Below are 288,358 nucleotides of genomic sequence, written 5' to 3'. Positions count from 1 at the left end.
ACTCCAGTTTCTCCTGACTCTGTCTGCTCTCCAGGCTATGAAAGTTGTCCAAAAAGGTGGAAGGATGTGGCTGCAGAAAGAGCAGCCTGGAGGGCTGGCTCTGGGTGCCCTTTCTTGAGGGAAAGCTCACGGGCAGATCATGAAGCACAAGCAAAGATTACCACAGCACTCTGTACTAGTGGTCTGGGTCAGTCAAGGGGAAATAAGGTGTGAAAAGTTATTTCCCAGAAGCCATTAAACAGAGAATGAAATCCCATCAAACACCAAATAGGTCTGTCCTCTCTCTCAGGAGAGGATCAAATCATCTATAAAGATACGGTGGAAAAGAAGGAAGAGGAAAACTGAGGACTCAGAACCTCGCAGCAAGACAGAACAAGTCAGATGACTGGAGAAGGGAGGTCTTAGTCAGAGAATGCTGCGGGAGGAATTTAGGCTGTTTGGGACAAATTGAATTAGCTTTCATTCAAACTGGTCTCTTCTATATCCAAAAATCCCCTTCTCCCTCCCCAAGCCTAGAGCATCTCTCCTCCTTCAGAGGCAGAAATACTGTGGCCTGGGCTGTGACAGGCCAGCAGGCAGCCTGGCAGCTGGGTGTGCTCCACGGGAGCAGCTCCCATGCCCAGCCACAGGCAGCAGCACTGAACAAGGCCCGGGAGAGGAGCTGGGAATACGGGCTCTGGCTCGCACTGCCTGGCACTCGGCTCCCGCCACTCCAGGTCACAGCGGCAGATGCTGGGAGCATATGCCATGAATTAATTCCACTTTCCCTGAAATGCTTTGGAGAGAGGAACGGCAGTGCTTTTCCAACTTATTAACATAGGAGCTCCCCCCCACCTCCACTCACTTTATCACACTTAATAAAACAGCCAGCCAGAGTCCCTCTAAGAGGTCCTTTAATGGGAAGTTGCTGCATCTGGCTTTTTTTCAGCTTTTATTTCCTCTTTTTTTTTTCCAGTGTTTCCTAGGCTGTCTCAGCCTCAATATTCCCCCATCATTGACAAACTGCATTCTAGTAAGGCATCTCCACCAAGAAAGCCTATAAATATAATATGTATTATTAAAAGCAAAACCAGAGATTTTTAAAACTGATAGGACCTAGATTTAATTTTTCCTTTATGCACTTCTTTCACTTTATCTGTGATGAGGCTCACCATTTGCTCAGTGTTGCTCTACTGAGCTCCGAGTCTGCCAGAAGCTATCTGCAGGTAGTTATTTACACCCATCCAGAATCCCAGCAATTCCCTGGGCAGACACCTCATGCCAGCTCACTGAGCTTAACATGCTGTTGACACACACACTTTGACAGGTTTGCAGCTCTTCCTCAGTACAGAGCAGAACAAAGACTAAGCAAGACTGCTCTACATTGAATTGCCATGTTTGAATTGAAGATGAAAAACACTTGCCAGGTATATGAAAGCCATGTTTGAATTGGGAACTTGAGGTTATTAATTTCTAACTCCGATTCTGCCGAAGATTCATTGTGTGGCCCTAAGCACACCACTGTACCTTGAATTACCCCTCTGCAATACAGGGTCTGTGGAGACTAGCAGGGGAATGCTGCTCCATGCCTTGGCCAGGGACAGCCCAGAGGGCTGATCCAAGTTCCCAGGAACTGGGGGCACTGTTTTGAAAAGAGTGTTTTGAAAACAGCTCCCTCTTCTTATCTCACCTGAGGCTCAACTAGAGAGAATGCTTTGCAGTCTACAAGAAAAAAACACCTGCCATTTCCTCTCCTGCATGCTCTTTCCACAGGACTTGTCATTAATGTGGGTTCCTGAGGCAGCTTTGTCACAGCCAATACACACTGATGCATCACCACGAGCCAGGACATGAAAGAGCAGCTCATTGTTCCTCTTTAGTAAGGACAGTAACATGTGACAGCACCAGGACTTGAGAAAGAAGACGCAATAGGTCTTATTCATCTTCCCAACACTGCAACCAAAACAGAATTTTGGAAGGAAGGTGGGTGGGAACAGCTTAGTAGAGAAGGGCCAGGAGCCTGACACGCACTTCCCCTCCTCCAGCTGTGCAAGGAATTGAAGAGATATGGAAACAAGTCTCAGTCTATTAAGTTTATTGAAGGAAATTCAAGAGACAACTTGATCCCAGTGCACATAAATACTGAAGCAAGGAGAAAATATCTGACAGCATGGCTGTGGAAAGGTGAAAGCAAGCAGGCTCAAGAAACAAAAGATGAAACGCAAAAACTGAGTCGAGAAATAAAGCAGATTTAAACTATAAGGGCAACCATCTATTAGAAAGTAACCTGGAAAGAGTTTTAAATACCTTGTCTGCCTTTCCAAAGACAGGCAAAGCTCAACCCCATCTCAATGGACTCTGCCATGGCCTATATTATAGCAGGTCAGACTAAGTGATCAAAGATATCTCTTCCTGCCATAAAATAGATGAGGCTGGCATTTTTTTCAAGCCCTTCTCTCCAGCTCTGCCCAGGTGTTTGCTGGGTTACCAAGGTCCCAGACTGCACACAGGCCTGGCCCACACACACCTGCTTCCCACCCCAGAATATCCCTGCCCAGGATCCCCAGCTGAGGCAGGTAGCCAAAAAGTACCCATTTTTTCCCTCTCAGACTGGCTTGTTGTCTGATTTACTAACCTATTTTCGTTTGCTGAATTTAATTTTTTTCCTGGGATGTACAAAGCATTCTAAGTTCTATTTGGCTGGAAATTGTGTCACAGAAAAGTAGATGCTAGCTCAGCTGGGAAGTTTTTGCTCCTACCAAAACAGGTTTCTCTGCTCAGAGAAAGACTTTTGGATTTTCCTCCATACAATGGCCTCCCAAGCTTATCCCACACTTAGTTTTCTAGTTATAGGAGAGATGTCTTGGTTGTAAAAACTTTGTATTTCCTTAAGACAGATAAGCCTCCCATTATTTTTGTGGCCCCAGACTGGGGCCCAACTCCTTTTCTTTTGTTGAGTAAGTTGTTTGGCATGTCAGCTCTTACCTGAAATTCCGCAGCGTACTGAATTATCAGTGAGCTATTTGGCCTGTCCTGCTGTCACAAAAGTCTGAATGCATTGCTCTGTTAGACCAACCAAACAAGCAAAGAAAAGCAGCACATCAAGCTTCCTCCCAGCACCTGCTCTTCCCAGATGTATACAGCAAGATTCTCCAACAGGGCAAGGCTTTGAAGGACACTGGTTTAGAAGTAATGTTCCTGTTTCCTGCAAATAATGGCCACGGTTCTACAGGGACAAGGTATTAAGCTAAATGAGCTTTTTTTAGATGACAATAAGAGTGAGTTAGATGACAATAAGAGTGGTTCCAAGGAGGCATCCACCAGGGAGTTACCTCGTTTGAGAGCACCAGGTTTTCACACACATGGAATGAACATTTTCCTTGCAAAGTACCTATGCCTGAAGCAATTTTCATTCAGGCTGTGGTTTCATGTGATTGCAAAAGCTAAGTGAGGTTATGCCTGGTCAGAATTTAGCTGGGAAACCTCAAGGTATAAAGAAGGGCTGTAAGAAGTGGCAGTTTAATAGGTGATGCTGCTTCCTGAGTCAATACAGAGGTAATGTTCCAAGAGAGAGGTAAAACTAACAAGGAAAGGCTGGAGGTTGGTGGATGAAATGTAAATCAGATACCCTGACAACTTGAGGTATCTGTTGTGAGGAAGATGGTAACCTGGATGTCCTATGAAAACAAGTCATAACAGCCTAAGCTTCTCTGATAGCCATCAGTGCAAACCACTCTCATTGTACAATGGTCTGCTCCAGAGAGGCTGCGTTTCCATAGAGAAAAGACTGACCATTGCAGTTATCTGTAGAGGTGCTACTGAGGTGCAATGACTCTTTATAAGTAAATATTTTATTGTGTCTAGAATTATTAATTTCTTTCGAGAATGAAAATTCGTATTAGAAAATAACCAAAACTTCTCCCAAGACAATTTTTCTATGAAGCAAGGTCCAATTTATTTTCATGTCTGAAATAAATTCTCAAATACAAACAAGTGAATAGAAAATTAAAGTGCTTAACTATGTACACGAGATGGATGTATGAGACATCTGGTGTGTCAGAGCTCTATGGGAGACTGACGTGGTCCTCTCTCTCTGACTGTCCCAGGTCCCACTCAGTCACTAGTTCTGATGACACCTCTGTGAAGAGATGGTCCCAATCCCAGCTGACATCATCCTACCAAGAGGAAAAAAGACAAATATGCTGAAATGTTACTGGTGTCATCCAAAGTTCTCTGAACAATGCCAGAACAGCAAAGAGAGAAAATAAAAACAGCAAAGAGAGAAAAGCAACTGCCCTGACCAGGGAAGTCTCAGATACAGATGGATAGAGCAGGAATACTAGCCAGAATGAAATGCGAATATATGCTACAATGTTAAAATGTGGACAAAATTATTCGTATTCTAAAACTCCAAAAAGGATATATTTGTTGATACTTGTTAATATTAGATACTCCCAGGCAGGGTGTAGAAAGGAGTCCTTCCACTCTTCTGCACTTCTGCTGAAGCATGTGCAGTTCAAAGCTGCAGAAATCTTCTGCTGCAAGTCCTGAGCTCCTGCCCGCCCAGTTGCATTGAGATTGTTCTGTTCTGCTTTAAAAATGCCAAAAATGCCCATACCCAAAATGCTTTCTGCCTTTGTTCCTCTGTACTTTTCTGTAGAATCGCCTGTACTACCAAAGGGCAAAACACTGTTTCTGCAGGGATCTCTGACAGTACTAGGCCTTTCACATTTTCCTGACCAGCTCCATCATACTGAAGGGGCCCAATCATAGTGATGCCATAAACTCACACCAAGAAAGCACTATCTATCTTAAAAATTACCTGATGGGGAAATCAAACCTCCAACAGCTTGGACAAGTTCCTCCTCACATCTCTTCTCACCCCATTGACAAGGCTTCCTTTCCTAGTACAGTCCAAGACACACAGGAAGCATTTACCTTGTTGGTGTTTCCACAAAACAAAGACTTACCTCTCGTAGCTCATGCTCTGGAGCCAAAACTTTGGTGAGGAGCTTCAGGTCTACCTCCCCATCCTATGAACATATAGAGTCAGTCTTACAGACACTGAGAAAATGAACACCATCATTTCACCAGATACATTTGTTAGACATCGCCACATTTGCCTCATAAGGGTCACTTTGTCCAGGACAGCAGCACGAACCTCATCTGAGCAACAGATACCACTCTCCACATTATTTACAGACAAAAACAAGTGCAAAAGCCATACTGCAGGGAGGAACAGACTTACAGGGAGACTACAAGTTCTTTGGATGATAAGGCTGCATATTTTGTGCAGCTGAGTATCACTGTGGAAGATGACATGAGCCTGGAAGGAGAGGGATTCACATTGACCAGCCCATAACAACATCCACTTACCAGAGTCTGGAAGGCAGCATATTTCATTAGATCTTTGTCCAGGTCATGGTAGGTCAGCACTCGATTCACCTGCACACTGCAGCCAGAAAGAGTCAGAGAACAAGCCTGTGTCAATGTGGAAGCACATGTGAGGAGAAGGGTGGCATGAACAGTAGTCTGGTGACATCTTGAGCTTCCATATCCTCCATGCAGACTCCCGGGATGGATGTGCCCAGACAGAAGCACAGCTCAGTCAGCAAATGAACAGTTATTGACAAATCTATGTACCAGGTTGTGCACATGCATAAAAAAAGAGGATGTGGAACAACCATGGACTCCCTCAGAGAAACCAGCATGTCAAAAGAAGATCCATAGACTAGTTTCAAGGGCTAGAAAGAAAAGAAGACCATTGTGGCCATTCAAACAGCCCCAGTGCCTTAGCAAAGGAGCCTCTGAGAGCAACACTATACAAGCTACAGAATCGTAGGGATTTTTGGCTTTTCATATTTGAGCTGCATCAAAGCTATTAAGTATGACTTCCTAAAATGTAGCCTTCCAAGAAAAACATGGTGTAAGGGGGTGTGTTGTACCACATCTGCCCTCACAGGTGATCCAACGCTATAGAAAAGACTTCTATTAATTGAATTTGCTTGTGTTTGTCCAGGAAAACTTGACTTTTCTACTACAAGAAAACTACGAATACAGGAGGATCAGAACGTTTTATTAAAAAAAAAGAGAGAGAGAGAGAGAGAAAAAAAGAAATAAATTCCAGTGAGAGGGACAGTAATTTAAAATTTACTACTATAAACTATCAATTATTTTTTATAACAGCTATATAATTACAATAATTGCTCCACACTTGTGAGAAAGAAATCTGTGGCCAGGCGTAAGATATCCCCCCCCTCCAAAAAAGGATCAGCAGAAATCCCAGTCTGTGACCTTGACAACAGGCCCAATAGAGGAAAGAAAACTTTCCTGATATGTTTAAGACAAAGCTCCAAAAACAATGTCTTAAAACTTTCTGGTCTCCCTTGAGCTGACTCCAAGGCTACCGTGATAGCACCTTCAAACAGCCGGATTGTACTTCACAAATTAACTACGTGCTTGAGTAAGAAGGATATCCTGTGGAGGGCAAAGCAGCCTACAACCAGCAAAATTAAAGTGTGTGTGACAATGCATGTGCATTGGAGACATTTGGGGCTATGCAGGCAACTTTAAATCAAGAAATTCCCTACTTTTCAGAGTTCAATTTTGCAACATCAAATACGCCATTCCAATGTAGGTTTTTTAGACAGAGAGAGAGAGAATATGCAGTAATTGCTTTCTCCATGTAATAGGAAACAAGAATTTTGCACTGTTCAGCTTGGAGCCCTACTGTCACAAAACACCACACCAAATCCTGCTGAACAGCACTGCTGCTGACATCCAAAGAGCATGAGTAAGATGGGTTTAATTTCACTAGCCAGTTTGCCCTGCTGATGAGAGCCTCAAGAGCACCTGGCAGTGCGTTTACCTGGGGGGAGCTGCCACTTGCATGGCAAGATCTTCCTCCTGGACATCCTCCAAGTCAGGGATCACAGGAATGTCTGCAACAAGAGAAAGCAGCAGCAGTAGGTGGAGAGTGTTGTGCTCTCCTCTCACTAAAGACAAAGGTTCCCTTGCTTCACAGACATGTTTCTTATTAGAGGGAAACATAACGGGGCTTGTTTAGCAATAATTAAAAATACATTGTTTAATATTAAAACAAGGCAATAAAATTTTGATGTCGGAGGTCACAGGAAATCTTGCAAGAGGAATAGATTAATCCAGGCAGGGCTCTATAGGCCATAGACTATGCACCTGAACACAACCTTGAATCTGAAAGAAGCCATATGTACTAAACCTTGCTGCCTACATTGCCATCATGAACTGACAAGAATTTGCTTGCTATGTGTTAGCATTTATTCAGACATCAGTCACCAAGACACTGTTAAAAATGAAATGTGAGGCAGAAACTGAGAGAATCCACATAAAACTACATGTTGAAGGATCTGCTGTTGGGGATCTTAGGCTGTGCAAAGGTCTGTGACCTTCCTCAGGAAGGAAGTGCTGGTGGTCTAGCAGATACAAACACTAGGGAACACATGTCTAGGTGTATTGTCACAAACCTTTTCATGATTTCCAGTGTCATCCTGGAATGGCTGAAGGTCACTGGGCATTTCCAGCACAAGGACAATGGCTAATCCAACTAAAACGGATGCTAGAAACAAAAGAACTAGGGATAGGAGGAAGAACTGAGTGTGCTTTGCATACTGCTAAAGAAGCAAGGCCCTGAAAGCATTGCACAGTCTGTCATTTGACAAAGCACTGCAAAAAGTTAGTGCAAAAAAAGGAGAAAGAGAAGGCAAAGTAACCGGAGGCACAAAGCAAGAACAGAGCATACCAATACAGAGGTCCTTTAAAGACTCAAGGCCACAAAGACTCTCCAGAGACCCTGAGCCCTCAAACCATGGAGAAGCTGGTCTGGCACAGGAAAAAGCCCTTCAGCACTGGAATGAGCAGCCTGCTCCCAGCTCTGCCGGCAGCACAGCAACACTACTGCTGGATGGCAGCAGGCAGCTGAGCCTGGCTTTGCCCCGTTTTGCAGCCCAGGCTGAGATGAATATTCAGGAGCTGGAGAGACATTGCCACCTATGGTGCCGAGGGCTCTGGGCAGGGTGTTCCCGAGAAGCCCCTAGTCCACCCGCCTGTCAGAGCTGCGCGGGTTCTCAGCTGCCCTCCCCTGCTGCACGTCCGCCGAGTGCCCCCACTCGCTGGCCAGCAGGCAGCCCTGGCCCAGCTGCAGCAGGGCACGGGTCAGCCGGGCCCTGGCGCCGTGGCCATCCGGAGCTGGCCACACAGTGGGATTTCTTGCTAATTGGTTGCTTGGTGGAAGGCTGAGCGGGACAGGGGCTGTCACGAGCGTGGCCACAGCACGAGGAGTGACAGCTTGGCCGGCCTCAGCAGAGCTGTGCCTTCTAGCTCCCCAGCCACCCAAGGAGCAGGTGCCTGCTAAGAGGTTCTCCAACTGCAGCAAACTTCCCAAAGACATTTAAAGGGAAACTGCAGCAACAGCCCCTATGCCGTCCCTAAGACAGGAGACAAGAGCGAGGAATGTCTCAAGCATGCATTTGGGGCAGATGTCCCTACCTCTGCTTGTGAGGACAATACCTGGTAGAAGCTGCTGTCCCACTGGCTCTTCCCTGCAGAGGCTCTCAGCTCTTGATAAAACTTGTAGCAAAATGCACTTATGGGACAAAAGCATCTCCAGGGACAGACAGACAGACATGTGGAGGCAGCTGGTATCTCTGCTCGGGATAATGTGGGAGAAGGTCCCTGTATATAAACAACAAGGACCAAGGAGGGAGCAGACTGGTCCAAGGCAGGGAACAAAGCTCTCTGTAGAGATGCCCTGTTAAGTCCAGGAAAATGAGCATGGGAATGAGAAACCGTTTAACATCTCCTAATTTATCCCTTTATGACAAGACTATGAATGTTTCTCAGCAAAGTAAACTAAAGTAAATTAAAGTAAATTTTCTCACAAGTAAATTAAAAACTGCCTGGGAACAGAGCTGTCTTCACCCACAGAGCAGAAGGTCAGATCCTTATCCACTTTTGACAGCAGAAATGTAAAAGGTGTTTGCAAGAAACTGAATTTCTTCACTCAGTGTTCATTTTGGCAGCTATTTCAGGAGTCTACTCTTCCCAGTTCTCTTTTGTTTTGTTGATCTCTTTTTACAGTAGAAAAAGTTGTAAACTTAGGGCCCTGATCAGGGACGTCCCTTCCATTTCGCAGGTTTACAAAGACTCCTGGGTTCTCTAGCACTGATTTTATCTCATTGCCATTGAATTCCATAGAGAGATTTCTAAACCCCTTGCAGAGCACGACCTCCAGTCTGTATTAGCAAAATTCAAGCGATCACTCAGAAATTCTTTCCAAAAGAAATTCAAGGCTCCAATATTTTATAGACACTTTGAAAATATTTCTGACAGAAGAGCTGGAAAAGCTCTGGGGGCCCCTGCCAGCCCCTCCAACAAAGGCCAGTGCACGCTTGTTCTTACTGCAAAGTGCAGATGCCTTGCCCATTTCTAGGCAGAAGCAATGCCCTTTACGACTGTGAGACTGACGGGAAACAGTACAGAAATGTCTCAAATTTTAAGAAAATATCAGGTCCCTGGGCTAACTGCTATCAGAGGCAAATAATTCCTGAAATATTTGTTTCTTTATTTCACTTGTTACTCATAATAAACTCTTCTCTCTGCCAATTCCCATGGTGCCACTTCTGCACAACGCCCCTCCATTCTGTCTGTACAGTTTGCAAAGTGTCTCAGTTCTCACTTATCCCCAAGTACTCAACCTTACCCTCATTCATTCTCCAGCCACTTAATTATTTTTGTTGCTCTTCTTGAGACCCACATCTTTTTTCATATAAGCTCTGGTAACACAGCTAAGTTGTGGCACAGTGTCAGCTGCAGGGGGAATAGCACAGCACAGGCTATTTGCTGCAGGAGAGTAGGCATATGCTCTACTTTTAATATTCCCACTAGCTGCAGGGAGGCTTTACATATAACATTAGTACATGCAGAAACATAGAACATTAGTACATGTTCACAGGACCATGTCCTCCCACTGCATCTCTTTCCAACAACAAAGCTGCATGACAAACCCCCACTCTCTGTGCTTTGCTCTGTGACCCACATTTTTCCTCTTCTGTTCAGTTTGGGAGTTTCAGATAATTTTCCATAAATTTGTGTTTCTGGTGCAGAACCTTGACACATACTTTACTGGTCAGCCTCTCATGTCCATGTAGGCAAACCTCAGAAATGACTGCAAAAAAGGACACACCTTCGCAGATACCAGGTCACTGCAATGTAGTGAGCAATGAAGTGAAAAACGCCCTGTGCCAAGACGAGTGAGCACCAAACACTAGATGACAAATGTAAAAAATGGTTATGAACAAGTGAACAAAGAATGAAATCAAAATGAGTGTACTGATATGGAAGTTACAGTGGGGCAGGAGATACCAGTACCAAATGTTGGCTAATTGGAGAGTTAAGTCACTGCACAAAACTGATTGCCTCAGAACATCTAAGTCTCAACATGTAATTAAGAATATTATTTTATTTCAACAGCTGAACTTAGCAAGGTTTTACACAGAAAGAGCTTTGTGACTAAGCTATGGCAAGGCACCAATGACATAAGACAGAAGTGTGTGAATGGGAGAAGATGGAGGGGAAAGAGTGAAAGCAATCCATGTTACATGCACAGTCAAGCAATAAGCAAGGAACAGCAGCTTTTCAAGTCATACAGAAAGGAGGGCTTTAGGTGTTCATATGAAAGTACATGTTCTAACCATCACCTTTTTTTATCTCGTAGCAAATAACTTACTGACAGGCAAAGAAGACAACCACAGAAAGCAACAAGCAGGGGATGGGAGAACCTCTACCAATCTAATACCCAGATGCTCCTGAAAGTCGGAAAACTGCACCTCCCCTCCCAAGCAGGGCTGATTTTTGGTTTAGTATCAACACCTGCAGGCTGGGTGTCTTAAAATCCTTTAAACTCTCAGTAAGATCCCGTCCTTGCCCCAAAGAACTAAGTTGGCTGCTAGATACAAGATGGCACATAAATAGCAACAGATAGAATCTCTTCCAAGGACAGACAGAACCTCTTCCAGGTCAGGCAATAAATCACTGGCAAAGCTGCATCTAGAAACCATGTTCCAGTTCAGGCCTGCAATTAGTCAGAGGGTGGTTGCTGCTTACTCCCTAAGCTGCTTTAAGAGTACGCTGAGCCCCCATCCTGCCCCAAAAACAAAGAAAACTCCATCTCACACAGTCTGATCCACTTTCCCCAACTGGGTCAGTGTTTCAAAGGCCAGTTCAGAATGGACACTTTTGTGGTGGGTACTGTGCTGCCCTCCCTGTGCACACACCACCATATCCAGAGAACGCAAAGAGTGCAGTGGCTTCTGGAACTGACAGTCTCCACCACCAAGCAGGTATAAAAAATGAAACTAAGTTTATGTTGCTTGCTCATAAAATGTAAAACTGAAATAATTACAATATCTCTGCTGCTGCAAAACTTTGTTTTACTGAATGCTGTTACCTTCTGCATCACGTTTGGGGAATTTTAAACAGGCAAATGGAAGGTCTGATTGAAGATGAAGTTAAGTGAAAGAAATTGGTCTCATTTAGCACATGACAGGATTCATCTGTGTTCCCAAGTCCACAGAGGTAGCATCATGGGCGTTTCATATTCATGAGCTGCTGCGACACTGTGTCCCCTCATTTACAAAGCACCGTGTTCAGCAAATTCTGTCCCTGTGGACACTCTGTGCATTTCATGGTCTTGTCAGAGAGACATCAAACACTTCAGTAACCAAATACCAGAAAATGGCTTTAATTAGCACATCTCAATGCAATAAATAATTTTTCTCTCTAAGTGGAAAAATGGAAAATTAAAAAAAAAAGGAAGTAAAAAAGTGGAAAGCAACAGGCAAAAAAAATTGTCAAAAACCCATAAAGAAAAAGGCACACAGCTTCTGCTGAACACACAAACAAGCCTGAAGCCTCTTGGAAGCTTTCTCAGGAGAGCAGCAGGCAAATGGAGAGAATAAAGAACGCTTCTTTGGATGCTTGGACATTAATTTCACAGGGATGTCTCTCCCTGACTGAAATTGCCCTACTAGTAGGCCAACACGGAGCAGCGTACCTGCCTGATCTACCAGCAGGGAAATGAAAACAGTAGAGTGAAAAGCAGACAGTACCACAGCTACCAGGGCACTGTCTCAAAAGCTGAGATAAGCAGAAGATAACCTGAGCGCCCCATGTCTCAAAGCCCCCTTCTGAGAAGAGGATGATAACAACACAACCTGGTCAAGCTGATGGGAAAAGTCACCCTGTGAGCAAGTGCCAGAAGAGTCACAGGATCTAGGGAAGGTCATACAGCAGCTTCAGTACTGACCCTTACGATAACAGCCTTGTGTTAAAAGGTTACACACTTGCCTTGCATAATATTGCATCTCAGCTAGATGGATGACTGGCTGGGCGGTCAGGTGATCCAGGAGACATTCTACTTGCTTCAATAATGTAGTGTTTTCACAGACTGCTTGGTGTGGCATGGCTTCTTCTGCATCTGACAGCTTGCAGGGGACAGGCAGCAGGCATTTCTGCTGCTTCCCAAGGCTGCTGCTGACACAAAGGCTCTGCCCAGTTTCAGTCCTCTGAAGTGTGAGGAGAGACACAGAACAGCCCTGTCACATGAGTCACCGGGCTCAGTGCAGGGCTTCACAAGCAATAGTGCATGGCTTGTACTTATGCAAGAAGTAGCAGCAGACCCTGACAGCTCTAAAGGCGAGGAATCTCTTAATGCATAGGTTTGTTCATCAGCAGCAGAAGACAGGAGAGACTGGAGGCCAGGCCCAGGACCTGGAGTCTACCATGCTCCTGAGGTTATCAGCATTTAGAGTGGTAACACAGCTCCTAGTCTTAGCAACAGCCCTGTGACAGAGTGCTACGCCTGCCCTCCTTTCCAGAAACATGTGTTTTTCTCTTTTCAAAGGCTGCTCCCTGTTGCTTTGCAGTATTCCCCTGCTAAAACATACTCAGAAGGTAGTGAGGCATCAGATGAGAAGGTATTAGGTGTCCTGAGAGGGTCTAGTGAATTCAGAAACACAAAACCCTCTTCAACAATGCTGGAGATGAGGGACTTTGCATTAGAGCATTACTGGGGCAGGGAAAGCAGCATCTCAGGATGTATGGAAGTATGTTCAGGAGCAGGCATGCCTGATTCTATTTCATCCTCTTCATGTTACACGGGAGAAACAAGACAAACTACATTTCTTTTATGCTAAATCCTTAGGTTTTTTTATTTTTTCTTATATATATTTATTAAAAAATACCTCTTTGATCGGCAGCACCCATGACACCTCCACATCCAGCAACTCCTCAGAAGCCTCCCTCCCTCCACACAAGGCCACCGCTGCTGACAGCCAGCCGGGTTTGATCAGAGCCACTCAGAATCGGATTTTCATAAGACAGATGAGCAATCTTACTGCTGCTCTCTCTCATATCAGATGAGAAACTGAGGAGGAGGGGGGACGGGTCCTGAGGGAACGACACTACAATCAAGGGCTACGTGGTTCTCTCTCTGTCCCTCCACTGCTGCAATTTTCAAAGGAGTTTGCCTCAGGCAGTTTTAAATGATGGTGTCTCAATTCTGTAATCATCTTTCAAGAGCTTTTTCTTAAAGGGTATTTTAGGTAAACCTAGTCCGTCAACTACACTTATGGACTCAGCAATCACAGACCCAATATGAATGTGTATCAACCATATCGCAGAATTTCACAACAGAAGATGCTTCCTCAGACTGTCATTTTCAGCCCTCAACAGGCTGTGTGTGCTCCCTTGTAATTAAGGAGCCCACTGCCCCTTGGCCAGTGCTCTGCTGAATAGAACTTCAGACAGTCTCTTGGGACATACTCTCTTCTCACCCCTGCCCACTGTGGCTCTCAAGGGAGAGCTTCCCTCCAGCACCAGAGGCTCTAGATCACAATGCCAGCAGTTACTGGAGGAGTTCAAACTGGCCTGGACCAACAGTTCAGTGGAAACCATCAGGCTGGGCTGAGTCTGCCCTTCAGTGACCTTGCACACAGACTCAGAGTAGTGCATTGGGTGGGGGAGCAGCAAAGGAGAGAGCTGTGGTATGCTGACAGAGTCACACACAAAGTCACAATGCAGAGTCCCAGAGACCCAACAAACCACTGACACTCTGCCCCAAACATTTAGCTCTCCCCAAATCACTCCAACACTGCCTTCTGAGCACCTATGAAGCACCCACTGGCCATATCCCTGACTGTTCCTGCAAATTCTGCCCTCTCTTACCCTAATGCTCAGCCACTGCATCTGTCCTTGCAGCTCACGGTCTCTGGAATCCACCAGCACATGGTGTGCTCTGTAGAAACAGCAGCTCACCAGGGAAGCAACTGGCAAAATTGATCAGGAATGACAGAGCCAACAATAACCCTCACTGTGCTCTATTCTCAGTTCTGTTTGGAGCAATATCATCACTGGTGTATATTTGCATGCAGCTCAGGAAATGTTGGATATTTTATGGCTGTGAATTACAGATCTCCCACCTGACAGATATCACTACCCAGAAGGATTGAGGACCATAGCATCTGCCCACTTCCCCTCTTTATTCAAAGTCTGGACTCTCATCCCGTTCAAATGCAAAGGAGCTGCTGGCACATGCCAGAAGGGTAAGAAGTCCTTCTAGAGGTTTGACATTGCATAGAGAGGTCTAATCATCAGCTCGGCTTCCTTGAGGAGGCTTCCCAGCAGGCAGGAAGGGGTTTTGCCTTGAGGGCACATATCTAGTGACTGTCTCCTGGCAGCTTTCCTCACCTGCAGGTCAGGTTCCGGTTGTATATGCAGCACAGTCAGGCTTTCATTTCAATCAGCTGTCTCATGCACACACACTATCTGCTTTAAAATAACAAGCTGTTGTTCCTGCAGACAGAAAATCACACATCACATCCCAGTCTTCCAAGAAAAGCCCTTTTCTGGGAGCTATGTATCCCAAGAGTAACAGAGAAAAAGCAGAAAGGGACTTCTGACGATGGGGCAATAGTCTATGTAGGAATAGCTGGGAGAGGGATTACAACCTTAGCTAGTAATTTCCCATAAAGTCCTGAGGAGAAAAATCAGGGGGAATACAACGCAGCAGCACAGAACTGGTGGACAAGAGAGGAACAACAAAGAAATTTCTAGCCAAAGGACAAATCGGATTGCTGAGGTGGGGGATGAATGTTAGTATTTCTCGCTCTGACAGGAAACAGCCCTATCTAGCTCTGTACCAGAAAGAGACACATAGTAGAGTAAACCCCTCTATGCCCTGCTGGAAAAAGGAGCAAAGGGAGGATAAAGCCCTTCAGCTTGGTTGTCCCATCTTCCCTCCCACCTCATGACAAAGGATAGTCTGCACGTGGCAGAAGCTCTTGACTGCTACAGAAAAGGAAGAGGTGCACTGCAGATAGCACCTTTTAAATTCCACAGAGAGTCACACGTCTCCCATATCATGCCGTTTCCTTGCCATACAGAGCTCAGTCACTGCTGCTCATTTTCCCTGTTGACATGGACAGAAAATTGAGCAATTACCCTCAAACTCCTCTCTCTCAGATTGCACAGATTGCTACATACAAAGCATTAAGCCCCCAATTGCCCCTGGCCAAAACTGACTTAACTAGACCTGTCCTTTAGGAATTAAACACTCTTGTGTTGCTTGTGAAGCGTTTATTATTCCTCAGGTGTGATGCATTAAATCCTGCTAAAGCAGATTTCTCACCATGCAGAGGACCTGGTCCCCCATGACAAGGTCCAATGGGCACAGACCCACTAACAGAGGCATCACCCATCTGCTGTGCCTGAGTTCTCACGACTACCAGCATGTGTTCAGGAGGGTGGGCACCAAGATCATAGCGGGTGCTGTAGAAAATCAGCCCAGCTATCAGTTAGATAATCCAGTGCTACTTTTGGAGAGACACTGCACTTTTTCAAAACTGTGTTCCACCTTCTGGGTTTCCCTGTGCAACTGTAACGAATAGGTGAAACTGCAGATGATTCCATGCATGTCCCTGTCTGGTTCACACACTTACTACCTCCCATACTGTTTCAGTCATTCCACACAGCCTGCAAAGTGTCCATCCTTCTCCCCCAAACTCCCACAGAGATAAGGAATCAGATGTTATTTCATACACTGGTCGGGAGCAGTGAAATAATTTTACTTTTATTTCTGAAACTACAAGGCCTATCAAGCCCAAAAGTCTCCACTTGGCTGTACAAACTTCCCTCTACTCTCTACCTGCCAAGCTGGGCTCTCTACAGCCCCTATACTTTTTTAACACATTCTCAAATGGACTCCAAACTCTGGTTATTAGTGACATACAAACGATCACAAGTAAGCACATTTCAAATTCACAAGAACACCTTTTTAAGGGCATATAGTTTTGTCCTTCATTCTTCTAATGAAAAGGTTGGATGAGGGACAAACAATGTTAATGGAATGGTACAGCTCAGCTTTCTAATAGGTTAAAGGAAGGCGATCCAAATATATTGGTTGACAGCCGCAATCATTACGCAACCGCGCCTGTTCATATTAAGGTGTACAAGCTAAGACATTATGCAGCACAAAATAACCGTGACCCATCCTTGGGGATCCATACACCAATGTCTCGATTTTTGGATGTTTAGAATGTGAGCTTTACTGTTACAGTTAAGGACACAAACTCAAGTGCAGTTCTATGCAAAGGGGAGGCTGATACAGTTCAATTTACTGCACAGCCACAGCTACAGCCCTGCCTTCTACACTAGGCAGTTATTTTTATCTCTCTGCTTATTCAAAAAAGTAATTTTATTAATGTTCTGGACTTTGTTTATATATCACTTTTCTTCACTCCAGTTGCAGAGCCCACATGGAAAATTTCTCTCCCAGAATAGTTTGCCTAATCTCCCTATTGAAATAGGACCACAACCATGCAATGCATCATCCATTTAGAGATTTTCTATATGCAAATTAAATCCACAACCCAGCATATTTGTACCAGAAACTGCCTGAGTAGGAACCATACTATATCCTTCTTCTAATGCACAGATGTAATCCAAAGCTAAATGCCGGTTTGCAAATAATCCAAATGCAACTGCTAACCACAGGTCAGGCACAGATAAATAAGTGGTCTATTAGGATTCCACATGTCTTCATACCACACTCTGCATCAATTCTATTCTATATTTATTACCCAAGGTCTTGGAGTACTGAAAGTCACATGCTACAACAAACATGTGGCAAGCATTTTTATGCCTGGTTAGCAGAGACAGTCATACTCCAAGTACATTACCAAGGTTCAACAAAAAGGACAGCACGTATGCACACAGTCAGAGCAGTTCAGAACAGACTACCAGCCTCAGTGACATACGCTGAAATTCAAGAAGCCCAAGGAACTTCCCAGGGGGAAAATTTTGTCTGCTCTGAAGATGCCAATGCTATAAAGGTGCCACTTCTGGCAGTCATATGTTGCAATTCTTAATCTGTCTGGAAGACCCAAGTAAGTCTTCATTTAATCTCATTAACCATACTGATGTCTGATCCTTTGTGACTCCAGATAATTCTTCTGATGTTTGGTGGTATTTTACAGATGCAACTTTTTAAACACAGTATAAAATCCTTGAAAATTGAGGCAACTCCTACAGGCTTTAATGAATTTCTATGCTCCCCACAGTTGTCTAGTGCTTGTCTTGAAATTCATATTGTGGATTTTTCCTGAGATTTCTCTTGACTCATCCAGTCCTAGAAGAGCAGGTAATATACACTACAAAGAAAACTAGTGCTAAATCAGGAGTCCAGTAGATTTAATAGCAGCCTGTACAGGGATAAGATGGGATTACCCACCAGTGTTTATGTTTACCTTATGATCTATGATCTTGGCTTAGGGCAAGCAGATTTTTTAAATAAGAATTCCATCACGACAGAAACCCCAGACAACAAGAATATTGCTATAAAAGATAACAAATGCTTTAAGCAGAGCCTACTGTCACCTAAACTAGGAGAGAGCAGGGAGTTCTCTCCCCAATCTTAACCTCTTATTCTGCTTTTAGCTCTCATTCTGCCCAGTCCACTATTTTCCATGGAGGTAATTACAGAGAAAGGTGCGTTGTTGCCACTTTCCTGCTTTCCAAGGGTTTTCTATATTCTGTGTTCATGAAGAGCCAGAGTTAGACTGCAAGTTCATTTCCTCATACTCCCTCTCCATCTCCTTTACCCTTTCTCCCTCATTCATCTGGGGAGACCTAAGCAGCTCCTACATTTGTTTACCCTCAGAGTGGTTAATTTCCTTGCAATTTCTTACAAGATGCCTCTGCTCACTTTTCTGGAGAGCAACTAAACATGTATGAAGGCACTTCTTGCAGTCAAGTAGGTGATACCTTACCTCCTCCATCATCTGATGCCTCCAGGCTCTGCTGTCTGAGACGATGGCTGCAGCAAAGCATAAGAAAGAATTTTAATTGCAAGCCCAGAAAAATATCTTGCTGTGTCCCCTTCCTCCCCACAAACTTCACTGCCTGTCAAGGAGAGAGTTTCCAAGTATGCTTAACCCACCTGGAAAACTGATCTTCCATACCCCTCATTCCTGAGCTCAGCAGAAATTTCAGCCTAAGCAAGACGTACCTAAGACAAACCCCTAGGCTGCAAACAGTAAGCAGGAGGAAAGCAGTGGCTTTCTAATTTTCCTTCTTTCTGTTTTATGGGAGTGACAGAGCCATCATCTACTCTATATCCAGGGAACTATACAATGACCAGCCCTGCCCCATTCCAAGACACATGATATGAATTCCTGACAGGCTGCATCCTTCACAACTTTCAGATCTTGGTGTACTGGTCAGATGATCAGATCAGATGTAAAAGTCATGGAAGAAGTCTCAGCAGCAATGGGAACTTACTCTTCTACTTCTTCTGCATGCTTTCTTCCTGACCTGCAAGACAAAGAAGGCTTATGTTTAGAAAAGGCTAGAGAAAATTTAAAACTTCACCTTTCCCCATATAATTGCCACTGTGCAAAACAGTTCCTGTATATAACACATTACACCTTAAAGAGTTTTGAATTACTATTAAGCCAGTGTATCAAAAAGTCCCTGAGTGCAACAGACTGAAACAAAACCACTTGGGTCCCAAAAGACAGCCATGCCCAGATATGGCAAGAACCATACTCTTTGGTTCTTTAGTTTCTCAGATCCCCTTTGCCATCAGCTGCAGGTAAAGCTGGCCATACCTGAATAGAGAGGTTGGTGCACTAAGGAGTGAAGAAGGTGCTATACTTTGTCTACCTGCTCCTGAGAGATCAACAGTTTCTTCCTCCCCATGGTTGTGCATAAAGATTTTCTGGTTGTCTTTTGGGTTAGGGGTCCCACCTGAGCTGGCCAAGCTCAGGTCAGACACACAGTCGCTGCAGAAAATCAGGGTTGATCTAGCTGAGTTAACAGGAGTTCATAATAATAATATGGCAAGGAGGCACTGGCAAATGGAAGCTCCCTTGCTCTCCACCCCAGCAAGCCCAGAAGTAATTCAGACCCGATTAGGGACGCTTGTTCAATATTCAAAATGTAAAACATGGAGATTGCTGAACCAGCACTTTGAAAAGTTAATTAAATGCCAGGTTTCTTTTTAGCAGATACTCCATCACTCGCTGATTGCTTTGGCCATTTTGCAGAGTGAAGTTTCATTTCTATGCGTTGGGAATAAATATTCTCTCCACCCTTAAGCTGAAGTCAGGGTGCCATGACAAAGAATACATGGGGCTCTCCCCTATCAAATGCACTGTCCCAGGACACAGCAAAATGTAAGAAAAGTTGCTTCACTGCCTTACACTGCTCTTTTCAAAGGACTTTGTGACATGGCACAGACCTCTCCTCATCTGCTCTCTGTTCTAGCAAGTCGCAGTCTTCAACTAGCTCTCCTGTGAATAATCTATTCTTCTAAGAGAAAGGAGCAAGGCAGAGAGGATGTCTAGCTACACGGAGAAGAGGTATAAGGAGAAGAAAGTCCTTTGTCTCTACTTCTCTCTCTGGAGTTTGCAGTCTGTGAGAAGCTAAAGATTACACTGAATCAGTGATCTGAGCCCAGTAATATCGACTGCTAGAACCAGAACTGCAGCTGTGTGGCGACATCTGCACCTGCACTTTCAGCTATATCTGCGCCCTCTATTCAGAAGCAAAAATGCAATGTAACTGGGGAAAGAGCTCTTCCAGTGAGGATGAACTGTCCAGCTCCATCCTTCTCCCCAGTGGTAGCACAAAGCACTTTTTGTGAACCTCCTGATACTATGGAGAAAGAAATGGATGGCTTCAGAGAGCCCTCCACCAGTGCTCAGTGGCGTTTAGACTCTGAAAAGATTGAGATAGAAAGATGATGCAAGATTTCTCCTATTTTACTCCTCCTTTATGCCTTCACAGAACCGGTTCCCACATAGCCTTGCCCTCTCCAAGCTGAAACATCCCAAATGATCCCATTACTCCTGATGATTGTCCAACCCCAAGTAACACTCTCTTCCTCAGTACTCACACTCCTTACATCTTTGCTCCTGACTCCAGGCAGGAGCGAAACACTCCACATGTTCATACTTCCCAGGAGAAAAGGTCACTACTATTATCCCTGTAAGCAATTTCTGTTTCTTTTTCCTAAGCTCCCTGTCGTGACTGATATCCAGGTGGCCCACAGGGAAGGCAGTCATGTTAGTCTTAGAGGCAGAGACTGCTTCACTTATGTTCTGAGCCTTAAGCTTTCTCAACTTTTCCGTGTTGTTAGGAAAGGACTTATTCAAGACAATAAGCAAATACCTCATTATGAAGCAGCTGCACCATACATTGGAAAAAACAGTTATTTGGGGAACAAACTTATCAGCAGGGAGGGGGAGAACAGTACTGGCCCCTTTAATCCCAGAGCCCAGGTGTTAGAACTCTCCCATCAAACAAGACCATTCCTTCCTCTTCCCAGGACAAGTTACAGCCCCATAGTCAGTGCCCCCTGGAGAACACCTTAGTCCCTGTGCCACAGGTCCCAACAGTGGCACTGGGGTGAGGTAAGTCTCTCATGCTGACAGTACTGCAGTTTATACAGAGCATTTATATACTAACAGCACTGGAGCAGGATCTAGAAATGACTGCTCGCTCTTCTGTTTAGGAGAGACATCTGCTTCCACTCACCTGTACTACATATGTTTGTTAATATATGATTTGGTACAACATTATTTGATTAAACTAGCACTTCAAGCCAACTCGTGAGCTCACATGCAGAAAACTATCCCAAAAATATAGTATGAAGCTTCTGTAGCACAGGAAGGAATTGTATGTATTACACTCTCTGTCGCCTAAATGATCAAGCAAAGAAGATACCGGGCAACCTACTATTTCCTCTATTTTTCTTATAAGGCTTCCTTTCATTCTGTTTGGTGCCAAATTACTTTTTGAGTTCTTGTTTCAGACTGGGGGAAAAAAATCACAAAACATTTTTGGTTTAACTACTCTTTTGCTTTCTTGGTGAAACTGCAGTACCTAAATCTATGTAACAAAGAGACTCAGAGGAAAGACAAGCTTCATTTTGTGTCCTAAGGTTAAAAACCTTCAAGGCAACAAGGGAAATCATTAACAGATCTTTGAAAGGTGCCCCACCATCAATTCTCTCCATTCCATAAACTTAACTGAGGGCTAAACTATACCTGGAGATAGTATTCCTACAGAACCAATCAATTGCTTGTCTCTTTGCTCTCCAAGTACTGTGGGAAGCCTCACAGGATTTCTTCATGGTGTTATCACATTACTTTAAGGACTGTGGAGTACCCCTAAGAATAGTCTCATCTTACCAATGCCAATTGCCACACATTGAGACCAACATTTCCTCCTTCAGGAATATCAGGTCTGGGTAAGCAGTACCCTCTTCATTCATCTTGTGAGCTTCCTAGTGGTGAGTGAAAGCAGACATGGAACGAACCCGACTAAGCCCAAGCCAGCATGCACAGCTTTCCTACTCTTTTCTCATGTTCTGAGCAACACGAAGTGCACTGCCCTGCTTTATCCGCTGCAGCAGCAGGCACAGCCCAGAGAGGGCAGCAATAAGGACCTACAAAACGAGCAATTGAATATGAACTACAGATACAGGAATTCAAGTAAGGATAAACAAAACAATACAATCCCAGTGCTCAGAAATACATCCAGTCTGCTGTATTATGCACCAGCCACTGCCCATTTTTGTGAGACAGAGATACATACATCTGTTTTTTTCACTTATGCTCCCAAGTCCATTGCATCTGGAGGAGCAAAGAACATGGACTCACTCCACCACCTGGACAGTTCCCTTTAAACTCCCTTTCCCTGAGAGGCCATCAGCACTCCCAAACATAACCACAATCCCAGAATATTCCCTCTGGCTTTGGAAAGCTGGTTACCCCCTCTCTATTTCGAGGGATTGAATAGCTGTGAAGCTGGGTGAAAGACCCTGACAGTCCTCGTGTAACCCCATGGTATGTCACTCCGAGTACATAATACCTATTTCTCTCCGAGCTCTGCCCTGGGGCAGAAGATATAGATCTGATGTCTCTCTTGAGTCTTTTCTCAGTTCTGCCACATTAATGAGAACGGGTTAAACCTCAAACTCAAGACCTTACTCCCGCACAGCCCCTGATGCACAGCTGAGCTGCCTGCAACTTCTGTGCTGAAGGGTGAAAGGAAGTTCCAATGTAGACATCATCTCTGTTAAACTGTTTCTTTCTCATTTAATGGACTACCACGGAGATCTAAATGGAGATAAAGTGGCAGGGCTCAGAGAACAGCCAGGATGTTATCTTTATGCAGCATGACAATGTGCAGTGGCTAATTAGACACCGTTAACCTATTTTAGCAGAGGCCATAACTGGGATGAATGGGGGACAACGTCCTTGAAATCTTTTAATGTCCACAGCTCATGAGAGCTCCAGACACACTTGGGTCCTGCACCGCGCCACAGCCAGGTTCCAAGGGGTTCACTGTGCTAGGCCGGAGGTTCTCTCATGCGGCCCGGGGAGGCGTGAGGGCGGGCAGCACAGCCAAGGAGAAGGAAGGAGTTACCGCCGCTTGCTGAAGCGCACACGGAGGCGGCGGGACGAGAGCAGCCGGTGTGTCGCGGCGGAGGAGGAGCGGGCTGGGAGCGGGGCAGCGCGCCGCCACCGCCGCAGCGTGGCCGGGCCGCGGCCGCCCCCTGCCGGACACAGCGCGGGACTGCGAGCCCGGGCCGGCCTGCAACGTGCCGCGGGCTGGCCCGGCACCCGCCGCCACTCCGGACCGAGGGCTGCTCCCGTTTTACAGGGCAGGCGGCGAGAAATCCATCTGCCCGTGTGTGTGTACGCGTATTTCCCGACATGCCTCAACCACTTCTACGAATCACGTGGAACCAGAAAGCCGTTCCAAGCATCCCTCTTGCTAAAAGAATGAAACGGAAAAAAAGAAGAAGATCGCGATGATCAGAGATGCATTTTGTTTGGAAACAGTAGGGCGATCTAAGGGCGGGCAGAGACAGGCTGGGTGCGCAGGAAGCAAGTCAGCAGCCGGCGTTCTGCCTCAGTGCTTCCATCCAAAACCATGACCCACCTCAACACCGAAGGCTTGTTTCAGCCCACAGAGGCACGAAGCCTTTTGCCTCTTGGGCAAAGACTGTAATTCAGGTCTAGGCCTGAGGGAGGAGGGGAAAAAATATTTTAAAAGATGTTGTACTCTCTTGCTCAAGAGTTCCTTAAGTGCCCATCACCACAGTGAGTGGGCGGTGAGCTAGGAGTTGCAGCTTGTTCAATAGCCTAAGGCACAGCTAAGTTACACATCCAATATGACACACAAGTGCTAACTGATAGTTCTCCGGGCTCTCCACCTGTGGGTCTCAGTCACTACTTGTTTGCTGTGGCACAGGAAAAGACACATTCACCAAGGCTGTCTGTAAATTAGAAGCGCTGCCCATGCTGGAAAGCACCACAAGGTGCCTTCTCAGCTATTCCATTGTGCCTTCCCTGGCTCTGATCTGTTGTTTTAAGTTTCCACTCTCTCTTTCTGGCCTGTGGCACCCTGGAAAAGCCAGGTTTTCCTTTACAAAATTAAGGAGTTTAATCTTCCCATATCCTACAATCGAGGCAAGTTTTGCCATTGATTTCAGCATGCTGTGAGCCTTTATTTTCATCACACGATGTCACCTCACAGCCCTCCGCTTCCTAGCCCTGGAATGCATGGCTATCTGTGTCACTACAATGCGGTTTTGGGCAGACACACGTTTTTTAAACTGTAATGGCCCTACCATCCATGTCCTGGCACCTCACCAGCTGCCTGTGCTGGTCGGACTGCATGCTGAACGTACTGCCCCAGAGCATGGCTCTGGAAGAGGATGGTTGCAGCAATGAGCAGGCATGCTCTGTGAGATGGGATCTGACAGACACTGCTGCTAGCCAGCTCCAGCTGAAATGGACTAGTGAGGCACTTCATCTCCAGCTGAAGTGTTTTTGTTTCTCCTCACGTCCTAATATGTGGGCTTACTTAACAGAAACAACAAAGGAGGAAATCTCTGGCAAGCAGGACTTTAGGAACTGGCAAAAAAGAGCAAGCTGACAGAGAGTGCTCCCGAGGATCACTGAACCTCAGCCTACTCACTGCATCATCCCCGAAGCAGATGTTCCCAGGGTTGCCTCTCTCACTCACTGGTAGGGAGCTGACCGGCAGAGCTGTTCAGAGCTCCCACTGAGCAACAGAAAAAACAACAACACTCAATACAAATTCCTGCTGTGTGGGAAAACAGAAAGCAGTGCGGCAGTTTCTAGAGGTATTCACCACATATCTTTAGTCCCTGAGAACAGAGGCTCCTATCCAAGTGATCACGATCTTGGCCTCCAGTAAGCACAAAGCCCAACTCTCACAAAAAATTACTCTTGAAGTTACAGGAGCATTTCAGCTTCCTTTTAAATAAAAAAGCACACTTCTGGATCCTCATGGTTACGGGAAATAACTGTAAAAAAGGAGACAGAAAATTTGTTTAAGGTTGTTTGGGCTTTTTCCAAATCTCACAATAGAGAACAAACCTATGATTACGAGGTTCAAAGACCTTTCACTTGTGACTGGCCTCACTGAAAACATTTCTATGAAAAATATTAGAAAGAATTAGGTATTTATTACTGAATGGTATCTTGTTCTGTCATCTGAGAGCAACAGCTTCTGAACAAAGATATTTTAAGAACTTGGATTAAGAATTTGAGAATTGTAGAGGGGTTTTATGGGGAAGGGGGCTGGGGGAGGGGGAAATAGGGCCAAGCAAGTAGATCAAATTAATCTCAGGTCCCTTTCAACAGGTAAACTGCATTAAGCTAGACTTCACAGCCAATATACAGGTGACCTACAACGGCCAGACAAGCTTTTAGCCTTGGCTATGACAGATACAAAAGGGTTGGGAGTTGCATGTGCTCTTCAAGAAGGTTTTGCTATTTTAAAATAGAAGTATTTGGGACAGCAATAATAGCATCCCCTAAATTTGCTGGGAAATTTCTTGGAGATGGAGAGAAATAAGGAAGGAAAATGCCTTGTCCTCAATCATAACAAAAAAAAAGTCAAAGCGACTTCACCCTGAGAATACTCTGCCACTTCAACAGTTTACATGGACCGTTACTCAAAATGCCCCACTTCTGTTTTTGTCATGCAAGCTTCATTTCTAGGGGTGCAAGAGGCTGCAATCCTACTAGACCGTCCATTGCACAGTACCTTTCCAGAAAAAGAAGTCAAAGAAAACATCACTAACTCAGAAAAAAATAAACAGACATAAGTTAAAAATAAGAGGGGGGGGGAAAGGAAAAAGAAAAAATGGTAAAAAAAAACCCTTGAAAATAATAAAAGGGGAAAAAAGGAAAAATAAGAAGCAAAACTCTTTTTCCAGGCTCCTCTGAGCACTGCAAAGACATAAGTGGACACAAATCTTGCAGGAAACTCTTGCAAGTAACACTAAGCAGGTTTAAAAGGAATAAAAATCCCCTGTGACAGCCAGGGCACTGAGAGATTCTCAGGTGACTCTTCTGTCTTTTAGGGACTTTTCTTTTTCTGCCAGTTATCTTTACTGAGTCTAAACAGAAACACCAAGGAGAGCTCACCCCAGCAATGACATGAAGGGACAAGAGGACAGGAGCTAGTTAGCATTCCTGGAGCATCCAGCCTATTAAAAAAAAAAAAAAAAAAAAAATAAAAAGAAGAAAAAATAAAAAGAAGAGGGGGCAGGGAGAGAGAGGAAAAAACCCACCCTGGGCCTGCACACTGCAGCTTACCGCCATCTTGATGTCCTTGATGCGTGCCAATGGCATGGAAGTGGCTGGCACCAGATCAGCCCAAGAGAAGGAATGAGAGGCCAATGGAGATTTATGTGAGGAGAGTGAGATGGACAAGGTAAAATTGTCAGGAGGAGTTGTTAGAAAGTAAAATATATTGTGACAATTCCACTCCTGCCGTTCATCAATAAACTGACAGATCATTTAGTGTCAATTAGGAGTGATAGATGGACAAGTCCCCATGATCCTGGGCCAAAATTAATGGCTGGGAGGGAGAGGGTGATTGAAAATGACGGCTGACATTGAGAGGAAAGTCCTGAAGGTCCCCAAGGGGCCATTACTTGCCTCATTCCCTTGCAGATCAATGCAGGGACAAACCCAAAAACAGACACTTCAAGACAAAACTTGAACAGACTTCCTTTTCTTTCTTCTCCTTCTAAGCTATGCCTCCTCACTTGGCAGCCTTGATCCTCTCTGCCTATACTCCTCACTTCACTGAGGACATCCACAGATGGCTGCAAGCTGCAGAGAGAGGCTGATGTCTCCCATGCAGCCAGGAGTCTGGCTCCACTCCTAACATGGCAGTGTCACAGAGAAGTCCAGACTGAGACTCACCTCAACACTGCTGGATTGAGAGTAGAAAACAGGAGCAGTGACACAAGCTTTCCCCCACTGTTCCAGTCAGAGAATCACGAGCACTTTACTACTTACTGCAAGACGAGATTGCTAGAGGTTCTAAAACCAGGCACTCTCAGGGGTCATTTCTTATAGAGAGAATACAGGATAGTTTAAGCCCATATTTTTTAAACAGGAGGTTTTTAACTTTACTTATCTCTAGAGACCTTGTATCATAAAACCTCTTAATCTCTTAAATAACTTTCCTCCAGCTCCAGGGTGCAATCTCACCACTGCCCATCCTTCAGAGCCTTAAATGATATCTACATGGGCTAGGTTACCCTGCTCTAAAGGTCACCACAACTGCATCCTCTTTCTTCCTACAGGCACTTAATATTCACCTTCTTGACAAATGCATTCCTGGACACTATACCACTGTACCACTTCTGTTCCAAAATACTTCAGCATGGTCATTTTCCAACTTTGTGTGGCCTATCAATCAGAAAGGGGAAATTTCAGTTGTAGCTGAAGCACCTGTTGCTGAACTGCTATCATCCATGTAGAAGAAATGAGGTACATGTGCAGGCACTGGAAGGGACTTCCTACTGAAAGAAGCACTTATGTTTACTTGCAGGGCTACCTGAAACAAGCTGTATTTATTCCTCAACAACCCTAGCTGCTGCCCAGAGAGCTGTAGGAATTTTATGGGGCTTATTGCAAGGCCAAAGGGATTAAGCAGCTTAGTAAATTGAAAAAGACCCAAGAAGCAAAGAAATGAAGATACTGCTAGAGAGGAAACTGGAAGAAATTATATGAGGGAAGTCAGAGAGACTAGATCAAAAAAAATTGGAATTAAATAAATAATGGAAGCACCCCTCCTTTATCAAATCCTCACCAGTATGTAAAACTGAGTTCCATTTTCCTTTCCCCACTGGCAGGCACTTTGTGTTTCTTCCTTTTGATGACTGAGATAACCTGACAGTAAAGCTCTGCTTTGCCTGTCACGAGTGTCAGCACTGATGTCATTAGGGACATCAGCACAGCTTTCACAATGGCACTTGGGCTCCATCCAGTGGTTAGAGAGCTGCTTCTGTAGGAAAACCCAGCTGTAATTACAGTTATTTATCTCAGCAGGCTACTAGGCCCCAGGTGGCTGCCCAGGTTCTTGGCTGGTCCCCTTTCTGTTAATACTGGGGCTAGAATGTTGCTGGAGCAGCAACGACATCACCTCTTCTCACAGAGAATGATTCTTCTGAGTACAGGTTTAACTAGATACAGCAGATTCAGGTACAGATGGCCCTGGTAGTAAGGAAAAATGAATTTTCTGACACTACTTTGAACCATTTGGTTGCTGTTTACAAAGGACCAGCCTGGGGGTTTGCTCAGACACCAGTGATCCTCATCATTACCCAGATTTACAAAATGGGACTCCTAGTAATGAAATTCTTGTATAAGAGTGCTGGGAGTCCAAAGTAATCTTCCCATGTTTGGCTTTTGAAAACTAGTAAAACAGATCATTTTGATAGTTCTCAGCAATTTAAATATCTGATACTTGCAAACGCCATAGGAATTCCTGATAAAATGCTGTCTCTCACACACCATCTGTACTAATTAATTTTAAAAATAATTTAGGTTGGAAAATTTTAAGAGTCCTCCTTCTCTTCCTATCTTGCAACAGTCTGGGAGAGCAGCAATCTGATGCAAATAATCAGCAAAATGGTGAGAATATTTGTAAGTTTACAAAAGCATGACATGAGCTGGGCAGGTAAGGGACTAAAAGAGAGAACAAAGGTAGAAAAACAGGTTACAAACTAAATTCTACTCTAACACGTGCCAAATGGAAATAAAAAGAACAATTTAAGTGATCATTTCATACTGATAAGACTCTGAGCTAGAAATATAGTAGAAAAGTATCCCTGCAGGAAAAGCAACATATACACAGTTGTAACCAACTGAATCTGTCAAAAACAGAACTAAAAGCTAAGACTTCAAATGGTGAAAGAGTAACATAAGTAGCTACAAGATCGTTGCACAAGTGACTGCAGTATCCCACCTGAGCCACAATATATTTACACAACACAGAAAATCTAACTGTAGCCACTGTGCTCATCCTTCCATTTTAAGTGAAAGGGAAAAAAAATCAGATTTTAACATTGTCAGTTCTGAAAATCAAATTACTTCTAACAGAACAATTCCCAAGTGTAGGTTCAAGTTACACTGGCAAAAAAGGGCTTAAACCTGAATCAGATATATCAACAGAAGCATGTTATTCTAACTACATCTACACTAGTGAACTTGGAGCAAGTTAACTTGATGGGCTTCCAAACTGAGTCAAATTGGTTGAAAAGCTGTGGGGAGATAGAGCCTGAGAAAACAGAAACAACAAAGCTACAGCAATATTGGTATGACATCAGCCAATGACTCAGACTTTTCACATGAAGGCTTTACCCTGGGATATGTCACAAAGCAAGCCCTACAGGCCAGCATCTCAGACTTTTTTAAGGGAGAGAAGAAAGATCAGCTTGGGGAGAATAAACAGGAAAGACGGGACTTAGTTGTACAAAACCCTTGTACCTCATATGACTGGCGAAAGTCAGAACAAACTTCCTCATAAAATTTATTCAATAAAAACCCTTATTACAAATGAACACTGTCAGATATGACATATCACATGCATGATTAAGCAAGGGACACATCTTGGTCTCATGTCCCAGTGTGCAGATTCTCAGAGGCAGAAAGGTCTGCAACCCTGTGTCTGTTCTGCTACTGCAGCTGAACTACATCCAGGATCATAGAAGCCTTTACTCCAGACACCTACAATGTCTTGTAAGCCATGCAGTTGAGATGCTGGGGGAGCACCACCAACAGCTATTGCTGCAAATCTATAGGATAAAGCTAATGTCAAACAATGGAAAACATGGTAAAACAGCACAGAGTTGTTACATTAGGAACCTGTTCACTGTCCTTCAGGGCACATTAGGCACAGCCCTGCATATCCAGTCCTTCACCAAACCAATAATTACATAACTTATTTTTCCTAAACAAGAAAATTGAACCTCCTTGTCTGCTATCACATTTCCATAAAGCTTCTGCTTAGTCCTACAAAGATCCAGTATCATTGGTGGCACTTTTTTACTAGCCTGAGGTGGACGCATCTTTACAATGGCAACTTCTAGCTGCAGCCACCCTATGAAAAATAACCATTATCAGGGTTAAACTGGAGAGCAACAGGAGTTCAGGCTGAGATCTTTATTCCCTTGCTTTATTCTAGTCTTCAGATTTCCAAACTATTTATTTTTCAGAGACAAATAGAGTGATATTTTTCCCAGAAAAGCACTGGTTTTTGGAAAGGCTACTCCAGAATACAGACGACCTTTCTCTGCTCCCAAGAAATACATACTGTATAACAGGTTTCTGGATGTCCTCACCCATTCTCAATTTCAGAAAAAAAATACATAACTTTTCATAAATCACAGTGCCTCCAAAGCATATATTAAGACATACAGACTTTTATTATAGGCTTTTAACTACACAAGCAATCTCACACCACTCCACAGCTGAGCCCTTCAGCTCTGTGAATACAAAACAGAATATCAGCATAACTTCCCAGCTTGGAAAACCACAACTACTTGAAAGCAAGCAATCTCCTCCTAGTCTGAACTATCCTTTTGTTTTCACACCTATTCTATTACCATGTCCAGATACTTCCTTTGTCTTACATGTCCTTCATGTAAGCATCAAGCTTCTCAACACACATTCTACAATTTGTATACTTTTTCCTCCCATCTCTTCTCGCTGACCATCTCCATCCATCTCCATTATACCATAACCTTATACACACATAAACATTGACAAATTTCACCTTTACTGTCAAGGCTGATCACTAAATCCTGATGTGTTCATTGCACTCTTGTCAGTGTGGTGCTGTCATGTGTCACTCTCCTGGAAAGGACGGAACCAGTCAAATACCCCATCCCAGCTCCTGCATTTAACATGCTTATTATGCTCTTGATTCCTTTCAGGCACTGTACCAGGTAAGGAATGCACTGCCTTGGGCAAACAGGGATATGGACACAGTTCTAATCCTCACCCAGTCAATTAGCCAACAGAACCAAGCAAGAGCAATACTTCAAATGGCTTGAACAAATTACATTGACATTGGAAAGAGTGATCATCTAAAAGACCCAGGAAAACTGTTCCAATGTCTGTGACAGCAAGGTCCAACTAGTGATGTTCCTTTATTCCATACCTAAATGCCTCTTAATAAGGGAAGAGGTGAGGACTCACTTGGTAGGTGCCAGTACAGGATCATCTGCCCAGCCTCCTTGCCGGCGTGGGGGCTTAGGTGGTGGAACCTTTAATAAAGAGAAGAGACATGTTACAGACAGCTCTGGTCAAGGCAAAGTCAAGCCAATTGAGACACCAGGTCTACACACACTAATGTAACACTTCACCAAATAATGGAGAGATAGTGTTTAAAATGCTCTTTCATCATAAAATAAAAGGAAGACATAAACTACAGGACAGGTTTTTAAGCTTGTCTGTAAACAAAAGATGCATCACCCTAATCAGTATGTTGACAAGTTTCAGGTCAGTGTGCCTTTGACTTTTTGAGGACACACAATACAGTAGCTGACTGATCCACAGAGGATGTCCTCTCCTGGCAAAACAGGGTTCACTGGAAACTTGTTTATCACTGTTGCCCACATATCAGTGGGAGGGATCACATTATGCTTTTCCTAGGGTACAAGACACCATGTTTTAGACATCTTGTTTTAGATGAGGAATTGTTCCTAAAAAGTCTGCTTTTGTCCACTGCTTAGAATAGGAGGATAGATGCCAAGTTCAGTGATCCATACTCAAGCTCTTCCAAAGTTAGTTGGGATGAATCCCATCACTGCCACCACTGAAATCCAAAGGGGAAGATCATCTGGAGCTTAAAGACATCCCCTGCTATTTTCCTGTATTGTCTTGTGTGGCACTCTGCCACATGGCAGGAGAAAAATGGGAATTCAGCTTCGGGCTTATGATGGGAATTTCAAATGAGGCCATGAATTCCCACCATTTGGAAGCTGCCTATTGCTGTTTACAGTTTTGGGCTTGGTTCCCCCAGCCTGAAGCACTTTGTACAGCACTGGTCTCAGTGTTCTGCATGGCAGGCAATGATGAAAACAGAGGCAAAGCGAACCCAGCTCACATAGCTCCCAGCTGATGGTGCCCAGGAAGGGAAGATGGATTACAGGGACCTGTGAATGGACCATCATGAGAAAGATTGGGTAAGATTGGGTAAAAGATGTCCCAAAACAGAGAAAAAATGCTACCTGCAAAGGAATGATGGGGACAAAGGTGGCTTCCACAACTTTTATTAAGAAAGTGAATGAGTGGGATGACTCCTGAGGAGTTTTGAATTCAGAGAGAACCTTGCATGTGTGGTGGGGTCAACTCTGAGCCAAAGCCAAATTGGCTCTTGCCACAGATGAGTACAAGGTCGAGCTAACCCCTGATGGTAGGGGCCTCACATGTTTATTTCTTGAAGTAGAAGCATTGTTTGTGAGTGTGGGAAATTAGGAGACCCTGCCAGGGGCAGCCTCTGCCTGCTGCAGGGAGGGGGTATGACCCTGCATAGCTCCCTGATAGGAGCAAAAATAGTCATCCTCCAAAAATAAACAGGGAGCAGGAATGAGGCAGGAGCTGCAGTCCCAAAATACCAACTTTCTTCGGCAAAGGGAGCACAGGAGGGCAGAGGGACAGGCAGGGAGCGTGAAACGCAGGAAACAGCCTCCTTATATGGGCTCATCCGTAGGGGACAGAGCTCAGTCGACTGGAATGACCATGTCACAGAATGTGAAACCTTCAGGGGCCCAAGTGAATGGAGTTTTCTGATCTTTAAATGATTCCCCCAGATTCTTAAGATGCCAAACCAGACAAGAGGCTACAGTGCCAAAAAAGGAGCATTTTGAAGATCTGAACACACCCAGAGCCCAGGAAAAAGCGGGAACACACACCACATATGGGCGTGCATGCCCACATAAACATCCCTATTCCCATTACACACACCCCTAACTCAAAAACACACTCCTTCCCACACAGATGCTTCCCATGCAAACACCCCCCTTTCCCCTCACACTATTCCTCTGGTAGCCAGCAAGACATATTTCCAACATACGGCCTCACAACTCCTCACAAAGGTGCACAGGGATACAAAAATGACACCAAAGAACCTGGGCTATAAGGCTGAGGGAAAATGCAGCATCTCCAGGGCATCTCAATGCACCTGCAATTTAATTTACTCATCATCAAAACTTCAGATCAAAGATAACTCAAGTGGGGCACACCAGATCAGAGGGTGATGACAATGTCTGACCCAGTCTTTGCACAAGGCATGACTCCAGGGCATCTAGAAATTTGATTCCAATGTCTTGCCAATGTTATGTGTTCCCATTGATCATACACACCAGGCAACCCTGAATGTCTGTCAGATCCTGAAAAACACCTCACATACACCTACAGGTCTTTTATTCCTCTTGCAATAAATCAGGTAATTCTTTCCAAATTGCCTACAGAAGCACTAGCAACAGGAAAGGCAATGTTAACTGTCAGCTGAGGAGAAATAGCTTTTCTTTGTTAGCTGCCTGGAAAGTGCTGCAATAAGGTCACATGCCACATACACTTCTGTCAAGTAAATAAACTTACCTTCATATACTTTCACAGTTCCAAAACCTCAGCATAATTTACAATTGAGAATGCAATGTCGTGCTTTGCAATAATATGGTGACAGGTAGGGACTTTGCAGCTGCAAGCAAGAGCTTGAGGCAGAAAGTGGGACAAATGTCAACCCCAGAGGGATCAGAGCAGAAACAGAGTACACTGTTCTTCTGTAATGCAGCAAATGTGCTCCCATACCTTTTTGGTGAAAAAGACTGGGGGGTTTAAATGAACAGAAGTTGTTGGTACCTACTGTTATACCTTAGGCAAGATCTGTATGTATGTTCCCAAATGCAAAGCTATACATCCAAACAGTTTAGTGCTCAAAACACTGAGATTCCACCAGCTCTGACAACAGTGTTGTCTCTCAGCCCTTGCTGCTCAGTCTCTTGCACAGCATCAACTAATCACTTATTGCTGGCATTTGGCTTTCCACTTCAGTTTTGTTCGTTATCTATGTCCAGAAGATCTCCTCTACTTGAGTTTCTGCTGATTGTCCCTTTTCCAAGGAAAACTGCCATGGTCTGAGTTTTTTGTTTTGTTGGGGCTTTTTCTCAGAAATTCAACTCACCGTTTTTGTAATGGCATTTTTCCAGTATTTCTCAGGCTACCTTCCATACCAACACTTTGATACTCCATCCATAATCAGTATTTTATCTCTCCCTTGGAAAAATAACTGGCCTGAATTCCATCTCTCCTGCATTAAAGTAGAAACTCTACCTTCTTCTTTATTGTTTTTCAGGTCCTTTCTTATCAGACAGATGCAGAATTCTAATCTGGCTTCTGCATTAAAGCAGAAATTTCCAAGCTACTTGTCAGATCACGTCTACAGTTCTGAAGGTGCCAGTTGGATGCTGCTCCCCTCCTGGAAGCAACTACCCTGTATATCTCTGAATCCTGAAAGTCCAGCAAAGTTTCTTTTAGGACCTACCACAACAGAGGCAGATTATGGGCATGTTAAGTCCCTCAGATTCTCAGGTGGGTCTGGAAATATGGATTAATTTACCTTCATCAACATGACAACTCCTTTGAAACACTAATCACTCTGTGCAGGGATGCAGGGACTCAAATGACATTGACAGTGTGCAACAGAGGACACACAGTACTTCCACCATGTCATATTTCTTCTGAAATATGTAGGACCTATGTTTTTCCTATATACAAACACTGTGAGATTTTACACAGTATGTAGGTGTCTTGTTTTTATCAAGTATTGACCACATAGTGGAAAGAAAGAAGTATAGGCAGTCTCAAAGATTCTCTTCTCCAGCAAGATGCCAGAGGCTCCCTTGACTGAAGAAAAGCAAATCACCACAATCAGGACTGATGAATTTGTTTTGATTGCCGCCATTTAAGGAGCTGTAAGTCAAATAGCCCCACTGCTCCTAAACAGCCACATACGATAATCTATACTGATTATATAAGCATGTATGATATCAAAAACACATCAATTCCAAGATCTATGCAAGCCTGGGCTTTTTGCAAAGAACAACCCATCTCTGCTGCCTCTCTTTACCATGTCCATAGATGGTTCAAATAGCGCATATGATTTTAATGAATACCCTCCAAGGACTTCTGCATGTCAGTTAAATACTGAGCAGAAAACATTGGATTTGTATTTCATCCACAAACTGTCCTTCTTTTCACAGTCACTGATGTTCCTTTACTAGGAAAAATGTTATTGAGACAGAAGTTCTTGAGGGCCTTCAGATATTCTCTGCCATCTATCACAGGTAAAGGAGCAGTTCATATTGTTAACTAGCTATCAAGAATTGTTCTCCTAAAACAGTGGCCAGCTATTTGTCAGCTATGTGCACTCGTGAGGAAAGCTGTCACCTTTGCAGCATTTGGCACCTTAACCTGGCTGAGGAATTACTGTTCTCCCCTGCAGGAAAACAGTGAATCAGCACACAACAATCTGATTCTCTGAACAAGGGGTCACCAGGTAGAATCCTCTCACAACCCACTTAAAGGGAAGTGCTCCTCCAGCCCTCCTAGGCATGAACATTTCTCAAACAGTTTGCTACCACTTTATGCTACATAGCATCAGACATTTTCCCATCCACCTTCCCACCTCCTACAGTTCTTCTGTTGCCTTGAGGTGGGTCCAGGAACTCTCGAAGTATGAAATAAGTGTGTGGAAAAGGAAAAGCTTTTAATAAAATTATTTTCAATTAGATTGTCCCTAATTCACATTAAGGTAGACAAGCAGACAGGATACTACTAGAAAGGCTGGGAAACATGGCTGACTAGAAAAGCTATTTCAGATGTCATCAAAAGGCAAGGAGATAAGCTCAGAAAGCTGAAAATAACTGCCCTGCTGGTCAGCCAGTCGGGGTGCACAGGAGAGAGGCTGCACAAGGCCTTGGGGAGATCCAGGCCATGCAGTGCTGGGGCTCACACTGGGGAAGTTGGCCTAATTAGGGAACAAAAGTTCAGCTGCATTTTTGAGATTCCTCCTGGAGAATCTGGCCAACTTCCAGATGAGAGGTCCCCAGGAACAGGCTGGGAGTCCAGCATTTCTACAAGCAACCAGAAGACCTCTGGGAAAAAAAAACGATGCAAACCCTGTAAAATGGAAGCAGGTAAAAAAGCCAGCACTTCCTTGGATGCTGGATCCTTTCAGTGGATGGTATTTACTAGAATGCAAGAATCAAAACTGATGACAGAAACTCTGGGACATGGAGGGACAAATGCAGCTCAGCCCAGGATGACCACGTAAATGGGAGGGCATTCACAGTGTGCAATAGCTACGGGAAATTCTGCCTCAGAGAACCCTCCCAGATTCTCAGAAATGCCAATTGCTTCAAGAGCTATCTAATGCCAGTCCACTCGACTCTCAACTGCATGCCTAAGAAGGCAAAACCGTGGCAACATGCCATACACAAATGCAGCTACCCTTGGTGAAGGCTCCTCTACAAGCTGAAGATCACAGGGCAGAACAGGATGCTTGAAAAAACACTGCAGTTAGACTAAGGTCTTTGGGAATAGGAAATTTTTGTTCCAGCCATACACCAACACTCTCTAGATCCTACTGCAGTGCAAATTGTAGATACAGATACAGAAACGACTGTAAGTGACTGCATTACAATTATGACTTCTTAGGTCATGAACTCTCTAAACCAGAGTGGAAGGACAGTACCCAAACCGTTGTGATTGTTTTTACGCAAATAAAATCAACACTGAGGTGTTGCTGGGTTCCTCACTTGCATGTTTCTAAGTTTCAGAGAGTGAAGGGGAGAACACTTAGGGGGTGGCTGCTTCACAGATCCAGATGAGACCAGACAATGGAATGAGAGTTTGGAGCTGGATGCCAAGCACTGTGCAAGGGTAAGAACTGGGTCAGGAAAATACCGCTCTGATTAAAGGCCTGATCATATCAAGCCCCAGGCCATGTCTACACCTGTGGTGTAGACACACCTGCAAGCAGGATCCATGTGAGTCAGCTCAAGTCTGGAAATTGTCTTGTTTTAGGTACTTCTGGTAATGAAGCTGGTAACTTCCCTGGTAGAGTGCAGGTTGTTTCTCAGCAGGGGATCTCCATATCATTCTGCACTGTATTTTAGAATGCAAATACACTCACTCAACCCCACCCAACTGGGTGACCTAGCAATGTAAGAACACAACTGGCTTTATATTTCAGGTACTTACTTTTTTTTTATAATTGTTCTTCCAAAACACATTCAATGAAAACAATTGTTCCTGACATGCTGACTTAACCTAAAAAGCAACAGCCTATTTTTCAACCCAAATGTTTTAGAAGCACTAGCAATAGAACTACAAAAGGACTTTGATGCCCCCTCTGGAAAGGTCTTCAAATCCTGTTTCCATTTGTTGCCTTAAAGCATGTTGTCGCTCAAACACGGAGTGATACAGAGCCACAGAGGCCAGCATCCACCCATATAAGGGTCAGAAATCAAGTGTTGTCCCTGTTTTTAGTCCATGAAGGACCTTGAGACTACCTATGGCATGTCTATCAAAGCACAACTAGAGGATGAGATCCCAACTGATCATTGGAACTGATGTCTTCCCACTCAAATGTTGTTACCTTCAGTTAGAAAGTCTTTCCCTATGGTACCAAAATTCTTTTGGTTCCATTTGCAAAGCAGAGGACTGAGAGCCTTCTCAGACTCAGAACAGCTCATAGGCTTGTCATTATATATAATATTCCCTATGGAGGTAGGGATCATTACTTGCTACATCTTTCTCAGAGAAGTAAGAGGACAATAAAATCAGTGTTTTCCAGCTTAGAAAGGAGATGGCCAGTTTAATCTCTACATTTACAGCATGAGGTTCCAACACTGAAATGAACATCTGCTTATTCAGGACCTGGAGGTCCCTGAAGGCAAGGAAAAGCCCTGCTCCACTTCTGAAGGCTAGAAAACACAGGGTGGGGATCAGGGTCTCTCACTAGTAATGCAAGGACATGCACTTCCAGAGCTCACAGAATGGGGCCAGAGCTCCATAGGACAGGGTTTCAGAAACACTGCCATTCCCAGCCACTCTTTACCATCCCAAAAGATCCACCAGCCCATCCTGAGATTATATCCATACTACACAGGCACCCAGTGCAGGATATGGATTTTCTTACGAGGATAAGGCATCTAAATCCCCCTGTGGGTCTATTTAGGGAATACTCACAGTGCTTCTCCATAAAGCTCTAGCTTCCCTTTCAGATAGGGACTACTAAAGAAAACTAGTGGAAGGACTTCTCCAAGGCCCCAAAGCAAATCTATGGCAAAGTCACTAAAAGAACCCAGCAAAATCTTGGCTCACATCCACATTCATATTCTGCTTATTCTGCCTCTGCAAATTAACTGAAATATTAGGATACACCCTTTATTATACCATTGATTAGTCTTACAGCCTTTGGCTAAATATCCCAGGCAGTCTTGGAAGGTGCAGCCAAATGAGTGATTCATCTGGCAAAAATTCAGATGCAAGATGAGTGGTTTGCCAAAGGATGCAAAACAAGTTTCAGAGCAGGCAGATGGCTGGAGGGCAGGACTTCAGCAGGTACGTTCACATCGACAACCCAGATGGGGCTTTGTCAGTATTCATGCAGCAACAAAGTTATCTTCAGCATAGCAAGAGGAAAGGGACCAAATCCAGGAAGAGTTCAGATTGTAACACTCAGCAAAGCCCAAAGGGAGTTCAGAGAAGGGTTATATGAGCCATCAGGGGGACGAAGGGGCCAACTTCGGAAAAATGATTCAAGAAGCCAAGTATTTCACATTGGCCAGGCAATGACTAAGGGAGGGATATACTGCAACAAGATTTGAATCACAGTTTATAACATAAAGTTCCACTAACAGTTGATTTGGAAGTGACTTATGATACAATTAACAGAAGTTTGTAAGCATACAGTAGTATAAGTTACAAGCAGCTTACTGATCAGTCAGATTTCTGAACACTCAGTTAACCATTTTATACCATGTACAGACTTTTACAAATGGAAAAATACTATAAATTGTGACCGTCATGCTTAAGAGCATAAGCTTGAATAAAGGACACGGGAATTACCCAAACAAGAGGGTTTTCAAAGCAGAGATCCCCTCATACTAAGTAAAAATTCCTTGCCAGGCACCATTGCATAACATCCCTGAAGCAACAATTGCTCATGTGGAAGAGTCGCATCAGTAAAGTTATTTTAATGAAATTTAGCAGCCAGAAGCAAGAAGGCGTCTGTGGCATGTGACCAGTCAGCACTCAACAGCAGACCTTGGGAATCAATGATTTAGGGCACTGTATGGAGTATGGAGGTGGAATTAGTTCCAGTGAAATGACTGTAAGGACTGGTTCCAGCGAGGTGGGGGTGGGGGGAAGATTACATCAATTATCAGTAAAAATTTCTATTAGGCAACCAGTCCCCAAAACTATACCCATCAGTGGGAGGTCTCTTTGTCTGATAAATGGAAAAGTGCTCTGGGCATAGTCCTGAACCATCCATCACTGCCAAACAAACCCAGTGGATCTTTTCTACAATATAATCTCTTGCACTACCAAGAGAAAACTGAGAGAATCTGAATAGTTTTGATTCCTGGTAATACCCTTCTGAGGCCAGAATTAATGAGATGGGTGATAAGGGTTTCTTTTCTGGGCTTTAAATTTCACAGATGAATCTACTGTGCTACCAGTACTGGAGTGGTCCTTCAGCAGAAGGAATTAAGAGCACAGGAGAGGGTGTTTTAATTATCTAACAGAAAGCAACTCTAGACAGGAAAAATTGGGCAATGCCAATTCCATGGTTAGGAAGAGTGCAAGGGAATTAGCCCAAAGACTTCAACAAAAACAGGTAGAACTTCTCAGGCTGTTCTGAACGGCATCATCCTGGCTTCTAATGCTGAATTAATGCTAAGGCATATTTTAGCTTTGGTGCAGGGTAAGAAAGGATATGTGTATTCCTTCTCTGTGTGCAATTGGAGCCTGGTAAGAAGCACTATGACATTATTAACTACAGATTCTGGCATTCAGTTCTGGTCCAAAAAAAAAGAAAAGACTCAACAGAAAATAGAAAGATACATGTCCTTGTTACTACTGCCTGGCCTTCTCCTCTGGGCACCAGCAAGCCTTCATCATCCCTGAAGACATGTTTTCATATTATAAGAGCAAACTAACCATACTGGACAGCAATCTAGGTTCAGTCAGGTTTTGTACTCTCTTAGCTAATTGCTGTCCTGACTTTTAAATTAAAATAGAGCATCTTTTCAGTGGCCACATATACATCTGTGACCTCAAAACAAGATGCAGCAGCTGATAAGAGCAGCTGTTTCAAAGACAATTTAAAATCTGTCAGCAACAGAAACAGAGGATGCAGGAAAGGCATTGCATCCAAAGCAAACTTTATACTATTCTCCAGTACTAGAGTACCCTCTTAAGGTAGTCTCCAGACACATAGTACGTTAATCCTACTAGCCCCCTTCAGAGGAGTCAGCATCTACCTAGAAAGCCTCTAGTCTTACATGGTCAACCTTTTCCTGAGAGTCATCATCCTAGAAGGATCAGGAGGGAAAAAGAGAGAAAGAAGTTAAAAGGGAGCACTACAGAAGCCTGCACAAAACACCCTGAAGATTGACATTTCTGGCTGTCCTGCAGCACACATTTTGCAACCTTATTCACTTGAACAAAGCACAGAGTTGATCCCACCATTACAACATTTTATATCCAGTCATTTATGCAGATGCCAACTGAAAGGAAAAAAACAAAACAAAACAACAAACTTGACAAGAAGAGAACACACTTAGTTCATTCTCTCTATAGTATGATAAAACTCAAATTATTCAGGTATGTAGGATTCTAAAAAGACTCATATGGAGAGTCACTGCAGCCATGCCAGAGACCAGAATTGATGCTGGACCAGTCATACTAGGGGGTTATACACTGTAGCAGGCTACAGCCCTTTTTTCAGAAGCTACTGTTTCTCAAGGCAGCCTCAGATTCTCCCCTGAGAGCACAAGCTGTAGCAGTTAATGTAAGATAAGCACAGCTGACATCAGCATTAGCTTCAGCAGATGATCTTTAGCTAACACTACAAGTGAGCAGTCTGGTTGTGGGGCAAAGTAACTCAAGAAAATCAGCCTGTTAATCACTGTGAAAGTTGCAAACTCGTTGAGAACCTTTTAGATGAGCAGACTTTCAGCACCAGCACTTGCAACAACCAGTGCTGTTAGGCACCAAATGCCAGGAGGTAATTAAGAACCCGATAATCTCTATGCTATTCTAGAAATCACAGTGTTCAGAACCATTCAGGAGGAGAATCTAGAGTATCCTAGACTGATCTGTGAACCTATACCAGGAGTATGAACAGGATGGCTGGAAACACTCCACTAACCCACCTGATTTTTCTTCTGGATTAAATCATCTCTCCTGTGGAACATGGAAGCCATGTGATTACAAATTGCATATATCTCTGATGGAAGTGGTTTGATATCTGAGTTTGTGTCTTTGCAGTCATCTGGTCTTATGATCTTACTATGACAAGAGCAGAGGAGGGCTACGTGCAGGTTAGGGCAGCTGGGGTACAAAAGTCGCCTTACCAGTGAGCAGCACAAATGAAATCAGATTTGCCCAACTGGTAAAAATCTGTTGGAAGCATGTATCTGTCAGCCAAGGGCCTGCTTGTTCCCACAGCCAAAAGTAGAAAAGCTTCTGTGAGGTCCAACATGACCTAAGCTTCTCTGGATGTACAGAGCCCAAGTGGTACAAGACTTGCACTAACATGGAAGAAAGTCCAGCTGGGCAACACATGTTGGAAAAGCATTTAATTAACCACTTCTTGGAGCAATCTTCCACATGGGTTTCACCCTCAGCAATTCTTTATTATTATTATGCTTTACTCATTTGGGTTAGGTAATGGAGTCCCATTAAAACGATGCCTGGATGCCAGCCTTAAGAAATCACTGCCAAGAGTGTTTGTAAACTGGCTGGTGGAAGTCCAGATAGCTGCTTTGCAAAATTCACCTGTGGGAACATCCTTCCAACATGCAGCAGAGGTGGCCCAAGTTTTTGTCTGTCTACCTGGATCTATGCTGAATAAGGTATTTTTTACAGCAAGAAATGCTTTTTAACTACCACCCAAGGACCACAGCTACATAAGGAAGCTTACAAATACCAGCTAGGACAACAAGAGAAGAACATAGGCTGTGGTGAAATGTGGCAGAGAGAACCAGCAAGGAACTTGATTTTTGGGAAAACCCTGATATAAAGTCATTTTGTCCTACCTGTGTGGAAATATTCTCAAAATAGGGAAAACCTTCATCCTTTAAGCTGACCATTGCCTAGTAAAGCAGTTTCCACTCAAAGGATCTACAGAGTGCTGCCAGAGACATGCTGACAAAATCGTACTGAGACTGTAAGAGGCAGAAACCAGGGAACTCTTGAACAAGGTCCCAAGGGAATCACTTCACTGTAGGATAAAGAGAAAAGAGACCATGGAAGAAGAATAACATTAAAACATTTTTGCATACAGATTTTTTTACAGAACAGCAAATAGTTCACTCTTGTTGATAGAAGAAACAGGAAAGGAAAAATCTGCTGATATTTTTTTTAAAAAGGCTTTTCCACTCAGCCTTCCAAACCAATCTCATCAAGAGTTCCAAACCTGGCCAAACAGCTTCTTCTGATGAATGTCATCAAGCCAGCATTCAGGCTGTTGGGTGCAGTGGTGTTAGAGCCAGGAAAAAGGTTTGACTTTTATCCTGTAAAAGGGTCCAGAAGTCCTGTTAGGATGGGATAGCAAAGATCTTCAACAGATCTCATTATATGATCTGTCCCTCCCATTATACAAATAACATGACTAGCTTGAGTTTCTCCCATTCTGTCAGAAACTTGATAGCATCAAGATGAGTAAATGTACCACATCAAGCCAGGGGATGGGAAAGGCCTCTCAATGGAAAAAGAGATACATTACCCCTCTGAAAATGAATGTTTGAAATGCGGAGTTCTGGCATGCAGCAAGCAGATTTATCTCTAGGAATTCCCACTTACAGCATATTCCCCTGGGTGCCCAAGAAATGTGTGCCGAATTGCCAAGGAGCTCTGAAGGCCAGGAACACATACAGCCTTTGCTGCAGGAGGGTGCCAACGGCACCAATTACAGCAAATAATCATGTTCCATCTTGTCTGGTAAAATAACACATAGCTGCAGTGTTATTAGTTAGTACTTGTACCTCTGAAAAAGCAGGAATGCTCTGCATGTTACATGGGCAAAGTGTGAGCTTTGTGACCTTTCATGAGCCCCTTGAGGAGGTCTACTTTCGAAGATAATGCAGGTACTTCCACATAGAATGGGAGTTATGAAGTAGAGATTTGGGCAGAGGAATTACAGATTTGCTGCTGTAGTTAAGAATATTCTTGTGGGAGATACATACACACAACAGGAGCTGAAAAAATACTAAGATATCGTAATGCCTTTCATAGAGCTTGAGCAAAGTATATTAGGCTACAAGGCACAAGACACTGCAACTATGCCCTGGGGAAGGGGGTTTTAACAACACATTTGTTGTACAGAGCAACACACAGTTTGGAGTCTCTTTTAGAACAGAAATCCCAGGCCAAGCAGAGATCAGCAGTAACCTGATAAGATCTATGCTCCAAGTCAGATGATTTGCCTATTGAATTCAAAACAAAGATCTTTTTAATTACAATAATTGTTCACCCTCTAAGTGAATTTCCTTGTAATAAGCCCAGATGTTGAAACATGGATAGGCAGGTAGTTTTTGCCTGCTTCAAGCAAGCTGCTCTGACTGGAAAACACTTCCTGGATGCTTCTCAGTGTCATGAAAAGACCCGAACAATAATACAAATTCGTTCATACCAGAAATTTGATATGGGTGGAAACTGGGTGGATTGGCATGCAATTTTAAAAAAAATTGAAAAAAGAGTCAAAGTGCATCAAACCAGTTTTAAAACTCTGAGGAACCTCTGAAGGCAAAATCACCAACCTGAATGTGAAACTGCATATGAGGGTGTGAATATGGCAAAGGTTTAAGACAAACCCCTTTGTCTTCAAAATCCGTAATAAGAATAAAACCTTCTATGCTGAAATTAATTACATTGGTCCCTCTCCACTACTGCCAGTTCCAGGAAAAAAAAAAAAAAAAGGACTGTTTAGTTAATCTTGCATTTCTTTTGGGAAGATTTCTTATAAAAGTTTCAAGATGACTAGATGGCTGAATGAGACATCCATCCAGCCCACCACTTAACAGTAAGCCAAGGCAAAGCTACCAGAAGAGTAAAAGGCAATTGCCAACCTAGCGTGAAGGAAAAAACAATATAAAACAATATCAGGTCTGTTAAATACTCACTTTGGTAACAAATATGCTCACGTATAAAAAGCCTCCAATTTTGGAGCAAAGGAAAAGGCTGAGGATTATTTACAGTGGATTTTATCTTTGTCCCAGTAGCTCCAAGGTTTTCAATTAACACAAACATTTAGCAACTAAGACCTGTCTGAAGGGAGACTATTGACACAAATGATTCTTCCTGGTGGTTAAGATCCAGTACTAACACATTTGAATGTTGTAAGGCGTGGAAGTTCTTACCCTTCTGCTTGTGAAAAGCTCACTGGTTTCTAACAGAATACTGTAAATATTTCTTAGTCTTCTCCACGGTTGCCCAAGACCTGGAGTCCCTATGATCTCTTCCCAGCTATTGAAATGGCTGTGATGTGAGCAGTAAGCACAAGCAAACTGCAGTAAGTTACAGTCCATCAGCTGTACCTCTGCATAATGCCCTGGTCTCTTTAAAACCAGGGAATTGCCCCATGAACTAGGATGGCCAGTTCCAGCAAGAGAACAATCTGACAGTGAGCCACACTAATGTGGAGGCCAGCTAATGATTACACCCCCTTAAACCACCAGCTGGTTTCTTTAAGACTTTCTTTACCTATAAGGTTGACAGTTACTTCTATTTCTTAAATTGCATTTTCTGCACATTCCGTCACAAAATCCATCCTGAATGCCTACAGCATATCCAAGGGGAGAACCCCTAGGTGGAAGATGATTCTCCATTTTGCCTATCAAAAGAAAAAAAGTATACTTTCTCCAGAAAAAAAAAAAAAAGCCTGCTGTAGGAGGTGTTATTGCAAACTAAGCTGTAACAGTGCTATTTTCAACAGCATCACCATCACAGGGTCTCAAAGGCAAGATCCCCCCACAACCATTTTGGCACAGATGTCTGGGACACAGCTACTCAGTGTAATAGGAAAGTTTTGTCATTGCACAGGGAATCAGGGAGTAGTCACTCCAAGACAGAAGATCCCAGGGCTCTGAGCAGAGTAGCTTGAAGCAGAGTTGGTGCCAGGGTGGCCAGCAGGGCAAAATGGGTTTCCAGTTTAAGAAGCCAAGAATATGGTATGCTGGAGATCATTGGCTGGCATTGCAAAAGCTAAGTATCACCTCATTGAAACAAATATCACTGGGTGGGAGCAAAATGACACTTTTGTCCATCTGGTATGTGTCAGAGAGCAAAACTGTTATGTCATTTCTTGAGAGATGCTCCTTCTAGCAGGAGATGCCTGTGGAGAAGCCATGCTAACATGCAACAGCAAGCTTCAGGAAGAATTTCAGCATTCTGCAACACTAAGCAAAAAAATTAATTAAAACAGTTCAGCTCTATTTCTGGATACTTGAGGATGTTGCCTCACTCTCCTGAGAAAGAGGGGTTCCTGACCCCTTTTTACCATTTGAAGATATACTGATAAAACAACCTCTGAACCAAAATTTTCATCCAAAGACAAGTAGGAGCTGAGTTTGCACATTATTACCCACAAGGAAAACTCTCAGATGCTGCAAAGCTGGCTCCTAGCATGACCTTTGAAGCTGTGCACAGAGAAAATGAAAAAGAGCATCACTACACAAACTTGATAGAGACCATGTCAGATGTACTCTGGATCTAGCAAAGCAAAGCACAAAAGTAAGGCATCTGTTTATCTGTCTTGCTACCATAGATGGTGGCAAAACTGGCCACAAAATGATGGGCCTGCTCATATTTTAATTCTAGAAATGAAAATATCAGGAAGATACATATGCACAGGAGGGAGAGGGGCCAAGTCCTGTATGACACTACTCTCCATACCTGACATGTGAGAAACCACAGCCCTAGGTAGGATCCTATGTGGAAACTATTATACAAAGGGCAACACCAGGAAAGGGACAGGTCACTCACATGAGTCTCAAATCTAAGGATAAAATTCAAAGGGCGAAGCACACCATGCAGGAAGGACTCTCAGAAGAAATTAGTAATTCTCCGCTGGAGACAACAGAAGGACAACGGACAAGTCCTCCTGACAGGACACCCACCTCTCCAAGAGAAGCAGACGGGGAATTCTTCCTGCTGAGATTTTCATCTGCAAAGAGGTCTTGGCGGGCTCGACGGCCCATCTTTAGTACCTGTAGTACAGGGGGAAACACGAAGGAGCAGAGGACACCCAGTTACCGACAAAAGCCGTTTCATTGCAGGGAGCAGAGCGCAAGGCAGGGCCCTGCCGTGGCGCCCCGCCCCGCAGCGAGGCGCGGTGCCCTCACAGTGCAGAGGCATCCCTTGCCGCAGGTGTGAGCCCCGCGGCCGCCTCCCGGCCCGCCCCGGCCGCGCTGCTCGGCCCCACCGGCGGCCGCTCGGCTCGGCTCGGCTCGGCCCTTCTGCTGCACGGCGCCCCACGGCAGCCAGGCCGCCGACCCCGCGCCCGCTCTTGGCCGCGACCGGACCGCGGTCCAAGGCCCCGGAGTTCCCCGCTCGGAGAGGCCGGGCCGGCCCCGGGCCCGCTCACCCCGGCGACGCCGCCCCTCCGCGGCGCCTCCGCTCGCTCCGGCTCAGGCTCCATCCGCCGCCGCGGCCGCCGGTGCTTCCGGTGGACAGCCCGCCCCGCCGCCCCGGCAACGGCGGGCACGGCCCCGCCGGGCTCGGCCGGCAGCCCCGCACCGCCCGGACAGCCGCCCCCGGCCGCCGGGCCGAGCACCCGGCGCCTGGCAGCCACAGAAACATCCACCCCCGCAGCAGCCTCGAAGCCTTGGCCTGACTAAGGGGGACACCAGTTCTACAACACCTCATGCGGGTGCTCTGTTAGCCCGTTCTAATTCCACTTGTGTGGCCGGCCAGAAACAGTCTGACGCTCTGCTTTCTCCAACTTTTTGCCGAAGACGCTTTTTAAGTTCCCCCGAGGGCCGAGAATCGTAGCCTTAAAGATCCGTCTCTTGACAGAGGCTTTTGCCAAAGTCTCCTGATGGCTTCTGATGCTCTTCCCAATTCTCCCTGGCTCTCTAACACAGCTTTCCAGATGGGGCAGGCGGTCCCCAGAGCCCAAGGTGGAGGCAGTGCCAAGGATCAAATGTAAGCACAATGATCATTATACACATGCTTCTCAACCGTGAGTTGTGCAGAGATGTCCACTGAGCTGTATAAAACGACCCCAGTCTGTTTCTTGTCTGGACAGATGTATAGATTAATTGTAAATAGATCTGGTTTTAGCTCCACATGTTTAACAAACATTCAGTTTTCCAGTACTTTGTCCCTTTGCCTATATTTTTTTCTGCTATCTCACATTCCTCACATTTTTCACCCATCCTCATTAGCCTAAATAATTTCATCTGCGCTACAACAAAAAGCTGTACCACACCACAAACTACACTGCTAACACTTTCCCATGATGAAAATTGACTCTGAAACTTTTAAGCCTCCCAGGAATACCTTTTACTAAAAGCACCAGATTTCTCTCCATACCTGCTTAGCTTTTATAGAAGCTCATGGTTTGGCTGAGGAACTTGAAGTCATCTAAATAAATTGTATCAAATAATTCTCCTTTTTTTCCATTTCTACTGACATGTTCAAGTAGTTGTGCTGTGATGATCTAAGGATTAAGTAAATAAGATTTGTAGGCAGAGGTAATAACTTTTTATTAGACCAACTGATATAGCTGGAAAAAAAAACATAAAATAAGGGTTTCTGTGCCTGAAAGATTGTGTGTTTTTTCCAGCTGTATCAATTGGCCTAATAAAAGATATGATCTCCCTTTACAAACCTTGACATGTTCAAAGAATTCAGTAAGTGAGACATGATTTTCCTTTTTTGAAGCCAGGCTCACTGGGCTTTATGAAGTTATAATCTTCCATATACTTTGTTCTTCTCTCTTCATTACAGACTCAAACATTCATGTGGTAGAGAGGGCAGTTTGCACGTAGCCCCATACTTTACCTCAGGGCCATGGGAACATGGCCCTGCATTTCCCAATTCTCCCCAACTCCTCCAAACAACTGCTGCAACAACACAGCGACACAGATTCCAGGAGACAGAGGGGTCTATAGCTCTGGACTTACAATACACTTACAGCTGACCTTCTTGATCAGAAAAAGAGCATCCTAAGAGGAGTATGATAACATCCAGAGCAATCTCTGCAAATCAGGAAGGCATTCTTGGGGCAGGAATCCAATGTAGGAGTACATTGCCAGCTGTGCTCCCACACAGGTAGCTGGCAGGGTGATTCTCCCAGAGCCAGGGTAGAGCCATACAGGATACCATCCTGGACAGACAGATCATGAAGCAGCATGACCAGTGGATTCACTTGTTTGGAACTGCCCTCCCCCTTCAAGCTTCTCCTCACAATTCGCCTGGGTTCCCATCCTAGACAGTACACCTGTACTTCCCATCTGCCCCCAAGACACTCTGTGCTGCTTCACTCTGTGCTGCTTGCTGCCTACCCCAGGGAGAGAAGTCTCAGGCCATGAGACCTTGAGGGAGGGTGAAGTCCATGTGCAGGAAGTAAAACATGTAAGGACTTGGGGAACTGAGCCTTGCCTCGGAATTTTGACTCCTGACTTCAGAGATTCTCAGTGAGAGAGAAGAGCAGATGTGTAGAAAGAATGAAACCTAAAATATGTCCTACCTCGAGTCCCTCTGGACTCCACTTATTGGAATGGGGTTTGTCACCTACCCCTGAAAGCTTTGCCTGCTTGGGGAGGGCAACAGGAGGAAAAAAGTTTTCATCCATCACTTCATGTTGTGGCTAAAGTGGATTTTGCTTGCCTTAAACATTGAGGTTACATTTTCTTAACAGTTTAATTCTCCTCTGTCTTACTGGTGACACCACAGGCAGCATTTGACCCCAGGGCTAGATTGGCTCTACTCAACCAACCAAGAAGGAGCCAGGTACCAGGACAAATGTCTGGTGCTGCTGTGGTTGTCCAAAGCTGTTTTCAATGCTTGCTTTCTGTCCAGTTCAGGTCTGTGGTGCCAGGGTTTCTCTTTCTCAGTGTACAGTTTCAGGTGTATTCTCAGCTCTCAGTCTGCCTTACTTGTTTGGTTTTGCCCTCACCGTAAATCACACTGCTGCCACCCCCTCTCAGCCGAACAGTAAGTAAGAACTACACAAGCATTCCTTTCACAGACAAGTTCTCACATCTAAGCATGGACTCTCTCCATCTGGTTTCAACACAGACCTGAGCACATAGAATAGGACTAACAGAGTCCCCCATTAGTGCTGTTTGCCGTTGATTTCTCCTTGACTGGCAGACATATGAGTAGAGCTTGTGTCTGGTCCTCCTATCCATGAGAAAGTCTGGGAAAGCAATCACACTTGAGCCGTCCCATATGATTCTGGTCCTAGACCCCCTTTAAAGCAAGGGCAGACACATGTAGTTAAAGCTACAGCTATGGTGGAAAGCCTACATGGTAGCACAATGACCACCTTATTCAGAATGGCCAAAGCTTTTCTAAAGCAGCTTTTTGACAGAAGTAGGATTTATGGGATGCAGGACAGTTCCAGTAGCAACAAGTGACACAGCACTGTGCTTCCTTCCTCACCCAATCTTTGCATCAGGCAGCCAGCCAGACTCCTGATTTTGATATGGGCCAATTCATTAAAACATTAAGCTTCCACTGAGAAGCGAAGCACTCAGCAAAGAATGCTGCTGCATCCTGCTCCACACTAGCAGCATGATGGCAGATCCAAGCATCTCAGTTTAATTTTTCCGCAGGTTTTTTTCCTCCACACACCTTTCAAGTATCTACCCCATCTCTAAGGGTTTTTGGAGGAGAGAAACAATGGCAAATATTTTTATTTCTGTAAGCTCCAGAACAAAATCCCCTAACAATTGCAAAGCTTCAAACAAGATGTTCCTCCCTCTGGAAGATGGAATGGACCTTGACAGGCAGCAAAGGCCCATACATTTGCCTGTTTTGATCTCCATGAGAACAGATGCTGTTCATGTTGCATCAGCCCCAGCTCAGACTGTCAAACCCCAGCCAGAGTTGCCAAGTGTGAAATATTTCCTATGATACTCACATGTTCAGTAGCCCTGTCAGGCTCTCCCTTAGCATAGCTGGATTCCAGCATGTACAAGATGTACAACCTGTTAATGACTGCTGCTCACAGCCACCAGAATTGCTTCCAGTGTCTGTCAGACCACAGGGCTTCCTCACCTCTTTTCAATCCACAGAGCAACACTTGAAGCAGAGAGTGGCCTGATACTGAAACCAGCAGGACACCTACACCCTTCTCCACTATTACTACCAAGCAGTAAACTCCCACTGTCAGCTTGTAACAGAAAAGCCATTAGCAACATAACCTTGCATTTTGTACTATTGTATTTCATCTCATTTCTCCTGTATTAGCCTTCACAATTGCCTACACCCTCCCATAGGATATCCCAGTCCTCCCCTGTATCAACAATGCCTCCAGTTTTGGATAAGAAGCCAATTGCATCAGCACATCCATTTTGGTGTGCCAAGATCATTAATAAAACCTGGGCCCAGGACCAGCCTCTGGGAAACTATTGTAATTTCTTATAATTTCTGTACTTATCTCCATCTTAACTAATAACTCATCATGGGGCACTGTAGCAGATGGATTACTGGAGTCCAAAGCAATCGGTTTGACTGCATTTAGTGTGACCTCCAACCTGGCAGCAGGGTAGAGGAGATCCAAGTGGGGAAAAGGATCCAAAATTAATTTCAGAAGTGCCTGAGAAGGTCTAGAAACATCCATCCCAATCTACAGAATAATATTCTATGGATAGTTAATGTCAACAGTCAGAATTTGCATCTTACTCCAAGTGAAAATTTGCCTGATATCATCTTGGAGCCACTAGATCTTGTTACATTCTTTGTCTGCTCCATCAAAGAACTCTTAATTCCTCTTCCCCAAGCAAAGCATAAGCGAACAGTGAGCACTTCACCCTTACATCTCCTCAAAGCTGCATAAAATGGATCACGGGGCATCCAGCATCCCCAGCTGCCCCAGACTGGCTTTCCTGTCAACCTGTTCCACACTCCATGTCTTGGGTGAGCCACTATCCTTCGAGCTTGCAGTGCTCTCCCATGCAGATAAAGGAAGGCTGTGCCCGGTGTTTCCAGACGCCTCCCTCCAGCTGCACTGTTGCCTGCTGTTTTTGGACACCACCGATCCAAGGGCCACATGCCCCCGGGGCCCCACCTCTCCCAGAGCATGAAGATCGGGACGTGCTTCCACAGAGAGGTTCTGCCCACATCCCACCTTGCCCATAGCCTCGCAGGAGTTGTCCCTGCCCCACTTTTCCACCGTAACGCCAGCCCAGCGGGTTGGCTGGCTCCTTGGGCAGCACAGACAGTGCTGCGAGCGGCTGCCATGGGTTGGGAAGGCACAAAGCCTCTGGCTCAGGGGCTGCTCTTCTGCTGACCCTGGGAGAAGGGCTGGGTGCTGGGGGCAGGGTCCAGGTGATGCCAAGAGAAGGACTCTAGCTCGCTCCACGGCCCAGGAACCCCTTTCTGGTCTTCGGGGCAGCAGGCACGGGCCCAGCCGGCAGCACTGAGGCGGGAGGCCGGCGTGGCGGGTGGCCGCAGTGAGGGCACGCCCCGGGAGAGAGACCCGAACAGGCCCGGGTTATGAGTTATAACCCCATCCACGGCCGGTGCTTTGTCTACCGCCTGTGATCCTGGGCCCCTCCGAGGGCAGCGGATGCCCGATGCGGCCCCTTCACCGCAGCGAGGGCTGCCGTGACCGGGTACCCCCCAGAGCTCTCGCTGCCACCTGCCTTTATGGCTAAGGGGCATCGCCCTGACCCTGCCGACGCCGTGCTTCGGCCGCGGGGCCGCCGATCCCGCCGCAGCCCCCCGTCCGCAGCGCGGCGGCCCCTCCTTCCCTCGGAAAGAAACCACATCAGGAAAGTATTCGGGGTATTTTTAGCGGCTTTTAATGCGATTTCGCAGCTGGAAGCGGGAGGGGCCTCCCCGCGCCGCCCGGACCACCGCGAAGGGCCCGCCCGCCGCCGCGCGAGTAGCGCCAGCAGGGGGCGCCTGCGCGCCGCCGCCGGGGCGGTGCGGCGGCCACGTCGGAGGGCGCGCGGGGCCGCCCCGCGCCGAGGGGCCCGGGGTGCGCGGGGCGAGGCGCCCCCGGGCGAGCGCGGGGGGCGGCGGGGGGTAGGGAGGAGGGGAGCGGCGGGGGCTGCGCGGCTGCTGGAGCCATTAGCGCGGGGTTGGCGCGGCCGAAGGCCGGGCTTGGAGCTCCCTCCCCCGCCCGAGCCCCGTCCCGGGGACGTCATGGGAGGGAGGTATAAAATTTCAGCGTCGGGGCCGGGGAAGCGGCAGTGTGCGCGGGCGGGCCGGTGTGAAGCGGTGTCGGTGCACGGACCGGGGCACGGCGGCCGGCGGAACCCACGGGCGCAGCGGACGGCCCGGCGGCAGCGCTCCCGGCTGGGCGAGAAGCGCCGCGGTGCCACGCTCCCGGGCGCCGAGGGCCGGGCACCGGGCGATGTAGGGCGCGGGGCCCGGCGGGGGCATGAATGGTGCAGCGAGAGGGGCGGGCGCGGCGCTCCCCCCGCGGCGGCGGGGCGGTGCGGGCCGCTGACACGTGCGGCGGCGCGGCGCGGCGGGGCGCCCCCGGCTCCGCGGGGCGCGGGGCGGCGCATGGGGAAGGAGCGCGGCGCGGCGAGGCACGGCGCCTGCCGCTTCTCCTTGCGGAGTGCTGCCAGCTCTTCCTGGAAGTCCTGAGTCGCGCACGGCGCAGTGAGTTCATGCACCTCCTCGCCAAGCCTCAGCCTGCGGGTTCTGGGGAGGCTGCCGCCAGCACACCGCCCGCTCCCCCGCGCCCTCTCGTCGCCGCTCGGGGGTCTCTCCCGGAGGCCCCCGCCGCCGCCCCCTCACACATGAAGATGTACGTGCAAAGGGCTCTGGTGCTGCTCTCCCTGCTGAGCTTCGCTACCGTGAGCCTCTCGCTGTCCTCCTGCACCACCTTGGACCTGGACCACATCAAGAAGAAGAGGGTAGAGGCCATTCGAGGCCAGATCCTGAGCAAGCTGCGGCTCACCAGTCCCCCGGAGACCGTGGGGCCGACCCATGTGCCCTACCAGATCCTGGCCCTCTATAACAGCACTCGGGAGCTGCTGGAGGAGATGGAGGAGGAGAAGGAAGAGAGCTGCTCTCAGGACAACACCGAGTCCGAATACTATGCCAAAGAGATTCATAAATTTGACATGATCCAGGGCCTCCCCGAGCACAGTAAGTGCGGGGCTCCCCCCGTGCCGGCCGGAGTGCCGCGCCCGCGGGGCACACTGCCCGGGATCCCGGGCGCGGGGGAGGGGCGGCCGGCCGGGCCGAGGGGCGGCGGGCCCCCGCCGAAGGGGCCGCTTCCCGGCGGGGCGGAGGCGGGTGAGGGGCGCGTCTCCGCCTGGCTGCGCTCGGGTACGGAGGTGAGCGGGAGCCGCGGGGCGGAGGGCGCTCGGGACGGCGCGGGGCTTGGCCGGCAGTGGGGACGGTGGGTGGCAGGGTCCAGGCCGGCCCGGAGAGCCAAGCCCGTCCCTAGAATCCCGTGCCTAGAGCCTTGATATCAGGACAAGGCGGGGAGGGGGATGCAGTGCGGGTGGCGGGGTGATTGCTGCGCACCGGGCTGGGAGACGGCGCAGGTCTGGTGTTTGGGTGACAGCAGGTAGACGGCCTCCTCCCTGCTCCAGCGCCTGCCGCAGAGGTACAGGCAACTGTCCGGTTTGTGCAGCACCTGCGCCGGCGGTAGAGAAGGTGGAGAGGCACTTGCTGAAGAGACTGCTGCTTGGAGGACACTGATGAAGGTGTTACTCAAATAGTGTGAGCGTTCAGAGAGCGAGCAGAAGACAACAGGGATGCTGAGCAGGTGTAAAGCAAACAGTGATGCCAAAGGGACCCCCAAGGGAACACAAGCATTGAGGAAACATGACAGATGTTGAGCAGGTGTGGAGCAGATGAGGAACAGGCCCAGCTGTGGACACTAAACAGATTCAGGCGCAGAAGCTGAGCAGTTACAAAGACAGAATGAGCAGGCATGAACTCAAAGCAGATTGCAGATGCTGAGCACATGTAGGCACAAGCAGTAATTTTGGTTTGTTTAGGATTCCTTAGAATTGGAAGATGCAGTCATACCACTATCTAGGGTGTTCTCCTGTGATGTTGTGGCATCCTGGGGACAACATTTGAACACCAGCAGTTCTGGGGAGGAGCTGTGACTTGGTGCAGGCAGTCTCAGAATGCAGTTACTCTGCCAGGCTTATGTTAATCTTGACATATGATGAGCTGGAATAAACTACAATGTGGTAATGCAACAAATTTTACTTAATCTCTAGCAGACTGCATTCCATATGGTTATATGATTAGCTCTTAGCTCTAGAGACAGATTCAAGGAACAGAAAGGGCATAGGTTACCTGCATTTCAGTGGTTTTGACCTACTGAAGTGTAATTTGTGAAATTTTAAACATATATGGGAAAACCAAGTGTCTGCAAAATAGTACAGCCACACCATGCACTAGCATTTGGGGGGGAAGGAAATGGGGAAAACACAAAGTACAACAGTGGCAAATTAAGTTAGGGGTGTGGGTATGGCTGAAATTGAGGGGAAAGTGGAATGAAGAAACGGCTCATGAAAATGAGTGATGAGCAGGGATTGTGGCTTTGGGAAAATTCCTGTAGAAATGAATAATCCTGTCCCATGTCCTCATAGGACACTGGGACAGTGGGTTCAAAAGACCAAGTAGTGCTGAGATTAAATTTCTGCAAGTGGGCAGTGTAGATGCCACCACCCAGAGAAAGAGGGAAGTTTGTATTTGGTCACACTAGGGGAAACTTAACTCCAGACAGATTGTGGTGGCAAGAGACACTCTTTTTGAAACCTGGGGAGTTTCATCGCTTACACCACGGCTGAATTTGGCCCCGCATCTTTCAGAAGTGGCTGGTGTTCAACTTTCCCATGACTCTGTCACTGTGCCAGGTGGTGATCTAAGAGCATGCTCTGAGCCAAAGCCAGTCTCGGGGGGAGGTGGGGGGAAGGAGAGGACTACTCCATTGAAGGAACTGCAGTGATGATACAGACAAGTTTGAAATGTGTGCACACTCACACAAACTGTTCTAGCTCCAGACTATTAGTCAAGTGCCATATTGGCTCAAAGAACCCATCCTTTTCAAAGATGCAAGGTCCAAAAGTGAGCAGAGCTGTGGAGCAGAAAAAGAGGGGAGAGCCAAATTCTCCATCTCTTCTCTGAGCTGCTTGGTACTCACAGAATGGTCTTTTCCCCTGTGCCTCTCAGGTACACTCCCTGAATAAAAAGTGATTTTCTTTCAGAGAATAACTCACTTTTGACCAGCCATTCACTTCAGGGATCTCATAAAACTCAGGTGGATCAGACCCCCTTAACCACTGACTTGGTTATGTTCAAGCTTGGGAAGCATCTGCAACAGTCCTGCAAATAGCTTTTTGCTTACCTTCTTGAAGGAGAAACAGATGCCATTTTCCAAGGCAGCTTGAGAGACAAGGCAATTAAAGTCACGGGTCACTAGGGCCAAACATCTATTCCCTCTAAACCTGCCACCTGTGGAGTTCCAGATGGATCGACTTTTTTTTCTAAAGTTATGCAGCTTTGGCATGAAACACCTTGGTGATTCAGGCGTATAATACAGAGTGAGGCCAATACCTGCTCACACAGCCTACCCTTCCTTCTCATCAAACTTGAACTGCATAGCCATCAGCCTTCCTGGGGCTTGCCAGAAACAACAGCTATTTCTCCTGGATCCAGCACCATGTGGCGAGCCTGCACCTCACTTAGAGCAGTACTATGAAGGTGGAAGCTCCCAAAAGAACCTGCTCTCTGTATCACATTATCCACACAAAGAGGCCACTGGTCTCATCATTGGTGCAGTGAACAGCTCTGGGCTATTGACTCCACAGTAATAGCAGGGTCCAGTTGTGAGGATATGTCATACCAGACATAGCCTGGCATGGATGCACAGGGTGTCACAGATTGCTGGTCTCCAGGCTTGGTCACTGCCACTGAGAGTTGTGGACTGAGACAGCTTGCAGGAATACTGCCTCCAGGCTTTGTTCTGTGCTGGTGGTGAACAGGTCTGGATTCCAGTGTGATTAACACATCTCAGCTGGGTCTGGATCAAATTCCCTGAAAAATCCCCTTGCTCCCTTTGCCTGTGACCTCATGCAAAAAAGTACTTTGCCCCAAAGCTGTCAAGTTTCCTGGGAGTGAGACCTCTCCTGAACCTCATGCTATGAGAAACAAGCTCCAGCCTCACAGAGCTTAGAGTGAAATACAGAACACAGCTACATTTCTGCATCACAGAGGGCTTGTTCCCATGGTACAAAGGGAACATGAAGCTTTTAGGGAAGGAAAAGAGCTATTACTGTTTTCACTGGGAAGGTCTCCCAAGATCAGCACCTTGATGGTGAAGTAGGTAGAAAGCAATGTGGCTTGCTTTTTTTCACAGATGGTGAAATACAATAGATGTAATGTCTTACCACCACGGCTGTCTAATTTAGCCAAAAACATTCAGGAGATGTTAACACATTAGTTGTCTCTTGCCAGCTCTGTGCTGTAGGGCCATATTTGCAGCCCCTAAATAGTTTTTCAGATAAAGCACTGCTGTTGGAAATATACTGAGCTAGACGGACCAGTGGTCTGATGCAAAAAGGCATTTCTGATGACAATTGGGACACCCCTTACGGCCAGACAGTCAGGTCTGAAATGAAAAGGCATGCTGTTTACAGCACTATTAATAGGGCTAGGCGTGCAAAGCAGCTTCAGGGGCCATTGAAACACTGTATCTGCCTAGGTCTAGGACACAGAACAGTAATCAGTGTTAGACTTCAGCTAGGAAGATGTCTTTGGGCACTTAATGAGAACTTGGGTTTTTGCTGGACTTTTCTGCAGCATCAAACCTTGAATTGGTTGCAGGGATGGAGTCCCCACAGTAGGCGTTTGTGTGTGCCTGTGGGTACTCTTTGCATTGCAGGGTTTTTGGGCTGAGCAGGCCAGCTCGTGCCTGCAGTGGGGTCTGTTCTCCTAGGATTTGTGAACAGCCACCTCTTCAATAACAGCTAGAGACTTTCCTGTATGGGAATGCTGTTCTGTTCAGTAGTACTAATGACAAAAACTCCTCCAATTAAAGCCCAATGTCAGCATCTGGTCCTTAGCTTATTGAGTAAAATTTCAGTACCCTAAAAACACATCCTTGAAAACTGGCAGGGTCCTGCTTGCTGAATTTGTGTGTAGCACAAGAGGAAGACCTTCATCTCCATTGATATGAGTGTACATCAGTGTTGCTGAAATCACAGTTTGGCATGGGAGGTGAACCTGTGCACTTAGGTGCTGTTTCACACTACCCCATTTTCAGAAGCTGGTTCTCAGGGGAGATGGTGATGGTGGGATCAAAAGAGGGGCCTGTAGGTGTGTAACTCGAAGGTTGTTCCGCCTAGGGCTTCCAGCCTATTTGTCAGAGGTTGGAACCATGTCTGTGAACAAGTGATAGTTTTTCCTTCTGTTTCTTTATGTTTGTTTGTTTAGAAGCAATTTAAATATCAGCTGATAAAAGAGCCTCCTGCTGCATTGGACAACAGTCAGAGGTCATCAAAGAGGCTCTGCAGGGCTGCAAACAAACCTGCCTGTGGACATAGAGCAGGAGCTGCTGTGTCTTGTCTGCAGGAAGCTTTCATGATGCTAGAGCCTTGAAGGCTATCAAGGTCAATAGGAGAGAAACAACAGCAACAAAGACTTCCATGAGACCAAAATGGTCCCTTTGAAGAGAGTACTCTTTGCCCTTGAGGACTCAGTTTTGGACCTTAAAGGTTTTACCTCCTCTCTTTTGAGGCATCTGTGAAATGGGTTTTTCTGTTCAACAGGCACACATAGAAGCAGAAAATTGCTGCATTATTTCCTTCCCATGTCAGTGATCTCCACAGGTCCAGTACCATTCATGAATTCCTTCTCCAGTTCATGAGCGAGAACCAATTTTAAACCCCAGTTCTTTCAGTACACATTGGATAATCACTGCCCTAAAGAGTCTTTGACACCTCATGTTTTGTGTTTTTTGACATTGGGTGGCTTCCATTCTAGGAGTCAATGTCAAGATTTGTAAAACTAAGATTCAGCAGCAATGGAATCACTTCATATGTGGCTTCATGTGTCCATCATGAGCAGAATAACAACATCCTAGCTGTTGGGAATAGGGCCCACTAACTGCAAGTGAGGTTGTCCCATCGCCTGGGCTGGGGTTGTCATTTTGGATGCAGCCAACTCATGAGTATTAGCAACATCTGATGAGTAGAGTTAGAAGACATAGTAATAAACATACTGTGGCTGATCTCTACTGATTCTTTTGTCTTGTGCCATTGAAATAATGATGGCAGTAGTGGGAATGTTTGCAAAATGTTGCAATGTAGATCAAATTTGAGTGAATTTATCCTGTATTATCTTGAGCTAGATAGCTCTGCCTCACAAGGTGGCAAGATGTTTGAATGAGAAGTCTCTACTGGAAAGCTCTTTCTCAAGAGCTTTCCAGTAGAGATCCTGCCCCTCAGAGATGTGGTTCTCAATGTTTCTGAATTTCTTTCTCCTAGATGAGTTGGGCATTTGTCCAAAAGGTGTCACCTCCAATGTGTTCCGCTTTAATGTGTCGTCAGCAGAGAAGAACAGCACCAACCTATTCCGGGCTGAGTTCCGGGTGCTGCGCGTGCCCAACCCGAGCTCCAAACGCAGTGAGCAGCGCATTGAGCTCTTCCAGGTGAGTATTCTTATCACCTTCCTCAGTGTCTGAGCCCAGAATAGCTTGGCTCTTTAATGGTTGTCCCAACTGGTATATGCAGAGCCATAGAAGAGAGAAGAAAGTGCACGCTATAACCCAGGCTTCTTCCACCATATGCCGTGATAGAGTCACCTTCCTTTCCTTTTACAGTGTAGTGCTGCCCTTTTCCCACTTGGAAGGGGAGCCCCTCATCAGTGGAGCAGCTCTGACCCTTCTGTCATACCATGTCATATCATGTCATATCATACCCTTGGCAGTTTTATTCCTTTGACTGTTGCAGTACAGTTGGTGTTAATCCAATGATGGAGCTCCCTGTATTGTCACTGATTTACTAGAAAAACAGTGCTTGTTTTCAATGTTCCCTTCAGTAGCAGCTCTCCAGAAGCACAATTCAGGCCACCTGTTAATCCAGATACTTATCTGGAGTTTTCATTGAACCTAGGGACTGATAGAGTAAGGTCTGGCTCAGGCTTCAAAGTGGTATTAGGCTGAACTGCACCACCTAATGACACAGCTTAGCATCCAGGCAGCACACTCTCACAGGCTCATGTCTGCCCACTTTTCCATAAGAGTGCAGCTGAAATTGTCTTTGGGTGGTAGCTCTTGAGGACTTCCTGGAATCCAGCATCAAAGGTCAGAGCAATTTTCCACCAGATGACACAAATGACAAGGAGGTGATCTCAGAGCTTCTCCATAGGTTCAGTTGTCTGTGGAGTCAGCCTGGGGTCTGCAGGAAGGAACACCTTGAAGGTGCTGTGGTTGTTTGTCTGGAAGTCAGAAGAGATGTCAGAGCAGAGGCAGAGGTCTCCAAACCTGAACAGCTCTTGTGTGTTTTGACAAAAGTTGAAGAGTGTAGGACACTTGAAAATGCCACAGTGAGAACTCAATAAATTGCCTTCCTAAGCAGGTGATTTGTGGCAAGATGCTGTATTTACCACTGGTGGTTCTACTCTGAAATCCAGATCCATATTCCACAGGTGTATATACAAAAACAAACCCATCCATTAAATGAATTGCCATGTGCTTCTGCCTCTATATGTGTGCCCCGAAACAATTCTGAACTGAGAGCGGTGGGCTGTTTAGGACACAGAAAAAAGCATTGTGTAGATTTCTGGAGTTCAAGCATGTCTTTCTCACCTTACCCAGGATATTCCTGGTGTCTCACTTGCCAAGACCAACCTTCTAAATTAGTTTTTTAGCAAACTGTGGGAGAAGAAAAGACTGAAGGCTATCCCTTCCTTCTGCATGGCACTGGCTGATTTTTTCTCTCACTCCTTCTGACACAGATCCTTCGGCCAGATGAGCACATAGCGAAACAGCGGTACCTCAGTGGCAGGAATGTGCAGACACGGGGCTCCCCTGAGTGGCTTTCCTTCGATGTCACCGAGACCGTGCGTGAGTGGCTTCTGCACAGAGGTAGGGGTCTTAGCTGGACTGGGTGTCAAGGCATCCACAGAAATGGGGATCAGTGTTCACAGAAGTGTCTTTCTGGTCCCCTTGTTACAGGAGTTTAGTTCACAGAGAGGGCAGGTTCTTTCAGTCTGAGAAAAAGCCTTCCTCCAGAAAGCTTCCTCAATGCATGACATTTACTAGATTCCTGGCTCTTTCCTCGACGCCCCATCATTTAGCTCTGTGGGCTGAGTCAGAACGAGGATTCATTCCCCAGAGGAAATTCTTTACAACTAAGCCCAGAGGAGATCCCTCTGCTTGTCTAAATGATCATAGAAAATGACAAATGCTTTACTTAAATTTTCATGTGAATTAGAGCAAATGTAGTATGGGAAAAAGCAGCAAGGATCCTGGCTTATTTAGCTGTGTACAGCTTGTCAAGTATAAAGGTGAGGAAATACCAGAGGCTGACACACCTAGACAGATGGAGGCTTTAACATTGCAAAGAGCACACCTCTGCCACCTCTGCACAGCCCAACAGATAGTTATGGGGCAGTTCCCAGCAAGAACACTGACCCCATTCACAGGTGGAGTATAAGGCATCGTGACTCACAGCTGGACTGGCCTCACAGATAGAAGCTAGGTGCCACTGAAGACTGGAATGCAGGTACTGGCAAGAAGCTGCTCCCTGGAAGGTTAAGCTGTGAGCTTGCAGGGTCCTCCTATTTCAAGCAGTCTAAGTTGTGTCCTGATGGCAGAAGTTCAGAGCTGGAACTGCAGCAAGCTCTGGGTAGGCACACTAGCTGACAAGACATCACAGAGTATATATACTGCTGAGGAAAAAAGGTGCTAGGCACCTTGTCAATGCCCCAGGAAGCCAGATGTTTTAATTCATGGCACAACATAAAAAAGGAGCTTTCATAAGAGTCTTATGTTCCTGTAGTCAGGCCCACACAGCATGACTGGTCCGGGAAGTTATTATGAAAGTAGATTTGCCTCTGGAAAGTCTGTGTGACTTAGACTTGCTAGCAGTTCAACAAAACAGGAGGTTGCAGCTGCTGAGAAAAATGCTTCCAGTAAAATTACTTGTCCATATCCAACTTGCTTGTTTTCAGATTTCTCCTTCAGACACTAAGCAGAAGCCAGATAATAGGTACTGAGGATGGCAAAATTGATTTAAGAGAGCAAAAACCAGCTCTTCAAAATACTTGTTTTTCCAGGGAAGCTCCTTGAAGCTCACAAATGTTTTTGGGTGTTGAATAGCCTAAAAAAAACTAACAAGCACCCTTCTTACCTCTCTACAAAGTTCCCTTTAGCAAGAGCAAGGCTTTTGGCAAAGGTGGAGCTAGTGGATTTTTCTTCCTGTTCTTCCCAAGGCAGTGTCTGTTCCTCAACTCTGATAATATGCCTGACTTTGAGACCAACCCATTGTCTAGGAGTTACCACAGCATGTGTAAAACTTCCTTATACCAGGAGCTGTCCCAGCTGAGAAAGACTGTTTCTCACAAAGTCATCTTCTTTGCAGAGTCCAACCTTGGCCTGGAAATTAGCATACACTGTCCTTGCCATACTTTTCAGCCCAATGGGGACATCTTGGAGAATTTGCATGAAGTCCTGGAGATCAAGTTCAAAGGTGATAAAGAGCTGGGTTGTGGGAGGCTGTTGGGGAAGGGAAAGCCTGAAGCATATAAAGAAAAAATGAAGTCTTGCTTTGTGCATTTAAGAACTTTACATTGTGTAACATTTGTCTCAAACCATACACCATCTGTGTTTGTGTGCTCATTATATGGGTATATCCACTATATACACAGGTTACAAAAAGAAGTAAAGGCAGGCTGAGTAGGTTTGCATGAGTGTCTGCAGAAAGGAGTACTTTTTATATTTCAGTGTCTCTCTGGGAAGTTCAACTTGATGCCTTCTCAGATTTCCACAGGGGCTCTACTTTCCAGTTCGGGTGACTGAAACACAAGGAAGTTAGGCATCCTGTGTGAGGTGGCTCAGAAAGTCAGTGGCTTGGCTGGCCTAAGAACTAGGAACCTCCTGGCTTGCAGCCCTGGGCAGCAGCCACTGGCCCCCACAGGCTCCATTTCTGAGGCTGTTCTGCAGAGTGCCAATTATCTGACATCTTCTTTAAACCATTCATCTTCCTGCCTATCCTGGGACTCAAGCCAGGAGTGAGTGGGATGGATTAATGGCCCCACCAGCAGTTTGCAAATGGTAAAACAGGTGGCCCATAAGCCTCTATTTCAGGCCTGCAGCAGTCAAATTCGCCAGAAATAATGGGGTCTCTGTCAGGGAAGAAGTAGACATGGTGCCTGAACCTGGTTCAAGAGCAAGCATGAGAGTGTCAAATATATTGAAAGGTCCTGTTGCATCCTCCACTTCCATGCTGATTTCTTCTTTGTGGATCTTCTTTTTCTGAAGGCATTGACAGTGAGGATGACTATGGACGTGGGGACTTGGGACGCCTGAAGAAGCAGAAAGACTTGCACAATCCCCACCTTATCTTGATGATGTTGCCCCCACATCGACTGGAGAGCCCTGTATTGGGAAGCCAGAGAAAGAAACGAGCCCTGGATACCAACTACTGTTTCCAGTAAGTGAGAAACCTGCTTGGATCCTGTGCCTGAGCTGGGCAGCCTGGTGAGACTCCATGAGTCCTGGAAAAGGCAGAGCCCTCCAAGGGGGTCGTGGGTCACCGTGGTGCCAGAAGGGCACTGGCCACTTCAGCAGAGTTGCTGTGTGCTTCTGGCAGAGCCACTGGTTCAAAGAGACTCACAAACACCTTGCACGAACACAGGCTGGGTGGGGCCCCACAGCAGCCCCGTGCCCGTTGCTGGAGCAGCTGGGTGCTGACTTGCAGGGGAGGTGGGAAAGCCACCTGCCAGCAGCACGAGCAGTGCCTGGCTGTGCCACTCCTGGCACTTGGCACATGCAGCCACCACGTCCCACCAGCACTGCTGGTACGAGTCCTTCTGCTTAGGAAGCTGCATCTCACAACTGCATGTGAAGCCCCCCCTTTAGATTCACTGTGTTTCACTACTGTGTTTCAGGAACCTGGAGGAGAACTGCTGCGTGCGTCCTCTGTACATTGACTTCCGACAGGACCTTGGCTGGAAATGGGTCCATGAGCCTAAAGGATACTTTGCTAACTTTTGTTCAGGCCCTTGTCCGTACCTTCGCAGCGCAGACACCACTCACAGCACGGTATATCCTGTATATTATCCTGCCAGGGCTTGTGGCTGTGATTGCCCCTTCCTCCCTAAGTCTGATCAATATCCAGTCTCTTTAAAGCAGCATAAGCAGTTCAGATCAGTATTTGTGAAAAACATTCCAAGGAAACTGCAGAAAAAAACCTAGGTGGTTCAGCAGGGAAAATGTGCTTGCTTTCCAGTCAGTACTGAGTCTGCTTTCAGGCAAATCTTGAGGAGAAAGATGCTGTTGTCTCTTGGATAAGATGTGAAACAGCTGGACTGATGGTTTTAGAGTACTTAGTCGGCAGTGACCATAGTATTAACTGAATTATTCACAACAAACATCGGTTCTGGTAATTATCTTCTTCCTAAATTTCTCCTGCAGTTTACACTGGACAGATGACATTTCTATACTCTGTGCCAGGTTGTCATGAAGAACTGTTGTGCAATGGCATGTGCCTGCCATCTGCTCCTAAAGGGGCAGCTACAGCTCAAAATTGCAGGGAAATCCAAAAGTGAACACAGCCATTCAGTAAGATCTCCTTTCTCATAGGTATCCTTTCCAGCTGCATAAATCCTACCTGACCTACAGCAGGGAGGAAGCTACTAGGCAGTGAGATTTTTGAGTGACAACTTGGCAGAAAGCAAATGTCTTTAGGTACCTTCGGCATAACCTTTAGTCAGTCTTTGGGAAGAATACAGTCTGAGCCTGCCTAGAGCAAAGAAAATAAAAGTAATAGAATAGCACAGGCATGGGAAAAGTATCAAGAGGAAAACACAGATTAAGGATCAGACAGTCCACTGCTGAAGCAGGAAAAGTCAGAGGAAAATCCTGTGCTTCTGCCCACAAAAGGCAGCAATCCAGATAATGCAACAGCTCACTAGCAAATTAACTTCAGATTTCACTAAAAAAGTTACTGGGAAAGGCAGATTCAGCTGAAGAACAAATAACTATGTAAAGATGATATTTCAGAAAAGATGCTAATATTCTCTTGACATTCTGCATAGCAGTAAGGTTCAGTGAAGCTCAAGGACTAATATCAGTGGGAACAGCTGATCTGTGTGAAGGAAGAAGTGAACAGATGCTGGGCAGTAAGCACAAGACAAAGTAAGGGAATGAACAGCTTTGAAAGGGTAATGGGCATGTAGCTTTACCATCTGGTTGTCCTGAGAAGCTCTCTAGAAGGTAACTGAACTGAATCAGTGTGAGGGAAAGGAGACTTTAGAATGACTCCTAATGATCTTAAGCAAGAAAGGATATGAGCAAGCATTAAGGTCAGTGAAGTGATCAAAGAAAACCTTAGAACAATATAGCTGCTGACGGCTTGCCAGCACCACTTAGGAAAGACGTGATGAAAAGAGAACTTCTCACCAGGCATTTAACTTGCTGTTGAGTAGTGGCCCCAGAGCACATGATACCCTGTGGTACAGCCAGGGGTACTTTGCTTAGGATCCCAGAGAGTTTCTACCACAACAACAGTGATTACATGGATCTGGATGATAGAACAGGATGAATCCGTCGCACCTCTCATTCCCGAAGACTGTAAAGTAGTTAAAATACAATGTGCCAGAGCCTGTTCCTTACACCAGATAAGCACTGAAGAGACCACACCAGTGCAGGTGAGATCATGCTCACTGCTGAGAAGTGGTCACCTCTGGCAAGAAATGTGGCAACTGTTCTGTAGTGGTTACATGGCTGTAGTGTATAGTCATCTGTGGGCTCGGGCCAGCTGGGAGGAAGAATCCAGTGGAGTCCCACAGGACACTGTCCTGGCTCCAGTATTATAGTCTAATGACTTGGAGGATGGAGTAGAGGGAGAAAGCATCAGACAGTTCAAAGCTGGGAGGGAATTGTGGATACTTGAGAGGACTGGCATCCATCCAGTGCTATCTGGAGATGTTGGTTGAAATAAGAAGCACTGATATTCTTTCTTCTGGTTTCTTTAATAGAATCCAAGACAGCATGGCTCCAGGCTGGTTACACCCAATCTTGTTAAAAGCAAAAATTGTGACACTCTGCTGTACCAAATTAGAGATGAAAGGAGACAACTACTTGCACTCCTTCAACCCTTAGGGATCAGTCACAAAGAGCAAGGGTATTACAATTAGAAAAAAAAAAACAAAACCAAAAAACATCCCAACAAAAAACTCTTAAGAGTCAGGCCAGGGCAGGTGAGACCCTTTAGAAGCAGGCCATGATGAGGAAGTGACAGGGAAGTATTACTCATCTCAGGGAAATACCCTCTGATGAGCATAGTGCAAACACCTAGAGACTTGTTGACTTGGCAGCCCCTTCATGTCCTCAATCAACTTAAATGTATTCCTGACCTTGTCACAACATTTACTTTGTTCCTGCAGGTGCTGGGTTTATATAACACACTGAACCCTGAGGCATCTGCTTCGCCCTGCTGTGTTCCCCAGGACCTGGAGCCACTCACTATCTTGTACTATGTTGGGAGGACCCCCAAAGTGGAGCAGCTCTCCAACATGGTGGTGAAATCCTGCAAGTGCAGCTGAAAGGCCCCCTGGCCCACCCAAAGCCAAGGAAAAAACTGTCAGCACTCACTCTCCTGCTCCCAGGCTAACACAAAGAGAACCGGGGGTCAGAGACTACGCATGCTGAGGGCCAAGTGCCAAACCTTGAGAGTCTGGCAGCCCTTGGGGATTTCTTCTGGTACACTCCTTGGTCGTCTTGGCAAGTGTAATGTTCCTTCTAGGAAGTACTTTGATGACACAAGGCCACACTCTCCAAAATGGCTGGACAGTTGGTGCGGAAGAAAAGGATAATATGGAAGAACTGCTGTGTATTTGAATGCTGGGTGGTTGAGATGGGAAAGCAAGAGAATGAGAAAGCAGGTGAAAGGGAGAATGGAAAAGAGATGTTTTCTATTCCTGCTTTAGCTTTCTTAAGACCTCAGCCCTCCCCATTAGCCTGAAGTATTAAAGGTTTTCCCTGTAGGAGGAATTTTTGAAGGTAATTTCGTTAGAGAAGGAAAATGCACCAAGCAGGGAAGCTGCTAAGAGAAGAAGTGCTCAGAGATACACATAATGTTCCTCAGAGCTGTGCTCCAGGAGTCCTGCAACTGAAACTGTATCTGCCAGAACCTCTAAGTTCAGTTGACAGATCCTGGCTATTGGGTTCCAAATGCAAACTGCAAGGCTCCCAGTCAGCCTACCAAGGGTGGGCAAATACAAGGAAAGAGGGTGCTGAGTCCATTTTCAGAGGGACTGATGTCTCCAGTCAGCTCTTTTACCTTCCTAGAGTTTCTAAGAGATGGTTTCGGGGTCAGGGCAGGAGCATCTGTGGGTACCTGAATATTGGGCCTATTATTTGTGATCTGATACACCCTGAGGACCTCTTGTCTGTTGTGGTTTGTGAGGTGCTTTAGGGTGTTCTGCACCTATTCTGCATGATGACCTGAACTTGGTCTCACCTGCCAAGACTTAAAAAATAGTAATCTCAAAAACTTTGTAAAAAAATAAATATTTGGGGGGTGGGGGGAGATGCTAATTTTTTTCACAAGCAAGTTTTTTGTTGGAGGGTTGGATGATTTGCTGGTTTTAAACTGCTACTGCTGTGGCATTCTCAGTCTAAAATTTTTACCCTTTTCAAAATGTTTCTTCAAAAGAAGAGATAGAATTTAGGTCATCAAGAAAATCCTAAAATGGAAATTTCCTATTACCCTCAAACTGTACCTGGCATAAACGTGCCCTGTTTCAACCTAGTCCTTCAGACATGTACATCACCACTGGCATCTACTTTTGATAGATTCATATCAAGCTCCCCTGAAACACAAAATACTTTCAACAATACTGTTTAAATATCCAAGGCAATGCAGTTGCCACAGCTGACAAATGTTGCACGTCCATTTGAAGATATATATGGTCTGCCAGTACAGACCTGTACATCCAGGTAAATAACACACCCTTCCCCTCATGTACTGATTTGATGCTCATAAAAAAGATTACAAATGCTGCCTGGGCAAGAAATCAATGAAGTCCTTTAAATAGGCTTTTGCAGCCATAGATACTCCCAGAGGTAAAAATCTCTGGTGCTGAATGCCACATGAGACTCAGAGGCTGTCTCTGACTTGCCAAAACACAGCTATTTAAAAGCCATGTTCTAGAGACCACAGAGGTTCCTCCCCGTCTCCTCCCAATTCCTAGTCCCCAGCAACTGAGTGTAAAACGACACCTAGCTGGTTAATTACTTGCGGCCAGGGCTCTGCACAGTCTGCTCAGAATCCAGCTCTCCATCAAGCCCTTCACAATAGTGGCTGTTTCCATAAGCTCATGTGAGGCTGCCAAACTCTGTAAACTCAAATGTCTTAATAAACCATAAACAGCCTTCCTGAACCATCACCAACTGGATAGAGGTTAGCAGGGGTGGGTCAGTGGAGGCAGCCTGCCAACCTGTGTGCCATTTAGGCCAAGGCACAGGTGCCTTGATAGAGGCACTCCCCAGTGCTTTATCCTTTTCATATCTCTTTGGCTCCCTGACCTGTGTGATTGGTGTGATGATGAAAGCTCTGATCAGTCTTGCAGCACTACAGAATTGCTGTGCCCTGTGCCTCTCCATGCCCAGGCTTCCCTGCCACCTGCCCAGGGAGGGAGCAAATAAATGCTTTATGACTACACCACCATGATGATAGACAGGCCAGAAATTTACTAGTTACAAGGGAGTGTGTGTAGGAGAAATCCAGATGCCTATTGGCATAGGAATTCTCTCTGATCTCCTTTTAGTAGCAGCCTCAAGGGAGGTTTTGGTTTACAAGCTGCAATCTGTTCTTCGGTCATTGTTCCTCCCGAGCCCTGGGTTGACTTTGCTCCCCATCCATCTGAAGGGCTTCCTAGCTCATAAACAGGAGCTGCAAAGGGTTGAGCTAGAACACTTGCACACTCAAAGTTCTGCGTGGCACTTGGAACTCATTGGAACCACATGTGGATTAACCCTGGCAGCCCCTTGAGATGGGACTGTCTTCCTAGCCCTTGTTCACTGCTGCTCCTCAGTGACAGGAAGGGCTGGCAGAAAGACCAAGCCTTTTGCCTCTTGACAAAGGAGACAATGGCAATGGAAAATCAGGGGTGAAGAGTCCTGGGGTGTCCAGCCAGTATAAACACAGGTACACTCATAGGAACTCAATAGTAATTTTTGAAATCAAACAAATTTCAGTTACTGCTTTTCTGTTCAGCCTTCCATTTCCGTTGCAACATTTGAGAATTAGATTTGTGAGACTAAATTTTTCTTAAAACTAAAGCAACTTTTCTAGGGGTGTTTTAGCTATAATTCAGCAACAAACTATACTAAACTACATGGGGTTTAGTAAAAGATTGAATACACTCCTGGGTGCAAGTGTACCAAAATGTTTCAGGGCACTTGTGTGAGAAGCAGAGGGCAGTTACTGTGCTGTTACTAGCTAGCAAATTGAAGAAGACAATGGGAAAGAAAAAATGGGATCTTCATTGCCAACACTGAATACAGCTCTCAACAGTTCCCTTTTGTTGTTTCAGAAACAAACAATCCCCATGATGAAAACAATCCCAGCACAGTTTGTCTCTTTAACAAAGATCAATGGTTAGAGTGAAAAAACCTATTCTGCAGTACCATAAGGCAGATCCTACACAGATGATCAACCAACCATCTGTGCAGTCCCTGTTTCTCTGTGGCAAACTGTTATAGTATGCAAAAGGCCTAGACCTGAACTTGAACACCTTGTTTTTTAGGCTGTAGTGCACTGTAGAGCTCTGAGAGGAACACTGCTTCAGTGAGTACAGAATGTACACTTAAACATCAGCAAAGAATGGTCTTTGCAGACCAAGTGAGTCTTTGTTCTCTGGGTGTTGAATTGGATGGTCTCTAGGAATCCCATTGCACTTACATAAAGCCCATTCCTGTTACCACTGTGTGAACTGGGATAGGATGTTTCACCTTTCCATATAACAAACAGACATCAATACAGTCAGTCAGAAAGATGGACTGTGCCCAAAAGTAATAAATGACAAACATACCTGTCCACTCCTCTGGCAACATCATAGCTCTGTTCTGCTGGGTCCTGGGATGTCTTATATCTCTCTATTGTAGCTATCAAATTTTCATTTTCTCAGTTCACAGATCCTTTTCTTATCTGCTCTGAAGCTTTCCTTATCTGTGACTAGAATATCCTCACCAGAGCAAATATACATGAAGTCTGGCTCAGGCTTCTTTGTAAATGCAATCACTACAGCCATCCCATGAAGAATATCCACTGCAATGTCTTAGAAGGCAGATGTCTTTAATGGGATCTCAAGTACAATGCAGGACAGGTTAAGTATAACTGACCAGAATGCAGCTCTAGAGCCATATCCGCTGTGCAGAAAAGGTTTTATGCCCACTACAAGTGTTTCTACTGGCATACAGAAGAGCATCTCTGTAGTACTGACTTAATGATTGAAAGGCAATGAAGCCAATAATGAAAATACAGTTTTCAATACATATGGAGTCAACAGTGTGGTATCTACACACTTGGAAAACTATACTACTTTGTGGTCTTATTGGCTGCCTATAATCTACATTAATTGTGGTTTAGAATAACAGCAGCAATTTGGATATAGTGCAAGGATGCAAATACGCCTTCTAATTATTTTAAAATAACATCTATTATTTTTTACATTAAAAATCAGTAGAAAAGATTGGTCAAAAGCTGTATAAAATTACTATGTTTAGTAAAAGAAAACCTGGACTTTCAGATCTCTGCTTTACCAGTATTTTCTTTTGCATACAGGGAATTAATTTAAATCCTGAGTAATTTCTTATGCAGTTCCACAATTGACAAATGGAAACAACAAAGCTCAGGGTCTCTTGTTCTCTCTTGAAGAGAGGCCTCAGATGCAAATGCAAGATCCTTTATCATGCAACAAGTCAACACAGAAGAGATGAGAGAGTTTCCTGATTATGAAATAGATTGTCTTAGAAATGAATTCTGGTGTAACAACAAGAAACACAGCAAATGAAAACTGTCAATTAATGGTTGCCTTTCTCTAAATGACAGTACTGCATTTGAGTACACTTGCACTTAGGCCCATAATTATAGAAAGAATATGGTACAGCACTTTGGATGTCATAATGTTTCCAGGAAAGACTAATTTCCAAGATTAAAGATCACAGTTACTTGGCTGCTTTATAACACCCTTATGTAGGGCTAGGTTTCTTAGAAAGATGCAGAGATGGTCTAAGGTATTCAACCAAGCAGCTGGGCCCTTTCCACTACTGGCCTATGATTTAATGAAAAACACACTTAGAGATAAGGACCTTTCTATGCAGTAATGAATAATGATTTCTTTACAGCTGTGGTTTATGGCAAACCACTCCTCCACTCTTTCCCTGCCCCTCCACACCCCACCCCCCTCCCCATTATTGGTTTCCCACATCCTGCAAACTTAGTGAACAGCTTCCAGGCAGAAGCTCTGTCCCCTATACTGGTTTATGCTGCTACTGTTAACTTAAACCAAGCAATACCAAGTGGTACCTTCTGAAGACAAAGATTTATTTCTCCCTCTTTCAGGAGGGCTGTGATCTTTGTGCAGAGTTATATTCTTTGCATGTCATTCCACTTAGTTGACTAGGAAAGATCACAGAATGGTTTGGATTGGAAGGAACCTTAAAGATAATGTAGTTCCGACCCCCTGCTATGGACAGGGACACTTTCTTTTAGACCATGTTGCTCAGACTTTCATCCTTCAACATCCCTAGGGTTCCAGCATCCACATTTTTCCTGGGCAGCCTTTTCCAGTGCCTCACAAATCTCACAGTAAAGAATTTCTTCCTAATATCTAAGCTAAAGTTACTCTCAAGTTTGAATCCATTCCTTCTTGTCCTGTCACTACATGATGTTGTAAAAAGTCCCTTTTTGTCTTTGGCTCCCTTCAGGTAGTGGAAGGCTCCAGTTAGGTCACTCCTAACCCATCTCTTTTCCAGGCTGAACAAACCCAATTCTCTCATTCTGTTTTCACTGGAGAGGTGCTCTATCCCTCTGATCATCTTGGTGCCCCTCCTCTACACTCACTCCAACAGGTCCCTGTTCTTGCTGTGCTGGGGATCACAGAGCTGTACACAGCCCTGCAGGTGGGGTCTCACAGAGCAGAGCAGAGGAATCCACTCCCTGGCCCTGCTGCCCACGTTGCTTTGGATACAGGACACACTTGGCTCTCTGGGCTGTGAGTTCACATTCCTGGCTCATGTTACCTCTCATCAGTACCCCCAAGTCCTTCTCAGCAGGGCTGCTCTCCATCTGTTCATCCCCAGCCTGTGTTTTTACCAGGGTTGCCCTGACCCAGGTACAGCACCTGTCACTTGACCCTGTTAAACCTCATGAGGTCCTCATGGCCCCACTTCTTGAGTTTGTCCCGATCCCTCTGGATGGCAACACATCCTGCAGGTGCGACAGAAGAGAAGGAAGAAGATACCTCATTGCTGTCCACATGGGGTCAATACAGCAAAAAGTTATCATGTAGGCATTAGGTGTGTTGCAGAAAGCAAAGCAGACTTCCCTTTTCTGGTCTGCCAATACTCAGCCTTTCCTCACTAGCTGTTTGGATATTCACTCATCAGATTCAGAAATGAGGCATTATAATAATATATCATGGCCAGTGCATATTCATCATTTGATGAAAGTAACCAGCTGGGTCATATCAAACCAGATTTCCTGACGTTTTTCAGGAAGGATTTCTCTTTTCTCCTGAAGTTATTATCCTCTTCAGGAAGCAGACAAAACAAAGATTTGCTGTGCAGCCAGGGGCAAATCTTACAGGATTTGTGCAATGCATGTAGTGTAATGATTGGGGAATGTCATGGTAACCATGTTCTGGCCCTTTCTTGAAACAGAATCTTTGCCTTTTGAAGTGCTGAAATCCTCTTGCAGGTTGACTAGATGCTTGGGAGAAAACCACTATTTTCAAGGATTTGTAAGAAACTCCACTTGCAGAGGAAAGCAGTAGCAGACACACAGTAGCTGACTCACAACAATCTCTGAAAGACATCCATCTTGCAACAAGCTGCCTTGCATGACACAATTTGACTTCTGCTCCCTCAGAGACTTGCTACAATAATCTCTAAGTATGCTTCAGGATCTGAAGATCTCATTTAGATACTACCATGCTAAATGCTCTGTCATGATAATCTAATGAACTGGAAAAAAACGAACAGAACAAACAAAGAGAAGCAAAAGAGATGGCAATAAAATCTCAAGCAAGTGTAGTGTGGCAGCAGTCACATTGTGCTGAAGACACATTTTAAATTGTCTTATTTTTTGTCAGTTTTACCTGCCTTAATTCAAAATACCTGGGCCACAATTTAGCAGAGGGAGCCACCAATCCTTATTCTTACATAATTGTCAAAAGGAAGTTTTACTACACATATGGAGACATGAGTTTTGTAGGTTTGTGGATAAGGAAAAAAAATCAGGCTGGTATCACAGACAAAATGTATTCCACGTTGAATTTCTGGAATTAGCAATAGTGGATAAAACACTTTCAGGAAGGAAGATAACCCGAGATTGAATGGGGGAAGCATCATGCAACTAGAAGCATTAGTAATACAAATAGTGGCACCAATGGGATGCCTAAAACTTCCTAGCAGATTCACAGCTCTCTATCTGCATCTTGAAGAACCGGTGTATTAAGACATCCTAGGTGTATTAAATATATCTGACACAGCATAACTTTTTCAGAAGATCATATAAATAAGGCAAAACCACATGAAAACCATGAGGTAAGTCCTATAAAATAATTACTGGAAACAGTGTGAAAAAAATCCCTTGTTGTTTTTCTTCCCTAGACTCAGAAAAAGGACAGTTTTACAGTAGAATGAGGGAGTGATGACAGTCAAGCATTTTGACTTGTCAGTACAGAAACATTTCAAAGATTCCCTCCTGACCCTTGACATGGTAACACTCAAGATAAGGGATCAGCTCAATAACCCCAAAATATTTCTGGGGGAGATTTTATGACTTTGGAAGATAACTACACTGAGTACTGTAACTAATCTCCCCTTTGTGTGGGGAAAGGAGACTACACTTCACCATTGCTCTAACTATGGTGAAATATTTCTGAAATATTCTTGCATGGCCACCAAATTGAACTAATTTGAACTAATTGAACTGGGGTTGTCTTCTGTTGCATATCCCAGAACAGCAGAAGGCAAAATGTCAAATACAATGTTGAAATTGCTTTTAGAGATAACAGCACCTCTTTCACCTGCCCCAAACAAATGATAAAAATTTTGTTAATAAAAGATGCATTTTTAACAGCCCCTAAATCCTTAACAACTACATCACATTTGGTTTTTTTAAGGCAAATTTGATTTGTCTGAGAGGTCAAATAGAGAAGCCACCTCTTTTCAAAGAACAGAAGATTTCTCAAGCTCACTGTCTGTGCTGTAGGCATAGACTTGTAGAGAAGAGGCCCTGTTAAGTATAGTGTTTTCCCTTGGGAACCACTATGATTCACTGAACACCACTCACAAAGGCTTCATACCAGGGTCTCCACAGTGATCAGTGATTCTTTCCTTTTAATTCAAAACAGCAGTGAAAACTCCTTTTCAATGAGGGCCAATAAAATCCTTTTTTGGTAAGGTAATAGAGCAGACTTCTCAGGGCAGACTTGGTGTTGTCACCTTCAGCTCAGTGGAGTTATCCTCTTGCATTACAACTTCAAAGGAAGACTCGGAATCCACAATTTTGAGATCAGTCTGCATTTCCTAACTATTCATCTCTAAGTCAGCAGGGAACCTTCATTTTTTGGAAAAGGACAGCAGTGTTCTAAAGTGGGAAGGAACAAGTCACCAGGCTCATTAAGACATGCTGTGGTTGTGCACATTCACCTTGAAGGTGCTGTGCACTCAAACTCTTTGGAAGACAAAGATGGCAAGAAGTGAAATGTGTATGAATAAGGTAATTCAAAAGCTTCAGTTAGTGGAGAGGTTTTTTTCCATATTTATGCGATTAACCATTTACAAGGATCGTATTATCAATGACTTCCACATAGAAACCTACTTTCCTCCAAAATTCTAATTTGTCTAGAGGTGGATCTTGGTGTCCCTTATGTTCTTTTAAAAGTTTCATCATTCTGAAAGGCTCTGCAATATATAGTGCCCACCAAGGTGAAAGCATAGACAAGTTGCATGTGACAACTTGGCATATGTCAGCAATAGACACTTTTCTTAAGAAAACTCAACACCACAGGATGAATTCTGGTGGAACATGCCATTGTCATGAAAGTAGCTTTATCTTGGCTGTTCTAATAGTCTGTACTGCAACTCTCAAAATACAAACCCCATACTAAGTCAGACTACCTAGCCCAGCTCTTGTTGGACAGAGGTCAACAGCCCATGCCTGATGCATAAGTTAGAAATTAGAACAGCCCATTGTGAGACTTCCCCAGAATAGTAATTTGAAAAGTCTTAGAAACTTCCTGATTTTCAGTTTCAATATTTAATATGCCCTAACAGATTACTTTTTCATGGATTTGTCTACTTATCTTTTCAAACCACATATTCTTTTTTGTATTCACATTTTGTAACAAGAAATTCCATAGGTCAAGTACATACCGAGGAAAAAGGTTGCCATCTCCCCCTACTTTCTTAATTTTTTTTGAAACTTTTATCTGTTAGTTTCATTTGATGCTCCTACTTCTAGTACGCATGATTGTGAGCAATTACTCCTTTTTCAACTTCTCCCTTACATCCCTCCTTGCTCATCTCTTTTCCAATTAACCACTTTCTGCACAAAGAAAACTATGAATGTTAAGTTGTTGACATAAGCAATCTCAGTTCTGTAAAGCTAAAGAAAGTTCTCCTGAAGTTTGGTGTAAACAAGGATGTCTCAGCTTCAGAAACATGAGGTTCTAGAAGGAAAAAAAGCCCACTCCCAGATTTAAGTAAAGCTCAGAAGCTTCTCTTGGAAGAAACTTATGACAGAACCATAAGAATAATGTGTTCAGAAAGCAAATAATTTGAAGAGGCTCAATCAGCCATTTACTGCAACCAAAAAAATCCAACTGTTTATACACCAGCAAATAACCCATTAAGATTCAAACATGAGCCCAGGATTATCAGCAAATATAGGACTGACTAAGGAAAAAAATCCTTGGCAATTTCATCAAGTAAATCTTAAAAAATAAAACAGAAGCCAGGCTACTTTTGTTTCCAGCAAATAATCCAAAATTACTGGAAGTGGTGTATTAGTACAAGGTACAGGCCTTAGAGAATGCATGCTGAGAATCCAAGCCTGTTTTGTAAAGTCATCTGTGCATCAATGAGCTCCTCAGATAAAAAAGAATGGTCTGGCACTGCCAGCAACTCAACTCCATGCATATGGAGAGTATCTGTTATGAGGAAAAGGCACAGCACTGAGATTCCTACTAGTAAACAAAGGTCTTGATACCAAAACTTCCTTCCACAATGTGGAACCCATATCAGAGATGCATCTGTTGACCTTGCAGGCATCATAGTGAGGAGCATTTCAACCAAATCATGATTGTCCAAAAACATACCTAGTCATGAGAATATAAATTTCAGTCCATCTTGTTGGCATCCAAGACTAAATAGTTTGTCTAGGGTCACAACATGATCTCCCACTAATGGCACTCACATGCCCTGTGAGTCTGTTTTAAAGGTCAAGATAAAACATGTTAAAAGGAAACTTGATACTTCATGTATTGAGCACAAGTCAGCTCTTCTGGAAAGGAGAGACTCTAATATCCCTTCCCTTAATTTTTATGTCGTGGTATGCTCATCACCTAAAACACAGCACACAATGCTGTATGAACTCTTCATTAGCTCAACCTCCAGGACTCTGATGTGCACATTACTGCTTTCAAGGCAAATAAGCCTAATGCTCTGTCACTAGAACAGTCTCTGTAATTTAGAAGTGATACAAACATCACAGAAGAGGGGGGATCTTTTGATTACATTATTCACTGTCACCTCCGAAATAGATGCTCAATGATTGTTGGGGCTTTCTATTGGTAATTTTCTTACAGTGAAGAAGGACATTTCTGATGGAACCATTGAAGGATACAGAGAAAAAATAAACCACACTTGAGGAACACATATAACTGTATTCCCAATGTGCAACTATTATATATCCAAAATAGTTTGCTGTTCTACTTTCCTCCCTCATAGTAGAAAACACTTCCTGTAAAATACCTTCTCTCCCTAGATGGGTGAGAAACAGTTCTATGCTTCCCCACTGAATCTCTTAACTGGAGCACTGCAAGGCTTATGGAAAGGGACAGACAGACATGGCAGAGCTGCAAAGAGACAAAATACACGTTACCCTTCAGTACACAGTACCCATCATGCACAAAGACATACGGACTCCAGGCTGAAGGGCACAGGGGGATGGAAAAAATAAGAGGCTGGAATCACAGAATTTGTTCCTGATTCCTATTGCACATGTTCCCAGTGTATCAGCATTTGTGTTCAGAGATGGGATCAGCAGATGCTCAAGACAAAGGAATACTGCTATGTCATTTGATGCTCTGGTTGAGCACATCCATAAATAGGAATTCAAGGTCTAGGTGTTCGGCTTCAGGTAAAGGGCCAGTCTTGATACTCCTGGGTTGGGGTTTTTTTATTTTTTGGAAGCAGGAGAAAAATTTTCCCAGGTAAAAGGATGCAAGTCTTCACTGCTCCTGACAAAATTCATCCCTTCAAAATAAGGGTCTCAGACTACACCGTGCATTTTCCTGAATCTTTAAAAAAATCTTAGAGACAGGATATTTAATATACTGCTACCAAGTCATCACTGTTACAGATGTGGTGGTTGGCTACATCTAAAATGCAATGCAAAGAAGTTCAGGAAAAATGTCTATAACCAAGTTCAAATCATTATTCCAAAATGAGTGGGTATGATACTGGCTAAGCTGACAAAATAATTCACCTGTGTTCATAATAAGCCAGCACTAATTGGTAATTTTCTTGACAAAGATGTAAGAATGTTGCTTCTGACAATGATTCCTATAAGACAACCACCTTCCCTGAGCTAGCTAAATCTCTATCCTACAAACCTCTCTACAGTTTTCAGCAGTGGCTGTGATAATCTGAACAAACAAACTAGAGAATAAAAGCAGAGATGAGAAGTCCTACGAGATGTATATCCTGCAGCTGTTAGTTACTGAAGCTAAATCTTATATGGAAATAGCCCCTCTGACTGAGCTGGAGGTGACAGCCAATACCATGCACAGCAGAGTAGGCTGTGAGAAGACAGAACTAAGGTCTGTGGTCTCGAAGCCCACAGCTGCTGAGAATATGCACAAGTCTGAAGTAACAACTTCTGCAACTAAACTTTCACTTATCATGAGCCAGCAAAAACGTGAAGTGAACTTGATCGTGACTGTCTTACGGAAATGAAAGATAAGCTAATGAAGGGAACAGTTGTATCAGAAAGCTGCATTTTGGACAAGTAAAGTATTCAGTGTGCCACGTGTGTGGTGTACCAGAAATAGAAAAATGCATGTTCTGTCCTAGGAATTCATGCCTAAAGCAAGTGATGGTGAAACTAATAAGGTATGAACATAATTATTTAACCTTCTCACAATTTATCTGGTCTTCAGTGACAGAAAATATGTGGAATCCAAGAGTGAAAACAAACATAACCATTTCAAGAGAAAACACCTTCCCCCTCTGATACAGTCTCTTCTGTCAATCCCTTGGGTTGATCACTATCTACTTGTCAACACATTTGAATGATCTCTTAACATTGACTATACAAACTAGAAAAGACAGAGGAAAGTGGAGCAAGAAATGATATCAAACAGGACGTTGAATCCAATCTCTGAAGACTCTGATACAAGCTATAGAAGATTTTTTTACCTTTGAGAACTATCAGTCACACCCCCTCACTGTTGGACAAGGCAGAAGAAGGAAAATACTGAGTTTTCCTTTGACTTGGCACCAACAAAGAGTCAGAGCTGAAGCTGCTTCCTTTTCATTTTTAAGGATGGATGGATCTTCTCTCCAATATAATTTCCAGCTGCTGACATTGTTTGCAAACTAATTTTCATAACACTAGGCAAATTTTAACTGGAGTGCTTCACCAAGATACTATTGCAACTGATAAGAGCCACCTGGGCCTTAGGGTTCAAGCCTGGGGCTGAAAACATCAGCCAATTTTAAAAGTTTACAGTCTGAACAAACAGAAATCAAAATATAAAATAAGCCACACAGAATACAAGTGTACCACAGTGAAACAAAGACAGATTTAAAATCCTGTCCAGTATAACAACAGCAAATATTTTGGGCGTGTGAATTAATGACTGAAATTATAACCACAACAAATAAATGAAATTACTTTATTTAAACTGTTAATTTCTATGGCTCTGTGCCAAAATTCAAGTTGGCAACCAACATAGACATCTCCAGTCGCATGTTCTAATATTTTTCTCTGATGATGGTTGCCACGTGATGAAAGTGTGGAATCTTGGTTATTACCAGACTAGAACAGATTGAAATGGCTGAGCAAGTGAGACTTTATGTTCAAACCTGGACTTTAGGAAGAACAGCTGCAAGAAAGATCTCTTGTCTTGCAAAAAGATCTCACACAGTTAGTGATCAGGAAGAAATGGAAGGAAGGGACAAAGACTCGGCAGCAGAAGATCTCAGAAGCACTCATTCACCTCAGCTTGCAGGTGTATCACCACAATCTGCTTTCATAGATGTTTAGATACCCTTTTCAGTGTTCTCTCACCAAAGCCTCCTCTTCTCTTTTTTTTGGCTGATATGGGAATGTGATGGTGTGATGTCACTGCTGCTGCTTCTTCCTTTGTCCCACACTTGATGCAACTCTCGGGATTCCTCACCTGGAGTTCTGTGTTAATCCTTCTCTGCGAGCAGAAGCTGGGAAAAAAAAACAAAGCTTTTTTTACTCATAGATTTCGAGTAATCATGGAGGACTGTTTTGTGGGGAAAACTACTGCACTGCTATGCAAATCTCAGCCATGACCAGAAACGTGGGTGTCCCTACCACACAACCTCTCTACCACAGTAGATGAGATCACAGACCAGTATAACAAAACCTAACTTAGTAAGCTGGAGTGTGGAAAAGGACTCTTGGTATTCCTTTCAAGCACCAGAATACTTTCTTCACTCTTGCTTCTAACTCAGGTGACTCATTTCTTCACATGCACCCTCCTCTAAATCTTTCTCCCATATCAGCATGCTTTCTCTCTTTCTTCGGGTCTTTTACTCATTTGCTTGCATGACAGTCTACTTCACCACTCCAACACATGCTGAGGACCTTGGTACAAGAGAGCTATGGGTGTGAGAATGTTGATCTTTAAAAAGAAACAAAATGGGAATATGGAATTTTCCCCCCCACCCCCCATTATTATAAAAATACAGTTTTGGCTTCTACAGAACTGCAGCATTTTAGTATCTAGCACATTATGGGAAAACGTCAAGGTCTTTTGTCAAATGTCAAATCTTCACTTCTTTTACTTAAACATCCTTAGACAGCCCTTCAAAAAGAAAAATCCAAAACACTTAGAAATGTACCAAGTTTATTTTGGACAGCTTGCATTTTACAGCTAATCTAGTAGGTAAAGCTTGTCCTGTGTATTTGGCACATCAGCTTGCTCCTAAACATGAGTGACATTTGTTGAGAGCTGTTTATTAAAAATATTGCTATATTTAAAGAAAATACACTCTCCTTGAAAGTCCAGCATAGAGCCAAACATCACAGAGCACAGAGGATCTGGAAAGATGTTTAGAAAGTGGAATTGCCAGCTATGTCACTGCACAGAAAGTTTGAAAACTGATTTAGGAACCAAACTGTCAACCATGTCCATTAAGATACAATACCAGTCCAGAAACATATCCCTTGGCAATATGCTGAAATTAAGGAAACAAAGGCACATGAGAGAAGGCAGCCAACTTCAACCTCATTTTCCTGTTTTGAAGATGTTTGAACCTTCCTATACATACAGAAATGCATAATAATTAGTCTTTTCTCACAAACGGAGTTAAAAGCACTTTCCTTGAGTTCTTGTATGATTACCTTGAAGACTTGGCACAGAGAAGGGCATTCCTATGTCTACACAAGTAAATATGTAAGTTTCTTACAAGAGTGCAGCTTGTTGCCAATTCAGTAATTTCATAATTATTAATGTATAAAATTCTCAGAAGTTTTATAATTTCAAAGCGACTGGTGAGCAATCCACCTCCTTGGAGTTGAGTAGATGGAGGTTCTGGTTGAGTAGGGGGAACAGAAAAAAAGCTCATTGCTGAAGAAGCCAACGTTAAGGGTTGATTGTCTCCAGTGATAAAGAGTCATTGCAGTGAATCATCACATATAAGCATATGAGCCTCCTTTATTCTCTGCCTGCCAGGAGGTGTCAAAGTATCTGCCTGTATGTCTGTCCACATGTTTACACACTATTATGTCATCCATGACTGCACCTCAAAAACTTACAACAGTCACAGTGGGAAGAAAAGGATTACCTCTCTTATGGATATGATTCTGAGTCACAAGAAAATCAAAGGAGTTGAATGAAGTCATTTAAGAGATATCTGCATACTAAAATTCAGTGCCACATAGACTTTCCCAGCACAGATGCACATAGCCTTGCTCACAAACCAGCACATAATCTGCTGTGCTTCCAAGCTGCAGGAGTAAGACAGAGATGAGAACAAGGCTAGATGACAGTATTGGGTCAGGAACCCATGCTAATATTTTTTACAGCTAGTTTGGACTTTTTAATCTTACACACAGAAAGTTTGTGGGAGAACTGAGCAACATACTGAGGTCTCCTGAGTCTAGTGTTGTAAACAAGAACTTATTTTCTCCCTGAAAAGCTAAGATTATCTTAGAAATTCAGATTTTTTTTTAATCCCAGAGTGAATTTCTGATCTTAGAATGATGCCCAGCATTCTCTTGATAATACGTAGTATAACTAAGAAAAGCAATAAATAAATTAGGTTTATTTATATCTATGGGTGACTGACACTAGCAAGCCAGGACAGCTGACAACAGAAAGCCAGCCTTCCCTCCCCCATATTTTGGGCACAATTTCGACCTGACTTGCTGGACCAGGAAGGCAAGGGAAAGCAGCAGTTCCAAGTCATGAAAATTTTCTTGGGGGATGGGGAGGAGTGTGTGTAGGGAGTGTGATGTGTAGTCATGAACAGTACATACAACTGTGTTCCAGAGAAGTCTTCCTGCATAAAAAAGCAGTGAGCAGACTCACTGACAAGTAGAGAAATACCAGTGGAAGTCAGCATAAGCCTTCCTGCTCCCCATGTTAAAGACACTTACCACACACTCATCCCAACTGCTAGTGCCCTTCTGTACTTGACAACCTTCTTTCTGATTTCTCTTATTCACCTCTCTACTCCCTGGTTCACTGTGGCTCTCTCTTCTCTGGCTCTTCCCCACATTTCATTTCATAACTTCAGACACACATTTTAGCCTATTCATACACATTTTGGCTTCTATTTTTAGCCTCAATAAAACAATGCCAGATTAAAACAAAATCCAATTTGGATGGGCAAAGGCATCCTCTCTATAGGTAGCTTAATGCCAAAGGACCAGATGTGAGACAGAAGCAGCCAAAATATTATATAACCTCTCCCCAGTATTTGCACACCTGATCTTGAATGACATTTCCAACACAGCAAGGAAATGCAGGCAGTTCGCCATCACCTCACTATTGAGAACAAGCAATGCCCAGCCTCCCATCAGGCAAAAATGCCAACTGCCTGCAATCATCACTTATCCTGCTTTGGAGTTTGTCAGAAGCGAAGGCTCCTAAAATTCAAACTGAGTTGTAGCTCTTAGACAGGGAAGCTGATTCTAAAGACTGCTCTTTCCATTTTCTCCTGCTTTCTCAGGAAGAGTCCTGAGATGTGGAATGTCCTTTCAGTGGCATGAGTTCAGCAGCAACAGGAAAAAGCTCCTTCCTTTCATAAAAGAAAGGCAAAAGGTTGAGTAAAGATATGACATGCAGGTTGCTCTCACAAGTTAAGTAATAAACATAATTTCTGATAATTAGAAGTGAACAGTAACCAGCAGTTCTAGCTGAGACGTGACGGCTGAGTTGGATATTATCTTCTTAACATCATCTCAGAAGTGCCTGGAATGCTGCTTCTGGCAGCACTTTACACTCTGCTTAGACTTAATGAGACTTACATACACGTTTTTCAGAACTGAGTACACTCATAGTCATGTCCTGTTCATAACTTGTATCTATTTTAAAGATACTGATCCGAAACATCAATATTTGCTCATTGTTAGTCATAAGATAATGGTTCCCTGCCCCTCCAAAGAGTACTAAGAAATGGGATAAAAAGAAAGCCTCTTTACCCTTCTCCTTTCCCTTTTGGTGAATCTGGTACTACAGGCTTATGTGTCATTATCTGACCTAGGACTGATTCATCAACTAAAGAAGGGAGTGAAATTATTTTTACCCCCTTCGTGTGTGCCCTCCTTGTAAAACTGTGGAAGTCAGTAGGGGTAAGAGAGAAATTATTCAGGATATTTTTTGATGCATAAAAAACCAATGGCTTTAGGAAGAAAACTATAAGAACAAATGTGCAACTAAATATCCTCCATTGTAACCGATTCTTTGCCCTCCCAAAAAGGGAGGCACAATAGTAGGATTCAACTCAAGCTCCACGGCTTTCCAAAATATGATAAAAGTATGATTCTTTTCTCAATGATCCTTTCTCTTCCTGGAGACATTACAGAGAGATACTGACAGAACTGTTAACAAAGGCTATATGCAAGGCAAGAGACTGCACCAGAAAAGTTTGATGCAAAGTGCTGGATATCACACAGGAGCTCCCTCTTCAATGATCCACCCAGAGCTTCTCAGGCAGACAGGTGGTTCTGAAAGGATTTAAGTGGCGCTCATCCTGACTCCAGTCCCAGACTAGGATAAGTAATGAGATGACATCAAAAGTTGCTATTTTGTGTCATAAGATACCTTGTGCCTGAGTAGTCAAAGTAGCCTGAGGTAGAGGTTACTCGAGGTGCCCATTTCAAGGTCATCTTTTAAAGTGAAGACCATTTGTGCAGTCAGTCACAGCAACAACACAGAGAACCAGGAGGGTGGCAAATGAAGACTGGAATTAACAGGATTAGTGAGAGGGAGGCAGCATATCAGCAACGTGCTGTGTAGAAACCTGAGTGATTTCTTTTCCCAGCTGCTCCTGATGAAGGATTTGGACAGTGTGGTGAGACCAGCTGAAATCATAGTCAAGGTTCCTCCTGGGAATGTGGTAACAACATAAAAATAAATACATTGGTGTTCAACAATCTACTGCTTTCCAAGGCTGCAAGGAACCTGGCAGAAGCTGAGGAAGCCTGGACAAGGCTGGGCAGCTGGGAATTCCACCCCACTGTAACAAATGGCTGGAAATCTAACACAGGCCATGCACAGTGGTAACAGTACATATTACATCCAATCCCTACCCTTTATGCTCCAAGACAGTTGAGAGATTCTCCTTGATAAAATCTCCAAACTGCACCCTTTTTTTCATTTGTTTAGATCTGGCAAAAAATATGAAGTGATTGTATATGTCTTGTTTATATGCCTGCTGTGTTTATTTGCCTTTTTTTTTTTCCTGGACCAGGACAATTTAGAAGCTTATATATTTGCATACCTGCTAAAGGACTCTAAAGAGGCTGCATTTCAAGAATATTGTTCAAGCAGTGGATAGACAACAGCCAGTCAAGACTTAGCACCTCCAATGTTAACTCTAATTTCAAGTCTCCAACAACACGACATATAATAACATGACCTTGTTTTGAAGGTCCATACAATAATCTTGGATATGAAAAACTTTAGAAATATACAGTCTACTTGTAGATTTTCTGTAAAATGAAAAAAATCTGGAGCGTGCAAAATGGTGAGAAGAGTAAGTACAAAAATGCTTGTTACTGTCACTAGTTTACAAGCAGGCTCCATTCATTGCTCCATACTGGACCACAATGCTTACACATCTATCATATTTGGATGGCATTCAGACACTGCTCTCCACTTAGTGTAAAGAAGGATATCACTAGAAAATGAAGAATAGCAATGTGCCTTCTACATGGATTAGATCCAAACCATTTTATTAATCTCCATATTCTTCTAGTCTCTTTGCAGATCAGGATGCTGTTTTAAGCCCTTACAGAAGATAACACACTTTATTTCAAAGAGTTGCATACTTTCTGGCCTTGGCATTTATGCAGATATGGGGGCAGGTGAATGTCTAAAATAAACAGACAACTGTTCACCACCCTGCAACTAAGCACAGCTACAGAACTGAGAATCATGGGAAATAAAATCAAGTCTATACCAATTAGCTCAAGAAGTTTCATTCCAGTTTCAGATTGAGTTTTGACACTCACTTTCTGCATCAAGTATTCTCCAGAGAACTAAAATACAAATAAATTAGTTTTGGACTCATGTTTTCAACCAGACTAGGTAGAGATCCAAGACTTTGCAGGAATTGGCGGTCTTCACTGTTAAACTTCAAATGCATATTATTAATTTTTACCTCCCCTAATTCTAATGGTTTTTTCCTCCTCTCAGCAGACACAGTGGAAAAGTTATGTGGACACTAGTAATATAAACATCAGCACAATAAAACTGCATTACTGTTAATCAGTCTGATTATGGAAAGATGAAGGTCAAGTTTGGAGCCAGGGACTAGTCTTGCCCAGTTTTAATCATGATTCATATTTATTTGTAATTATATAGTTTATTAGTACGTTATGTTTTTGTCACAGAAAACCAGAAACCCAGAGACATTCTGTCTTCTGAAGCTTTTAAAATAAAAGTGTCACAAACTCTCCAGAAGCTGGCAGGAAATGAAGGAGAAAAGCCTATAGAACACGAGTGTCATTCATACAGCATCTCAAAAGTTGCTGTTAACCTTTGGAAGTCAAACCAAACCAAATAAAACCAACTTGAGCATCCACTCTACAGCTGCATTGAGGGGCTAACTGTACTTTTAGATTGTTCCTATCTCCAGGCCCTTGCAGACTCAGGAATAGAGAAGCCAGCCACCCAGGACAGTGCTGTTATATTTTCATAAAGTGCTCTTCATCCTCTAGTCTCCCCAAAACCTCCTTTGTGTTATCATTTTCAAAAATGAAAAATAATAAATAGAATTAATTTCTAGCTTTGAGATTGACACATAACTACAAAAATTCCTTGATATTTCTTGCCAGCTTGTTCAAAAGATAAATTCTGGTGGAAAAAAATGACTTTTTTTTTCCCTAGACCTTCATTTTCTCAAGAAAACAAATTCACACACTATTTATCTAATGCCACTAGAGAGGAATGGAAAATAAACTAGCAAAGCACAGCAAAATGTCTCCATTTGCACCACCTTGCATTCTTAAAATATACAGTAAAATAAAAATGACCAGTCTGATCATTATCTGAACTCAAGCACAGCCTCCATGCATCAAGCACATCCTCCTAAAGACAACCTGGACCTGGACAACCAACCACGATACTTAGCTGTTATTCAGCAAGCTATACTCTGAAGAAGACTTTGAAAAAAAAACTGGCTCCTTAATTCAAAATCACCCTTTGTTTCAATAACACTAATTGAATTGCTAAACTCCATGAAACAAGAAACAATCCATGTAATGCTGATGGACCCTCAAAGTAACACAGAATAAAAAAAGGAACGTGATAATGGCTTTATTTTCAGAAACCCACTAGTAGCTGGGTGTTCAGTGAAAACTCAGGTCACAAGCAATTTAAATGTTCCCTAGAGGTATACTTCTTACTTCCACAAATTTTGCTAAGAACCTGTCTCTTCAGACACTACAAATAACACCCACTTGCTATCTTGCAAATTTAGCTTCCTGCCTGTATAAAGTCATGAGGCTCTCTGCCTTTGCCTTCTCTCTCATTACACCAGTGACAGACAGCTCCCACAGCTTCTGCCTCTCTATGAAATGAGGATGAGGCTACTTTCATCATAATGGTGACTTGTTTCAGAATCCTGAGCTACTCTGCAGAAATATTTTATTTTCCCTTTTATTTCAAAGGATCTGTTCTTGAGAGCTTAAGCCCACTGCACAACTGTGTCTACAACTGCTATTTTACAGTTGCAGCACTAATGAACTGTTTTCTGGACAGTCTAGTTAAATAAAAGTTTTCATACTGCCTGACTCTCTCTTCCATTGAGCTTCATCCTGGCTTGAGGTAAGATCACTCGTGACACCTTTATGCTTCTTCACAGAGCCCCATAACTATTCTCAGATAGGCTGTTAGAGGTGAAGGCCTATTCAAGCTTCTCAGACATTTTTGAACATCTGTGTGTATGTGTTTACACAGAGGTTCTGCCTGGTTCTGCTTTTATATCTGCAGCTTTTCACATCCTTCTATCTTCAAATGCTTGCAGTTTATTCTGTGATTTGCTTTACGACTTGTGTGTCCAACCTCTCTAGTTGGTATCTAAGTTACTAAATACATGTGAAACAGTAACCCCAAGTAAACTGCTGCTGAGGGGAAATCGGGGCCCTAGTGTAAGCAATCAATGGAGAGAGTGAAGAAGAGAAACAGCTGTTCCTGCAGCAAAGACTACTACTGCAAAGGAGTTTCTGAGACACATAAACTGGGCACAACAGCCTCTGACACATACCAGTGACTTGGTGCAAAGCTGAAGAAAATATTGTTCCCCAGTTTCCAAGAATAAACATTTTGCTCTAGTTAGTTTAATCACGGCAATATTTAGCCCTGTTCTTGGAGCTATGTACCTCTTTTAGTAGCAAGGAAGCTTTGAGTGACCCACCCATCATGGTTCTACTAGCCTACCCCTTGCCAAACCTGGGCTTTGCCTAAGCCCTGATACTCTTAGCTAAATAGCAGGCTAACCCTTTGTTTCAGCTTCAGAGAGGGTAGTTTAGCACAATGCAGCTACACCAGTTCTACAGAAGGAAACATGAGCTGAAGTTCTCAATTCCCACTGGATTACAAGTATTCACAAACTACTCTGAACTTCAGAGTTGCATACCATCATTAATATTATCATCCATCTTCATGCATGCACTGTGTAGGTATTCACAGAAATGGGGAAGGATAGCAAAATGCTACCTACAGTTATCATGGACACACGTAACAACAGTATCCAGATGAAAGGGAGAGATTCTCTTGGAAAGGTTAAAATTACAGGGTGGCAACTGTAACAGTACTCTTGAAAATGTGAAAAAGAAGGCAGAATTTAACACACAAACACCTTCATGTACGTCCACTCAACAAACCAGTTTTGTCAACAGATTGAGAACTCAATTTTTACCTTTACTTTTAAATTGAGCTGTAACCTTGCTTTACATACTGTACTAAAACCTTAAATTGCACTATACAGTAGACCAAAACTTTTGACATATAACACGGGGTTGATATATAACACAGGGTTTTGATATATAACACAGGGCTGACATGTTTTTATTTATTTTGATAATCCCATTATATGCCAGGGTACACTGTCCTGTTCCAACGTACCACAGAGTGTTTTATATTGACTATGGCCATTCACCCTATAAAACTTCTGGTAGGGTAACTAGAGTTTTTGGCAGGTAGTAAACTCTGGGAGGCACTTTGGAACTGTATGTTAAGTGCATTAGCTGAATGTTTGTGCTAGAGGATCAGCAAAGAAATCACTGATATAAGTAAGGAAAATATCATATTTTAAGTTTCAGAGATAGATATCCGAGAGATGAACTGTGTAGTTCACCCCTCCACAAACTTTTCTTTCAGCCTCTGAAAACACAGAGATCACTGCATTAGTGACACATAATGTTTTCACAGTACCACTGCACACTAAAAGACCAGAAACATAATTTTTCAAAGCATTCTCAAATATAATGTGTCTATATATTCCATTACAGCACTATCACAAATTACTGTGAGCCACAGGTAGTATGGATTTACAAGATTATGCTCTACCTGCCAATAGTCTGCATAAATGAAAAACTGATTGGGTCCTCATTTGCTGAGAACTTATCAGCAGATGAACCTGTTTGAATTAATTAGCCACTAGGAAATGACAAAGATTTGATTCTGTAACTCTCAGTGATTTTCTATCGGATACTCTCACCTCTACTGACTGATTTCACTACGCAGCTGATTCACAAGTCTCAGCTATGTCTTTCTGCACTAAGAGCTTTTCTGCAAGACCAAAGAAAAATGTAAAGAATGTTCTAGCCCTTTATTACAGGCCAAGCTTAAACAAGAAAGCATCTTGAGCCAAAGTCTAAAGCAAAAAGGAACCATTTGAGCCAAGGTAGGTTTTCTTCTCCCCAGCCATATTTTAAGGGGTCTTCAAACTCTATGAAACACAGCCTTTGCTCCCTTCTGTTTAGTCTTTTTAATTCCAGGGGGTATAAATTCCCTGCACAGATGAACCCAGACTGTTACCTAGGATCCACTACATGTAGAGGAGGCAGCTGTGTTTCTTCTTGCTGATAGTTCTTTTTTCCTGCCAGTTCTCGAAAAAGATGAAAGTATCCCAGCATGCCCATCCCCACTTTCACAGTCTCTGGCACTGTCACTCACCTGTGGAATATGTCCCTGGCTCACAGGATGCAGCACTGTGAAGGCTGCTCTGGAATCCATTCAGTTGCTTTTCAGTGGAGGTGACCCTAAGAGGTAAAACCATAAAATTAAACAGAGATAAGAATTGATAGAGCAAAGAAGAATAAAAGTCTCTGAGAATTCCCCAAGTTTACATAATCTCACTGGGACTGTAACCATGAAGCTGTGCCTGAACGTGGTAGGAAAAAAAGCAGCGACAGCAACTGACTCCAAAAAAGCAGAGCAACACAAATGAACAGCCAAGCCACCAGGAAAACTTTGATGTGACTAAAACACTTAATTATCTCACGTGCCTTGGAAGCTGATTCTGGAGAATGAAGAAGATAGTAAATTGTACTGGACCACCAACACACATGGCAACTAGTAATGCTGTGGTCATCTTAGTCCAACGACTTGAATTAAGCAACTGTTGCACAGTAATGCACATGCTGTCAAAACACGCTAAATTCAAGAGTTAAGTCTTTGCATATTGCCTCAGCAGAGAGAGCTCATTTAGCCAAGATTTCTCACTTATCTTGCAAACTGAGACACATAGGATGCATCTAATTTTCAGTAATCCAGTGCCATTCCTCATGCAGATACCTTATGCAAATCCTTCTGCTTTGATCTCAGCCCTTGAGTTACAGCAAAACTATACTCTGTAGACTACAGCTGCATTTCATCTCACAAAGATTCATTACCAAACTGAGACCACGTTCTACAGAAAAACTGGGTCTACTCACAAGAGAAGGGCAAGCTATACAGCAGCAAAAATCTATTCTGTCCTTAAAAATTTATACAATTATCCATCTATTCCTGTTTTGTCCTCTCCTCCCTCATTCTTCCTTGCTTTTCTTCTTTCCAGCTAAACTCATTTTCAATCACTACAGACTTCTGTGTGTACTAATCTCTGCCAGAGTCCTTCTCCACTCTCAGCTCTGCAGTGTTACAGCTGCTGTCAGCTCTTCCCCTGAAAAGCATCATAATCTCCAGTCCCCATGGGATGCCCTGACAACTAACAGACTGTTCTTCACTGTTTAAATTGTAATTCACTGCTTAAGCACGTGCAGTTTCTATGGTTTTATCTGAAACCTTTTGCTTCCAGATTTCAAGGTCAGCAAGTTGCCAGTAACCCCAGGTGTTTCTGACAACTAAAAGTAATTTCAGTGAAATGAATTGGAGTCCATACATGAAGGGAGAGGGATGCAGATACATCTGCATACCACAACCCCTTACTTCAGTCAGCCTTAACTGGAAATGCTATTGTCAAGTGAAGTGCCTGTTTCTGTGTTTATTGTCTCTTGGAGAGAATCTGGGATCTGTACTTATGGGGTTTTTTTGTGCTGATATTGTATGCTCCTTCTGGAAGCTAAGAATCTCTGAGCTGAGATGGATCTTTATGCTACTTACATAGAGGTTCCGTGCTCATAATTAGCTTGTCCACTTTTTTAACAGAGCACAACTGACAGCCAAATTCAGCTCACCCTTCTGTAAACAGAATGCAAGACTAGTAGTTGAAAAAGTAATCAAGAATGCCAGAAAGTACAACAACAATAAAAAAGACAAACAGGGAACAGTCAATCTACTACGTTATTGTTCAGAGAATTCCTTTATCTCTACAGACCTGCCTTTCTTCTCTGCCTACCCGCATTGATTCTTGCAGTTTCAACAGGCACCATATTAAGCTCACTTCCTCATACTCTCTGTGCTGTCCTGATGGAAGCTTCAGAGCTAGAACAAATTCACTGCTTAAACTGAGGTAATTCCTTTCCACTTTCTTCCTCCTTGAGTTGGCTGAAATCCTACTGCCTTTTCTCAGTTCCCTACTTTTAATGTCCATGCTGTTTTTGCTTCCACTTCTCCAGTGCAATCCATCATTACATTCTCTATTTCTTCTTCAGTACTAACAGAAAAGTCCCAACTGCCCCTCCATTTAAATACCTGTCATTGCTCTTCCCTACCTTCTATACAGCTAACTCCTCCTTGGAACTGATACTGGCTTCCTTAATTTAGGTACTTAACTACCACTAAGCTGCCCAGCCTTGGACTGCAAAGTCTGTTCCATAGGTGAAAGAGAAATACTTTTTGGACTGAATTTTGAACACCTTTGTTTTAACAATCTATTTCTGGGATGCTACAGATGCATCTAAAGGTCCAGTGGAACCAGACAGATCTGACACTAACATATTCACATCACAAAAAGCCCAGGTTTGACAAGAGGACAGCAACAGATGTAAAGACCCAGAGCCAGGGAGGCTTGTTCTTCTTTGTTGTTCTTGGACGGGGTACCCCTGCATGCATATCTGTGTGTATGATCTAAGGCTAGCCAAGGGCTACAAGCTACAGGTCTAGTGAGCTCAGCTGTGTGAGGGTGTTAAATCAAGGCATGTCTCTCAGATGCACTGCTTTTACTGCCAAAAATGTCTAAGGGTCAGGCAGCCTGATTAACCCAGATATTCGGGAGCTGAAAAAACAAGTGTGCTGCAGGGCAGCAGTAGCAAAACAGACAAAGGGGTTCCAGTAACTGTTGGATGTGTGTCCTGCTGCCTGTCCTCTTTTCAGTGGGCACTCAGTTTATGTGTGTGATGTACCCAGCTCGCTAAAGACACTTCATGCATGGGCGAGACAGGATACAAAACAGAGCCATAGTGTTTTACAGGGCTCGCTCTGTGATCAGCATCTGCTTTTGGCACATTTGCTAGGCTTGGCCAGTGTATCCTAGAAAAGTTGGCTACTTCTATGTCCAGCTGCAGTCAGGACTCCTCCCCTCTCTGGGATAGATTTCCTGAACCCTGGAGATTTGGATCCCCTCTACCCTATTTCTGTACTAGTTACAATTGAGAAGAACTTTGGCTCTTCTACTACTTCTTTTACTTTGGCTGGCACCATGTAAAACAAAAGACAACATGGTAGCAAGATTTCTGTGCTGTGGTGGTGCGACTTGAAGATTTATTTCAAAAGGCTTCCTGAATAGAGTTGTTATGACATTTACAGAGATGTTCAGTACAAGAAATTATGCCGTGCTGATCAATACCCCCAACAGTTTGTAATGTTCCAGTCTACTGCTGGCAAACTTGGTGATCTTCTTGGTCTCTCTCTGATAACATCTTGAAGAACAGGCTCCTTTTCCCTACCTAGCATTTCCTCTCCATATATGGAGAGGTCTAATTAGTGGTCTAATATTGACAAATCAGTTTTTCTGAGATGTTTTCTTTGACTGATGTTCACAGGTTGTTCAAAGCCTTACCCTTCTTGACAATGTCACAGAGAGAAGGTTACTGAAAAGTTACTATGTGAATGATAGCACAGAAATGTGTATTTATTAGACTTAGTCATTCCTAAAAGCAGAAAGATTTTTCATCTACCACCAGTCCACTCTGGTGAACAGCTGAGTTAATGTATTTTTCGACTTTGCATGCTGTCATCTGTAATGTGAAGATTCCATACACCAAATACTGCTTCCAGGGAACATCTGATCATTCTATAGCTTATAAAATACTGTATCTGTGATCTCTATCTCAAAATATTATCAGGTCTCTTCATGGTTCACAGACTTGTCAATAGTAATGGCAACACGAGCAGTGGGAAAGACCCAGTCTGACTATGGGAAAGAAAAAAGATCTTGCTGTGTTAGCTGTTCAAAAATTAACTATTAGTGATATGAGCACATTTAATCAAAACTATGGAGCTCTGTGAGACCATTTTATGGCACCATATTTCAGCACACTAAACCATTTCTCCCAGTTAGTCTTTTTCCACACCTTAATATGGGCCCCAGTTTTCCACTCTGTTAGTTTAAGCAAGGAGTCTGCTTTGGGCACAATCCATTATAAAATCAACCTACCACCTTTTACAAAAACAAGAGAAGCCAGGAACTTGAAAAGACAAGACTGAGTTGTCTGGCTGTTCCATTACTTTTTTCCTTTATGTTTCAACCAGGAAAGTCTCCAAGTTACTAGACAGTTTTTGAATTAGGCAGTAATGTCCATCTTTAGTATCTCATTCTGTTTGCAGTTAAGTTTTCTACTTCTTGTTTCTTCCTTTTCTGGAAGCCATGTGTGTTGGCTGGGAGAGAATTGATAATGCATGAAAGAAGAAGACAGGTCAAAGAGACAAAGTTGATTTTAGTTTTGTCATCATGGTCTTGTCTCTGGAGAAATTCTAGAAACAACTTTAAAAAGATGATCTTTATTAAGATGTGAAACAAGACAGGCAGTGCAAGAATAAACAGAAATACAGTCTGGTTTACTGAAATACATGTGGGGAGAAAGAGATGTGAGAGCTTTAACAACAGAACAGGATTAGTTTCAGTGAGTCTTGTAGAAATAATACATAACCCTGAGATCTTTGAGGAAAGAGATGGGAAAAACAGCCAAGAAGTATTAGGGAGTGAAAGAGGGCAGCAAATCAAAAGTAACCTGACAGACAAACAAAACAGCCAAAAAGATGCTATGGAGAGGGGTATTTGTCATGTCATAACCTAAGGACATGGTAGTCTCACCAGAAAAGTACAATTTTGAGTGCCACAGCCCAAGCACAAATTGAAGAAAATACGTAAATTCAAGACAATTAAGGACTTGGCAGGTAGAACTATCATCTGAGGTTAACAAAACCTCAACAAGTCTAAGCAAAATTAGGTTACTCCAAGAAGTAAAAGGATATTCAAAAGATGGAAAGTATTTACATGAGGAGGTGTTTAGGGTTTAGGAAGGAGGAACAAGGTACAACAGGCTGAAACAAATGAAAAATTCAGATAGCACATCAGGAGAAACTAGCTGATTAACAGTTTATCTAGATTCTTAAATAGACTTTTACAGCACACAGTAGAGTTTCTACCACTACACCTTTTTGAAGGCAGACTACACAATGCGTCTGAAAATACTCTGTACAGACTATCAGGGACTGTACAAAACACGCTGGAGCATGCAAAGCATCTTCTTCCTCTCTAGTCTATATTCCTTTGACACAGAGGCTTTTCTCCATTCACTCCCCTCTGTAGATGGTTATCTGGTCTTTTCCTGACAACAATGAATGGATTAAATTAGTCTGAGACATAGCAGTTTTTAAATTATCGGCTCTCAGTGTGCTGGAAATATAGCTAGGAACTGTTGTTTTCCATGTAAGTGAAAAAATGTTACAGCAAGATCCCATGAATGGCAAGAATGGGTTTGGAGCCTTATACTGGAGACTGAAAGGCAACTTGGAAAATATTTCCGGAGCGGCTCCCTGCAGCCTTCAATACTTGGATTAGTTTTCTGAAATTCTGAAGGAATCTTTTGCTTTTTTTCCCCCTTCTGTGCATTTTTGGTGCTGAACTTTTTCCGGTTTTCCCACACTCCTGCCTGTCACAGAGCAGAAACCACAAAAATGCAGCAAAGTAAAGTCTGTCCAAGGAGCTGCAATTCCATCTCACAAGGATAAACATTTCCTTTGCCAAGAAGTGAGCACAGCACACCGGCATCTTCAAATACACATCCCTGCTGCCCAGCAGAGAAACCCACTGACACAGCCTGTCACCTGTACTAACAAGAGCCACCCAACATGAAAGAAATCAGATAGCAAAGCCACCAGAGCATACCTGCCACACCTGATGCTCACATCTGCATTTGCTGAACTGACAAAATTTACTAACATCTTGTTCTCTTTTTAAATAGTTTTGGGGGATTAACTCTGTGTGCTATCTCTTAAGATAGCAAGAGTACAGGCAGCAAATACACAAACTTCCCCAAAGCAGTTCTGTCCAAGTTCCTTAAATATGCCTTGCAGTTCCAGATTTGATTCACACACAGTGACTGCATCTTCATAAGGTGTCTTTCATCACTAATCTAAAACTAAAACTTCTCTCTTTAAACAAGAAGTGAAAACAGACTCTAGAAACCTCACAGGAGCTTGCTCTGAAAGCTTTACAACTCTTCTGGCTGTAGAGTAAGTACAAGGAAGGAAGTTATGAAATCAATTTTTCAGGATGAAACAAGTCTGAGGATATATGAGGAAAAACCTGATGAAAGATTTAGACTAAAGCAGTTCTGCCATTTAAGAAGAGATGAGAGTTGAGGAAGCTGAAAACCCAGAAGTCTTGCTCACATTTTCTCATAATGCACAGAACAGAAGACATACCAAGAAGTGGAAAGGAAGGAAACTTACAATCAGTAAGCAAAATTTCATGGTGAGTATTTTTGTTTGTTTTTAAAGACAGCATTTGTTTTTAAAGATAACTCAAATCCATCCACTTACCTTAGAATAGCAAGCATTATTTAACTAAAAGCTTACTATAAGTTAAAGGAAGGATTTCTACAGTTAATGAGAAAAGCTATCATTACATCAGGCACAATACAAATATTTCAAATGAAATAAACACTTGTGCTTGAAGGCCGAAATCCAACATGGTATGTTAAATTTATGGGAAAACTTGGTTCAGGGGCAGATTATCTTGTTAAAGAACTGCTTTGTTTTGGCTTTTTTTTCCGGCACCCTCTTCTGACCCACCAGATTCTAGCCACCATCAAAGAACAGACAGAGGGAGTTACTTAAGTGCCTAAACATAGATATACCATAATTGGTGCTCTCAAGTTATTTGAGACATCTGCATGGGACTGACAGATACAACACAGATCAACAGAACACCTGTACCCATCTGGAAGAGACGCTGGAAGTCAGATGGAATAGCCCTGGGCATCAAAAATGCCACTAGCAACCTGTACTTACGTTACTGAATCCCACTCTGGGATCAATCTGACAGCTCCTATGTCCTTACCTTTGTATGATGTTACAGTTACCTTCTATACCCTTGTGAAACACAACTGCAACATAGTGCAGTGCTTATTTCAGTATGTACACCTCAGGTTACTCTGAGATTTATCCTGGACAGCACAGCCAAAAGATCTGTCAAAGTCAGATGTAGGCAGTTTCTTCCCCAATATGCATTTTCAGGGGAACCTGAAAACTGCCAACTCCCTATGGTGGATGGAAGAGATAAAACTTACTTGGAAATCCTCTGGGCTGCAGCCTTTCTGATCACTGCCTGTTTGTGGTTTCTTGGAGGCTTTGGAACCAGCTGAGGAGCTGTACTCTGGGATGGCATCACTTTGTGCAAACTGGCTGCCTTCTGAATACTAGAAGTGGCACTTGATGACTTGTGGGCATCAGAGCCAGCTGGCATAGATATATGACTGGTGCTGGATTGTGAGTTGGTAAAAACAGCCTGGGTAAAAAAAGAAAAAAAAAATCCCATAGTAATTGGTGATTATCTCTGTGAGCACTGCTGAGAATGCTGATGGAGGTGGGTGACATTTTTGTGAGGGATAGTATCTGCCTGGTGAAGGCAACCCCAGGGCTACAGGGAAAGTCCACACATAAAGAGTTAAGTTGTTAAGTCAGTGAATTTTATGCCCTTGGAAGCCAGGACTAGCTTCTAGGAAGGCAGACAACCTCACTACTGCCCCATAATTCTACTATTCTGGATTAAAAAACAAGAGGCTCAATCCTCAATCTAATCTTTCAGTGGGTTTCCATCCACAAAGAAGTAAATATTTCATTACATTGATTTTCTGCATTTTCTTGCTAAATTATTCTTTATGTGGGAAGTAGGATTGAGACACAGTTCTAAGAAAGAGTAAGGTTATGGGGAAGATGATACAATGCTACTTATTTGGTCTAACTGTGTAGGTGCTTGGAATAACAGAAAGGCTTTAGGGTACCTTCTTCTGAAAAAGGAACTTTAAGTCCACCACTGACAAAAAGGAAATCCCCCGTAATATCAGGGAACAGAAAATATTTCTATTCCTATAGCATATGGGAGAGTAAGCATGTTGGAGATATGACAGGGAACAAAAGGATCTGCATGTTATGAGACACTGGAGAACTGAGCAATGGCCTGGCAAAGCAGGCAGTGGAGAATATTTCCTCTATGGGAGCTCTGCAGACCGCTAAAGTCTCCTCAGGAAGGAGCAACCTGCTGGGAGTTCAGCTTTGTCTTTCCTCGAAGTCAGTCACAGAGGCAATACAATAACCTTGTAATTTGGCATCTAGAGGTCAGTGATAGGAGATAAGAGGAAGAGCAGAGCCCTCAGTGTGACCCTGGGAGCAGTGCCCTTCACTGAGTTTGTCCTCAGTTTCTCCTCGGGTGGAAAATACACAAAGCCACAGCAAATGGGCTCCAGGCTCCAGAGAAAACCACAGTCTGAGAGCTGGCTGAGTCTCAGCACACAGACAGGAAAAGCCCCTCTCCCCCGCAATTCTCTGGCAAATGGCAGAGCAGTGGTGTGTGGGAAGGCATTTCTGACAGGCAGAGCTCTAGGGAGAGAAGGAAATGCAGGAGCCAAAACAGGCCTGTTTCCTAACTACAGCTCACTGACAAGACGCCCTAGAGCTCCCAATCCTTCTTAACCTCTCCCTTCTCTGAAGCTCTACCTTGATTGCAGCTTCCAGATTCTCAATACAGAAGCTAGTACAAGTGCAGAAGTCTGGAAAATAGAAGTCACACCCCACCTCTCCCCAGAAAAACAAACTAAAAAATAACTTGGTTTAGTCTCTTGGATCTCAGAGTCTGCCCACATAGTAGAGTCGGGATGGAGACCCTCAAGTCACTGCATCCACTTCTTATTCAGCAGTGACATTTCAATGTGAAATGATACTTTCTATCTTTCCTATAAGTTCTTTTGATATTATGCATTTTTCCTTTAAGTTCTTTTTCTTGTTACTAAAATCACTAAGATCCCGGAGTCCACAATGCATACAGTCATAACCTTTTCCCTGTGGTAATATGCACTGGCAAGGAGGTCCATAACTCTGAAGAAAAAGCAAGCATGGATGCTCTAACAAAGTCTGATCGGCAAAACTGTTGAAACCTGCCTAAGAAAGGTCATGGATGTTTTTCTTGGGGGTTACAGACTTCTGAAAACGCCTTTGTCTCCACACTGTGCTGAGATTCTGGCTGTCTTCCAGGCAAGGATGGGGAGACTGGAAGCTAACGAGGACCACGGCTTCTGGATTCAGCTACAAAGTATACTGCCCTGCTGTAAACTCCATGGGGACAGGACAGGAAACCAGGAGAAGCTTCTGTGCAAATAGAGAGGACAGCCGGGGAGAGCAGAGCCTGACCACACAGAGGAAGGGTTGGGAAGTTTTCAGCACATCCAAACAGATCTTATCACTCAGTTATTCAGGATTCTGAACACTAAGGGTCTAGAGAGAGCAGAAGCCTAGACAAACCCTGACAGATGCAGTTCTGAAGCAGGTAGCACCCTACAACTACTGCTGCTTCAAGTGAAAAACTTCAGTTCCCAGGCTGGTAGATTTAACTTGATGTTAAGGATACATTTGCTACCCTACCAAGTCTCTAGGGCTACAAATCTGAAAAATACTAAAAACGCTATAAGATGTTTTAGCTAAAATTTCCGTAAATTATTAGTGAGTTAATTCTTGTGCAAAATTTTCTGGGGAGGAGGAACAGCATTAATTCTGTCTTGCCCATGAAGAAAATTAGCATTGACAGAAAAAGTGTTTTTCCCTACATCACAGACTGAAGCAATATCTCCTTGATTCAACATCTGCAACAACACCATACACAAATTATTACCTGTACAAAAAAAAAGAAATGTTTTAATTAGTAAATCTCAATGTGTACACCTTGTCAGTAAGGACAATGAACGTCTAAGAGTCTAAGAGTATTAGTCAGTAGCAGCTAAGTTTGGGCTGTTAGTGATTAAAAGCAGAGAGGTAGTGTAGCACTTTGAAGAAAAGCAGATGTATTAAGGATCTTCAAAAACAGAAAGAATATTCCTGGCACTTACCATCCCTGTATCTAACACCCATCCCTAGCATAGTAATGGAACAAATTTTGCAAGCAGAAACATGTTAATTGTGTGACCAGAGGAGGTAATGAAGCTCATTTCCTGTGAATCTGTCTTACAGTATCTAATATAAAGCATACCCCAAATTACTCCTCCCTTCGTGGGTCTGGGCATTCTTGTGTTGATTTTGTGCTGTCTGATTAGGAGTGGTCTCATGCTGCAGCCTTTGCCTTAGTGGGAACAGTAGTTGAACCCCCTTCCCAGATACATGGCTCTTAATTTTAATGAAATTTGTATGAAACATAGCTGTGAGATTTCTATCCCCCAGTCATTCACATTCAATTGGATCATCAAATCTGAAAAAGATGAGAGACTCAGCAGTGTATGAGAACTGACAGACAGATACATATACACATGTATTGCATAAAGAGCTGTGCAGCTAGCTCCAAATCCCTGGCACTGCAAACTGAGATGTTTATAAGTAATCAACAATAACACGGTTTTAAGTTTAAAATAAAAGAAAAAGAAAAAACCAAACCCAACAAAACACAACCCATCACTTTTGGAAAAGCACTTGTGTTGCAGATAACATCACAAGAATACAGAGAATTAATAGGCTTGGGAGACCTTTCCAGTCTTATAAATTGTTTAGTGGAAATTCTTTTGAACACATACTAATGCATTCAATTAAATCAGTTTGGACACAAGGCTGAATTGAAGTTCACCAAGTGGCAAAAAAGAGCAGGTTCAAAATGTACTATTTACTACCACAGTATTATAAACTGCACTAAGAAGAGTATCTTGTGGTCTTAAAGAAGAACAAGCTCATGGTATGCACAGACTGTCCTGAACCATGTCCTCTTTGGTAAATACTTTGGAGCAAGAAAAAAAATACACTATTTTCAGTTGACTTGGTGCCTCTTGTTTTATTTCTCTCGGTACTACTAGCTCTCTGGGGCAAGGATTGGGCTGTATCATTGTATTGGAAAGACAGTTAATACATCTGGGCATAATTCTAATAATAGTGACAGGATCAGAAACATGGGGATAAAAATTCAGCTGGTATAAATCAGCTCAAACTACTGCTTTCAGAACGGTTGTTCTGTTTTACTTACACTGAGACTTTTGACTCATCAGTATCACAAGACTCAAATAGGAAAAATGGCAGTTAGCATATTTAGTGGGAAAACAATCTGAGGGAGAAAGCTGCAAAACAAGAATGAACAAGAAACTGAAGGAAAAGAGATACTGTAAATCTGACAGCAGTTCCATATATAACAGTTTAGAAAACAGTTTAATGATGTTTGAGGCTGCATTCAAAGACATTCTGTATCCTCAGTTAGTAATAATATAGTTTTAGGAATATTATTCACAGTACTCAGCATTTCCAGTCAAATCTAAATAAATGGTAAGGATGTCAGAAGAGAATCACAAATATTAGGACAAAAATTTGCTGAACTTCATGAAATTAGGAATATTTCAGAGGACATACAATTTTTAAATGACTGAGAGGAGAATTATTTAAGATTAATTTAGCTTAATCTTCTACAGCATAAAATCTATTTAAACTTGTGATTGAAAATGCGATCACATAACTGCCCACACAACTCATTAACATGATTCATGTCTTATTTAACATGAGCTTTTTTGATGTAAGCAGGACTGACAGGGATCATTCCACCATACAATTGTACTTCCCTTGTTTTAATTTAGCTTTTTTCCCATGTGAAATGTTTGGCATAAAATTTTAAACCCAGTAGATGCTAGGCTAAGCAGACAGAACATTGCCACACAAAGAAGGAACCTCCCTAGCAGCTAATGGCATCTTTCCAGTACAGGAAACAATTAGAGAATAAACAATGATGGTATATTAACTGTCTTGCCAACTGCAGCAGTGATAATAACATCTAGGTCATAATGTGTCATATGAAGTCTCCTTTAAACATTAAAAATACTGCTGTAAGCCTGCTTTTGTTGTCTTTTGGTTTGATTTTGTAATTCTTGTTCCTTGATTTTACTGATATCAGATTTCAGCTTTTTGTCTCTGCTTTCAAACTCTTCCCCTTTCTATTTTTGTTCAGTTTTCTCAAGGTCTGTACTGTGTCTGTTCCTGGTCCATATCACTCCACCTATTTGTTTGTTAGATTGTCATCCAGGCAGTTTGGTGTCTCTCTTTTTGTCTAAGTAATCAAGTACCTATTCTGGCATCAAAGGTCTATTTCTACAGTACTACACTGTGTGAACTAGCTTCTGCATACAATGAGTGAAAACTGTTCATTATTATTCCTCTTCCTCCACCCACACAGTATTTGATATTCTGCAGATTGTTAAATGCCTGGAGAAATCATCATCATTCTTATGTGTCTGGAAAGTGCTCAACCAAGAGTGGGTGCTGCAACAAAGCACATCAGAAGCCTTCATGTTAACACACACAGGATAAATCTACTGCATGGTGGACGGAGGGATTCTTATGACACGAACACTTGACTAGAAAAGCCCGTGCTTTCCAGTGCATCCATCTCATCTCCAACATACTGAGCTAGTTAATGTACAGGACAAGCATTTGCTGTGTTATTAATCATAGTGCATTTACTTGATCACATTATATATAATCACACATGTACTTAGTCCCTTTTGCCAGAGACAGAAGGAAAGACTGGCATCTAGTCATGTTGCATGGTCACACCACACTCAGGATGTACCTTAAGATATATTAATTATTAGATGTACTTCAGCTATTGACAAATGGCTAGTCTGCCTTCTAACCATAACAAGAACTTGAACAATCAGATGAAACAGTCTCAGAGATATCCTGCATGCATTTCCCAAAGTAGAGACATGATGACACTCTTTCAAGCCACAGGCCTTCAGTCTTGGGGGATATACTTCTTCTACTGAGGGGAGACTGACAAGTTTGAATGTAGCAGGCAAGACAACAAAGAATGGAGGAGATCTCAATACATGGGAAGGAAAAGAAACAAAACAGCAGGCAATGGGAGATAGGTAGCATAGGTGACACTGACACAGAAATGTGGTAAAGCCGTGCAGGCTAGGATAATCTACATGGTCTCTAGCTAAAAAGGGAGGACAAATCAGGGTAAGCAGGAAAAGGTGGTGCAGAAGTCTAAGCATTGTGAGTGGGAAGATGTAGGTCAGAGAATGCATAAGCTGCAGAAAAGAGAGACAGTTCTTAGAAAAGCCAAGTTAAAGGACTGAAGTCTGAGAAGCTAATTAGCAGAAGGAAGAGGTCAGTAACAGAAAGCTAGAGAGGGTGTAGGAGAAGACAAGGGTAGTGCCATGACTGGAAGGGTGGGCATCAGAGGATTGATGCAACTGTGATTGGAAGAGGAGGGATGGCTGGCTCCATACAGTGTCTTGGACAGGAAGAGTCCAAGAGACAATCATTTTATTAAGATGACATTTTATTTATGATAGAAAGTCTGAAGGCCCCCATGTTGAGCAAGTATTTTTCTTCATTAACATCAAATTCAGTACAGCCTGAGTCCTGCAGCATGGCAATAGCCTCAATACAGCAACTCCAAAATGCTTGGCTCAGAACAAGTGAGGGAGAGAAAGGAGGAGGGACATTGTGGGGGTGAGAGGAGGTTTAACAAAGAATCATTTTAACAGAAACTCCTGAGTAATGGCTCTGCACCAGGCCAAGAATAACATCAGCTCAATGTCAGCAGTTAGAAGAGGGCTCAGCCAGGCCCCATGGCCAGCTCCAGCCTCCTCACAGGCACAAACCAGTTTATGGTCCTTTCCTGAGCTCGTGAGCAGCCACATCTGCCCACCCAGAGCCCAGTGGACAGAGATGAAAGGAAGACTTCCTGTGCAGAGTGGAAGTGAGAAGACTGTAGGTGAGAGAAGTTGAGGATGCAAACTACATGGCTAAGTAAGGGCCTGAAAAGGAGAGCAAGGAGCAAAAAGCAGAAGGGTCTCTCCTTCAAGATGCTCCCAGAAAAGGATGAGGGCAATTTGCCTATAACCTTTTCTCAAGGACCCTGACTAATGACTCATCTGCTTCACAGGAGGGAGAGTGGGTGTCCAGACCTCCATGTGTTATGTCTGTTCATGGGAGCCCAGTCATGCCAGATTGCTCCCAACAGCTCCTTGCTATTGGAGACCAAGCTGTTTTGAATGAAGGTTTGTTCACCCAAAGGCTTCCTTCCTTTCAGCAGGGAAGTGTTTTGGACATCACTCGGAATACATCTCTCTCTCTGTCTCTCTCTCTCTCTCTATCTCCATAATAACAAAGTAAGGTAACAAGTGTATCAATTAAGTCATTACAACCTTGAAAGATTCTCCCAGCAGAATGGAAATGCTGTTCCATACACAGCAGTCCACCTTTGGCATCCAGGAGTCATCCAGAACAACAATAATACAAGCCCTTTGTCATATTTCCTCTGGCTCTTAACATATCAACGTAATGGAAGAAACTATTCCACAGTATCACAATGCTATCAAAAACACTGCAGGTAATATTGGTTTTGTTGCAACTCACTTTAATATTCCTTCACAAAATCTCCACCATATGTACTGTCTCTGGGCTTGTTCTGCCCATGTAAGATTCAGTCAGCACTGCGACATCCAGGCAGGATTTTTTCTTAGTTACCTGTTGCCTTGTTTGGTTTTGCTCCAACAGCTGTCTTGACTGAAGTTTCTGCTGCTGAAGTTGCTGCACAGCAAACTGAAGCTGATAGCTGGGATGTGCCAGAGGACCCCGTGTCACCTTGTAGAGACTGTTCTCCATCTCTCCTTCCATGGCAAAATGATGATTGTCTGGAGCCCTGAGGAAAGAAGAGCCATCATATTTTCACCACTCTGCATATAAGGACCCCTGCCTAAAAGGCGCTGCTGCTTCCAAAAGGTCTCTTAATATTTAGCCAGCCATGAATTTAAGTGGCTTTAGCAAGCACAACACCTGCTAGAGGTGCCATGTACCAACTGCCAAGTGCTTCCTGTTAAGCACTTTCTTGAATATAGGATGGGACTTATATTACTAGACATTCTCTTGAGGAGAAAAAAGGAAAGGAGAATAAAAACTCTAAACTGCAATATTTCTGTGGCCGATTAGCATTGAAGACAGGCAGTATAGCAGCAGGAAAAAGGCTGATTCCCATCACTAATGAGAATTATTTATTTGGGTTTGGAGAAGCTTTAATACAGTAACACAAGGCTTACACTAAGCACATACATGCTGCAGTGACAATGGAACAGAAACAGACACGCAGTACAACATCCAGAGAGGATAAAGGACTGGTTGGGGGAGGTTGGAACTAGGATACATACTGACTCCATATAGTTACAACCCAAAGGTCTGGGGGGAGCGAGATAGGCTCATTTCTTTCATCCTCAGAGAAATGCAAGCTCTTCTCAGAGGACAAGTGGCCTCTTGCAAAGAGGCAGGAGCTCTTACGACCCAGGCTTACATGGCAGGAGTTCAGCTGTGGCCTGCAACATGATAAGTACCAACAGAAGCTCACTAGCTTGCTTTGAAGTTTGTAAGCCTTGAAGAGAAGGCAGTACCGACACACTTCTACACAAGGCTGAGGGGCTTTGCAGAGAGCAGGTGGCAGACTGACAGGACCACAAGGTGTCCTGAAGAGGCTACAAAGGCCCAGCAATGCACTCATTCTGTGCTCAGGCAACAGATGTTGTATGACCCACTGAATCCTGACCCTCTGGCTAATATAACCAAGCCTCAATGCCTTAGCTTCCCAAGTGTCTGCTGATCTCTGACGTGTTTCTCTCAGCCATTCCTTCCAAATCCTTTGGATTCCCAGGGCAGACGTCCCTTATATTTCCTATCTACATCATACATAATAAATAACTAGGACGTAAAAGATGATTGGTGCTTTTCATGCCATGATTTCGAGTGTAGGTCATGGTTTTGGGAAGGGAGTTAACTGCAATCTCTTTGCTTCAGGAACCTACCAAAACATACAACCTAGATTCTTCAAACATATCACAGCTTGCCTTGAATGTGCTGCTTCTTCCCCAGAAAACTTTATCATTGCAAACCCTTAAAATATTCAGAAAGAAGAGAATTCACTCAAGCACTCTTCAAGCTATTTATTCAAGTTATATTATTAATTCTAGAAATTAACATCTGTTCCAACTCCTCCCATATCTACCTCCAGTTCAGAACCTGCAATACATAAAATTCATCGTTTGATCTAAAAGAATGCTTATGAAGCTCAGGATTGAGTGATAACTTCTAAAATGTAATAGTCAAGACAAAATGGAGGAGACAAAACTGATATAAACAAAAACTCCAATAAAACTGGACCTGCCAATAGCCAGATTTTGGGCCACAGAGTTAATGTGCAATGACTGCAGTCTGCTGTATTTTGTGGGTCACTATCTAAATGGCAACATTTTAGTAACACTTCCTCTTTTCTTATTTCTTTTGTTTTTAGGTATCTAGCAAAGGATTAACCGCTATGGAATTACAAATACTTAAGTCTGACCTTTTAAAAATGCACCAAGATTGCTGCCTTTCTCCAATTTGTCCAATTCAATGAACTCTCAAAATCTCTCACTGGGTTTCCAACTTGCTTTAATTCACTTTTTCAGTTTCAATCAATGTACTGGACACAATATTGCCCAGGTAAACTTGACTTAAATTACCCAGGAAAGCACTGTTGAAATTACATTATTAAACCTTTAGGAAGAACTAAATTTAAAAATACCAAACAAAACCATGTAACTTTGGCTAAGATTTTCTTGTGGCACAACCTTTTACACAATTCCCTGCGGTTCCAATACCTTCTCTCCACAACACAACAAAACAACACTTACTTATATTCTAGACACTATATTGAAAACACTGTTGCTTGCCTAAGCAGATTTTATCCTCATGGCCTGCAGAATCCTTCTGGACTGAATATGTTTCTGTTGGCTTCTATGGGATTTCCTTATTTACAGACAAAAACCAAAGTAAATGCATTATTCTGCATTTAACCATTATGTCGCAAAACACAACTTGAACCTTCTAGAATATAAACATACAATACTTGACAACAGAAAGCGAGTATATTTGCCAGTCTTGGGGTCACTTTCATAAAGAGATATGGCACCTGCAGTTTTGTAAAGTCCCCACATCACATGTTATCAAGTGCTGATATTACACCTGTGGTGATGTTCGCCATCAGGCTTAGGATCTGAGACTCAATACACTGCTGCCAGAGACATGCTCCAGCTCTCAGTCTATTTGCCACGTTCATAGAAATGCATCACAGAGCATCTCCTATTCTCAGTCTCTGCCTATCGGATGATTTATTAAAAAATGACAACCCTTAAAAATTACCTTTTGCACCCTGAAGCAGAAATTAGTTCTGCCTAAGGAAATTACAACAGGTTCAGTCCCATAATGAAGGCTGCAAAACAGCTGTAGAGGACCTCATAAATGTAATGGATTTAAAGAGTTCACTTGTTAGGGAGTCTGTATAAATACCCCAAACTGAATTAAAAGCTTTTCTAAACTTACAGTGTTTTAGGCAAAGCCAAAAATAATCAGAAAAAGCCTCCCCACACCTAATGGAAAAGGGGATTGTAGAGTCATTACTCACAGACCTGCTTGTTTTCAATTCAGGATTATTGCTTGAACACTAATGATGAATATTCATTTCTTCACATGTACAGACAACAGATTTAGGCACAGATGCACACGCATGCAAGTGGGAAATAGAAATTCCTGCCTGTGCCACCAGAAAAGATTTGGTTTCATTCTGTCAGCCAGGCTGCTTGTGAGCAATCTTCTCACAGCTTGCTCAGAATTATTTATGAGTTGCTTAGTTTAGACACCTGGCCAGGATTCAGGCCTTCACTATGCACAGGAAATCTCAGCCTTTGGCATTATGGTCCATCCTTTGTAAGCAAGATTCTGTCCTTCCAGCGGCTCTTCAGGCTACTCAGTGTTTTTGGCAAGTAATGCACTCTGTTCCTTTCTTTCAACTGTAGTTTTCATAAAGGCTGGGCCAGAATTCTCTCTTCCAAATCACTGACAGGCATAAAACCTCTCTGCTGCAGTTTTTTTGTACCATGGAAGATCCAGGTTTGCTTGTGAGACTATTTGCAACAAATCACCATGCAATTATAATTGGGATCCAGTCCAAAAGGACTAGAACACCATACATACATCTCCAGGTTTTCTGGTTCCAAACTACCTTTCTACTCTAGTTCCCTTTTCCAATTCATTAGCTCTTTTCTGATGTAAGCAACCTTTATGCAATCAGCTACTTACACCTGTACTAGAAACTAATGTCAGTGTACTAAAATACTAAATACTAATAAAATGTTAATGCATTTTTTCACTGATTACAGAAAAAAAAAAGTCTCTATGAAATCCAGTCTCCATAGCTGGCTTTGTTTCCATTTCAAAAGAACTTGAAGGGAATTCCAAGGACTGAAGTTGTAGACAAGACCAGACCCCAGAACACCAGCCACTGAGGATCTCATAGTTACAAAGAACTATTGGACAAACAGCAAGTCTGTACTAAAAAAAATGACACATCAGGCTTACATTTATATTTTAACTGAAGCCTTCTTCCAGTGGCACAGCTGGGCACTTACTTGATAGCAATTCCTGTGTGGCAGGCAACAATACCAATTCATGAAATACACTGGTGTTCTCCATATATCACTCACTAAGCAGGCACTTTAGAAGTACTTGAAAAGTGTCTACATCCCATTGAAAGGCAGTGCAAGCTAGGCTCAAATTATTTTACTTCAAAGTAAGTGAAGCTTCAGCATTCATGAAGAATATTCCTGTTTAACTCTGCTTAGTTTGTGAGAACTGACAGGATCACAGCAGAAATCAGTATGTCTGGAGGTCTAGCAAACTAAGAAATTATTTTCCTACTAAACAAGGAAACAAGCTGACAACGAAGGTACTTTGCATCCTTTCCTGTAAAGGCTGAAGCTAAGGAGGAACAAGAGCCATTGCTGGCAATAAGGGAACCCAATGCATTTATAATCAGTGCTCCCACCTTGCCACAGAATGCAAGACAATCTTGGGCAGCAGTTTCTTTCCCACAGGGCATTCAGATGGTATGAGAAGTCTAGGAAGTTTTCAGTACAAATCCTTGGTAAGCACCAGCTGCTAGAAAGTAGTTGGCATAGTAACTAATGATTTTGTGTAGTGTGGCAGCTCCTAGCATCCTGCTGACTTATGTTCAGGCACTCAGAAAAACACAGAACATTTTCTTTGGCATACTACATGCTTCTTCCATCCCTAACAATAGATCCTAGATTGGAGCTGGCTACAGAGTAATGATAAACAGAGTGGGATGAAGCCCAGGACGCTGGGGTCCTGGCTGGGATGCAGGAGTTTTGGGCCTCTCGCTTGCCTTGAGGCTGTTCTTTGTCTTTCTTCCTCTTTCCTTCCCCTCAGCTTCAAAAGCAATAAATTAAAAACTGAAAAACAGAGCAACAAGTCTTTCAGAATGGTTCATTCCTGGTCTCTGCTGTTATCAAGAGTGTCTATGAAAGAATGACTTTAGTGCAGTTTAGTCAGCAAGAGTCTACATTTTAGCAAGGACTGTAGCTCTGATTGCTGGAACATGCAAGCCTCTAAAAACCTCCTGCTTTGCAACATAGCACGAGCTGCGCTACAAAGGTAAAGAAAAATAGTTTCACAAACACCATGGGAAAATAAAGCATTTTGAATATTCCTAAAAGAGCTAAGCCTGGGATTTTGGAGATCTGAGGCACTGGGAGCTGTCCAGAACTCACCATGGTACAGGTACTTGGAAACAGGGAAGGGGCAGGAAGCACCTGGCCTGTATAAAATGAGGATGCCATCACCTGACCTGCAATCTACTTTTGTACTCTTCCAGAAAAGCTAAGGAAAAGCTCTTAAAGTTAATGAGCAGCTTGTTAAGGCCGCATTGGCACAATAAACTTGCAGAATTGCATTTTGGGTTCAAATCCAGTTCAAAGTGAAAAGTACAATCTCCCATGGTAGACATGGTGCAGAGATGCAGGAGAGTTTCTGTCACAGACCTTCAATCAAACTTTCCTCTATTACTGATGAGGCACCATGAAATAGTTTCAGCCTTAGTTCTTCAGCTCCTCCTTTTGCCAGCAACCAAAGCTACTTTTACTTACAGAAGGTGCTCTTACCATCAGCATATTTGTGTCACAAGAAAACATATGTATAATATCCATGTGCAAAACCTTAGGACTGAGTTGGTTTAGGTAAAAAACATGAAAAGTTTTGTGCCTTCAACTCCAATTTTCAAATCCATTCACATGCTAACTGTAAGAACTACCAGAGGCACAATTCAAACATTCCAGAACATTTTAATATGCATAATATCTAGCAAATGTCAGGAGTCCCCTCTGCTATTCTCACAATTCCCCCTTTCAGCTGAGAGAACTGATATTGTTATAAGAATTTTACTCAGGAACACATATGTGAGCAAAAGCATCCAGCTAATCTCCTTGTGGTGCAGGACCAACACATTTCAGTGGCTGTAGAAGTCCATGTGTAACACGCACCTGCACAACTCCACAAGCAGGTATGCATTCAGCATCAAGAATCCCCCCCGCAACATTCCCAATTAAACTTAAATTTTCACTGTTTTATTATACGACATTTCTCTTATTTCAGGACTAAGCCTCCACTACTAGAACTATGCCTCCTTTGAGCTAGCTCAGCCAGCATTGGCACACTTAGCTCCGTTCTTTTTCCTCAGCTCAGTCCCTTCTGGCCTTGATTGCACATTGCTTTTCTGTGAACTTTTTCCACTTTATTATTCCAGATGTGCATGCACAATAGCTATACAAGGAAAGCCCACTGCCTTCCTGCTCCTTCACTTTTTTCTCCAACTATTATCATAGCTCACAGGCTTCCTTCTTTTCTGCTATATGTTGCTGGATAATTTATTTTCTGCTCCCTAGCTTCTGAAAATTATTCCTGCTGTTTCCTCACTATTGATAAACCTGGGTTTTGGAGCATAAGCATTTTCTTACAACAAAGGCAATGCAGATCAGGAATTAAGTGCCTTTTACATCCTAGATCTCAATATACAGGTAAGGTCATGAGTGTAAAGTGTCTAATCTGCTAGGTTAGAGGTTGCACCAAAACAGCCTTCTGATAGTCTAGTACAGGAAGGGCAGAATGAAATTATGGAGTGCTGGAAAACCTCTTCAGGAAAGGCCTATCTCAGATACAACTGGATTTAGCTGGCACCATGAATCAGAGGCACTAAACATGCCAGTCTCAGCAAATCAAATCAAACATTTACCCTTCAGTGGAGACAATTTTTGTTGGGCCCCTAGTAGCATCCTTGGATTCATGCCTGTTACAAAATACTGTCAGTCTCTCTGATCTGGGGAATAGTTGGCAGGTAAGAAACAAATCTTTTTTTTTTCTTCTCTTTATACATGGCAGCTCTGAAATTCACTAGCAGAAAGACTGAATCAAGAAGATAACCAACAGCCAGCTGACTGCTGTGTCTTCATCCTATTCATGGCTCATCAGGTCAATGGAAAGGTAATGAAGGTAACTGAGCATATCTCCTCCAAGTGACCTAGATTAACAAAATCACACAGCCTTTCTACCCTCAATTAGTGCAAACACAGGGTTGAGCTTTACTGAGTGGAAGGCTCTTCTAGCTTCATGTTTCTTGCACGTATTTCCACACCGGCAAACACACAGCCTGCAAAAATATTTTAACAACAAGACATATATACAGTAACGCTAAAACAGAAACCTGGTATCATTTGGCTGTCACAAGGAAGTTTTGGGGAGGATTACCTGCTTAACTCTGACATGTAACTGCCTGAACTGTGTTGCGTGGTCCCACACACCCTACCCCCAGTTTTAAAGTATTAATTAATTAAGGAAGTTCAGACAGAGCAGGGTGGACCCAATTAATTTACCTCAATGTACTGTTTGGATCTGCTGTTTTTAAGGCAAGTCATTTAGACTAAGAATATGTGTTAAGCACCATCTTAAATTTGATCACTTATCCTAATCCAGGCAAAATTTCTGGTGTGAATATACACACTTCACGGAATCAAGGCACCAGAAAATTAGATGCAGTATTGCACCACTTATAGATGGGAAGGATACTCCTCACTGAGGAGGTTCCACTGTAAAAACCTAGCATGAATCAAGTGGGCCAACTTGATGAACGTGAGTCGTAACGACATTCTTCTACTTTTTCTCTTTCACTGTAGACAAGTTTATTGAAAACCAAACCGAAAAAGATTTACAGGCTCTATTTATTTCTAGACATAAAGCCTTTTTTAGTGTTTTACGCAAGCAGATTTTGCATTTTACAGGTGGATAGCAGCAGTAGTACAGATGCAAGGATGAAAACAGTAAATGGGCACTGTTATCTGTCTGCTTTTGACTGAGCCTGTAATTAAAGTCACTAATCTCTCCTGAAATACTATACTCCTCTCTCTCTAGAGAGGCAGGGGTTAAGTCAGGACCACTAAATTAGCCCTGCACCCTGTTATGCCTTTGAAAAGCCGCTCATAGAGTTTACAGGGAAAGAGTGAGACTGTAGCTGCTGTCCCAGCCAACATTTGGTTCCTATTACAGTGAATAAATCTCCCCCTCCTCCTTTTCTTTTCTTACCCCCTTTTTATATTAAAAGTCCATCAAACACATTTTTTCCTTTTCATATTTTCCATTAAGCTTCCTCCTGCATAAACTTTCCCAGAGTGTGGTGCTCTTTGCTATACGTGCTCAATCAGCAGCTGCAAGATCCCAATGAGTAAGAAAACAGGGAATGAAGAAAGCAGCTCAGGCTCCTCTTTAAATCCCAAGAGGCACGTGAAAAGTTCCAATTGGGCTAAACTGGTGAAATCTAGAGCACTTGAGAAGAATAAACAAAAAACAGGCTGTTGAGTTTTGCAGGGTTAGGATTAATGAGACAGGGGAGAGGACTCAAAGCCCTGCCTCTGCCCCGAGCTAAATGCCCCTGCCACCATCAGTATCCCACAAGACATAGCACAGGTTGGTGTTATACTAGAGGACCTTAAGGATTCCTTAGGGCTGTGCTGTCCAAATCTCATACCACCTGAGGCCCAAACAAAATTTTTAGTGCCATATGACCAAGTAGGAGAGACATCTCATGAACTATACTTTGGCTATTTTGTTGTCTAAATATTAAATATCTAGTACTGAATATCTAAAATATCTAGTGACTGAAACCTCTAAAGAGCATGTCAAGCCTCCAGATTCCACAAAATTTGCACTGAAATTAATAAACCAACTAACTTGGCTTGACATCCAGTGAAACTATCACCTTGTTATGTGGGAGATGAAGACTCTCTTATGACTGTCTCTTAGAGAAGACTTGATAAATCTGGCAGTTTTGATGTTCAGTCTATGGGGACAAGCAGCTGAAGTTGCCTGACATCATGACTGTGCATTACAGGAATTGTAGCCAGATAAGAGAACTTCACAAAAGAAGCAACACCTCTACATTCATAATCTATATACCTAAAGGGAAGGCTAGAATCTCTTCTGTACTTCCTGAGCAAACATCGACAAATTTACCTAATCAGGGATTATGGAAAGTGTCACCTAAAAGCCAGCTGGCCACAGTTGCATAAAGAAAAACATTCCAGGTAAAAGAGATAGAGACCCAGTAAGATGCATCTGCTGTGCTACCATTTAGTAACACAACTGAAGCTGTGTAATATCTAGATGCTGAAATAAAGTAAAAGACAAAAAAATACAAAACGAGAACTGAAGCTCACTTCTCTGGTTTTTGCTGTGAGACTGGAGGCTTGTGGTTAATAGTCTCTTGTTTCTGAACAATTCCAGAAGCACTGATACAAGGGCAAAGTAAATGTCCTAAAGAGATCTCTACCCTTCAACAACTGAATTTTATCAACCTACATCCAACGTAATGAAGCTGAGGTAGTTTCCCAATAAAAATATGGACTCACAGAGTCCCCAAAACCTGACAATACTCACATGCTGGCCAAAGTGGTGCCTCTAGCATTCTTATCTGCCCTGTGCTAGAAACTCAATTCCATATGTATACCTAGTTTCTGCTTTCCTTGTCCCTCAAGTGGATTTCTATAAGGTAAGGAAGTATAACACAAAATAGAATGTATCCAGGAGTCACCTGTCAAACTGGATTTTTTTCCTCCTCAGGTTCCCTTTGCAGTTTGCATATGCTGGAGCTAAGGGAGAAGTCTTTTACCTCCACTGCCTGTACAAAGATCGATTCACCAGCTGTGGTTCCCTGAACATTTAACAATGGAGTAGAGGAAGAAGTGTCTGTCTGTGACAGCACACACTTCCTAAAGTCTGTAACAAAGTAAAAGATGTAAAATATAACCGGGGGATGTTGGTGGAATATGCTCAGATACACAGAGAGAATCTAGCATGGGTTGTTGCCTGTTGAAGAAGCTGGCCCAGTGACTGTATATGCTGCACAGGTGAGACCATCCTATCCCACACACTGGAGGAAATTTAAAAATATAAGTAGAGAGTATTTTTTCTTACACAGAGACCACAGATTGATACTATCATGTTATAGACTTTCAGCCATCCTAAGAGTAGCATGGCACATTGACACCAAAGCAACACCAGGGGTGGTGCTTGTTGTTTTACAGCTTTTTTTTTTTTTTTTTTTTTAATCACTGCAAGCCCCATTGATGGCCACAAAGCACTGCATTTGTATTGCAAAAAGTAAGTGCTATTTTTCTCCACCCAACTTCCTTAGAGGTAATGGAAGATACTTTATAAAAGTGCTTATTATTTCAACCAAGGTAGCACAAATTCCTAGCAATAATCCTCTCAGATTAAAAGTGACAAAAGGTTTCCAGATCTGTAGTGTTCCTTCTAAGAATCCTCAAAGACACTCCACTTGGAGGAAACTACTTTTCAGAAAAGAGCAAATATGTTGTGTTTTGTTGATAGCTAAAGTGCAGCCTAAGAAAAAACTTCAGAATAGAATGGCAGGTTCAATTTTGATTTAGGTGTTATTGATTTTTAATATGGGAAGAGAAAAGATTTAGAAATTGTATAGTCAGCAACTAAAACAAAGATGAAAAACCAATAGTGGCATTCCATCCCAAAAATTTCTATGCATCTGTCCTCCTTTATTGCCTGAGTGATGACATACCAGCATTGCATTATAAAGAAGTGCAAAAAAAGACTAGAAAGACTTGTATTTATTTATACAGCCTTACCTAGAAAAGCTAGTACTGCAGAGCAAGAATCTCCCCATTTTTTTGAACTTTGTCCTCCAGAGATAAATACCACAGAAGTGTATTGTCTTGCCAAAAGACATCGTTCCAGTTTAACACAATTTTGGTCTCTTGGTTTTAAACTATACAGAATACAGTCCCCCTTTCACTCTTACTATTGGGATCTATCTGCCTCTTCACCCGAAAACAGAGCTTGGCCTCCAGCATTTCCAGTAAACCAATATTTCAACATGCAAAATCAGAGAAGGGTTCACATTACCACAAAGAAGTTCAATATTAATAGAATAAACTGAGTTACAGCATCTTATTTCTGGTAGTTAAGACTTAAGTGAGTAAAGGGGAAATTCCCAGCAAACTGCCTTCAGCTGCTTTAACAGAGGCTTTATATGAAGCCTTGGTTTAACCACCACATTTCTCTGTCTCCCCCAGTCCTTATCGGAAAGATGACCCAGTCCCTCTAGACTAAGCAAGGAATTCCGGTGCACCATACATGTAAATCTCTGCCTATTTTACGTGGTCATTACAGAACAAAAGACTAAAATTACTACAATTATTTTGGAAGCAGACATAAAACAGAAGAGGTGAGGAAGAAGCAATTAGAAAGGCAAAGAAAGCTGAAGTGAAATACATTCCTTACCCTAATAGGCCCAATTAAGTGCAAGGTACTTCACTGGCATAAGACACAAGGCACTGTAACTCAAAGTGTAAAATATAACAAAGCAACACTGTTGCTAATGCCCATACTCTTGGTTTATTTTATTTTTTTTTATCTTATTTTATTCTCTCCATTCTGGCAGCGTAAAGAAGTATACAATGCATGAAGGCTGGGGCCACAAGTGCTGTGAAGGGCTGAGGCACTATATCTAGCAGCTGCTAAAACAGAACATCAAAGTCTCAGCTCCCTTTGAAAACCCATCAGGCAAGAACCACTCCTCCCCTTCAGCTTCTTTAGGAGCTGGTGCACGTAACCACTTCAGTGTGTTTGGCAATTCTACAACCACTTCCAAAACAGGTGGTGGAGTGGAAAATCATGGGAGAGCCCCAAATCATTCAGTTGTCTCCTTTTCCCTGGCAGGCAGCAACACACCAAGAAGGCCAGCTGACAGAAAACAATTAAGCATTGAGAACAAGAAATTTATAATTAAACTCTGAAACTACAGAAAAGGCTCAGGCTTAACTTAGTAAACTGGGTCAACAAAATCTTTCTCCAGGAAACTGATACATCTGATGACAGACAAAGTCTGTCATTAGAGGAAGATGAGTAAAAGGATGTTAAGATAATTATATTGTACAGTACCAAGAGATGAGACAGCACATTTTAAACACGGTTCCCAGACTTGTCCAGTATTCATTGTAAGATCCCTCTCTGTCAGATCCTGTCTGCGGAAGATGTTCAAAAGTTGCACAAAACTTGCTTTATCACCCATTGCCTGAAGTATTTTTCATGAGATTTCTGTCTCTACCTACAACTGTAAGATATGAGGTAGAGACTGTAAGCACTAGTTTTGTTCGCAACACCCAGGAAAAAAGCTTTTAAATTACCTCCATGTGACCAGGCACCTGTGTTTATGATGTTTTCTCCTCCAGCACAGACAGAAAAGTCTATGATGCAGTTGTGCCAGCTCTGCTGGTCATCCCAACTGCATACTATATCTATCTTTTCCCATTGGGGCTTGAGAATAGGTATCTAGGAATGGTGCTGCTTCCTTAGAGATGCAATTTTGCTGGATTCATTAATGACAGACTTTGGGTAAACCTTTTTGGACTGTGTATGGGGGTTGAATACTTCTACTGACTCTGAAAACCAAAAGCCAAGAGTAGGTATCTTCAGAGGAAGTGCAATAGCTTTCATTTGTGGATTTTGTGGTTAAACATGAAAAAAGTTATGCAATCCCATATTCCATTCCAGCCCAATCCCTTTTTCTAGAGCCAAAATGAAATTGTTTCCTACAAGTACAGAGAAAATTGTATAATTAGTCAGAAGCTCCCAGACTCAGGAACACAGATGGGAACCATGGAATCTCCGCCCCAGGAATTCCACCAAGTGATTTCATGTAATTCTGAGCATGAACACATCAAAGATGCAGATGCTAATCCCTTAAAAGGGCAGACTAAGATACGCTGGCCACTCATGGAACAATGTCCTTTCAATATTTCCCTCCTATCATAGATAAGACAGATGAAGCAAGGAAAATAACAAAAGTGTATATACTGCTTCTCTATATTTGATGCCTTTCATGATGTTTCAGTAAATGTTCTAAATAGAGCAGACTCAAAGGCCACAACTGGTACATTTCAGAGAAAATTCATCTGCAGTATAGGCAGATAAGACTCCAAGCGTGGCCTCCAGGAGGTTTGAGGTGAACACAGCAACATTTGCAAAGAGGTCAACCTTCATGTTGTATACTCTGTTTAAGGCTCTAGAGACCTGTTATATATAAGACAGTAAGCACATAAAGCTAACAGTGCTAGAAAAAAATCTGAAAGTAAATGACATGAGTAGTCAGTACCCGGTTTTGCTACCAAACAATATACACCATAAACACTCACAGAAGTGAGATTTTGACAAACAATACACAAACAACTATGCCTTGTATAGCAAAAGCATAACAAGTCACAATTCCTAGTGTTACATGACACCAGGAGTTTAGGTAATTTCAGAGTAAAACATGCAAACAGCAAAATACCCAGCACCACAGAAAGTGGTGCTTCTTTTCCCTTTCACAGAAATGTTTCTCAGTAATGTCTACACTCTTATTCAGGACTTGCAATGCTTTAGAGAACATAGAATGTTAACTTTTTTTTCTATTTAAAAAATATCAATAGAGAAAACCTCTGCACTACATGAACCATAGTCTGTCCCTACACCTCAAAACAACCTAGAAATTGATGTATAAATTTTGTTTTCTTTATAGTGGAGGATACTTTCATATTTAAATCATTCATGTTATTATCAGCAGCAGAAAAGTGGGATTTCAGAAACAAATGAAAACATGACTCTGACCTTTGAAAAAGGCAAAATCATTTATGCAAACAATGTCCTGAACAGAAAAACAAAATATTTAAATGACTAAAGATGGATTGGATCCAAGTTTCTTTAAATATACCAAAATAATCCAACAATTAAAACTGGGTTTTCAAAATTATTTTATCAGTATCTATTATTTTACCTAATACTTCTAAATGTATTATATATGCTTACTTATAGAAATTAAAAGAAAAAAATTAAAATATTTGTGAACTCTGATGAAAGAGAAGGTATTATTCCCATTTTAGCAAAATTAATTCCACATTAAAACACAGCTCCTCCTTGAGGTTTTTCAGATTTGAAGAAAGATAAACAAATTGTCAATATGCAAAACCAAACTCTATGAAAGACCGCTGTTCCAAAAAATCTTAATTAGCAGCCTCTGTTGGAATTTCCTAAGGATAGGTCTAAACTTCTTGATTTTCTGGTAAGGAATTTTGAAAACGGAAGGCTGGGGGATCCCTGATAGTAGAAACCTAAATCTCACTCCTCTGGAGAATATCCTGGAGATATTATATGCAGTTCGTTATTGTAAAGGGATTTGTTCATCAAAGCACTGAATCTTAAGAAAAGCAAAGTGTATGAATAATCACTTCTGGGGCTGAATTTTTGGGCCTGCACTTTTATCTCTCACATACACTCTTCGATTTACTGATTTCTTCACAGAAGATGAGATTGTGTTCTCTTTGTCATGTTGACTGCCTGAATCAGAAAGCCTTGAATTGTTGTTCAAATTATGGTGCATCTAAAGACAATTACAGAGAAGCCAAAATCTTTAGCATCATGAGGCTGTCAAAGAATGACACCCACGTGTCTAGCAGAGCTAAGATCAGAAATTTATTGAACAGAACATTCTTTCTAACATGTTATTTCAAGCCTTTTCTAACACCACAGCTTAAGAAGTTTCAGGAAACTGCAATGGGAAGTATAAGTCACTCCATTAAGAAGTATATGGTCTTTAATAAGTAACAAAAAAATCTCATTTAAAATTGAGAATTTGACTGTGAAAAGTTTTTCCTGAACTAAGTACCAGTAGCAAGACACAAAATTACTAAACTTACTCTATTTCCAATCTCTGCATCTTCAACTTTTCAAAGTGCTAAATGAAGATAAGCTGACACCTCTTTACCCACCAGCATCTTTGTCCCAATATCAAAAAAGAAACAGATGGTCCAGACTTGAGATTTCCTCCTCCTTTTTAGATAGTCTACCAAACATGAAAATTTTCTCAGCTGAATTTTGAGAAGACTCAAACTTTCAGCACTGAAGACATTCATGCCCCAACTTGGCTACAGTCTTCACAGAGAAGATTCTATTTTTTTTCCATCAGCAAGCAAATAAAGAAATCTTTATGCATATAAACCGTTTGGACCAAGAAAGTCACAGCCCTTTTGCTTTAAAAGATTAATCTTGCTCAGGCAAAGTATCCCTGACAGACAGCTGCCAACAGCATGTGCAGCACTGCCAGATCTTCTTTGACTAACTTTTCAGTTAAGTCTCATGTGTGCCAGAGAGCAGAAGGATAGAAAGGGGAGTAGAAGACATTTACTGAGCCAGATGCAATCCAAAATTCAAGCAAAGAAGCCAAGCAACACAGAATCATAGAATGTCCTGAGTTGGAAGGGACCCACAAGGATCACTGACATCCAACTCCTGGCTGTGCACAGGACACCCCAAGAGTCACACTGTGTGCCCAAGAGTATTGTTCAAACACTCTGGCAGGCTCCCCACTTCCCCGGGGAGACTGTTCACATGCCCAACCATCCAGCAGAGCTCTCTTAGTTTTAAATTCCTTTTACTAAAGGTTGTTGTCTCAGTGCCAGTTTTAAAAAGATATGAATCAGTCAGGCTGGCCTGGCATCTTCCCACCTGGTTTGCTGTGAACAGTTCTCGGATAAGAAATATTCATAAAAATGCCATGTGTGCAATAGGAAAGTGTCTGGAAACTGGTATCTTTTAGAACTACCTAGCATTTTTGCTCACTCTCCCCTGCCAGTTTTTTTTGTTTTTTTTTTTAAGAATATATCTTCCAACTACTGTTACAGAGCAAAATGCTAGAAATAACTGCTTGTATGAAACAATTCTTGACATTTCCACCCTGACAGCGCACAGTCCAGCCTTAACAGTACATTTAAAAATTCTTGTAACTGGTACCGATTCTGGACAATCCAGTAACAAGTTTTTTGAGTGCACCTTCTTGCTCATTACCAACCAAAGTTCTTAGCCAGAGCATTTTGGTCATCTACTCAATGGCTGATAGCATCCAGTGTTGGGTAGAGACTAGAAAAGTACTAGTAACCAGAAGTGTTATAAGCCACACTATTCCCTAAACAAAAAGTTGGTGCTCCACAGTGGAGTTCTGCTTGCTGCATCTTCTTCAGATTATACAACATACCTACCCCTAGGACTTATTGAACAGGACCACCAAGCAGAGCTGTCACCACACACACAGGGGAACTGAAATAATCCTGACTTGTTTACATTTTTCCCTTCCCCTTTTTTAAAAGACCTTCTTTTCTTTTAACCACTGGATCCCTGATGGTTCACAAACAGCTGCTGCTTGATACCTGCAGCCCAGAGACACTCTAGAGAATAATAGGCTGACATAGAGCAAACAGCATGCAATTTGCAAGCTCTGCTGTCAGCTACAAAACTTTACCAGTCAGAAAGCTAGGAGAAATTAGGTGAAAGCAGAATCTTCAGAGGAAAGGCCAACTAACATTTTCAGGGACAGGAAAGGGGTTTCTTCGTGCTTTCACAGGGATTTCCCATTTATATCAAAGCACAAAACACCAAAAAAGAAGATTGTTCATCCTGCGGAAGCCAAGCTAAAGCATGACCTTGGTCTGGATGGAAAATATGAATGTGCATTGCTGGTGGAAAGTTCACTGTACAATGGAAGATAGCTCCAAAACAAAACCTACTAGGAAGCAAAATTCTTTGGCCCCTTTTGCTACCTCCTGCTCTGGCATTGGTACTTGGTCACTGAAACCCTTAACTCAGCGGAGCTCGATTCCAGGCTCTTTGGCTACTGACTTTGTAGCCAACTTTTAGGGTTGTCCAGGGACTGCCCCACAAGAGGGTTGCCTTCTGGAAGTCTTTCTACATGGAACTCAGATCACACCCTACGCCTAGCATTGGACAGGCTTACTGAGATAGCAATATAATCCTAGTTCAATTTCTCTTCTTCAGCTGTACAACACCAATGTCTTCAACACAGCTGTTCAAGACCTTGGCTCTCACAAGTAACCAAACTTCCCTTCTCACACTACCCACTACACCTCCATTTTCTTGAAGTGAAAATGTACAGGGCAGATTTGGAAATCTCCAAAATATTCACAATGACTTCAACTTCAGGGCAGCCTGGGAGAGCATGAGGCAAGTGAAGGAAAAGTCACTAACCCTATCTTGTCTTTCATAAGCCTGGCTTACAAAGGGGAATTCCATTTCTACAAAGTAGCATTCTGTATGTCTGATAGGGAGGATACAGAACATGCAGCCCCAAGATTTCAGAGTGCTTCACTGTAACACACAGGAATAGCACAGTTCAAAGATGGGCCCATTCAATCCCTCTGTTCTTAGGCCAGATGGACCTGCCCTAAAATCAATGCCAGAAAGGACATTCTTCTGGGAAACTTCCCAATGCCCTTCTCAGCTGCACAACTGTGAACTAATTCCAAAAGCTATGGCATGGTAGCACAGGTTTCATTTATACTTCACTACGTGCAAGGTAAATCAATGGATAAAATTTGAGATCCTTGTGTGAGGAAGACTCACAGATGGATAAAAATATTGTTAAAAGAATTAGGAAAGGGGAAAAACCAGACATTCGTGGGATTCCCTGACAGCTCTGTGCAGAAGGAAGGGCTGGGCTGGAAAAAACAGGGCCTCAGGTTCCTGCCAAGCTGTCTGAGGCCCGTCCTTTCCAAATAGCTCAAAGAAACAGCCAAGGCTCCCTTGTAACCCTTTCAGAACTCCTTCAGAGAGGAAGGCTGCTGTAGCCAGAGCCACTCCTACAGAGCACCAGAATACAGGGTCCCCTCATTCCTACAAGAATGTAAGGAGCAGAGTAGATCTCCCCCATGAGAACTACAAGCACATTAACCCTCTGAAAACCACTCTGGAAAACAACTATTTTAAGGGTGGATAGGAGGTTTAAATAAATGCAGAGGAAAGGAAGATGTGCTGGTCACTTTGCCACATGAAATGTCTAGAACTGATACAGTATATTTCAAAGACCTCCGAGATCAGGAATAACTGGAGGAACATTATGAGTCAAGTAGTGCAAGACACTAGAAGATTTCAACTTGTTCCATATTGAATGAGGTGTTTAACAGAACAGAAAAGATCAAGCAACTTCCATCACAGCTAACAAAATCCACTGGTGCAGGAAGAGTTGCCTAGCAAGAAATGGGGAAAGGAAAAAAAAAAATCCTGAAAGAAATGAACGACTTATAACTGTTGCTCAGTTTGACGTTTATAATAATCAAAGAAAAACAACTGCATATTAATAAAAAACTCAGTGTTTAGTATGGTCAGAAGCCAACAAAATACTGCTATATGCAAGCTGAGACAGAAATTTAAGATACACTAGTGTTATTTACATGAAACTAATGTTTTACTCCTTCTTGATGTACTGTTTTAATTTCTTGTCATCTCCATAAAGATAGCTAGACAATTATTAGAGGAACAGAAAGACTTCCATTTAGAATTTGAAAAGAATAGAACTGTTTAGCTTAGGAGAGACAAACAAGAAGGGAGATGATAAAAAGATAGAGAATAAATAGTGCAGAAAAAAATTAAGCATTTCTGTTTGCCTTCATGTGACCTTGTTATGGGTACAGAAACTTTCAGCAAAATTCGGGAAAAAATTAAAGAACAAAACTTCTGCAGAATATGCATCACCTGTGGAACTCACCACTACAACAATGGGACGACATTTTTTGCAGAAGATAAAATATTTGATTAATGATAATATCCACACTAGACTACGAAGAACAAAGTATTGCAAGAACTACATGCCAGCTGTTAGCAGTCAGGGCAAAATTTATCTCCCTCTCGGAAAGGGAATTTCCCTGCTGCCTATCAGAACATTTTCTGTACTGATGATGGTGGAGATAGTTGCTCTGAAGCAGAGGATGGGAGAATTGAAGAGATTAGCAGCCCAGCCCACGATAGCAAATCCTGTGTTTACATTAGGATAAGGTCAGTTTGTGGAGGCAGCTGAAAAGAGGAAACCCAAAATAATGATGCAGTATTGGTTTGGGAGAAGGTAGGAGACCCCTGTCACTCCCCTCCACCTATCAACATGGGGTGCTTGCTCTCCATAGTATGTTGTAGGGAATAGTAGGAAAGACCCTCATATCTCCTCTGGATGTCATGCAGTCAAAAAGAAGCTTGGTCCCCCTCAAATTTTGAGAGTTATTTGCAGAAAATGTAATTGTCCAAGGCCAGCAGACAAAGGTAATGCAGGCACTGTGTCCCTGTGCTCAGGCAGGGCCCATCCAGGGCAGGCAGCAGGCTGCAGCTCCAGCAATGCTTCCCAGAGGCAGCTGAGCACAGAGGCCACACTCACACAACTCCACTGGTGCCCTGCTCTGCCCTGCTGTGAGGCCCCAGTTTTCGCCTCCAGCTCCAGCCCCAGCACTGGCTCCTATGGTCTCCCTGCATGCAGCACAAACCTCCTTTGCCTCTGGAAAGGGTCCTGTGATTAATCTCACTTATTACCTCGGAAAAGTAACAGTGCGGCGGCTGCCAGCCAAGTCCGACTCAACAGCGTCTGGGGAGCTGAGGCTGCAGGGCCAGGCCTCAGACTGTCTGGGCAAGTCACGAGCTTTCTGCCTTTCCTCTCCTGGAGCCTCCAGACAGACAGAGCCAAGGCCTTGCTGTGGGAAGCAGGGATCCTTGAGGACTGTGCCAAACCATGGTGCTGAGGCCCAGAGTGATTTCCAAGCAGGATGGAGAGCAATTGGCCCTGACAACACAGGTTTCCTTAGTGTGACCAATATATATATATACATATACACACACACACACATATATATATATATATATATATATATATATATATATATAAAATACAAGACTAGCCATGTATTTCTGAAGTTTAAAGTCAGCCAATTCACTTCCACACTTAACAAGTTGTCACTGGTGACCCTGGGAGACATGCATGGGAAAAAAAAAAAAAACAACAACGAAAGTTAAGAGGCTGTTGAGGCAGGAGTTACAGGCACAAATATGCATGGATGCACAGGGAGAAGAACATGCACAAACTGGAAACAGGGTGATTTGCGAAAAGGTACAGCTACCCAGGTAGTAGTTCTATTTTTTACCTGCCCTCCTCAAACCTCCTCTGAGCAGGAAGTAATAAACCCCAGATCTGGGGCTCTCAAATGCTGCCTCTCGAGGACCACAGGTAGAATCAGCATGACAGAACTGCTGAGGTAAAGCAGACAGAAGTCACAGAAAAATCACTGAACCCACTCTCAAATAAAGAAATGGAATTAATTCAGGCATTAAGGTAAAGAGAAAAGAGAACAGGCACTGTGGGGAACAAGGAACAGACATAGCTATGCTAACAGAGGGCTGGACTCAGTGCTATTGGGCTGCTGCTGCTCTGGCACTTCTGTAGTGCTTAGCCAGGGAGGTGTTAAGGTCACTGCAGTTGGCTCAAACTGAACTGAGGGCCTACTGTGCAACCCTCAGTGCTTGCTGCTTTCTCCCTTCATTTCCTCCACAGGCATCAGCATAGCTGAGCCTCCAAGTTACCTTACACCTGGATGCTGTGCAAACACACAGCTCTGAACACTTGGCAAATGCAGCACTGGAAGATTTGGAAGAGAATAAAGTTACCCAGAACTACAAGGCAATACATATGTAACATAGAGAAGAGATTCATTCTTATAAAAAACTTGGTGTTAGCTGCCAACATCCTGGGGAATTCTCTTGTCCTCACTTCTAGCTGCAAGCTAGAATAGTTAACTCTCACCCACACACCCAACTGCAACACCCATGTTGCTTCTGCCATGCTAAGCCCACCCTAGTCTAGCTCAAGAGTCTTGCAAAAAAGCAAGACTGTCCCATCAAATCCTCACGCTTTTATCTTTGTAAGAATCACCCTGCACATCTTTTGTCTATTTCAGTCTCCCTCTTCTCATTGTTCTTCAGAGCCTGCCTAGTCAGGGTCCAAAAGCATGATTTCATATTTCACATTCCACAGCTCCAAACTTTGAAATTAAAAACTGAGGAACCAACAAAGCCACTTTCAGCTTCCCTTCATGTCAAACACAGCCAACTGCCCCTTTGACACAAAGGCTTGAGACCAGTGAACCATAATTAGTGGTGATTACTTTCTGGCAAAACTCAAAGATCAGTGAAGCTACAGAAGCCATATATACACCAGCTCAGAGAAAACTCTCAAAAGAGACCTGGGATTCTTCCTCACAAGTCCAAAGGATATATATACTTCGTGTGATCAGAGTATCTGATACCTAGAACACATAGCATACATACCCAGAGCAGTAAAAGAAATTGGAATGAATCAGTAGTAGGCACTAGGTGGGGAATCAGGATATACAGTACCCACTACCCAGCCAGGGCTAGGGAAGGCCAGCAATTCAATGGAAGGTCCTGATTTGGGAGACTGTCTGTTTGTCAGGGGATGCAGCACAGCAATCTCAGTTTGTGAGATGGGGTGTGCAAGTGAGCAGAGTGTACAATCATTTTGTTGTAGAATTTTTGGGATATAAATTAATACATATTTTCTATTAGAGCAAGCACAGGAATCTTTTTAAGTAGTACTGAATTTCATGCACCTACGTTGTTGATTTGTACAGGAGCAGTAAATATATGTAATGTGACCCAGAAGCATCTGAGATGATAAATGTCTAGACAGCATCTTGTGGTTCTCCACCCTATTTAATACTTCTAGGCAAGGAAAAATAAAAATTAAAATACCCAAAGCACATATTGTTTGGGAACCTAGACATACAGCAGGTATGTGCACACCACCTGTGAGGCCCTGAGAGCTGTTGCTATTACTATCACTGAAACTGATATCAGAGTAAATTAAACTTAAAACCCCCTTAGATCAGAACAAAACATCATTTCTTGATGAACCAGAGCATCTTGGCAGAAATGAGCTAAGAAGTATTTCAGACACATCAAGCCATGAAAAGAGGAGAATCCCTTTTCTCCAACTGCAGTAGCCCTTCACAGGCTCTCTAATATAAATTCGACTGCCATTCTCTCTGACTGATGACAAGGAAATTTGCCTGCCCTAACCAAATTAGGTTAAGAAATCCTGTCAAAAAATTCAAGGAAAAAATACGCTGAGCAGTTTAGAAGTGCAAGGTCAGTCTTCAGGTTTGAGACAGATGCTATGAAAGAGCAAGAAGTTAATGAAACAGAGATCTGAGAAAACACTGACCATTTCACTGCTAAATTTTTGCCAATTTACTGCTCCTATGAATTCTACAAGATGAACATGAGCAACGATGGCTGCTGCTGAATTCAAGGTGCCTACTGAAAACACAGGAATCTGTACCAGCTAGAAAGAATCTTCCTTGCTAGTTTTGGTCCAGGTCTTCGAGATTCAGTGACCTGCAGAGCCCAAGGAGCCCATTCTTTTTTTTTTAAATAGTGGCATAGCAGCTGCAAATTCCAGTGCTAGAAACTTCAACTAACCTCCATCTACTGTCCTCACAACTCAGGATATTTGCTAACAGGTAATTTAGAGCTAGTTTATGTTCTGAATGAACAAGTTTCATTCTGTTAAACACCTGATTTTTTACTTTATTATGAAACCAGGAATGCTTTCAGGAGAACGCTTTTTCAAGAGCAGCTCTAGTATGGGCTTGGCTTCAGTTTTCACTGGATAATGAAGAAATCACTTTCATGGTTGTGGTCCTTGTATTACATTACTAAATGACGATAAAAATTATATATGGTTATCTTTAATAACTCTATTACAAAACATGTAATCACATTTAATGCCTTTACAGCAGAATGTGAAGGAGTGACAATCCTGCCCAGTGGACTGAGTGAAAAGCTGTGACAGAAATGAGACAGGGCACTGAGACAGGACTAGGATTAAAGAAGGAGAGAACAGATTTGGCAAAACTTCATTGATATACAGACGGCAACAAAGGCAGGTCTGCAGCAAAAGTGTTAGAGGTTGACAGTCATGTCACAGTAGTCACAAGTAAGGCCACATACAACTTGGAACATTTCACCTCTTGTGCAGCTCTGCAGCTTCTTTGTCTGAGGTGCAGCAACAGGCTAGGCCATCATTTGAGTGGAAATAATGCCAATGCTTATACAAAGTGGCAAAAAGAAAATCTCAAAATGCACAGCAGTGCAGATTTATAAAATAACGTTTTAACATATCTAGAACGGTCCTCTGTCTCAGTATTACAAACCCAAAATCTCCTTTGCCTTTTGGCAAGCAGACTGCTAATTTGGCACCTTACCTCGTGCAGAGAAAAGGAATCAACACATGAAATGAAAATTTCTTTTGAGATACATTTAGATAAGTCAGTACTGGGAGAGTGGGAATTAAAGGGACAAGGTGATTTGTCTAAAAGAATAACTTGAATCCTACTGCTTTGCAAGCATCAAATCAAAATTTTCTAATGAACTTCAGCAGCATTAAAATGGATTAAAGTTACCATAGAGCTATAGAAAAACTGTGAGGACTGCACTTTAGAGACATATCTGAACTGGAGCTATGTGCAAGCCAGATAAGAGACCCATTCATAGAATATTTCCATCCTTGCTGAATTCTGCAACTCATAGACAAGAATCTCAGTGGAACAAAAAAGGAAGCTTTTCTTCAGTCATCCAGCACTGAGCACAGGCTGACACCCATCAGATGACCCTCTATGAATTGCTTGCTCCAATGTAGCAAATCAAGTAGCAAAAAAGGCATTTACAATACAAAATAGTCATCTCCATATATCATGACCTTGATACTCCTTTTGGAATTCTCTCAGTAAACACAAGTTCACAGACCAAGTAATCCAGCACTGCCTCAAGAATTTTTTTTTCATTTACAAATTTACACTAAACTCTTAACCCCCAGTATTTTGGCCATTCAATAAAAGCAGAAGAAGATGACATTATTATTTATGAAGATAAAATAATTCAATAGGGAGTCTTAAGGCATCTTCCTGACTCTTGTTCTGAGGATAAAAACAGAGCAACTGAAGTAACGAAAGACTAAATGACTCATAAAAGGTTTGAAGATGGAATCTTCTATCAGTTGTTACTGGAAAATTCTGAAGTATTTTCAGATCGCTGTACAAAGTAAAACAGAAGCTTTAACTAAAGGCATTAAACTATACACACAATGCTAGATAAGGCACCACCCTGGAAGTCATTTAGAATGGAGTTCTGGGCATTAGTGGTGAGGTTTGCAGCTCTGTCTGTGAGCCCATACAAAGGTGCAAACAGAGCTGAAAAGGGAATGGAAGTTCTAGGACAGCCTGCACGCTGCTGCTCTCCCAAGCCATGTAGAGGGGGAAGGCAGTTTACACCTGTTGGATAGGTTCTTTATTTGGACTAGGTAATAGCTTGCCTGGATGAGGTCCAAGAGCAGAATCACCACCACTTCTCTCAATAACTTTAAACCCCTGAGGCAAACATTGTGCTGGAACAGAAACAGGCCAGGAATTCATTTCTCACATTCCTCTTCTTTAGGCAGGATGAAAAGTAGTGGCTGATGAAATAAGAGCAATTTTACTTGAGCTTTCCAAATCCCATTACAATCTTTCTATTGAAAGACTCATTTGGGAAAGGACCACCACTCGGATCACATGCCTTCTGTACTGTGTTTCTCCCTCTCTCACATCCCTCAATTTCCCAGCAGCATTCAGGCATCAGTGATAAAAATCAGTATTTTCACATACTCAGTGCTTTCCAGACCTAGACTCATGTCTTGGAGAAGCTCTACTTTATTATTCTGCTTTAAAAGACAAAACTGAACACCTAGGCAAAGGAATCAATATTCTTTACTGGAGTGGCTAAGGAAGAAACTCAAATCTCCAGCAGACTTGGGCTTGTATTCCAGTCTAGTTACTTCAGCAAATTTTCCTTGTTCTTAGCTTCCTAGATTCAGACTCCTGCAAGTAAATCTTGCTGCTCTTTGAATCACAGAAAGAATGGTTTTACTGCAGAATCAGTCCTCTGCCCTGATCCCAAGGATGTATAAGCCGTAAATATAAATTCCAATGCACAAAATTAATATAGAATAATAAAGAAGACATCTGGAAAAGAAACTCTGATAAACACTGCTCTATCTTTAAACAATCTAAACTTGATATGCTAGAAGAAAGCATAAAGATGAGGACTTAGAGGAGATTTTTGCAGCATCAGGTCTAAGTTTGCATTCTGCATACACGTCTCAATGCCAGCAAACTCAAACTTACAGATGCAGGGATGGGAAATGATCAAGGAAAAACAGACATTTCCCTCTCATCTACCATGTTCATCTATGCCCTTATTTCACCAGGAACCTGACAGCTCTGGGAACACAGTTATTTTCATAGGGCTAGCTCCTAAACCTGAGAGGAACCATTACTAAGTCTTCAGAATCATAGAATTGTTTATGCTGGAAAATATCCTCCTTTTAAGATCCTCAAATCCAGCTGTTAACCTTAACATTGCCAAGTCCACCATTAAAACATGTCCCTAAGTACCACATCTATACATGTTTTAAAAACCCTCAGGTGACTCCACCACCCCCCTAGCTGGCCAGTTCCAATACTTGACAACCCTTTTGGTAAATAATTTTTTCCTGATATCTAATCTAAACTTCCTCTGATAGAACTTCAACACACACCTTGCTACAACCTCCTTAGAAGGAGTTGTACAGAGCAATATTGTGCCCTCCCCACCCCTCCCCCCGGCAAAGACTCCTTTTCTCCAGGAGAAGCCTCAGCTCCCTTAGCTGCTTCACATAAGACTTGTGCTCCAGACCCTTCACCAGCTCTGTTGCCCTTCTCTGGATACACTCCTGCATCTGAGCAAGAAGCCAAACACAAATTACAAATGAGCTCCTGAGGGCATTGCATTCTTCTTCAAAAAGCTAGAGCAGCAATTTTAACTTACCTGACTGCTGAAGAGACAGATCTTTTGTCATCTCTATGAGTGCCTGACTGAACAGGCAACAGTGACCCTCTTTTGTTGAGTGGTGACCAGTGGCTCTGTGGGGCAGCTGCATTCCCCTTGCTTATAACTCCACTTGCCAAGTCCAGGCTTGATAACTAAAGAGGAAAAAAAAAAAAGAAACAAAACAAAAACAAACCCAAAAAAACATCAGAAACAATTAAAAGCCAAGAAAAGAGAAAGAGGTATCACTAAGTAAATGGGATAGACTGTACTAAGAGAAGTGAAACTACTGGAAAATGGAAATATTCAAACACAAAAACACTATGCTAGTTGCATAAGGCAGTGAGAGATGACACCAACATCCACCATGCCTTCAATGAATTCAGGGGCCAGCATGAAAATTACAACCCTTCCATTCAGAGAACAGAGGAGGAAAAGGACAAAGACAGGGCAAAAATCCCAAAGTAAAGAAGTTTCTGCCATGTGCAAAATAAACTCCACATGCATTGATCAAAAGCCAGAAGCTTGTATTACACTGAGCAGAGACCAGAGTATCTCTCCAGTCATCGTAAGTTGTGTCAGTAAGCCAGTCATATACACCTGTCCTAGGTTTTTGCCCACTTCTCCAAAAGCAGCCACTTTTATCCCATCCCTTCTCAGCTCCATATCCTTTCCCATTCTTGCTCCTCATCTGTGTGTCATTATTCTCACAGTCTCAGCACCTGCATTTCAGGTGTCATTCTCTTTGTTTTCCTCAGTACAGTCTCATTCTTACAGACTTCCAGCACTAGCTTCCCCACTACTTTTGGACCCTGACCCACACTATTTCAGGTCTAGAACTTTCCACAGGAGTAGTTACTTGATCTGTCTTTCCACACTTCCATTCTTGGTTTCTCACATGACCTATATCCTAGTAGTTCTGGTTTTATTCCCCTTCCCAGCCCACTCCTTTTGCCAGCCTCTTTGTTCATCCAATCCTTGAATGTGGGCTGCTCACTGCACCACGTTTACCACATTACCACTCCATCCATTTCTGTTCTTCCATTTGAATGGTTCTCAGTGTCCTTCTAAATTATGTCCAGATAGAAATTTCACAGCCTCCATATCCCAGCTGTTCTCCAAAGGCTGGCAGAACTCCTACTAGTTCTGCAGTCAAGTCAGACAGGTCCCCAACCCATCATGGACCAAGTTACTGAAAACAGAGGAGAACAGAAGCTCCAGCCAAAGTACATTAGAGGTGCAAATACAGAGAAATTCGGTTTAGCAGCCTCAGTGTGGAGGGAACCTTCAGGAAGCTGAGAAGGTCTAGCAGGTCCTGCTGAGTATATTACATCTGAAGCTTTTCAAACAGTTATTCTGCAATCAAGTTTCAACAAAATTCTGAATTCTAAATTACTATTTCAAAGCATGGGAGATGAAGAGATTTAAAAGAAAAGTTCTGTAAATATTAAAATGCGCAAAATATTTTTTTAATCCAGCCTTGGTTTTGGCTGGCATACTTCACCTTGCCTGAAGTATTATGAAAACTGAACAACAAGCATAGAAAACATTAATTCAAATGAATAAAGTTTCAGAACCCTATAAGCAATTTAAGATCTTACAGTAGGACATTATCAGGCAAGCTTAGTAATAGGTAGTATTATCCACCTTAAATGGAAAACAGTATTAGGTGTCATTTTGGTGCCTCTACCTCACTCATAATGTCACAGTGTTCTGTAGACTTTAATTAAAATTTAAAGCATCTTCATTGCCATAACAGAAAGCTTCAAATTAGATTTAGTTCTGATTGTGCCAGGCACTATACAAATACCTAACAATGACAGTTGCTGGTCACAAAGAATTTATTGTCTGAAAAGAAGGAAGAATGGTAAATGATGCAAACACAGAAGGCAACATGGTAAATAAAATAGGTTCTATACAATTCTTAGCTTGTCAGCAACAGTGATCACAACTTTGCTAACACATCCAATGTGTGAAATGAAGATGACTTCATCCAATTTTCTCTCCTCATCATGTTGATGCCAAGAACCATTTAGTCTGATGAATTACCACCTCAATCCTACTCTATTACTATGACATGTTTTCCTCTTTAATTATCATTGTATCAATGTATCATTGTTTACTTGAAAGCTGTCTTTTTAAGCAGGTGAGAAAATAGCTTAGCATGGGTAATAGCTACATTTCACACATTCCAGATAGACAGGTGTTTAAACTACAGCAGGATTAAAAACAGGCAAAGGATTCAGAAAGAGAGAGAGAGAGAACATCACCAAGACTATAAGGTTTAGCTGCACCCAGCCCACCCAGACAGGTGTTACTGCTTGTTACTGTGCCATGTTTTGAGACATTTCAGCAGCTATAATTAGCTGGCCAGGATGTTGAGAGGATTATTGAGGCACCCCCAACACATCTGTGCTCAGCACTGGCTTCATTTTCTAGTCTTCCTGTGCACCTGATAGAACTGCATTCTTCCCTTTACAGAGGCAAATACTTAGTAGCAAATTAGTTGGTACTTCGGTGTAAAAGGTAATGTAGAGCATCTGGACCAAAATATCTATATAGAAGAGCTTGTAGTTTCAGAAATTGTACTAATGGACCAAAACCAAACAAATAAAAAAATCGCTCCAAAACCAAGAAAGGCTAGTGGGGCTCAACAGAGAAGGTGGTTATTGGTGTGGATCTAGAAGAACTAAGTTTTCAAACTGAGTTGCAACAAGATGGGCTCAAACTCTCCTGCTTGATAAGATTCCTGTTTTTCATTAGCAGTGATGGAGTATTTTTCCTGACACCGAGAATATGACAGGAGACCTGTGTGGGCTGTACTGCACACTTCAAACATCCCAATTTTCAAACATCTCTTGTCACATCTACACAGTCTTTGTGGGCCTTGTAAAAGGCAAGACAATACACTGCTAATATCTCTTATGATAGAAAGATTCATAAAGTTTTGCTACAATTTTTAAACCAATTGTGATGGCAAAGATGTCAGAAGCTGAAAGCAACATGCTGACTGAAGACCACTATGATCAAGTAAACCCTCAAGAACTCTCATGGAAGGAAAAGAACCCACTTGATGTACTTCTATTTATGATATAACATGAAAAAATGGGGGGAGGGGAGAAGAACATGTGGGTTGTCACAGCCATATCAACAGACACCTGTGTTAGAAACAGTACATATATGTACTATTATATTTAGTTCAATATAATGCTAATAAGCCAAAAGACAAATTATTGCACAATGCTGAAATACTTTTCTACATTTATTTTTATTTTTAAATGTTACAAGGTAAGTTTATGACTGCAATATACTTGTCTTGCCAGCGGAGACACATAAGCTTAGAACTGATTTCTGTGATCATGCCTTATTCAGAGAAATTTATTTCTGAAAAAAACTTTAAGACTGAAAGCAAGGGCACAACACAGAATGATACCCCAAAGTGCTAAATATAAGAGCTGGGGCATTTGTTTTTGTCAATCTGTTAAAAAAATTCAATATGAAATATGAACTCTCCAAGTACAGATAGAAAAAACCTTCAGGATAGAATTTGCTTCCAATTAATAGCAGCCTACAAAGATCCATTGCATAGTACTTCTAAGAAATTACAAGCAAAAGTCAGAAAAAGAGCTTAATATCTCTCACTTTTCTGATCTACATTATACTAGTCCTTCAAGAGTTTCCCACTATCATATTCAATCATCTTTTTTCTATAATAAAGTTAGCATTTTCTTTTTGATCTTCTCTAATGGTTGACATAAGCTAGAACCATCAATTATAACAATCAGAAAATGAGTGTTGCAGATCAGCCTCCATGGGTTCAGGAAAAGCCTCATGAAAGCCTCCAAACTAGCAAGAGAAGCATTCAGGAGTCAACCAGGGTGGATGGGGGGGACACATCACCACTAGAAATTGTTACTCTGTCACTCTTGGCAGGCAGTGAAAAAGTGACTGAAATTTTCATTACCAACATCCTGAACAGCAGATCCAAAGTTTCAATGGTTAACATGTTACAACAAGCAATGTGCTACAAATTGCCTACTTGATCCATTCCACTTGGCAGTTTGAGCACGTCTCTGGCAGAAGCCAGTCATATCTTGCTGCCCAAAAGGTGGTGGAGATTGGAGATCTACAAAATCTAAAGATCATTTCTCTTACTTGGAGCCACACTACATCCTCCGCAGTTCACACATCTCACATTTCCATTGGATCTTTCTAACTGGTGAGGAGGAAAAGGGGTCCAGAGCTCAAGCTATATTTCACATGTCAAGCCTAAAAGATATGCCAAAAGAACGCAGTAACCATAGGCCTACTTTGTCTCTTCCAAAAAAACCTTCCAAATGATAAAATTTTCACAGTCAGAAACAGGAGGAGGCAAGGTTTTCACCTTATCAACAACCAACAACACCCTATCAACAGGTTACAAAGGCATACGTGAATAAACTCTTTTCTGAGAAACCTTTTTGTTTCAAGAAGGACTGGGCAAGGATCATGATAAGATACACGTGAGATCACTACTCCTCTGCCTTAGGATCAGACCAGAATCCTTAAATTTTAATGAGTCAGACAGGACAAGATGATACTGTATCACTGAAGCTCAAAGAGGGAACCATTCCAGCTGAAAATCGAAAAGGTGCAAAATGTTTCATCATTTGTAGTGTGTTCTCCTTTGCGTTTCAACCTATTTTTACCCATGTGCTCTGTAAGCAACTTATGTATCCGTAAGTTCATCCAGTTTGACTCCTTCAAGACCCTTCAGTCAATCCCTAATTCTCCACTTTATTACTTAGCATTCATCCGGCAATGCCAACATTATCCAATAGCTTACAAATGAAATGTGCTTTTTCTTTCATTACCTGGCTTTCATAGTCATAAGTATTTTCACTTGCCAAGCCTTCCTCAAACACAGATACCCCCTAAGGCTTTCAAGATCTGTGAAATCTTTAACAGAAGGGAAGAGCTAAGAACTTGCCACGTGGAGGAAAAAAAAAACCAAGAAAGAAGTTTTGCTGTATTATTTCAGTTATTTTTCTTCCTTCAGCAATGACTGACTAGATGCTACAATATAAATACTCAGTGTTAACCTGTCCTCTCCCTAGCATGTATTGCATTTTCCTAGCTTTACCACAGAGCTCCCAGGTACATCTGGGATCCAGCACAGGCTACCATGACTTGGTTTAACACAGCTTCCTGTCCAACAGATCTGCCAGTACTACTGGAAATAGTCCAGCTGCCTTGCCTTCCTTAATGCATCGAGATACTGGAATCCAACAGGCTATATCAGCATGAAGGGAAAAAAAAGAAAAAAAAAAAAAGAAAGAAATCACATGATCTTAACCTGCCTCTTAAGAAGGAAAGGAAACCCCAAATCACAAATAATACACACACATACAAAACCACTGTCTGAATAGTGTAACAAGATGTACCACTACAAATTCCGTGAGCAAAAAATGTAATACAGAAAGATTTTTTTCTAGAACCACCTTTCTGTTATTCTATGGACACACACATTTAGAGAGCTAGGGAATTACAGCTTGGAAACTCTTTTTCAGGCCTGGATTTCTCCTGACTCTCAGGTCCATTCCCAGACTACAGCTTCAGTTAAGGAAGAAGTCTCCCAGGGTGATAAAATGGTGAAAAACAGAGTGGCATTCATAATAAAGATTAACACCTGGTGTCTTTCCCGTGGGATACATCCTGAGGTACTGTCCAAAGGATGTTTTTCCCAATTGTCCAATGAGCTACTGTCCTGTCCTAGCTGCATGTAACACACTTAAAATACAGGTTGTCCGTACAATAAAGTTGGCCTGTTTCCCCAAAGAGGTCCATGTATGTTGCTGTCTTTTCTCTTTAACCACATCACCCAGGCCATCTTGCTGACCTCACCCCATACTTAAGTACCTTCATTTTATGTACAGATTTGAATTTGCAGTAACAACTAGCCAGGAGGGAAAAACTGGGGCTAACAGGCAGGGAAGTGTGAAATCTATGTGTGCACCAAGGCTGATCTGGCCAAAGGCCTGTGACATTCCTTCTTTGCTCTCTGAGCTTACCAGCTTACAGGATATACATATGCATACAGAGCACAAGTGTTCCAGTCTCCAGAAGACGTTCCAGACAAAGACTTGCCAAAGACATTCCTGGGAAACCTGACAAACTCGCAAATTCTTTTGTAGTATCTCCAGCATATGCATTCATTTAACAATGAAAAAAGAAAACCCAAGTTAGTGCTGCTGCTGCGGATGGCTAAACTCCCCCTCTTCCTTCTCCTGAAAAAGTCAGGCTTTCAATTAGACACTCTCTGCCTCAAAACTTCCAGTGAGAGTGATTTTTACAAGGCACAATCCTGCCAAAAGTTTGATGATCAGGGTGTAATCTTTCCCATAACATGAGACCTAGCCACTCAGCCTGGCCTGCTTAGTGACTATCTGCAGATGTTGCTGCATCATAACAAAACTCTCTGCTTCTATTCCCTGCAAAGCCTCAGAGCAGGAGTTCAACATGAGCACTGCAGAAACTGAAGTGATATTTTCACTTCTTACAACCTCGGCTGAGACCAACTGGTTCCATTACTGCTACTGCTACAAATAATTCCAGCTCCTGTGTGAACAGCTTGAGCGAGAAGATGGGGCCCTGCAGCAGTGCAGAAGTGTGTGAAAGAGGAAAGAAATCACCCTTCAGAGGTGATCACCTGCTTTTTGCTCCTCTTACGAACTACAGCAAGATGCCTTCTTTCTTTACACTTCCCTTTCTCTCCATTAGTGGAAGTGTAAAAACCAAAGAAATGGTCACAAAGAAACTACAACTAAGACTCGGATAAATGGGTTGAGTCAAACCAAGGGATCATCACTGAAAAAAATCAAAATTCCTCAATGGGGAAAACAGCCTCACCAAATTTCTTTTTTCAATATTTGCTGCACCTTAAGTTTAATGCTCTTGTGCCATTCAGGTCTAGACAGGAAAGAGCTGATGCCCACTGGGACCTGCACAATGCATTTTGGCAGACTGGCAGTTTGCTCTATCAACAACAAGGCAGGCGAGGGTACCACACTGTGTAACTAAGACAGCTAAATGAGGAGTGGTGTGGTTTCTAATACTGCTGTAGCTGATGTTAAGATAAAGCTCACTATTTTGGGATTCCCATAGCATATACAGGTTCCCTCTAGGACACTGTAAAATGCTCCACTCAACCCTTCCCCACTCCCTCTCCCTGGCCCTAAGGTTTAGTAAACTCAGCTGCTTCTTGCTCATTTCCACTTTCTGTCTAAATGAAAAATGTAGAATAAGACAAGTGACCCATCCTCCACTGGATCTTTCAGCATGTTTGCAGGAATCCTGGCTGCTGGATCTTGGGCATTGACTGGCTGCATAGCACAGAAGGAGGCAGCTCTGTATAGCCCTTCCTGGGTGGTCTGATGTGATCCCTGCGATTAAACTCCCTGGCTGCAAGAATTGGAGCTATTCCTGATATAGCTAGGACCTGAAATCTCTCACTCTCCCACACATACACAGAGTCAGAGCTCCCACCAGGTTTCCCCTCCTTCTTTTCCTCCTCTTCTTGGTCAAGCTGGCCAATTCAACACATTCTTCAGTTCCCTAGCATTAATAACTACAAAGTACTACAGCCTGCTAGATATCAACTGCAGCCCCCCCCACCAGGCAGTGATAGGGACCTCACACAGATACAGCATTGCAGAATAATTTTTACCTTACAGCATGCTTCAGAAAGAAGTAGCATGTTATTCACAAAGATAAATACTCATATGCATCCAGGATCCAGCCACTTGGCTCTGGATGTACACACATGCTGTGTATTTCATGTCCTCCCTGCAGAAAGTCTTGCAATGCAAACACATGGAAATGTTTTATGCTAAACACACATGAAGTAAAGACTTTAGGATTAAAGCCTGGTACAGAAGGAGAAGTAGTCTGGGTAAGTCTGCATCCATCTGTCCACCAGGAAAGGCCAATGGCTTACAGTAGGTATAGATAAAAAACCCCTCTTGGTTCAGCTGTCCAGAAGTCACCAAGCAGTCAGTAAGATCTCAACATCACAAATCAAGCCAGGAAAGGCAATTTAACTCCTCTCCAATGAAATGGGCTTGCTGAACTGTATCTTCAGGCCTCATTCCTCAGCTCACCACCAACATACCTTCCTTGTTTCCCCAACAGTACCATCGCCATCTCAGGCTCATGCAAGGCAAGGCGTAAACTGAACAAGAAAATTTTGGGAAACTGAAAAATTGTATTGTTAACATGCACCATTAACCACTACACTACACACATCGACAAAGACATCATCATTTTGTAAAAATAATTTACCTGGCAATAACTTGCATTTATATTAATTCTTTAAGTAATAAAATGCCTTAATTATGTCCTTATGAACCTTCTCCTTTCAAACCTTTAATTTTACACTGGATCATGTACATTCTGTATTATGCATCTTCAGTTATCCACTTGCTATACAGAAAATTGACTAGTTATTTTTGTTTGCTTTTTTGTCTTTTTTTGATCTGTAATAAAACTTTATCATCCTACACACACCTGTCCATCTTAACAGCACTTGCTGAAAGCTTGTCAAGAACTTTTTTGGAAGTTTTAATATGAACAAGTTACACTGAGTGCTATTTTTCTCAGTTCAAAGAACTCTAATAGATATGACATAATAGATTATTCATTTTCTTATGGCTATTTGAGATCAGATACCTCCCTATTAACCTACTCAGACATTGCCTTACCAAGTTAATGCTGGACCCTCAAAAGGCACATGTACCATAGAGATCTCTGTTGCTTGCTCCCAGACACATTGCATAGTCAATGAGAATGGCAAGGATTGGAAAGGGACAGAGGTGAACTCCCAACCAGAATGACAACACCATTCCAAGCACGGCTGCTGAGGCTACATTCCTGGGAGCTCCAGAGACTTATACTACTGTATGGATACCAGAAACATTTCTCACAAAAATGGGAATGAAAAACTAGCTTCCCAACTGCTTTGGAAGGAGGTATGTATTCAGAGCACCCCAACCTTCAAGACAAAACTTGGCACAGCACAAGGAACCAATGCACAAAGACATTCAATTCTCACGTAGAAGTTCTTGCCCTTCGGGGGAAAAAAACCACAAACCAAAAATCCCCACAAAAATACAGTCCACAGTAACACCAGTATTTTCAAAAGTCACTCTTTCATATACCCCCTCCAAATCAATAGTCCTAATCTTATCATGAAACATAATTAAATCCATATATCAAGTCCTTTTCATACCAGCCAGGTACTTTCCAACAAGGTAGACTAACTCCAAGTTTCTGGAATGGCTTTAAACAATTGTACTATTTTTATTATTATGTAAGTAATGTTCTAATCTTCAAGCCAATTTATTTTAGAATGCTTTTCAAAAAATACTATCATATTTCAAGTGGTTTAAACAGAGAAGTGAAAGGGGGAAAATAATAATTCAGAGTTTCCTGTCTACAAATGTATAAGAAAGTAGTTTAATTAAATTACCCTGATACAAGCCCTTTCTCTACTCTCCTCTAAGTTTTCAATCCCTTAATTCTCCTGTCCTAAAGCCATCAAAACCCTTGAGTTTCATCACTCCCATCTCAAGCTTTTCCCCCTTTCATCTCATACCAACAATCTTTGACTTCCCGGCTCTCTCCAGGTGCTTACTAAATCCTCTCCCTCATATTTCTGTGTCTCATCTGCTACTGCCTTCCCTCTCCTGGTTCAGGCCAAATCCTGGTCTGCACAAATCTAAAACCATGCAGTACTCCCAGGCAGCTTCAACAGTACCTATTCTTTTGCAAATCACTTTCCAAACTGCCAGCCTACTCTGCAATTCCCCCACTTCTATTTATTCAATGCCCCTGCCTCAAATCCACATCCATGCCTAGCAGTCCAAAGTCAGATATCCTGGTTCCAGGTCCTTCAACAATAAGCCCAAGCCTTGCTGCCCTACTATTATGTTTTTATTTTATCAATATACCTCTTACTGCCCTTGTTGTCATGGCAGCCCTGTCTTCACACTAAACCCCTGGGTCCTTCTTGCAAGACTGACTTTAAAATCCAGGCTGGATCAAAAAAATAGTCAGAATGATTCTTTAATGACTGAAAGAAGAGTAGAATATGTCCATATAAAAAAAAAAAAAAAAAAAAAAAAGGCAGTAACTGCATGCTTTAGTTATGATACATTGGGCTTTGCAGCTACATCTGAACCTTCCAAAACATCACTGTTTCAAGTGTGCTTAAAATAATGGTCTCATCTCAGAAATTGCTATGTGCCATAAATTCAGTACTGAAGAAACAGATTGCCTTAAAAACTGTTCTCAACTAAATCCAAATTTTCATACTAAGCACGATTCAGATTCAGATTTCATCTCTCCAAAGGCATTATTTGAAAGACATGGCCAGAAAAATCACCATAGAGAGCAGATGTCTAGAACTAAATGGGCATAGGCTCAGGAAGGAAACTCATTGTCAGATAGAACTCCAGCTCTAAACTTCTCACTGACTCGTGAATTCCTTTCTACATGGACCTTTTTCATGATGACAGAAGATGACAAAGACATAACCCAACACATGTTTCTATATTTCACTACTGAAACAAAGCCTGTGCAAACACTGCATAGTTGAATACAAAATACATCAGAGTCAGAAAATCGGCAGTGTCTGCTAGGAGCTGAGGTGTCTTTTGTTTGCTTGTTGCAAAGCAAATTAGCACCATATTTTTCCTACTATGCAATTCCAACGTCTTCTGTTGGAAAGCATCTTGGAAGAACCCAGAAGCAAAAGCAATGCAGACACAGCCAATACATTTGCAGGCTACCCATGCACTTCACAGCCACTTTCACTCTTGAGTATAGCTACATAGCATGACTGCTGGCTAAACAGGCTTCAGCTGCCACCAGACTATGCTTCTTTGCCACCCAACACAGCCGTGCTCAGGAAACTGCACTGCCCTTCCCATGCAGATCTTTCTGAATTCCTCTCTTAATTCTCCCTTCCATACTTTCTAATTTATCTAGGCCTAACTAGCCATGGTAGGAATACAGGAGTTTAAAAATCATTTAATAGCTCCACAAATGGCTGCAAGAAGACACATTGGGTTCTCTAGACCTAGCAAACCACAGCAGTTGCAGCAGAATGGGTGATGAATGATTTTAGGGAAAAAGTCTATGAACTTATTTTTCAAAGTTCTTTTCTGGAAAGACTGAAATGAAATATAAAATAGAAATGAAAAATTTCAATTTTTTTCCCAAGTATTTGTTGAGATACTAACTTTTACCCAAGGAGGCAATTTCCATCATATATTTAGCTTTCAAAAATTAGCATTTCCTAAATGAAAATGTTTCATTTCTGAGAACCAGACTGACAGCTCTGAGTATTACTAGACAAGCAAACAAGAACAAATTGTCTAAATAGGATCTGGCCTTATGCAAGACCAGGCCTCAGCATCACTAGTATAGCCAGTGCTTACATTCTCTCCCAAATCCATCAACAAGAAGGGACTTTATTTTTTGACATATCCTTTAAAAATTGAAGACCTATCTGCAAAGAAAAATCTATTCAGTTTCCTAAAGTTATAAATGTACCTCACATTTTGAAATAAATATATTGCCAGATATTTAAAATCCAAACCTATAAAAATAGAATTGAGAGAAGCAAATATCAGCAGCTGTTGCAACTATTAAGCATGTCTCAGAAAATACAGCAAAACATAACCATTAAAACAGTAATTCCAAAATACAAGAATCAGACTAAGACATGCAAATTGTTTGTCTCCAGCAAGTAAAGAGAAAAAAATTACTGTCCAAGGCAAACTGCCTATGCTAGAAAATCTGCAGTTGGCAGCTTAATTAACTGAAAAGTGCTCAACTTGAACACCTTTGATGAGTTCAACTATAGTATACTATAAAGTTAAAAAAAAATTGTATGTAGCCATTTAGGACATAATTCAACAAGAAATATGAAACTAAGTGGAATTCTACCAGAACTCAATGTATATTTCATGTGTATCACCATGTTTGACAAAAGGATTATCATTCCCCATGCTAGTAAGTACTTCATTGTGTCTTCACAGTGTTATTGGAATATAAAATTTACATCAGAACCCATTCTTCAGTCTTTCATTGCCAGCACTGTGATGACACACTGGAGGAATGAGGAAGCAAATTGCATGGAAGCACAAATCTGAGGAGACTTGGGTTTATTGTTCAGTAAGACAAAGCATGGATTCCATTTTTTATAACATACTTTCTAATCCTCTACCTTTTCTCCTATAAAACGACTTCAAGATATTCTTGTCATCTCACAAAAAATCAAAATTTTGGTGACTGTAAATACTTCGAAACAACAGTACAGATGAATTTTCATGAGATTTACTGCTTGCAGCATCTCTCAGCCCAGCCCAGTGCTCACACAGATGCCTGTAACAAACTTCTCCCTTGCACAGGGATTATTTCAGTGCTTACATACCTGCTGTGTAAGGAGACTGACATGGCTTGGTGGGGAATACTGGCAGGCTGTTTGCTTTTCTGCCAACTGCTGCAGTTCTGCTGCTACCACACTGGGGCCATGACGTTTGCCCTGGGAAGAAGCATGTTCTGCATCTTTGTGCATCCTGGCTGAGCCCACACACTGCCCACTTGAACTGCGATGGAGACCTACCAAACAAACATTTCAAAGTGCTTAATGAGTGATATGTCAGACACTCAGCCTGCTGACCACAGACACACAAAAGCAGGTAGGATACCAAGAATAAAACAGAATACAGCTACTCTGAATGGATATTGCCCGTGTGAACAATCAGCAACTCCAAGCCCACATTCTCTTTATTACAATGTATCTAATGGCACCCAATTCCAGAGACACTGGCAGCTGTTACCCAAGTTAAATCTGGAAAGTTTTTCCTTAAAAACAAGTGGATCTCTTTAAGTAAGCTACTCAGTTGGGAAGTAAGATGTATTTTAATGCTAGAGGGGTTGTCAATATATATACAACAAACCTAGTAAACATGTGCTGACCCTGACACACAATCTAGAACAAAAAAAACCATGAAAATACAAAAAAAATTAGTAATATCAGGATCACAGCTGTTAGCCTGTGTGTGGTTCCCAAAAGTTTCCACATAGATTACAGTCTGCACGCAAATTCCTGCAGTTTCTCCTGCCCTTTGGATTCTTTACACTCTAAAGCTGCATTGCTTAACTGTGTTCTACCGCAGCATGATAGATGAGACATCTCTAAATCTTGGTTTTTGGATATGGCAGTGCTGAAACACCCTAGAGAATGAGATATTGTAATAATTCATTTAGATCCTTCTTTTCTGGAGGTCTTGACACACCTTTAAGTATTCAACACTTATGTGGTTTCATTACAAGACTTCTATGCTTGATAGGCAACCAGAGAACTAAGAACAGCACACAGACTGAGACAGGACTTCTGCTAATGAAAACAACATTAAACCCACTAAAGACAGATGAGATCAGTAACATAAAGAAAATACACAATACTCAGTTTCACAGCTCTTTTTGAATGAGTTCAAAGGCTGAGTTCAAAGCAGGAGGCCAGGGGAAACCTTATCACTATAACTACTAGAACAGAGGTTTTGTGAGGCAGGAGTCAGCCTCCTCTCCCAAAATAAACAGGACAAGAGGAAACAGCCTCAAGTTGCACCAGGAAAGGTTTAGATTGAATATTAGGAAAAACTTCTCCACCAAAAGGGTTGTCAAGCACTAGAACAGGCTGCTAGGAAATGGCTGAGTCACCATCCATGAAGATATTTAAAAGACATGTAAATGCAGCTCTTAGAAACCTGGTTAATGCTGGGCTTGGTAGTGTTAATTGCTGAACTTGGTAATCTGAAAGGTCTTTTTCAACACAAGTGATTCTATGATTGCCTGTTCATTTGGTCAGTAAAAGGGCATTTGCCTACCAAGGGCTGCATCCTGCACTCCTGCTTTCTGTGAGAAATTTAGCACCATCCAACAAGACTCAATTCTGGAAATGCAAAATTTCTATCTACTCCACAATAGAAATGACACAATCTCTGTACTGAACCAGCAGGCTGTTATGAATCCCAGAACACTCACCTACTTTTGCAGAGGACAATCTTTGGCTGTAGATCTGAGCAGCTCTCTGAAAAGATGAGAATGGGCTAACGGTGTAGGTACCAGAACGACGATGTAACCCTGCAAGGCTACAGGTCTCAGTGGACACTGGGTTTGTGAGGACAGAAGAACTGTCAGGAGCTGTGCTCTGCAAGGAGGGTAGTGGGGGTGGGGACTGAATCAGTCTGGGACCAGCTGGAGGAGCTGGCAATGAAGGGTGACCAGCCACATTTGAACTTTCAGAGGCTGCAGGCTGAGGTGGCATCCCAGAACTGGTGCTTCTCTGGAACGTGGCACCAGGAACAGAGGAAGAAGCACCAGGAGGGCTGCACCGAGGTAATTTCGCTTCGGCATTTAAGCAGAGGGAGAGTCCTTCTGGAACTATACAAAGATAACGAAGATGCTGTATGAGAAAAAAATCTGCTTTTTAAGTAATTTGATAATATCAACACACCAAATTCCTGTATTCAGATACAGTGAAGCCAAAATGACCTCATCTACCAGCAGAGACAAGAAGCAGCTTCACATGATAAATATTCTGTTTCAAAGCCTGCCGTATCTAGATCATCCCACTCAGGGAGGGGCAGCTAACTCTCCCATTGCTACTCTACAGCATCTTCTCTTGTGTTTAAAATTAAAATTAGGCATTTGGATCTCTCAGTTTGAACCCAAAGGTTCCATTAAAAACAGCATATGCAATCAGTTTGGGTTTTTTAATGCTAATTTAAGTCAGTTCACTTACAGCTTGGTTTAGCTTCTTTGGGTTTGCAGGCTTTTAGTGCTCCTTCTGCAGACAGATCTGCAACTGAACTTTTGGGATGATCACCTTTTATTTTTTTCACCATCTCTGGATGCTCTATAACAAAATCAAGGAGTTAGGAAGTAGAATATTGCAAATCACTAGAACAAAGCTGCAGAATTTACCCTTGTTGCAGTTGACTTTATTGATAATACTTCCTGTAGACCACACAACTTCATCGATTACAATCATGCTGTCATGTAAAGTAGCATGAACTACTAGATGCATATGGCTGGCACACCCTTCCATGGAATGCCTAATTAGGCTCAAATATACAGTCTCTGCCCTCCAATGGATACACTTGCTGCAGGCAGCAAAATCTAGGACCTTGATTTTTTTCATCCTCTCCTTTGATTTCAAGGTTCTCTGTTCAATTCAATTCTTACTGCCTTCAGTTTGCACATTCTCATTTCAGTCATTGACTACCATATCTAGCTCCTTATAAATGCCACTCTAAGTTCAACCCATTTCACTTCAGGCAAAGAAAACAGGAGTGAAGTTACTCTAGTCTTCACATAAGACTGAGTTAATAAAGAAAAAAAAGAAAAAGATATGCAACCTCAAAAAACCTGAGCAACATTGTGGAGAGGTTATTCTTTTTCTAGAGACCTAAGGTAAACTAGATTTGTGTGGGCAACATCATTTCGGAACTGTCTGCAAAACTTACCACCTTGGGGCTGTTTCTCTGACTGGTGACCGCTGTTTCTGTGTTTTGTGTTTGTGGATTTTGTTCCTAGGAAGACACTTGCTGATTTGTTTTTGTGTGTGTAAAATGTCAGTACTTCCTCCAGGTCACTTTCACTGCAATAGGGAGAGAAGAATGGATGTAGAGTGAGGACACTAAGCTTTTCTGCATTCATGTAACAATCAAAGATAATAAACATTAAGGAAACTGAAGAGTGGACTGGAGAAAAAAAAAAAGTGATACTAGAAAAGCTAACGATTTTCTAAGTTCTACTGGGTAAGAGCGGAAGAAAGGCAACATTTCCTGGTTAAACCTGAGATTCCCACTAAAATACCATCTTCTTATGCAGTAGAAAATACAAAACATTCAGGAGCCTTCCCAGGATAACTAAAGAGCAAGTGAATACTCCAAACACATGGGGGAGATTAGCTCAACATAAGAGATTCCATTCACAGCTAAATTTGTGAATCTTCTGCAGGTGCTCTTCAGAATGAGCAACTATTTTCTCACGAGAGAACTCAGGTCAATCTCTGTTTCATAGTCACCATTTGTAGTTTTTATTCAGCAGCAGGGGTAAGAAGAATAAAGAAGGCCAAAGCTTGTTAATTAGCCAAAACTGCAGGACAACCAGAACAGTCAATATTTTTGTTAAACTCACAAAACTTGTATTTTTCTCATTTTCTTTACAAGAACAAAGTGGGATAGCCCCAATATTCTAAACATCTATTAGTCCCAAACCAGTATCAGTTACTTGGCCATTCTTATTAGAGCTTGTGCAAGCTGTCGTTCCAGTTGTTTGCTATCTAACATGCTTTCCTTTTGCTTTATAGTGTGGCCTCAGCACCAGTGAGTGGCTGTATGGCATGGCAAACACCAAAGCAAGTAGTACAGTGGCAGCAAAACTACAAGAAAATGTAACACAGGAATATAAATTAGTAGTGCAGCAGTTAGAATATTTCAAAATATCCTCTGAATATCACAATTGTAACTAGTATTAGCTAGCTGAAGCTCTGAAAAAAGTCATGTCTAAAGATGATACACTGAAATTTGCAGCATGCCCTGAAGATCCAGACTTCATTTTTTCTCCCAGAATAGAAGTGAAGAGAAATATAAGAATGAGAAGTTGTTGGTAGAAAGGGGCTTTAAGCTTTTAAATTAATTTACCAGTATGTATGTGCTTTTACAATGCACTGAGGACATTTAGAATCAGTGGTCATAGCATATGTGCAACTAAACACAATTATGTCCATGTGATATCAAAGTAAGAGAGTCAATGAAAATCTCAATTACCCATTTTCTCCACTGTTGCATTCACAGTACTGCAGAATGAACACTCAGTGGATATCTACCCCTTTACTTGGCTCCAAATGACTTCCTCACTGATTTAAGCTTGAAGCACAGTGCCAAGTAGTGTCAGATACCAGTTTTCAAACACACCTCATACTTCCTAAGAAGCGGAAAGATCATCGCTAGAAATTGTCTGATCACAAGCAAACTACTCTGTATCACCCAGTCAGACAACCCAGCAAAAATCTCCAGTCCCAGCCTAGAGTGTGCATCAGGCCATGATGGCGTGGTAGCCAATAGCACAAAAACACAAGAACTTGCAGCTCTGTTTCATGCAGCCATCTCTTAACATTTCTGGCAAAAAGGAAAATGACCTGCCTAGGAAACAACAGACATTTCAGTGGCCAGAATGATGAGAGAACCAAAAGCCTGCCATAGGCCTATGCAATATGCATTTCCAGCAAGAGCAGTAGATCCTATAGTGCATGGTAGTCAGGTATCTTTATTTGAAGATTTTTCTGCAATCCTGTAAATCTGTTGCAGTAATGACTCCATCAACTATATTAGCAAAAGGTAAAATACTTGTTTTCATAAGAATGTATCAAGACAGACTGTGAAACCACCTGAACTTACTTAGGATGCTTCAGCTACCACCCACTTCTAATCATTCTCAATTAGTGCTATCCAAACAGAAAAAGAAAGAATACTGTAAGAAGCAGTCACGAAAAAGAAAAAGTGGCCAGCAATCTTCACAGAAAAAGGAAGATAGGCATTAAAAAGGCAGGTAAACTCGGTGCAGATATTTTCAGGGATTCTTGCCCATATAGGCATGTCATACATTGACCAAATAATTGAGTCAAGAGGAATTGCTTTTTGTACTCAGGAATCAGAAACTTTGAAAACATAATTGTGGTTCACTGAGTAATTTCAGACTTCTCCAGATAGTTAGATAGTTATAATACCATTGTTTTTCATACAATGCTACAGGCCCTAAGGAATACTTAACTATTTTCAAAATATGTTTCTTACCAGACTCTTTTAAGTTTACAGCAGATAAAGTGCAGTGATAGAAAATTCTGCTTTTCCATTGTGAAATTAACTGGTTACACTGAACTGCCTTAGAAGGCCAAATAAGAGGCCTAACTCCCTTCCTTGCTGATCTCAAAATCCAGACCTGGAAAATTCCTGAAGAGAGGCAGCAAGCATGAGATTTGTTTCTGAGAGCAGAAACTTGAGTCAGAGCTGTAACACCTGTTCAACCACAGCAGCTCAAGATCATCTGAGCAGCAGTTCTAGTTTCATTCTCCTTCCAAAGTACTGCTTTATTTTGTCCAGCATCACAGGGAAGGAAACCATTAACTCACCAGCAGCAGTTTGAAATTTCTGTCCTTTGGGAAGCTACTTAATGGTCAAAACATTTATTGTATGTTCTTCTCTATGCACCAGATGCTGATGTTACAAGTGTTTGGTTGCTGAAGAGAGACAAGAGAAGACAAGCTCTCTGTCCCTCAGCAGGAACAGGTCCTACAGTCAACAAAGGTACCTAGAGGCTCTAGATCAACCAAATCATCTTTAGAACAATGCTTCAAGGCTGACAGATCACTTATCAAAGGGAATAAAATCTATTCCTACCTTGCTCTGGCAATGAAGTTCTGAAAATCTTTAGGATTCACTCCCTCCTCCTCTTCTTGTTTCTTTTTTGATTGTTTCTGAACCATCTGCTCTGTTTCCTGTTAATAAGCAGTATCAGTAAGTGCCTCTATGTTCCATGGCATAGCTATAGCTCCCAGAATACAAAAACCAATTCCAGAGGATCTAAGAAAAAAAGAGCATCGCTATGCGCAACAACATGAACAAATACGGAGAGCCCCAGAGACAACATCCTAAGCATACACTAAAGTCCAGTTCTCCACCTGACACAACTGATTTGCTGAGAAAAGGTCAAGTTTTCAGAAATGTGTGGTGTTCCTTCAACTACACTCTTTGCTAGAACATAAGGAAGTATGGAAGGGAAAAAAAATTAAATCATTCTTCACAGATATTAGGTCCCCTCTCTACTTTGTTGTTTCTGCCACAGAGTTCCTCCAAACAGCTTTTTTTTGTGCATTTGTCCCAGAAGTAGAGAGATAGAAGGAGGGGAAAAAGTGTAAAATTAATCTTAGAGAAACTGATGGATATCTGTAAAAAATCAACAGATTTTCTACTATAAACTAGTAGTTCTCTTGAATTAATTTCTTTTGTCAAGCAGCAAATTGCTGAGGGCTTATACACATACCAAAACCCCAGTGCTTTAGCAAAGACTAAGAAAGTACAACAGTACAGCCTATGGCAAACATGTTTATACACTGAAATATACTGGAATGAATGGTAAGCCTTTGTGGGTGAAAATGGGAGCAAGTTTGCAGATATAAATGGTCTATTTTACACCAGGAGAACTGTTGGCACTAGAGGGTGGATTGACACAAACATATTTGTTCATTAAAAAAACCTTCAGACTTGTCTGAAATGCTAGTACCAGCTTAAAAGTTTTCTCTGACCAGACTTGACCTCCACTTCATTTCTTCCTGCTGTTAACATGAGCATTCCCAGGAAAAAAGGGTCAGATCTATCTTTTGATAATTTAAGACAGGGAAGAAAAAGCCGGTTTGGGACATCTTTACCCTTTACTACTTAAGTAAATGTCTGGATAACATGTGATTTGTTTTACTTAATTTGCTGGAGCTGTATTTTTCTCTTCTGTGTCATTACAGATGATATATAATGGCATGTAGGAGTCCCTATTAAATCTGAAGTTACAAGCCAATGAAAGAAGTCTGTATGTTGGAATCAGAAATCAAAAAACCTCACAGCCTAACAGTCTCTCAAGGGCTTAAACATGTACACCCTGAAACCTCAAGTGATATGTTCTCACTTGTTTTAACTGAGAAAATATGTTTACAATTATGATTTATTGCCAGTTACACAGCTTTATTTTGTGAATTTACTCAGGAGTTAGCAGAAAATCCTAATGTTTGAATACAATTTGACTGGAAATTATACCCAAAACAGCTGCATTCTTCACTCACCACAGAGCCACCCAAGTGTTTTGTGGTTCCTTCTAACAGAGTACTTCAGTGAGCATTAGGCATACAAGGCACTCCCTGGAACAGATTTGGTTCAACACCAACCTTGATTAGACAGATCAAGTTACCAGATGTCAGTTCTGACAAGGTAATGTAAGTGAATATCCTCTCCTAAGGAGTAGAAGCTTGGAGGCCTCTGCACAGCAGCCTCTGAAAGCTGAATTTCAATTAGCCTTGTTCTAACACTGAAGAAATGCAAGGAGGCAAAGGAAAGGGGAAGCTGTCCCTGCAGAACGAAGATTAGGTTGAAACCACTATGTTAAGAACAGCACTTCCTACATCTGAATATGTGAAAATTATTTAAATTAGGACCTCCATCTCCTTAACACTGAGCATGCAGAGCACCTTACTACAGATAAGTAGCAGTCCCTCAGTATACCAAGTAAATAGTAAAACTCATATTTCATGCTGTTCTGTATAAAATAAAATATCTTTAAAGAAGCCCCACAAAAATAAAAAGTGGAAAGAGGCATCAAAAAGCACTAGAATCAATGACAAGGCAAAGAAAAAGCAAACTGTCAGGTAAATTCCACTTCATTTCAGCACTTCTTTTTATGCACATAATTACTAGCCTGCACATATTACGTAATAATATTGTTGTCTGACAATTTCAACAAAGTACCATTATTGGATGCACAGCTGCAAGCAGATCATGTAAATAACAGAAGAGTGTCTTTGAAACAGCCTGCACAAGACACTCTGTAAGAAGAAAAGAGAAACCAAAAAAATAATTAAAAAAAGAGTAAGTCACCTTCTTATAACAGATGATGAAGTCGCCCAGCTGGCGGGCCAGGATACGACGACGATCAGTTAGTCCTAAATGACGGCTGGGGAGCAGCAGCCTCAAGGAGTGACGGAGGTTGCTGGCAGCTCGCTTCAGAAAGCGGACAATGAGCTCCTGCAAGCAAGAGAGATGGAGTTAACAACGTGCCATCTGCAAGATGTGGGGAGAAGAGAACACAGATACTACAGCAGCTAAGGACTGGCAGGAACTAAACATATTGTCCTGAGAAAATGAGCTGAAACCGGCAGGCAAAAGCATTCTGCAATACTTACTTTTAACACAGCCCTATAAATCCAATGTGGGGGAGAAAAACAATGGTGTATGTTGCCTGGGGTTGGTCAGAATTTTAAACACTTAAGAAGTGTTTGTCTCAAAAGCATGGCAGATAAAGGAAAAAAATAACCAGTCAGCAAAATGCAGTGACACATAATAACCCGTAAAGTGCAATATCTTATGAGAATATTTCCAAAAACCCACCTGCAATGTATTCAAGAAGGCCTGTGAAAAAGTGCACTGACATTAAACTCTCTCAGAAGTGCCACAGGAAAGGGCTCTTGGTCAGATATCTCCACTATAGTGGGTAGCCCCATTTCATCATTTTTCGTATATATATATATATATATTTATCAATAGATATACGTGTGCACCACATCCTCTCCACAGCAATAGATGAATAGATGTCTATATGTACAGCCATGTAATTCCAGTCCCTCACCATGTCTGCTTGACCTCTGGTGGAGGAAACATATGGCAAGGCAGATGCTAAGGCAAGATGCATCCTGTGGGTGTTTTGAACCCTTTCTGTCTCGCCTCTGGATTTGCTTTTGCTTAGGAGCTCTGCTAATGCATAAATGAGCAGCCTCACAGCCAAACTATTGGATTTCACAGCTCGCCTCTCACTGCCATTACTCCAGGCTGGTTTGATCTGTTATTTTAAACATTATTCTTCACAGTACAGCAGACAAAGTGACTCTCAAAAAGCCCATTTTAATTTCCACTTGGAAAGAGCAGAGGTAACATTTTCCACTGAATTGAATGATTATTCTTGACACACAATTTTATCTCTGAACTACATTGGCTGTTTCCCTGCAACACACACTCAATGAGAATACATGCAGAAAGCTCAAGAGCCTACTGTACAAAACTCTTTTAGGAAGGTTTGTGAAAGGATCTAGGCTTGTTGCACTTTTTAACATTCATACATATCAAACAAAGGACTTTAAAATACTGCCTAGAAAAATCAATCACTTTTATTTTCTCTTCTCAGAGGCTTTTACTTTAATTTCCTCTATCTAGAATGCAAGTAAGATTCATAAACATAGACGTCTGGATATATTACAACAGTACATAAGAGAAAAAGCTTAACTGGATACCCACTCTATTTGAGCAGTTGAATACTTGTGTTAATGCATCAGAAACCAGATCCTGACAAGTAATGTTAAAGAATCTTCTAGAGAAGAGTTCAAGAGCAGGTAAGCTCCAAAATCAGTGAAGGAGAACCAACAAGGGATCTGAGCAGCCTGAATGTCAACAAGAGTCCAGTCATTAAGAGCTGTCTATCATTGCTCTGAGGTCAGTCAGCAGTCCTACCTCATCTATATATTAAAAATACAGCACTGGCAGCTAGACAAAGATGAACAACCATCTCAGTTGGGCTTCTGTATTTGCAAGGATGGGAACTGACCTCAAAACTCTCAAGGTAGATTTCAACTTGGCTTCTCAGTCTGGCCAACACAAAGCTTCTTACCATTTGCTCATTCTCTTTGGCAGCCCAGGCAGGATTCTGGATCTGTTCACCAGCCTCCTTCATCAGTCGGAGCTGAACGTGCTGTAGATAGGCAGAGAAAGCTGTACGAGCTTGTACTTTGCTGTGGACAAAAAGAATCCATCAGCTATCTTCAGAATAGGAGTGGGAAGAGTTACAGCAGTCAGGCACAAATTATGGACCAAAGTATAGCCAGCAAGGACCTCCTAAGAACACTAATGCTGTAGCTCAAAGAAAGGAGGACCCCTTCACCCCATCAGTATTTTCAAGCAGACCTTCAGTTCACCAAGATGGAGTAGGTATTGCAGGAGGTACAGAAGATAGTAGACTCTAAGATAAATTCTAAAAATGGAATGCTCTTCCTGCCTTTTACAGCCTTGGTTACTCTCCTCTAAAAGCCAGTAACATGGACATCAGTAAAACTGTGTATTTTTAAAACAAATTCAAAGCTCTACTGGGCCCTCTGTTTTCACAAACATTTTGAACACCACAACAACAGACCATAAAATAAACAAAGGGCTTGGTACTGGTGCCAGAGTTATAACAAAGGCCCTGTAATTCCTATTGGAAATGGAAGAATTAAATCTGTGAAAGTGAGCTCTTCCCCTGCTGGCTCAGGGATACAAGCCAAATTTCATTGAGCAAGGCACCACTGAGGAATGAAGGAACATCAGCAAAATCTGCTGTGCAGCTGGCTGAACATGTTGGGAAGCTGTAAGCATGAACTGAAGAGAGGACTGGGAGGGACACATAGCTTCTCATTCCCTCACAATAGTAGCCACTTTAGTATAAGCATCTGTTCTGAGAGAAATTGCTGAAAGCTCTGCCTAATTCTGTTCATTGTCCTCTTGGTCTAAATCCCCTCCTCAAACACTCTGCTCTCCCAGCCTCTGCTTTTCCTTATAGTTTTCCCCACAGTTGCTAGAAGCTTTTCATAAGGATATAGCAGCAGATTGCCTTTAGCGTCAGCAGCAGATTTCCCTTTCTATCACAGGAAGTGTCCTAATATGTTCTATAGAATTTCAAGTTTCATTTTAAACGAACTAGAGTTTTTAACCCATTACTTTCCTGAAATATTATGCTAGAACTTACTGTTCTAATAAATAGGAACCTCCTCTTACTACCCAGCCCAGCTTCACTTATAAGCAGTTCATAACTGCTTTTTCTTTCTCCAACTCTGTCCTGTATCTTAAATATAATCCCTGATGGGTCTCCCTCCTTGAATGTCTTTATCAACAGAGTTACATCCTTTCATAGTTTTCATTTTGTTAGTGTGAACTATCCACATCTGTCAGTGTCTTCTAACAAAGCACCCACAATGATGACGTGATGAGACCAGCAGCTCACCTCCTCCTGTGTTCCACTCACAATTTGTTTTCCATGAATATGGGTGATAAAATACTCCACATGAGGTCTTAGAAGTACATCAAGTGATAAATCCTGGAACACATTTGGTGTTTTCATGCATGCATGAGCTAGGGCTTCACAAACTTCCTCTGTTCAACCAGCATGCAAGATATTTTTCCTTATAATTAATTTCTAGTCGATGAACACCCAGCTGACAGAACTTCTGCTGTAAATTATTAGTTCTTATAAGCATTGCATTGCACTTTGTGCTACTGAATTTCATCCTAGTTATATTATTTATATCCTCAAGGTCATCCAGTTTCTCATATTTAGTCCACTACTTTTCTCTCATGGTAATAACTCCCAAATTTCATTAGCACATTTGTACATTTTGTGTCATTCTTGAATTGACCATTAATGTCAGTCAGCCTCAGACCAATTTCTGAGGAACCTCACCATATTTTTTCTACTTGTTCTCTGCTTCTTACAAATATTCTCAGGTAGTTATATGGTCCTTATGACTACAGGTACATGAGTTCTTGAAAAGCTATTAAAAACTCTGTGCCACAATTAATTTTTTCTGGTTTACAGGTCTGTAAATTTCAGGAACACTGTGTTACAGCGTTACAGAGAAATCATATCACAGCAACACTTACAGAGATCAATGCATCAATTTAGGTAAAAATTGAAGTTAAAATACATTGGAAGTATCCATATATTGGCTTAATCATCAACTTTTGATGCTTCTGGAAGGTTACACAGGGCCAAAGAGGGGCTAAGCCAATCATAAGTGCACAAGAGTCTCAAGCTAACATCCTCTGTTAATTGCTGTACTGCAGCAACTAAAACATGATGAAAATACCTGGTTACAACTTCTGTCTTCCAGGAACTTCAGTGAACTCCAGAATGCACAGCACGCCTTGTAACATCTCTGAGCTCTGTATGCTACTAGTCACTACATCTACCTTTTCTTTCTAGATGTGTGGAACATTGGGAGAACTCTCTGAATCCTAGCTGAGAACTGATATTCTCTACATCAGGCCACCATGTATCAGAAAAGTGCTCACCTCAGCTCTCTAGAGCTGTCAGGTCTGGTTCAGATACAACTTGAACATCTTGTCACCAGTTCAAGATTTGTGCTTGATAAAGAGCCCACATTATCAACATGAGCACAATAATACAAATCTTGGCCTGCACCTGATACTTCTATGACTAAAAACTAAAGGGTTTTTTTTAACACTGCCTCTCTTTTGGTGAGGGGATATTGAAACCTGAGGCCTTAAATGCAGGAAAGAGTAATTTCCTTTTCATTTTACTTCCTTGGGAATGGCACAGTTGGGGGAACAAGTTTCCTTTGACTATCATTTCTTCACCAGTAACACCCAATGTGTGGAAGGTAGATATTTCCTCACCAGGCTGACTAAAGAAGAGAGAAGTCCTACTACTTATAAAAACTGACTAGAATAGGCCTGGTTTCTCTCAGATGAAAATTTTATTACTTCAGCTCCTCTGCCTGTTGAGTTCACAAGCAAAGCTTACATCAATGACAGATCAGATGGGGCCAAGCCCAGCACAGTCTTGGAACATGAGGTCACCACAAGCCTTACACCTTTCTGTGGGGATTCCCAACAGTGCTGGGTGCTGAGCAAGATTCTGCCAGGAACATCAGACAGAGCTTATGCTCTTGGCAGGAGTCAGTTCTATATATACATGGATATAGACACAGCATTGCTATATTTATCCTCAAAAGAGGTTTCAGAATCTTCCCCATCACAGCAGCAAATGTCCTTGCCACAATTAGACATCAGAACAATCCTCAAAGCCATTGAATAACCCATAGTTTCTCCCAGAAACTGAACTAAGAAAGCAACAATAAGAAACATTTTTTTCTATCTTCGGACATTTTTCACAGAAAACATAATGTTGCTTCTTGCCTAGAAGATGCAAAGTCTTCCTACACAGATATATATGATCATGCTTTCTTTTTGCACTTTGTCCATCTGCAATTAGACAGTTTTGCTAGCTACATGCAAGGGGAGGATCGTATTTCAAAACATCTACTTAAGACCTTGCTTGGTGTTTTTCCATAGAATCTCCTCCAACACATCTCTTTTTTCAAAGAAACATAGTCACGCATCAGAACATACACTATTCCACGCCATCATACTCAACAACATGCAATGAGATGTTTCAGTAATTTGCCTCTCTTAAATTACCTGCTAATTTTGCTCTCAGAGGGAGATGGCCTTGAGCAAAGACTACTACTAGACGGAAAAATTCTATCATCAAAATTAAAAGTGAAAAAATGAGAAAACTGATTTTATGGAGAGACAGCAATAGATATTCCTATCCAACCCTTCCTGGATAATTTAACTTATGTTTATAACCACTTCCTGGCAAATGCAAAGAATGAGAAGAAAACATTTGGAATTCAGTAGCAGGCAACCTGCATTAAGGCAAAGAGGCATTTCAGAAGCCTAGGCTGACAAACAGCAGTTTACATCATCAGATTAAAGAACAGCAATGGAAACTATAGGGTCATGCTTTACACTGATCCAACAGGTCAGGCATTTAGGTAAACTGCAGACTTTGCAATGGTCTCCTTTCTCTGCCAACAAGATGTTAAGGCAGCCCACAGTTAGACAAAAATCCACACCCCTTTTCTAGGGTCTTATCTCTTCACACTCATAACATGCATCCTTCACATTTTAACTCATATTAGCTTCAAGTCAAAGCTAGAGGCAATATGCAGAAAACTCTCACCTCAAGTTTCCTTGCTTTTGCAGAATCTGAAGCAAGTTAAACCGAGATTCTGAGTCTGGTTTTTGCAGAAACAGCTCTTCTCCAGCTCCAGTTTTCTTGTCACATTTTTTTGGTAACCTCTCCTTACAAGGAGTTTTCACTGAGTCAGAGAGCTTTGGCTTGTTTTTCACCTGGGTGTCCGAAAGAGAGCAAACACTTCTATCTACCTCTTCATCTTCATCTTCATCTGCATCCATCTCCTCTTCCTCCTCATCTTCTGTGTCCGACCTGAGGGACAGCTTTGTTGATTCTGATGTGCCTGTAGAAGAGGAGATATCAATTATGTTGGTTAAGAAAAAAAATTGGAGAGGACTGCTCTACTATTTATACCCTTTGGTTTACCCCTAAACGCTTTTCTGCTAGGAGCACAGAATATCACCATTTCAGAAAAGCATCTTAAGTATGACTGTTCTGTATATTCTTTCTTTCTGCTTGTCCATCAAACAGTTAAGAAGCCCATTTTCCCCATATTACAGGATACAGACCAAGATTCTTGTTTTCACCTTACAAATGAAAAAAGAATACCCACAAAATCAAAGAGGCAAAGACATTTTCCTATATTTTATCCCAAATCTTACATATATATTGACATTTATACACTCATACTTGATATATATACACACACATTTTTGTATGTTGTGTGTCAAATAAAACAAAGCTACAAAATCTAAACTTCCACATTTGCCAATAAAGATCATATACTTTAACATAGCAGCAAAAATCATAACGTCCAATCTCTCCTATTGCAGTCAGTATCACACAGCTATTAGAAAGAGTTTAGATAAAGGCAGGAACTGTCACTTGTGGGGATCATTCACCTCTGTACCCTTTTTTCCAACATCTGCTTGGATATAGATTTCTCTTCCCAACAGCTTAAGAGTCACAGCTGTCTAGGAGAACCAATCTGAAAGGTCCCCTCTTTTTTCAAAAAGCTAAAGAATTACAGAGGCATGCATAATGTTTAATTCTTTACCCAAAATGCCACAACAAGCTCATCTCCAAGTAAGCACTGATTACTAGTACTCATACACATGGGGGTATGGAAAGGTGGGAATGAAACTCAAGGCACTAAACAAACAAGAAGCTCAGAACTAGAGTGAAAAGAAAACTATTAACATTTGAAACTGAACAACCCCATTCACACACATATCAAATGAAAAAGTCCTTTGCTTGCTTGTTTTTGCCTAGCTGTTCATCTAAAACTCTAGCCATGCATACCTGATGCTCTTGTCTGTGCTGCTCTGGCCTTGCCACGATATCGCCGACGGTTCCGCAGCTCCAGTGAAACAAGCTTCCTCTCATAAAAGAGAGCATGAGAGTCCACAGCTTCCATCATCATATCTGACCTTCCATTGAGACCTGCTCTGGGAAGCATAGTACAGACATATCCCTCAGTCTCCCTTTGTTTTTCTCTCCCTGATGGTACAAGAGACCTAGTAGATCAAACTTTTTCAAGAAATATTCTTCCTGATACAGGGAAGAAACATTTACCATCAGTCTAACTCTGCTCTACTTACGCCTGTAAATGTTTGAAAAGAGTCTTGTATGTACTTCACAGAACATCATCCTTCAAAGCCCCAAGACACACTCACCTAGTGTCACGCTTTCATGGCTGAGCAGCATCTGCCCATCATGCAACAGCTCAGGGCACAATTAACAGAGGAAATTGCAAGAGTACAAAACAACGAAGGGGAATGGATAGAGAGCACATTGACACATATCCAGTTGTCTGAATCATTTATGTAAACAGCTTGTTCTTCACAGATATAAGAATTTTAACATAATAAAAGTGGAAAATGCCTAACTTTCTACAAGTTCTACCCAAGTCAAGGGATGAGGAGTCCTGCCAGATTCCTTAAGGGAAACATACAAAAGTAACAACTTTCTGCCAATGCACAAAGATCCAGAAAAGTGCTCCCTATGATATAAGTGGAAACAAGCACAGAAAATGCTTATTGTTTCATTTATCTTTTTGGATCTAACAAAGTGAATATATGAGTATATGAAGAAGAAAACCCTTGTGCATTTGACAGAGCTCAGTGATGAGGCTTATCAATATGGCAGGAATACCAAAGTGAGAAGCCTATGAGGAGAAATTTTAAGGTCCAATGAAAACATGAGCTCTCCACACATGGGTATATTCTTTTCTCACTGCATTTATGTTTCTAAAATTATTTTCATGAGTTTCAGGTAGAAAAGGTTGACTTACAACTTGAAAGATGAAGCTAAGGAAATCTAAATTTAGAATAAATCCTACAAAGCACATATTATTTAATTAAGAAGCTATTTACCGGGATCTCCTAGTGACAAACTCTCTTTTCATCTTGCCCCTACAAATACAAAAAGGTCAAAAATTTAATCAAGGATCAGCCTTGATTAAAAAGCCTCCCTAGTTTTTCACATGTACAATGGAAAGACCATATTTACAGAATTACTTGCGAGTTCTATCTTAAAGGAGAAAAGAAAAATGCTCCCAAAAGAGGGGCCCTGAGCAGCTGCATGACAACTGATGCTTGCATTTGTCTGGCTTAAGTTGGAGAAGGCATCATTTAGAAGTACTCTTTAGACACATTCCTGAATGTACACAGAAAAAAAAACTGTACAGTGCTGATGCAGGAAGAGCTTCTGTAAATATAGTCTCCTTCCTCAGCTACCTCGTCTTGACTTGGCAGTTACTTCTTAGTGGATCTCAAATTTGCACAAGCAGAATTTGGAGAATGAAGGGCATTAAACATGCAGTGAAAGACACTGCATACAATTCTCAGTGGAAGCTCAGCTAGTGGCACAAACTGTCATTTCCACCCAACCACAACCCAGAAAAAGAATAATCAAATAACGATTGCACAGGTCAAGACATAGGGATACTAAAAACGCTAGAGAATCAATTTCAGGGTTTACTTTACATGAAGACAAGCTTTAATGCCATTTGAAATTTGAACGAAAAGGTAAGTCAGAACCACCTATAATCCCTTCATAGAGAAACCTAAGTACTTGAAGTGTTTTCATGTCTATAGTAATATTAGTACTCCAACGATTCCCATGCCTTTTGAGTGTTGTCCTTTTTGCCCTTGGTTTCAGAAGAGCAACACAAATATATGAGCAACAGTCATTGGCACACTAGAGAAGAGATTCACACTTATCACCACCCCTACAAATCCCAGACTTGTGTTTATAACATTGGATAAGTAAGAAATCAATCCATTTTGCACTGTTTGTGCCCCCAAACAGAGAAACTTTTTTCTACCTGCCCTTAAACAGACGCGTAGCCAGCATGTAGTTCATTGATGTCTTGTGCTCTAGAAAAGACCTAGGGGAAAAACAAACAAACAAACGAACAATAAAAACCAAAATACAAAAACAAAACAAAAACAAAACAGGATTATCAAGACAGAACTCAACTCAATGAAAGGCAGCATAATACAGAAATAAATGATCTCTAAAAGAACATCCCAGAAGTGGATTCAGACAACATGCTGCATCATAACAGAAAAGACAAAAGGAGAAGAGCTATCAATTCTCGGCTGAAGTTCCTGGTTATGCAAGAGACAGAGAAAACATTACAGACCGGAAAAATAAATGTAGGAAAGTGTAATATGGTATAACTTTCAGAATAAGTGAGTCCTACATGCTGTTTATGGCCTAATGACAAAAGTACACCGTATGCAGCTTGAGGATGTAAAAAAGTAGTTAGCAAAAATCTGAAAGGAAGACACTTATTCTAACAGAAAAGCAATACCAGAAATAATGTCCAACAGCTTTCCATGGGGTGCAGTTATGCAAAGCAGCAGCTGATAAAAAGAAAGGATCAGAAAAAAGAATATTCAACACTTAAATAAACTTTGCCAAAACTTTTAATTTCTTTTTGAATGCCAAGATAGCTGATGTACACATATCTAACACAGAATATCCCTTAAAACGAAGCATCAGTGCCATCCTATCAGGCTTTTATTCTTACCCATAAAGGTCCCACGTTAATGGGGTAGGGAATATCCGGATGAAGCCTCCTCTCCGTTCATTTTCCTCTCTCACTCGCCGAAGAACTTTGATCTGATTAAAAAAAAAAAATAGAGAATAGCCAGCAGAATAGATAACAATGAAAAATGAACCTTCCAAAAATCTCTGAATTCTAGAAAACAAGACTATTCAGTCTTGCAAATGGACTGGGTAGACAATGATATCCGTAAGAAATTTTGCCCTGCATTTAAATTCTGAAGGAGTCTATCACTGCCTCAAGCAGATCTCTGCTTGGCATGATTGAGGGCAAGGGCAAGACCAGCAGTAAAACTCAAATTCTGTTTCAAATATTATACTTATTCTGTCACATTTTTCATTTACATGCACTTGCTCTTTGTTGAGAAAATAACCCCACATACTGCATGAAAGCCAAGGTAAATAAAAGCTATTTAATAGCCTCCTTACCTCTTCCATGGTGAGGCCTAGCACAGAGCTGCTGTGCCTTCCTGTTGCTTTTTCCCTGCCTAAGGGCATCAAGCTTTTAACTTCAGCATCGCTGGCAGACAGAGGACGGGTACGCTGTAGAGACAGTGTGAATCCAGATTTTTTTTCCTCTCTCAATTTTCATATTTAAAAAATTACATTCAAATTCCAGGACCCCATTCCCACCAGGATCTATACTCCAGAGCACTATAGCCAGAATCCACAATTCCACACTCTAGCTGTTGGCGAGTCCACACCCCAGATGTCACTAAGTGTGAGTATTCAGAACTCTTAGGTTTCAGCACAGGAGGCACAATTCAGGAATGCATACTCCCAGTATTTATACCCCTGGCCCCTTCCAGAAGAACAGAAGACATACCAAAAGCAGCAAAGTCAGAATGTCATACAGGAAAATCCTTTACCAAGGGGCATTAGAGTCAGAATTCACAGGACCCAAATAGACTTAAATTTACACATCAATGGTACCAGAACCATGATTCTCTGTTCTAGCTGTATTGCTACACTAAAACAACAGAACTGTAATTCCCTCGTGAGGTGTGTTGCAGGGAAATGTTCACCACCTGTTATTCTTTTGTTAATATACTGCTGAATGTCAACTTACTATTTCTCGAACTTAACAGATACATCCTGCAGATGTACATAGTTACATCATGCAAATTTGCATAAATATGCAAAATTTTAAAATAAGAAAAGCAATAATTTGCAGACAGTGTCACTAAGCTTATTTTTAACCTGACAGGCAGTCCCGGCCAATTCTAACAAAAGGACAGGAATTCAAAACGTCTTCAAACCATCAGGATTATAAAATTTTAAAATCCAAGCAAGACAGAAATCTTTGAACTTGTTCTCGAGTACATTTAAGATGGTCTTAGGCTCAGTTTAGATAAAATACCTCTGTAAAAACAGCACTAAAAGAGTCTACTGAGAAGGTCTAAAGCATTTATACTAAACTCAAAGTTTCTTTTAGCTCTATGCTGAGCAAAGAATGCACAGAGAGCCTTAATCTAGAAAGAAGAGAAAAACATGACAGAAACCTTAAGGTGGATAAGTCCAGGGGAATATCCCATACTGCTCAGATACAAAAAAAATCCATGGCAAGATCAGGATGCATCTTTATTTGTAAAGACTATGGGAATTGAATTCCATTCTCTCCGTTTCATTAGAAATGGCAAGCAGCTATTCAGAATCTGTAGATGAAGCAACAGCAAAAGCAACAGGCATTGCACTAGAATAGGTTATACTGCAATGATTGGCACAGTAAAATCCAAAGATAAAACAGACATAGCAGGTACCAGCTGAAACATTTTTTTAAGCCTAACTAAAACTGATTAGAAAGAGAAAACAAGACAATCTGGATGAGAAGGCAGGAGACACAAACATCTGCAGAAGAAATAAAAATGCCAGAAATAAAACAGGTTTGCTTGATGCTGTAAATGGCATTGAGTTGAAAGACTTTTAGTCTTTCTTTCTCAGCTTTCTTCCATTTCAAAACAGCTCAAAAACTTTGCTTAACAACTTTCTCTAAAATCTGATAGGTAAGCTTTTCTTAAAAACCATTTCCTGGCACTAGCATAACAATCCATCATCATGTGAGAACTGCTGCTCAAAAGTATTACAGGAAATTCTTCATCCTATTAAATTATCTGCTTTACTAAGGAAACACTTCAATGAAATCATCTCCATTGTCTCAATACAACATAGATGATTTTGTTGATTATAAACAGTAAACATATGTCTATGTATTGGCAGCTCTGACTCCTCCCTGAGAACAAAACTACATTGCTGTCAAAATACTAATGAAAACTCTGTCTTTGCTGGACTTCCTGCACAAACAGTTTTTTTCCACATTTCACTACAGAATATCTGGCTGAAGCACAGAAATGTCTCCAGCTTCACTAAGATCTTGTTTCCTCTTTGACCCAGCTTTATCTATAAAAGCATAGCTAAATCCAACCACTCTGGTATATCTCCAAACTCTGCAAGTATCCTTGGTTCCCAAATTATTATTCTAATTTAATAAGCACTGACAGCAGCTGGCACAAAGATCCTTCCTATTCTCTATGAAACCTTGTTATTCACTAAGACTCTTTCCTCTGAGCCTCAGCTAAACTTACTCAGAATGACAAAAAGCAATGAATAGACTGAATTAGGTTCTCAAGATGATTCCATCTGTCCTATGTTCCCTTCCTGATGGGGAAACCCCATTAAAAAAAAGAGAGAATAATTCCCACTACATTTGTGCAGGAAGGCCAGCAGAAAAATAATGCCTAACATGTCCCCACATGGCCAGGTGCTTAGAATTGCAAGCTAATATTGATTTGTCTATATGGCTTGCAAGAGGAGTGACAAATAGAAGATTTAAAAGATAGATCACTCTCAAACCAACAACAGTACCATATTTTTCCATTACCTTTAAGAAATCTTTCTTTTCTCTGCATCTATTTTGACCAAGTTCATGCTCAAATTTTTGCGGTACTTTTCAGAAGACTGTCTCACAGAAAATGATTACTTCTCTTGTAGGGCCACCTGAATTTTGTTTGTATAAATTCTCCTGTGCTTACCTTATCATTCAGACTTGTAGTTTTAAAAACTTTGAGCGATTTGATCAGCTGACCTTGACTCTCAGCACGCTTCACCTACTTTTTTTTTAAGCCAGAAATGATTGTAAATACTTTTTTCAACATTTGTTTTTGCCACATGGAAACATGCTGGTGCCACCCCCTCATGTTGACTTCCCTCTCACCCCTCTGCCCTTGTCCCAGGCTACTCTAACTATAAAATATATTTGGTGACTAATTATGCCAAAACCATTGTACACAGTAACATTTGAAACTGTAGCACTTACACAGGTGATGGGAGCTGAAAGGAACTTACCAATCTGCTATTTGCTGTTTGTGACTGTGCAGACACAGAACGCTGCAAGAGACACACAAAGAGAATAAAAATCTTGTGTTCTCCAAGACACTATGATCCCTGCCCAAGTTGTTGAGGACTGGCAAGTGCCTTAAACAAAACTTATACTTAAGCAAAGGGTGGTGAGGCACCGGAACATGTTGGTCAGAGAAGCTGTGGATGCCCCAGCCCTGGAACTGTTCAGAGACAACTGGATGGGGCTTGGAACAACCTGGTCTAATGGGGGGGGGTGTCCCTGTCCATTGCAGTGGGGTTGGAATTTGATAATCTTTAAGGTACTTTCCAGTCTCAACCATTCTATGATAACTGAAGTCCAGAGATAAAGCTAACCTCTTATATCATCTTAGTTTGATCTTCCTCATATCCTGCACAAATGTATCCTATCCCCATTCCAAACACAGTACTCATTCTAACCTCAGATGTGCTCAACTGTGCAGAATGCATCTGGACATATGGTTTTCAAAAGCACACTGAACTCAACTGTAATGACCAAAATGTGTAATTTTGTAAAATAAGTCACCCATATAAAAATATTTAATAGCTATGCATCAAGGAGAAACAGATGCTATCAAGTAAAATTGTTCACAGAACCAGAAGAGGGGGGAAAAAAGTAAAAATTCCTTAATTTTGCAAGCAATTTCATTTAATTATCTCAACATTATTCCAGTTCTTGTGAAGAAACAAGATACTATTTAACATTCTAACACATGTGTAGAAATATTAGAATGTTCAGATTTACCCTGTATTACTTATCTGTTATCAGGCCTACAAGTAAAACCAGTTTAAGGACAGGTACAGGTTCAAAAGAAAACAATCATCATTGGAGTTGAGATTTTTCTTCTTCAGTGGTACTCAGGCTGTCTTCCTCCTCTCCAACACCCACATGAGGAGCAAATGGTGTAAGAAAGGATTCTCAGGAGACTTATCTATCATTTCTAGCTGCGCTACTGACAAGTTCTTCTCTAAAGTTGGTCTGTTCAAAACAGATCAAGGTCTCTTCATTGTTTATGATTAATTGAAAGAGCTCCAACCCGAACCAACAAGAAGTTACAAAGGAAGCAGCTAAATTGTCCATTTCCCTAGAGGGTGAAATGCTCAAAGAGTCAAACCAGAGAAATTGCACAAGAAACCTGCAGTCCAGTCTGGTGAAGCTCAGAAAAAAGAGCAACCATCTCAAGATAGTTATTCAAGAAAACTCTCAAGAGCAACAGTTCTTTTCCAAACAACAACTTTTATAATGATTAAAAATGGCCTATGTGAATGATCAAAACTTAAGACATCATGAAGGAGCTAGGAAAAAACAAAAGAGATTACATATATCCTTTGCAACAGAGAATTGGAACAGGTATAAAAAATCCAAAAATCTGAGCTAAAATGTATTCAAGCAAAGAACAAGCTAAAACATTCTGGAACCACGGAAATACCTAAACACCTATTTAGCCACAGGATTTCCACTTAGGTACTTTTAAAAATGTTGTAAAACTCTATCACTGGATTAGAAACCTGTTCCTGTTAAACACAGGTTAGAGGAAACACCTTAATTTTTTTTCATAACCAATGTACTGTGATACAAATCTTTGCACTTTTGCACTTTTCAACTGGCCAGCCTTACATCTCTGTGTGGGTATTTGTTAAGTAAAACAAAGTTGAAAGCCTCCTTAAAATTCAATGCTTTACAACAGCATCATTTTCTGAGACTGCCTTGTATAATTTTGTCAAATCATCAGGATCACATTACTCTAAGAAAAAAAGGGTACTTTTTTTGGAATGGTTCCTAATTTACCTCATGTACTTTTTCTCTGCTACAAACAGCACCTACACAGTCAGAGGAAACCGCATTTAAAGCACTATTATATTTGTCTTAGAAGTTTCAGACTCCAACGTGCATCCTAAAGATACTCAAATCCCATTTTACCAGATATTCACCTCTCTCACAGTGACTAAAGACTCTGAGTTTTACAAGAGACAAAATACTGCAATTTCTGTGAGTTTTCCCTATACCAAAATGGACAGTGTCTTGATACACTGTCATTGAACAAAAATGTTCCTAATGTTGTCATTTCCTAACTTGAGCTACACAGTCATGCTGCATGTCCATCACAGCACCATAGCTGCAGAGATGTCAGAGAACACTGTCTGCCTATTTGCCTGAGGAGAAATGAGTTGAAAGTCCAAGTGATGTAACAGATCTCCCTGCCTTTTGTGAATGCTCCATTTCCACAGATATTTATGGAATCTGTTTCATAGACAAAAAGATAAGAGAACAACTGCCCTTCAACATTACAGTGCTGAGAAAGCACTACCTCAACAGAAAAGGTATGGGGCAGTCACAGCAAGTCACTGATCCATGGGAAAGAAAGTGAGATTCCAAAAGAGAATGGCAATGAAGCCTTAAACTCCAAATCCAAGAAGTTGTTCACCTACAAGGAGGTTTTGGAGACATTCATAAAGCTCTAGGTTTCTGGAAGCTTGTCCACAACAAAATCAAATTGGTTGAACAGCCCAGAATTCAGGTGTATTCCCTGAGTCTGAGAACCACAGAATGGTTTGGGTTGGAAAGACCTTAAAGGTCATCTAGATCCAACTCCCCCGCCGTGGGCAGGGAAGCTTCCACTAAACCAGGGTGCTCAAAGCCTCATCCAGCCCGGTCTTGAACACACCCAGGGATACAGAGTCCACAAACTCCTTGGACAATATGTTTCCATGCCTCTCCACTCCCACAGTTAAAAATGTCATCTTCCATAGTTATGCCAGAAATCCAGATCATCTCGCTCACTGCCTCTCACACCTGTGAGTAAAATTCAGTGACAATGACTTTGTCCTACGCTCCTCAGCCAGGGCTTGTCAAAGTCACCTACCTGCAGCTTCTGGTATGGATTTCTTCTGACAGATTCAGATGAATGGTAAGTGGCCCGGCTTGACCGCTGGCCTGGATCCTGGCATACAAAGCCTACGGACACCAAGAGCCACATGAGAACTTTAAGACAGACAAACCCTGAAATATAAATCTAGCATTCCTGATCACACTCAGTCTACACATGACCACCTTGTCCCCGCCCAAGGACCAATAAGGATGCCTTTCTTTTTTATACCTTGCTTTCTTTAATCCTAAACTGTAATTGCATCACATTTTTTTGAACAAAAACTTGCTTCAAGACCAAGTACTTAAATCAATAAATGGCTTACTGAATAGCAGCACAGAGATAGACTTGTTTTTTTAAACAGCTGAGCAGGGTACCTGATGACAATTCTATTTCTTTCACTATTGAGGCAAATTGCATTAAGCAACTAAATCGAGATGCAAGGGACACTGTACTCTAGACAGTACTCCAATTCTAGTAACCCAACCAAAACCCACACATTCAACCTAAAAAAATGCATGAATACTAACTCTGGAATCTAAAGAGACAGCAGTGTCTTCAAATACCAAATTAGGGACCTTTAAAACCACCTAAGCGTCACAGATAATCATTCTGAAGTTGAAATGTCCATATATCATTTCTCAATGCTAAATAGAGCTGTCCTCCTTAAACTAGAATTTACGTCTATATACTCATCTAGTATTATGCAGCTCATAAATCTAGCTTTTACTGGCTCTAAATGACGGAAAGATTGAAGGATATTTGGTTTTTTGTTTTACTCACCTACAAGAGTGAACATATCTGAGAGCATGCTAGCTTTGATCTTCAGGTCCAAAGGAGCATCACTGTCCCCACATGCAACAGAGGATAATAGGAATTATTTCTCTGGCACTGAATGAGAAGAATGCATCAGTATTCAATATATCTCCCAATACAGTTTCTTTGCCCTCTTAAAACAGGCAAAAACAAGAAGAAAACTAGTTGATTTTCACACATATAGGTAAAGATCAGAGAGCAATGGATTAATCTGTTTATCCTTTTTCCAAAGCTTTTCGGATCCTAATGCAGATACAAACAGCTTTGTTTAAACTCTCCTTAGGGCTAGAAACATTTTCTTTGAAAGTATGTATGTTACATTTCAAGAAGTAGATAAAAGTTGATGTTGTAGAATTCTTAAAAATCACACTTAACTATGCTTAAAATCATAGCTTAAAATCATAGCTGAGAGACCTACAAAAATAAACCCTCAATTTCCATTAGAGTACGAGGGTCAGCATAAGGGCCAAGGCAACACTTACTCTTTAGAATTTTTCTGATTAAGTGTACTAGACTGACCCCAAGAACTCCTCTATGTACTCAAGTAAAGGGTAACTGATTGAACTCTGCTTGGACTCCAGAATCTTAAAGCTTCTATCAGCCAAGAAGACTGAAACCAAACACAATAGTCTGACAGAGCTCCAAAATTCATCTATGATGAGAGATTATGAAGTGTTAACAATGATGACAGAAGAGAAATAATTAAAAAGCAAATGGAATCCCAACTGGGCTCTTTCAAACCCAATTGCTGCAATAAGTTTGTTTATCCAAAGGGAAAAAAGCAAATGAGCATCCTCTCTGACAATCAGCTGTGGAACAAGATCTGCAGGGATTATGAAATCATGCCCTCCTAGGACCACAAGTTTCAAGGACAACTATCTCCAGTAACAGCCCCTGCCTCATATTAAACTGGGAATCACTTACCAGGCCAATGATGGGGACAGATTCACTTCCAACAGCCAGGGTTTCAGAGTGTCATCGATAAGGACATCAAAACCATATAGCTCTGAAAACACAGCAGACACTAAGTTCACCTTACTGCATCTTTAAGCATTCAGGTAAGGTCCAACATTAGTCTCTACCAAGTCATTTATATCTAAATTATGTATGTTAAATCCAGTAAATTTCCTAAGGATGAACAAATAATAACATTCCTCAAGTGGTAATTTTCACTTCCCCAGAATAAAACTTAAATATATTCTGCCTGTGGGGGAAAGAGGGGAACAAAAATATTAGGAAAGTATTATATAGAAAATTTAAAAACTCTTTACTGCCCACAAGCTGTATTTCACACAGAACTCTATTTGCTTCCACATAGAATTGACAAGCATAGCAGGTTCAATCTACTTCTTCCACTGGATCCTGGAAACGATAAAACTTCATTCTCCTTTTTAATCCCTTTATTCATTGTTCCAGTCAGCTAGAGAAAATCTTGCTTCCTACAAGCATCAGCTTCTTTTCAATTATTCCTGTATGTTTTCTGCAATATCCCCGTGGGGTTACAGCAGACTTCTCCTCAGCAACTCCATCTACATGGACAACCTCCCATAACTTTTTAGCTTATTGACAGGTTGCCACTTTGCAGCAAACCACAACAGAAATATTTTTTCCTTAGTTTCTAAAACATTCATAACATATTACATCTGCTAGATGTGTTCTGCTCTACACAGGTCAGATTGAAGCCAGCTTCCCATTCCAAATCTAACTTTACTATTTCACTCTCCATACATGTTTTCTCTAGTTTGGAAAGAGTTGCAAGAAGGATGCTACACAAAGATGACTGTAAATCAGAAACTGGCAATAATGCAACTTCATCCAGCATTAAGAAACAGACTTAATCATCAGGGCAAGTTAAGCAATTTTTTTAAACCACCACAAAACAGGGTACTGGCAGAGAAGTGTTTTCATGGAATTAACCAGGTCCCTAGTGCCTGAAATAAAAACAGGAGAACTTCTTTGCCATGTTTCTTTCCTTGAATTCTGGCCCTGGCCTTTTGTTGCCTGCCTGACGGTGATGCTGGCTCTGGGGAGCTGGACTGCTTGACAAGATCCTCCTATGCAGACAGCTGTGCAAAAGCTCATGTAGCTTATAATGGGAGGTTAATGAGCTGGACTGCGGGGGGAGGAAGGGGGGAAATGGTAGAAGAATAAGCATTGCCTGCTCACTCTTCTGGAGTCTGTAGCCAGACATTGAATGGGAAACAAAACAACAGAGAGTTAGAGTTGGTTCACTCCAAAGAAGTGAGGCTGAATTTACATTTTGCTGTCTTGCTCCCCAGAAAGGAATGGCTGCAGTAGAGGGTAAAGGAGAAGGTGGGGATTATAAGTGTAAACATTAGCAAAGCATTTTGACCAGGAGAAACTTCTGATGACTTTAATACATTATTTCAAAACACAATCTCAGATTTGGTGAAGACTCATGACTATTAACAGCACAGAAAACTCAGCAGCTCATGCCCAAGGCAGAGAAGCAATGAGTGGGCCTGCAGCAGCTGCTGGTCTGCAACCTCCCAGTCCCAGTCAGGAAGCAGCACATTTTGTTTTGACTAGCTCTTGCTTCTTTTGCTGCTGGCCATTCCCTTCCTTGGCCCCTCAGAGGCCCTTTCCTAGTATTTTGGCTCCTCTGACTTTGTCCTCCTCTCCCACACAATTCTCTTGCAAATTGCTTGCTCTTTAAAGCTCCATCTTTCCCACCCAGTTACTCATTCTGTCCACTCTTTCAAATACACATGGGAAACCTTTCGACCTCAACTAGCTCTAGCCATGCTGCTGGAGCTTCACATTCCTTTCCCTTGTGTCTGCCTTATTTATTAGGACAGCTCTTCAGGGTATCCCTGTTGACTCAATTCCATTGTTTAACACTATTCTAAAGCCACTTGCCATGACTTAGGGTCTCCTAGGAAGTCGCCACTGCTGCTCCATAATGCCCTAAGTTTCACGTATTCTGAGCCATATCTACAAGCCTTAGACAGATGTCTCTGCTACCTCAGAGGCTATATAATGTCCATGTCCTGGCAATTGAATCAAGTCTCACAGATTCCACACAGGGCTTAGATCTGCTCAACAGTCAGAAGCTTACCCAGAAATATCTTGCTGGCCTTCTTTCACATTTGGAAAATGTACTTCCTAGATAAAACACAGTAGTCGTAGTATCCTTTCCACTGTGGAACTCCACTACCACTTGAAAAAATAAATACATAGGCAGGACAAAGATGTGGAGTCACACGAGCATAGGATAATCAAAAGTATATCCTCTGCAATTACCAACTGCAGCAAGGCTGCCATTCCCCTCTGCAAAGAGAGCAAAGTGAACAACTGAAAGAGCAAAACATGCCTCACACTGTGGAAATAGTAGGTTCAGAACAAGCCATCTAGTGCACTATTGTTACTAAGGAAGAACAAAAGAAACTGAGATATCAAGTTTCCATAGGGCCTTCTCTTGCTACTAGAATCCACAAAAACATGTTTACCCCTGCAGTTTGCTAAAGACAGGAATTATATCAGGAGATACCAACTGTTTCCAAGACTCCACAGGAACAGCCTTCCTCTTCCTCCTCTAATCCCCATAGAGAAGTCACTGCTGACCGAGCTTCCCATCCTCCCAAAAGAAGGCCTAACTTCAGAGTGCAGTCTAACAGCAACAGTTCAGCCAGAGATTTTTTTGCCAATAACATTATCTATGACTAAAACAAAGGCTAGAGAGATAGTCTCAGGCTTTTTGGTTCTGGTAAGCTCCCATGTATTCCAAGTTTATTTCATAATCTTCTCCAAGACAGCACCGACACTCTCTTTTACAAAATATCCCCAAACAATTTGTTATACTTTTTAAGTATAGAAACCAAGTCACAAGTGATAGCAGAGTAGCATAAACAAATTTTTCATTATTTTGCATAGTATGAATAAGCTCAGTTCCTAAAGAGTCATGGTAATACTGATATTTCTTTTCAGCTTGTTCCTTGGAGAAAAAAAAAAGGTTTTGCTGTAAAGTACATACTCTACAATTCAATGGACACAACCTGAAGTTATGAAGGGACACAAACAATGCGAGAAAAATTGCACAGCACATAACTCTTTTGATATTGCAATAAAAATCCATCTCCTGGTTTTATGTAGGTGCATATTTACAGGCATTTCTAACACAAGGAAATTTTGCCACTAAAATTCATCTCCCATTTTTCCTTTCTACTCTTTCTGTTCTTATATTAAGGTTTAATTCCCTTTTTAAGAGAACTTTAATTCAACAGAGAAAGGTTTTATCTCAATGTTATTACCGAAAAGGACCCAACAAGAGGGGACAAAATTATTCTACAGGTTGGTTTTCTTTTCTACTTCATGAGATGAAGCCATAGTTTGTCACGCTAGCTCGGCCAAATGTGTGACTGCCTTCCTCTGAGGCATCTTCTGCTCTCTAGGTAACCAGAGAAAGCCCATCACTCACAAGAACATTTCTCTGCAGAGAACCTTCTTGACTCCTACTGAAGCCTGAAGGACAATTATTCATGTCCTCAATAGAAGTCTTCAAAAGCGGATTAATTTTAAGGTACATACATAGAGTCAGAGAACAACTTGAGTTGGAAGGATCACTGAGCCCACCTCCTGCTCCTCACACGACTACCTTAGACTAAATCATATGGCCTAAGGGATCATCCAGATGCTCCTCGAATTCTGACAGGATTTGTGCTGGGCTCACTTCCCTGGGGAGCCTGTTTCCAGTGAATGATCACCCTCTCTGTGAGGAATCTTTTCCTAACATTCCACCTGAACTTCTCCTGATGCAGCTTTATTCTACTTCCTTGTATCCTATCAGCGTTCCAGAAAGAGGTGATTAGCACATCCCTATCCACCGCCCTCAAGCTCAACAGTGTCACAGCTGGGTTTAGTAGAACATAAATGAAACAAGAGGACTTCAATCTGTTGCTTCTTTAAGCTCACATTTCAGTGAGCACAGAAAATGGCTAACACCCAGCCACCTTCATTTCATACCCTACTAAACCATCCCACAGGGAGATTTTTCATTCTGCCTGAAAGCAGGCCTTACTGCTTTTTCTAGCCTACCCAGAAGTGCTTCCTTCAGAAGGGAGAAAAATGCAGTCTGTAATCAGCTTGGGCATATGCAGCCCTATTGTACCTCCTGTTCCCACACTGAGATGTCACATCCCTCAAATAAGTGCAAAATCTGTTGTGCTCTTAAAGAAGGCTCCAGAGGCAACCATCAACTCAGCTGATGACCAGCTTCAGAACAGTGCAGTGATTTGGAGAGATGCAGCATGCCCTCCTCTGGAGTTACTTACTGGTTACAACAATTTTTACTGGGAGCTTAGTTTTACATAAAAATTATTAGCTAATCACAAAGAACAAAAGAGAGGTCTGGGATCACTTCGTTAATAACAGTGCATGAACAAGGCAACAAAATCATGTAGTAATTGCAGTGCTTCTGTGATGCCCTTCAGAAGAACAAAACCGAGCATCTCAAGTCCTTTGAAAACTGATTATTACTTGAATGTAGTAAATAGCCCCCATTACTTGGCCAAAATGGAACTCACTACACTCTTTATATAAACTGTCACCAGCACTCCATTTTGACATTAGAAAAAGGACCATCCTGACCTAGCACTCTCTCCTTCTAGGCATGCATTGGTAGCAGGAATCAGCCTGTCTCACCAGTCTTAGAAAATGAAGAAGCCATTAATAAATTCTCTTCCTTTAAATCCAGGAAACAAGTATATTACACATAAAAACACTTACTTGTGAAAGAACTGAAGGACCACTACAGCACTAAACTATTAGAGAATTAAAGTGGGCAACCTCATCTGGACAAGTTAAGTACTTGTGGTTTATTTTCATGAAGATAATGGCAATTGTACAGGAGTACTATTCCCTATAACAGCATTACAAACACTAGACTAGAATACAACTTAGTTATATTTTTTAGAAGTTTTCCAAACAATACCCATCTCTGCATCTGAAATTCAGATAAAGGTTTCTGAAATCTGAGATACTTTTCACATGATCAGCCCTCCCATGACACACACTCAGTTTCATTGTTCACAGCTCAGAACAACAGGCAAAAAAAAAAAAAGAAAGGCTCTTGTCTGAGACTCTACATGCTGCCTTGAAATCTTCATTCCCAGTTTTCTCCTTCATGCTAACAGCTATGAACTGAACCATCATGAACACTTCCAGCTAGAAAACTGAATATTTACAACAAGGCTAAAAGTTGTACAACCAAAAAGCGTCAGAACAGGACACACAGATGACAAATGAACCACGTAGCATGATGGAAGTTCAAATCCTTGAGACAAGGACCACCACTTAATTGTGGGGGAAGGTGGCAGAGAGTACTAAGCTCTGGAAATGCCTAAGTCTCCCTAGGGAAGCAGTATGGCTCCTACTTAAGCTCTCTTTCCTGGGAAGCTCTTAATTTATGTTTACACTGAAATAAACGGAACAAAACAGTTTATTTGTGGGGGAGCATCTGAGAGGGTGGTTAGTGCAGCCCTGGGGAGGCAGCAGGAAGTGGGATAACCTCAGAGCCAGGCCCAGCAGAAAGTACATACGGAACATTAGTTTCCATATACACAACTCTAGAAACACAACCGAGGAAGGAAAAGGGAGAAGCCAAAAAAAGAGGCAGCTAAAGTGGTTTTGATGTGTCTTTTTTTCAACTAGCCAATAAAGTGTCATTTCACTGAGACTATTATCTAACTCATAAATCTCCATGCAGGACCAGGTCCTCCAACTTCGAACACAGGCATCAGAGTCAGTCAGGAGAAACTATGGTGGGAGAGCCAGATAATTTTGGGAGGTAACTAAACAACCTATCAGTCATGGCTCCTTGATGCCTGACTGTCTTATCACCCCCAAATATCCAAAGATACATTTATGCTGGAGTATTGAAAGCTGCAGAATTGTCAATATCTAAGTTCGACCCAAAGATAACATAAACGGATTTGACCTGTCACAGCTAGTTCAAATATAAGTTCCAATACTTAAAACATAGGATAGCCTAAGCTGAGCTTGGCCTTTGGCTCAAACACAGACTGAGACTTCATCTTCGTGCACACATCCACATGAGTGAAGGACGGCGAGAAGCAGGAGGAGGCCTCTTTAGGGAAGGTTGGGAAGCAGCCACTGGAAAGTGGGAGAAGGCACACTGTGGTACCAGCCGCTGCTTTCTGGAGCCGGTCCCAGCATGTGCTGGCAGCGAGCTCCACGATCCCCTTGCCAGCACATAGCTGTGCCTGCGGCTCCTGCCAGGAGCGGCCTCGGCCGCCCCCGCGCGGCACGCACCAAAACTGCACTGCTAGATGGCTCCAGAGAAAACAAAAAATGCTCTAAAAACGTGTCTAATCACCCACAGCTACTCTGCAAGACCACTAGTAAATCACCAACTTTCCGGCGCTTCCCCAAGTTCCCTTTCCAGCCCCTTTTCATCATCCTATTTTCATTTTTTTGCATGAGACTCTCATCAGCAGCACAGGGTGAACTAAGATTCGATGCCCCCTGGCCTCACCGATGTTTATGCTGAGGAAAAAAACCAACAAACGAAAACCACCAAAACAGTGCCCAGCTCCTTAGCACTAGGGAATGCACACATCTCTGTAGCATGACAAAGCTGGAAGTTCCAAACAGCACTCAATAGGCATTCCAAACAGTAATCAACAAAGATGTCCCCAGTGTCTTACCAAAACAGCTCCCACGATGTGAAAGAAAACTTTTACAAGCTGAGGCAATGGACAGCTCAGCAGAAACTAAAGTCTTGATAATCAGGTCCTCCACGCTGGCCATCAGTGCTGCAAGAAGGGGAGGTGAGAGGAGAAAAAAGGAAAAAAAGTAGATTGTGAGGTAACACATAATATCTGGAATGGCGTGAGAATATGCATATGGAGATACACCTTTGTGAATCAAAGCACATGAGACCCTATGGATAGCAAAGCAATGATGCTTGAAAATCCATGCAAGCCTAAGCTTATAGAGACATGCATAAGTATCCTAGTGCAAAAATACTTACAAATGAGTATGCGACAATGATAAACGTGAGTATATGTACAGTGCAGGTAAGCAGAAACATATGGCAAACACATCAGCACAAGTCAGCTGGAGTCTGACCACTGCCCACTCAGAGTATGAGGAAGGATTAAACAAGAGTTAAAGAGTGGGTTAGTGAGATAAGCCCTCAAACAACAAAGAATAAGCCCAGATATATAGCACCGAGATATAAAAATTTTTCTTGTGAACTTTTATGAGAGAACTGTTCTGTGACACTGCACCTTCCTCTAAAGCAGCTGTTCCCACACCAAAATTCCTCTTTTCAAATTTGCACGACTGCTGACCTACAGATAACCCACAGTAAGAAAGCACTCTCCAGCTCCTGCACGAGCCTGTGAACAGAGCTCAGGAGCAGGAGTCTAAGCAGACAGAAGAAGCAAAGGGCAAGAAAAGATGCACATTAGACATAGACCTGGATTCTACACTGGACTTAGGATGAGTCATGCGATGGAAAGAGCACCACGCTAGTTTTGTTTTCAAGGACAAGCAATAGAGAAGTGAGAGAAGGGAGAAATGAACAAATACTGGAGTCACAGTCTCAGAAGTTAGTAAGGATGAAAGGACAGCCTTCCCCACCCTTCAAAGGGAGCACAAGCAAACCCACACAGACATCTGGCAATCCCTCCTTCAAAGAGTATCTTCTAGAAATCACTTGACTAGAGAGTTTACTTTAGGCCTACAATTACTATTTCTCAGGCTCAGATGATGACATGCAGGGACCTGAACAATTACAGAAAGAGCATGCAAGCAAACTCAGATGTGAACTTCTGTACCAGAAAACAACTGAGTAAAACTAACACAGCATGGAAACATCCCAGCACACATAAACAATCCAGAGCACAAAAACCCTGCCAGCCCAGACAAGGCCAGCACTTTTCAGCCAGCATTCTGCCTCCCTATGACCAGAACCAGATGCATCAGAGAAAGGTGCAAGAAGTCTTGTAATGGATAGTTAAAGAAATCTGCTTGCAATGCTCAGTAGTTTATTTATTGAAGTGTATATTTTATATTTGAGATTGGGGTGAGGCATAGAGATGTATCAATATTAATAACTACACATTCACAGCTTGCTGTACACATACGGTGCAAGGGATTGGACAACCATGCACGCACATGATGGAAAAAAAGTCTACTTCCATCTGAAAGCCAGATTCAAACCCCTTTCTCCAACATTCGAGTGCTCCTTGGCAACATTTGCAATATGGGCCATAGCTGCTGTCAGTAATTTTACTGATGTTTCAGTATCACAGGTAAATTATCCTTAAAGGATATACTCAGATTCTGCTCTACAGATGCAGTTACTCCCAGCAGACCTGGCAAAGGTGTGGAAGAGGGAGCTATTTTGTATGAAATACAGACTAAATGAAAACACTCAGCAAAAACCTGAGCCATGGAAAGATGACACCACATCCAAGAGTCATTCAAACTGGCACAGTTGTCCAGAGGTTGGTCACTCATCAGACTGAACAGGCCATGGGAGCAGTAGAGGGAGGGAAGCTTTTAGAAGGAATGGAATGACCTTAAGAAATGGGAAATGTAGGTAAAATATTAAGAAACACAACCTGAGAAAGTCTCAGAATACTAGTTGCAAAAAGGAAGGGGTTAGGCCTTATCTCTGGGGATAGGGAATAAATGCACAGCTCTAATGAGTAAGGAACAATGCTTCCCTCCACCCTGCTCTGGTGCTAAATGGGACTCACTGGGGCTCTTCCCTGACTTCTTAGAATTCACACTAGTGAGATGATCAAGATCCAACAAAGAAATAAAAGAACAAGATTTTTACTGACCTGCAGTGTCTCTCCCCTCTTGTTTTAAGTACCTCAGCATTGCACTCATGCTCCACTTGTTTCCATAATCCTCTACTTCAGGATCATCACAGCTAAAAATAAATAAAAGAAGGAGATTGACACCACCGACCTACCTCTATGGATGAGCATTAGATCAACTCAGGTAAATTGACCCAACGTCTAAAGAACAAGTTCCATTTTCCAGCCAAGTACCTGACATAATCTCCACTCTTCTTGTTGACACTATAGTTGGTCAGATGCATGAACTGGTTTTTAATATTCTTGGATGCCTGGTCATACCTCACTGTTGCAAATCTGTAAAGAGGAATAAAAATTCACAGTGTTTCTTGAACAAGTGCCATTCTTGCTGGATACAGCAAGCATGTCACTACAAATCACAGACTACCACACAGACCACTCAATAGCAACATCTAGGGAGAGAATGCATGTAATGAGACCTCATCAAACACAAAATACAGTTTATCCTCAACGGACACATTGAACAAAAAATAATGTAATAGAATAGTTGCAGTTGGAAAGGACCTACAACAGTAATCGAGCCCAATTGCAATCATTTTCTTATAGTACGTGTAATCTTGATTCAATACATATTTTAGGCTGAGACTTTGGAGAAAAATAAATATTTAAAAATTGAGGGCAGAATCCAGAGTATCTGGTAGGTAGAATGACCAGTATGAGCCACTGATAACCACCATAGCTTGTCACAGTAAGCATGTTCCAGTTCAAAAAATCCTCAAACAACAACAAAAAATCAACAAGAGAAAAAACACCTTCACTCTGACAATCCTCCTGTACCACAAAAGCTTAAGATACCAATGTCTCAAAAGAGATAAGGGGAGTAAGGATAAGGAGAGAGTCAAACACATGCTATTCAAAGAAGTCCCAGCAAGAGGAAGAGTATATACCAAAGAGAGCAGGGTTAGTTGCATAAAAAGGGGAGTAGATATGGGAGAAGCCTCAATGCAGGAAAAAGGAATTCAGGAAAAATGGAAAAGTGAGAGGAAGTTGGATCATCTGGTTATGCAATGAAATAATGTTCAGAGAAGAATGCATCTCCAATTTTTTTCATTAATAGTCATCTCTCTTCATCCTTCCCATATTATTTCCCATAGTTCAGAAGAAGCTCAACTACGCAAAGACAGCTAACAAGTTACACACACAAAAAACAACAAAAAAAGAAAAAAAAACCAACAAAAAAAACAAACACAAAGCAAAAACCAAAACAAAACAAAACAAACCACCAACCCACAATCCTTCATTTGGAAAGAACTGCCAAAAAACCAAAAACCTTATTTCTTAATTAAAACGATGCCACTACTGCCCTCACTTGGTAGCCATTTTGAGAAATACCTGTTGCCATAAGAACTATACCAGCAAATCCATGAAAATGCTTAAACTTATCCTTAAACACACATGTGGAAGCAGGGGGAAAACAAGCCCCCCACGATATAACTTATTTTTAAGTAGCAAGGTTAAAAGAGTGAAAAATATTTTGCACTATATTTTTCTTAGCTTTAACTGTGTATGAAGTCAGAACAGCTGGCAACAAAAGCATTTGGAAGTTTGGATCCTCTTTCCACATACTTCCACAGCTTGAAGTATTTGAATTTCTTTTCAGTTTAACTGTAAGTTTCCTGGATTTAACACTTCTGTTTTGAAAACAGTGACAAAAGCCCTGTCATATATTTTGTTCCTATTTATGATTTCATTATCTCAGTCTTAACAATCATTTACTGGCAGCATACTAGAAGTATTTGTTGAAATATACTTTCAGCCAGATCCCAGAAGATACTGAGCACAATCAGAGAGCCATTTCAAGTCTCCCTTGGTACTTCCAAGCAGAGTGCAATTAGGTTCACCATGCTTTTCATCTTATGCTTATAATTTTTCATCCTCAAATATGAGAACAGGAACCCCTGGCAGACACAGACAATACTCTGAACAACAGTATTTCTGTACCTTCAAATGCTTGCACTAGCTTCCTTCTTACAGAGACCATCCTTAATTATTAGGTGGTCTGAGTTCCATGCTCAGAATTTTACATTTCCGTGGGGACTGTCTACTCAGAAGATATTTCACTGTGTTCCAGAGCTCCCAGTACCTAAGCTTTCTGTTTTACTAGGATGCTATCATCTTGAAAAACATATGGGCAACTTCAGCAATGCACCAAAAAACCTCCAAAACATAAAATTACTCATATCTACTATGAAAAAAGCCCAAACTTTAAACAACACAATCCAATGCTTAATACATTTATCCAGAACTGGCTTGACCAGCCTCACACTAAGTGCAAGCATGCAAATGGAAAATGCAAGCTATTTCTAGGGCTTCTATCAATAGCCTCTGGATGTCAGAACAGTAACAGATCAGAAGTACAATATTAGCAAACAGCCCACGCTCCTTACACTTTTGTGTTTTGTGCTTGCTTGAGATGGAAGAGTGTTACTACCTCTGAAATACTAGTCACAATTACCTTCAGTACTCTACAGTTCCACAGCTTTTCAGACTATACTTTACTGTATCCTTCTTCCCCTGTAGTAACTATGCTGCTCATCTACCACACTTGTCCTCACCAAAAAAGACAAGAGACTTGCAGGCTACACAATGTCTCACTTCAGCAGAAATTTACCATTATTTTAGAGAAACCAAGATCATAGGAAAAGGCCTCACAGTAATAGTGAAAAATGGAAAAACAATGCTTGTAAAATTTTCTAGGTATTAACCTGAAACCTAGAATACACTCTTGAGGAATCTTACAATCTTTTAGAAGATTACTTAATTTAAGGTCAATGTTATTTTCCAATTTCATTCTGGGCCACTACTAAGAATAGAATATATGTTACTTAAAAGATAAGGGCCAAGATCTTAAAAGCAATTCAAAAACTATATGCTAAGCAGGGACAGAAAATAAAGGGCAAGCCTTGTGTTTTCCTAGTAACAAAATTTACCACAAGCATATGCTGCAATATTCTGCATAAACTATTCTTCTAAACACTAAAGGCTTCATGCCCAGGTGTCTCACATTGCTATAATCCAGCCAAAGAGTGATGAAGGCACAAGTACGTGAGTCCAGATCACCATCTGCCAGGACAGGACTGTTTCTGAGCCAAAGCATTACTCGTGGATGCTGTTATGTGGGAGCCTGCAATCAGACAGGAATCCAAGAGTACTCCTAAACCAGAGGCTGGACTGTCCACACGTGGAGGACCACCTTCAGCCAAAAAGGACTATTTTATCAAGGGAAACTCATCTAAACACTATCTTCTGCTTACTAACACCATATCTTCTTACTCTGCTTCAAGCAACTGTTACTTTCCCCACTGTGATCTCTTCCTGTCCTGTCCAAGTTCTGGACTACTCCATAGACCTTGCAATGCAGAGACCCAACACACTTAACAGGCATTGCTGTTAAAATGCGTGTGGGCTGAGTGAGATTCACACTGCTTTTAATTCTTACATAGAATTTTCCTGTAGGACTTGTCAAGTGGAAAAAAATAAAACAACCTAGGAAAAGGTAGGATTTTCCACTATTAGTCAGACAGGAAGGTTTTCTGCCACTTCAGTGCATTCTTCTGTCCCCACTTCATCTAAACCAGCAGTAGTTCTTATTGTTAACAATGTGAAATAATATGCAGGTAGCCAAGAAAGGAATGGATGTCTGTTCTGTATCCACCATTAGAAGAATATCACTCTGTTGTGGCCTGAAAAAAGCAGATTTGCTTTCTCTATAACACAGTTTTCAAAGCTGAAAGACTAAACTTTCTTTCACCTGCCAATGTACTTGGAGAGAGTGCAGGAGTAGAAGATGCAAGAGTAATGGTCCTCTCTGACATCATTAACCTAGGTCATCTCTGAGATATGTATTACACAGTAGGTAACACAGTTCACAGTAGCAAGAATACAGGAAGCTCCTTCCCATGTCCTGATGTTATGTACTGCTTGTATTCACTGTTGAAAATGAACTGCAAGCAATACTAAATATATTCACTTTCATTAACTTGTTTTTCTGGCCTTACTGCAGTCTCATTCTCTCAATGATTCTCCCCTTCTAATAAATCTTTTAAAGTCTGAGGAAAGAGCTAAGTTAAGAAAATTAAGGACACATTCTAATACGGTATACAAAAGAATAGATTCTGAAGCCTCTAAGTAGAAATATTATAGGAGAGCTTCTACCCCAAACTTACAGCTGGGAACAGGAAAGCTTAAACTGAGGTTGACTGTGCATTGTTCAGTTTCCATGCTAACTGCTGCCCGTAATAAAGCCTCCCAGGCAGAAGTAGCTGCCATCATATTGGGAACAGCCCTGGCAGCCTCCCTCCCTTTTCACTGCAGCTTCTCTTTCCCCAGCAGGACAGAGGAGATGCCCTTCATTTCTGAATTCAAAGCTTAGAATAGAGAAGTGATACTCATACATTCCACTGTTCTGATACATCTGCTCATGTCTCAGCTGGTCACAGCTAAGTCACAGGGCCGTATTCCAGCTAGGATGAAGGCAACAACCCATTCTCTATACCAGCAACTATACTGTGCTACACAGCTCACCCTCCTCAACAGCATATTTCCCTTCCCTCTGACTGTACTTTGTCTTGGATCAGAGAGGAAGAAAGAGCAATCAAAAGCAAGAAAAATAGTGACAGTAGCAGCAACAGGTAGCCTGGGCAGCACAAAAAGAAAATTAAGGGAAAAATCCCCAGTAATTCCTTCAGACTCCAGAACTCCAGACTAAGAGTATAACATCTAGACACACCCCAGCTTTCTGCCTCCCTGTCACGCTTCAGTTTCGTCTCTGGTATTCAGATACTGATAGATTCCAGTCTTCCTTCCCTTTCTTGTAAGAATTCATTAAAAGCCTAATAACCACACTTAAGCTCCACTTGCAATAGGTCACCTTCTTCTCAAAAGCCATGCAAGTTTTTTCCCTGCTCACCTGTCTACAAAATATGTCAGAGCTCAAACTGAAAAATCCCCAAATCCACCACACCAAACTTTGGCCCTTTACCCACATCCCTACACCACTTCAATTCAAACAACTACCCTTTTACTGTCACAGTTCCAGGCAGGACAGTACCCAAGGGATTGTACAATGCTCTTTGCCTTATCTCCAGAACTGCTCCAGGAACTGAATTAACCACAAGGTAAAGTTTGCAAGTCATTTCAGAAACATGTAAACGGGATCATAAATATTTACTGAAAATGCTACGTGGTTTTGCATGAAACTTGACAGCTCTGGAATGCTTATTTGAGGCATCTAGTCAGAGCCTGGGAAAGGAAGAGAAGAAAGGAAAAGACTCTGGAGTGGGAAGAAGGAAAGAATACTTAATCCCTCTTCTCTCCAATGAGTTCTACAAAAAAACATACATTATGATAGACTTTTCCATGACTGCACAGAGAGTTCCTGCTTGAATGTCCGCAAATAATCCGTGTAGTGCTTTTACAAGCATGCTCATCACGTTTTATGCTTGGAGTCACTTTCCCTCATTCCTTCCCATGCATTAGACTTTAGCCTCCCTGTTAGTCTATTAGCTGCCACTTTGTTTAGGGAACATAGCTCCCTTACAGTACAGGACAGAAAACAGAAGTCTAAAGACCATCAAAATCCCCGTACCTCCAGCATTAATATGTTTCACAGCATCCACCTGATATGCCAATTAACAATTGAGTATGAACAGGAGCTAAAGCTTATAAGGGAATTACTAAACATAAAAAGGAGTTTTGGTGACACCTCTGATGGCAGTTTTTCTAATCAAAACTGAATAAAATTACTCAAGCAGTTCTATGTTAAAGAACAAGATCCAGCAGCAGTTTTACCAGATGTCTGCAGGAACAGGGGGAAAATAAAGACTTTTTTTAATCCTTTGATAACAAATTTGAATGTTTTCAATTTATGCACTGCCATTAACAGGGTTTTGAACCTTCAGAGCACAAGAAAACACCATGAGGATAACCAAGCACTGACACAAGTTGCCCAGAGAGGCTGTGGAGTCTCCCTCCTCAGAGATATTCAAAAGCCATCTGGACATGGTCCTGGGCAACCAGACCGAGATGGCTCCACTTGAGCAGGGGGTTGGATCAGATCCCTTCTGATCTAAGCTAGTTTATGATTTGGTGAACCTCTCATGTTCTGTTTCTCACATTCTCAAGTCTTTTATTGTTCAGACTGTCAGCAGCTTTAACTGAGCTGACCAGCTTTAACAACTGCTTAGCAGCCTGTCTGTTAAGCACAACAGTAGGGTCACGTAGTTACACACCTCAGTGATCTGAATCTGATTATCTTCATTAAAAAGTAAGGAAGCAACAAAGCCTTCTGGCTTGATGATCTATCCACTGGCCTGAAGCCCAACAGGTACATCAAGTGAATAACACTGCTCCATAGCTTCTGCACAGAGCAATGTCTACTGAAGTGGCTGTAGCCAGATCCCAGGTGTCCATGCAGAAGTAAACGAGTCGCACTCCCTAAGGAGTGGAGGCTGCTGGGCAGGGGTTACTGCAAGTGGGATGGGGCTGCTGCAGCTGGCTCAGCCAGCTCTGGCCTAAGCACAGCCCGTGAGCTAATGTGAATTCCTTGGCTCAAAGCAAATACCTGAAATCTTTGGAAACCACAGGAATCAGCACAGAAATGGTGAATATCCCAGAGGAGCCAGTGTCAGTTAGGAAGCGAGGCTGCTGAAGGAAGGGTGTGACAAGGCTGAGTGGTGTGAGCTCAGGTGGCAGTATGGCAGCTAGAGGCAGTGCTGAGAAGCCCAGCAGTCTAACCCCAGAGCAAATCCTTGTGTCCCACTGCAAAGTCTCCCCAAGCTGCTGCTTCTTGGACCTTTTGCACGAATGTTTGGGTTTCAGCTCAGTTTTGCTTCTTCTTTTTCTCAAATCTATTTTTCAAATTCAAGGTAAATCTGAATGACAAGTTCCTGACCTTTCCAGCTATTCAAGCTAAGAAATAGGGTTGTCTACTAAATGTGGTTTAGGAGACAAAGTACTCTATGGAGAAGTCTCTCCAAAAGAAGGAGCCATTTCACTATGAATTCCCCACACTATGTGTCAAGCACTCATCACGCCTGTAGGCACCAAGCAAGAGAGGTCCACCAGGCTCCTTTCTGTCCCACACAGAAGGAAGCGTAGTTAGACAGGAGAGAGAACTAGCAAAACAGGGAAGGCTCACAAACAGTACAAGCTATTCCTGGCTCTATGTTCTCTTCAGCTGTATTTCAGGCACAAGTCAGGCTTGTTATTCTCTACTTACATGAATGCCCCTACAAAAACCAGCATAATCCACCAATTCAGCAGTTGGCTCTAAATGAAGCCTTGGGACTCCCACATAACTGCACTTGCTGAGTCACCTTGAAAAGCGTGTCAAAGTTTATAATTAAGACTGTAGTTTATCAACAATGTACCTCTTATTCAAACTAAGATATAAAAGATATGTCAATAAATACATTACATTGCCTGTTTTGGAAATCTCAGATAAATAAAACTACCAAGATTTTAATGTATGATCAGATGACAGAGTTATACTCTCTGGCAATCCTGGACCAGGCTTGCCATGATCACCTCATTTTCCAAAACTATACCTTCACTGCAAAGGTCCCAGCTACAGTTCTCCAGGCTGTGATCACAGAAAACCAGCCTAGATTATAATTGTCCTTTCCAGTACAAAGTTACTAAATATCTGCCAATTTAACAGATGTATGGCAGCACATTGTGTCTACTTATTTTTTTGTACTATGTACTAGAAAAGTGTTCAAACACTCTTCAATCCAACAGGAGGATCTTAAGTCACTCAGTGCTGCTTTATGCCTAATGCACAGTTTCAGTCTTGTTTCAAGCCCCAAGAAAGAGAAAAAAATCCCCACCCCACTCACTCCAAACAGATCACTGAATATATCCAAATTAATCTATTAGTAGCGTTCTTTCTAGAGGTCCATCAGGCACAAAATATGCAAGGAGTTTTGACAGAGTTCGAGGGAGGCACAACTAGAAAAGTTGCATTGTAAGAAAAGATAAAAACAGAGCACTTTCACTGATACCACTCTTAATAACTCTCCAGAAGTCTTAGAGTTGACTCTGCTCACTTGAGGCTCTGTCCCCTTATACAGCTTATTCCACAGGGAGTGGGATGGAAATAGCTAGAAAAGGAACCTACTCATCAGTGCTTCCTAAGTTCTACTTGGTATTCTTTTAGAGAAGAGACAGGAAAAAAAACCCCAAAACAAACAAAAAACTCCCAAAAATCAAAACAAAACCAAAAACCCACAATAAAAAAAAAAATCCCAGAAAACCACAGAAAAAAAACCCCAACACAAACATTTTGAAATTATTCTCTTCCTGAAAAACTACACTAAAAAAAAAATAATAAAAAAGAGAGAGAGAACTTTGGCTGGGGCAAACCAAACAGTTATTTAGTATTTCCAGCACAACAGTTGAAGACTTTGTTACACACATCTGGGTACAAACCCTTCCGTTCTCCTTCAGATGAAACTTGGAAAGTGAAATGGAAGGTACAAAAATGTTGGATTCACAACCTCTTACTTCTCCTCAGCTCTGAAGCCTCAAATTCCACTCTAGATCGTGTCATGACAAGCCTAACTGTGCCAGAAGAAGCAAGGCCTAAGGAAATATCTAGTCAAACATCACAAATGTTTTTTATACCAAGTCTGTTCCTTGTAAAGATCATTACATTTTACGGTTTCCTCATAGCACTCCTTTACTGGTAGAGGCCACCAAGTTTACTGAAACAGTCAGGTTCCTCTTGGAATATGCAAAGCATAACACAGAGAGGAACATGACCTTTCAGACAGACTAAGAAAAGGGAAAAAAAATTAAAACACCAAGCTAGGTCATCCTTACTACACTTCAGAGACTATCTACCTTTTAGAAAGCAAATTCAAATCATGGAAGTCACCACAGTGCACCACAGCACTAGCTGAGGTTCCAAAACCAGATTGCTTTGTTCTGATAGTATTTTTCACCCTAGATTACTTCTATACCACCTTTGATTCCAGGCCCTGACATTACCACCCTGTTTTCTGCTAGAAATTGTTTCTACCCTTAAGCAGCATGGGATTTTCTTCCTTAAGCAAAGCATTAAAAACAACTTCTACTCCCCAAGGTTAAAATATTTCTCTCCCCGTGAAGAGTGAAACTTTTGTCCCAGCTTTAAACCAAAGCATTACACCATGTGAGGCAACACAGTGCTCTCTCCCAGCACATAACTCACACTGTAAAATGAATGGCAAAACAGCTAAATAGGAAGCCATCATCCAGTAATTCTAGGTTCTTTACCTCTCACCAAATGAATCTGCAAATGCAGGGTATGGAGAGAAAGCAAATTGCTACAACTGAAGACCACTAGTGCCATCTGGAGGCCACACAGAACAGCCCACCTGAAGTTCTATCAGCCTCTGCTCACCTTGAGCGTTGTCCTCCAGAGAGCCTGCCAGCACTTGCAGCATGAACATACCAGCTGTACAGCCACCACAGATGGGAAAAGCTTAAGTATAATTAAAGATATGTCTGCAAGAAACTTAGAGCTATCATGTGAAAGCATTCAACTACAAATCTTTAGCTACAGCTGACACTTCAGCTGAAACTACTCAGTGGGCAGTTGAAGTTTAGTAACAGAACCAGAGCTACTCTCCAGACCCCAGAGTTATCTCTCTTGGAAGAGAGGTAACAGCTCATTATTTTCATTTCCTCTACACCTCTTCCATAGTTGTACTGGTAGAGTGGACCATACTGCAAAGCAGCACTGAGATACTTAGTGCTACATTTACTCTCCATGTCCTATCTATCTCTCACAGAAAGCTGAAGGATGGGATGCAATTTGAAAGAAAGGACAACTTTAATTAGTGATATTGTGGTGTCATATAGATATATGTTCCACTTGTTATGTGTCAACATCACATGCACCAGATTTGATTATAGTTTAAACAAATGGAATCTAAGCACACATTAAACTGCTAAGGATTTCAGAATACAGAAAAGTGATTTGCAAGTATTGCTGCCAGATGGGCACTGAGAAGATGGGCATGGAAGACTGAGAGTCCAGACTTCTTGCGACTGATGTTTCTGATTGGATACCTAGATACATACTTCCACACTCTTACCCTCAAGCAAAATATATTACTCTACTGGCAAAAATACACACTTATCCTCAGAGTAGAACACTTGGGTTTATACAGATGCATTTTTCCAGAAGTAAACTCCTTTGTTACAAGATCAGCCGAGCCACCTTTAAGATATCAATGATGGTGCAACTCCTATCTCTGAAGGCCTGCAATATAGTGCCGATTCTGAGAGCATGCTGGAATTCTATGCTATCTTGTTTTCCTCTTCACTTTCCAAAAACATGCAATATTAGCACCTAACAATTTAGCTGCCAGATCCCAAGAGAAGTCTTGCATGACTGACATGTTTAAGGCTCCCTTTCTAAAGGGAATTTAGTTGTTAAGCTTTCCACTCTTGAAGATGAGTTTCCCCTTTCTGCCTCCTTTTAGGGAAAAAATGTGTTCACATTATCTTTGCAGGCAGAGGCACATCACAACACACCTGAAGAGTGTTCATCGATTTAATGGATATTTCTTGTGGGATCATTATTTATGTATTCTTTGGCATTCATTACCTTATTGGGACAAAGATAATTGGGATTCAGTATCCACCCAACTCAGAGTCACGTCAGGCATGAACCCTAGATATATTCTGAATACACCAGATGTCCTTGTAAGAAAGATACAGCATTACTTAAAACTGCTGCTAAAGACAGTTGTGTGGCGTTTTTTCTCAAACATCACTACAGCTAAAATTCTGATCCGTTGGGAATTCAGAGGGGTGATTGCTCCAAATCCATTAGTTACTACAGATAAATATTTTGCTAAATTTCTGGGACAAAGAAAAACGGGTATTTTCGGTAGGCGAGTATTGATTCTAGAGAATGTTAGGTGTCTTTCCTGACTTACATGCAAAGGAAAATTGATATCTTGCAGGGTAAAAACAGTGAACTAGCCTAAAACCACTTAGTAGATACTGCAGAAAATAAATAGAAAAAAAATGAAAAAAAATAAAAGAAAACAAATGCTGACCCAAAATTTAGAAGAGTCATTGAAATTAACGAGTCATGGAGCTCATTCATTAACAGGTGTCCAACAACTTTTTTTTAGGACAGATTTGAGAAAGCTTGGATTCCCTTCCCCTTGGAGAATGGAGAAGAGGCACAATGCTATCAACAATCCCAGGTTTCAAGAAGAACTCAACCTTGAGAATGAACATGCCATTTATGAGCTCTTTGGCCATTCAACCTTTGAGAGTTGAAAACTTGCTTTGTTATTATATATAAAAGCCCTCACTCGAGATCCTATAATCTATATGGGACAGAGCATGATAAAGTATCATTTATTTAAACTCTGCAGAATTCCCTAACTGGCACTTTCCTCATTTTACTGTTGTTTCACGAGCAGAGAGGCAAGCCAAGAAATGTCTGGATCACCAAGTGCAGGTACACCAAAAAACAGACTTCTGCCATACCTGGCCAATCCTTCCTCATAGAGATAGACGACAAGTGGATCATAGGATGTAACCAGAACATAGAGACGCACATCAAACTTGAAATCTGAAATACAGTTGTCAAGAGTCAGTGACTGCAAATATCGTTCAGAATCATAACTCGTTGAGGAATTTCATCAGACTCTGAGAGCAATAAACCATTATCTGCTGCTGACACAGATGCCTGAAGCTATCCCAGTTGAAAAGCTTCCAGCTTTTAATGAATTCTCTGGTTACATTTATCTGATGCTAGACCAAGCTAGACCATCCAATTATTCAACTGAACTCCTGCAAAGGTTGCAGAGATCTTCAGATGCAGGGTTGGGGGAAGGGAGAAAAGCAATTCCTAAGCACACTCACCATCTATGAGCAAGGGATTGCTGATGTAACGAGACACCAAGATGTTATCTTCCACTACAATTTGGTTTGGCTGCAGAAGAACGGAGAATTTAAGAGTGAAAAAACAGGAGATATAAGGAATAAGAAGAAATTAGATCAAATCCACCATTTTTTCCTGCCTTTCCGTTCTAAAGCCATCCTGTACCAATAGGTATGTCTGGGGAAGGAAGAAATAAAACCAAAATGAAAAAAAGTAACTGTCAGTCACAACACATTTAAGGTAATTAGATCCTAAAGAGAAGTCTAGGAATGACTACATTGCCAAAAAAACCTGCTCATTGCATGTTCCAGTAAAATACTCAGAGTAGCATACAGATTTAACAGCCACAGGGCAATGGCGTAAAATAGGCAGAGAAAGAAAAGCCCACATCTAAGAAGTAACTGTTACTCTGTTTGCTTCTCAAGGGTTTAACCAAATACATGGAGAAGGGGTTAGAAGACCCATGATAGAGTATGTAACTACATTTGGTGGGGAAGTGACAAGTGAAGAAAATGACTCACCTTGTAACCTTTATAACTACATCCTGGGCTGGTATGCAACCTTTTTGCCTACCTTCTACTGAGTCTCAGTTCACAGCAGGAGCTCCTGTACCCAAAAGGTAAGAATAGAAAGCTCCGACTATGACAAATACAAATTGCAAAGTTATGGGATCTGTTGAACGGGTTTTTACTTTTTGCTGTATGTAAGGCTCTCTTTTAACTAGTTTCTTGCACAACATTTTCTTGCCTCTAGTTTGCAAAAGAGGCAAGAGAATCACAGGATTCTGCCTTTATTCAATTTTGCATATATTCAGCCATAACACCAGCATCATGAGCAGAAAACCTAATCACTATAAAATGGTTATATAGATTATGAGAGAACAAACTCAACTTCCCTCAGAATATCACACAAAAGTGACACACTGTTCTATATGATCAGGGAAATGCAAAGGTTTGTTATTTTTGGAGAGGTTATTGTTTTCAAAACCTTTTGTGATGAAATTCTGAAAGACACGCTTTTAATGGCATCACACTGAAGAAAACTGGCCTGTGGGCCAAACTAGCTGCAGTGTTTCTTGAACAGAAATACACAAAGGGATATTGGTCCCAGAAGGGTATTTTCCCCAGGTCATGGCCAACTGCCATGTGAGCCTGAGCTCATTCCTCCCTTTCAAGCAAAGAAAAAACTGAGTGTAGCTCTGGAAATACTTACCTCATACACTTGGCGAATTGCTCCCTTATTTTATGGGAAATGATCCAAGTAGAGAACAGATGAGGCAGCATGACCCCTTCAGTGCAGGGAAGGCTAAAGGGGTTTGAATGAGTGAAAACAAAATGACTCAACAGTCATTTTGATGCTGAGCATATTTATTGGAATCCCTTCGTGTTTGGCTCCAGTTCAGATGCATTTGTTACCTATGACAACCTAACTCCCTGCAAAGCCCACAGAGAGCAAAAGATTCTAAAACCCGCACATAGTTTTTGAAATCAATCTCCAATAAACCTCAGGAAGGACACACTGGCTTTAGATAACAGAGCTTTAAGATTGATACACTTCCTACTCTATCAAGGTTCATTTAAACTGGTCTTTTCCATGGGGAAGTGAGAGACAAGGGGTCTGTTTGAGGACTGTTTAGGTCACGCAGGGAAACAACTAAGGAGAGCTTTGGAAATCTCCACAAAGTCAGCGTGCTGTCAGCCACAAAGAGGGCATGAATCAGCACAGCTTCCCAAACCGTCTCAGGGAGTATAAACTTGCTCCTAATAAGCTAAAACTTGAAGGTAGATTGCAAGATGAGCACAGCATACAAAGAGACAGAATTGCTTTTGGTTACACAGCACAGACCCAGGCAGGCCTTCCAAGCTGCTCAGGGCTGTTGAACTGCTCACCAATATATGGCTGAAATTGAGAGTAAGGACAGTGTCCAGTTAGATGCCTCCATGCCTCTTGCCTGGAAGCTGACATAGTTTTGAAGACAGTGTTACTGAAGAGCAGTCCTTTTAGTGAACACTTACATTATTTACCAGGTAGACACCTCGACCTCTGGAAGAGGCCACAGGCTTCACTATCCATGGGCCTCTGTCCTTAGAATAGGTATCTGGTTAAAAGAAAACAGCACAAGTCTGCAACATTTTCCATTTTGCTTATTAACAGGGGAACAAGAATCAAGAAAGTTGCCTATGGTAAAGGCTTTAGAGAACTCCACAAGGAGATCAAAGTCTGCTTTTTCAATTTCATCCCTTTGAATCACTGTAATTATTACAGCCCCTCCATGAAGCCCCCCTGCTGCTCCAACAGATTCATTCTTCTGCCCTATCCCTCCTTTTGGCTCTTCTCACCTCAGTACTCCCAGGCATTAGGCAGGGATATTGTGAAGCTGGTCATCAACAATACTGTGCACATAAAAACTCCTCCATTTCAGAATGTTAAGCCCACATCAGCTTTTTGAAAACTTACACAGGTATGTAGTAAACAGCAGAGTAGAAATTACATAAAGAAATCATGTGGACCTTTACTGTCTTCCCAGCTTCCTCTAATTTTGTTGCCTTGACTACTGGCATGATCAAAAGGCTAGGATATTAAAAATCATTCCCTTCGCTTCACACCCCATTATTTTGTTTTATGTCTGGGCATCACCAGCCATTCACTTACTGCAGAAATCCTGGTACTCTGTCGGGAGGATGAAAGTCTGAGGTAAGATATGGAATGTCTTGAACCCATGGGCCAGCTGCATTCGACAGACGTTCTTGTACAGTCTGTCCTTTCGTGTCAGTTCATATGACCTGGAGTCCCGAAACAAGAGACTGTATCTATTTTTTCCTCAACATTACATCAACCCTCTGCTCCAGCTACTGAAGTATCTGTAGCTTTGTCAGATGTCTAAACCCTAACCTGCAACTCCTCACAAGCTTTACTGCCTCTATTTTACGGCTGTATTAATATAATTTGTGGCACTTCCTGCAATTCCCAAGACAGACTGAATCTGTTATAATGGTGGTTACAAACTTTAGCTGGGGACATAGGACTATCCCTCTAACTAAAAACCCAAAGTCACAAATAATTTATCATCAAATAAAGAAAATTGAATTAAAAATCTAATATTTGGACTAAAGACAAGCATTTTAATTTATATATTATTCCCCAAAAACCCCAAAGGCCATTAAGAATGAAGACAGCATGTGGCGCAGGTGCAGTCCTTTGGGATTTTACAGTACCATGGATACTCTATTTTTTGGGGGGGTATCTGTGTTCAGATTTTTGCAAATCATCACAGAGATGTTCAACAAAATATGGTATCAAGGTCTTACCTAGGGAAATGATTGACTTTCTGAACATCTGTAAGGGAACGCAGCAAGCAGGGCTTCAAGTGTGATCCTGTCCACATGAGATTATAATCGCTGCTATTAGGGTGAACCTAAAAAGTAACATAAAAAACACCACACATGAAAACATCGAACTAATGAAAAGTAACACCACTTTGTCCCTAGATCCAGAAGGCCAAAGCAACTCTAGTTTAAGACAGTCTCCTCTATTACATCTAATATAAGGGCAACTCCAGCCAAATTGCTGCCCTAAGGTACTCCCATGCTGGGAAATAACCATGTCAAATTTTTCTTAACAAAGTTGTGAGACTCATTTTCATAGCTTGCAAAGCATTTTAAATCTCTTCAGGAAACCTGTCAAATCAATTCCTTAAGGTGCTGTTATTCTGAAAAAAATAATCAACCCCACATATCTCTCAAATTGTCATAAGCTGCATACAGGACATTCTTTAAGGCAAGAAGGCACTAGAAGAGAAGTGTGAAATACTACATCAATACTTCTGAGAGCTTGTAAAGGCTGAGAAATTAAATCCTTCAGATCTTCCCAAGGGTGTGATACTTAAATGCAAAAAGAGAAAAAACACATGACCAAACTTCAGCATTCCTTCTCCCCTGTTTTTGAAGGCTTAAGACTAATAGGTTCTCCTTTGAGAGAGCAAAATGACATATTTTCAGTCTGACCAGCAGAGTACATTAAAAGACAAAACCAAAAACCTCAAGGGGGGGCCACAGCAACTTCCTGGTTCTAACGCTGCAGAGTTAAAAAGAAAACCAAAACAACAAACAAAAAATCCAAAACCATTATAATCCCCTCCCAGCCTAGCACAAAATCAGACCACAAGTCTGTTGCGCTCACCTCGTGGAATCCATGGGCAGTGAGAATGCTCCGAACCAGCCGGCTGTCCGTTCGCACAATCTTATAGGACATGTGGAAGCGCTCTGTGAAGAGGCAAAGAGACACGGGATTAGTCCGTGCCTGGAAGAATAAACCAAAGTCACTCATGCTACCAAAGAAAAGGACTCAGACACTACAGTTGCACTTAATTCACAGAGAGTAGCAGCACATAACAGGCAAAGGGAGATAGGAAATGCCAACATCAGCATCACTGAGCTGACTTACATCCATCCTTAGCTATAATATAGTAGCATCACAGATCCAACCCCATCATACAAAAATAAAGCACAGGACAGCCTAACAAATATGCAGATTTTTTTTTTTAAACATTCCATTATATAGACTGCTTCATAACACTCCAAACATGATTTCAGCTTTCTCCTCTATTCAACATTGGTATTCCCTGTAAAAAGTAATCATGTCTGATACCCCTCATTGACATGGCCAGCTTATGTGATCACTTTTCAGATCCTGAAAGCCCCAAATAAAGCATCGAATTTTTGTTTACATCTCATTCACCTAAAGTAAACACTACAAGGAAATAAAATTATAAATTCACTATGGAAATAGAAAGTCATTAAAACAAAAGCAGTATGCAGCCCTAGAAATATAAGATAAACCAAAGGCAAGTAGAAAGACTAGAGGTCAGTTGTAATGGAAGAGGATGTGGCAATCCAAAAAAGAGCTAAAGAGACAGTAGAGAAAGAAATTGCAATGCAAGAATACAGAACTGCCTAGAAAAGGCAGTTTACAAATCGATGCAAACTGAAAATAAAAGGGTGAAGATTAGATTAAACTTCAGGAAATATGTTCTATCAACAAAAGTAAGCCAAAAAAAGTAAGAAGTATCATAATCAGGAACAAGACGAAGCTGGAGGAAATTTAACAAGCTGCACTATTCAGCAGTAAACTTGTTAAACCATGTGAGAAAAAGTAGAAGAGACCCAAGCTCCAGTAAAAATGTGAGTTGCAATTACCATCAGCTTCTGGCACCATCCAAGTATGTTTTTAACTCACATGAAAGGATCAGGAGTTTCCACATATAAATCACCTTCTCCACCCCTTACCCCAATGAGCCAGAAGCATTTCTGCTTGGATAGGATATTAGAAACAAAAGCACCAATTACCTAAAAAAGGAAAAAGCAAGAGAAGAAAGAAGTGTCAGCACCTTCACAAAAAGAAGCTGAGTAGATTTTAGCTTTTTTCCAACTCAGCACATTCAGAACGAGCTCCCAGCTGTACACACCCACAAGTACTAACTTTCCAAATCCAAAGTGACTGTCTGTAACAACCCAGCCTCTTTAGAGGCTCTCCCTTATTTGACACTAGATAGGTTTGGTCTCCCAACTCAAGTGCTGCCAGCAATCGTTTTGTTTATGGCCTTCTCAGGGTTGTGAGGCTGTAGACTCAGAGATTTGTTACTACAGCTTATTATTGTTCATCTGTGGGGTTGGCTGCTCTATTTCCCAGTGAAATGCTCTCAAAACTCACTCCAATGATTGATTTTAAGGTCTTAGCTATGGTGAACTTGTATTCTGGTTCTAAGTTCTAGCATGTCCTCCAAGTTCAGTTTGCAAGCAGACAGTCTCAACTCAAAATATGTCAGGGCTCGGTGGAGGGACAGATACTTATCATAGACACTTATCCTAGTCCAAAGACATTATAAGCATTCACCAATGGATTTAGCATTTCTGAATGTCTCAGGGGTCAGAGATCAGAGAGGATTCTTTCTTTCCTACCATGTCCTCTTCCCTCCACAAAGCAAAGGGAACATCAGGTAAGAAGCTTTTACCTCACGCTTTCAAGTGTAAAGCTGGCACATAGCAGCACCCACCTCCAATTAGACGGAGGTAGCTGTCCTTAGTCAGAATGGCTTCAGCATGAAACACCAAAACAGGGACTCGCCTGCAGCCACCACCGGTCCACTTGATACATGGATGATCCCTGAAATGACAAAACAGTCAGTATAAGCAACTGCTGAACCTCATACATGCAGCAGTTAGCTACAATAAGAACACAGAAATTCTCCATTCTTACCCATCTCGCCTGTGGACAGAACATAAGTAAACACGCTGGGGAAAATAGTGGAAGACTAGTGAGGAGGACTGTAAACATGCCTAAGTGACTTACAGCTTGGGTGTAGAAAAATACATGGGACATTCTAACTGTTGTCTATCTTTGTGTGTTTCACAAGTAGAACATAGGAAGTCAGATAGCAGAGCACTGCAAAAGACTTCAAGGCACTCTATCGAACATGCTTGAGATTCCTGCCCTATGGTGGGAAAGGTCAAAGCACAGTGGTAAAATACACCTGCAAGAATCCCTGAAAAACAGGTGTGAGCAGATGCTTCAGTGATCCTCTAGCAAGGACCAAGCTCCACAAGCTCCACAGTGCCTTTCTGTCTGTGTGCCTCTGAAGCTGCTCTGGGGATCCCCCAGTGAGCAAGGCAATGAAAAGAAATTTATTCTTTGCATTTCAGCCAGTTTTGTGATTGTCCCTAAAGCCCTGCCTGTGCTGATCCAACATACACACATGCTAGGAATCTGGTTCCAGGTTGCACCCTAGCTAGATGCCAGGCACCCACCAAAGCTGCTCCCATCATTCCAAATTTACCAAAAGACTCATGAGTGATGGGCAGGGAGGGATCACTCACCAATTACAGTCACAAGCAAAAGAGACTCGACTCGTGGAAATTAATTGAACTTGCTACCCATCAAAATCAGAGCAGGATAATAAGAAGTAAATCAAATCTTTAAAACACCTTCTCCCCACTCCTCCCTCCTTTCCGGGCTTAACTTTAGTCCTGAATCTCTACCTCATTCCCCTCAGCAGTGCAGGGAGATGTGGAATAGGGGTTACACCCAGTTCATCACGTGTTGTTTCTGCCATTGCTTCCTCCTCAAGGAGAGTCCATACCCCGCTGCAGCACGGGGTCCCTCCCACAGCAGACAGTCCTCCACAAACTTCTCCAATGTGAATCCTGTCCACGGGCTACAGTTCTTCATGAACTGCTCCAGCATGCATCCCTTTCCACAGGCTGCAGTACTTAAAGAAAAGGCTGCTCCATCCTGGGTCCCCCACATGGTCACAAGTCCTGTCAGCAAATCTGCTCCAGGGTAGGCTCCTCTCCCCATGGCTTTGGAGGACCCTCATAGGAGCCTGCTCCAGCACAGGCTTTCCATGGGATCCAAACCCTCTTTTGGGCATACACCTACTTCAGTGTGGGGCTCCTCCACGAGCTGTAGGTGGACCTCTGAACCCTCACAGATTTTCATGGACTACAGAGGCACAGCTACCTCACTATGGTCTTCACCACAGGCTGCAGGAAATTCCATCTCTGGCACCTGGAGCACCTCCTTGCCCGCTAGCCTTGGTGGCTGCAGAGCTCTTCCTGTCACATATTCTCACTCCTCTCTTCTCAGAGCGCTATTACCCTCATGCAGTAGTTTGTTTTTTTTCTCTTCATAGATATATTATCACAGTGGTGTTTCTACCATCATTCTTGGGCTCCATCTTGACCAGTGGTGGGTCCATAGTGGAGCACTGGTTCTGTCAGACATGGAGGAAGCTTCTAGCAACTTCTCACAGAACCCACCCCTTTAGCCCTCCTGCTACCAAAACTTGGTCACACAACTGCAATACAGCACCCTTGGTACTCAGCCATAAAGGGAATCTTCCAGATCACCAGCTTTTTGAGTTGCTCTTGCCAGCTCAAGTTTTGTTTAATCCTGTTTAGTTCAGTATTTATTTTAGTGGATATAATTTAGGAGAGGCCTAGTGAGCTTTCACAGCTACAGTTCTCTGAATTTATAGCCTGAAAACAACATCTATAATTCATGATGAACCACAATTGCTGGTATCCACACAACAAGACTTTACAATGCAGGTTCCAGCCTCCAATTTTAGAACTGCAGATCAGAGCAGTCTGCCTGGCTGTAATACTGGACTCTGAAGTACACAAAAAAAGCACTAATGCAGAGTTTGAGAGACTAGAACAGACTTGGCTCAATGCAATGGATAAAGCTGTGTATTCTTCCCTTTTAATTCCTGTCAGATACAGTGGAATACAAGACCAGAATTCAAGAACAATGCCCCTCAATGTACCACTTAAGCTATAGGCTCTGAGATGCAGTGATCAGTTCTGTAAAAAAAAACAAAAAAAACCCACTACACCAGGAAATATCATCTCCTCAGAGGAACTAAGGACACACACAAAAAAAATTAAAACCTGTTATATCAAATTCTAGGATCACACAAAGAAAAACTGCCAACCTCCCTAGGCAAATAAAACTTGGGCTGTTTATTACCATTGCACAAGAAAATTAAAAACATGGAAAAGTTAACTGAAAACAGAGACTGAAGGACTGGAGGGACATCTCTACACTAATAAGAAAAAATAAAAAGACTGACAGATATACCAAAGCATTTGTCTATAGAATATGAAAGATCATTGTCTGCCAAAGGTTTGGAGAAGCTACACAAGACTAAACACCTCCAACACTTAGAACAAAGGAACAGAGATAGAAGAGCAACTTTCTGATGCTAGGACAAGGGCTCTTAAGGGTAGCCTTAGTCCTCTTACAAAGTTACTATTGTTATCACCCAGACAAATTAACTTCACAGCACCCCCACCTGCTTCTGCTACCTCTAAAAAATAATTTAAAAAAAAATCTACAACTGGGATGTAATTAGCTATTCAGACTGGAAGGGACCCAAGAAGATTCCAGAATTTACACTACAAGCCAAAGCCTTATGTAAGTGGAAAATGAGCTGAGGCAACAGGGCAGGAGTTTATACTAAGCCTGTCCTGAGGATTTGCACCAAGGCTCAATCCTCCAGGTGACAGTCATTCATTCCTAGCATGACCCCTGGTCACTTGATGTAGACATACTGTTACAGTTACATTCTAGGTGAAGTTAGTTCTGGACCTTTCCATCCGTGAGGATCTAGCAAATCTGAGCCAACCACCTGCTACGAAGCAACATTCCTCTGAATGTCTTAATTCCCTGTAGTCTGCAACTGGGCACTCAGTCACAGTGTGCACCCAAAGAAACCCCAACAGGACAAAGTGATGAAGGTCCAGGTGAAACAAAAGTGATTCTGCTACCGGAAAGAATAAGGGAGCAATTACTTCACATGCAAAGCTAAAAGAAGTTACTAAACAAAGATGGAACAAGCATTAAGACTTGTTACTAGTAAGAAATATCAAGTCTAGTAGTTGAGTTATCAAAAGACAGTTCTATAAAAAGGATATAAAACATCGTATATCAATCTACTGTACAGCAGCTTTCTAATCTCTGCAGCAAAAAAAGCTAAAAAAAAAAAACCACAGTAAAAAAAACCAAAAACCCACACATGCCAAAAAAAAAAAAAAAAAGAGGACAGATAAGAACATGACAGAAAAAAATCTACAAAACTATGGACTTCACAGCAGCCAAAGAAAAGCTGCACATCCAACCCTGATGAATGTGGTGGTCTTTTAGGTTGCAGATGTAGGTAGCCTGCCCATAGGCTTGAGGCCCAAACAAACCATCTTCCACTTCACAGGTAGGAGGGTAAGAAATGCATCTGTCTTTTCAAACTACTACAGATCCACCAGAAGACACAAGGACATAGAAATAGTTCAGAGGATTTTTTCTACTTACTCCAGTCCATCTATAGCATCTTCTTCCTCCTCCGGGGATGAGTCAGTTTCCTCCAGATCTTTAGCCATCCCAGCTGGCATTTCCTCTAGGAGTTTTCATACAGCCCACTCCTAGTTGCAAGAGCAGTTACCTGCAACAAGGATTAAAAAGCTGAGCAGGACAGCTTGAGGTATCAGGTAACTATCACCTCCTGCCAGTACGTATTTCTCACAGGACTATCAACAAGTCTGTTAAACATATGTGATCTGTCAAACATCACCTCCGAGCCACGAGAGTGCAGAAAGAAGCATCATTTCCAGCAGATTATTTCGCACCTGCCCGTGAGAGCCACTCGGGCGCTTACCGGTAACGCGCGTCCCTGCCCCACCCTGCCCCGCCTCGGGTCGCAGACTCACGCCAGGCCGGCCCGGCTCCAATGGGAAACGCCCGCCAAGACCGGCCCGGCGACAGCCGGACACCGTAACGCCTCCACTGGCGCAGGAGCGGCCCTCCGGCCCGGAGGAGCGGCTACGGGCGGCCTACCCCGCGCCAGGCCAAGCACGGCGACCTCCGGCGGCCCCAGAAGAAGCAAGAGCGGCGGAGAACACCTAAGGCAGCAGGTCCCCGTGCTAGCCATACCTGCCCCCGCACAGCCGGGCCGCGCCGGGCCGGGCCGGGCCGGGCCGGGCCGGGCGCACCAGACAACCCCGGCCCCTCCCGCCGCTTCCCCGTTACTACAACAACCGACGGGCGGCGGCCCCGCCCCGGCGCACAGGCGGCCCCACCGCCTCACTGCGCAGGCGCGCTCGACTCCGCCCCCTGCCGGCGCTCCCAACTACTCCCGAGAGGTGGGCGGGGACGGAGGTGGGCCCGCCTCCCACGCGGCGAGGGATCCGATTGGCGGGAGGAGGTCAAACGTCACGTGGCGTGCGCATGGAGCGGCGCGCAGCGACCAATCGGAGCGCTGGGCGGTGGTGTGGGCGGGGCTCCGGTTTTCGCCGCGGGAGCGCCGCCGGTAACGAGCGGGGACTCGTCCTGGGCCTGGCGGGTGCGGTTCAAGCTAGCCGGGAGGATGAGCCGGTTCCTGAACGTGCTGCGCAGCTGGCTGGTGATGGTGTCGGTCATCGCCGCCGGGAATACCCTGCAGAGCTTCCGCGATCACGGCTTCCTCTCAGAGAAGCTATACACCGCCAGCCCCGGCCTCGGTAAGGGCCGCGCCGGCCGCCCTGGCGCCTGGAGGTCGCCTACCAGCTGCGGGCCTTGGGTCTCCTCGGGGTCCGACCTCTGGGGCCCAGGAGCTGCCTACTGCCCCGGCGTGCGCCTCTACGGCTGGGCTGGGGGTGACAGGCAGGGCCGTGCGTGGTCTCCATGTGCTCCCTCCTTCTTTACGCAGTGAACGGGCTCCAGGCTCGGACCTTCGGCGTCTGGACCCTGTTGTCATCAGTGATCCGCTGCCTCTGCGCAATCGACATCCGTAACAGGACGTATGTAAAGCAGCACTCGAGAAATCCATTGGTTTCCTTGCTAGACGCAGCCTGAGCTTAGGGGGCGGCACAGAGGAGGTGGGGAATCAAAAGCTATTCCTGAACTTTCTATAGTGTTGACAACATTCCCCTGAAGAAACTCAAATAGCAGTGTGGGATTTGTGTGATAGCTGCTGCCCCCTTCTTCCTCTGTGGGGACAGCCTGTGCGTTTGATTTCTGTTCTTAGCTCAGTCAGAAACTGGTAGATATGAGGCCTCTTACTGTCACCAATTTCTGAGCTCCACCTTGGAAATCATTTTCTGAATGGCGTTGCTGCTCTGTTAATTAAGGAATTGCTAATGCTATGGTGTAGTGTGACTGATGCTCAATACTTCTTGTACTGTGACAGCTCAGCTAAAGACTGGGACAGTTTTAGATGCCCCATTGCAGTGGTCTTAACTGGTTGCTTTCTTTTCTACTGACATCAAAGCCTGAGGAGCAGCCTGATGCTGAGTGCAAGACACACCATCTCTCCCTGTGCTAACAGAAATGTTTTTGAGAGGGGTTTCCAAACAAGTTGATTTGAGGTCTGTGCCAGACAAAGCCTTCATTGGAAGTTCCTAAAACACTTTTGTCACTGCTTCCCTCAGCCCCGCAGCAGAAGTCACTGTTCGCCTGGCAGTATGTGCTTGGATTGCTTAGGCTTATCTGAGGTAGAAGTGCAGGGGCTGGTATGTTTTTAGGGGGTGGTGGCAACACCAGTTACCAAGAATCAGTTGTTTCTTTGACGATTGTTTCTTGAACCCGCACCCTTTTCAACAGCTTTTGCCCATAGAGGGTAGCAGAGCACAGGTGAGGAGACATTGGGTGATGCAGCCTGAAGTCAGCCAAGATCACCCTAGATCTCTGCTCATCCAGTTCTCACTTTTTGGTGTGTGCAGATATTTCTCATTTCACTGGTGCCCTACTCATGTTCTCCCCTCTTCACCTTCCTTCGGACCAGATAAAGCCTGTGATTTTCAATGCGCCATTGAACATGCTGCCCCATTCTCCTCTCAGCTGTTGCCCAGGGAAATTTTGCACCTCACTAGGCAAGGGACAAAGTCCCCTCTGTGCTGCCAGTGAGAGCAAATAGGGCAGCATGCAGGTTTGCCTTTTTTTCCACTCAGCCACATTCATGCCCATAGTATGATATGATAACTTGCTTTTTTTCTGCTCTTCAACAGCCTCTATCACATCACACTCTTTACCTTCTTTTTGGCCCTTGCTCACTTCCTCTCTGAGGTCTTCATATACCACACTGCAGCCTTGACAATTGGAGTTATGGCACCTCTCATGGTAGCAAGTAAGTAGAGCTCTGCATCCTCCCCTGCATACTCCTTGGAGCTATGACACCCCAGAAAAACTCCCCATGCAGCTATGGGCTGAGGGGTTGGTGGGAGGGGATGCCTTATCTCTTGTCCAGCCTTTTCTACACAACTCATCCTGTATCTCTATCACAGGTTTCTCTATTATGGGGATGTTGATTGGGTTGCAGTACCTGGAAGTAGAAGCGCTTTCAAAAAACAAGAAGAAAAACTGAAGTTGAGGGCTTTTTGTAGGTCGGTGTCATCTTCTACTTTCACTGCCAGACTTCCACAAAAGCTCAGCTGAACTTCTCCAGAACACTAGTCCTGCTGGTGGGTCAATGTTGGACTCTGTCGATCACTGTCATTACTAAGTTGTTTTTGTCTTGTCCAGGCAACATTTCAACTGACTGATGTCAAAGACCAAGTCCCAGAGGAGTTTGTATCAAAGCTTATGGGAGGCAGTTGGTGACTGACTCCCTGGGTAGCAGGCAAAGTCTCTGGCATGCCCAGAGCACTAAGGACTTCTCTCCCAGTGTACTTGTGGGGACAAGGTGCAGAAGAACTATCCAGGATTTGCTGAATAATTTGCACCAGAAAGAGAGAATGGGTGCTACCCCTGGCACTGCCGTGTAACTTGCATGTGTGTGTTCCCCAGGGGCCATTTCTAATAAATGACAAAAAACTGCAGTGGGCTATGTTTGTCTTTCTGCTACACAGCAGTGGGTAGAAGATCAGAGCCAACAGCACCTTCCACTGTATGTTGCAGAATACCTCATCTCTCTTTACAGCAAACCTACCTTACCCTGACCTTGCCACAAAGTTCCAGTCTGACTGCTCATGTAACACACATGAAGAGGGTTGTTGATGCTCTCTCTTCTGTAGCATACTGGTGACAGCAAACTCAAACTTTGAATCTGTGAGCAAGGACTGAGCTTCCTGTGTAGTGAGTTATAACTACAGAAGATGGAGAAAACAGGAACAGGTTCCTTAGACCTAGAGAAAATAATGCCCAAAGCAGTGGACAGCACACAGAACACAGGAAAAAAAAACAGCAGGAACTCCTAGCTGGGAAGACAATTCTCACGCAGAAGAAAAAGGGAACAAAGGGAGGAAAAGAATACAGCAGTAGCACAGGGTAGAAAGATTTTTCCATTCTGCAGAAGACTTCAGGCTATTTAATGAGCCACATGTAGACTGTTTTCAACCATTTAATATGAATGTGTCAGATTTCATTTTACACTGCAAATGTTTATATTTTACATTGAAATTTCTATTGAAAATCATTGTAAACCCCCATCCTCAATCCCAGGCCATCACAGATAGGACTTCCATCATAGAATATGCTGAATTGGAAGGAGTTTATCAGGATCACAGTCCAACTCCTGGCCCTGTACAGGACACCTTAGAATCACACCATGTGCCTGAGAGTGTTATCTAAGCACTTACTGAACCCAGGCTATATCAAAATGTAGTGTATCCAAAAAAAGTTTAAATTTCACCAAAAAAATGTTTTGTCAAGAATAGTTTGTCAGAGAGGAGTATTTTTAACCATTCCACCTCAGTACAGCTTCTGTCCCCTGCCTCCAATAATACATCAGTAACTGCTTGATTTAAGGCATATAAGGATACTTGATGTCTCCAGCAGAAGTGAGATGCTGGAAAGGATGGAGAAGTGATAAAGGGATCTACAGTTGCGTTTAGAAGACAAACAGCATACAGCTGGGCAGTGTCTATAAGACACAAATGCTGGTACAGTGGGCACCTTCTGCTGTTCTCTATTATGAAGTGGGAAGCTTCCACCAGAGCAAAGCCGGATTCCCATCATACCCCTCTCTGTGGCTGTGAAGAGCAACACAGCCTTGGGTGGTTTTCTCAATATAACACTTCACAAAAGTTTTTATGAAGTGTTGAAACATGCAAAAGGTGCTTTATTGTTAAGGAGGAAGACAGAGTCCTCAACCCGGGGAAACTGTAGTTTGACTCACTTTTATTGCTAATGTAGTGATGAGCTAGTCCTTGCCTTGAGCTAGAAGGATCTCTTAATTACTCCTACTATGTAGGAACACTAGGACAACCCCAGTGAATTTTGAGCAGAAGTTTATCCAGGTTAAGAGTGCTTCATCTGGGAAAGCCAAATAATAAAAGAAGAGCTGGCAGTAGCTGGTGCACTGCTTTGCACTTGCTGGTAATGTACTGAGGCCTGTACTACTACCTGTGCAACACAGAGCATAATGGGAACCAAGGCAGAGCAATCTCTTTTCCCTAGAGTTAGCTCTTCCAGGGCTGCTCATAGAGTAAGTGTGGTCCAGCTTCTGCCTTTTATGTCACAGCCACATCCAAGGTGCCACCATCATGCTCAGGGTTAGCCTGGTACTTTGGCTTTTCTCTCAGCACATGTGCTTTTTCCAAGCATATATGGTGGGAGTGGGGGGACACAGCGGATTTTCCCAGCTTTTCCTCCCAAACCAAAACAGCAAGATGCAAAGATAAAACTGATGAAAGCAACCTCCGTCTTGTTTTGCTCTTTCACACTCTCCACAAGCAGTTCACAGGGCTCCTTGTCCTGAGGCTGCCCCCTCCCACGGTGTGCATGTCACAGGAGGATGGTGCATGTAGAAAAGATGGGAATAAGGGGGGCTGTATCTCCCAGCTTTGCCACCCCTTCATTTCACAGCCGTGATTCTTCAAGGACTATGGGATTAGTGTAGGCTTCTGGCAACACTTTCTGCAAGTCAGAGAAAACCAATATGGTTAGGATCCTGGCTGGTCAGACCCTGGGTAGTTTATAGCTTCCTGCTAGTGCAGAAATCCCCAAAGAAGAATTGCCATCCTCAGAGACTGCTGCTGATTCCCTCTTCCTTCTCTAGCCACTTTGACTACCCAAGCAAGGGGCACTGGGGCAGCAGGGCAGTGCAACATCCAACTTTTTAAGCTACGTGCTGTAGTCCTCAAACCATTTCTAATTCACGGTGGGGCTGATACCACCAGAGGTAGCAGACCCACAGCCAGCTCACCAACATTTCACTGTGACACAAGCTCAGCCTCAAAGCATGAAGTTGCTGGGCCAGTTCCCTGAGCAAGAGAAGGTGCTGGGAACTCCTTCATGCCATGAGACAGCACAGTGTCTGTGCAAACACCAGAGATTTTGCTTTCTTTACATCCTCAGGAGGCTCAGCACAACCACTAGCTCCCCTGTGCTCTTACTCCAGCGTGTCTGAGGCCTCTTCAATTCCTAGACACATCTTGCTCATCTTCAAGTCTTTTCATCCCCATCCCCACTGCCCATTGAAGTGCTGCACCGTCTGTCCTGCATCTTCCCTTTCCCCAACTTGGATTTATGGCTGAGATAATTCCCCAGAGTGGTGCATTCTTCCAAGTTCACTGCTCTAAAAGAGATGTAAGAAATAAGAGGCAAACATACAAGAGATTTTTCACCATAAATCCTGTAGAAGAACTAGCCTAATTTCTGGAAACCTTAAGATGGAGGGAGCTTTTCCCAGAGGAAAAGCAAGTAAAATGGAGATTGCTACCCAATTATCACCCTATCCTCAGCTTCATGGAACAGCCAAACTGCAGCAATTACAGTTCAGCTTTCCTGGGTGGAGTTTGACAAGCTCAGCTTCTGAGCCTTTCTGGGGTGTATTAGGATTAAACTTGAGACTTCTTCCCCTAGTGGATTTCTGATACCTCTCAAGTTCTGATTCTGCTTACAGCGAGACAGCCCAGCTGTCACCAATTCAGAAGACAGCACACAGACTTGTAAGGATGAATGTGGAGTTTTCTGCAGCCTGGGCTCTGAGTTTACTCACTGTAGGGCAAGACTGACATCTGAGGCAGAAATCAGAGGTGCACAGGAAAGAGGTTCACATCTCCTGTGCAGTTCAAGAGAAATCCAGTCAGCATGGAAGCAAGAGATATGAAACAGTCTCATTTTGAGCAGGCTCTTACACAATCTGTAGGTGAAAAGGTTTTACAGAAGTCAGCAGCAATATCCTAAAGCAGAGGAGTGAGATAAGGAAAGCTTCAAAGAGACGTCTGGAAGCAAAAGCCAAGAAGTGCAAAGAGGGAACTTCAGCAAGCAGGAAGGGTAGGGAGATGCATGAAGTAGTGCCAGAGGTAGGAATAAGGTGAAATCTGCATTTAGACTTCGGAAACCACCAGAACACACCATGGAAGCACTCAAGCAGCTCAGAACAGGCTCCCCAAGCACCTCTGGGGTCTCAGCACCAGTCATCTGTTGTGGAGCTACAGGAGTCAGACAGCCTGCAGGACTCCACCACCTTGGGAAAGGAAGGCTGCTCTCACAGCTTTGAGTCACAGTATTGGAAAAGGGCACACAGATTGCCTGCCTATGGCTTTGGAATAGGAAAAGGCTGCTTGCCACACAGTAAACACAGAAATTTAGTAGGGAAGTTTGGGAAGCAGAGAAACGCACATTGTTTGTGCCTATGCACAAAATTCTAGCATTGTTTTATTGACAGTATTTCACTACAGGCTAAGCATGGTGCAGCTTCCAACAGAATCCAGTAAGCTGCTGAGGGTGGGTGCTTGTCCCAAACAAACTATGGAAGATCAGCAAAGATGCTTTTTCTTAATACAAAGAAACAATACAAAAAGGTTTGCGTGGATGCTGAAAATCACAAGCAAATGAGCACAAGCACTACACAGCGTATTTGTGAGTATAATGTATGTGCGGGATCAAGTGACACTACTATGAAATCTTGAGGCACAACACTGGAATGGCTTCAGATGCATTTACAACAAAGGCAGCACACAACAAGCGTCATTTTCATGTAAAACAGGCATTTAATCCAAATGTCCTGAGATACAGAAAGCTAACCCAGCTAGAGCTCTGGGAACTCAGGCAGACAAAAGTGGGAAGGATGGTTGGGACCACACTACAGCTTAATTAATAGGGGACAAGGTGTACACAATGCCATTAGCCTAATTTAACCTACTAACTGCAATATTTGTCTAATTATAACCATAGCAGATGAGGGCACCAATAGAAGACAAATTGCTACACAGCCAGTGGTACAGTACTTCAATGGAAAGTGAGATTTGCACAGGTCTACAGCTCTGCATGCTCTGGAAGCTCACGGCTGACTCTGAGTCTTCTCCTTGCAACAACCACAGAATTGTTTAGGCTGAAAAAGACCCTCAAGAGTCCAACCATTTACCCAGCACTGCCAAGTCCACCACTAAACCATGTCTCTAAAAACCACATCTATATGTCTTATAAATACCTCCAGGGACGGTGACTCAAACATTTCCCTAAGCAGCCTGTTCCAATGCTTGACAACCTTTTCGGTGAAGAAATTTTCCTAATACCCAATCTAAATCTCCCATGGTATAACTTGAGGTTGTTTCCTCTTGTCCTGTTTCTTGTTACTTGGGAGAGGAGACTGACCCCCAGCTCACCATGACCTTCTTTCAAACAGTTGTAGAGAGCAAAAAGGTTCCCCTTGAGCCTCCTTTTCTCCAGGCCAAACAACCCCAGCTCTCTCAGGTGCTCCTCGTAGGACTCGTGCTCCAGACCCTTCACCAGCTCCATTGCCCTTCTCTGGATATGCTCCAGCACCTCAATCAATGTCTTTCCTGTTGTGAGGGGTCCAAATTTGAAAAAGGACTCAAAGTGTGGCCTTACACAGGGAGACAATGCCTGCCCTGGTCCTGCTGGCCACACTATTTCTGACACAAGCCAGGATGCAAGAGCTGTTGACCAGCACACCCAGGTCCTTTTCTGCTGGGCAGCTTTCCAGCCATTCTGTCCCCAGACTGTAGCACTGCCTGGGGTTGTTGTGACGCAAGTGCAGGACCTGGCACCTGACCTTGTCGAACCTCGTACCACTGGCCTCAGCCCATGGATCCAGCCTATCCAGGTCCAACCCTCTAACAATACTCCTGCCCAACTTGGTGTTTGGTCTGCAAACTGTCTAAAGGTGAACTCTATCCCCTCATGCAGGCCATTGACAAAGACATTAAACAGGACTGTCCCCAGTACTGAGCCTTGGGGCACAGCACTAGTGACCTGACACCAGCTGGATATAACTCCATTTACCATCAGTCTTTCCCTGCCCATGGGACTCTTCCTTATCCTTCTATCAAAGCATAGCAGCTTCATGGTCCCTGTAGAACATGCCCTAATCTTAGCAGGGTTAAGGTTGGTTTTCCCAATCAACTCACTCTGCTTTTACCTGTTAATCCTACTGGCTGTGGCCCTAAATGATACACACAGTTGTTCACACTTTGAAAAGCAAAGAGTAGCATGGATAACTTAGTAGACCAGCCTGCCAGTGTGAAGCAGAGGACAGTGAGTAGTAAAGCATACTACCCCAAGCAACAGCTGAGAAAATGCAAAGTACCACTGAGATTCACAGATCAACAAGCACAGAGCTTTACAATTTTCAGGCATTCTTATACCACAAGGCACCAACCCAATGACTCTGTTCTTGCTACATGTTTTTAAATTTCCTCCTTGAAGTTGCCCATGCACCCTGGCTGTAATCAAAGCCAATTCTTTACAGTTTCTGGTATCACCTCCAGCCAAGAATCTGGACTGTAAAAATAATGCCAGAGAAGTGGCTCCAAATGTCTGCACCTACTCTCCCTAACAAATGACTGACAGTTCAGTTCTCCATTTGCTCCAGCACCAGGTTTTGCTTTGCTACACCTAGCTGAATCCCTACATCTCTGTCTGGCATGAGTCTGGGGGGATCTCCACTCTGTTCTTGGAGGCTGTCTTGTCTTTCCTGTCAGCTGAGAAGACCAGAAAGACTCTTGATACTCTACAGCCATTGCAGTCACCCCAGAAATGCCATTGGTTTGGTGCCTGTGCCACCCTGTGAGTGTTCAGAGAAGTAGATTAGTACAATTGTCCTACCTTGGTGTGTTTAAGCTAGTGAGCAGGAGTGGGAATTGATGGGGTTAGAGTTACAAGCTACAGTCCCATAATCCGTGATCTGATTGCTGCCTTGGAGTCTCTGTAATGATAGTCACAAGTCACCATCCCAGAAAATATGGAGGCAAGAAGGAAGAGAAATGAAAGCAGAGGAAAATTAAAGAGAAACAGGCAACAGAAGAAACCAGTAAAATCACCCAAGCATGTGTAAGGTAGCTGTGGCACATAGAAAAACTCCAGTACCTGACTTCATCAGAGCTCTCCACAAAGGCAGCACACAATGCCCAAGCCTAGCTGGCTGATCCCCTGGCCGAGGCATCCATCTTAGTGCAGAACACCAGACTCAGCCTACCTTCAGTCAGTCGAGCACCTGCAGTTGGTTGTTAAGTCTGAGAATACTCAGGTAAGCTAAGCCATGTGGAGGACACATTTGGGGCTGTGGTGGGGTGTGCAACATGACTTCCTCAGAGCATGTCTCCTCAGGGGGAAGGAGCTGCCAGCAAAGTTTTTGACTGACTGAGACCTGTTATCTCACACACATCCTTCTGGTTCTTACTACCAGTCAGTTCTGGAGACTTTTAGGATTATAAAAATGACATTGCACCACCTTTGCTTTGGTCACAATGCTCTTCCCCATGCAGCAGCAAGCTCTTGCAAGAATATTTAGACTGAAAAAGATTCATACTAAAAATGGCTTAGGTAAAAATGTACAGTTCATCTGATGAGAAAAATGTCTGACAAAGGGAAAAGGATCTTACTACTAGAAGGCATCATCTTCACTGCCAAAGGACCTCAGGCCCTTTCCTGGGCCTTCCACATACATGTTATGAATTTAACTCACAGTGCCATCAGCATTGGAGGAGGGCAGCACTGTCTTCTGAATAGGGCTGACTCAAGACCGCAGAGAACTGAGATTTTCACACTTTGCTAGTTATGGTTGCCAATGGTTGCCTGAATGTTGAGTGGCTATCTCTGCTAACATCCTAGAAGAGGAGCCCAGAGCAATATGGAAAATAGCCTCAAGCAACCAGTCCCCTCCCTTTCCCTGCAGAGAGAGCTTCTGACAGTATCCACTGCGTTAGTTCACCAGAGGCCTTCTCCCATGTGCAAACAACTGCATTTATTGCACAGTATGCCACAGGGACATTACCCCCCAAGCTCTGGTGTGCAAGTATTAACTAGAAGCCTTGTCAGCAGCACTATGCAAAGTGTGAGCAAAGGTTGCTCAAGCCCTCACTTAGGCTTTGTCACCTTAGCCTCTTCCAGTCACATACCCTGAGCCCTGCTTGGCTGCTGATGGCAAAGAGTAAGAGAAATAACCTGCCAACCTAGGGGCCTAGACTGATAGTTACTCAGCTCCAGAAAGGAGCAATGCACTGAAGGCCTCAACACATTGTCAAGTGAGAGAAGCGAGCACAGCACTGCCCTACATCTGGCTCTAGCCAGTATGAAGATGTGTGAAGCCCTGCAGAACCTCAGAGGACCAGAGACTACAGATTCTGCATGACATTAACACTGAGCAAACAGAGGCCCCAGCAGCTGGCAGAGCTGGGATTACATCCAGTTTGAAAATGCCAACAAGGAGCTTCCCCACAAGCCACCCCATTTCCTAGAAAAAGGAGAGAGGTTGGGTGTTGTCCTGAACTAATAGCAGGAGCACAACAGGGATTGAAGGGCGTTTACTCACTGTCTGTTCATTTTCCAAATTGGCCTGTTGTCTTCGGAGATCAGCCTTAATGAATGCTGAAACAGAGGGAGGAAGAGAGATATGAAGGCAGTCAAGTCACCATGCAGTGCCCAAGTCAATTTACCCAAGACTCAAGGGAGCAGCAGAAGCCCCAGAAGAGACAGAAACACATTACAATGAGCAAGAGAAACCACTCTCCAGGACAAGGCTGAGAACACTTCTGAAACAGGCAGGATAGACATTCTTTATTGGGTGCAACTTTGAGACCCCAGCCAAAGCCAGGGCAAAAAACCTCGGCTCTTCTTTGTAATGCAGACCAGATGCTTAAAGAGGAGCAGCATTGCTGTGGGACTGCTGTGAGTGTTCTGCCCTTTTCTGCAGGCACTGCACACAAAAACCTTCAATTAATATGCCAAGCCCAAGGCAAAGTCAGAGCAGAAGAACACTGAAAAGTTTAACTACCTGTCATAACGGTCCCCAGGAACAGGACAGAACAAAGCAAGAGGTTTCCTGCCTTTGTCCCAAAGTGATCCATGATTTGCCCTTGACCAATGGTGAAGGCAATACCAAAAATCTACAAACAAGCAAAGGTAATGTCAAGCTGTACTGTTAATATAAAGCAGCCCAAACTCTTTCCAATCTTTATCGAAGTATCAGAGCATACAGACCAGTCAAACGGTTGGCCTAAAAGGCTAAAGTTTGGTTATAAACACATCCAGAGGCACTTCCTTGCAGCTAATGGAATGACAGATGACCCTGAGCTGGAATATCATCTCTTACTGGAGATGAGCCAGGACTATTAGGAGCTATGTTGGAGAAGGCAAGGATGACTGGTACCCTGAAGTATTTTCTTAAGCAGAAACAGAATGAGTGCCACTACAGAAATGCCATGAGGAACATCACACAAAAAGCCAGGTCCCGGGACGCTTAGATCTGCAGTACATTATACCAATAATGGACAAGAAAAAGGACTCAAGGCTTGGAACTACAATTTAATCTCTTTGCCTAAAAAGAGGCAGGCAAAGGGAAAACAGCACACCTACCTGTGCTGAGACATTAAGGAGCCCTGATGATGTTCCTTCTGATTCTGGGTATGTCAATTCTGCAGCAAACTCAAAGCCCAGGGGAAGGTATCCTGTCATGAAAAACCTGTAATGAAGTACACAGAAAGGAAGACTCATCAACTGCCAGAAGGAAGACTGAAGAGGTATAGTATAGACCATAACTCTGAGGGGCATCACCTCCAGCACAGTCAAACAGTCATGCCAGCCCACGTTCTTTTCACTCTTGTTCACTGGTCATCTATGGGGCTGTGGGTACCACTTGCTTTCCAAAAGCTTCCATTTTGATTGCCTGGAACAATTAAGGTGGCTGTAGCTGAACAGGGTCACAATAATGTCCCTGACTCTAATGAAACACATACAAGTGCGAGATGGGAAGGGCAGATAATTTTGTCCTTAAACCATGCAGGAGCCATCCAGATGCTATGGCTCTCCCCAGTCCCTCCCACAGCAGGAGTTCTGCCTCCCTGCTCATCCCCTAGCAGTTCACATGCCAAGGAAAGCAGCCTGCACATGAACTTACCCCAGCAACCCAGCAGTCACAAAGACCACCCAGAGGTGGCCCAGGCTCAGAGTGAAGGTATAGACTGTCATTCCCACCAGAGACATGATATAGACAACTAGCGTTGTTTGCCTGCAAGAAAAAGCAATCAGGGTTTTATTTAATCCAGGCCTCCTTTTTGCCAACAGATCTTAGTACAGCTTGTAGCACATGGGTAAAAAAAAAAAAAAAAACAAAAACCCACACTTAAAAGTTGCACAGTCTTTTGACACTCATAGCCAGACAGAGGAACTGGACTGTCAGATATTACGGAAGGAGCTGCACACAGAGCAGCACAGCAGAAGAAAGATCCTACCACAGGTTGAGAAGTGCCTGGTCATATACAGTACACACCGCTTGAGGGGGAGAACAAGAGCCAATTAAAGAGATTGTTATTCTTCCTTGGGCATCCTCTGTACTATAGTGAGTGGGAGATGCTTGGAGGAGCCAAGGAGATCAAGCACTCTCAAGCAGGAACATAAAGGAAAGAGGTGTCACCACTGCTAGAGTCTTATGGGCATATCTTTTTCAGTGCTGTCCGAAACAGCTTTCATCACTGTTCTTTCCTGTTGTTTAAACTACCAGCTATATTTGTAGAGGTGACATGCAAGCCAGGCTGCCCTCACAGCTTCACCCTCGAGCCATGTGAGCATTTAGCAGGGACAGTGTTAGTTCCATAGCCAGCAGCAGCTGAGCCACAAACTCTTGTCTCTGTGCAGAGGAGACAAAGACACCCTGTGCTCAGGAAGTATGCCAGTCAGATCCTGGGAACAGCCAAACCTGCAGCCAGGCCACGCAAGGATCATCAGTGGACTCAGTTCTGCAAGACACGGGCAGCAAGCCCAGGCCAGATCTTACAATAACATTTAGCAATTGTCATCCTTGACTACATACCAAGAAAACCCTTCCCACATTAAAAAAAACAAGGCTCTTTCTAGTACAAAAGGCAGAAGTAGGTCTTCACAATACATAGTTTTGAGGAGGGAAAGGAGGAAAAGGTAAATACTTTACCTGACTGAAATTCCACCAGGATTTTGAAAGCAGAACAGTTACCAGAGTTGATAAAACCTTTTGATCATTGTCTTTTAGGAAGAAGTTACATGTATTACTACTAGCTACTTGTGTACTTTCTCTCAAATTTAAGTCTTAATCCATTAAAGAATGTGTTTGATATCCGTTCCTAAAATTTTACTGAAGAAATTAAACCTCAAACTATTTTCACTTTTCCTTTTTAATGCAAACGATCAGTCAAAAATCCAACCCAAGTAGGCAGTAAGTATTACAATGTGTAAGAAAATGTTCCAGTACACTGAATTACTACAGATAAATCTAGACTGTTCCAGCTAAGGTTCTGTCCTCCCTCACTGCTGCAATGACTGCAGTCAGTGGGGCTCATGGCCATATGTCAATTCTTATCCAAATATAGGCCTGAGAAGCTAATTTCAGGCTTCACCTATTGAGCTATACTTAGAAGGTTCACCAGGCTCATTTAAAATATTGAAAGGCTAAACAACATGCTGTGGCGAGTAATTTTGTTGTGTATCAAAGGAGAAGTTTAATCCCTTAACCTCCAATGTTGTATCATTTCTAGAGTATGTTTTTTCCAAAGCTTTCACTGAGGGAAAAATTGGTATGTGAAGGCAGCATAAAGGGGCTGCTTCCTTCTGTTATAATCCATTGCAGAGAGCTGCTACATGGTTGGCACAGAGCCTGGAGGCTGCAGAAGGAGAAGAGCTGAAAGACTGACTGAACAGACAGAGAGCAGTCCCAGAGAGTGAAAGAGATGCAAGTAAAGACCTTTTTCTGCTCATTACATGTTCCTCAGGTATGTCCCATAGTTCTTATGCCTCCCATGCCTTGACAAGCAGCCATGGAGGAAAGAGATAATTAAGAAAGGAGTTCAAAGCTAGAATTACAGTTCTGTACTTAGGCTGCATGAACCAAGTTTGAACTGGGTGCTCCGTCCATAAACAGCAGTCTCCAAACTACATAGCAGTCAGTGCTAAAATACTGTGCAGGCCTCCAAGAGGTGGCTGCAGCCCTTGGAAGTTTAGTCACTGCCAGCAGGGACACTCAGCACATGGAGAGTTTTATCATTTTTTTCTCACCACAGCCAGTTTTGGGCTCAGTGCTCAGAAGTCACAGGATAGTTACACAAAATCTCACTCAGTTTTCTGGGCTTATGGTTCAAGTACTCCAAATGATTTGTACTTTATTCAGTGTCATGACAGTTGCCAGGCGTTGCACTTCACCCCTCATCTCCTGACAAAGGTGAAGAATGAGATAGTGACCAGATGTGGTGAAGACCTTGTTTCACACTGATGCTATGTCATTAGTCAACCTGCAAGAGAGGAATTCCCAGAACACGCTGTGCCCCACTGAGAACTAGAGAAGGCAGACTCATAGCTGCAGGCAAACTCTTGAAGGTGTTCTTCACTGAAACTGCAGAACTATGTAGAGGACAAAATGGAGAAAACCGATCCTGCCATGGGTACCTCATCTAGCAAGTTTTCCTCACTGATGTCCCTGAATCATTAGGCTGCAGAAGGACAAAATTAATCAACAGACCTTTGTGAAAGAACAAGACCACAGGCTTGAGTGTTGTGGGAATCACAGACCAGAAGTGCCCTGAAGCCACGAACTGCTGCCTGCTCACCACAGCAGATCCTCACAGGATCTGAACAGACAGCAGTGAATGCAAATCTTGCTGCAGGAAACAGCCTTAAGTACACAAGCACACTTCTAAACTGGACTTCAGCAAAACCCTGCTCCCCCAAGCATACCACTGATGACAAGGAAAGGAGATTCAGCGTTCAGCAGAAGAAAGACACAAGAAGAAAGACACAAAATTTTGAAGAAGGTTTAACTGAAATACTGGTAGACACTGGTAGGCACAGGGAAACAAAAACCCCTGGGGAAAGACACAAAGGCAGGGTATTCTCAGGAAGTGGCCTTTGACACCCTGTTCACCAGAGGACAAGAATGCTCTGTGTCCCTAGGGGCACCCAGGCATGGAAAAATGCCCAGTTTTAGCTTAATAAGCCTCTTATCACAGCCATAAATCTCATGGGAGCAAGAAAAGCACAAAGGAGGAGAAGCAGATTTACAGAGCACATCAGGACTGCATTCTGGTGTTTTTAGCAACCTACTCCCATGACGGCTCTACAGGGACTGACAATTTTCATTGTCTGGAACAGAGAACAGAGACAATCTACTTAACAGGCTGATTAGTGCAGTGAGTACAGGCTGGAAGTTAGGCATTCTGCCACATTACCTTAGAAAAACTGAGTTAACCCAATCTTGTGCTCTGGGGTGTGGGAAGGAAGCCCACTGCACCCATGTGGAAGCATTGCTACAGAGGCACCACTGCCAAGTCTCTGTGGCAGAGGCAGAGGGAGATCTGTGAAGGACCTGACACACTGGTCACTTAGATTAACCTAACCAGCCCTGACATTCATCTGCCCTCCCAGTCATATTCCCAAACCTTCTGAAGAGGCAGATCAAAGAGCTCACAAAAGAGACTGTGAGAAAAAAAGATACCTTAGGGAAAAAAGCTAGACTGGGCCGCACCAGCAGGGAACAGGGCTGAAATGAAGAACATATCTCCTGCTGTTCAGTCAGCTCCAGAAGAAGCCTCAGAGTAAGAAATGGGTATGGCCTACCCAGCCTTTTCGCACAAGGTCAGTTGGATGAGGAAAGCAAAAGTGACAGGACAAGACTCAGAGGGGATTGCAGCTGTAAAAACAGTAGAGTCAAGCAACATCTGAGGCAACAAATCAACAAGCTGCGAGCAGGAGGTGGGATGAGGGAAACAGCCACATACAATAGTTTTAGCTGCTCACAGGGATGTTGTGTGCAGCTCTGCTGTACGGATAGGGATGGCCTCCACAGGCCTTGCCATGAGGACAGCACACAAGCCTGAGCAAAGGCCTTGTTCCTATGCTCCTAGAAGATTTCATTACTGAAGACACAGAGATGTCAGATGCTGGAGGAAGGGATGAATTGGAGAAGACTGCTTTGGTTTTCACCACGCCCTTATCCTTTAGCATTCAGTTTTATGCCACTTTCTTCCTGTATGAAGGTCAGAAGAAAGGACAGTCTTGGTAAATTATTTATATAAGACATATGGCAGGACAAGGTGAAGACATATTCACTACACAAGGACTAACCTTGTGTAAAAAGGGCTACAATAAGAAGGCCCATATTGCAGGTAAGGCTAGGCCGAGAGAGCACCTTTCAGTGGAAAAGACCCAAGTGCCCCATCCTCCACTATCTTTTCTCCCTCCCCCAAATTTTTGTACTTTGCATCTGTACAGGCCTAAAACACCACTTGGGGTCTTCTGTCTAGTCAATGGAGAGAGAGATTAATGTTTCTGAGATCTTGCCTTATAGAGATGCAGCAATGAATGTGGAGGATGCTGACTGCAACCAGCTTGACCTGAGGCCATGTGAACACTGCACTTAAAAGAAAAGCATAGCCAAAGAGAAGTGATGATTTATTTGGCCCCCAAACACCTCATTGTGAGCCAGACTACCATAGAATTACCAATATACCTAGCAATCTCCAGGTGTCACAACCTCATCTGTCCTCTGAACCAGGAACTTGCTTGCCAAAACTTCTTCTGATTCTATGATTTAAAGAGATGGGCTGTTCTCAACAAGTCATACCACCAAAAAAAACAGCCCCAGTTCTTGCACTGCTCACTTGTCGCTACATAACTCACGTATTTATTGGAATGGACCTAATTTGCACTTGCTATTCCAAAAACAAGAATAATGAAGGGGCTGCTGCAGGGACTTGCCTGCCAAATAAAAGCAAGAGTGCAAGGCCATTTGGTGCCCAAGCATGACAGATGGGGAAAGCCTGACTTAGCACAGCCTCACCCTTTCAAGGAACTGCTGATGGTACAGTAAAGATCAAACATGCATGTAGAGCTCTGCAATTCCTTCTGTTATTAACCTTCCTCTGCTTCCCTCAATCACAGCTGGATCCCATTCATTTGCTTCCCCAAGCTGACTAAAAAAAGGACTTGATATCTTTCCTTCCTGATTTTCATGTGCTTACCATTTTATTCTTGACACCATCTCAGCAACAGAGGGAAGGGGGAGGGTACCCACCTAGAACATCTGGCATCTTGGCAGTTTTTTTTTAAATAGACTTTTAAATGGGGCTATATAAAGACTGTTTAGCACTCAGAAAAAAAATGTGCTAGTTTCAGAGAAATCCATTTTGTAGGCTGTAATGGAGAACAAATTCTTAGCAGGGGCTTTTCCTCACCTAAGGCTAAAACTATCTCCTGGGATCTGTAGTCCTATTTTTCTTCACTGTTAGCCAGCGCTGCCTACCTATGTGATCCCTGTGAGGAAAGAGGGGACATGGAACAAATACAGGATTTGTGTTTTTTTCTCTCCTATTCTACCGAATTTCAAGTCCCAGCTCTGCATGTTGAGTCACAAAGCTTTTGAAGCCTTCATGCTGCAACCTAATCTCACTTATGGAGAGCCAGGAAGATCATCCAGTCTAGCAGTACCAGCTACCTCACCACTTGCCCTGGGCTGGAAGGAGACACAAATCGCATTGCATTGTTAGCAGTGTAGATCTAACAGTTGCATTTCTATTTCCCAGGACTCCCATATGAGAACTACTCAGTGCCACACAACCATACAGACACAGCAGCAAATGACCTGCCAGTCCCAGGAGTTCTCACCTACCATTCTTTCTTATTAAAGAAGCCAATTTTCTATTTCTGATCCCTGTACTTTACAGGGAGCTAGGGCTAGAGGCCACTTCAGAAGTTACAAGCTCACAGCTAGCCAGATTAATCTAAGCTGTCTACAATGAGAACGTGCATTTCTGGCCCAAGATATGAGGTAGGAAAATGGCAGTAGGACTTCCCCAGATGAAAAGCTGCTGCAAGGAATAAAACTCTGAAATTGCTTTCAAGTCATTGCCAGCCCATCACCAGTAAAGCCCCCTCTCACCCAACCTGCTCAGACAACAGGTTATAGCACAGTTCTCAAAGCCAGCAGAGAAACCAAAAAGCTGGTTGAACCCCAGTATAAGACACAGGAGTCTCTCTGTATCCCCTGGGATATCCTACAGAGGTGTTTCAGTGAGATCCAAATCCCTGAGGACCAGGAACTGTAGGACAAGCAAAGACTCTTAACTGTGCCTTTGCAGATAGCAAGGTATGCTGGCCAGATCTGCCTTCCCAACTCACCGAGCAACAAACACAGACTCATCCACCCGTAACCCCAACAATCCTTATGCCTGCCCTAAATACAGCAACACGCCATCAACACAATGCTTCTGGGCACTGAATTCAATGTGCCTTTCATTAAGCCACACAAAAATTCACAGAGACTGGTTTGTAAGGGCTGAGAAATGGTCTGGTACAGTCTTGATTCTGCTTGTGCCAAGAACTCTCTCATCCCTGACAAAGCAGTTACTGGGCCATCTCCTCTGTAAGCCTCCCTAGGGACCACCGACACCCAGTATGGGTGCCCAGTATGGGCCCAGTGCCAGCGATGCACAGCTCCAAACTTCACTTTAGACTAATTGGGTTTTGAAGAACCCTATTTTTTTCCCCACAAATCCTCCCTATGATTCAGTCTCTAGACTGCCAACTTGCAACTGCACAGGGCTGATCCTTGCACAGTATGGAGAAAGAGCACAGTCACCAGGGCACAGAGGCAAATAAGGGACTTACTTGTAGGTTTTGGTTTTGTCCAACCAGATGCCGGAGATCAGAGCCCCAACCATCCCCGACAGTACAATGGTGAGTCCAATCCTGCCAGCATTCACCTCCTCCCCCTGTGGTGAGACACATACACACTCACACAAATGCAGGAGCCAACTTGTATCCAACAAAAAGCAAAGTGCAGAAAACCCAGAGAGGAAGAGACACCAAAGTTAGTCTTCATACATGTTTACTGCTGGTAACACACTAACCAGAACTAGTGTTTGCAGGAACACTTTTGGGCCCACATGAGCCAGTGCTTTCTGGTCCATGAAAAAAAGTGGTCTGGCAATTGTGTCTGAGCCAGCCCTGAAAAAAAGGTATGCAATGGCCAGTGTGAGCAGATACTCTCAGAGGAGTTAGCATAAACACTATCAAGCTTGCTGTTACTATTTGGGCCAGATTGACCAGGAAATATTTGGACTCACTATAAGGCAGCACAGAAAGGAGCTCTGTGGCATGCAGCACCAGCAGTAAGCTGTACAGGTACTGAGGCACCCCACCCTTTTGCCACAAGAGCATGAGCATGGACAGCCTCCTGGGACAGATGTCCCAGTAGAAATCACAGTCAGAAACAAGGAGAGGAAATTGCTAGATTTTCTCAGAAGTAAATGCTTTTATTTAAGGTGTAAAGGAGCCATCTTTTCTAGAGCTCACCAGCTTTTACATGGGGTGGCGTAAAGGAAAAAAAGGAACAGCCAATTTGTGCTAGAGCCAGCCAGGTCTGCTGTGACATTGCCTTTCTCACAGATTTTCCTTTGGCAGCCAGTGCTGGACAACAGCAAGCATCAGAGAGGGCCATGAGGGTTGGATGCACTTACTGGGTAGTGATGGATCACCATGCGGTTCAGCAGAGTGGACAAGGCGTAGAAACAACCTACATTCAGACCTGAGAAGGGGATAAAAATGCAGCACATTCAGAGCCTGCTACTCTCCTGCTGGGTTGTGAAAGAGTAGAAATGCTGAGAGAGAAGTCTTTGGGACCATCAGTCCAGAACAAGGCTGCAGAGTCTGAGGAGAGTGAGCCAGACTGGCTAGACATAGGTTACTGAAAGAAATGCAAACCAACATCCAGGCCTCAGCATACAGGAGGAAGAACCCTGCAGTTTCAGGATGGTTCTTACCCAAGCAGCTAGAGGAAGGGCTGTGCACATTTCTGGTACTGAAAGGTCTTGCAACACCTTCACAGGGTCCCAACCCTCTCCCACAGCCAGATCCATCTTTAGCACTGCAATTTTCTCCTCTGACCCCAGAAAAGCCAGAATATTAGAAAAGCATATGCCTTAGCGTCAGACCTTGAACAAGGACCTGAGATTCAATCAACAATAGTGTCATTGACCTCTGTCTTCTCCTCCCAGAGAAGGGCCTGTCAGCATTCTCCTTGCTGACAGTAAATAACATTCTCTCCAAGACAAGAAATGCCAGAAGACAAGTAGGAGCAGAGTTGATTGGTGAAGCACAGATAGTACCACCCTCAGGCACCTGGGGTGTGTGTCTCCATGGGAAAAGTTTTGCATTTTAAAAGATATCACTGAGGCCTGAAAAAAAAACATGAAAGTAATTTCTGAATATTTCTGAAAGAGAACTTATATCAACTGTTACAAGGTTTCTCAGTATCACCCAAGGTGAGAATGAAACTGCTGGGGTGATACTGGTCAAGGGCTATTCAAACACTCTGCTCCATCTTACATGCAATTCTCATTGGTTAAATGCCTTCTCAAAAGGGCAGAAAACCCAACAGCTTTGTTCAGCAGGCAAAAACATACACGTGCACTGGACCAGCAGTACTACAACGGCTACACTCTCACCTTGGGTGATACTGAGAAACCTTCCCCAGGTGGATGAGGTCTGTAACAGTCAACATAACTTTCTTCTCAGAAAGTCGTTTACATTTGCAGTTGGTTTCTCTTCAAGGCTTCAGTGATTCTGATGGGTGAAAGGAAGGTGACAGATTTCACCACTGCAGCTCACCAGTCCAAAAGGAGCCATGGGTTTAAAAAGTCTGGCACAGATGCCTGAAATCCTGACAAAACAGATACATGTCAAGTTCTCCCTTCCTACTTTTCCTCTCTAAGCCTCAGCTAAAAGCAGAAACTAACACCTGCTGCCTGCTTACCACAAGATACAGAAGTGCAGTCTAGCAGACAGAGCTTTGACAGAGGGAACAAAGCCCTGAGCTCACCTAACCCTGAAGTCACCTAACTCCCCTTAAGTACTCAGCAATCCTGAACCTAGCCCAGTCTTCCACTGAACACTGGATACCTGTTGTAGTACACAGCACTATGAGGAGCACAAGATTGGCAGCTGGAGAGTGCATCACTTCCTTCACACACCATCTCTGATAACATGGCAATTTACTGAGGATGGTGAGGCACTGGAACAGGTTGCCCAAAGGTGTAGGTGGAAGTGTGTGTTTAAGGCTAGGCTGGACTGGGGTCTGAGTGACCAGGTCTAGGGGAAGGTGTCCCTGTAGATGGCATGAGGGTTAGAAGTAGATGATCTTTAAGAGCCCTTCTAACACAAACCAGTCTATGATCAAGCAAAGCTCACTCCACAGCTGTATGGCCCAGGCAATAGATGAAGACTCTTATGCAAGTGATCCCAAATATTGCCTGTAACAATGCTTCCTGCTTCAAAATCATGTGTCAGAACATTACAAAGGAGATTAGTAAGTTGAGTGACATGCTCATTAGGCAGAAGAATCTACCCAGTCCTTACCAGCAGTTATTCAGGAAGGCTGGAAATTCCAGCAGGGCCAGCAGCCAAAGATGTGGGAGAACAACTGGAGACCTCACAGCAAGGAGGTGCCCTCCAGCTTAGAAAGATATCTCTTTGCAACACTTGGCTATGGCAGAACAGCTAATACACCCTAAATCAGCTTCATCCTATCTCCACCTCTGGAGCATCCCGCTCACTAGGTGACACCAAAAGCTGCAGTGCAAGGACACGGGAGTACAGCAGATCAGCACAGTCCTTCTGCTTCTTCACTTCAAAGCTGGGTATAAACATTATCCACTCATTTCTGCACTTCTATTTCTCATACAGCCAAGAGGACAGCAGCCTTGTGAAGACAGCCATCTGCTGCTCTGGTACCTAATGCTGTAAACCAGCTTTACAGCAGCTCTGTGATCCGTGTGATTTCCAAGACAGAGAAGGGCCCTTGCTCCCAAGCTGGGCAGAAAGTAAGAGTTGGCAGCAACACTTGGCACCAGAGTCAGGCAAAACATTCTAAGAATCAAGACAATGTGTCAAATTTGCATATGTGAGGGCTGAGAAAAGTTGTAGGCACTTTATGAAGTTGCTCAGTGAAGCTTCTCTGAGAATTACAGCTGTTTGAATATCCATAAAACAAGTAATGGTAGTTTCCAATGGGAAAGTGGCCACTTGCCCACCCACACGAGGGAAACCAGAACTAGTAGCTGGGAGCAGGACACCTGAAGGTCCAGCATCACCTGATTCTTTAGCTAGTTACCATGGTTTGCTTGTAACGTAGAATAACGTTTTTTGATACCTCAGTGTCTCCTCTATCTTTATAGAGGCCAGAACAGGGAAGTTTATTGCCTACAGCTCCAAAAGGAGCCCTTATTAAGCCTCAGACTAAAACCCAGGTCTTCCACAGGTAGGCAGCCTATTGCCTACATGCCAGACTCTTGGTCTCTCTCTTGTTCACTCTTGTAATCCTCCCCAACAATGGGTCCTTATGCAGTTCTCACTGCCCTGCCTCCTCCTCGTTGCCCCATCACCACTCCAAATGCTGATTCTTTAAGACCATCTCATGACTCCCATTCTTTTAGCCTTTCCCAGAATTTCCCACCCTTTTCCTGCCTACTGCCTCCCACTAGAAACATGCTCTCCAACGCAAAGCTCAACCCCATAGACTTGGAATTCCTTAATGTCCATTCCATGTTATGCCTCAGTTTTATGGAAGCAATGTCAACAGTCTTGGGGAAAAGGTTCTCTGAGGGCTTTCCTGAAAAACAGTTCACTAGCACTGACATAGCAGCAGTGACACCACTGTTTCCAGCACTGTGAGTCTTGCCACAAGAAAGGAATCACTGGTTGCTGGTAATACCAAGAGCTTAGAGGTCTGCAGACCCGTTCTGACCTGGCATTGTGGAAAGATCCTCATTCTTTCTATAGCCAGGAGAGATGAACAAGCAGCAGGTTTGCCCCTCTCTCCCCGACACAAGGTATGCTAACACAAAAGCCGACTGGCTGCAGATATCTTTGTGTTAGGTAGGCAGGATGACTCAGTTGCACTCATGTGGCTGCAGATGTCTTAAATCTTGGCCAACGTAACTTTTGACTTGAGTAGGAAAAACTGTCACCATTTTAAACCCAGACAAGCTAAAAAAAAAAGTTTCACAGTATAGTTCCCTCTCTGAGTAACAGTCACCATCTCAAGTCAAGCTGGAAATTGGCATGAGGCTGACAGAGAGGAACAGAATAAATGCACAGACCAGCAGCAAGAGAAAATTAATTATGAGCCACTGAACGGATTTTCCATACTGTGACTGCCAGAAAAGAATTACTCCAGGAAGGTAAGATTCTCAACATATTCTTTGTACTGAGAGCCCTCCTCTCTCCTCTAGGACTTGTTTATGCCTATTAGAGCAAATGCTTTCCCCTTCATTTTTCCTGAAAGGTAGGTGTGAACCGAGCAGATGACACAATCCAACTTCAGACAGTTTGCCTGGCAGGTTTTTCTGTCTTCACTTTCTGAGAGGGCATTATATACTACGGAAAAAAAAAAAAAGCCAAACCCAGCAGCTGCAATGCAAACCAGAAGAGTTTAAGAATAATCTGAGAGATGCATTTCTAGAAGTCTACTGCACTGAGAAGGAAGGCAGCAGAAATTCCAACAACTCCAAAGACCATTAGCATCCTCAGCAAGTACAAAGCCACCATCTGACTCTCTCTAACCTATCTAGTCATCCACAAGGTCTTTCAGATACAATTGCTGGCAGAATGTGCAGAACTTTCAGCAATATTTAACTGTCTCCCATAGCAAGCTGGTAGGAAGAGTGAGGACAAAATTACCCACAGACTAGCTGGCTACAGCATACCCTATTATGCAGCCAGGCACAGACCACAACGGCCTTTCTGCTAGTAAGGAAAACACTTTTCCATATGCCAATTCAACATCAGGGAATAGATTCAACACATCATACTGTCCTCAAACAAACAGATCGAGACTGCTGAAGAGAAGCAAGCAGCAAATTCAGCATGCAAGGATAGATGGCATAAGATGTTCTCCAGTCCTTTCTTCCAATTGCTTCACAGGGACTGCCTAGAAAGCTGACAAAGGTCTTCACATCTTCATACTCCACATGACCTCTACAGAGACGCCTAGCAGTCATAATCCTTGCCTTCGGAAATTACTTTCACTCAGTTCTGTGACTTGCACTCAGACACTTCCATGTATTTCCTATGTAAGCATTCAGATCGGTTTGCTGCAATTATTTAAATGACTGGAAAAAAAGAACAGATAAGGAAATCCCCTGAACATCAAACAGTCAAAGACTGGATGAACAGTTGTAGGGGTATATCATCCTCTGTGTGCTTGCCTTCCTTTCATTCTTCCTCACTGCATTCACTGGTAACCACTGCTGAAGAGTACTGGGCTATAAGGATTCCTGGTCTGTGGCAGCACAGGGGAGCTATCTTTATGTTCCCCTAAAACAACTCAAGCTAGTTACTGCTCCAGCAGAGCACAGAGAGGGAGGGAGAAACCATGATAACTGCACAAGAAGAAAGGCCAGACTTTACCATAAGTGACCATAAGCAGCAAAAAGTTGATATTGCGGAGCAGGCGGAGGATTGATTGCATGTACGAATACTCTGCAGTCGGTCTTGACTGGATCGAGGCCTGAGCTCGGCTTGGAGGGTTCGGGGGCTTCTCCTTGAAGACTGAAACCAGACACAAAGTATATCTGTTTGTAATGGGGCAACTGAGGGGCCTGAGCACACACTGCATCATTTGAGGGATGGCAGAGGGGCTGGTATAACCAACTGTACAAAACACACCATTTTCCTTAAGCTTTGATCTCCATGTATGAACTTATCCAGGAAAAGGAAAGAACAGCTCTCTTCCAACAGTAACTCCTGCCACCTTCCCAAGAGAAACATCTTACCTTCAATTAGCTTTTTGTGTAGGCAGTGTCCAGCAGCACCAAGAGCTCTCAGGACTATTAATAATGCCTTTGTCTTTAGGAGGATGACCAGCCACGCTCAAAATTGGTATGTGGATTTACAAGTGACAAAGCAGAACGGGGCAAGTCAGTTGCCAAAGGTGGCCTAGTGCTCTGCAGTGGCCAGTGCCCAGGGAACAATAATCTTTGCTAGGTTTTATTTATGGCCAAGCCATCTGCTGCCCCTTACTAATTACTTGCATTAAAGTAGCATCCAGAAATCCCAGTCATAGGCGATACTGCTATGCAGGTGCTAGACAGGCATTTTTGTACTTGTCTATTCCCTGACCCACATTATTTGAAGTTTACATCTGATTCAGACACCAGCAATATGAACAAACTGGCAAGAGGAGCCTATAAAAAATTGCATCGAATTCAGCAACTAAACTCAGCTCCCCAGCAAGCATGCCAGCCTTTCATGCTAAAGATCTGGCTTCAGCGTCATGTATTAAGCAGGGGAAATGCATGTCTTGTGTCCTGCTACTGCCCTTCATGCTTTATTCTCTCCACTCATAACTGAGAACACCTTGTTCCTGTGATGCCATATAATCTGCCTCTTTTTACTCTTAAGGGGTAGTCAGGTCCCAGAGATAACCCAAGGCCCAGCATACCCTGTTTGCAAGGAAGATGACTACAAAACTTGCAATATTTCTGTTGGTTTTTAAAGGATTTATTCATGCCTGGAATTTATTATGCAGGCAATTGACAAAACCAACAATTTGGCAAGCTCACTGACAACCTCCCTTCTACATGTGCTGTTCATCAAGGGTTTGAAGCAGCAAGATATTGCAAGGTATTGCATGATCCTGTCAGCTGCATGGTAGGACACATTCCCAGATGGCCTGCCCAGCCCTTTCCTGGTACACAGGCCCCTGTCACATATCAGCTGATCTCAATCCCATCTGGTTTCATGTGCACACTCCCACCTCCTTACCTATGATGACCAGGATGAACAGGGCTGACGCCACACCTGCAGTCATGAAGAACATGATGCTGATGTGGTAGGCTAGCTTCTCCACATCCTCCACATTAGGGATCAGAACTGGAGGGACCAGAAAGCCTGCAGCGATGCCAAGCTAAGAAGAGAGAGGAGATAAACAGAGGCATGACATGAAACCACAACCTACAGCTCAGTACAGGCTCAACTGAGCCTACCCAAATTTCACAACCAAGATGAAAATCTTCTTTACCACACAAAAATCAAAAGTCAGATACTCATTGCAATTAGGCCATAAGAGAAGTTTCCCCACTGCATTTACAAGTGTCAGGATATTCAAGGCAAGGTTTTACAACAGAATTGAGCAGAATGAATACCTGGCTCCACCAAAGTGGAGGTCTTGCCTGCCCTGACCTCCCCCACAAATATGTTCCTGTTCACACACACCTCCCATTCCTTACCTTTCCCCTGCTCTAGAGCTGGCCTGATCATCTGGTAATCCAGTTTTGCTCATTAAAAATGGCAGAAAACAAGACCATAAAACCCAACCACAATATTTGCCAGTTGAGTTGAACCAATTTATTTTCCAACCACGTAAGTGCAAGGGCGGAGACACCTGACCACTCCACATAACTGAGATATTAATTTGATACAGTCTCAAATGAGCAGCCTCGCAAGACAAGGCACACCCTATGACCATCAGGAGAATCAAGAAGAGCATCAAGGTTGAAAGCAAAGTGTTGACAGCACATATATCCTAAATGTTGAGGTTGGTTTAGTAATGGAGCTTGGCAACTGTCCCTGGATAAACTGCTCTGAAGTGTACAGAAAGCAAGGACTAAGGAAGACAAGTTCTGTGCAGCCCATAAACCTCTTGGAAGCATGTCAGCACAGAGCAGAAGACCCAAGAGCCCTGTAGCCCAGGCATGACCTTGGACAACTTCCCGTGGCTGTCTTCCAGCAAAACCTCGTTGTGCTTTCTGCATGCTTTCTCTGACATTTCTCAGTGTTTCTGGGATGCTGATAGCCTCATTCTGAAAGACTGACTTACTGGCCAAGACAAAGATCTCAGAACAAATGTTTCAGTTGCCATATCTGGTAGTTAGGCTAAAAATCAGCTTGTGCCCTCCAGCCCCAGAAAACTCTCCACAAAATCCGTACTCCTCCACCCAGCTGGTGTATTTTTGAGACAAGAAGAATGCTTAGGCTTCAAACAGAGCTATCTGCTACCCTCAGGTGCCCTATTTAGCTTACAAACAGGTGACTTTCAATCATGTCTGGCAAACTTCTCCTGTGTCAAAGAGTGCCCTCCACTGGGACCTGGTATATCCTGGGTCAGGATCAGCAACAGATATATACACTAAATTAATTCTTGGTGCTCAGACACTGCAGGGAGCTAATGAGAAGTGCCACCAAGAGATTACAGATGTGCCCCACCAGTTCAAGGCACTGTTAAGAGTAAGAACATTTGTGGTTTGGTTACTGAAAACAAACCCTAGCTGTGCCATCCCAGATAGCAAGTCAAAGACTGAAAGAGTTTAGGAGGAAACTTAAAAGACCATTAGAGAGGATAAACCTTCCTACCACCCACATGGCACAGACAGACTCTGGCACAGGACTAAACTTGCCAGAGCTCAGTTTTGTTCAGATATGGCCTATGCCCAGCCTCTCATCACAGCGAGTCAGGCTGACTCTCCTCCTCTGCACTGCCCACTCACTACAGTGAGCACAACTATCATGGTTTAGAGGCTTCAAGCTCTAATCTCCATCATATTGCATGCCTCCCCTTCCCTACACAAGCATGCAGCTGCACAGAAAAGGTAATGGCATCAAACACAGAAGCTCGCAGAGATTGCTGGTAGAGAGCAGAAGCCTGCTTGTCTCTGCAGCACATTTATTTTGCCCTCCTTGTGGCCAAGTGCAGTCTTGTGCCTCTGGTGTGCCTGGCCAGCCCGGGCTTCAGTCCTATCTCCAGAGCATTTCTAAAGATTCAACCTTTGAGGAAGAGAGACTCTCAACATTGCTCCTTTCCATCTGAGGGAAAAGTCCTATTGAGTCTCATATCTTCCATGTGCCCTCCACCCTTTCCCAAGTAAGGTTTACAAACACCTTACTGGAAACTGACTCTTTGTCTTACCACTGTTTCATTCTTGGAAGAACTAAGCTGGATTCTTGTGCTAGGTACTTCTTAGCTTCCTTCTCTGCAATCACATGCTAGCCACATGAGCTGCTGAAGGGCAGCAAAATAACAGGAGATGGAGAGATCCACGCTTTATTCTGACCTCTGACATAAGTTTCTCCAGGACCACAGTTGAGATTCAATCTTTTCCGGTCTCCCTCCAGCTGCTCCTTCCTGAAAAAGGTCTATCTGATATACCCAGCAGAGAAGAGACTGAGAGTCTGTGTTGTAAATTGTTTCGAAATCTTTTACTGGGAGGTCCTATAGTCATCACTTACCCAATGGGACACAGACTCACCCAGCTTTCTTGAACTACTTGTTGCCTTTTCAGAAGAATTTTCCTGAACAACTTTTCTAACCATAAATGGGTGTTTTGTCCTTTCTCTTCTCCCCTCGCAAAAAGAAGCAACTTTTACCCATTAGGAGTTCGTTATACCTTTGATAAGAACCAGGTAGCAGAATGGAAAAAAAATCATAGCAATAGGAGCTACATTTTATATTTCAGAGCAACTCATGCTATTAATTCTGAAGATGAGGCCCCTTGACTTGACTGGAACTGAAGATTTCCTGAAGGACACTCACAGACCCTGGATTATTCATACCATTTTTAGCAAAGAAGACAAGCTCTCAACAACATGATAACTATTACATTGCATATACTTTACCTTTCACAAGGAGATTTTTAGCCTGATTCTCAGAAGGTCAGTGTGCAAATTACCAAAAGCCCGCAGAAACACTGTAACCAATTAACCAAAAAATTTAAAAGATGCCTTAGAAAGGGAAAAAATTTCTCTCCCTTCTCCACACCTTGCACATCAGGGAAAATAAAGCAATTGTAAAAATAAGGTTAGTTCTGCAAAAATCTGGGCTACCCTCCTTATAGACACCATCAGTCATAATGGATCATAACGGACCCTCTTATTTAATTTGCATCTCCAACCTTTACACAGGCAGATAGATGTCCAATACCTATATAGATAAGCTTGTTCTCAAAATTTGGTATATCACTCAGAATCCCCTCACCCAAAACACCCAGCACTGTCCTGATCTCTGAGGATCTCTCCAGGAGATCAGGCTGCTGGCCTTTATTTTATAAAGGCTTTGGGGTAATTTTTAAACACAATACCAAGAAAGTCAACAACTACAGCAAAGTGCACTGTTCAGATCACTTACTCTTTAAAGACTAGTAAAGGATAGAAGGAATGTATTTCCTACCCGAATTTTGCCAAGGAACAGTCACAACAACAACATCATATTCAACATTCAAGTGTGCATAAAGAACAAGCAACAAAACCAAGAGCAAATAGCTAAGAAGATAGTATAAAAGTACCCAAAGTCTTGAAACAGAAAATGACGTGTCTACAGATAGCTGCTAAGAGTCTCCTGAAGGAAGATAAGCAGTGGTGTATCAGCATAAAAACTGTAAATGAATGATCGATGGAGGAGTACAGGGCTGGACCTCCACCTCAAAGAAAACTACAAGTCAGCAACAGGAACACAGAAGCCCTGTAAAATTCCATAGGTAGGTAGAAATGTTGACAGAGGGGACCACCAAATCCAGAAGGTCAATTATAACGTTAAAAGACACAGAGATAGAGATGCTGCAAAAGCAAAAATACACAACAGTAAGAAATTTTGACAGTGCCCTTGAAAGCTAAATAAGCGTCATGACAGGGATGATGCAGAGACTGCATTTTTGGATTCCATAAATACCCTTTTCTGAGGAAAACTTGTAAGAGGCAGCACAATTTATGATTTTGACCCAGAACAGCACGGTGTGACTATGGCCAATATTACAGAATGGTTCTGCACTGGACTGAAATTCAGCTTCCTTGCAGCTGACAAAAAAAGGAAACACCCTCCAAAACACTACAGCAATATATAACTCACAAGAGGAAGCTGCCTAAAAGGAAAGAAGTGTGTTAAATGGAACTGAAGAAGAAAAGCCTAAGAAATTAAAGGCTTGCAAGTGGCATTAAGATTGTGCAAAGCCACTGAGTCAGAGGCTCACTGTAAGCCTAGAGAATATTAGCAAAATATTTTAGAATACAGTAAAGGAACCACAGTTAAGTAAAAAACAAAAACACAGAAACCCCCAAACAAACAAAAAAACAAATGAACAAACAAAACAAAAGAAAAAACAAACAAAAACCACCACCAATAACATAAACCACCCAGCTCTAAAACTGGACATTATTCCTTCTTCTCAAGCAAAGAAAAATGACAGCAAGCTGGACCAAGCTAAAATAAAACCATAATTAGGCCAAAAGAGGCACCAGGACAGCTTTACAAACTAAGTCCTAACTCTTCAAACACGACAAAATCAGAAAACTTCACAGAAGGGTCAAAAGATCATCAGTGTGGAAGGAGAACACTTAAGAAAGAGGTCTTCGACCATCATTCATGACATGATGTGCTATGAGTGGAAGACATTACTCAATTTATTTAAACTAATTTCTTCTATGTGGCATCAGGACCAGCTGGTATTCACCCAGGAGCTCAAAAGAACAAGTCAACAGTAGATCCTCACTACTTGCACAGAAACATACTAAATGGTCTGTTACCAAATATTCAAATTGGGAATGGAGGAAGAGAAAAGTGATGCTAATTTTTAGGAAGCTCAGCATAAGCAAGAGACCCGGGAAATCCTGAGACCAGCAGCCTGCTGGTTTGGCCAAGTGACAGAATATGTAGCAATCAAGAGATCTATGCTTTGATAAACACCAATACAACTGGCTTTTCAGACACCATGATTTCAACATGGTCTTAGCAAGTTCCCAAGCCAAGACTTTGGAGAATGAGGAGGACGTACTCCAGATTCCCTCTGGATTCACTTGGGGAACCCCTTTGAGGAGATGCTTTTTCCAGAGCTCTGGGCAACACAGCATCCTCTACTACTCTTGTCTGGGTTATCAAAGCTTTGTCCTACGCCCTCCCTCCCTTTCCAACTACAGGTGCCCCTCAAACTGTAACCATCACATTTCACAAGAGCAGCTGAACATTCTGACCCTATAATTCATATATCACAACCTGCAGAGAGCAGACAGCTACCCCCCCACACACCCTGTGCCTCCCAGCTGCACGTTGGCTTCCCAATACTTTGCTATCAGCACAGGTCCCAGCTGTCTTTCTATATAAAATTCTACAGGAGAATTGAAAATGCCCAACCGACGTGCTGTTTATACAGAAGCTGCCAGTTCCTACACAGTAAGCTTTTGTATGAATTGGTGTCTAGAATATGCTTCTTCCGTACCACTGACAGCAAAATTAGAAGAGCCTATTGAAATCCAGATAGTCAGGAAGCCAATGTACATTCTTGCACAGTTTACATAACTTTCTTGCAGTATTTTAAGAAAAAATAAGGAAATATACAAGCTGTGAAAGGAAAAATTGTGGTAAAACAGGGCTTAAGCTCTATTTTACTTTCCCACTAAAGTGGAAGACTTTGTTTTTCCAAACTGCATTTGCACAACCAAAGCTCATCTGCAAACAAAGCAAACTCCCTTCTGCATAACACTTCTGCTTCTGTGGCATAATCTCATAATGCTTAATATGATGCAATGTACAGTGTAGACTATTCCCCTGTGCGAATCAGCCTTGAATGCACCTTCCCCCAGTCTGCTGGGAAAGAAATGCAACACGGCAAAACAACAGCAGTAGACAAGAGAGAACAAAACAGAGGGGTTTCAGCTCTGACAGCTACCTCAGCTGCTACTGGAATCCTCAGTGAAGATATGCTTTGGTCAAGGACCTATTCCAGTCACCTAATACAGACTATCCCGGATAACCTGCAGGGCAAGTGCTGAGAGTGCTTGCTGTAGGGTAGACCCTCCCATCAGAAACACTGCAGACATTAATTGAAACTCCCATGCAGAACTTAACCCAAAAGTCAGCTTCTGTGAGAGAGAAAGGGGAGCTGCCTTTGGTGTATGTCTGGGAAGGGAGCACCAGATGAAATGGGTAGAAAAAGTTCATTTCAGGCTCTCATGTCCATTTATAGAAACGGAGGCATTCCTGCAAAAGCCACATTGCTATTTGGTCAGCACGCCCTCCCACACTGAGCCACGTCCAGGATTTTGGAGAGTTGGCCACATAGCACTCCTTGAGATCCAAGCGGTCTAATCCACCCTGCCTTTTTTTTTTCAGGGAGAGAAAGGAGACAGGGCTGGAGAATGTCACCCATTAACTACTGTCACTACAATCAACTTTGTCAACCATTAGCTACTGCCACTAAAATCTTCTCTATTCTGATAGCTAAAACTCTGAGAGATACAGGGCCAAGCTACAGGGCTGTGTGACAGATCATCATCCGTCCATATTTCTAACAGTGAAGGGATAGGAATCCTCCAGCACAGACAGAGCAGCCAAAGAAGATCTAGAAGTCCACTCAAAGACTGGAAGACAAGGATTCCATATGACATGATACATTTCCACAATGCTTCTTAGACTTTAAGATGCTGCCTTCCCTGAAGGGCAAAAGGTATAGAACAGAGCTATCAGTGAGGTATCAAACAATGGCTCGTGCTCAGCACAAACAGCACTGTAGTATCACCAGCTCAAAAGCAATTGCTATTCAGATGCTGCAGATCCATTTACATGGCAAAACCCACCTCAGCCACCACCCAGGCAGACTCTTTCCCCCAATTCAAAACAGAGGAAAGGACCCACCAGGAGTGAGAGAGAGAACATTTCCCTAAATTTCATTAACAGCTTATCATCAGGTTTCAAAAGCCATCACCTAATCACTTCAAGACTGGCACTCCCAGCAGGCTACAGATACCACCTAAAATCTCTGCCTCAGGCTGTTTCTGTTATGGAAACCCTAAATCTCTGAAGTCACATTGCATCTATATCAGAACAGGGACAGCTCCTAAGATCAGTAAGGTGCTGCATGATTTTTCCCCTAAAGCAGAGCTTAATAGGAGGCTGAAGTTCTTTCCTCCCAAATCACATCACTTTCTTTCAAGGCCTGCTTAAAAAAATTTTTAAAAAAAGGATAAATTGCTGCAAAAATATCATTTAGAAGGCCAGCATCCTTACTCCCAAGCCCATCTTGTGGCTTGTTTCTTTGCCAAAACAGCAAGAAACAGGAACAAGGTATCAACAAAAACCCTAATACTGGTGGAAAAACAATGTAAATCAAATACACAAATGTTCTTTGTGAGCAATACAGTTATACACTTCTCTGTGTGCTACCCATGCCCCTTGCCCATCAAGTGACAACAGTGAGATAAACTAGTAAGCTTGAGATATGCATAAAACAGCAGTTCAGCATGCACCATGGCAGCTGAAGGAGACAGCTGGTACCTGGCTATCAATCTTCAGCTTTTAAATTTCAAAATGCCATGAAAACTTACCTCACTACCTAAACATCCACACCACGACGTTAGTTTTGTCATGCCAAAGGACCATGCTTTTTCTCGTCCCCACATTATGGAAGAGCAAGTGTGTTAAATGAAGGGGCGAGACCTGCTGCTCCAACAAGCACACAGTATCTCACTCAGGAAAGCGTTTCCTGCCACTGCAGTCCTGTCACCAGGGAGAATGATGGACAGTCTGCCATAAGTGCAGAAGTTTAGAAGTTTGTTTGCTGCTGCCTGTTAGGCCTGAACCGCAGTCCCAAACAGGGATGCAGCTGATGAATCAATACAACAAAATGGTAAAAGCATGGCCTTACTCAGGCCACTCTCTCCAATCCACCTCGTGTGTGGGACTTCACATAGATATCCAGCACCGAGGTGCTCCACAGAGAGCACTGCTGATGTAGCAGGCACACTACTGCTGACAGCTGTACTTCATAAGCATGTCAGACAAATTCCTGCCAATATTAAAATACATCTGAAGAACATTCGTGAACTCTCCATAACACTTCTGCTTCTTTACCCCAGATCTTCAGCATGAGGAAGTCTCCATAGAGATTTTTACTAGTCTTTCAGGAAATGAGAAGCCAGTAGTATTTCAATAACACTCATATATTAATGCCAAAGCATCCAACACACAAACTTCATCCTATACCTCCCCACACATGAACGTCCACGACAAGGAAAAAGAATGGAAAAACACCTTCATATCTTCCTGTTAAAACATGGAAAAGTAAAATGTGATGAAAAACAGCAAAAACAGTGGGTAAACAAGAGAATGTGATCACATCTAACCTATTTTTGAACTTCAGATACCACAGCCAACATATGGCTAGAAACAAGTGAGGTGATTCTAATACCTTACTAGGGATTGTTTGCTTTTTGAAAAGGGTATTTAATACCTGGTCTGATGGATTCAATGATTTACTCTTCAGGGCTAACTTTGAACTTGAAGGTTACCATCAGTCAGCAAGCAGAGGCGGTGTCCTGAGCAAACACGGCCCCAGCTTTCCTCAGGACAACGCTGCTGAAGTGCAGCCTGGGGCCAAAAGAGCAAGAGTAGAAAGAGGACAGGTATAGGAAATAAGCAGTGACACTTCCCTGCTTCTTCATGCAGTTGCTTACAATTCTTTAATGGAGAGGAACTACAGTGCTTGGTATTCAATAATAATAGTAATAATTAAACTAAGTGGCATGGCAAAGCAAAGGAAAACCATACAGTTGTAGAGAAACAAGCATAGGGAATAATTTACCATACTGCAATTACAAAACCACTGTATTATACCCTTTGCTAACACTCCCTAAGACAGTCTTTAACTGCAGTCAAGTAAAATGTATGCCTCTATTTCTTCCCCCTGCCCAACCTCATCAGTAAACAAAATAGCTAGTTTTCATTCACTGTGATTATGCCTGACTATGGGAATAAATAGGTCTTCCCTATGAAGTATGCTCTGTCTTTAGTCACTACCATTTCTGCCTTCTCCGATTCTCTAAAAGGAAAGTCTGGGCTTACAAAGCAAAGACTATGTACCGAACTGAGGTCTCATTGTCATGTCAGTTCAACCACCAGGCAGTGTGGAACACCAAAAGGGTAGCCAAAGTTTGCCTTTCACAGCCGTTAACTAAGCCACTCCTTTTGGGATGATGATTCCACACAGGCATATAGCACAGGCTGACAGCCTCATTGTTTGGATTTCTAATGCACGCTGTTGAGTAACTCCACCTGAATAATTTTTTTAAAAATCTGACAGCAAAATGCTCATTTGCTCATGCCAAGTAAGATGTCTTCCACTCTAGATAATTTAAAAACACGTGAAAACCAGCCCACTAGAAGGGATGATAAGAGCAAAAGGAAAGCTCAGATGCACTCAAGGAAAGAGGTTTTCTCTTTCCAAAATATGTAAAGCGGTTGCCTTAATTCCCTAGTGCTTTTCTGCAAACGTCTGTTCCTCAAATACCATCTACAAGCATTCACCTCTTGTTGCCTCAGCAGTATCTAAATAAATACAGAAATACAGGAATAAGCGGCCTGCATTAGAAGCTACCTGAATTGAAATCCATTCAAATCAGAATAGCAGCCACTCACAGGCTGAATGGTCCAGGGTGGAGCAGAGTCAGATATAGGGGAGAACTCTGCATCTCAAAGCAAGAGGCACAGGCCTAGCCTAGCAGCTAATGTCACGTTCCACTTTCCTCTTCTTTGTGTCAGGGCTGCAGAGCCAGGCTCACTTCACTTATGCCCCATTGCATTAGTATTGGCTTATTCACTTCATTCAATTGGTATGAGCTGGTGTTCCGGTGCAAGGGTCAGGAAGCTATTTCCCTGATCCTTTCAAAGCTGTGTAAAATTTTATCTCCTCTCGCTACCAGAAAAGACAATCACAGGTTGAGCAAATGTATGTCACTGGCCTTCGGCACCTGCATTGATACAAGAGTGCTCCAGGAGCTGACCTGACACTGGCCTGATGGAACTTTTCTTTCTTTTAAAGCAACAGCTTATGGAAATTCTGTAGCTAGTTTTAAGAGGTATGAAAGTGCTAAAGTCCTTTTCCTCCAGGGCCCAATGACAATGTTTTCAGCAGACAGCTAATCTCCTTTGTCCCATCTAGTTGTCAGCAGGAAGAGGATATTGCAGTGTCAAGTCCAGATGCAACTGCAGATACAAGATTTGAAGAACACTCTGCCTGAAGCAATTTCTCAGCACTGTGCTTTCTCCCCCAGGCCATTCATAGTTGTACTGAATCACAGCCCTGGACTAGAGATTCACACACACAGGAAGTGGAGGGCACTGAAGAAGAGCCTGAGCCAAAAGACCTGTCAAAGCCAGAATCATACTTAACCCCCATGCTACCCCAGACTTTGTAGATGGATGTCCCACTTGCCTCTGCCACCACCATCAGCCCTCCGGCTAACACCAGTGGCACCCTTCCAGATACCAGCTGCATTTTACAGAGGGAATTTCATGTAAATTCGTGTTATCCCTGCAGCTGCCCTTCAGGCCACGTGCATCTCTTAGCCCTCCCTGGTTTGCAGCCTTAGCACTCCCAGTCTCCAGCCAGGCAAGTGACAGCCCGCCCCACATGCGTGGCCAGCAGAGGTGCAGCTGCCCATTACCTGGTTCCCAAAGACCGCAATGGAGCAGGCGGTGGAGACCTCGTGGGAGCCAAACCAGACCGAGGCGATGCGTGAGGGCATGCCCAGGATGAAGACCTGAGCCAGGCCACAGATGACCTGTCCCAGGACAGTGACGGGGAAGAGGTGAGGCTTCAGGCTGCCCAGCTTCACCCAGGCACCCACGGCATTGAGGGCCGAGCCAGCCAGGGCGATCAGGCGCAGGCCCCTCTTGTCCAGCAGCCAGGCGACCGGGAAGAGCAGGGGGATGTAGATGAGCATGTAGCTCATGGAAAGCCAGTCGATGGCGAAGGCGCTCACGTCGTAGAAGCCCATGAAGACGTTGTTGATGCTGCCGTACTGGATCCACTGGAAAGCATTGCACAGGGAGTAGCTGCTGAAGAGCAGCAGCACGGCCCAGCGAAGCCAGGACAGCTGAACCTCGGCGGCGGCATCACCGACCCCTCCCGCCGCAGTCGACAGACTGGGCGCCCTGGTGGGCTCCTGCAACACCATGCCGGCACGGTGGGCCGCACCCGGCCCGAGTCGACTCGCCTCAGCCCAGCTCAGCTCCCGGCCGGCACCACCTGCCCAAAACGCCCCTCCCGGCCGTCCCCACGGGGCTCACTGGCGGCTGCCGAGCAGGGAGGTGTCCCCGGCCCGGCCCTCCCCGCCCTCCGCCCCGCCCCGCTCCGAGGCCGGGAAAGGCTCGGGCCGCCCTGGGGGCACGGCCGGCCCTCGCCGCGGCGGGGCACTGATGGGGCAGTAGGGCTGGCCTGCGTCCTGTATAAGTGCTGGCCGCCCCACAGCAGAGGGGCCGCGACCCGCTCCCCACGGCCGCCCCCCGGCACTGCCCGGCCCCGCCGAGAGCCCTCCCGGCGGTACAAGGGCCGGGGGCAGGGCAGGAGAAGCTTCGGCCGCCAGTGATGAACGGGGCTGAGCAGAATTGTGACCTGTGGGAGGCTGGAGCGAGTGAGCAATGCCCAACGCTGCCAGAGATGCCAGGGTGGAGTCCTGGAGGGGGAACCGGTTTAGGTTTCGTTTGGTTTGGCCTCTGGTGGTTTTTTTCGCAACATGGCACACTAGAGAGTGAAAAAAATCCAGTGAAATAAAAACTAAAACATCTGTGCGTCACTGAAGTAAAAGAGCCAAAAGTAGTGTTTGTTTCCATTCTCATGGGGAATTGGCAATTAATGAGTCAGTGCTTGTTTTCCCATTGCTTGAGCAACACGCCACTGGCAGATGCCTGCCTGGAGATCATTTATGATCTACAGTTCACTTAATTAGCATCATGTTACCTGAATTGCATAAACATTCCTCAGCACAAGAATGCAAGTTTGCTGATGGTGTTCAGCTCTCTTCCAGCATTTAACACACAGGTCAAAATTCATTTGGAAAAATGGGAGCGGTTGTACAATTGGATGTTGTACTCCTGAAACAAAGGAGTACAGAGTATGAAAAAGTGAAGTTTCTTTGGCTTGTATTTACTTGATAGCTGCATCATAATGTAGCCTTTTTACATACTTGGAACACTGTCATAGGTTGTTGCTGCTGTCCGCTGAGTTATCTACCTACTATCAGGAGCAAAGACAAACAGCTTTGATGCCTTTATGTTCTTATTTGCCATTAAAGAAAACAAATAAAATCCCAAAACAAAAAAGCTTTGCACTAATTATTCCAAGGAGCATAAATGTCAGTTTAAGTGGTTCTTGCTGTGTTTCCTCACAGAGTTTGTTTCTTGTCACCTGCTCGGACTTCCTACTCCCAGCAGAAGCAGAGCTGGAGACGAGCAGAGCCAGTGCAGTCTTCCCTATGTACTCTGCTGAAAGTTCCACAGGGCAGAGCTGCAAACCCTCCTACTGTCTCCCTTCTCAGCCCACAGCTTTGGCAATGAACCTTCAGCCTCACCTGAGATGCTTCTCACAATGGAACAACATAGTCATAATGTAGCTCTTTTACATAATAAATAAGAAAGGCAAATTCAGAAACAAAAGCCAGAAAAGAGGTTTTCAGTCCCATTTATTATTAAGTTAGGCAACCAAAGTTAACTCGAAGCTCTGCACAGAGACAACAGAAGGAACAGAGGAATTTGTTGTAACAAATTTGTAAACTAAATGTTATCAGGAATTTAATGAGCGACAGCAGTGCAGATAGGGCAGAGGTGAAATGGAGCAGGAAAAAGACTATCATGGTTCAACAACTGCTTAATCTGAGAACTCTAATGATAAAACAGTGAGATAGTACAGAAGATTAACTTCTAGGTTGATAAGACTTGCAAAAATAAAATTCTCCACAATAGAATTCAAAGTTACACAGCAGTAATCATTATCATTGATTAAAGAGCAGTCAAAAAATGAAGTCAAGCAAAGAAATGTACAGGCAATTTTTGGGATGGCAATTTGGGTTTGTTCAGAGAACTATCATTTATTATCCCTTTAGCAGTGTAAGGAAGAAAATTTGCAGATGGCTAGACATCACTGAGTTAGTCAAGCCTAACTTAAATATGTTACCTACACATGTTGTATTAAGTTTGAAATTACTTTAGGACTATAGCTTTAGCTATCTGTAACTGAAAGTATTATCACAGTCCATAGAATCTTTAATTTGTAAACTCAGATAAATGCAGGATAATGGAATTAGGTACTGTGTGGCAGTCTGCTGTCATAAGGTCTCTGGGCAGCAAAGAGGAAGATAACAGTGACTCAATATGGTTTTCAGAAAAAGAACAAGGAGAAAAAGTATAAAGAAAACAAATTAGGAGTTGAGGAAATACTGTCACATCAGGAAGACACAGAGAACAATTAAATTTCTTAATACATTACTAAATAGACAAATCTTTAGATATATGGGAGGTGACTGAGACACACATTAGGTCCTTTGCCTCCTGCCAGCTCTACTCCAAACTGGCATCAAAAATAGTCTGTCATCTCGAGTTTTGGTTTTGTCCCACCTTCAGCTCCTAAATTTCTCTCAAAAATCCTCAGGTTTACTCATCATCAACATAAGATCTGTAGCAAGTCAAAACAAGCAAGGAACCATTTGCTGCAATGTTTTAGTCCTGTCAGAAAAGCCAAATGGTAAGTCAAGAATGACTAAAACACAGACTCTGCTGAAAATTAACGGCTGAAATCAGATGCATGAAAGCGGTGCCCAGCCTCTGGTGCCTGCAGCCTGTCAAGTGAACATGAGCCAGGCAGGGAAGCAACACTGGCTCCTCAAAGCTGAGTCAGACAAGGGTTTTTCATACCTGTAGGCCCACACTTCCTTGAACTCCTGTCCTTGGATTTCAGGGCTGTTCTGCTACTAACTCTGTGAACTATTCAATCACCCGTTTATATAATTTGCCAATTTCTAATTATAAAATACTAAAATAAAACCCCTGTGCTTTGCATTTCCTCCTCTATTGCTGCATCTGTTTCTACTCACATGCCTCTTTCCCTTCTTGAAGCAACAGAACAGCTGCTTTTGGATTTCCCTCATCACAGCATATTTATTTAAAAATTTCTTAGCCATGAAAAATTATTTATATTTCAGGACAACCCCTTGAAGTGGATTTTAAAGCTAGAGGGAAATCTCCTTTACATGGAGATTAACAGAAGTGCTAAAAAGCTTATAGGATCCTAGAGCCAAAAGTATGTGCGAAGATTGGAATGCAATAAATCAGAGGAAGAAGCAGGACCCAAATGAAGCGTAAACGTACAGGCCATCAGGTAGACCCTAACCTCTGTAATCTTCCCTACTGATCTCAAGAAATGAAACACTGACAGTCTTGGAATGTTGCCTTTATGACCAATCAGTAAATACAGTTCCTTTATGTTACATAAAGCCTTGCAGCTTACTTGCTATTCTCAAAGTCCACCCAATAAATATAAATGCTAGGGATGGTGACAGCAATGATAATCCAGATGGCAACAGGCCTCACTGACAAGCAAGGTAATTTGAATGGGTGAGGAAAATTGGCTTGCAGGGTGTGCAAAAAATATTGTAGAAAATTACTGTGAAAAGTATAATTCTTTGGTGTCATTTCTCTCCACACTGGTTCACAGATACAAGAAGTAGGTGAATAAAAGAAGAAAACTGCTAAGGAAAAGCAAGTACTCAAGGATCTACTGGATCTTACATCCATTTAGGTTCCCTTTAAGTGGAAAGTATCTAACCTCAAAGGATCACAAGATGTCCCTTGCTTTCAAACACTCAAACACTTAAACACTTTCAAACACTTGTTATTTGTGCCGCTAAATTTCATCATTGCACTTACAAAGCCCAGCCAGTTTACCTCTTAGGTGGCTCTATCACATTTAGACTGATAGCATTTAGGTCTAGTAGAACTGTCAGCAGATATCCCTCACAACTTTTCACAATAGACATTGCAGGAAAAATTACAAGATCTTTGTTAGTGGAGGTAGAAGGTTTTATTTTGGGTTCAGCACCTAAACTGCTTTAGTGAAGTTCTTCAGAAGTCAGGTAGTTCTGTCATAAGACCAAGTGACAAGACTCGAATAGCTGGCAGAGCCACTCATTTTGAGGTCACACCTGAATGCAGTGCTGAGCTGGAGACACAAGGTGAAGTGTGGGCTGGCAGGGCTGCTGCTCTGGACAAAGCCAGTGGTGTTCTCCGATGGAGCAGGGAAACCTGCAAGCCCTCTACTGGCATCCAGAGCTTTCTGCATCCCAAGAGCCACCCAAAATACAGCTTATAAAAGCAATGGATTACTTTATTACTGTAGTTTAGGTATACAATTATTTTGACACCCTAAACCCTTAAGAATCTTTCCTGTTACATTTTCATCATGAAGATCTGAGTACATGAACAGTGGTGGACAACTCCATTCATAACAGTGCAGCAGGCAACCTCTGCAGCACTCAAAAATTGCCTTCCTCTACACAAAACACAAAGGCTTAGTTGCACAGTCTAAAATCTCATCTAGAGAAGACTGCAGACCTCAGAATCACCAAAGCTGTGCAGGGGCTACCTTTGAGCACCAAACCTGTACTGTCCAAAGCTTTAGGCCTTTCAAAAGTACAACTTGGGGAAGGGAAATAATTTTTTTCTCCCCTTCAGCATATTTCATGTGTAGCTCTCACTTTCTGGTAGCTTCAGCAAGGATGCATCATCTGTGTCTATTTTACAGGGGCACAAAGAGTTATGGTGATTTGTGTGGCCCTGCCAGGGGGAGGATTTTTTTCCAGTTTGACACCTTCCACCCTGAGAGCAGCTTGAATTTACCACATCTTTACAAACCCAATCTCCCTGCTCAAAGCCTGGCTTTAGCAATGGCTTTAGTTTAACCTCTCCAGTTCAGATGTGATGTTTATGTGGATGAATCACTTAAGTCTGAACTGTGAAGAGTAGATGGGAGGGCATGGCTGAAGTGCTAATATCCACAGCTGCCTCCTTGCAGCAAGAAAAAGGTGTAAAAGGAGTGCAGAGGATGGAAGAGCACTTGCATGCAAGGTATCTCAAAGGTGTCAGCTCCTGGTTAGTGCACACCTCTCCAGACACAGAGTGCTTATGCTACCTCTGCATGGCTTTCTGCAAACATATCAACTGCTCTGCCCCATTCTCTGATCAGGCCGGATGAGAACCGGCTCTAATCCAAAAACTGTATAACTGTGGTTAGCCTGCTGTGCTGCTTGAGTATCTAAGCCCAGTTCTCAACCTTTGCTTGTGAAACGCTGTGAGGAAAGATGTGCATAAGCTGTTATTGGAGCAAAGTCACTTCACTCCTCTGCTGTGCACCAGGCATGTACATGAGATATGAAGATCTCTTTGTTCAGCTCAGAATAAAAGAAGTGAAAAAAGTTCGAGTTAGCCTCAAAACTTAGCCATAGTCTAGATTTCCATGACCAGTCCAGATCAGATCAGGGTCACAGGTTACCCCCAAATACCAAAGCTTAAAGTATATAAGCCCTTCTTACTCAGCATCCTCCAGCCTCCATCTCAGTGAGTCATACCAGTTCATGGCAATGACATGAGAAAAAGATTTTAATCTTCTATTGCTTGCAGCAGACATTAATTAATAATAAAAGAGTGCTGGAAATGGGCATAGCCTCACTGCTGAACTCACGCATGTCCCTCTTCTTTCTCCCACTCACACTGCAGATAAAAAAAAAAAAACTGGGAAAAGTTCTGAGGACCATGGCACCAAACCACAGCTGTTTTGAGGGGAGAAAAATTGGTAGTGTCTTAGCAAAAAGCACAGAACTGGTACAAGAGTTGGGGAGAAGGTGTGCTGTCTCTGAGGCAGAACTCTCAGGAGCAGGTGTCTGCAACCTCAGCTGCTTTGAAAATTATAGTGTCTAACTCTAACACACTGATTGTAACCCTGCCCTGACAAGTAATGAATATATGCTCCCTAACATTTAGTTGGGTACAGTTTTTGAGTAACCTAAAAAACTTCATGAATATGTATAACTCTGCCTCACGGCTCAAATCTCCTCCAGATGAACAACCAATAAAGTGGCAAAACCACAACAGAACAGAGCTGAAGTGAGCACAGGGCTGTTAACTCAGACAAAGTCTTATCATTTCATGCCATGCTTTGGTTTCTCTCTTCTTGACAGCTCGTGATTTATAAAAATACTTTGTCTCTTAGCAGTGATTCCTGATCTTCTTTGATCTCTGTGTGCTGAAGTATTAGCATCCAGGCAGCACTTTTGTATGACTAGTGCTGCTTTGTACACTGTGATCATTGCAGGAAGCAGAGAGAGGGTCTTTTGTGGGATGCTGCTTTGCTGCAGCATGCAGGAGGTTATCTTCTTGCTGATGCAGGCCGGCAGCTCTAACAGAAGTGAATTCCGAGATGGGATTTATGAAACAAGTGCATAAACCCTTTGGAGCCATAGCGGAATGGACATCAGAGCTGCTCAGTCTGTTCCTTGCCGAAGTAGCCCTCCAGGAGGGCTGCGGGGCTGGCTGGGAGCGCTCAGCCTTTGCCCAGCAGAGGCCAGCACACACGCAGTGTTCGGCAGGCTGTGCTTGCAGGGCAGAGCTGGCTCTCTCCTGTCTGGCCTTCCGCGGCTGGAAAAGTCTCTCAGCCTCCTGCGAGCCCTCGTTTATGTACTGCTTTGAGAGGGGTTTTCTGTAGCGCAGCAGAAAGGCACTGACATCCTGCTGGAGCAGGGATGGGGCTTCCACAGGCCCGGACATCACCCGGTTTATCCAGTTGTGTGGCCAGAAGCATCCCCTTCCCTCGGAGCAGGCAGCAACTCAGTGCTCCTGAAGGCTGGGCATGGCCAGATAACGCACACAACACTTGAGAAACGCCAGATACCAAGGAAATGAAACTTACAGGAATTGCGTTGCTGGGAGGAGCAGGCAATCGAAAACAATCAGCAGTGATTGCCCTGGCCACCTCCCTGCACCTTGCTCCTCGTTTAGGCTCATTTGCAGTTCATTTGCAGACATTAGTGAGTGCCACACCAGAGGACACACACTTGGCTACTCAGAAATCAAAAGTAGTTGTATGAGGAGTCTTGAGGAGAGGCCGGGAGCCAGGGAAAGAGAAGCAAGACACAGCACCAGTACAGAGTCAATGAATCTCCTCACACAGCTGGAACAAGCAGTTTGTGCAGCTCTGAAAATAACCTTAGGAAAAGATCTTTTTTTCCTACACTGTTTGAAAGGGCAGAAAAAATATGTTGTCCCTTGCTCCTTGGATGATAAGGACATTCTCCCATTCTTTCTGACAAAGAGAGACTGCCTCCCAGATACCTCACAATTACAGAAGAAAGCAGAGGTCAAAACCAGCTTGAAACATTCAGATTATGTTGTGTGATCAGGTTTTTGCGGGCAAAGCCCAGTCAGATTGGAAGATGTGTCTCCTAGCACCAGCAAACACCAGAATGGCTTGGTTTGGCCAGAAGGGCTGAGTGCAACACTGGTAGGAGGCCTTCCAGCTCACAGCCAGCAGTGCAGAGGGAGGACACATTGACTGATGATGCCAAAAATATTGTTTAGGTTTTGGAGTGGATGTTGTTGCAAACCCATCTCCCAATCTCACCACTTGCTGCTTATTTTCGTTCTGAGTTGCAGTAATATGTCTGAGACGTTACCAGTGACTGGGTCTAGCAATTCTGTGGGCATTACACAGAACCCCACCCAGCCTGAAGGATATATACTTCGACAGCTTTGCAGCAAAAATATTGGCTCCGTGTCAGTGTGGGCATCAGTGACATTTACATCATGGTAGGACCTTCTCCATCTGCAGCTAGAACCAAGCTTAGTATTTTATAGCCATGAGAAAATACAAAGGTCGCAGCAAGGAGATCTCTCACTGTGTGCAACATTGCAAACTTTGATGGGACTCTGTTGCATCCTCCAGTGAAGAGCATGAGCTTGCAGTGCCCTCCACAGAAAACCCCAATCAAGGTAGCAGTAGCCTTTTTCTCTGTAAACCAGGAAGCATGGGAACATCAGAACCCTAAGGAGCAGCAAAAGTGAAAGGGAAAAATCTGGGAGAAAATCCACCAGAAGCTCAAGGAGCAGAAGGAGAGCCTGTAAAGACAAGCTCATCCAGAGCTGGAGTCAGTTGTCTCTCTCAGGCTTAAAGGGACAAATTCCAGAGAAAGGCACCTTGGGAAGAGCCTATGTAGTCTGACTGGCTCAAAGCATGGCCTGTGCAAGGAATCAGCAGCTGTTTTTTGAACCAATGGTTAGAGTGCAGCCTATTGGTGAGAGATCTAGCAGAAAAGGATGGTGTAAGACACATTGAAATTGTTTCTGTAGATGTATTCTGCCTGTCACGTATGCAGAAACCCTGCTCCATGGCTGGAATAACCACGGCCCTTCCCTGTGTCCTTCCCTAAATGTGCTCATCCCTCATCAGAGTCATGCAGACAGGGAGGGCCAGTGCAATCACCCATTGCCTCAGCACTGCTTTTGTGGGGTGGTGACACCCAGGCTGATGTGCTGATACCAGGCATCTCTGACCATGGTGCTTCCCATGCTGGCACAGAAACTGGAGACAGGAGGCTCACAAACCTCTGAACAGACTATGGCAGGAGAAATCACAGTGCTACCTGCACCTATCCTGAGGACAGCTTGCTAGGACACTGCAGTATTTGGTTATCATCTTGCTAGTGCAAAGCAGAGAGAGAAAATGCGCACAGCACGGCACTTTACAGACTTTACCCAATCACTCTTGAGGGTTATGATGACGGGCCAAAACCCATCTAGAAATAGGCTGCTTCTCTGTGCCTGCAGGGATATCTACAAATTTGGTCTATTTCCTTCATTTAAAAGCCTACATCAGCAGCACTGCTTGTGGTACTCTATCCTGAAAATATTGCAGCTGATGCTCCTTGAAGATGGCAGCAGTCCTGAGCCATTGTTAGCAACAGAACCACTGGCAGGTGGGCTTCAGCCTTGTGTACAGAGTGGGGCTGCTGAGTGGGCTGCTGGCTGCTGTGGGGTAAGGTGCAGAGACCGCCTGTATGGACTGGCTTGTGTTTCCAATAAATCAGACTCAGAAGTACTAATCTACTCCTCTCTGACTTTCAGGTTTCATCTGTTTCAGTGCATGAGGTAGTGCAGCAGCCTTTTGTGGAGCTGTGACTGATGGGCAAGGGGGAAGAATGTAGGCTGCAGCTACATGCCTTAGCAGGGTGCCTTGGAACAAGAGTCCTACTAGGTCCTGCTTCTCCTGTGCACTCTGGGAAAACACCACCAGCTCCCTCCATGCCATGATGCTCCTTCCCAGCTGTGCTTCTGGCCAAACTGAAGGGTCCCCTAGCCCACCAAGACCTGCCTGTGAGCTGACAACATGGCAGTACGCCTCGACACATGCAAGGGAAGCATGTGGAGGCATAGCCACCAATAGCAGGGAGCTGAGAGGCTCAGCAGGGAAGAGACCTGTGAGATTGTGTGGCATGTCACACTCATTAGCCAGGTCCAGCCCTGCAGCAAGGAGGGACCCATCCTCCCCAGGAACCTCATCACCCCACAGACCATTGTCGCCCAGCCTATGTGCATGGCTCCCCCTTCTAAATGTGGGGCTCTGGTTGCTGGCCCTGGATTAGATTCCTGTGCATGCAGGGCTGTTTTCTGGGCTCCAAGTTCTCCCCTCCTGCTGCCTGTGTCTTCATTGTATCATGCCAGGCCTTAGGACTGACTCAAATCCTATTTTGGAAACCAAGAGTTAAGCATTTTCAATCTTTATTTTACAAAAATAAACCAGTTTTGCCCTGACACTCTGTGGCCCCCCAACCTTCCCCTCCACCCCTGCTCCCTTTCCTCTTCCTGGAGGTCTGGCTGTGGTGTGCCACAGCCAGCTGCTCTTATGGAGGCTGCTGGTGATGCACACTCCTGCAAGTCTCCCCAAACAAGGACCAGAGAAAGGGGCTGGTGCCCTTTTGTGACTGCTTCTTCCTCCCAGAATCCAAGCTGGAAACTGTCCAAAGATGCCTCATGGTGACTCTGCCATTTCTGCACAGGAAGCAAGTCTTAGGCAAATCACTCAGAATACATACTTTCAGAAGGAATGTCCATCTGTCCAATTCCTTCCCTTGGATGGAAAAGCAAGCCCCACGAAGTTACTTCTTGCCATCAGTGGAGCTGGCAGGCTGCTGTCCTGCTGGCTGGCTCAGTGCTGGAAGCGTGGGGAGCTAATGTGGGGCTGGTGAAAAGAGTGTGTGGCATAAAGCACTTCTGGAGGTGGTGGAGGGGATGTCAGGATGGAGCAGAGTGGTTCATGGGAGTTCAGCATCGAGGTGAAGTGCTTCATTTCCTCTGTCAGCTGCTTGATCTCCCGGCGCAGGGCAGCATTCTGTCTCTCCAAGTCTTCACTCTCCTGAGGACACAAAACCACAGGGGCTTCCTCAGCGTGGGACCCACAAGGATGAGCTAGGGACGTGAGGGCTGCGGTCCTTCACCTCTCTGCCCCGCAGAATTTCCAGAATGATATCTTTCTGGTAAATTCATCACAGAGCCACGCCTGGGCAAACCCTCCTCCCCCAGCTGGCCGGGCCGGGTGTGGGTGCGATGCCGGCAGCCCCAGCCACGCTCCCCAGCCCCGGCTTACGAGAATTGACTGTGGCTTGCTCCCGCCCAGGCTTTCTCGCTCCCTCTCATGCACACACATCTCCGGGCGCTTCCCGGGCAGCCCAGCCCCCGGGGGAGAGCACGTTGAATAACCGCCGTCTTTAACCAGAAAACCACCTGCCACAGGAAACCTGTCATGGCCCTGGAAAGAAGAGACTCACTGCTTCCTGCTAGCAGCCCAGGAAAGCAGCGGCACAATGGGGAGGAAGGGGAGACGCTTGAGTCAGAAGAAAAGAGAAACTAAGGCCTCAGAAGAACTGAATTAATACTGGTATTAATGAGAATAACAACAAAGGGGTTCGTAATGATGCTCAGCCTTGTCTCAACAATACTGAGAGCATCAAAGCCTTTGCTACCTCTGCTTCTGCTGAAGTGCAGCCAGCTCCAGGCTGTAGCATTTGCAGGCATCAACTGACCATGGAGCCAGCAGCCTGGGCAGGACCAGAGGATTGGAAACTCAGCTGAGAGAGCTAAAGCAAGACCCAGCACTTGGAGGCTCTGGAAAGCTGCACCACCACCGTGGCAAAGCAAAACTTCTGCTTGCCCCTCTGCTGCCACGCTGATTCCTGGTGGTGGCCAGTCTGTGCACAGGTTGAAATGCACTCAGCAATTGCAGCTGTCACAGCAGGAGCTCACACAGCAAACAGCGTCTCTCAGGCATGACCAAATGGTTTGGAAATCATGACTGTTGTTGAACTCAGGAACTGATGGGAATCACCCAGGGGCCAGGAGTCCCAGCTTTCCCATGACTCATTCCCCTCAAAACTCAAGCTAGAAAACCCTGGGGCAGATGGAGCTGGTGGCTACTTTCATACCACCATAGCTCAAAACGAGCTTTTCTGTGAATAACCACATTAGAAAAACAAAGTCCCTGATGCAGAATCAATCAAAGGCGAAGAGTGCTCAGGGAATGAACCCAGGAGCAGCAGGGGTTCACTGTCGACTGGAATTTAAAAAAAAAAACTATCAGAAATTTACCATCCATCATCTACTTGCCTCCCTGCATTTTTTCATCTGCCTGTCGGGATCCAAACTGGACTTAGCCTCACTGCCCCATCCCAATAGGAAGGCAAGGACTGTGTGCTATCAATGCTAGCTGAGCTGTAGTAATCTCATAAGCAAGTGGTTTGTTATCTGCTCTAAGAAAAGCAGCCCAATCCTGCTTGGTGCACAGCTAGGCAGGGTTTTCCTTGGGGAAGCTCAGAGCCCATACCTACCTCTAGGATTACTGTGGAGAGAGCACTGACCTCAAGGAAGGGGTATTTTCTCACCTCTCTGATACAACAGTTGCCCAGAGCCATTGCTGCTGGCTGATGTGATGCAATCAGCCTAGAGCCATGTCAGCTCTAGAAGGTTCATCAGCTACTGAGGAAAGAATGAAATCTCTGTCTTAAACCTAGCTCCAACCATGGACTAAGGGCACTATGTAAGGAGGAAGGTTCAGAACTGGATTCTCAAGAATTATTTTCAATAATGAGAATATGGAGACTGCTAAATCAAAGGATGTTTTTTCGAACATGAGCTCAACTACCACTTTTCAAAGGACAGCCAAATCCAGCACAGGGATAATGATGGTTTCTGGCCACTGCAGGCTGCATGTCCTTCATCCTTCCCACCAGTGTCCCAAAATACATGGGATGGCACTTATCAATGTGCAAAATGCAGAGTACTCCAGCCCTTATGCTCCAAGACTGACTACATACGCCTGCCCAAACATACACAGCCAGAAGTGACCATCCCTCCTGAAGGGCAGCTATCTAATTCTTCACACCAGGAAGAGCTATTGGGGGTGCCCACAGTGCCACAGAAAAGTATCTTTGTATGCTGTTGCACCTCTACATAAGCGGTGGCATGAATCTCAAATGGGGAGAGCCAACCCAAGTGAGACTGTGCTATCAAAGAGCTCAGTCAGAAGAGGTTGGGAAAGGAAATCAGCAATGAAAGAGTGAGAGATAAAGATGGATTCAAAACTAGGTGTAAAACTAAACACTTCAGTGGCAGTCATCCTGGGCTGTGTGCGCTCACTGCAAGCGCTGATTCCTATATCCTGCCCTGGCCCCACTTCTCCTGTCCTGCCTCCACTGAGCAAGCATCTCTGCTCCAAGTCTCAGAAGAAATAGGACTCCTATGAGTCCTCAGTAGGAGGGATAAGAAAGTGTGGGAGTGCTCACCAAGTGCAATGTGTCTGCTTTCTGGGTCTGCCTCAGGCGGCTCTTCTGGGCAGCAATGCGATTCTTCTCCCTCCTTTGGACTTTCCTCACGTCATCAGAAGAGTCCTAGGGAAACAAGGCATGGAAATGACTGGGTAATTCTCTCCCTCACCCTTCTCCTGCAGGGCAGTAATTGGGAAAAGGACACAGGAGATAACATCACCGAAGCACAGGACACACCCTCCACACCAGTATAAAGCAGTAGCCCATGGGATGTGTGATGCTTTTAGTACCCCTGTTGCCAGGAGGGGCACATCTGACATCCTTGAGGATCCCAGCACAGCTGGGAAATGACCACTCTCCCTTCACCAACACACTGGCCTGGGATATAGTTTGATGGACCAGAGTAAGGACCTCTCTCTGGAAAAAAGACAATTTGAATTCTTGTACAGAAAAGCTTTTCCTTTCCTGTCTCTCTGCAGGGTAGTGGCACTGCAGACATTCCAGATCCTTGGATATATCATTTTTCCAGATATTCAGCCTGTGTTTTCCTCTTTTCACTCGTGTAGTTCCCTCCCTTCTCCATCACCTTTCTGCCTCAGGCTTTATTTGTTGCAGACCCTCACAACACAATATGGTCCCTGCTTTGTTTAACTAGACAGACTCAGAGCTTTTATTTTTAACACAGATCTTATTTGCTCCACCTCTCTGATCTTTGTCCTTGCTCTTTTCTGGAGTCCCCCGTCAGCAATGCCTGCAGTGCTGACTGCAACACCCCCAAGCCCCTTAGGCAGGGGAGAACAGAGGTCTCCAGGCTTCAGGTCATGAGCTTCATGCACCAGCCATTCTCTGCTGAGATCCAGTCCTTCTACTTCCTTCTGACAGTTGAAACTGTCACATAGACTTTCATCTTCTATTTTCATATTGCACTGCCCCTCTTGTGGACTCTGACATTCACACCACCACTTCTCCACAAGACTACAAAACTCAGCCACAAAAGTTATCTTCCCAGCCCATCTATCTGTCCACATCCTCTCCCCCCTCCCCCAGCTCAAGATATTTTTCTTTGAACTTAACTTATCCTTAAACTTATTTCTTTTAACTTATCCTTGCCTTCAATACCCTGAAAATGTCTCAGATACAGCAGCTCCCATATCCTGCATCAAGACCAGTCCCTATCCTTTGGAAAACCTTGTACTTTATCCCTGTCTTTACCAGGATGCAAGCCAGGATGCATTCCCATCCTTGTTTGGAAGCCAAAAGCCTTGATGAACCCCAAGGTTTCTGAGCAAAGTCCCAGGCACTTGCTCTTGTTGCCAGCCCTAGAGAAAGGGCAAATGACAGATAAGACAAAGTTTAGCCAGAAAAGGTGGTGAGAATACCTCAGATTTCTGTCTGTATCTGCCAGCAAAAGACCTTAAAGGTATGCCATGCAACAAAACAAAATCCCTCTGTGAAGCATCACTGACATGAAAAACCGCTGCGGCTGAACAGTAAAGAAAGCAAATCCAAAGTATCAGGGCTTTTCTGAGTCCTGAGTGCTGTCCACAGAAGCAGGAAGCAGGCAGGTTGTCCCTGAGCCACCCTGGTTCACAGCCAGGAGGTGCCTGCTCAGCTCCTCACCAGAGCACCAAGCCACACCAAGGCTTCCTGCCTGCCTGGCATGTATCACAGGATCCACCGTGCCTGGGGGTCCTGGGCCCCAGCTGCCCCTGGTATAGCCCCAGGTAACCAGGTCATCTCTCTCTGCCCATACCCAGCTCAGTGGCTGGAGCTTCTGCCAGGGCCCCTGGCTGAGCCCTGCATCTCTCTCCCCACAGCCATTCTTAGAAAGCTCTGCCATATTGCACTGTGAGAGCACCGACAGTGGGTGCCACCCTACTTCCTGCTCACCCATGGCCCACCCTGAAATAGCTGGGCACAGCTGGGGAAGGGCCCCTGCTTTACCTGCTTGCTGGGAGGGGGAGACTGGCTGAAGCTGCTGGAATCACTGCTGTCGGAGCTGTGGGGCATGGCTGCTGTTTCTGGCTCCCGGGGTCTCTTCAGCTTCCTTTGTGCTCTTGGTGTGCTTTTCTGTCTTGCTTCTCTGCCTCTCCTTTGTCCTTCTCTGTCACTTTGATGTGGCCCTTGGCTCCCTGCTCTCACCTGTCCCAGAAGCACTCTGTCCTTCTGCCCAGCACTCCGACACTTTCGCTGCCTCTCCTCTCAGAGCCTCTGCACCTTCCCTTTAGGTCTCAGCCTCCTGTGGTTTCTCAGAACCTCAGGGATGCAAGCTGAAAGTCACGTGGCCGGAAACTTTAAGGCAAAGAAGAAAAGTTGAGAAGAAGAAAAAAAAAATTTAAACCAATACAAAAAAAAAAGAAGAAGAAAAAAAAGCACATCTGGGAAAAATGAACTTCAAAATAGCCTGAAAAACCCCCGAAAAACACCTTCAGGCAGTTGAAAAACAACGTGATGGGTTTTCTTTGAGACAAACAGCAGAGATGGAAAGGAAGAAAAGCCCCAGCTCTGACTGTGAAACTTGGACCCTCAAAGGAGGGCAGTGTGGAGGAGGTGACACTGGGAGCCCCAGAAATTCCAGGGGTGCTGTGTCCCATGCCAGCCTTATGCAGGCAGGAGGTCAGTCCAGCCCCAGGCAACCTCAGTCACCCTAATGCAGCTGAGGAAATTCCCAAGCAGCCACACATCTCTCCACAACCCTCCCACCCCCTCCTGCCGCCCCCAACACCACTGACGTGGGTCCCAGGGAGGGGACGGGTGCCCTCAGCAGGTGCCACATAAACACTGCTTGTGCAGGTGGTTCACATGGGTACAGTGTAGCACCAGTCCCATGGAAGAAGAAAGGCTCAGCATCATAGAACATTTGGATTGGGTTGGGTAGGACTAGTATTTTCTATAAAGCAAAGTTATTTAGCACTTTAAAACATTCATTAGTATGTCACCACTGGCCCATAGGGAATATCAGCCCTGGCAGACAAAGCGCTGTAAATATAAGAATCTATGGATCAGCCCATGCAGACAGCAGCAAGGAGAATTTGCTTTGGATCCCCTTCTTCGTCCCTCAGTCTGTGCTCTCTGGGACTACTTCCATCCTTAGTACGAGCCTCAGAAGACTAAAGACGTGCAATCAGCCCCTAGGACAGCAGTGCTTTGGGGTACCCTCGAAGTACCCCATGCTAGTGGCTCTGGAGGTGACAGTGCAGGAGTAGGAAGTGCCAAAGCAAGGACCATTTGCTTTCTGATCTGCTCACGTCACCAGATCCAGCAGGGTGAGCCAGGGCCACAGGCCAACAGGCTCTCCATCCATAGACAGGAGCACACGACTTTGGAGTTGCTAAGTTCCAGCATGTGCAATAAGGAGCATATCTAGAAACAGGCGTGAACCCATGCACAGTAGCCCATTCCTGTGGAAAACAGCAATTTCCAGTTCCCAAATTACTGGCTTTTGTTGCCTGTGTGTCCTTTGGTTGAGTTTTTCCCACCTCAGGCAGAAACAGCTAGCAAGTCTCAGCAGTAGGACATAGGTAAGGGCATTTGAGATGCAGTTATCATTTGGGAAAAAGTATTGGAAATAATTTCTATATTGCAGCACAGAAAACGCACTTGTAGAGAAGCACGTGCTTGGAACACAGTGTAGATTCATATGGGCACTGCTAGCATTTCTTCCTATCCTCACTACTCACAGAGCCAACACAGGAGCAAATATGGCCAAAACCAAAAACTGCGTGGGGCTGGCTGCAGGCTGGGTGGCTCAGGGAAATCTCCTGACTTAGCTGCAGTAGTGAAACTATTCCACTTTGACCCATTTGCCTCTTTAGAAACATTCTGTGGCACTGGTGTTCTACTCTTAGCCCTTTTATCTGAACACTTCACAGCACTGAGTGTATTTTTCCTCCTGGTGTGCTATATGGAAATGCTAGGATCCACCACACCTTTTAACAAGGCTGCAGGGTTTACTTGGCATGACCCACACTAAGGGACCCAATTTCCTGGAACTGCAGCCTCCCTGTAGCATGCAGGGCTCTTCTGGTGCAGCTGGCTCCAGAAATGGAGTAGCCAAAGGCATTGGTGAGGTGAGAGGTGTTGAGTTCAGGCCTCCCAAGGCACTGGCTAGCAGCACAACCCTTGAAGGATCCATTAGCTCTCTGCATCGCTACACTTCCTCTGAACTCTGCAACCCTGTGTGGCACTTTCTTTCCAGGAAGCACACTGCTGGATTCCCACTCTCCCGAGAAAACCACACTCCTCTGCTGCTGAGCAGGGCTCAGAGACTGTCTGGCTTGTCCTACTCTGCAGGCTGATGGATGGAGGGAGTTCCTTCCTCAGAGAAAAATATCCTTGTTCCATTATTGGACAAATTAGCTGAACTCCTTCCTTTTGAACCTAGCAGGGCCAGTGTCTGGGAGGCAGTTGGGAAGGTGGTGGGGCTGTTGGCAGAAGGTGGTAAGGGAAGCTGAGTGTCCTGGCAGGAGCTGGACAGTCAGTGCAAAACTGTCTGGAATGTGATTTTGGCAAAGGCTGTTCTTTGATCCACAGAAGGAAGGCTTTGAGTGCACCTTGGTTTGCCCAGAGCTGGGCTTTTATTAACAGCTGACAAAGATACCTCAGGAGAGAGGAACAGCATGGGAGAGGGTTTGGACACTTGGTCTTTCTGAGCAGGACTAGGAGAGCATCCCTTTTCCTGCCTTGTGCAAACACACTCCTTTCCCTTGTACTGGCCATGACATTAATTAATTCCTGCCACTTATGAACAAATAAGCATCTGTAAGTGAGACAAGTTAATTAATTAATTCCTGCCACTTATGAACAAATAAGCATCTGTAAGTGAGACAAGTGTCTCCTGGTGGGAAGATGGTCAGAGCCTTCACAATGCTTATCTGGGCTGGGATGGACCCATGTTGTCTCCTCATAGGCAGTGAGAGCCCCCTGCCATTTCTCTGCTAAGAGATGTGATTCCCCAACCCAGAACAGGAGAAACCACCAATGTGGCTCCACCAGCACCCGCTCACAGATTTGTGGGAAATGACCTGGGCACCTGCTGCGGGCACAACATGGGCAGCTGATTTCTGTGCAGCCAAAGCAGGGTAAGAAGCAATGGGCTCCAGCTGCCGCAGGAAAGGTGGAGGTCTGATGTTAGAAGCAAGATGAGGTTAGGAAGACCTTGGGATGGGCAATTCAGGAAAGTTATTCAAGCTCCTTTATACGAAGTGGCTGAGAAGAAACCTCTCTCAAAAGAAGTCTAGATTGAATCCTGCCTCTGTGGGATAGATTACGTTATGAGTTATGTTCCCAGGGTTTAAATAAGGAAAAAAATAAAAAAGGGAGAAAAAAACCACTACTAGGATGGGTTCCTCAGAACCAAGAGAACACATGAGAGACCATATTTTTCAGCCAGGATTTTGCTTCAAAGCCTCTTTCCCTATGTCCCACCTGTGCAACCAGCTCCCTCAGCACAGATAGGTGCTGGAGTTTCTTTGTATACCTGCTTCTCCAGAGATCTTGCCTGCAGCAGGCTTATGACAGCAACATTCAAAACAGCATCTCAGCCCATCCACCTCACTCATCTCATTTGCACAGCCATTCAGTGCATAGTGCTATTTAAAAATCCAGCCTAGAGCAGTTACCAACTTCAGCCTCCTGTAAACCACCGAGGTTGTTTCTGCTTCACATGTAGCATTTTATGCAAATAATTTCTTACAATATTTGGACAATTGCAACAACTTGTTTATAATTTCTCACATGAGTTTAAAGACTTTTGCATAGAAATCAGTGCTGAGATGTTAGGTGAATGGCTGTGTTGAACAAAGTCCCTGCTCTCTACCAGATGCTTCTGCCATGTCCCGCTCTGCCAGCACATGTTGTCCTGTCTACAATGTGTGCAGCTTCCCCCAGTCTCTAATAGCCCCAGGGCTATTTCATCTTGACTGAGCTGAGTGTGAGAGTGAGGTTGTGCCAGGAATCACAGTCCCACCGAATTCATCCCACTTGACACAGAGCAAACACCAGCACTTCCAGTCCTTACTGAGTGCAACCAGCCAATACACAGGAAACAGATCCTTTACACCCAGAAAGTCTGAAAAATGACAAGGGCTGTAAGTCAAGCACTCAAAATTGTGGAAATCCCATCCTTAAATCCCTAAAGCACACAGCATTTATGCCCTCATGCTGTGTAACATGCTGTGCTCTGTAGCTGCATGATCCACTAGGGTTTATTCCCTGGGATGGCCATGTTACCTTCATCTTGTCCTGCAGTCAGCATGTTCCAACATCCTGCTTTTCCATTTCTTCACGGACTCTTTCTAATGCTCATCACTTCAGCACTGAGTGCTTCAGGATAATAAATGAAGATGTTTTCTAAGCCACCTTTCAGGTCTGGAGCTGGGGATGAGGGAATGGAGTTATACCTATCTAACAGGTACAAAATAAGAGACAAAAGAGATTTAGGTCATAAGTACTCATTCATTTTGGATACGCATTTTGAACCAACTAGGATCTAAATTTTTTTATGGTTTTAGCACTATATAGCACTTAGTTTAGTCAAACCCCAGATCCTGATGTCTGTGACTGCATCTGCAAATCTTTAACACTTCTCTAAAGCAGCTTGGGAAATGAGGAAGACACAGCTGCTCCTGTGAAAGCTCTTGCTTATGTGGCTCACCAACTCACAGAGTAACTTTAAGGCAGGGGTAGACACAGATCCAGCTCTCCAGGGAGGCATCAGCTGTCTGCTCAGGAGAATCACCTTTCTTTCTACAGTCTCTTGCTTCACCAACTTGATAGGAGTTTCCCAGCCCTGCTAAGAAAGGAGGCAGCCAAGCTGTTGAGCTTATTCCTCCCTCCAGCCAAGGTCCAGCCCGGGTGCTGAAGAGGTGGCAATCCAGGGTAAAATGCATGAAGCGGCCATACGCACAAGGCATCTGAAGCTAGACTGCCCAGGAAAGCCCATTTCCAGCAATTTCTAGGTCTTCAGTACTTGGCTTTGTCAAATTTATATGGGTTTTTTTTTTAATGTAATGCTTTTTTTTGTTTGTTTGTTTATTTTTTTTTTTGTCCATATATGCTAGCTTTCCAGATAAGGACACCCAGCTCCAGGTAGATGGGGTCTATCTGACCCCACTGGAGAGGAAGAGCAAGCCTGGCTAGAGCTGAAGGGTTGACAGGAGGTTGGCAGGGTCAGACCTCCTGCACATACTGGAGTTTCAGTCTGAAGACACCAATTATAGAGTTCACCCCAGGCTATTTTGAAGGGATGAACCACATTCTCCTTCTCCTGTCCTGTACAGATCTACCAGCTGTGTATTTAATTGAGCAACCTCTGATCTGTTCCTGGCAAGGACTTAGCAGTTCATGAGCAAGTTCTCAGATGTACACTTACAAGAGACTCCAGGTCAGCAGATCTCAAACCTTGGTAGAGTACATCCATTCAAGGCCAAACTTCCTCTCACTGCTGTCTTCACTGGCCTTGTCTACCTTCTGGAATAGGTCAAAAATGAACCAGATTACCCAGCTGTGCTCAGGACACTGAAAAGGTTCAGCTACCAGACGCCCCCCAGTCAAGCAGGGTTTCTTTGCTTCCGCTGCCTGGGCTGAGCCCACCTTGAACTATCCAAGCGCATGGACTGGTGTGCGGAGGTGCAGATGTTGTCTGACAGTTTGACTCATCTCGGTGACAGTCTCGTTCAGTGATGATGGGGAAGGCCCAAAGAGGAAGGGCAGTGACCCGTTTAACCAGAAGGGCTGATCCACCCAGGGGTAGACTTACTGGTGATGGCAAGGGGCCATGCCCCCAGCTTCCTTTGTGCTTCCCAGTGTGTGCATTTCCAGGCAATACAAGAGCAGGAGAGGTACATGTGGCTGTTCAGCCCAGCCACAGTGGCAGCAGGACTCAGCCTTGGGAATCTGCGACTGCTGCAGTGAATCCAACTGCAACAACCAAGGAGCAAAAAATTGTGCTCCCAGGGGATGAACAATGCCTGACGGAGGGTTTGATGTTCACAGGGCTATGGCTGAAGCCATGATCCATGGCATGGGGGTGGATGGTGTCTCTTAAATTAATACATGACTCTTGAGTGTATTACATCGCTGCTTCATGACTCCATTCAGAGGAAAATGTCTCAACGCCACCCATCAACACAAAACATGTTTAAGACTCCCAAGGATTGAGTACAGCTTATTTAGGGTATTTTCTTGCAGAAAGACTCTGAGACACCCACCTCGGCAGGAGATGTCTGTGAACAACACTCATGCTAACACTGTACCCCAATGGGATCTGCTTCACTTTTAGATTATTGGAGTGTGTACACCAATTTTCCCTTCTCTCCATCTCATTTGGTAGGAACAAGAGCTTCCCAAATCCTTCAGCTCACACAGCATGACTGGAGGAGGTGTTCAGCACAAGCAGCTGCACCAACAGGCTCACAGGCAGTGAGCTTGTGCCCAGGCATGTGTGGTGCTCGTACAAGCAGTGTTGGAGCCCAGCATGTTGGAGGCAGCATGGGGAGGACAGGCAGTGTGGGGCAGGTTGGCTGTGAAGGAGGGGGCAGGGGAGCTGGGCAGAAGGTACACTTGGTGCCTGTGCAAGCAGTGCTGAATGGCAGAACCACACTGGCAGAGCAACCAAAACACACAAATGGGTATAAGCCCCATCAGCCTGGAGAGTGCACTGGCACGTGCCGTCACATCCTGGCACACACAGCTCTCACCTGCTGCCAGCTCTCTGGGAGGCAACCCAGAGTCCCAGAGCAGGCTGCTGAGGGAGGCAGGGCTGAGCCCCTGACCCAAACCTGGTCCATCCTCCAGAGCCCCCAGCCAGGGTTCTTCAATGCCTTTTTTAGAGAAATACAAGGAAGGAGGCCCATGGTCAAACACCCAAACACTAAAGGAGGACTTGCTTAGTGCTGGCTCTTTCAGAGGGCTTGTAAAGAACCACAAGCTTCCCCAGGGGGCTTGGAGCAGCATAGGGAGGGAGGGAGGGAGGGAGGGAGGGAGAGGGAGCACTTTCAGATGATCATCAGTCCTGTGCTTTCCACCTTGCATTTTGGTACCCTGGAAAGAGAGAGGTTCTCTGTAATCAGCCTCCTGGAACATGGCTACTTTTCCTACAGCTTTGTAGGTGGCTGCCAACACCAGTGCCCAGACACAGGTCACCTGCAGCCTCCCATGGCACCTCATCCCTCATGGTGCTTTGGAAGTGGGATGAGGGAGAGGTGCTACACCCTAAGCCATGCCAGCAGTGATAGTGCAAGGCCCTGACTTGAAGACTTGGTCCTCCTGGTGTCACTAATCATGCCAAAATTTGTTTCAAAGAAGGGACAGGAAAATAGAAACTCCATGCCACCATTCTTTACCTGAACCCCAAAGTAGATGTCCAAGAGTCATGCCACCTTTTATCTTATTTAAGCCAAACTTTTTTATTTCAGTTTTGGGTATCCTTGTTTTTCATATCAATACCTGATCCTTTGTGAGCCATCTGAAACTGTTGGCCAGCAGGGCATCTTGCCCACCTGCACAAACCAATTTGCTGGCTCTGTGAGAAGTGTGTCAGTTTACCAGTGTGAAATGAGTTGTCTTTCCATTTCTTTGAACATCTTGTGAGGGGGTGAGCAGAGGAACAGACTTATCTCTAAGCCAGGAATTGCTCTGCACATCTCTATCACGCGGCATTTCGCTAGTTTCCACTGTAAACTAGTGGGACTTTTAGTCTCCACATAGGGAAATTTTCCTGCAGACTTAATTTAGGTCAGCACCATCTTTGGACGTCTACTGATTTCACAGCAGGGAAGACAGAAGCAAACACAGCAGCCCAGGGAAGCTTCCCCGCATCTACCATGGCATCACAGTTCTTCATCCCATTCCTCGTGCAGCCTTCCTCCTTTCCCACTGCTGCCTAGGTATCTGTATCTTGAATTTGGAGCACAGCCTTGAACCCTTTGGCACTCACATCTAAACCACCCAGGTGTCAGCTGGCACTTAGGCACACACCAGAGCATGGCTGGGAGAAATGCAGAGGTGCTGCTACCCCAGCATGTGAACTCAGCTGCCAAACAGAGTGGGGCATTGCAGCCACAGCAGATGGTTGCTGTTAGGTGAAGAAATGTGCTGCTCCAAAGCCCTGCCTGAATGAGGCTCCATGCCATGCAGGGTACACTGGCTGCTTACATTGCTCCTAAAACTTGTGCACGTGATCCAGCAACCTGCAGGTATTCAACAGACAGCAGAACAGGTGCCTGCATCCAGTTGGCAGACACAGAGAACACCTAGCACCTGCAGCTGAGGGGGTTGGTTTGGACCAGTGTGTTTGGCTTTGCCAGCCTGTTATGCTGGCTGCATGGGGTGCCATCTTGCTGCTCAGTCATGCAGCAGTGCCAGCATGCACCAGCACCTGACTGCCTTAGACACTCATCCATTACCTGCTGTCTGGAGCTAGAGAGTGAGTCAGGTCACTCTCTCCAGGCAAGGTCTGTACAGAAGAAAAGGGACGCCTCACTTGGCAAACACCTGCAAAATGCAGCAGTGCCTCTGCTTGGCACCCACGTAGTTTGCCTCTGTCACAGAAGTCAGTAGCCCACATACTGAGGCACTTGCCAATACACACACGTCAGCTCTAGAGCAAACCTCCTCTTGCTGCTTGTCTGGTCACCAAGCATTCAGCACCACCTTGAGATGAGCTGTCAGTAGCCATTTTATCCTGAGCCAGAAACTACATGTTAGTCTGCTAGTGGTTCCATTGGATTTGGGAGCCCACAGGCCTGCAGCACAGTCTTGCTGCCCAGTTGTTTCTGACAACCCCATGACATTTCAGCGCAAGCAGGTATCCAGCAAATCCCGCCAGCCAAGATGATGCTGCTGGAATTGGGGCCATGGCAAAGCAGAGGCAGGAACTGCAGTGTCAAGAGTCAGGACTTCCCCTGACGGTGTCACAGATGACAACTCAGCAAGTTCATTCTGCAGAAACTAGATAACATCAGCACAAGGTGGTGGTTACTGGCAAACAATCCTGTTCCTGAAGCTTCATCTGAGACATGACAGGCTGCAGTGAAACCCTTTTGTCAAACAGACCCAAACTCCGCATTTGCTGAAAACCCACGTGGGCTTCTGGAAGTAGTTTCATGCTGGTATTTCCTAGGAGCTCCAGGTTACAATGCTGGGAGACAGGGCTGGAAAAGTCCATCACCTTGCTAACATAGGGCCTTTTTGTCTAGCAGAGTCCCTTGAACTAGATAGGGATGCAGAACTGTCAGTCTTAGCCACAGTGACCCATCTCCTGCCTTGAGCAGCAAAAGCTTTTCCTTCTCCACAGGGCCTAATCTTTCTCAAATCCCCATGGCACCCCACTTACACTTTGTGCAAGCACAGCAAGACACAGGACTGGAGAGAGGAAAGCCCTTCCATCCTTCTTGGAAGCGACTGATGTTCAATAAACCCCTTGGCAGGTGTTCTTAAGCATCATTAAAGCCATCCTAGTACCACTGGGCTCACTCCCTACTTCCTGGGGAGGCTTTGCTCACAAAGAAATTATCAGCACAGGCAGTCATACCACTGCCTGCTCTACCAAATATATCCCTGGGCTGAAGTCTGCTTGAGTTGGCCACTCCACTTAAAAAAGCCATACCAAAGAAAACCCACTTTAACTCTGCAGAAAGGCATCTGGAGGAGGGGTTTTCACCACCAAATTAGCTAATTTGGGAATAACTTCTTGCTGATCCTGATAGACAAAACCAAAGGCTCAGCATTATTAAGCTCTCTCATCCTCTCTCATCCCATCTTCAGCCCAAAGTGAGCCCCAGACAACGCATGGTCTGCCAAGTCTGGTTCTGGCCTTTGTGAACTGCTCTGTGTCTCCCTGCCAGCCTCAGCACCAGCTCCTACACCACCTTCTCCCCAGGTGTGTGGTGAGGAGCTGAAATGTCTGTGTTGGGCAGGACACCCAGCTGCATGCAGGCAGAGCCACAGAAGCTGTCACAGGTGCTGAGGCTTGGGAAAGCATCACAGGCACTGACTGTGCCTGGAATTACAACTTGGTTGCAGTGGAAGAGTCAGCCTGAGCTGACAGGTGCTCCCAAGGCTTCTGCTCCTCAGGATTTAGATGCAGAGAAAAGACAAACTCCAGCCATGACGTCATGGGTGCCAGCCTTTCCTGGTGGCCCTGATGAGGAAAAACTTCCTGGCTGCAGGGAAGGATCATATGGAAAGTGTTGGTGATAGAGCCGCTGACAGCAAGCTCCCTGCTCATGGGGCTGGCTACACCTCTGACAGCAGCTGCCCTGCCTGCCTCCATCACCCACCTGGGAGATCACCCTGACCACTCCACCAGCAGCATGGTGTGGGGAGACTCATGCCCCTAACCAGGGACAAGTGACCCACCCAGCTCTGCACACAGGGGAGTTTCCTGAGCCCAGCAGGAGCATGATGCCTCCATGTGGGCACAGGATGCACATGGACCCATTCCCTTTGGTTGTGCCCGCCTCCCACCATCTTTCTCCCCCCCCACTTCAATTGCCATCAGGTGATCACAAATAAGCAAAAAGTATGCAAAGCCATGGGGAGCCAGGTGATGCTTCCAGGCTCAGGAAAGCAGAAGCTGGTGATTCTCATTTCTCTGTGAGCATCCTGGCAGCACAGTTTTCCGTGGCTCTGGTCCTGTGCCCAGCCATGGGCCATGCTGGTGCCACTAGTGCTCAGCAGAGTCCGGCAGCCATGGTAATTAAAGCAATTTCCGTGACCCTTGGTAAATATCAAGGCTGGGGATTTTTGGGGCTTGTTTTCCAGCAAGTTGAGCAGAAGAACCAATAGGGACAAAGACAAATGAATACCTGTTGCCCTTAGCTCAAAATGAAACAAGAGAGACAGGTCACTGGCAAAGGTTAGTTAATACCACTTCCCACAGCGTTACAGAGTCGCCCTCAGCCAACCGACAAGAAGGGCAGAGGAGGCAATTTTTCATAGACAAAGTTAGAACAATACTGTGAAAACTGCAAAGTAATGACCCCCAAGCATCCTCTGCTGCAAGTCAAGGGAGGGAAGGGCTGGATGCCCCTGTCCTCAGGACTGCACACATATCTTGCCTACAAAAGGATGGGGCAGTGGGCTGGGAGAGAATGAGAAAGAAAGGAAGAGAGCCACAGTGAAGCTTCGGGAGCATGATGGTCTGCTCAACCTCTTCAGCACAAGCTGATTGCAGGAGAGAGGGGCAAGGAGCTGGCAAGACACAACTGGGGAAACTGTCCATGGGCCCTGACACTTGTCAGGGGTCCAGCAAGAAGAAGAGAATTGAGCATGCAGTATAGAGCACTCAAACCAAACTACTGTAGTTCGACTCCCAGCTCATTTATCCCCCATTGCCTCAGGCCTGGTGATTTTGGGTAAAGTGGTACCTGCCTTTCCTTAGCAATGAAGAGAAAAGGGTGGCTTTGCAGAGGGAACTGGGTTAGTATGTGAAGGGCACCAGAGAGCTGTTACAAGGATCTAAACAATGGAAAGTAATGCTGCTCACCTGCCTGGGATTCAGGAAAAATATGGTATCCCATCACTCTGGGGAGAGCTCTGGCCTGAACTACTAGTGAGTGTGAGAAGGAGCACAAGAGTTATGAGCTGAATGTGGATCTCACAAAACAGAAGATAGGCGTGTCCTGGAGGAGGCTTGCTGCACACTGGAAATTCCTGCTGGTGGTCCTGGTTGCTAAGTTATCTCAGGTATCTCAGAAGCAGAGAGGCATGCAGGTGAAATGGCCAGGAAGCACCAGTCTTGCCAAGTGGGCTCACATGTTTAACAAGAGCTATCTGATGGAAGCGTGGGATGGCACCATGAACCAGAGGATGACAGAAAGGCTTAAACTGAATGGGATCTTTAAAGGTCATTTAGTTTCAATCCCCTGTCACGTGCAGGGACTCCTTCCACTAGACCAGGTTGCTCAGAGCCCTATCCAACCTGGCCATGAAGACTTCCAGGGATGGGGCATTCAACACCTCATTTCAAAAGGTTCTTACATACAATCCAAATCCTCTTTCAGTTTAAAACTGTCGCTCCTTGTCCTATCACCACAAGCCCTAGTGAAATGTCCCCCTCCAGCTCACCCAGGGACCTTTAGGTACTGGAAAGGTGCTCTGCCCGGCTGAAGAGCCCCAGCTCTCGCTGCCTTTTCTCACAGGAGTGGTGCTCCAGCCCCCTGCCTGTTGCTGCGGGCCTGCTCCGAGAGCTGCCGAGGGCGGTCAGCGCTCGGGGCGCCCTCCTGAGCCGCGGGGCACAGCGGGCCGTGAACGAGCGAGAGCGGTGCCGGTACCATGCGGCGGCACCGCCCGGCCCGGCCCGGCCCCGCCGCTCCCGCGGCCGCGCGGCGCCTCCTGCCGGCAGCCCCGGCCCCGCCGCCTCCGCCCGGCCCGCCGAGCGCCCGGGGGCTCGGTCTGCGCCCGGGGGCTCTGTCCGCGGCCGGGGGCTCGGTCCGTACACAGCCCTGACAAGGCTCTGTTCGCGCCCGGGGCGCGGCGGGGCCGGCGGCGGCAGCGCCTGCGGGCGGTGCGAGGAGCGAGGCCGGCAGAGCGGCCGGCACGGGGAGCTCCGGCGGAGGGACCGACCGCACCTGCCCGGTGCCCGGCACTGCCGCATCCCGCCCGCTGCCGGGCTCCTGCGCGCCTGTCTCCAGGCTCCTCCAGACATGTGAGGGTTTGAGTGAGCACGGGAGAGCCTCGGGCTGGAGCAGTCAGCGAGCGAGACTAGAGCTGCGTGCCAGCAGCGACTGCCGTCCTCAAGGCTCCTGCGCCCAGGGCCAGCAACTGCGGCTCCACAACCAGCTACAGCGATCCACGGGAGAGATCCATGTGTGCGTGTGTGAGCACCCCCGAGGATGACGGATGCAGCCCGGCGGCTGGCTAGACCGGGACGTGGAGCTCGCAACAGCCCCACAACTACCAGGCTACCGGCTCATGCAACAAGCCTGTCCAGTAGAGCATCTGTCCCATAGCAAAATATTTAATTCTGAGAAGGTGGGAGCTGGGTTTTGAGAGGACAGATGCTACCAGAGTCAAGAATATTAAATAACCTGTCTCCTAGAGAAACCAGGAGGGGTTTGCAGTATAGCACACTGCACAGAGATGGAACCTTTTCCCAGTCACAGGCTGTGGCATAAAGGGGAAGAGGCCCAAACCCTCTGCTTCAACTTTATTGTGTTATAACAGAATCAAGTCGCCTGAAAAAGAAATGCCCTAAATTTTGAGCGTCAAACACCTTGGTAGTGACTAGAATACAGCAGAAGGTTGTTTGGGTGACAGAATCAGAGAGTGGATTGGGTTAGGAAGGACCTTAAAGATAATCTCATTCCAATCCCTGGGCATTGCTAGGATTCAGCTCCTGCCCAAGCCAAGAAATGTTTACTGCAATGTGGCTATTCACCAGAGAAAGACCAGCGCCTGCACCCACAGCACTGCCAGTGCTGCTGGAAGTCATGTAGCAAATGAGCATTCCAGGTGAGCAAAAAGTACAAGATGCCTGTGGACAAGGTGTCTGGATCATCTAGTATCCACAGGGATACTAAAGAGGGAAAAAAAGAGGGAATTTATTACCATGTACACTTTGCAGAGGGAAATAAAGAGAAAACATAAGGAGGTGTAGCATGTGCTCTGCATCCTTTCAAAGGACCAGTTTCCCTCTGCCCTTCCAAGTGGCAAGCTAGGCCTGCGTGTCATCTTTGGTGCAGCATTGAGCTACTTCTTGCTCGACAATAGTCAGAGGTGCCTCGAAGGTTCCCAGCTTTCTGGGGTGAATTCTCCTGGCCCACAGCTGCTAACACAACCACCAAAACCAGCTCTGGGATCTGCTCCACTGTGCCATTCAGCCAGGAACACACCTGGCCTGTTCAGCCCTGCCACAGTGCTGACCCAAACAGAGCTACAGGAGGACAGCATACGCAAAAGTAACATTTACTGAGAGATACAGAACTGAGTATTATGAAGGACATACATGGATGGAGAGGGTAGCGACACCACTGCAGAGGGCAGCTTGGACCCCCTTCCCAGCATGCCAGGAAAGGAGCTGGATGCTACCAGACAAGTAACACAATGGAGATAACTGTGGCATATGTGTTTGTAACAAACAGACCATTATAACATACATTTCTATGGGATCACATCTAGTGATTATATAAATCCATATAGAGATCACTGTATAAAAACTTTGTAAAAAATATTTTTAAAAAAGTGTAAAAATGTGCATTCAAAAGCACGGCCGACACGGACAGCTGGGCTGTAAACATTATACTGAGTGTGCTTGTGGGGGGGCGCCTGCGCCACCGAGCCCCGACAGGCCTGCCCACCAGATGGGGCTGCATCAAGTGTTTGTGGTTCTTAGGTTTGGGTTTCCCTCTGGAGCATGTGCCAGGAGCAGCAGCAGCTTCTGGGCAGGGTGCTGGTGGGCACTGCAGAGCTGCCACGCCTCAGCCTGCAGCCCTGCTTCCCACGGGCTGTGTGGTCCTGCAAGGACACGCTGTGGCTCTATGGGTCCCAGGGCTCAGAGCAGGCTGAAGGGCTGTGGTGAGGTATCACAGGGAGGTTGCTCTCACTGGTACCACCAGCCCTGCTCCCAGATTCAGCCTCAGAGTACATGGTTGGCAGGTTCCTGATCTTCTCTGTTCCCATGTTTAGTCCACAGTTCCCAAGGAAGCCCACTGGGTCCTGGCTGCACCAGGCCTGGGTGTGCAGTTCTTCATACAGTACATACATTAGAGACCCTGGAAGACCCTGTGCCACTGTCTCCTCCTCCTGGCCCTGTGCCACCTTCACTTCTTCTCTAGCTGCTCCAGCAGTGGGTTGGCTTCACTCTCAGGCGTCTTGATGCTGTCTGTCCGCACGATGCAGGTGGGACGGTGCCGGTTCAGCATCAGGATGAGCTGCTGCCTCTCCTGTTTCAGCTCTTCTATCTGGGCCTTCAGCTCAGCATTCATGAGCTCTAGACGCTCAGACTCCTAGCAGGACAGGAACACAACCGCATGTGACTTCATCTATCAGGACAAGATACAAGACACAATTTGGCCAACATGCCACCTCTGCTCAGTGCTCTCCCTCAGCCCTTGCAGCAGGGGAGCAGACTCAAGACCCGCCAAGGCATCACATCCCTCCAGGCAGCTCATGCCCAGCCCTGCTGCCTTGTGCTACTTAGTGCCATCACACAGAATTACACAGCCACCATCTGGGGCAGGTCTCTGCCCCACCCCAGCAAAACCTCTGCCTGGCTGCTTTCTGTGGTCTGGTGTTTGAGAACAAACCCATGTGTAAGTCTTCACCCAGCCCATCTGTAAGGATATGTCTTTGTGAAATGACTCCTTATCTCATGCTGTGTCATTTTCCCATGTCTCACCACCGTTTGCAGAAAAACAGCAAGATGCTGTGACAGTTTTTCTGCCTTGAGATTAGAGATGGAGTGGGCATCTGGCCTCTGAGTGGGAAAATCTTTAGGACTTCAGTCAAGGGGCCAGCATACTGCCAGCCCATCCTGTGCCACACTCATATAGGTGTTCCTGCTCCAGCACTGAGACAGAGACATTATCATTCCTCTCTCACCACAAGCCCAGAGCCAACCTCTAGCCCTGGTACCATGGGTAAAGCTCTGCCTGTGCATGTACATGGCCACCACCTTCACAGCCTCACAAAAAGCAGGGGCTGTATTTTCCCAGAGAAAGGCACTGGAGCACGGGGTGGCAGAGGGGCAGTTCAGGAGGCAATGCTGCCCTCAGCTGGAGCACTGTTCTAGGGAGGTCCCTGCCATGCCCTGGGACAGATTGGGGCACCCACCCGCTGCAGGAACTCCGTCCTCTCCTTCTTCTTGTTACGACATCGTGCTGCTGCTACTTTGTTTTTCTCTCGGCGCCTTTTCCTCCTCTCTTCTTCCTCATCCAGCTACAAGACAGAGAAACCCAGATCAGAGCGAGCAGGTGTGGGTTGGGGCAGGAGGTAGGGGTGAGCACACGGCAGCCCCACCCCGGCAGGGCACTGTGGCAGCCACCTGGTCACAGGCCACCAACAACATGACCTAATCCTCACTGGAACCAGGTACGCTGCTACTACAGCCTCTACCTCCACTTTGTGGGAACACAGAGAGGGAGACCTGTAGCCACAGCTGAGGACATGGCTGGCTGGGGACAGACAGCCCTTCACAGGGCTGCTCCCTCCCTGAGAGGGAAGAGACAGAATGGAGCCCCCTCCTAGAAACACGGGTGGTTTGTCACACAGACATCTATAGGCTCAGCTCCGTGACCACAGACATTGAAAGCATCACACACACCGCCAAGGACAAGAGGCAGAAAAACCCAGAAGATACCCCAGCTGGGCCTGCCCCAGTCCAATACCTGGGACTGTCTGCTGAGTTTCAGCACTGTCTGAGTCACAGGGCCACCACAGTAAGGTGGGGACATCCCCTTATCGTGCATCCCCTGTAAGGAGGCAGGACACAGCAGTACCTGCACTGTTTGCCATGACTCGGTTCTCTGTGCTCTTTGACTCAAACCACACAGGCCAGGCCCATAGGCCCTATGGGTCAGAAACCAATAATCAAATTATTTATGGATATATGCTGAAAAGCCTGTGTAAATGGCATACCTACATCCAAGAACCCAAACTAGCTTCAAGGAAAATCTGAGTGCCGGAAAGCCCTGTGAAGTCAGGTTATACTTTGTAGGATTAATAGGAAAGGTCCCCAGTGCCTTCATCCACATTTGGCCTGGGTCTCTGAAATTTGGGGTGTCACACTGAACTGCCTAATTCCTACTGACTGATACCCAGTGGCCACAAGATCACACCACATGTAAACACACCAATAGTGCCTGATGGTAATGAAGGCTGCAGGTGCCATCATCCACAGTAGACTGTGCACACTGCTAACAGTCACCAGATCCAAAACCCACTAATCAAAACATCCCAGTGTGATGCACCAGGACTGGATGAAAAATGGACTCAGCAAAGGTAGGGTGAAGGGGTAGCTTAAGTAAGTTGCATGTCCAATAACACAGCACAGAGCATGCTGTAGAAGGCAATGTCCAAGCTTTATAGCACTAATGGTTTTGCATCTTTTCTACCTTACTTTGCAAGCATTATATCAAAGTTGCTACTTTAGCTGGGGCTAAAATATTAAACAAAGCCAGCACAAGCTATGCAGAGATTTCCATAATGCCAGGCTGCCACCATTCCTTTGTCAAGGCAGTGTCATGGGGCACCAGTGTACCACACTTGGGAGAGCTAGGATGGGAACTGCACTGATATCCCCAATTCCAGTCAGAAATGGACAGCTCACACTGCACCCACATAACTTAGATGTCACAGGTTAGCAGAAGCAATCTGGAAGGCACTAACTCTACATTTTGCTGCCAGGTCTTATAAAATTTCCTGACAGAAATTAAAAGGAGGTGGACATCAGGATAGATGCAATTCCCCTATGAACCTTCACCAACTACTCCTCTACCCATAAGACAGCTTCTTGGCCTTTTAGTTCAAGGATTACTAGGAGGGTGCAGAGGGGTAATATGTGCTCACAGCTCCAAAGCTCAAAAAACACCCCCAAACTTGGCTTCAAAAGTCCATCTTGGGGCGTAACAGCAACTGGAAGAGCAACCAGCAACTGCACCAGCCTTGGGAACCACCTGACATTTCCATGCCTTGTTGGTCCATTCAACTATAATTACAGAATAAATGGCCTGTCTCTGACCCTGCCTCCACCCCAGAGGGCCCAGCAAAGGTCTTTGTCCTTTAGGTGAGTACAGACGCCCAAGGAAGGATGCTCAATACAGACAGAAGCAGCTTGAACTCTTGGCTCTGCTTTTTGACCACAGCTCCTGTAGCTTCATAGAAATATAGAAAAGCTTGGAAGAGATCTAAAAGATTACCTAGCTCAAATCCTCCTGCCACAGGCAGGGACACCTTCCAGTAGCACAGCTGCTGAAAGCTCCATCCAGACTGGTCTTGAACACTTCCAGGTATGAGGAATCCACAAATTCTCTGGGCAGAGAAGTTCTCTTCTTCAAGAAGGCAAGTTTTCCCTATCTACTTCTGCTTGATTTCAGTTCAAAAAGGGACATGGCCCTGGTGCTGAGTGTTAGGACGTTACTCAGAAGCACATGGGACAGTGATAATGTATCACCCAACAACATGTCCCAGCAGCTGAGCTCTAGGGGATCCCTGTGGGTTGAAGGTCTGGGGATGCCTCCCTGAACTGCCTCAGTCGGCAGCCTCAGAGACTGAGGTGATTGTCTGCCCAAGGGTCAGGGCTCAGTCCCAGAGGGAGCACCTCAGGTGGGATTCAGTGGTGGAAGAGCCCAGCAGCATCTGTCTACTCCTGTCCAAGAGGAGAGCAGCTTTCCCAGTGGGGCTGTCCATCACCCTGCAGGGTGGGTTTTTTGTGTGCCCCCAGGCACAAACACCTCAATGCCAGGAGGTGCTGGTGGCCCCAGCAGAGCAGAGACAGCTGCCTTGCCCAGGCTCATGGCAAGCAGCCTGTCCTCCCAGGCACCACAGAGTGGCATGCTGGCACCCAGCATTCCTGGGCTCCAGCGCCCTGCAAGAGGAAAGCAGCTGCAGGCTGCATTGCAAAACTATGCGTGGGCAGCTTCTTGGCTACTCATGGGATAAGCAGCTACTGCCTCAGCTCCCTCAGGCTTTTGCTGCAAAGCCTTGCCAAGGGCAGCTCCATTTGCTGTCTTCAGCTCCTCAGCTTCACAGGGGAAGGAACCAGCTGCATGGAAGGTAGCAGTGCAAGGGCTATCAGTGGGTTTTCTCTTCTTTCCTCCACATGGTGCCTCAACAGCTGGCTCAGAGAACACTCAGCAATTCCAGTACCTTCTTTGGGGCAGAACTGCCCTGGCCCTGTTACACAGATGCCAGTGACATCACAAACCCATGCCCACAAAAAGCAAAAGCAGCAGTTGCAGGGCCAGCTCAGAGATGCCCAAGATGCCTCAGGAAAGGAGCTGGGCTCGGGAAGACAGCATAGCCACAGAGTCACCCTCTTTCTTCCCCAACCCATGAAGCAAGGCAGGCACTGCAGACCATTTGCTGCATTAATACCCAGGCCAAGAGCTTGGAAGAGAATTTGGCTTCAGCTGAAAATCCATGACTGCTTTGCCCATAGAGGAATGAAAGCCATTAGCGTCCCCAGGGCCTTGCAATGGTCTCCTACAGCATCCCAACCTCAGGTCTTCCCACTGCAGAGCTGCCTAGTCCTTCCCAGGCAACCTCCAGGCTGCACAAGCTGACTGGACACTCTCTTGGGCACAGAGCTCCTGTGCAAGCTGATCAGATGGACTACATCATACCAGTTCTATCCACAGGAGTCCACCTCAAATAGCTGGGGGAAAAGAACAGGGATGCTCTACACAGGTAGGCCTGGCTGCTGCTGAGCTTATGCCAAAAAATTGGGCTAAATCAAGTGTCAGCACCATTTGGAGAGCAGGTTGCTCCCTGGAACTCTTATCTTACTCCCTTCAGCTCACAGCTCATCACAGGCAGCTTTTCACATCATCTAGCACCTCCTTGCTCATGCTTCCCGAGAACACACATCACCTCATCCTCATATGGCATCATCTGCGGTAACCCACACAGAGAAATGCTCTGTTCAGAAGACTGTTTATTGGACCTTCTAACAGCAGCCAGCACCCTCACCAACGTGGGACCTCTCAAACGGTGGGTTCCCAGCTCCACCTGCAGGCAGTAGGAGATGCAAACACTCACCACCAGTTCAGCCAGTCAAAGACTGGACGACCAACACATGGGAGAAGAAAACACTGTCCAAGCACCTCCCTAGTCCTTTCAGCCTGGCTCTGACATGGCAGCCTGTGATACCAAGCAGAAACTACCCACCTTCCCCATCCCAGGAAACTCGAGGTGAAGCCAGGGCCCACCCCAAGCAATGGGGCAGGGGCAGCCCCCAGCCAGCAGTGCCTGTGGCACGGGCTGAGTCACTGCTTCGCAGTGCTTGTTCACACACCCCATCCCTGCTGGAGAGGCAACACCAATACCAGAAGCAACAAAGGCTTGTTGACACGGGTGACAGATTGTGTGACTTCCCCTTGACCCCAACCTAGGGACATGCCTTCTGCAGCAGACCTCACTCCACATGCAGGGTTTGAGTTCAGATGGCTGCCAGTTGTTGCATTGGACCAGCCAGGTCTGGGACACTGAGGCTACCACTGACAGACAGGGACACAAAAATCAGGCAGGGACAAGAGGCAGCTAGTGGAGCAGCTGCCAATATGCACGCACATCACCAAACAGGGAGCTTATAAAACACACTGCTGGCCACCCTGCTGTGACAGCCAAGCACAGGCAGGACGGAAACCCAGGCAAGTGCAGACAACAGCCCTGCAGGGCCACCTGCAGCCAGCAGCCCCCAATACTCACCTCACTTTTGACAGGCTGAGGTCTCTTCCCAAGCTTCACCTCCAGGAACTGGAGTGGCGAGATCATGGCCCCGATGTTGCGGATGTCGGCGCACTTCAGCTCCTCGGCGGTCAGGGCTGTGCCGGGCAGTCCTGTCAAGGGGCCGAGCCCAGGCAGCGCGCCAGCCGTCAGAGACGGGTCGGGGATCTGCCCTGGCATCATAGCAGGGGAAACAGCTTCCTAGGCTGGAGGGGGACACAGACATCCCATTACAACCCAGCTAGAGGGCCTCGTGACACAGCACAAGACAAACTCACGCTACAGTCCCATCACCTACAGGGGCATGAATCAAGGAAGGTAGAAGTTCTCCCCGAGGAAGGGCAAAGGCAGAGAATAAGCAGAATTTTTATGATAGAAACCAAAATATATGAATCCTACCAGGAAGAATAGGCTACTGGGGTGTAGGTCAGGAAGGGAAGAGACCTGAGAGGCAAAGCACCAGAAGAACAGGAGCTGGCTGCAATGACAGTGATGTGATCCCATGGACACCTTTTTCTGGAATACAGCAGATCAAGGTTTGCTTTTAACTGAGTTTTGATTAATTAATGTGTGGATTATTAGTACAAGGAAAAAAATGGCACAAAGAGGACCATAATATGCCCTAGGCTGGATTTCTTCTGGGCAGGCTCAGCCAGTGGTCAGGGCTGGGACACAGCACACAAAGACCACGGATAAAACTGCAAGAAAAAGCCTGCCACTGTATAAACATCTCTCAGCACAGACATGAGGAAACAAAGGCTGGAGGGGAAGGGAAATGGTACAAGGTTCAAAAGTCCCCTTCTATCATGAAAGAAAAAAGTGAGAATAGGGTCAGGGGAAACTTCAGCAAGTCATTTATAGGGAGGAGAAAGGGAGTTATCAATAAGTACGAAGAATAAGCAGCAAAGAGATAATAAAATTAAAACTAAAATGGTAAGTCCATAGAGTTGGAAGTGTTACATTAGTCCAAAAGCCATGGGAGCAGATGGTTGTTGACTGGAATACATCCCTGCTGTGTAACTGGCCTGGGACACTCACAAGTTACCTATTTACAGCATTCAGAGTCAGCTTCTGTCCACATAGCAGCCATTTGCCCCTCTTCTTCAACTCAACCACATGTCCTAGTGTGCATGCACTGCTCTCCTTGCTCTGCCATCCAGAGAAGTCACAGCACACTGTAGGAGCCTCCAGGGCATCCACCCCATTTTACCCCTGTGCAGGAGGCACCAACATAGCAGGGATAAGGACCAGCAATATCAAGAGAGAAATAGACTAAAAGAGTAAACCCAAAATCTCACTGTGCAGCTTCCTCCAACAAGAACCAGTCACAAGGCAGGATTCAACAAACAGCTGGGGAAACTCATGGAGGCTCTCACAGCACCAAGTGTCAGAGAAAGGAGGAGCATTAAATGAGGGATAACATGCACTTGCCCTGCTCTTTCCAAAGCATCACTCTCATCTGCTGAGAGACCAGGTAACAGGCAATACAGACTTTTGGTCCACTCGAGCAGACTCACACACATACACATAGCCAGGCCAGCTGCCACAGCTGCTCAGCACTTGCCACCCCAGGGTGACAAATCTATGCCAGTACCAGGCTGAAAACTTGAGTGAAGCTGCATGGGAGATAGAAATGCTGGATCACAGAACAGTTGAGGCTGGGAGGGGATCCCTGGAGATTGCCTGGTCCAGCCACTCTGCTCTGGTGGAGTCAGTGGGAGCAGGCTGAACATGGTTATTCATGACAAACAGGGAAGTTAAGAATTTCTTGGTGCTGGCACATCTCTTTACCCAAGAGATTATTTAATATATTTGTTAATGTGAAGGAACCAGAGATAAGCAGCAGAAGGGAAGAAAAACAAGCATAGAGGCTAGTCAAGGGCAGAGAGGCTAATGCAAGCTCCACAGCATCCAGCACGGGTGCTGTGCAAGCTGTTTTGGTGTGACAGACAATGGTTTGCAGCACAGAGTGCCTACAAGCTGCAATGAGCTGTGAGCCGTCATACAGGCTCATCTGCCAATGAAGAGGTACAGGTGTCAGCATGAGATGTCCCCTGGCAGGGTTTGCTCAGCTATGATCAAGAAGACTTGAGAAAGAGCAGGGAAAGCAGATGTAGCAAGAGAGAAACCATGAAGAAGTGGCAAGCAGGAGTCAAGTCCTCTGCTCCAGTCATCCTTTAGGAGACCAGAAAGGGGAAAGCAAGCCAGTGCTCAGCAGTGCTGGGAGCACTGCTGTGAGGAGAGGAAGCTGGGCAGGGAGGAGGTGATCTACATAAGGTCATTAAAGCCTGAAGACAGGAAAGACAGACAAGTAACTTCTCAAGAGAAGTGACACTGTCTGACTAAATAGACTCCTGCCCATTTGGTGACAGAAAAGAAAGAGAAAATACTTGGTAATGATATTTGACCTCAGAAAAAGCTACAGGTCAACTCCTTGAGATTGCAAAGACCTAAACTGATGCAAAGTATTCATTCTTCCACAGAGATCTCTAAACTAGAAAACTGTAATTCCACATCTGCAAGGGAATCTTGTACTGACATCTTGTACCACAATCTGTGCCAATATCTTGCAAGATGTCCAGAGATGCCCAGTGCAGCTGGGCTCTGAAGCTGCACACTACCTCCCTCCCCCTTCTTTTCAGGCCTACACATGGCTAAGATGCTTCAACCCTCCAGAAACAAGCACCATCACACCCTTAGGCGACACTCCAGACAGGAAAACAGGAGTTATTTAGGGAGTGTGGCTAAATTCCTACCACCTTCCTCAGAGATCCTCCCTTTCCAGCAGGAAGGCTGATGAGGATTGATGAGGTGGCATGACAAAGGTGAGGTGAATCTAGAGATTCTTCCCAGGACCTCCTGCCACAAGACAGAGCTGTATGGAGTTAAATTCAGTCTACCATTTTGGGAAAGCTATATACACTGCAGAGCTGGCCATTTCCCTGACACTGCCACCAAGGTGACATGCTGTGGCACTGGGGAAGACACCTGCAAACAGTAGCACAGCCAAGACCAGCTGCTGCACACCCCTCACCAGCAATCCTACAGGCGTCCATCCCCAGCTTGAACAGCTTACATCAAAATTTAAAAATATAATAGAAAAATAATCAGTAGCAAAAGTATATGAGCATCCACTTGAAGACTCTCATAGACTGATCTGGGGCCCTGACCCACACTTCCACAGGCTTCAGGATAAGAATTGATTTGATTCCAGTACTGGATGCCAAAAATCCATTCTGAACTTGGTTTTAATTTATTCATAGAATCATTGAATATGCTGAATTGGAGGGACTCATCAGGATCATCAAGTCCAGCTCCTGACCCTGCACAGGATTGCCCAAAAGTCAAACCATGTGCCTGAGAGTGTTGTCCAGACACTTACTGAACTCTGTCAGGCTTGGTTCTGTGACCACTTCCCTGGGGAGCCTGTTCCAGTGTCCAACCACCCTCTAGATGAAAAATCTTTTTCTGATATCCAACCTAAACTCCCCTGCCTCAGCTTCATGCCATTTCTTTGAGTCCTGTCACTGGTCACAAGAGTACCTGCCCCTTCTCTTCCCCTCACAAGGAAGTTGTAGATTGCAGTGAGGTCTTCCCTCAGTCTCCTCTTCTCTAGGCTGAAGAGACCAAATGACCTCAGCCACTCCTCATGGGGTTTCTCCTCCAGACCCTTCACCATCCTCATGGCCCTCCTGTGGATGGTCTTTAATGGCTTAATCTCTTTTCTCTATTGCAGTGCCCAAAACTGCTCACAGCATTCAAGGTGAGGCCACACATGCGTGGAGCAGTGCATGACAATCCCCTCCCTTGACTGGCTGGCAGTGCTGTGCTTGTCTTTCATCATGACATGCAGTTGGCAGCACCTAGGCTAGACAGTCCAGGTGCTCAGGCAGACTGAAGATAGGGTCACTGCAATTTCGGAAATAAGGAGCAAAGAGAAATCCATTCTGTGGGACAGCCTGACCACTCAGCACCTTCTCCCATGCACTCCTGAGCCTGGGACAGGTCCGTGGGGACCAGTAGCTAAGGATTCAAGAAAATACTGTGTTTTCTCCAGCACATCTTCTCCTTCTACATCTTTGCTCTGGTAGCTTAATACACCTTGAAATAGCCTCTGTACCAGTGTAACACACAAAACAGGTCAGAGTGAAGGGGCTGGCCCAGTATCCAATATGCTCTAAAAACTTATCCTGGATCCAGGGAGAGCAGTGCCAAAGCCCACATCACAACCGCATCAGTGTAAATTATTTTTTAAGCTGATCAAACCAAAGTGCCAAAAGCCCTCTGGAAAACCATAAACCTGCTGAGAACTAGGTGGAAAGGGGGAAGACTGTCTTCTACAAGTGAGAGCTTGCTCAGGGGTAAGAAAACTCAGGAGCACACTGAGAATTGCCAAGAGTCAAGCTGAATTAGGCCTTGGAGAGGAACATAACACCATTCCCAGCAGGGCTATAATCATGGAAATAAAAAGGAATAAGGAGAGGTGTCATGCCTCTCTGCAGAGTAGGGGTGCAGTAACAGATCATCTCCCCAGTTCTTGAGGGCCCTCAGCCTCAGGCACTGCCACTTCCACTGATTGGAGGGACTCAAACTTGAACAAACTCCAAGTTTGCTCCACTCCTTTGCTTCTTCCTAATATAAGTACAACTTTATTTTCATTCTGAGTCCCAGATATTTTCCCATTCTTCTTGGGAGTGCCAGAGGTAAACTGCACTTTGATCATGTAAAAAAAGCCAGTGTATGGAATTCTATTTAATCCTCCAGTCTTCCTCCCAAAGCCATTACCCTGGCAGACATGGACATGCTTACCTACAGCTCCAGCATATTTGTACCACATTTGCACAGCAGGGCAGAACTTTAAAGTTCAGGATCTGAGTGTGACCTTCAAGTTGCAGCTCTTCAACAGCCACATCTTGCTGGATGGGGCGAATACAGGTGGTGCCTTGCCAATTCTTATTTCCTTTCTGGATATTCCCTTGCAGCATTTGCTATTTCTAAGGCACATGAACCAACTCACCTCTGTATTCCTTCCCCTTCTAATACAGTGCTTTAGTTGGGATTCTTATTAGATTTTTTTAATTTTCAGAACTGATTAATAACACAGCTTTTTCCTCTCAAAGCCAGGTAGTCTTTCAACATCTCCTTACATGAGCTTGGAAATGTCATGTCTTCAGTAAAACCTGGTTTTCTGGTGTCCTACATTTGAACCACACAATTCCTTTGTATATGCATGTATCAGCTATGCTTTTCCACATAATGAAGCCAACAGCAACACAGCAAGGGGAATGAGAATGTACAGTCTTCCATATGACCATTGGATCAGCTACACCAGCTTGAGTTTACATGCACCACAACTCTGCCTTCTGCACCAATACTATTCAGCATTTTGTGCCATGACATCAAGATGCTCCAGAGTGAATTAGGACACAGAAGGCTTTCTTGCAACTTCAGTTCAATGATAAGTAGCTTATGCCAGTCATGGCTCTGTTCAGCAATTATCTTTGCAGCAAAAATCTGGTCAACACATGGTTTCACGGGTCAAAATTCAGTTTTTATTTCCTTAGCTTTGCCTCTACACTCCCTTATTTTGGTTAAAATGCTGTAACACAAGACTTGACCTCTTGCCGAAATGTCTGTAAACTCTCCTGATAATTGCAGCAACTTTTGCATCCTTGCTTTGGCACTGTTCTTCCTGTGGCTTCAATCAACTCAGTTATTTGATCAGCAGTCTCATATGCTAAAAGTTACAGTAGTACAGCTTTCTTTACTCACCTTGGTTGTGCTGCATCTTTCCCACCAGTTTCACGTGCTTGTGTGCTTTGTTCCCCAATTCTGTCCTTATGGTCAACAGTCTGTGACACTGGTTGATTTAATATTTCTTAAAGCAGGACCCATTACTCTTAGTTTTTCTCCTATTGCCAGAATCTGTTATCTTCTGGAAACCACAACCTACAGGGAAGAAGCTTTACCAAGTTGTTTCTGTCCCATACATTTGCTCAGCTTCCTCGGTGACACTGTCCCCACATACCCTTCTATTCTTTCTCTTGCAGTTCTAATCTTCATGGTCTTGGGCTTTTTTTTTTTTTTTTTTTTTGTAGTGGGTTGGGGTTTTTCCTCTTCCTATACTGATTTGGTTGCTGCTTTTTCAGGAGACTCTTTGTTTGGTTTTGGGTTTGTTTCTTTTTAAGAAGCTGGTGTTTGCACAGCAGTTGCAGCATAAATCTAATGTGCATAGGCATAATTCATATAACCCAGTATTCCTGGGGGCTTGTACTCCAGTTGCTAGCCTGTATTCACACCCCTCCTGCCACCTCTTCACTGCTATTCTTACCCACAGACTAAAACTGGCACAGGAGTGCCTACCTGTGTTGAAATCATACATTCAATTCCCTGCACATAGTCCGCCTCAGTTTGTATCCACCATCCTATGCATCCCCACTTATCCAGAGGCATTGTTTGTTTCTTTAGGAACCAAATGTGATTGCTACTGTTGCATCAAATCATCATTCTGCAGAGACAACCATGATATCCCAAAACAGGCTCTGACAGTCACACTTCAATTTATGTTGCCATTACTGCCTTATCTCTGGTGTCAGCCTCCTTGGTGAGAGTGAGGGCTATTTGCAGCCTTATTTTCAATTTTCCTGTCTATAATACAATCACAGTTTCTTACAACATAAGCTGTTTCACATGTGCTGACATCTATAATGGTTGATCCAAGTAGCCTTCTGATGCTCAGAGAGCCAGTCTAGCATCTAATATTGCCAGCCAGCAGATTCTGACACTGTACCTACCAGCATGTTTCTCTTTTGCCCATGTTAAGCACAGCACTAAAGCATAGTCTGTCCTACCAGCCCTTCCTCCATGCTGCCTGCAGAACAAAGGCCATGCTTGCCTGGTATTGTCTCACCAGGCTCAGCTTGGGTGCCTGCCATTACTTGTCAGCTGCCACACATCACAGCATTGCTGTAGTCTCTAAGCCACCATACAAGCCATCTTTGATCTCTTCATCAGTGTGTTAGCACCTACCACCATATTGCCATTTGTGTGCACTGTCTTGGAGCACCCAAGTCGCAGTAACTGGCCTTTCATCTGCTCCCAGCCAACAGGGAATAACAATTCTGCTTTGGAGATCAGAAGCAGCACTACCAACTTCTAGTTCCTTAGATTCTACTCTGGATTTATTGCCGTTTTTAAACTTTTTTTAGCTCCTGGCTGTCAAGCTACCTCAGTCTCTATGTCATATATTAACTCTATCTAGTTCCTTCTGTGAGCAGAAGGATGATTTATATGAAAGCCCTTTCCTGACATACCCAACTTCTCATGCCCCAAGAATGTAACGTCCTAAACAAAGATGGGGCAGTTGGCCATCACTCCTCTCTGAAGCTCTGAGCCACTTGCTTTTTTCCATCTGGACTCTTCTGAGAAGACTGCAGAGTGCCGATGGTCTTAAGCCTACAGACCTACTTCCACTTTGAGTTTCAGGCACAGTGGGAGCAGATGAAGGCAGAAAGACACTACCCCATATTCCCAGTGCCACAAGTACCTTGCTATTCAATCAGAACTTTCTTCTGCTGTCCAAAACACTATACTCTCTCATTGCCACACAAGTCTATCTACTCTAGATGTATTTAATTTTGAGTAGCACCTTATAGTTATATCTTCTGGCTAGCTGCTTCTGCTCTGCACTGTTAAAAGCAGTAACTTGAAGGGCCAGTGCCAAGCACCAGTGGTCAGTGTCAAAGTTATTTGCCAAATATCAGAACACAGCCCTTTGAGGATAGCCGGTCTTTTCAAGTGCCCGTGCAGTAGCTCTGGTAAACATGGACTTTAACAACAGCCACAGTGTTTTCATTTTTTCAGTTGCTGAACCTGCTGATGCTAAGGAACCCACCACCTATAGCATATTGAAAAGCTGCAGTGACACCAACTGGGATAAAAACGTGCATGCTCTCTCTTTACTGAGAGAAGTAATTTTTTACTTACTTACTGTTTTATGGCATCACAGAAATCCCCCTTTGTTTAAAGGCCAGTTAAAGGCATGGTCACAGCATGGCCTATCGAGTGCACTGAGGTGGGGCACATCACCTGCAGGACACTGATACACAGGATACTTCTCTACTCATTGCAGTACCTCCACACTCCCTTTCCATCTCAGGAGGGAGAGATAGTTCCTATAACCAGGTTCTAGGTTTGCAGGTCCCAAGACACATCTGTGCCCTTTCCACATACACTCCAAGCTGCCATTCCTGCTGTTCCTTTCTCCCACAGGCAACCCCACGTGGTGGGAGAAGAGTTGCAGGGTATGTGAACACCCATACATGTAACCTCTCACCCCCAGTTCACAGAGTGAGTGGGGGAACGACAGTGCTGAACAGAGGAAGGAGCTATGAAGAACTGTTCCTCAGGAGGTGGAATTCTAAACCTGCTTCATGAGTGGGAACATTCTGGCTCAGTCCTGCACATCTAGCTGGCAGGAGGAACATCAGAGTCATTGACAGACAGAGGGCTAGGAAAAGCTTTCTAAAAAAAGGAATGCAAAGAGCCCTGCTGCCCTCCCTCCCTCCTCTTCTCCATCAGAGAAGCTCAAAGCTTCCTACACTGTGCACACAGGGCAGCCCAGAAATGCCATTCTGCAGCCCCTTGTCCAGCTGGGTCTCACCATTAGACCTTCACACCCACCTATCTAATGATTCAACTTCTTGTCCCTTTTATGGGGGGGTGGTGGGGGAATACTGGTTTTCCAGTGCTCAGCTTTAGAAATAATCTCCATTTGCCATTAGCAAAGCAGTCAGCTCACAGCCCTTCCTCCCTGAGCATTTTCCTCTGTACCTTCACAGGGCAGCAAAAAGCTCTAGTTTAGCTGCTCCCACCACTGCAATGCAGCGATTGACTTCCAAGCAACCTGTGACAGCAGGGTTTTGTACAGCACTTACCATAACAAGGCTCCCCCACGGCGATCGTTAATTGCAATAACTGCAAAAAATGCCATTAATTATCACAGTATTATTAAGATGGCAATTAATTATTTGAGGTTGTACCACCCATTGGTTGCTGTCCACCAGGATGGCAGTACAGAGCAGGAAGGTAAAAGCTATCCTATTCATACCTGAAGCAGCTCAGAGGGATTTGAGAAGGAAGGAATATCCTGGTCCGAGAAAACCACAGTGTCTGAGCTGCAGCCTAACAACTGACTTGTTGAAATTACCCAGGACCTTCCATAACCACATGTGGTCAGGGCTAGAATCTTCTTCAAGAAGACAATCCTGCTCCAGCACAAAGCTCTGTCCTCAGGAGCCAAGGATGGCCTCAGAGATGACAGCCCCTACCCCCCCTACAAACTCCTCAAAATTATGCCCTGAATACCAGGGTCATCCACAAAGACCTCTAATCCATAAAAAGGCCAGCTCCGGCTAGTTTGCATCAGCGCTGCTCAGCTGAGAGGCCCAAATGTGCCTTCAGCTCCCTGGCTGCATGTTAAAATAGCCTGCAATGTTTGGATTGATACCCCGGACAGTCCAAGCAACTGAGAAATGCAGTCAAAGACAGATGGCATCAGGTTTGCAGTGCCCCCTCCTTGCTGCACTGGCACTGCAGGACACACACATGCTGGCAAGGGGTCCCATTTCTCACCACGGCTCTGCCTCCCTTGCTCTTGGGGCCAGGCCCACTACAAACAGCCACTGCAGTGAAAAGAGCCTCTTACAGCTTCACATTCAAGACATCGCATGCTGCCAAGTACCTGGCCCAGGCAATGCAGCTGAAGTAGCAAATGCTAGCTAGGGAACGACACCACAGAGCAGATGCTCAGTGCTGCCTGAACAGTTGGACACACTGCTCAAAGGGACAGGGGAGAAAGAGGCAAGAGGTCTGAGGGAGTATTTATTCTTCCTTGGCAAGGAATGTAGCACAGAGACATCTTGTAAGGAGGGCAATACTCAACTGTGAAGATGCAGGGAAAGTATCCATAGGTGTCTCAATGAGGAAGCAGAGGCAATAACCTGCACACTAACTCAGCAGATTTTGTTAATTTCCCTGACACCAGGAGCAACCAATTGCTGCAATGGTGTGGAAGGCAACTCCTGCACCCACACACTCATCCCCTAGATGGGCATGTGATTTTTAAATTACTAGGACTCACACTAAGAATCTGAACTCTGAAGACTGACATTCACAGATGCCTTCACACAAGCTTTTACCAACAAATTCCCAGGGCAGATTCTGTCAAGAACCTGCAGACAGTTTTTTTATGCAACTTTTCTCAAAACTAGCTAAAAAATTCCTGGTCTGAGCTGCAGAAGCATTTGCTTCTGCTGAGCTCTTGGAGTCCAAGCACACACACACACACGCACACACACTCACAGTTTGGCAGTGGTTGTGTTCCAGGGCTGGTAATGCAAGCCATGGAGCAGGCTGCCAAGACAAGCAAGAGAACGAGCCAGGCCCCGTTTCATTGGCCACCATACGCTGCATATGGCCCTGGAACCAGCCAGCACAGTGTTCTCACCCTCCTTGAAGGCATAGGAGACCCTGTGTTTTCAAATACACCTCCACAGGGCCTTCATTAAAAGAAAATGGAAACATAATGTGGCTCTTGCTCCCCTGGTATTTCTCCCTTTCCCCCAATTTGCTCTCAAACCTATTTCCCTTCCATGGAAAAAAGAAAAGTGCCTCCTGGAGCAGAGTGTGCAAAAGAATGCAACTTCCATTCAACTCCATGCCTGACTGCTAAAGCGGACTTGGGACCGCGCGGTGGGGGCACCTCCAGGGCCCCTTTCCTTCCCCGGGCCTCCCAGGCTGGAGACACGGCTGGCGACAACCAGCCCGCCCGCCCGGCCCGGGCCGGCAGCCGCAGGGAGTCCGCGCCCCTCACCTGCGCGCCCGGCCGGCAGGTGAAGCGGAGGCAGCGAGCACCCGAAAGCGGGGGCAGGCCGCCCCCGCCGCCCCGCAGCTCCTCCGTGCAGCGGCAGCGCGGAGCCAGGCACCCCCAGAGGCACCCCCAGCCCCCGCGCGTCGCCGGCTGCGGGGGTAGCAGCCCTGCTCTGGGCCGCCCATGCGGCTGTGCCCGCCCCCGCGGAGGGTCTCTCCGCATCTCCACCCGACCGCCCGGACAGCAGCGCCCTGCCCGCTGCCGCCGATTCGGGATGCTCCTCCGGGCGCCCCCCAGCCCAGCCCCCGTCGCCGCTGTCCGCCACCCCCGCGGAGCCCCGCGCCGCCGCCCGCCCCCTGCCGCAGTCCCGGCCCGCTCGGCACGTCCCCCGCCCGCACCCACACCCACCGTGCAGGACGACCGGAATGCTGGGGTGCCCGCGGGGCCCGGCCGTAGGGGCCGGGCGCGGGCTGCAGGCTCAGCCCCGCCGCCTCCGCCGCTGCCCCGACCCCCGGGCCCCGCTGGGTGCCGATGTCGGTGCCGGCCGCCGCCGGGGCGCCTCGGCCCGCCACCGCTCGCCGCCCCGGTGCGCGCCTCCCGCAGGCTGTGGCAGGCGGCGGGGTGGGTTGCATCAGCCCCGGTTATATAGCGGCCCCTGGGCTGCGGGGAGGGGTCGGGAATGCGGAACCGGCCGGGCTGCCAGCGCCACACGTCAGGGAGGGCGGGGGAGCGGGGCCGCGGGGCGGGGAGCGCCGCGCAGGGGTGGGACCAGCCGGGGCACCCCGGCATCCCGCACCTCGGCATCCCGCACCTCACGGCCCGGCATCTCCGCATCCTGCACCCCGGGACTTCACACCCGCCACCCCTCAGCGACCCTCTGCCCTCGCAGCCGGCATCCCCGGCACCTCTTGACCCCTCCGCACCACGGTGCCCCGGCACCTCGCATCTCCCGACCGGGTGCGCGTCTTCCCCGCGCTTTTATTTGCACCCCTCCACACACTCTGCTTCCCCTCGCGTCACTCTCGTTCCCCGGCGCACGCCAGGACACGGTCCCGGACAGCCCCGGCGACGCGGCCCGGTGCCGCTACCGCCGTGCCCGAGCTACCTCGATTTGTGCGGAGCCTCCGCTCCTCAGTCCTGAGGCTGGGAAGAAGGAGGTAAAGGTCTAGAGAGAGTATCCAGTGCTCCCCACCATTAAGCCCGCCTCACCCAGGGTAGCAAAGGCACGAGAACAGGGAAGGCTGCAGGGTCACTCCACTGTCCCGTGGGAGGCAAGAACCTTCTCATCTCATCCCTCCCCTAGTATGGCCTCCTCATGCCCACACAACGCTGACTCCCTCATACAAGGGCCAAGGGCTGTCAGCCAAGGCTCCTCTTCCCAGCTGTTTCGTTTTCTTATCATCAACGGGACATCAGGGAGGGACATTGCCTGAAGCACAGGTACACTCATGGCGCCCAGCGTTCTAGCACCTTGATGTCAGATGGGGATCATGGAGCAGGTGACAGACTGGGTCCTTCCTGATAACTGATTTGTGTTTGTTTCTTTCCTCTTTCTCTCTAAATTGGTCTTTTCCCAGCTGCATCAGCCAAATTGTTCTGGGGAAGCAAAACTTTGCACAACTGGAGGACAATGCTGCAGTGCAGCATGCAGGTCCCTGCCATAGATAGTGGATGCTCCAGGGCTGTTGCTCCTAAAGCATTTCAGGACATAAAGGCACCTTTTCCTTTGGAAAGACAACATCATAAGAGTAGTTAGTAAAACCATCGGGCTGAGCAGCACTACCCAGCGAAGTGACAGTGCAACGTCTCTGACCCACCTGACACCACAGAGAGGCACCACCCACCCTACCTTGTTTTCCTTCTCCTTTGTCAGTCATTGCTTCTTTTCAACATTCATCAATTTAATTTCTTTATACAATAGAGGATTCACCCTATTCATCATCTACAAGGTCTTGCCATCAGCACTTCCAGCCTTGTCCTCTTCATCTGTACCTCAGCAAGAGAAAGAGCATTCAGTTGGAGAGATCTGGGACTGAGCAGGAACATGGGATCAGAAATGCTGTGTTCAATATAGGATATAACCTACCCAAGTTTTCCTACAGAAATAGGTAACATCTTGGCTTGGCAGTACACTGCACATGTATCTTCATTACTAATCTTCTCATGCTGTTGTTCTTTTGTTTGTTTTGTTTTGTTTTCAGAGAGGCAGAATACTTTTTATACACTTTTTGCGTACAACCCCAATATTTCCTTAATCTTGGCACCTCATCTTGGGGGGAAAGGAGAACTGTCAGCCAAGATATATTTTTTCCATATGCATTCCTTCCTGCATCAGATAGGACAGACTTTTCTATTGCCTTAAACTGCTGGTATCCCAATGGGGTTGACAAACAGTATCTCTCTCTAGCAAATCAGACAAGTTGCCTTCAGGGCATGGCAGCTTTCTCAGAACTGCTGCATCCTGAGGGAAAGGAAGAGGACAAACAGAAGGGATTTCAGAAGAGGCTGATGACCTGGTTGAGCAAGGTTCAGTCCAGAACATGGTTCCTCCTACAGCCTTTCCCTACCCTGGGGAAGGTGGGAAAGTGCCATTTCCCCCCCTTTGCAGGGGGTTGGAAGAAAGAGAGCTCTCTCTGCTCTGTCTTCCACCGTTTTTGCCTTTTTCATTTCCCTTTCACTGGTGGGCAGAGCTGGAGATCTCATTGCAACATAGACATCGATTGCCCCAGCCTCGAGTACTGGCCCTTTCTGTCCCAGCCAGCCTCCACAGCATGGGAGCAGGGATCCAACATCCACTGGTCTGTAAAAGACCAGCACTTGCAGCATGTTTGCAGTGCAGATTTCAAGACTGTGCTGAAGAAGGTTGGCAAGTGGGAAGGGGAGCCCATCAGCCTATAATTTCTTTCCTTTCCTGCTTCCCCACTGAAGATTCTGGAGGCAGCTGAGCCTCCGTTATTATAATAATGCAAGTTAGTCCTAACTGAGACTTATTTAACTTAACTATTGAAGAGCTAGTTCCAGGGAAGCCTAGGACAGTGCTTACGCACATGTTTAAAGGGACAAACTTGCATCATTCTTCCTTGACTTGGGAACGGGAACTCTTGTCTCACAGGGGAATTTTCCTTGCTCTTGCAGCCGCTTGTGCTTGAACTGTTCTTTTCCCAAGCTGGGTTTTGCCTCATGTAAACACCAAATATGCTTACTTTTCAGATAGTTTCATTTTGGCTAGTAAAGGCGTAACAATTAATTGAGAATTTGTGGCTTCAGTGGGTAAAAGTGAAAAAAAAGTCACCTACAACTGACTGTTTGCTGAATGATGCAGATAAACACGTCTGGCCCTACCAGGGCTGGTCAGTCTTGCCACTGCAGTGGAAACATGTGCTGACAAAGTCAAATTAATCAAATGTGAATGGTAGCATTTGCAATGGAGACAGGAGCTGTTGAGAAAAAAAGCAAAAGTTCCACTGCACAGAACATAAAAAGCTGTCAGTACCTTGCTGCTTGGCAGACGGCTTTCTCTTCAGATGAAAGGGATGATTTGCATATTTTTGTCCAAAATAAAGTGTGTGGAAGGTGAAGGCTCATGGATGTGGAAACACAGTCCCTGAAACACAACACAGGACCAGAAAGTTATCAGGAACAGAGATAGCTCTAGAGCAAAACAGAGCTGCACCAGCACAGAAGTTTGACTGCAAAGGAGTTGCTCTCAGTCCTCAGGAAAGTCTTTGCTTTTTGCCTGCCAGCATTCATTCCTCTGCCTTCTCTACATGGATGAACTGTGCAGCTCATCAGCTGGATTTAGGCCTAGGCCAGGACACCACAGAACAGCTCCACAACCACCCTTGTTCCTTCACCCATCCCCCTTCTGGATTGCCTGGTGGCCCTCTCACAGCAGGAGGGGACGATGCCCTGGGGCAGCCGGTGCCTTCCTAAGGTGGGCAGGGAAGGCAGAGCCAGTACTGGTCCCTCTTGCCAGGTTTTTCTCTGAAACCTGTTACAGCCCTGTCTGTGGCACAGTGACAAGAGCCACAGCATGGACAAGGCTCCTGAGGGTCCTTGATATTTAATATGACCTGTCCAAATGCTCTGAGAGCATATGTAGGAGCTCTGCACCCTCCTGATGCCACTGTCAGTAGTGATGAGCTCACAGTAACCACCCTGAGACATTCTTGGCCAAGAAAACCAATGATACACTAGACCTAAACATCTCTGTTGCATGACCAAGCACAGCTTTATATGCTTGGAATTAATCAATATTCTAAGTCTAATCAGGATGTTAGTCATTCCAGTTCACCTCTTTTCTGCAGTCTCTTCAGGGCTGACTATCACAACAACATGCACACGGGACATGCCTGGCTGATATAAAGCCACATTAATGCCCTACACGTAAAATTCTCTCTGGCATTGCCTCTCAGTGCAGGCTGACAGGGTTAATGGTCTCTCCCACCCACTGAGACTGAGAGAGCTATGCTGTGTCTCTGCCTAACTGGGATTCCTCAGACCTGCTGCTTGCTTGCACACTTGCCATCCAATATTTGCTATGTGAAACAGTGCATTTAATCTGTTACCCATCCACTTTAATCACCTAAATCCTCATGAATCTGCTTCCCTTTCTCCTGATCTTTGTCTTCAGTATTAATATGCAATCCTGATGGCCAACTCTGAAAACCATTCACTGAAGGATGTGACCTAGGACTTGTACATTCAAACTTCTAACTCAATACCTATCTGCAGCAAGAAAGAGCTTCACCCTGCAGGAAACAATAGTGGTGATACAAGACAAGACGTAGCTGCCATTTGGCCACCTCTGGCTACATGTCTTACCACCTCCTTGGCCACAACTAAGTTCTGATTTAACTGCTTCCTTCATGAATCCCTAACTAATTTCTAGTCTTATTTTTAAAAAAACCAAACCATTACTTCCAGTCATTTTCCAGAACTGGGATGAGAAAAGAAAAATCACACAAGAGTAGGAGTGAGAGGATGGTAAATTGCCCCTAAGTCACTGAGGGAAAGCAGCTGTGTCTGAGCTGGTGGCAGTGCTAAGGTCTGAGTGGTCACCACAGTGGTCAGACAGGCTGATGAGCTGATTGATCCCCACATTTCTTGTTTATAAAAATAGGACTGATTAGATTTGATGCCAGGGCTGGAAAATGCTGTGCAAGAGCTTGTCTCTGACAGTGCCAAATCCTTAAATTAAATAATCTATGCTGGACAGTTGTGGAATAACCTCTTCAAAAAAGAATTTCCTTCTTATCTTTGTCAGTTAGACATTGGCCTAAACTTTGAAATATATATGTCTCCTTAAAAAGTTACAGTTCTATCTAATTCATATCCCTTCCCCATGCATCTTCTCTGTAAACTGACATGTTCCTTGCAGTCCCTGCTCATGTGGAAGGAGTTTAATCTTTTTAGTAACTTTCTTTATCTGCCTTATTTCCTCTGTTTTCCTCAGTATGGATGATGAGAAGCATACAGAGTATTCCAGCTGGAGATGGATTCCATCTGAAGGTCTATCCCAGACTCACTATAGTTTGAATTAATTTCCATTCTACAATAAAGGCACCCCTGCATGGCTCCCAGAGGCAGACTGCTCTGAGCATTCAGGGCCCACAGTTTCTGCTCTGCAGTATTTCAGCAGTGCCAGCACAAATCACCTTGTGGCCACTTAGCCTCCTTAAGAAGTTCCTGTGAAAGACAGTGCTCCCTAGCTTTTTAAAAAT

At 44.0% G+C, this 288,358-nt stretch overlaps 7 protein-coding genes across 29 annotated transcripts; 2 read left to right on the top strand and 5 right to left on the bottom strand.

The window, feature by feature from the left end:
• Positions 1–3,909: 3,909 nt before the first annotated feature.
• IFT43 (intraflagellar transport 43) lies at positions 3,910–46,894 on the bottom strand. Its single transcript, XM_014890024.2, has 9 exons — positions 46,804–46,894; positions 46,337–46,426; positions 31,119–31,186; positions 18,850–18,882; positions 18,339–18,385; positions 6,848–6,920; positions 5,356–5,431; positions 4,950–5,012; positions 3,910–4,154 (listed from the first exon to the last, which is right to left on the bottom strand). The coding sequence occupies exons 1-9, from the start codon at positions 46,855–46,857 to the stop codon at positions 4,044–4,046; spliced, it is 615 nt and encodes a 204-aa protein (XP_014745510.2). The 5' UTR covers positions 46,858–46,894; the 3' UTR covers positions 3,910–4,043.
• A 5,889-nt stretch (positions 46,895–52,783) lies between these two features.
• Positions 52,784–67,988, top strand: TGFB3 (transforming growth factor beta 3). Its single transcript, XM_014890105.2, has 7 exons — positions 52,784–53,498; positions 58,865–59,028; positions 60,336–60,465; positions 61,964–62,071; positions 62,863–63,034; positions 63,492–63,645; positions 65,991–67,988. The coding sequence occupies exons 1-7, from the start codon at positions 52,784–52,786 to the stop codon at positions 66,147–66,149; spliced, it is 1,602 nt and encodes a 533-aa protein (XP_014745591.2). The 3' UTR covers positions 66,150–67,988.
• A 10,957-nt stretch (positions 67,989–78,945) lies between these two features.
• TTLL5 (tubulin tyrosine ligase like 5) lies at positions 78,946–199,417 on the bottom strand. 11 transcript variants are annotated; one of them, XM_014890043.2, is made up of 34 exons: positions 199,304–199,417; positions 198,686–198,815; positions 194,874–194,983; positions 193,001–193,083; positions 192,130–192,236; positions 191,474–191,604; positions 190,837–190,919; positions 188,803–188,872; positions 188,425–188,509; positions 177,103–177,204; positions 176,890–176,981; positions 174,739–174,846; positions 167,978–168,059; positions 167,021–167,082; positions 166,235–166,326; positions 163,338–163,379; positions 160,425–160,538; positions 159,961–160,052; positions 159,250–159,312; positions 158,297–158,335; positions 157,224–157,369; positions 155,967–156,264; positions 151,839–151,959; positions 150,059–150,205; positions 147,818–147,915; positions 144,881–145,014; positions 144,157–144,270; positions 143,397–143,795; positions 141,781–141,968; positions 129,306–129,460; positions 103,593–103,767; positions 96,170–96,387; positions 89,169–89,254; positions 78,946–79,503 (listed from the first exon to the last, which is right to left on the bottom strand). In XM_014890043.2, exons 2-34 carry the CDS (start codon positions 198,763–198,765, stop codon positions 79,463–79,465), a joined length of 3,957 nt encoding a protein of 1,318 aa, XP_014745529.1. In that variant the 5' UTR covers positions 198,766–198,815; positions 199,304–199,417; the 3' UTR covers positions 78,946–79,462. The 11 variants fall into 11 exon arrangements, 9 of the variants coding, with proteins under 9 accessions (XP_014745529.1, XP_088023493.1, XP_088023492.1 ...); XR_015804633.1 differs by lacking the exon at positions 96,170–96,387; XM_088167367.1 differs by lacking the exon at positions 158,297–158,335.
• A 125-nt stretch (positions 199,418–199,542) lies between these two features.
• On the top strand, positions 199,543–202,164 carry ERG28 (ergosterol biosynthesis 28 homolog). Its single transcript, XM_014890150.2, has 4 exons — positions 199,543–199,869; positions 200,058–200,148; positions 201,355–201,473; positions 201,631–202,164. Exons 1-4 carry the CDS (start codon positions 199,737–199,739, stop codon positions 201,708–201,710), a joined length of 423 nt encoding a protein of 140 aa, XP_014745636.1. The 5' UTR covers positions 199,543–199,736; the 3' UTR covers positions 201,711–202,164.
• Positions 202,165–202,667: 503 nt separating this feature from the next.
• Positions 202,668–236,836, bottom strand: FLVCR2 (FLVCR choline and putative heme transporter 2). Of its 8 annotated transcripts, none has more exons than XR_015804630.1 (12): positions 236,189–236,780; positions 225,533–225,674; positions 224,177–224,317; positions 219,229–219,296; positions 218,378–218,481; positions 211,650–211,760; positions 211,109–211,214; positions 210,528–210,639; positions 210,066–210,121; positions 208,361–208,460; positions 204,682–205,430; positions 202,668–204,202 (listed from the first exon to the last, which is right to left on the bottom strand). XR_015804630.1 is itself a non-coding variant. In XM_088167362.1 (11 exons), exons 1-10 carry the CDS (start codon positions 236,699–236,701, stop codon positions 208,371–208,373), a joined length of 1,443 nt encoding a protein of 480 aa, XP_088023488.1. In that variant the 5' UTR covers positions 236,702–236,780; the 3' UTR covers positions 202,668–205,430; positions 208,361–208,370. The 8 variants fall into 8 exon arrangements, 5 of the variants coding, with proteins under 5 accessions (XP_088023488.1, XP_088023489.1, XP_014745614.2 ...); XR_015804631.1 differs by having other exon boundaries at positions 205,287–205,430; XR_015804632.1 differs by having other exon boundaries at positions 205,287–205,349.
• A 9,488-nt stretch (positions 236,837–246,324) lies between these two features.
• BATF (basic leucine zipper ATF-like transcription factor) lies at positions 246,325–258,322 on the bottom strand. 6 transcript variants are annotated; one of them, XM_088167341.1, is made up of 5 exons: positions 256,043–258,316; positions 255,611–255,784; positions 251,324–251,671; positions 249,398–249,502; positions 246,325–246,975 (listed from the first exon to the last, which is right to left on the bottom strand). In XM_088167341.1, exons 3-5 carry the CDS (start codon positions 251,387–251,389, stop codon positions 246,769–246,771), a joined length of 378 nt encoding a protein of 125 aa, XP_088023467.1. In that variant the 5' UTR covers positions 251,390–251,671; positions 255,611–255,784; positions 256,043–258,316; the 3' UTR covers positions 246,325–246,768. The 6 variants fall into 6 exon arrangements, with proteins under 6 accessions (XP_088023467.1, XP_088023470.1, XP_088023468.1 ...); XM_088167344.1 differs by having other exon boundaries at positions 255,611–255,754; XM_088167342.1 differs by having other exon boundaries at positions 256,752–258,316.
• A 6,950-nt stretch (positions 258,323–265,272) lies between these two features.
• JDP2 (Jun dimerization protein 2) lies at positions 265,273–282,529 on the bottom strand. The gene is made up of 3 exons (XM_014890180.2): positions 271,748–282,529; positions 267,155–267,259; positions 265,273–266,328 (listed from the first exon to the last, which is right to left on the bottom strand). Exons 1-3 carry the CDS (start codon positions 271,946–271,948, stop codon positions 266,143–266,145), a joined length of 492 nt encoding a protein of 163 aa, XP_014745666.1. The 5' UTR covers positions 271,949–282,529; the 3' UTR covers positions 265,273–266,142.
• Between the last annotated feature and the right edge of the window lie 5,829 nt (positions 282,530–288,358).

The sequence above is a fragment of the Sturnus vulgaris genome, chromosome 6 (assembly GCF_052056855.1).
Source record: "Sturnus vulgaris isolate bStuVul1 chromosome 6, bStuVul1.hap1, whole genome shotgun sequence".
Classification (NCBI taxonomy): Eukaryota; Metazoa; Chordata; class Aves; order Passeriformes; family Sturnidae; genus Sturnus; species Sturnus vulgaris.
This window is presented reverse-complemented; position numbering and strand designations above follow the sequence as displayed.

Coding starts and splice junctions, on each gene's coding strand:
- JDP2 (XM_014890180.2), bottom strand. CDS start 271,948: ATGATGCCAGGGCAGATCCCCGACCCGTCTCTGACGGCTGGCGCGCTG. Junction 267,260..271,747: donor CTCAGCCTGTCAAAAGTGAG/GTGAGTATTGGG, acceptor TCTGTCTTGTAG/CTGGATGAGGAAGAAGAGAG. Junction 266,329..267,154: donor GGACGGAGTTCCTGCAGCGG/GTGGGTGCCCCA, acceptor CTGTCCTGCTAG/GAGTCTGAGCGTCTAGAGCT.
- TGFB3 (XM_014890105.2), top strand. CDS start 52,784: ATGGTGCAGCGAGAGGGGCGGGCGCGGCGCTCCCCCCGCGGCGGCGGG. Junction 53,499..58,864: donor CCAGGGCCTCCCCGAGCACA/GTAAGTGCGGGG, acceptor TCTTTCTCCTAG/ATGAGTTGGGCATTTGTCCA. Junction 63,035..63,491: donor GATACCAACTACTGTTTCCA/GTAAGTGAGAAA, acceptor ACTGTGTTTCAG/GAACCTGGAGGAGAACTGCT.
- ERG28 (XM_014890150.2), top strand. CDS start 199,737: ATGAGCCGGTTCCTGAACGTGCTGCGCAGCTGGCTGGTGATGGTGTCG. Junction 199,870..200,057: donor CACCGCCAGCCCCGGCCTCG/GTAAGGGCCGCG, acceptor TTCTTTACGCAG/TGAACGGGCTCCAGGCTCGG. Junction 201,474..201,630: donor GGCACCTCTCATGGTAGCAA/GTAAGTAGAGCT, acceptor TCTCTATCACAG/GTTTCTCTATTATGGGGATG.
- FLVCR2 (XM_088167362.1), bottom strand. CDS start 236,701: ATGGTGTTGCAGGAGCCCACCAGGGCGCCCAGTCTGTCGACTGCGGCG. Junction 225,675..236,188: donor TTGCGGTCTTTGGGAACCAG/GTAATGGGCAGC, acceptor CTCTCTTCTTAG/CTTGGCATCGCTGCAGGCTT. Junction 208,461..210,065: donor ATTTGGAAAATGAACAGACA/GTGAGTAAACGC, acceptor CTATCATTACAG/AGACTCCAAGGCAGCAATCA.
- BATF (XM_088167340.1), bottom strand. CDS start 251,389: ATGCCCCACAGCTCCGACAGCAGTGATTCCAGCAGCTTCAGCCAGTCT. Junction 249,503..251,323: donor CTCCCCCTCCCAGCAAGCAG/GTAAAGCAGGGG, acceptor TTGTTTCCCTAG/GACTCTTCTGATGACGTGAG. Junction 246,976..249,397: donor AAGCAGACACATTGCACTTG/GTGAGCACTCCC, acceptor TTGTGTCCTCAG/GAGAGTGAAGACTTGGAGAG.
- TTLL5 (XM_014890043.2), bottom strand. CDS start 198,765: ATGCCAGCTGGGATGGCTAAAGATCTGGAGGAAACTGACTCATCCCCG. Junction 174,847..176,889: donor AGAGGGGAGAGACACTGCAG/GTCAGTAAAAAT, acceptor CCCTTCTTGCAG/CACTGATGGCCAGCGTGGAG. Junction 96,388..103,592: donor AAAACCAAACAAGGCAACAG/GTAACTAAGAAA, acceptor TTTTTTACCCAG/GCTGTTTTTACCAACTCACA.
- IFT43 (XM_014890024.2), bottom strand. CDS start 46,857: ATGGAGCCTGAGCCGGAGCGAGCGGAGGCGCCGCGGAGGGGCGGCGTC. Junction 18,386..18,849: donor CATGCAGAAGAAGTAGAAGA/GTAAGTTCCCAT, acceptor GCTTTGCTGCAG/CCATCGTCTCAGACAGCAGA. Junction 6,921..18,338: donor GGCATCAGATGATGGAGGAG/GTAAGGTATCAC, acceptor CTCTTGTTGCAG/ACATTCCTGTGATCCCTGAC.